At 42.2% G+C, this 248358-nt stretch overlaps 5 protein-coding genes across 13 annotated transcripts; 2 read left to right on the top strand and 3 right to left on the bottom strand.

Moving 5' to 3' along the window:
* Positions 1-6495: 6495 nt before the first annotated feature.
* LOC112265686 (calcium-binding protein 39) lies at positions 6496-18898 on the bottom strand. 3 transcript variants are annotated; one of them, XM_024443233.2, is made up of 9 exons: positions 18695-18898; positions 14084-14244; positions 13395-13559; positions 12669-12787; positions 9184-9352; positions 8972-9031; positions 8010-8075; positions 7483-7626; positions 6496-7375 (listed from the first exon to the last, which is right to left on the bottom strand). In XM_024443233.2, the coding sequence occupies exons 2-9, from the start codon at positions 14195-14197 to the stop codon at positions 7187-7189; spliced, it is 1026 nt and encodes a 341-aa protein (XP_024299001.1). In that variant the 5' UTR covers positions 14198-14244; positions 18695-18898; the 3' UTR covers positions 6496-7186. The 3 variants fall into 3 exon arrangements, with proteins under 3 accessions (XP_024299001.1, XP_024298999.1, XP_024299000.1); XM_024443231.2 differs by having other exon boundaries at positions 18700-18898; XM_024443232.2 differs by lacking the exon at positions 18695-18898 and adding an exon at positions 17005-18679.
* A 15572-nt stretch (positions 18899-34470) lies between these two features.
* On the top strand, positions 34471-36471 carry LOC112265984 (transcription cofactor HES-6-like). The gene is made up of 4 exons (XM_024443492.2): positions 34471-34767; positions 34907-35002; positions 35119-35197; positions 35730-36471. Exons 1-4 carry the CDS (start codon positions 34705-34707, stop codon positions 36110-36112), a joined length of 621 nt encoding a protein of 206 aa, XP_024299260.1. The 5' UTR covers positions 34471-34704; the 3' UTR covers positions 36113-36471.
* A 4327-nt stretch (positions 36472-40798) lies between these two features.
* On the top strand, positions 40799-42594 carry LOC112265985 (transcription cofactor HES-6). Its single transcript, XM_024443493.2, has 4 exons — positions 40799-41123; positions 41241-41327; positions 41473-41548; positions 41701-42594. Exons 1-4 carry the CDS (start codon positions 41040-41042, stop codon positions 42162-42164), a joined length of 711 nt encoding a protein of 236 aa, XP_024299261.1. The 5' UTR covers positions 40799-41039; the 3' UTR covers positions 42165-42594.
* Positions 42595-69991: 27397 nt separating this feature from the next.
* Positions 69992-211560, bottom strand: LOC112266167 (phosphatidylinositol 4,5-bisphosphate 3-kinase catalytic subunit beta isoform-like). 5 transcript variants are annotated; one of them, XM_042296352.1, is made up of 25 exons: positions 155337-155685; positions 155187-155229; positions 127901-127980; positions 100974-101160; positions 98118-98346; positions 96291-96529; positions 90129-90311; positions 84514-84681; positions 83030-83119; positions 82626-82877; positions 82413-82509; positions 81979-82109; positions 81835-81885; positions 77083-77271; positions 76651-76772; positions 76382-76525; positions 76104-76203; positions 75482-75678; positions 75218-75327; positions 74947-75025; positions 74206-74373; positions 72855-72978; positions 72604-72749; positions 72337-72469; positions 69992-72179 (listed from the first exon to the last, which is right to left on the bottom strand). In XM_042296352.1, the coding sequence occupies exons 4-25, from the start codon at positions 101124-101126 to the stop codon at positions 72042-72044; spliced, it is 3243 nt and encodes a 1080-aa protein (XP_042152286.1). In that variant the 5' UTR covers positions 101127-101160; positions 127901-127980; positions 155187-155229; positions 155337-155685; the 3' UTR covers positions 69992-72041. The 5 variants fall into 5 exon arrangements, with proteins under 5 accessions (XP_042152286.1, XP_042152288.1, XP_042152287.1 ...); XM_042296354.1 differs by lacking the exons at positions 155187-155229; positions 155337-155685 and adding an exon at positions 211462-211560; XM_042296353.1 differs by lacking the exons at positions 155187-155229; positions 155337-155685 and adding an exon at positions 154901-155093.
* LOC112265689 (forkhead box protein L2) lies at positions 207034-211567 on the bottom strand. 3 transcript variants are annotated; one of them, XM_024443238.2, is made up of 4 exons: positions 211462-211567; positions 210779-210833; positions 209740-210048; positions 207034-209272 (listed from the first exon to the last, which is right to left on the bottom strand). In XM_024443238.2, the coding sequence occupies exon 4, from the start codon at positions 208818-208820 to the stop codon at positions 207903-207905; it is 918 nt and encodes a 305-aa protein (XP_024299006.1). In that variant the 5' UTR covers positions 208821-209272; positions 209740-210048; positions 210779-210833; positions 211462-211567; the 3' UTR covers positions 207034-207902. The 3 variants fall into 3 exon arrangements, with proteins under 3 accessions (XP_024299006.1, XP_024299005.1, XP_042152291.1); XM_024443237.2 differs by lacking the exon at positions 210779-210833 and having other exon boundaries at positions 207034-210048; positions 211462-211556; XM_042296357.1 differs by lacking the exons at positions 209740-210048; positions 210779-210833 and having other exon boundaries at positions 211462-211479.
* Positions 211568-248358: the final 36791 nt, after the last annotated feature.

The following is a 248358-nucleotide window of genomic DNA, read 5'->3' as shown; positions in this document are numbered from 1 at the left end:
TTAGGCTGGGTTTCTGTACAGCACTTTGAGATATCAGCTGATGTACGACGGGCTATATAAATACATTTGAAACAGGCAAAACGTCAATACAGGACTAAGATTGAATCCTACTACACCGGCCCTGACGCTTGTCGGATGTGGCAGGGCTTGCAAACTATTACGGACTACAAAGGGAAACCCAGCCACGAGCTGCCCAGTGACGCGAGTGTACCAGATGAGCTAAATGCTTTCTATGTTCGCTTCACGGCAACACTGAAGCATGCATGAGAGCACCAGCTCTTCCGGACAACTGTGTGATCATGCTCTCCGTAGCCGTGAGCAAGACCTTTAAACAGGTCAACATTCACAAGGCCACAAGGCCAGATGGATTACCAGGGCGTGTACTCAGAGCATGCACGAACCAACTGGCAGTTTTCCGCTAAGGACCCTGGGACTAAACACCTCCCTCTGCAGCTGGATCCTGGACTTCCTGACAGGCCACCCCAAGGTGGTAAGGGTAGGGAACGACACAGCCGCCATACTGATCCTCAACATTGGGGGCCCCTTGGTTGCGTGCTCAGTCCCCTTCTTTGCTCCCTGTTCACTCATGACTGCATGGCCAGGCACGACACAAATCAAAAGAAATTTGCAGAATCCAACGGGTACAACAGTAGACCTGACAGTGAAATGCTTACTTACAGTACTCCAACACCATCATCAAGTTTGCCGATGACACAACAGTGGTAAGCCTGATCAGCGACAACAATGAGACAGTCTATAGGGAGGAGATCAGAGACCTGGCCGGGTGGTGCCAGGATAACAACCTCTTCCTCAACGTGATAAAGACAAAGGAGAGGATTGTGGACTACAGGAAAAGGACTGAGCATGCCCCCATTTACATCGATGTGGCTGTAGTGGAACAGTTTGAGAGCTTCAAGTTCCTTGGTGTCCACATCAACAAACTATCATTGTCCAAACACACTAAGACAGTCATGAAGAGGGCACAACAAAGCCTATTCCCCCTCTAGAGACTGAAAAGATTTGGCATGGGGTCCTCAGATCCTCTAAAGGTTCCATAGCTGCACCATCGAGAGCATCCTGACTGGTTGCATCACTGCATGGTATGGCAACTACTCGGCCTCTGACCTCAAGGCATACAGAGGGTAGTGCGTACGGCCCAGTACATCACTGGGGCCAAGCTTCCTGCCATCCAGGACCTCTATACCAGGCGGTGTCAGAGAAAGGCCCTAAAAATTGTCAAAGACTCCAGCCACCCTAGTCATAGACTGCCACCCTAGTCATAGACTGCTACCGCACGGCAAGAGGCACCGGAGTGCCAAGTCTAGGTCCAAAAGGCTTCTTAACAGCTTCTACCCCCAAGCCATAAGACTCCTGAACAGCTAATCAAAGGGCTACCCAGACCCCTCTTTTGTGCTGCTGCTACTCTCTGTTTATAATTTATGCATAGTCACTTTAACTCTACCTGCATGTACATATTACCTCGACTAACCGGTACCCCCTGTATATAGCCTCGCTTGTTATTTTACTGCTGCTGTTTAATTATGTTACTTTTATTTTCAATTTTCAATGTTTTATCTATTTTTTACTTAACACTTTTTTTTCTTATTTTCTTAAAGCATTGTTGGTTAAGGGCTTGTAAGTAAGCATTTCACTCTAATGTCTACACCTGTTGTATTTGGCACATGTAAGTGTTGGGCCAGTAACCGAAAGGTTGCTGGATCGAATTGCCGAGCTGACAAGGTAAAAATCTGTCGCTCTGCCCCTGAGCAAGGCAGTTAACCCACTGTTCCCCGGGCACCAAAGACGTGGATGTCGATTATGGCAGCCCCCTGCACGTCTCTGATTCAGAGGGATTGGGTTAAATGCAGAAGACACATTTAGGATTCTGTTGTAGAACTGACTAGGTATTCCCCCTTTCCCCCTATATCCACAGCCTATTAAGGCTGAACGCATCTCATGTATGGTAAAAACAGCATCCAAAGAAGAGTCAACAGTATCCCTTCTCTTATACACATTAGCATGAGCATTTAAAGTCTCACACCTGTGTTGCTTTATATACTTCATGCAAAGTTACCCCACTATGTACCCTAGCAAATGTCTTCCCCAACAAGTCAGTTTTTTCTATATCAGTTACAGCCATTTGTTGACCCACAACCAAAAATTGGAATTCGAGTGGACTTGCTTCTTCCAGTCATCTTTATCAACATAGACCATACATCCCCCAGCTCTGTACCCCTGCCCATTGTAGAGCAGAACTGTCTCCATGTAGTTCTCTTGACAGACTTAATGACCCTACGTACTAAAGCGCTCTTCTCTGGGAAATCAACTAGATTCTCAGGAGTCATATTCCTACGCAAACACTCTGTAAGCCCTATTTCTTTCTCGAATAGCCGCAGTGCACTCCTCAGTCCACCAAGGAACCAACTTCCTTTTTTTCACCCACTTCACTCATTGGTACATATAAATTTGCAGCACTCAAAATCAGAGGTCACAAGATTTCTGAACAGGTCTCGTATCCGTGTCTGGACCAACATAAGCAACATTTCATACAGTAGGTCCACTTATTCCAGGAGTAACCCTGTTATCTCCATCATTCTGCCTAATAGTTCCACCAATCCACCTCTGCATAAGAGACATGATGAGTAATTGTATATCTTTGGGTCTCTCCAGCCTCTTTCTGCACCTGGCATCCACCAAATGCTGCATTGTGTCCCCTCACACAATTACTACATTTAACCTTGACATTGTTCCCACATTCACCATAATCATGTTCCCCTCTACACTTGGCAGATATTTTCTTTCCTTTGCACAGATTCTCATTCTTTGGCATTTAAATCACCTTAATGGGGGTGGGACAAACTAACAGTGAAAGCCAAGAAGCTCATCTGTTCTTTCTTAGGTACAACTTTCTCAAACAATAATACTGACAGGCTTTCACTTCTCTGCCCCTCTTTCTTACTGAACAGCCTTTTGGCTTTAACCACTATAACCCCCTCTACATTTGATATTATATATGGACATAGATAGTGGAACCCCAGAAATGACCCCCCTCAGCCTAGCCGAAGCTCCAGGGACATGACTTGTGATTTTCTTCCCATTGACTTTTCATTTTCAGAATCTTCCCTTGCTGGACATGGTCAGCACAGAATATAAACAGTCTACCATTACCAATGAACCGGGCTAATGTTACTTCCCTGATCTCGTAACGGCATTGGTTAATCAAATAGGGTGTAGATGAGACCTTGTGGTCGCATCAAACAATCACAATTTTCCATTACTTTTGTTTTCCACTACCTTCACTGTCTCAACACTAGAAGTGCCACTGCCGTCAGCAGCACTTATACCAGGGACATTCTTTTTCACCTTAGACCATCCATGACTTTCATCATCCCCACCCGTACCATCAGAACTATTATCCATGTCGACCACAGTCCAGCACAGCTGTTGCTAAAACTGCCTACCACAATATAGAACGATAGATTACATTTCACTTCCTTGTTTGAAGTCAAACCTCGCCTATCCAAATTCAAGCGGATTCTGTTTCCAATCCCCTCAAGCACCGTTGTCTCAACGTATCATTAACACGTTGTGTTTTAGTTTACGCTTCCAGACATTTAGCACAAAGACAGATACAGGAAAGGACAATGAGAGACTAATAACACTGACCACAGGTTCAATTTATTCCAAATGTTTTTCCTTTATTTCTGTTGTTTAGATTGTAGAGCCTTTGACACTTCTGAAAGCACCCATACACAATGTGCTGGGACTGGAGTCAAAGATAGCATGAGATTATTTGGCTATTCTCAAATGTAAATTATTTATTTGGAAGAAAATTCCAGCACAACATTGTATGTAGAGTACCATGCAGCCAGTAGAGGAACATGCTATTTAAATATGCATTGAGGAATACTGGTCTTTAGCGTACTGTTCTCTGTTGGTTTGCACAATGAAATGGCTGATCAGTTGTCTATTGGAATAGATGGATGAGCGTTCAGTCAAAAGCACTCGGCTCAACATCACTCTGACCATATCCTTCACTGCAATTAAACATGTATGTTGAGTGATATATATATGCAAGATTTTCATATCATCCAATCAATTCCATCCCTCAAATAAATACTGTGCTTCAAATGGCAGATATGCTCAGTCAGTGTAAAAGTAAACAATCTCCAAATAACATTACACAATGCTCTGGGATTGTACTGGAATTTTAACCCCCATGAAATGGGGGGAATGAAATCAGTGTTGCAACACCCAGACACCACCAGAAAGCGGTGAAGTTAGAGTATAATAATAAACCAGAGTGGATGAGTGGGGGGGGAGAATGTTGCGATGAAGTCCGCACAAACACCCAGAACAGATTCCAGTTGGGAGATGAAGGGTGTGTTCCTCTGCCCAAGCGTTGCTGAAGCCTGCCAGATCTTTAACGCCTGGATAGATATTTTATATATCAGCTAACCCCATCATGTTATAGCAATCTGTCAGTCAATGACAGTTGATGACATAGCACACAACCATTGGCTGATGCATGCAACGTGACCATTGCCTGGCTGCTCAGCACAAATTTCATGTTTCCATTAGAACTCTTCCCTTCCACCCCAATGTCCTGGCACCCAGCACATTTTAACTGAGTTACTTAAATACAGACGGAAAAAGAGGATTAAGAGGAGATCTAGGCTAATAACATTACATTCCTCAGCTGTACTAATTATTATTAAATGGTTAACAATGTAAGAGCTGGCCCTGGCTGGAAGTTATGTACAAATAAAACCATTTCAATTCAGTAAAATGAAATGCATAATGTCTGATTTTACACGTCACTGTTTTAAAAATGTACTTGATTAGAAGTAACAAAAAAACCTGTTGTTTTAAAGTCAAATATATATATATATATATATACAGTACCAGTCAAAAGTTACCAGCTATTCATTCAAGGGGTTCACTTTAGTTTGACTGTTTTCTACATTGTAGAATAATAGTGAAGACATCAAAACTATGAAATAACACATGGGATCATGTACCGGTAGTAACCAAAAGTGTTACACAAATTAATATATATTTGAGATTCTTCAAAGTAGCCACCATTGGCCTTGACAGCTTTGCACTCTCAACCAGCTTCATGAGGTCATCACCTGGAATGCACTTCAATTAACAGGTGTTCCTTTAAAAATAATATTTTGTTGAATTTCCTTATTGCATTTTAGCCAATCAGTTCTGTTATGACATGGTAGGGGTGGTATACAGAAGATACAGAACCCTAACCCTATTTGGTAAAAGACCATGTCCATATCATGGCAAGAACACCTCAAATAAGCAGAGAAATGACAGTCCATTACTTTAAAAGACATTTAGGTCAGACAATACGGAAAATTAAATTTAAAAAAAACATAGAAAGTTTCTTCAAGTGCAGTAGCAAAACCCATCAAGCGCTAATGATGAAACTGTCTCTCACGAGGACCACCACAGGAAAGGAAGACACAGTTACCTCTGCAGGAGAGGATAAGATCATTAGAGTTCCCAGCCTCAGAAATTGCAGCCCAAATAAATGTGGCAGAGTAAGTAACACTGACACATCAACATCAACTGTTCAGAGGGGATGCGTGAATCTGGCCTTCGTGGTTGAATTGCTGCAAAGAAACCACTAAAGGTCACCAATAAGAAAGAGACTTGCTTGGGCCAAGAAACACAAGCAATGGACATTAAACCGGTGGAAATCTGTCATTTGGTCTGAGTACATATTAAAGATGTTTGGTTCCAATCGCCATGACTTTGTGAGACGCAGAGTAGGTGAACGGATGATCTCCACATGTGTGGTTCCCACCGTGACTCATGAAGGAGGTGGTGTGGGGGTGCTTTGCTGATGACACGGTCAGTTATTTACTTAGAATTCAAGGCACACTTAATCAGCATGGCTACCACAGCATTCTGCAGTGATACGCCTTCCCATCTGGTTCGCGCTTAGGGGGACTATAATTTGTTTTTCAACAGGACAATGACCCAAAACACCTCCAGGCTGTGTAAGGGTATTTGACCAAGGAGAGTGATGGAGTGCTTCTTCAGATGACCTGGCCTCCACAATCACCAGACCTTAACCCAATTGAGATGGGTAGGAAGAGTTGGACCACAGAATGAACAAAATGCAGCCAACAAGTGCTCAGCATGTGGGAACTCCTTCAAGACTGTTGGAACAGCATTCCAGGTGAAGCTGGTTGAGAGAATGCCAAGAGTGTGTAAAGCTGTCAAGGCAAAGGGTGGCTACTTTGAAGAATCTAAAAGTAAAACTTCTTTGGTTACTGTATGATTCCATATGTTATTTCATAATTTGTCTTCACTATTATTCTACAACATAAAAACTAAAAAAACTCAATTTTTGACTAGTACTGTATAGCCATGTGTCAACGTTTCAACAAAATCTACAAAGCAATAAAACACTAATGGCATATGTACACGTTCACCCTTTCCCAGAACAAAAAAAAGAAACCCAATTCAGACATGTACCAAAATAATATCAAGCATTTTATCCATACCATCTGCTTTGTGCTGTTTCACAACACCAATAGCTGCATGGTTCGGTGAGGCCATTTGAGAGCCCATTTTAAAATGAATCACTGTTGCACACGATGAAGGCATAGATAAGAGTTGTAGCTGGTATGTGCTTTTTGCCATCTGTGGCACTAAGTAGACAGGGCAAGACTGGAAATGTAATCTCTCAGCCAGCGTTTAGCCCCAAGCACAGCCATGTATCTGTCACATTTGAACAAGGCATGCAACCAACACCCCAATGTTCACTTTGCTAGTACCTTGCCATCTCAAGGTTTATGCTGATATTATAGCATATGTGTGTGCGTCAGAAGTCTGCATAGCGCTCAAATGTAGTAGATTTCATTGTTACGATTTGCTTAAATGACCTTTGTTGTGTTGTTGATGTTACCCTTCCACATGTCTTAATGTGCAGCATCTATTATGTTCAGCTCTTCTTTTTAAAGGAGAAAAAAATAAAAAAATAAAAAATAATCTAATGTCCGTTGTGTTGAACAGCAGAATGAGCTGGAGAATTCCTGATGACTTGATGTGGGTGCGTTATTTTTTTCCGATTCGTTTCCTCAAATAGTGGAAAAACTAGAACAGCAGCAGCTGCTGACAAGTCTGTTATCCAGATGTTGTCTGGACCCCTTAAGCCCCTCCCTCAGGCCTCCTGGGGGGACGGCCTTTTCAGATCTTTGATCTGTTTGACCAGATACGTCTTTTCATCGTTGAACTGTTCGTCCTCCGTCCTGTCGTTCTGGAACTTGGAGAGGAACTCGATGAGTTTGGTCTGGTTCTTCAGAAGAATGTCCAAGATGGGCTGTGTCTTGTTGGGGTTGGCCACAAACACCTACAGGGGAAGGAAGAGGACAAATTATTCTTACAATCCAACGCAACCCAGTCAAATTGCACCGCCTACTATAGCCTTGTGCTAGTCTCTGTTTTTCTTTATTTTACCTTGAAGACGTGGAAGGCCTCAAACTGGATGTTGCGGCTTTTGTCCCGAAGGAGGTTCATCATTAGCTTGAGGTTCTCTGGCTTGCTGATGTATTTCGTCATGATGGTGAAATTGTGTCGATCAAGAAGAAGCTCTCCCAGCAACTAAATTGTTTCAGAGTGACAAAAAACATTAAGTAATAATTGCAATTACAGTCTGGGGTAGGTGAAAAAGTCATGATTTATTTAATACCATAAGATTCCACTAAAACTATATAAAATAGATTTGAATCATTATAGTTGGGTTTACACAAGGCAAAGTGAAGATACTGCTATGCATTGGCAAAAATAGGAGGAAGTTACCAGGCAGATGAAATCTAAACCCTACTCCATCCACAGGGTGGCGCTACAGCGGTCAGCTTGCTGCTATTTTCAGTAACCAAACACCATGTAAGAGACCACCTCTATATTTAGCCATTAAAAACATACGCATAGAAATACTACATGAGAGCTGTTTACTACAACAGTAACAGAACCCACGTTCTTACCTTGAGGGACTGCCTTTTAGTCACGTAGTTCTCTGAGTGGAGTAACTTCTCATATTCACTGAAGAACTGGAGGGGAGAAAGAATCATCGGCGTGAATGTCAAGCCGCTATTTCAAATCTAATTTTATTTGTCACATACACATGGTTAGCAGATGTTAATGCGAGTGTAGTGAAATGCTTGTGCTTCTAATAACCAACAAGTAATCTAGCTAACAATTCCAAAACTACTACCTTATAGACACAAGTGTAAGGGGATAAAGAATATGTACATAAAGATATGAGTGAGTACAGAGCGGCATAGGCAAGATACAGTAGATGGTATTGAGTGCAGTATATACATATGAGATGAGTATGTAAACCAAGTGGCATAGTTAAAGTGGCTAGTGATACATGTATTACATAAAGATGCAGTAGATGATATACAGTACAGTATATACATGAGATTAATAATGTAGGGTATGTAAACATTATATTAGGTAGCATTGTTTTAAGTGGCTAGTAATATATTTTACATCATTTCCCATCAATTCCCATTATTAAAGTGGCTGGAGTTGAGTCTGTGTTTCTAACAAGCAGAGTGCATCTGCTTGTTAGAAAACACAAGCCAACTAGTGATCTTCCAGCACTGACAGACAGGGAGCTGTATTCAGAACAGCCACATTGTGTCAAATGCCTGGCTTATATGTTCGGAGAAAACCAGTTCCTGAGTACTATGCTGACACTTGCAAGTTAATTTCCATATTCCCTGGTATACATTTCATGGATCTCAGAGACACTCTGAAATACTCAGTCAGACTGGGGTTTAGCACAAATAAACTCAGCTTGTTCTGGCGTGACCTCAGACTGTCTTAAAAAGCTGTTAACCGTGACAGGTTGCTATTCAGCGAAAGGAACATTTGAAGAAACGCATCATGGAGATGTGTTCTTACCGAGTTACATTTCAATACAATGTGGAGGACTTACCCTGTCGTAATGCTGCTCCAGGAACTCTGCACTCAGAATCTTGTGTCTCGTTAGCAAGTCCTGGAAGAACACAGGTATTTTAACCAATGAGCTCAAAAATACAGGCCCTCTATCGAAGTCCCAAGAAACTCAGAGTCCTAGAGGGTCTGAGATACAGTTCTAAGAAGAAATAAAAAAATAAAATTATATATTTTCCTTTAAAAAAAACTCACTTTAAAAGTTGCAAATGCGTCTGAAGCGATGTCGAACGTGGACATCTCCACGTATCTGAAGAAGTCGTAGAACTGCTCGGCCCCCAGGGTGATCTTGGCCAGTGGCTCGTGCCTGATACACTCCCTCAGCATGATGCCACAGTTCAGAGCGATCTCTGGAGACTCGTACCTGCCAGAAGGACATTGGAACCGGAAGGAGGTATCCAGTTAATACAATGCAAATAGGGTTGGGCGACGTCAACCTGTTGTATCGTAATTACGTACCCATAAAACATTGTGATATCGGCCTCCCTTATTGGCCAAATAATTAATATACACACACACACAATAAAGGGAACACTTAAACACCACAATGTAAATCCAAGTCAATCACACTTCTGTGAAATCAAACTGCCCACTAACACTGATTGACAATAAATGTCACATGCTGTTGTGCAAATGGAATAGACAACAGATGGAAATTATAGGCAATTAGCAAGACACCCCCAATAAAGGAGTGGTTCTGCAGGTGGTGACCACAGACCACTTCTCAGTTCCTATGCTTCCTGGCTGATGTTTTGGTCACTTGAATGCTGGCGGTGCTTTCACTCTAGTGGTAGCATGAGACGGAGTCTACAACCCACACAAGTGGCTCAGGTAGTGCAGCTCATCCAGGATGGCATATCAATGCAAGCTGTGGCAAGAAGGTTTGCTGTGTGTCAGCGTAGTGTCCAGAGCATGGAGGCGCTACCAGGAGACAGGCCAGTACATCAGGAGACGTGGAGGAGGCCATAGGAGGGCAACAACCCAGCAGCAGGACCGCTACCTCCGCCTTTGTGCAAGGAGGAGCACTGCCAGAGCCCTGCAAATTGACCTTCAGCAGGCCACAAATGTGCATGTGTCTGCTCAAACGGTCAGAAACAGACTCCATGAGGGTCGTATGAGGGCCCGACGTACACAGGTGGGGGTTGTGCTTATAGCCCAACACCGTGCAGGACGTTTGGCATTTGCCAGAGAACACAAAGATTGGCAAATTCGCCACTGGCGCCCTGTGCTCTTCACAGATGAAAGCAGGTTCACACTGAACACATGTGACAGAGTCTGGAGACGCCGTGGAGAACGTTCTGCTGCCTGCAACATCCTCCAGCATGACCGGTTTGGCGGTGGGTCAGTCATGGTGTGGGGTGGCATTTCTTTGGGGGGCTCCATGTGCCTGACTGCCATTAGGTACCGAGATGAGATCCTCAGACCCCTTGTGAGAACATATGCTGGCGTGGTTGGCCCTGGGTTCCTCCTAATGCAAGACCTCATGTGGCTGGAGTGTGTAGCAGTTTCTGCAAGAGGAAGGCATTGATGCTATGGACTGGCCCGCCCGTTCCCCAGACCTGAATCCAATTGAGCACATCATGTCTCGCTCCATCCACCAACGCCACGTTGCACCACAGACTGTCCAGGAGTTGGCGGATGCTTTAGTCCAGGTCTGGGAGGAGATCCCTCAGGAGACCATCCGCCACCTCATCAGGAGCATGCCCAGGCGTTGTAGGGAGGTCATACAGGCACGTGGAGGCCACACACACTACTGAGCCTCATTTTAAGGACATTACATCAAAGTTGGATCATCCTGTAGTGTGGTTTTCCACTTTAATTTTGAGTGTGTGACTCCAAATCCAGACCTCCATGGGTTGATAAATTTGAAAATTTTCCATTGATAATTTGTGTGATTTTGTTGTCAGCACATTCAACTATGTAAAGAAAAAAGTATTCTTATTAAATATTTCATTCAGATCTAGGATGTGTTATTTTAGTGTTCCCTTTATTTTTTTTGAGCAGTATATATATATATATATATATATATATATATATATAAATAAAACTGCTAAAAACGACAGTTGGGCTACAACATGAAATCGAATGCAACTGGATGATTTATGATGAAAGAATGTTGAAAGCCTGGTTAGAGGCCAAGAGCAGGCACATCTTTTCTAATATTCCTTTCTGGTGGAAGAGCTTTAGCATGGAGCAGGTATATGTGTGTGGCGCACTGTGATGGAGCAGTGACTGATGAAGAACTGTAGTGAGTGGTTTTAGGACTACATCATGGGCTGGATAGCAGTCTACAGTCTTCACAACTGAATAATAACTGCCTCAAAGTAATAGAAAAATGCATAATATTGTTTGTTCTAACATAAAGCTGTGATTGACAATAGCCAATGCCTAGTCTTAGGCTATAGTGACTTTCCTTCATTTTTGAAAGCCCCAACTTTAGGACACACCATCGTAGGCTAGAATATTTGGGAAATAAGCGAACCTTCATAACTAACTTGTCTTAAAGCTTTTATAACATACCCCCTACTGGCCTAACAACAGGTTATTGGCCCTTTGGCTTTCAACCTCGCTTGGAAGGATTTTCATGGTCCGCCTTGATCATTTATTTCTTAATAAGCTTAAACTTGATTAAAACTGGTCATTAGATGTTCTATAGGCTATTGATATGGTTGATTCTCCCTCATTATTAGTCCTCTGGCTAGGTTATGTTTAGGCGATAAAAATAACAGATTGAACTCCTTTACATTGATTGTTTATGAGAAAGCCATGCACAACACAATGAAGTATAGCCTTTAGTCATATTCATATAGCCTATCAAATGGAGAGAGAGAACAGAATACAAGCCAAGTTTTAAAACAGCTAAACACAAAATGGTTAAGGAGTGTCCGGTATTTTAAAAAAGAATGATCTGCTATGTCTGGCCTACATTCCTCTTGCTTTCCGTACCACACAATTATTGAAATAGGTTATACCAAACAGGAATAGGCCAATTACTCAGAATGTCACTTGTGTGCTGCCCTGCGAGAGTTTGTTCTTTACGGCAGGTAGCAGTCAAGTTCAAATAGGCTAAACCACTGTGTCACATCACGATGCAATGGTAATATCGGGCCAACCCTAGACAAGACTGCACACTACAACCCACAACACTGTAAATGACAGGGCATTGAAATAGGATATAGGACATGGATCCCCTACTGGAAGCCCACGGGGGATTTTATTTGGCCGCCCAGGTTTCTTTGGGGGGGGGGCATAAAACACAAAAACACTGGAATTCAGCACCAAGTAATTATTTCCACACATAATACAGAAACACGTATACAAATGTACACAAAGCTTTGAAATGTTTATGTTTCAGTCAAACATATCTATTTGCAGTCTACAAAGTATTTGTAATTATGTTCCGACCATCCGCTCCAGAACAAAATGATCCCTGATATAGGACACAGTCAATGTCTTCTGGAATTACTATCAATATCTGCCGTTTGTCCATTTCTGCAGTATTTATCTTTCCATTTCGATTGATTTAATCCTTCTGTAAAGTGTAGAGACAATGTGGTAATTCCCTTCAAATAAAACTTAACCGACTTAAAAGGTATCCACTTTTTACCAAACATAAAAGCACCACACCCAACATTGTAAATAACAGGTTGTAGTGTAGGTTTAGGCGCCACAGACCTCACCCTTTGAGCAGCATGAAGAGGATGTTCTGCTGAGTGCAGAGGTACTCCACCGTGGGCGTCCGTGTCCCGATCTGACGTCTCAGAATGTTGTTGAAGATCTGAGCCACATCCTTCTTACCCTGATGGTGAACAGATATGACAGAATGTTGGTACGGTGTGAAAATCACAAGGGGTCAGATTTCAAGCAGACATGGTTTCTAGCAGTAGTTAAACAAAGTTCTCTTATTTTGAACTTTAATACTGAAGTTTTTCTGAATGCAATGTTCTTATACATGTTATGGTGATAAACAGATTCACCTATTAGCACCATTAGTGAATCGGCACATTTCAAAATAGTATCATTGAGTGGTTTTGCACCCATTATCAAATACAGCCTCCCCATAGCAGGAATAGCCAAGACAGATGTCTCTTTTGATGGGTGAGAATGACACAGACCAACTGAATGATGTGGAGGTTGAGTGTGTCAAAGAGGAGAGTCACACAACACTGACTCAGGCTGATAAGGTGACTCAGTGAAACACACACGTAAGCAAAGAAAAGTGAAAACCTGTCCATGTGCCAGTAAAAGAGAACAGTCAGTCTTGTCTTTTTCTGTACATTGACATAAAATGTCTCTCCATCCCAAAGACACCCACCTTTCTAGTCAGCATCTCAAAAGAAATCTCATATCCCTGCATCTATCTGAAAGACAGACAAACAGAAAGAAACAGTGTAAAAGTGTCTCACCTCAAAGTCGATGAGCTGCAGGTCAGCTACGAGGGTGCTGAGCAGGCCGCTGTTGTAGAGCTCCTGGGCCAGCTGGGCCACCGCCTCTGTCTGGGGCTCCTTCTCATTAGTGCCATACAGAATCTCCTTCATCGCAACCAGGCTCTTAGACACCTCCTCTGTGGCCTGGACAAGCACACAAAAAAAGACAGGAGAAATTAGCTCTTTACATTAGCTAGCTCTCCATCAGTCACCATAGTGTTTCCTATGATCTAGCAAACACCCACCATCCTACGTTGTCCTGAAATGATCCCATCATACACTATTTTCAGTCTAGAGATGGCTTGTTATGAAAGGAAGGAAAGGAAACTAAACCCTCAACAGGTTTGAAACCGACATCTCTAGTCGTTCTCACACTCCAACCCTAATCTAGGGCACCTAATTCTAATAATTGGCTGGTTGATAAACTGAATCAGGTTAGTTACAGCTGGGGTTGGCACAGAAACATACAGAAGGGTATGTCTCCAGGAACAGGGTTTTAGAGCCCTGCCTTACACTGTAGTCAATTCAAACTCAGAGGGACAGGTTTAAATTCCCCACTCCATGGCTTCCATAGAATCTCTGAAGTCTCTAGTCATGTTAGAGTAGTGGGAGAGAGGTTTACCTAGGAGGCACTAGTCTGTACCAGTGTTTGTGTGTTGGTTGTTTACCTTCTCAGCTTTCTTGTCAGAGATGTCGTGTTTCTCCAACACCGTCATGTTGTCCTTCAGGTTCTTGACGATGTCCGCTGGCGACTTGTGGGACTTGCCAAAGGGGAACGGCATGGTGGTGAGTTACCGTGGTCGACCAAGCAGCGAGTGCACAGTCCTACCTATCCACAGAGGAGAGAGAAACGATATCAACAACTGAAGGGGATAATGAAGGAAAGGGATCCGCAGAGAAGGACTAAACAAAACTTTGTGACAGAAGTTGTTCAAACTGCATTGGTACTGACTCAGAGAGCTCAGTGAGAAGGAGCCAATCAGTACAAACATACTAATCAGACCTCTCCCATGAACCAACCCTGGGCCAGGAGTTTACCTGGGGACTATAATACCGGGCAGAGTACAACACAAGGCAGGCAGCACTTATTACATGACTCACTATTCATCATACCGATACCAAGATAGCCTACTGACTCACAATTCATAAGTCATACTGACACTAAGATTCATATTGCTAAGAAACAGGTTGTAGAGGGGCAGGCTAAACAGATTGATCTGAAGACAGAAACAGCTGAAAGCAAAACGATTCTCACCCTCAAACTGAGATTTGATATCAAGAATTAGAATCATTACTTTAATTGTGCGAGGTTGTTGAAAGGGTAGGCTAACTGCAGGAATTTTGTTTACTTTGTAACTATGGATTTTATTGATTGGTTTACTGACCAGTTGCATCATAAAGGGGAGGTGATGTTGAGACATTACTGATTGTAATCATTGACTAACACTGACCAGAGGTAGAATGTCCTCTGCCCTACCCTACTCCAAAGGGGCCTCTACATGACCCCTCATGTTGTTACCAGTACTTCTCCAGCCTCTCCCCACTAGTGTAGTTAACACAAACACACCACTGTTCAGCCATATATCCTTTCTCTCAACTCACACCCCTCCCCAGACAAACTGTAATGTGCTTATAACCTTATCTAGTCAGGGCGTAGAGCAGTGAGAGCCAGGGGAATGCATGAGCCCCTCAGTGGGACGTGTCAGAACTTCTCTCACTGAGCTTTTATCTAGGAAGGGGATGGGCAACTGGCAGCCCTGGGATGAATTTCAAAATAAAAAAAATATAAGAAATAAATAGGGAACTCAGTGAACTTACTGTTGCGAGTTAGAATAGTAGAATACACAGGGTGCAATTTCTACATTTGGTTGTGCATCAGCAGTTTCTCTTGCTGTGTCAGTCATTGATAGTCAAGTCAATTTTTAGATTGACAAGTTAGTTTAGTGGGTAGCTATCTAAACTTGTTATCATGCTCAAATTACTGGCTTAGGGGCCCAATTTGATTTTGTTAGTTAGTCTCACTCATGCATGCCGTTAATTTCTATCCACCCTATGTCAACATTTTTAGAATTGCCGTAAATTAGCCACTTTTCCTCTCACACATGGCAAAATGTAGTAGAATTGCATGAAATTAGTTCTAAAATCACTAAATCTTCTCTCCACCCAGTGGCAAAATATGTATAATTGCACAGGGGGAGCAGACCCCCGAGCAACTGCGGCCCCTCATGGTTAGTTCAGTTTTTTTTATGGCCTCCACCCCCATCAAAATTGCCACATTCCATGACCTACCCATTCACTTTTTGTAATACAGGCCGTAGCTGGATCTACCTACTGATAATAGGGAACTGGGATATGGGTGGGGTTATATATGCTGTATCACAGCTGTTCAAGGTGTCAATGACATCCCTGGTGTTAAATTTGGCTTCCTTGGTCTGGCAGAAGATCAGATAAGGAAGGGTTGAACTCACACCATGAAGGGATGGGTGTGCGGTTTGTATGGAAAGGGTGCAGAAAGGTGACCAACTTAAAATGTCCCCCATTTACAAACAGCCATGACAATACAGGTAGTCCAAAGACAGCTGAAGAAGTCTCAACTCTGTTCTCATATCGAGGCATGAGCATTGATAACTGGTCGTGTGATTTTCTAGCAACAACATCGAGTCACCATCAGTCGATACTTGTAAAAATTGTAATTCTTAAAACACCTACCTGTATCTAAGTTGGTATCTAACTGCGGTCCTTCCGCGGGGTACTGAAATTCATATTTTTAATAAAAACTTGAATACAACCAAATTTCCTCAATTGTGTTGCTTAACTGGAGAAGTAGTGCCCTTGAAATACTAGCTAAACAGATCCAATTGGCACAAGCAAATTTGCACTGAGCAACACAAATGAGGAAAGTTTGTGGTTGTAGTCGATAAAAGTATTGATTGATGGGCACTTAATATTGTTGCTAGCAAATCATGCGACCCGTTATCAATGCTCAACTCTGCCTTGATATAAGAGAGTGGGGTTGAGTGTTCCTCAGCTATCAAAACACAGCAAGGATTCAAATAGCAATGTTATGTGTACAGTCAAGACCAGTGAAGTTACTCCCAGAATGCAGTGGTAGAAAAGTACCTAATTGTCATACCTGATTATTTGGCTTTAAAGATACTTAAGTAAATGTAATTGCTAAAATATACTTCAGTAATAAAAGTAAAAATTATTTAAAATTCCTTATATTAAGCAAACAAGATGGCACCATTTTCTTGTTAAAAAAATAAAATAATTATGGATAGTCAGGGGCACACGCCAACACTCAGGCATAACTTACAAACAAAGCATGTGTGTTTAGTGAGTCCTCCTGATCAGAGGCAGTAGGGATAATCAGGGAAATTCTCTTGATAGGTGTGTGAATTTGACCATTTTCCTGTCCTGCTAAGCATTCAAAATGTAACAAGTACTTTTGGGCATCAGGGAAAATGTATGGAGTAAAAAGCTGATATTTTCTTCAGAATTGTAGTGAAGTAAAAATGATCAAAAATATAAATAGTAAAGTACAGATACCCCCCAAAACCACTTAAGTACTACTTTAAAGTATTTTTACCCAAGTAGTTTACACCACTGTCAAAATGCAGTGGATACCAACTGAGACCGGGGGTGATGTACCAGCTCGGTCTGTCGGTCGATCTGCTTTGGCAACCTGTTTCCAGGTGGGATCATCACCTGACCTGTGAACCCAAAATCTGGCACAGTCTAGCTCAGACTCTGACCTGTTTTGGCATGGCATCTACATTTAGAATTAGAACCCAGCACTGGAGGCAAGAATATAACCAACAAGCACTAAAGCAAGACCTAGCCTGGTCACATATGTGATGTGTCACATGTTAACAAATTGAAATAGAAAACTCTGACCCCGCCCCCCGGTTTGAACTCTGGCCAATTCGATATTAATCTCAGCACACCTTTTAACTTCACCAGGTGATCAATGCACCTTTCACTCACAGGCTAAAGTTTGTTAATGTAGGCACCACTTCTCTACTCCAGGGTTTCCACAACCCACCCCAATGGGTACACGTTTTGTTTTGTCCTCCACCTAACACTACACAGCTGATTCAAATAGTCAAAGCTTCGTGAGTTGGCTATTTGAATCAACTGGGTAGAGCATGGGCAAAAAACAAAACGTGCACCCAGTGGAGGCCCCAAGATCAAGTTGGGGCAACTCTGCTCTCCTCCAATGTGACCGCCTTTAGCATGACGTAGACCAACAGATAACATGTATACGGCTTTTAAGTATTAACTAACTAGATAGGGAATAACTCATTCACAATTGTAGCTCTGCAGATTGCATGGTGCTTTTCCATTATGACTTTGGTACTAGTACATGCAACTCGTGTGAGACCGGTAGCGTGCTATTGGTCCCTAATTTAACTAGCACGGGCTAGCATTGGAGAGCTAAATTGGAAAATATAGTGTGGCTAACTAGTTAGCTAACTACCTATGCAGTTGCGAACTAACTAACTATGCACTACCACAAAACATTATTGCATCAACCGCTCATTGCCATATTAGTTATCAGCAAGCGCACAGTGAACCGCACAATACAAACGTGTCTGGTGAAGATGTCAGCCAGCGTCTGCGCACAATATTTCGTGATGGCTAGCTAACAAATTACTAGTTCTAAAATGTTTGATAACTCGGTAGTTACCTTACTAGTCAGTCAATTATTTGGCTAACGTACTATTTTAGTTTCATTATCAGATTTCAATCCGTGTCCATCAATTATCGTGCAAGCCCTCCAGCCTGCCTGCCAACCAACGTTAGCTCATATTGTGGTCTATACGGGAGGCCTAAATACACAACAGGCCTTTAAATATGACTAGCTTGCTAAGACAACGGCAACGCTTTCTGGCTAGTTAACTAGTTAGAAACCTAGTTAACGTTAGTTGGCTAGCGACAACGTTGGCTAACTAGACAACCGTGCCAGCTAGCTACTGTACTAACTACTTTTGCGATCCTGCTAGGTTTTTTTTGTGTTCAAGGTCTTGCTAACTTCTCGTGTGTAGCAGCTAGCTACATTAGAATATCTAGCTAGCTAACTTCATACTGATAAGTTACTGTAGCCAGGCTAACGTTAGCTAACAAATAACGTTATATGCTTGAAAGCTTTTGACAGACCTCTACTTGCTCGCTAACGTCGTTAGCTAGACAGCTATTTTAACTGCCTGGGGTTAGCTAACATTGTCCAATGTAGGCAGACCAGCTAATTGTCATCTAAACGACACATAATATCAAACCTTACAAACTCGATCTTTTCACTCTCCACCGATGTGCTTGAACAGCTAACGGAAATGTAGCTATGTCCCGTTGGATTATAAAGTCCTTTGTTTTCCTTATTTGTTTCCTCCCCTTGTTTTCAATGTTTTATAGCAAGCTAGCTAGGTTTCCTAGTCCTTTTATGTGTACGAGTGGACTGGTTAGCAATGTGGTTGGGCATCGAGGTCTACCGCCCCCGCTGTTCGTATAACGCTATAGCATCGGCACATGGGGTTCGCAAGTGTCCACAGGGAGGCACTCGTACACCAGGAAAAGAGTGCATGAATGATTCCACCAATGATGTATATAAACAGGTGTATATCACAGGAGGGAGGACGGCTCATAATAATGTATTGAACGGCGCTAATGGAATGGCATCAAGCACATGGAAACCACGTATTTGATACCATTCCACTCCAGCCATTATCACAAGCATGTCTACAATTAAGGTGCCACCAACCTCCTGTGGTGTATACAGTACATACATCATTGGAATCCACACACACCTAAAGAGGGCTAATGTGAATCCACACACCCTAGACAAAAAGTATGTTTGGTGAGCAATTCTGTGTGCATGCTTTTTCTCTTTATTCTTGACTTCCCTGTGAGGCACAACCTTATTAAGGCCCCCCGGGAGACCAATGTGTACAGGTCTCAAAGAGTAAAGAGGCTAAACCTTATAAAGTTGTAATTAATGAAATAAGACCACTGTATTCTATTAGCTTTGGAGCCTTCTCAAAACCAAGACCTGCTAATCTGAGCAAAACAAACATCAGGATGGGATTTTATGTTTATTGAAAAATAGGTATGTTTTGGGATCTCTGGCTGTGGTGTGATGAAGATTTCAGTTCAGCATTTCTGAAGGCCACCTCCACAGCAGAACATCTTCCTCAGCCATCTGATAAACCTGTGGGGGAGACAGTAACCACTGACACGAATGGAACAATATGGACACTACTGCAACATGTCAAAACTGAGTCACACAGTCCTTTACTATCTCCTTTTATGTGTCCATCTGTCTGTTAGCTTTTCTCTCCCTCCACTATTTCATTTTCTCCTGTCTACTTTAAACTCACCTCTTCTTGATGGTCTTGTGACATTTCTTGCCCTCCTCTGTCTCATTCTCCTGTTCATTCTTCTCCTTCACTTCTTCCTTCTCTTGCTTTACTTGGAACCTTTCCTCATCAGGCAGGATGACAATCTCCTCTACCTCCTCAAAATCAATCTCATCAGGCAGGATGATAATCTCCTCTACCTCCTCATAATCAATCTCATCAGGCAGGATGATAATCTCCTCTACCTCATAATCAATCTCATCAGGCAGGAGGATAATCTCCTCTACCTCCTCATAATCAATCTCATCAGGCAGGATGACAATCTCCTCTACCTCCTCAAAATCAATCTCATCAGGCAGTATGACAATCTCATCTACCTCCTTAAAATCAATCTCATCAAACAGGATGACAATCTCCTCTACCTCCTCAAAATCAATCTCATCAGGCAGGATGATAATCTCCTCTACCTCATCATAATCCATCTCATTGGTTTCTCCTGTATGATCTCCATCAGTGTCCAGAGTGAGAAACATAATACATTTAAACATCTTTCCAGCGCAGCTATATTCTGACAGATCTACACTAGCTTTCCTCTATGTGACACCATGTGAGTGGATCTGCCTGACAGAGAGAGAGGGAGCCTGGTTCTTATCAGGCTTCTTACCAGTACAGGGGTTCCAGCCCTGTCAGAGTTGCCTGTCTGTGCTCCCTCAGTCTGGGTGGAGATGGAGCAAGAGGGGGGTAGTGGTAGTGGTCTGGAGAGTAGCGTTCAGTGGAGAAGTGGTCAGAGAGAGAGAGGTCAAGGAGGTCATAGTCACTGGAGCAGGTGACCTGTAGTTCTGACTCTTGATGGGAAGATTAGCAGTACAAGATTAGTTAACATGATTAATCACAAGATCACAGTGACAAGATACAGCCCACTGGGCACAGACATCAATTCAACATCTATTCCACATTGGTTCAACATTATTTCATTGAAATTAGATGGAAAAAATGTTGATTCAACCCATATTTGCCCAGTGGGAATACGTGTATCAAAACCTTACAAGTCTCACATACTGGGAGAATATTGTAGCTGCAGTAATGAATCAGTAATTCATATACAGTATGTCTGTATAAATACTGTATGAATCTAGTAAACAATCTACCACTGACTCAAGAGTAGCGAAGTCATTCTGCATGAGAGAGGAGACAGAGGTGCAGGGTTATGGCTAAACCTACCAGCTCTCACAGTCCCACGTCAGAATTAGACGTTCATCCATTTTTCACAAACTTCAAATTTCTAAGTTGTTCCAAACGTCAAATTTCTAAGTGTTTAAGGTTAAGTTTAGGCATTAACTCAGAATTTTGAAGGTTAGATATTAACTCAGAATGGTTGAGGATAGGGTTAAGGTTTGGGATAGCCTTAAAACAAAAATACCAAAATCAACTTTTTATTGCTGGATTTGAACTTGCAACCTTTGGAAACAGATGCTTACACCTATCTGCCATGCCGTCCACAATGCTGTAGCAAAACCAAAACCTACTTGACGGTAACCGTGCTCACTGTTGCCCCCTAGTGGCCGGTTTCCACCATCTCCTGATGTCCTTAGACATGGATGACGTCAAATACTGACTTGTTCAATGGGCGACTCGGCTGGGCTAAACATAACATGCACAATGCATTTATATAAAAACCTAACAGGCCTGAAAAGTAAGTTAACCCAATCCAAAATACCGGGTCAATACTAATGGCTATTATAGTGCACCGTGTGAGTTGGAAAGAAACCTGAATGCTATTTCTTCACTCTCTGTTTCCACCATTATACCAGCTGACATAAAGCATGCTGTGGTGTTCTTACCTCAACTTCCACAGCGGCGATTTCCTGCACTCTGTCCAGCATGGGTTCGATGCCCTCCTCCAGCTCTCTCCAGTAGTTTCTGAAAGAGCCCACGACTAACTCCTGCTGGACCTTCCAAGCATCCAACATCATCTGGTCTTGCTTGATCTGCTTTCTGACCATGTGACACATGTCAATGTCTTGGACTTCTCAAAACCCTCAAACACATTATTGGACTTTTTCCATGAACTCTGCAAAGGTTTTCCTTGTCAATTTTCACTGGCTTTGCACTTTGACCTCTTTTACTCTCTGCCTCATCAATCTCTCACCCTTACCAAACCATCCTTTCAAAATCAACCTTCTCATGGTAGTAAGCCAGATCCTCCTTCAAGTATCTCATGGTCCTCTCGCTGGCTTTAACCAACAGGGCCTTCTCTTTCTCGTTCTCCTCCCACAGGGGGTCTGCATCATTCACACACACACACACACACACACACACACACACACACACACACACACACACACACACACACACACACACACACACACACACACACACACACAACCTGTGTTTACCTTTGTCTCTTTCTACGACAGGGGGTCTGCATCATTCACACCTTCACACCTTCACACACACACACACAACCTGTGTTTACCTTTGTCTCCTTCTACGACAGTTGGTCTGCATCATTCACACCTTCACACACACACACACACACACACACACAACCTGTGTTTACCTTTGTCTCCTTCTACGACAGGGGTCAGCATCATTCACACCTTCACACACACACACAACCTGTGTTTACCTTTGTCTCCTTCTAAGACTGGGGGTCTGCATCATTCACACCTTCACACACACACACACAACCTGTGTTTACCTTTGTCTCCTTCTACGACAGGGGTCAGCATCATTCACACCTTCACACACACACACACACAACCTGTGTTTACCTTTGTCTCCTTCTACGACAGGGGTCAGCATCATTCACACCCCTTCACACACACACAACCTGTGTTTACCTTTGTCTCCTTCTACGACAGGGGTCAGCAACAGGTTGTTTCGTTTTTGGTTTAAAAAAAGACTAAAATCATCAGGAATTCAGCTAAAAATGAGTTTAATTCATGGAATTTGTTCTCAGGGAATTTGTTACCAAGTATTCCCACTAATAAAATAAGAGACATATGTGATCGTGTCTCAATGTAATAAATGTATGAAATTACTGTTATTTTCAAATACAATCTCTTTTGGGGTTTAGTTGTAGTCAGCTGTCATCAATGCAAAGGGTTGCTACTTTGAAGAATCGCTTTTTGGTTACTACATGATTCCATATGTGTTATTTCATAGTTTTGATGTCTTCACTATTATTATACAATGTAGAAAATAGTCAAAATAAAGAAAAACTCTGGAATGAGTAGGTGTGTCCAAACTTTTGATTGGTACTGTATAAAAACAACAAAGTACATTTAGAATCAAGGCAGGTAAAATCCCAAAATTGAGCTTGGTGCTAAATACATTTTAGAATGGGACTAGGACTAAATACTGTCTGTAGAAGTGAGTTTTGCAGTCAGTTTTAAAAGTTCCGAGTGATGGAGCGGCTCTCAGATGGTCAGGGAGAGCGTTCCATAGGCGAGGGGCAAGGCAGCAAGCAGAAGGCTCGGTCCCGCTTAGTTCGTAGACATGTCTTGCGGACTTGAAGCAGTAGGGAGTGCCTAGAACAGTGAGTATGAGGTGGCCCGCTGATTGAGATGAGGTCACTGATGTATGTGGGGTTTAATCCATCAAAGTCTTTAAATGCAAGCATGAGGATTCAATATAGGGATGACAGGGCCTGCAGTGCCCTTCCTCACTAGCGTCTGTCTGCGTCACTGGAAGGAGAAAGAAGGCCTATTAAATTCATTAGGCCCCAAATTACATTCACGACAGATAGAAGACATTTGGTAGTGAAAAAAATAAACAGCCTACTTAAATATTGTGAGATATTAAACTCAATATTTCTCTAAAAACCCTTTGTTCAAATGTGGCAACAAATAATACATTCACGTGCCTCGCTTTAAAATGTACCCTCTCTCCTGCCATCACAAATCAAGAAAGTAACCTAGAATTTAGTGTTCTGGAACTCTTGTAATGTTCTACTTGTTATTATGACACTCTTAAATATTTGTTATATTATGCACAGGTGCAGGGTCATCACATGGTTGAGTTTGGACCAATATACACCCCTCAACACAGAGTGAAAACATTGTAGCAACATGCAACAACGTATCACAGCTGACTCTGATTGTCACGCCCTGACCTTAGATATCTGTTTTTCTATATATTTTGGTTAGGTCAGGGTGTGACTAGGGTGGGTCCTCTAGTTTTTGCATGTCTAGGGTTTTTGTATGTGTAGGCGTTTTTGTATGTCGATGTTGGCCTGATATGGTTCCCAATCAGAGACAGCTGTTTATCGTTGTCTCTGATTGGGGATCATATTTAGGTAGCCATTTTCCTCATTTGTGTTGTGGGATCTTGTCTATGTATTTGTGCACAGCAGTAGAGTCACAGTTCGTTTGGTTGTTGGTTTGCTCAGTGAGTTTCGATTTATTAAAATGATGTGGAACTCTACTCACGCTGAGCCTTGGTCCGATCCTTACGATGAACGTGACACTGATAGGCTAATGGACAAATGACGTAAGCCTAAATTCAAGTTTACTGGCTCTGCCCAAGATATTACAACATAAATTAATGTGTAGGCTATTTAGAAGTGTGTATTTATGGAATCAATAAAAAGGAATTAAATATCTTTGGGAGTTCAATGCAGAAAATAGCACAATGAATAACTGATGTTATGCAGTCAGGGCGAGCCTTGGGTTGTGAGCTAAAGTGTCGAGATTTCAAGCACCGATTGAAAATGACTAGGCCCTTAAAACATATGGGACCAACAAAAAAATGACTAGGCCCTTAAAACATATGGGACCAACAAGAACATGACTAGGCCCTTAAAACATATAGGACCAACAAGAAAATGACTAGGCCTTTAAAACATATAGGACCAACAAGAACATGACTAGGCCCTTAAAACATATGGGACCAACAAGAACATGACTAGGCCCTTAAAACATATGGGACCAACAAGAACATGACTAGGCCCTTAAAACATATGGGACCAACAAGAACACGACTAGGCCCTTAAAACATATGGGACCAACAAGAACACGACTAGGCCCTTAAAACATATGGGACCAACAAGAACACGACTAGGCCCTTAAAACATATGGTACCAACAAGAACATGACTAGGCCCTTAAAACATATGGGACCAACAAGAAAATGACTAGGCCCTTAAAACATATAGGACCAACAAGAACATGACTAGGCCCTTAAAACATATGGGACCAACAAGAACATGACTAGGCCCTTAAAACATATGGGACCAACAAGAACATGACTAGGCCCTTAAAACATATGGGACCAACAAGAACATGACTAGGCCCTTAAAACATATGGGACCAACAAGAACATGATTAGGCCTTTAAAACATATGGTACCAACAAGAACATGATTAGGCCTTTAAAACATATGGAACCAACAAGAAAATGTCTGTAAAGTAGCTAGCCTACATTTGTTACAACTTTAGGCATATATGCCAAGGTAAGGCTAGCCTATCAATTAAGACCAATTATATTAGACTAAATTATAACTGGTTTAGCCCATTATTATTCCGTTAAAACAAGGGCAGTCTGTAAAACTAATATTTTGCAAAATAGTCTAAAGTTTCAACATAAAATTTAGGCTACTGAAGCAGGTTTAGGCCTACAAACTGACTGCACCAAATATTCCTGATTGAGCTGGGAATATTGCAACAATTAGGCTAATTCACTTGAAGGTTTCAATGCAAATGCGATACTGCCCACACAACATTATGTTCATTGTTAGGTCTATGGAAAACAAGTGTAATCGCCAATTGTTGCACATTGGTTAAATAAAATGTGCCTGGATCATGTTGGGGAAAACAACATACCAAAACCTCTGCCATCATTCCATCACGCGTCTTAAAAACTTGAAGAACTACATGCAGCAACACTGTAAATGGGTAGCAGTGAATTTGACAGTAACTACAGGCAGCAACACTGTAAAGGGGCCGCAGTGAATTTGACAGTAACTACAGGCAGCAACACTGTAAAGGGGTCGCAGTGAATTTGACAGTAACTACAGGCAGCAACACTGTAAAGGGGCCGCAGTGAATTTGACAGTAACTACAGGCAGCAACACTGTAAAGGGGTTGCGGTGAATTTGACAGTAACTACAGGCAGCAACAATGTAAAGGGGTTGGGGTTATGATGAATTTGACAGTAACTACAGGCAGCAACACTGTAAAGGGGATGTGATGAATTTGACAGTAACTGAAGGCAACAACACTGTAAAGGGGTTGTGGTGAATTTGACAGTAACTACAGGCAGCAACACTGTAAAGGGGTTGTGGTGAATTTGACAGTAACTACAGCCAGCAACACTGTAAAGGGGCCGCAGTGAATTTGACAGTAACTGCAGGCAGCAACACTGTAAAGGGGTTGCGGTGAATTTGACAGTAACTACAGGCAGCAACACTGTAAAGGGGTCGCAGTGAATTTGGTAGTAACTACAGGCAGCAACACTGTAAAGGGGTTGTGATGAATTTGACAGTAACTACAGGCAGCAACACTGTAAAGGGGTTGTGATGAATTTGACAGTAACTACAGGCAGCAACACTGTAAAGGGGTTGTGATGAATTTGGCAGTAACTACAGGCAGCAACACTGTAAAGGGGTTGTGATGAATTTGACAGTAACTACAGGCAGCAACACTGTAAAGGGGTTGTGATGAATTTGGCGGTAACTACAGGCAGCAACACTGTAAAGGGGTTGTGGTGAATTTGACAGTAACTACAGGCAACAACACTGTAAAGGGGTTGTGGTGAATTTGACAGTAACTACAGGCAACAACACTGTAAAGGGGTTGTGGTGAATTTGACAGTAACTGAAGGCAACAACACTGTAAAGGGGTTGTGGTGAATTTGGCAGTAAATACAGGCAGCAACACTGTGAAGGGGTTGGGGTTGTGATGAATTTGACAGTAACTACAGGCAGCAACACTGTAAAGGGGTTGTGGTGAATTTGGCAGTAACTACAGGCAACAACACTGTAAAGGGGTTGTGGTGAATTTGACAGTAACTACAGGCAACAACACTGTAAAGGGGTTGTGGTGAATTTGACAGTAACTACAGGCAACAACACTGTAAAGGGGTTGTGGTGAATTTGACAGTAACTACAGGTAACAACACTGTAAAGGGGTTGTGGTGAATTTGGCAGTAACTACAGGCAGCAACACTGTAAAGGGGTTGTGATGAATTTGACAGTAACTACAGGCAGGAACACTGTAAAGGGGTTGTGCTGAATTTGACAGTAACTACAGGCAGCAACACTGTAAAGGGGTTGTGATGAATTTGGCGGTAACTACAGGCAGCAACACTGTAAAGGGGTTGTGGTGAATTTGACAGTAACTACAGGCAACAACACTGTAAAGCGGTTGTGGTGAATTTGACAGTAACTGAAGGCAACAACACTGTAAAGGGGTTGTGGTGAATTTGCCAGTAACTACAGGCAGCAACACTGTAAAGGGGTTGTGATGAATTTGGCAGTAACTACAGGCAGGAACACTGTAAAGGGGTCGCAGTGAGTTTGGCAGTAACTACAGGCAGCAACACTGTAAAGGGGTTGGGGTTGAGGTGAATTTGGCAGTAACTACAGGCAGCAACACTGTAAAGGGGTTGTGGTGAATTTGACAGTAACTACAGGCAGCAACACTAAAGGGGTTGAGGTGAATTTGACAGTAACTACAGGCAGCAACACTGTAAAGGGGTTGGGGTTGAGGTGAATTTGGCAGTAACTACAGGTAACAACACTGTAAAGGGGTTGTGATGAATTTGGCAGTCACTACAGGCAGCAACACTGTAAAGGGGTTGTGGTGAATTTGACAGTAACTATAGGCCGCAACACTGTAAAGGGGTTGTGATGAATTTGACAGTAACTACAGGCAGCAACACTGTAAAGGGGTGGTGGTGAATTTGACAGTAACTACAGGCAACAACACTGTAAAGGGGTTGTGGTGAATTTGACAGTAACTACAGGCAGCAACACTAAAGGGGTTGTGGTGAATTTGACAGTAACTACAGGCAGGAACACTGTAAAGGGGTTGTATGGAATTTGGCAGTAACTACAGGCAGCAACACTGTAAAGGGGTTGTGATGAATTTGGCAGTAACTACAGGCAGGAACACTGTAAAGGGGTCGCAGTGAGTTTGGCAGTAACTACAGGCAGCAACACTGTAAAGGGGTTGGGGTTGTGATGAATTTGATAGTAACTACAGGCAGCAACACTGTAAAGGGGTGGTGGTGAATTTGACAGTAACTACAGGCAGGAACACTGTAAAGGGGTCGCAGTGAGTTTGGCAGTAACTACAGGCAGCAACACTGTAAAGGGGTTGGGGTTGTGATGAATTTGATAGTAACTACAGGCAGCAACACTGTAAAGGGGTTGTATGGAATTTGGCAGTAACTACAGGCAGCAACACTGTAAAGGGGTTGTGATGAATTTGACAGTAACTACAGGCAGGAACACTGTAAAGGGGTCGCAGTGAGTTTGGCAGTAACTACAGGCAGCAACACTGTAAAGGGGTTGGGGTTGTGATGAATTTGATAGTAACTACAGGCAGCAACACTGTAAAGGGGTTGGGGTTGTGATGAATTTGACAGTAACTACAGGCAGCAACACTGTAAAGGGGTGGTGGTGAATTTGACAGTAACTACAGGCAGCAACACTGTAAAGGGGTTGTGATGAATTTGACAGTAACTACAGGCAGCAACACTGTAAAGGGGTTGTGGTGAATTTGACAGTAACTACAGGCAGCAACACTAAAGGGGTTGAGGTGAATTTGACAGTAACTACAGGCAGCAACACTGTAAAGGGGTTGGGGTAGAGGTGAATTTGGCAGTAACTACAGGTAACAACACTGTAAAGGGGTTGTGATGAATTTGGCAGTAACTACAGGCAGCAACACTGTAAAGGGGTTGTGGTGAATTTGACAGTAACTACAGGCCGCAACACTGTAAAGGGGTTGTGATGAATTTGACAGTAACTACAGGCAGCAACACTGTAAAGGGGTGGTGGTGAATTTGACAGTAACTACAGGCAACAACACTGTAAAGGGGTTGTGGTGAATTTGACAGTAACTACAGGCAGCAACACTGTAAAGGGGTTGTGGTGAATTTGACAGTAACTACAGGCAGCAACACTAAAGGGGTTGTGGTGAATTTGGCAGTAACTACAGGCAGCAACACTGTAAAGGGGTTGTGGTGAATTTGGCAGTAACTACAGGCAACAACACTGTAAAGGGGTTGTGGTGAATTTGGCAGTAACTACAGGCAGCAACACTGTAAAGGGGTTGTGGTGAATTTGGCAGTAACTACAGGCAACAACACTGTAAAGGGGTTGTGGTGAATTTGGCAGTAACTACAGGCAACAACACTGTAAAGGGGTTGTGATGAATTTGGCAGTAACTACAGGCAGCAACACTGTAAAGGGGTTGTGATGAATTTGGCAGTAACTACAGGCAACAACACTGTAAAGGGGTTGTGGTGAATTTGGCAGTAACTACAGGCAGCAACACTGTAAAGGGGTTGTGATGAATTTGACAGTAACTACAGGCAGGAACACTGTAAAGGGGTTGTATGGAATTTGGCAGTAACTACAGGCAGCAACACTGTAAAGGGGTTGTGATGAATTTGACAGTAACTACAGGCAGGAACACTGTAAAGGGGTTGTGATGAATTTGACAGTAACTACAGGCAGCAACACTGTAAAGGGGTTGTGATGAATTTGGCGGTAACTACAGGCAGCAACACTGTAAAGGGGTTGTGGTGAATTTGACAGTAACTACAGGCAACAACACTGTAAAGCGGTTGTGGTGAATTTGACAGTAACTGAAGGCAACAACACTGTAAAGGGGTTGTGGTGAATTTGCCAGTAACTACAGGCAGGAACACTGTAAAGGGGTCGCAGTGAGTTTGGCAGTAACTACAGGCAGCAACACTGTAAAGGGGTTGGGGTTGAGGTGAATTTGGCAGTAACTACAGGCAGCAACACTGTAAAGGGGTTGTGGTGAATTTGGCAGTAACTACAGGCAACAACACTGTAAAGGGGTTGTGATGAATTTGGCAGTAACTACAGGCAGCAACACTGTAAAGGGGTTGTGATGAATTTGGCAGTAACTACAGGCAACAACACTGTAAAGGGGTTGTGGTGAATTTGGCAGTAACTACAGGCAACAACACTGTAAAGGGGTTGTGATGAATTTGACAGTAACTACAGGCAGCAACACTGTAAACGGGTGGTGGTGAATTTGGTGGTAACTACAGGCAGCAACACTGTAAAGGGGTTGTGATGAATTTGACAGTAACTACAGGCAGCAACACTGTAAAGGGGTGGTGGTGAATTTGGCGGTAACTACAGGCAGCAACACTGTAAACGGGTGGTGATGAATTTGGCAGTAACTACAGGCAGCAACACTGTAAAGGGGTTGTGATGAATTTGACAGTAACTACAGGCAGCAACACTGTAAACGGGTGGTGATGAATTTGGCAGTAACTACAGGCAGCAACACTGTAAAGGGGTTGTGATGAATTTGACAGTAACTACAGGCAGCAACACTGTAAAGGGGTGGTGGTGAATTTGGCAGTATCTACATGCAGGAACGTGGCAAGTAGCTTAAGTTGCTGTATTTCATATTGCAGTACGTACACCTGCTGAAATCTAAATGCAGTATCAAAGCAAGTACTGTTTAATGACACACAGTACAATACCGTAGAATTGACCGTATTATACTTGTTTAAAAAAGTACATGCTACCGCTATCTTAATGAATTAATGAATGAATGGATGGCTGGCTGGATGGATGAATCAAATTCATGGAGGGGATTTGGGGTTTCTAAGTCACAGCATTTTACTGTAATTACATGGAATTGGTGCAAGCAGGTCATCTGCTAGATAATGTGTTTACACATTACAGCATATATATTAATATTTGGTGTTTCACTTCCAAGAGGCCTTATCAAAGGCTTCCAAACTGGCAGTGACTACAGGTCAAAACAGACCAAAAAAACATGGAAAAATGCTCAATCATCAAAGGTTTAAGGCTTGCTGCTACTCCAATCTGTCCCCTATACATTTTTAAATGATGGGGCACTACTACCATGTACTGGTGAAATTGGTAGGCCTAAAGCACTCTCACCAACAGGTGCAAAAAAATGATAGCCTTTTACAAGGCACCCTCAAAATATGTTAATGAGCCAACCTACCATGCACCCCACTGGAGGGCCAAGGTTGTTGTGGGATGGAATTACAGTAGCCTTCGAAATACAGCAATTATTTCCCAGCCTACAATTTTTTCACATAATGCACCATCATTTACAGTATGATGCAGTAAAACGTTTCACAGTATTCTACTGTTGATTATAACCAAAAGTACATATAAATAAGTGTAATAACAGCATAATAATGCATCACTAAAGTAAAAAAAAATGTCTCACAGCATGTATATTTACTTTTAGAAGGATATATTGTTTTTGTTTCAATTAATAGATATGCAGGTGTTCGAGAAAATAGTGACAAATAAATATGGAAAATAGATCATTCCATTGGAAGGATGGGTGGAGGGATAGAGACCAATTTGGCCAGTATTAAAGGCGAATACAATACATAAAAAAATAGCAAAATGTCGCTGATGTAGCAGACAGTGTACCTCTACAGTATATGCATTCCCAATGCGCATTTCACTAAATCTGATGTTGCAAATGTGAAGCGCCTCAGATACAGTATATGCGTCTAGATCCGGAATAAGTCACCTAAAAAAAGCGGATGTAGACCACGGGCACACTGGCCCAACAGGAATGATTGTGTTCCTCATAATTTAGCAGCCAAGACGAGTGGGCCACTGGGCCGTTTAGGGCGTCTGAGCCTGGGAGCTATTGTGGCATTGTCATCCCACGCTAATTCTGATCATGGGGACGCGTGGCCAGATGGTAAGGGAGAGAGGGCGTGAAAGGGCGCAAGCACCTCTTCACAAGTTGGCCTTTTAATTCGGTCTCTCTGATAGTTTCTCCCCCTTGCTGCCTCAACGATTTTGCCGGATTCATTGATTTTTGGCCGTTCTGTGCCAGAACCCATAACAAATGGAACTTTCTAGAAGTTCCTATTATAGAGCCTCCACAAAAATGTCACAACTCGAAATTGACACTCCAACATTGAATAGACTAATGTAGGTTAGGATAGGCTATTGGATCAATTAGGTAAGTGTAACGGATGTGAAACAGCTAGCTTAGTTAGTGGTGGTGCGCGCTAAATAGCGTTTCAATCGGTGACGTCACTTGCTCTGAGACCTTGAAGTAGTAGTTCCCCTTGCTCTGCAAGGGCCGCGGCTTTTGTGGGTGACTGTTGTTGATGTGTGCAGAGGGTCCCTGGTTCGCGCCCGGGTATGGGCGAGGGGACGGTCTAAAGTTATACTGTTACATAGGCCTATATAAAAATTTGACCCACTAAAATCTAATTGCCTTGTTAGGCTATAAAGTCCTGCGCATGTAGCAAGTTTTTCTTTTGGTGCTGCTCTCTGGAAGAGAATGCATGCTCTGCGACCGTGGGGTCTTTATGTGTGACCCTCTGAAGGACGTTTCCTAGTGATAAGCGACAGGCGGCTGACTGGGGGTCGCGTGGCTAGATGTGCCATTGCCCTTTGTATGGTTATAGGCCTCCCCAAAAGTCGGCCAAGTTTTCTGGAGTTTCAAAAGAAACCCCACCACTCACTGTTTTCATCAGCCACAGGCCACCCATTGTGACTCTATAGGCCTATAGATTGGATTTGTGGTTTAGAAAATGGACTCAAATCGGTACACTTATTCAAAGCTTCGCTGATGCACACTAGTCCGCCTGTCGCCTGTCATTGCCAACTACCCACTGAAGGTTAGTTAATTATTAAGGCTCTGAGGATCACACTGCTTTTAGCCTACAGTAATCCTTCCAATAAAAAACAACAATATCATCCAATGCAAAAATGAGTTAACCTGTTTGGACATCTCTTGTATTGTTAATAGGCTACCATTCAGGGTTTGGGTCAATTCGAATTGATGACAGTCATTCAGGCAATTGGAAGTAAGCTGAAATTTCAATTCAATTATTGAAAATGTCTTATTTATTTTCAATGGTTTCTCAATAAACTGAAAAGTAGAAGCTATTCATTTTCCAAAGATTTTAAATTGTTGTATTATAAATTCAAATTACTTATTGAATTGACTGCCTTCAATTCGAATTGACCACATTAGGCTACACGGTTTCATGTTGGCAAATTCAACAAGTGTTATACTGATACCTGTTGCATTCACAAATAGGCCCATATGTTAGTCTCATGCATAACAATGTGATATCACAATGTATTGTGTGGTCAAGGACCACACATAGGCTATTGCTCATTACTGACGCTTCATTGTGATGATCACACACCTGCCCGAAAACCAGGGGTCAGGGCGCACCTGCCTTAACTTCCCATTAGTCACCTCCTGCTCCGGGGCTCACTGAGAGAGAGCCTTCTCCCGGGCTGGACCGTCCACCTCTTCCTCCACAGGGTTATTACTCTCTTCATGGTGATTAGGTTCGGCTGAATACCGCCTATTGTTCGGCGGAGTTTCCCACGTTCGAGCATTCGCCTGACAGTCGCGTGGCTCAAGTCAAACACAGAGCCCCCGCCATGAATCTCTTACGCCAAGGGCCAGCGCGCGGGTGTGACATCTGTCTGCGTGGTCACTCTGACATCTGCTCTCCCTGACTTAATGAGTTAGAAAAAGTTGACAATATATGTTTAGAGTACAGTTTTAAAACGCTTCCTGTATCTGGCTTAAGTTAACAAAGTTGTACATTAAAAAATAAAAATAAGTCTATTGATTAATAATAAGCCATGATCAATATCCGAAAGGATATTGAAGTAATTTGTCCTTGTCGATATTAGACAACCTAAAGAGCATCGGAATTCATGTGAAATTAGGTCCATTTACCCCCACCCATATCCCCCAAAACCATTAGGTGAAGGGATTTCATTTTATTTCAACGAAATTCAGAACATAAAACAACACCTGCAATCGATGTATTGAATTTTAATCAATTAATTCGAATGAAACCTGACCACCTGTTGATAATTCGTTGAGTAGCCTAGACCTACTGAATTGCTAAACCAGTGCAGAGTTGAAAATAGTTTGAAATAAGCTTCTTTAACTTTGAGTGTAATTGCCAATAGGTTTTCCAGTCATGAACATACAGTATATATCCCTTGCCATTGCACGAACATAATTTAGGCTATATCTCAGGAGAAACATAGGCTACATTCAATTTAAAATATTAACACTTTTTGTTATACTGTAGGCTTGTGGCTTAAATTCTCAGAGCAATTAGTTTAGTCCTACTCTTCACTCAGGATTTAATCACTAGTTTCTCAGCATCAACACTTCCCTGAGCACTTGTTAGTATCGACACCGATACAGACAGGGCCACTAGGCGTTGTGGGTATTTTTTCTGTGTGAAACTTCAGGGGATAGGTTTCGCCTTTTCTCGGGTAGGCCTAATGCTTTCCCAGCTCATTGGCATGAATGGCCAAGGGGGTCCCTGGTGTAACCACGGTAATTACACACTCTTGTTCGGCCCTGGGAATGACAATCCTGAGGGGACCCGTGCGCTTTGCTTCACTAGAGAGAGAGAGGAGGGAGCAGAGGGGGAGCGGAGGGGGGGGTGCATGGTTTCAGGCTGGACATCTGTCGCTTGTAATTTTTTGCAGGGCTGGTACCTCGGCTATTGAAAAGAGGCAGTGACCTGTCATCCCTGACTGATGGGAGCGACACCGTGTGTGGGAAAATACCTCAGCCAAAGAGCTCGAGCATTCACATGCTAATTCTTCCCTATAAATAAGAGGGGTGCGCCGCGCGGAGGGCCTTACAGACAGATCCTAGACTCAGCCGGGAGAGGAGAGCTATACTCCATATACAACTATACCGAGCGTAAAGGAGAGATGACAACCAGCGCCATGGCGCACAACGTGGGGAGACACTCGAGTGCTAAGGAGGAGAGAAAGGTATTGCCTTCGTCCCCGTCGATAGATAAACTTAAACATCAACATGTGTCTTTCTTCGGAGATGCTCACGCTTAGTGATCATCTGGTCCAGTTTGTGTCTGTATCTGGTCGCCATTAACCTATCGCTTTCCATCTCTAGTTGCGCAAGCCGCTCATTGAGAGGAAAAGACGGGAGAGGATTAATAACTGCTTGGATCAGCTGAAAGAAACGGTCGTCGGGGCGTTCAGTCTTGACGTGAGTAGGCCTATATACACACTGTATTTGAATTGTTATAAATGCTCAATTATATGGAGTGTGAAAGACGCAATGTAAGTTATTTCTTGACACTAACTTTCCATTTTCCCTAACAGCAATCGAAACTTGAAAAGGCGGACATTCTAGAGATGACAGTGAAACACCTGCAGAATGTTCAGACACATAAATTCAGTGGTAAGTGTCCAATGAAGTGACTTGACGGAAGAAACATACAAGTGAGTTTTCAAAGTTGTGCCTGCGTCCAATAATCTATGTAAGCAGTTGGGGGCCTAATCGGCACGTTAGAAAGTAGTTACGGAGACTGGTGGGAGTATTTTCATCAGTTATTGAATAACAGTCCTATGCTGCCTAATAAGAATAGTTAGTTGTATGATTTAGTTGTATGATAGTTGTATGATTTAATTGTGGTTTTCTCCATATTTTCTCTTGGTTTCAACATAAAACAATTGATTAGTCAAGTGTTTCTTAATCCCGGTCATGGGGACCCAAAGGGATTCCACTAATCAACTCATTTAAACATTTGATTAGTGGAATCAGGTGTGTTGTGGTGTTAAGGCAAAAACAAAAATCTACTCCCCTTTCAGGATTAAGAAATAAATTATACACATTTATTTTGGTTAATAGGCCAGTCTGGGTGCAATACATCCTGCCACCAACAGATTGTGCTATGACCCATGTTTGACCCAGTGTCTCCTCCCCTCCACAGCAGACCCCACCTTAGGCCTGGAAGCACAGCAGAAGTACAGCACAGGCTACATCCAGTGCATGCACGAGGTCCACAACATGCTGCTCAGCTGCGAGTGGATGGACAAAACATTGGGCTCCCGCCTGCTCAACCACCTGCTCAAATCCCTGCCCCGCTCAAGCGAAGAGCACCCCTCTCAGGCCAACCCCAACCTCAGGCCCGACGCCCCCCCACCCAGCCAGGGGCCAGGAGCCCCCACTACACCCATCAGAGGGGACCCCAGGTCCGGGAGGCAGGGCCAGATGGAGGGGCCACTGTGCCATGTGGTGGGGCCCCAGGACAAGCCCCTGCTCCTGCCTGGGAGCCCCCACCTGGGCATGCTGGAGATGTGGAGGCCCTGGTAAACTAAACCGGCCCTTTTGGTGTGTGCTGGATCCCTATGTTAGACCCTCCTCTGTTATGTATCTTATAGATATGCTACTCAGAAGACATTGTTTTGGATTGTGGGGCGGTTGCATTTCTGATCTAGGTGTGGTATATAAACAGACCTCTCAGTACTTCCTCTCCGAAGTCTACTTTCCGTAGCCTGCATTGTAGAAGGCTCTTATTAATCTTTTTCTTGTATTTATTGTATTAACATCTTTATTTATTGAATAATTAGATAAAAGATTTAGCTTCTTAGCTCTAGTCATAAATAGCTTTTGTACTGCTCCCTTTGTTGTATATTACTAACCAATATTAATAAAAATGTGTATGGAATTTCTATAGATGTTATCAATTTTATTTGTACACACCTGTGCTCGTGCACACGCACAAAAACACACACACTTTATTATATAGAAATATGTTTTGATCCTATCAACATGATGAGATAAACTCATGTTAAAAGATATGAATGATGCTGAGGCCTACAGCTGCTACAGTATTATTGTGCATTTATAAACAATTAAAAACGGTGTAATATTTCGTATTATACTCTTGCTTGCAATGTGAAGGAATATAAGCAAATGGTTTCAGTAATATTAAATAAATTACCTAGTCCAGTAGGACAGAACTTCCAAAATGAAGGAAAGCCTTGAGTAAAATGAGGGATACAAAGTATATTGAAAGCAGGTGCTTACACACAGGTGTGGTTCCTGAGTTAATTACGCAATTAACATCCCATCATGCTTAGGGTCATGTATAAAAATGTCCAGTTGCCTATTATTTTGGCTACCATGGCTAGAAGAGACCTCAGTGACTTTGAAGAAGGGGTCTCAAAGGAGCATAGCAGGATTAACGTGTGTGTGTCAGTCACCAGAGCTCAACCCAATTTATGGGAGATTCTGGAGCAGCACCCGAGACCACCACCATCAACAAAACACAAACTTACGGAATTTATTGTTGAATAATGGTGTAGCATGCCTCCAATAGAGTTCCAAACACTTGTATAATCTATGTCAAGGCACATTGAATCTGTTCTGGCCGCCCGTGTTGGCCCATCGCCCTAATAAGACACTATGTTGGTGTGGTGAGGAAATTAGGTCGGTGGTTTCTAGTGTTTACACCTGCAGCCCAATTTGGAATTTTTTTCCACTAATTGCTCTTCTGAACAATCACTTCAGATCTTTTTCAGAGGTGATCTGATTGGTCAGAAGACCAATTAGTGAAAAAGATCAGAATTGGGCTGTGGTTAGATGACAGGGGATATGACATTGGTTGATCGCTGGCAACATTTGTGTACTGGACTTGAAGTAGAAGGAAACACGTTTATAATTATTTTCAAGTACAGTATAGGCAAACCATTATTTGTTTACAATTAAAAACATGTTTTTATAAATGTAACCTTTATTTAACTAGGCAAGTCAGTTAAGAACAAATTCTTATTTACAATGACAGAATACCCCGACCAAACCCGGACGACGCTGTGCCAATTGTGCACCGCCCTATGGGACTCCCAGTCACGGCCGGATGTGATGCAGCCTAGATTCGAACCAGGTACTGCAGTGACGCCTCTTGCACTGAGATACAATGCCTTAGACCGCTGCGCCACTCATGTTGCTCTTGCTGCGGGCGATTCCCTGATCCACCTCTACGCAGACGACACCATTCTATATACTTCCGGCCCGTCCTTGGACACTGTGCTATCTAACCTCCAAACGAGCTTCAATGCCATACAGCACTCCTTCTGTGGCCTCCAACTGCTCTTAAACGCTAGTAAAACCAAATGCATGCTTTTCAACCGTTCGCTGCCTGCACCCGGTCCGACCTTGAATATGTGGACATCTATAAGTACCTAGGTGTCTGGCTAGACTGTAAACTCTCCTTCCAGACTCATATCAAACATCTCCAATCGAAAATCAAATCAAGAGTCGGCTTTCTATTCCACAACAAAGCCTCCTTCACTCACACCGCCAAACTTACCCTAGTAAAACTGACTATCCTACCGATCCTCGACTTCGGCGATGTCATCTACAAAATTGCTTCTAACACTCTACTCAGCAAACTGGATGCAGTTTATCACAGTGCCATCCGTTTTGTCACTAAAGCACCTTATACCACCCACCACTGCGACTTGTATGCTCTAGTCGGCTGGCCCTCGCTACATATTCGTCGCCAGACCCACTGGCTCCAGGTCATCTACAAGTCCATGCTAGGTAAAGCTCCGCCTTATCTCAGTTCACTGGTCACGATGGCAACACCCATCCGTAGCACGCGCTCCAGCAGGTGTATCTCACTGATCATCCCTAAAGCCAACACCTCATTTGGCCGCCTTTTGTTCCAGTTCTCTGCTGCCTGTGACTGGAACGAATTGCAAAAATCGCTGAAGTTGGAGACTTTTATCTCCCTCACTAACTTCAAACATCTGCTATCTGAGCAGCTAACCGATCGCTGCAGCTATCGGTACATATCCCACCCATTTTTACCTACCTCATCCCCATACTGTTTTTATTTATTTACTTTTCTGCTCTTTTGCACACCAATATCTCTACCTGTACATGACCATCTGATCATTTATCACTCCAGTGTTAATCTGCAAAATTGTAATTATTCGCCTACCTCCTCATGCCTTTTGCACACAATGTATATAGACTCCCCTTTTTTTCTACTGTGTTATTGACTTGTTAATTGTTTACTCCATGTGTAACTCTGTGTTGTCTGTTCACACTGCTATGCTTTATCTTGGCCAGGTCGCAGTTGCAATTGAGAACTTGTTCTCAACCAGCCTACCTGGTTAAATAAAGGTGAAATAAAAAATAAAAATTCAATTGTGAATTTTAAAAATCCTGACAAATGAACCTTATCCACAGGCATTTTTTTAAATTATTGGATTCGAAAATTGAAAACGTTGCTGTAGTAAATGGCCTATCTCCTCCTGACTATAAACCCATAATAATTGGCCACAGAGCTAATGAAGCCTCCGGGTGGTGGCAGAGAAGGGAGAGAAGAGAGAAGATGGAGAGGGGCGCCCGGTCCCGCTGCGGGTTCTCGAACAAAAGCGGACCGAGACAGCTGCTCTCTCCCCAGTCCAGACCATTAAGAGGAGATCTGGAGCGGAGCGTGGGGTGGCGAGGTGCCAAACCCCTCCACTTCAAAGCCTCTGGACACGGCCTTTATTTAGGTTGTAGATATTTTACTGATGCCTAATTGCTGTAGCGAAAATCTTGTGCATAAAAATCACTCGTAATGGTATCATGTTGTTTACCTGGAGAATTTAGTGACATGACACATTTTGGTGCTGGTTTAGATAGACACAAATGCGCTATTGTGTATTGGTAATTTGCATGACAATGCGCTGTATACATACACAATACATGCAACGAGACCAGAAGGTTGAACACTTCTATCAGACGTAAACAAATAGACAATTGTGCATAAAAGAATAGTGCACACACCCACAACGAAATTTGGCTGATATAAGTCCATTTCTAGACATAACATAGGCTGTTTTTACATTGGCAGCCCAATTCTGATCGTTTTACACTCGTACGTCTTTTGGCCAACCAGATCAGCTCTTTTGCCAATAATGGTGCAAAAGATCAGAATTGGGCTGCCTCTGTAAACTCAACCATAATAACCCAAATGTTCTTGAAAATACGCTTGTAGTTATTTTGTTAACTGTAAGGTATGAGCAAATACAAACATGCATGAACTCTAAAGATGAACATTTAAAACTAGGGTCTATTTAGTATTTTTTTTTCTGGTACTTATTTCTTATGTGCGTTTTAAGGGAATGGGGCATCTGAGAGTGCAGTTGCACCCAAACCAGAAGTCACCAAAGAAGTGAAAGAACAAATGAGGGGCAGGCTAACACCTGTCGCTTTCTTTGGGGAAGGGCCTTTAATTCCCAGTCTGATTCAGTTTAGGCCAAGGGGCCTCCGCCAGCAGCTGCCAACTGAAGGCATCGCGTTACATCGGAGAACCCGCACTGGGAAAATCTTCTGAGCCTTGCACAGGGACATACGGAAAATGGTACTGGGTAGGGCAAGAAAATAAAGATAGAAACATGACCGAGTCTTGAGATAATCAGCAGATTGTCAGGATTTGTAATGAAAAATATATTACAAATACTCGACGCCACAAATATGTAATTATTATAATTTTTTGACACATCTGCATAATATATCTCTGTGTTATGCCATAAACAGTCCTATTGGCCTACCTAGTGAAATACATTGGACACATTGGAGCTTTGATGACCCACTGAATGGGTATATAATTTGTGATAGCAGCCTGCACCCAATCTTATTTCCTTTCACAGAATGTAGCCTATAATGTGCAGTTATGGAGGACACAAACAGATGACAAGATGGAAGATGCCAATAGCTGTCTAATAAACATGTTATAAGTTACATACGTTGTTATTACCATGTAATGCACTTGTAGGCTACTTTTTTCTCTCCAAAATTGTCATTATTTCTTAAACAGTAGCCTAAGTGAATAGCCTACGGTTGATCAACAACAACAAAAAGCACTGTCGCCAGATACGCAAACCCAAAAGATTACTTGTGACCACTACTGATTCTCACCGCGCAGAAAGGGCTGGCGGAAGACAAAGGAGAGGGCTTTGATTGGCTCTCGCGGTGTGTGCTCTGTTGTCCCCTGGCTAGTGCAGACAAACCACACATTCATATGCAAATGAGTCCTTATAAATACCTACAACAGTTCTATAGTGCCAGCAGTACGTCTCGCGAAGATTGTACAATAATCATAGGGCGTCTCGCCTGTCGTGTATAAATTCTCTCTGACCGGTTCCGTTTGCCAGCTGCTCTCTTTCACGGATCGGGAAAATAGCAGTGGAATACAAACTGGGATCTCAGACTGACTGCACGGCTCGGGCTCAAAACCAACATGGCCCCCTCGGCTCTGCACATCAAGAACGGATTTGGCATGGATGAGGATGACTACTACGGGATTAATAAAGGGGATAGAAAGGTAAGGGGCATCTGTGGTTGTTGTGTCGCTGATCCCATTCTATAGAGTAGCCCACCCTAGTAATGCAGTTATTACATTGGTACAACGTACTAACTGGCCTATGTGTCATTGTTACAGGCTAGAAAACCTTTGGTGGAGAAGAAGAGGCGTGCTCGTATCAATGAGAGTTTGCAGGAGCTTCGGACCTTGCTCGCTGACACCGACGTGAGTTTGGCGCACCTACCCGGCTATAGACTCACCTGGCGCGGCTGCGCTTATTGGCTTGAGCGTAGCCTCTGCAATAATACCGGTCATACAATAGAAGCGAATTAAATCTAATATTTTTCACTTCGTCTCCCCTCGGCTTCAGTCAAAGGTGGAGAATGCAGAGGTTCTGGAGATGACGGTGAAAAAAGTGGAGCACATTCTCAAGGATCGTCCCCAAGGTAAGCAGTGAGCAATGAATGGTACAGACCATTGACCCTTTCCTCCACTCATCAAAGTGCATTTAGGCCCATATCAGGTGTGGCTTAACATATAACGCCCACTGTGGGAGTGCAATTGAATTTCAGTAGGTCTAATTTAATTTCTTCCTCAGAGACTGACATCATGAACCGGGAGGCCAGCGAGAGGTTTGCAGCAGGCTACATCCAGTGCATGCATGAGGTCCATATGTTTGTGTCCAACTGTCCCGGGATAGACGCGACGGTGGCGGCCGAGCTACTGAACCACCTGCTGGAGTGTATGCCCTTGAACGAGGACCACTTCCAGGACATGGTTATGGATATAATATCGGACACTTCCAGCAACAACGGCAGCACTTGGCCAGCCGGCGAGGCAGTGAGCGTGGCCCTAGCCTCACCCGGATGCAGAAGTATAGCCAGCGGCTCTTCCTCGGCCCTCTCCCCCGCCGTCTCCAACACCTCCAGTGAGGACCTGTGCTCTGACCTGTACGAGACAGACAGCGAGCACAACCAGCGCGCTACCGACGCACTGGAGAACCAAGAAGCCCAGAACATGCCCACCATCACCTACTCCAAATCAATGTGGAGGCCCTGGTAGTGGCCCGTACTGGTCAACTGTCTGCCTTTGGGATTTAATAGAATAGTTTGGAGTCTACCTGGCCCCAGGCTGTGACATCGTCTGTTACCTGGAAAGCGCATATCGCCGGAAATTCACTTTCTGCTATTACGCAATTGAGAACTGCTCATATTTGTTTTTGTAAATATCTCATTATGTATAGAGGATTTGCATAATAAAAAGCTCTTTTAGAGACCGAAATACTTCGGCAATGACTTAAATAGGCTATAAATCTTTTTTTTTCAGTGAAGAAAAAAGGCTATTGGGCGTGTAGCCTATAGTTTTTTCGCCATTTAACCTTCAAGAGAAACGCTTATATTTCCCCCCAACCACTTGACGCTGTAACAATGTGTAGAATGTTTTGTCCCAAAAAATGTCAATGTGATTAATAAAATAATTTAATGAAAATGACTATCTTCGTGTATAAATTGTGCTCGTTTTTGTTTACACCATTTTACAGAACGACTCAAAGTAAACCAGTTAAAAGGAATTTCAGACTAGAATGACTTGACGTCTGTTTGCACAACATTTGAAACAATTGGTAGAGTACCTAATATCACATGGTAATTGAATCGCCCAATTGACAAATATTAAAGCAATTAAGAGGAACTGCAGCCTGAAACATAAACTAACAACACTTACAGGCCTCTTGCTAGTCAGGTTATTATCCAATTGCTAAAAACGCAGTGAAACAAAATGATAAGCCTATGAAAAGAGGCCAGTGCCACACTCCCATAATCAAAATCCTGTGTTCGAGGCATTTTATTCATTCATTATTTTTTAAAGCACATGGAAACAGTCCATAAATAATGCAGAAGTCAATATTGAAAGATACATTTGTGATAGGTCTGTCATTTAGAACATGTAATAAAACATGAGCGAGCGATTCCATAATCATGTCATTTCAGTCGAATAAATTATAAGGTCTGTGTCGCGTCCAGTTCAGCCACGTTCAATTTCTAAATCTCTCCCCCACAGGCGTCCTCTCCTAGAGTACAAAGGCGCGCTTCGCGTCCTGTGCGCACATGAAAGGTTCCGCTAGTGCAGTGGAAAGCAACGCCAATACCTGGTTAAAGTCGCACCTCTGATGTCCCTGCCACACCAGGTGTCACTGGTAACACGTCAGGTACAATGGTTGCCATATTCTACAGAGCAACGTTAGATCCTGTCCACGGTCGGTTGTATAAACCGGCACCACCACTACAGTTACTTGACATAATTTTAAAAGGCACATTGCTGTACGATTCTAATCACCATATACCCAAATCTTGACTTGAAATAACGTGTGCCCAAAGTAGCCTACAAAGTGCTGCGCGCTTCCATTTCCAATGCTTCCTATTGAATATTAACGCTAAACCATAATAATTGCGAGCAGCTTTCCAAAGCCATTAGCCCACTTGGCCCGTTGACCATGAAACCGCAATCGGGTTACCTGCGTATCAACTACGGATAGGAACATGACAGGCCTGCCTATGGGCTAGATAGACTAGGCTATCATGCATAGCTCACCGTGGAATATGAACACAAGTTCAACATCTTTTGCTAATCGATTTGCTTACACAGACAAGTTTCAATCACAAGTATAATAAACCGACTGGGCACTAATGAGTGCCACCAATAAAGAAGATAACAGCACTGGAAAAACCATTGATGGGTGGCTGGGTGATTTTGCAACAACGGGCACTTTTGGCATTTCTTACATAAAAGAAAAACGTTTACTGAAAAATACATTCATTACGGATGTTAATTTCTTGTCAAATCCACATTAATAGGTTTACAGACTGTTGTCAGCGTTTGATGAAGGAATGGCTGACAAGTCAGATTAGCGTTGAGCAGCCGCAGGGGGCTTGAAGCTGTTCTCACACCTGTGCCACGAATTTGACGAGGTGTGAACAGCGGGCATGGAAGCAGAGGAGGATACACTGATCAAAGCTTTGGATCGGCATGCTACCATTTGAGAGAATGGCGACAAAGTCGGGGAGTTGAAAGATACTGACACAGACACAGTAGCCTATATCTTTGGTTCACCTTTGCACCTGTCAAATGACATTTTTAAATAAGTGTGGGCCGAAAGAATGACAAAACAAAGAACTTAGGCTATAACAAAACTATTATATAGATAGTTTATTATAAGACCAATTCATAGACATTTGTAATGTATCATGAGCCATTTTCCCCATTAGTTTCCCAAAGCCCGTTGTTGCTTGGTAAACCCATAGTCCCAAATGTGCATAAAGCAATCTGTTGCATCAAAACAGGGACCCCGGGCCTGTTTCCCATCATTATCCTAATGGCGCACCATCACCATTCTTCCAAAATGACATATAACATGTCGACGACATTACAAAAATTGTTTTAGCGATCTGTGAATGACAAGGGCAAAATAACAATTGCACAGCATCCAAACGCATCAGCTGAGGGTTCGTGACGGTGAATTTGAATTCCGGGGTTAAAGGTTAGTGGCCGGTGTCAGTTGGCATGAGGATTTCAAACGTGAATGAGAGCATATGGCTTTGATACGGATCCCCTGGGACTCCCATTCCATCCTTGGATGCGTCTCTCCTATCAACTGTCTGACTCTGAAGAACAATCACTGATCTAACAACAGAACGCCTCAGCCTAACTCTTCATCCGCTCTGACAGTTTATTGTGCGCTTTCCCTGATATGTTTGATGTTTTCACACGCACAACACTTATAAACAGATAATCCTCCCATTGACTACACTGATTTGAGTCAGAGGAGCCGATCTGTCGATATTCTAAATTGCCTGCTGCTTTTGAACAATAGTCACACAATCTTACCATCTGAGTTTTGGCCTTCTTCATCAGGTTCCAGCCTTAAAATGTTATTATAGCCCACATTCAAGTAAAATATAGAGTGAAAACCCCATGGATCACCATCACAACAAAACAAACCCTTACCTGTCCAGATTAATTAACACTAGGTGGAAAGCGCCTACAAAATAGCAATGAACTGTGCTAAAATATCAGCTTCTCAAAGTAACAGTGAGACAAATATACACTAAGTGTCCAAAACATAAGAACACCTGCTCCTTCCATGACATAGACTGACCAGGTGAATCAAGGTGAACGCTATGATCCCTTATTGATGTCACCTGTTAAATCCAGTTCAATCAGTGTAGATAAAGGGGAGGAGACAGGTTGAAGAAGGATTTTTAAGCCTCAAGTGTGTGTGCCATTCAGAGGATGAATGGGAAAGACTAAATATTTAAGTACCTTTTAAAGGGGTATGGTAGTTTTAATTTGTTTATTTATTTAACTACGCAAGTCAGTTAAGAACAAATTCTTATTTACAATGACGGCCTACCCTGGCCAAACTCTAACCAGGACAACGCTGGGCCAATTGTGCGCCGCCCTATGGGACTCCCGATCACGGCCGGTTGCCAGGCAGACTGATTTTTCCAGGCACAAAAAAAAACTATTCAATCTATTTTAGAATAAGCCTATAACAAAATATGGAGAAAGTAAAGGGGTCTGAATACTTCCTGAATGCACTGTATGTGTCTGAATTTCCCTGTTTTGTTCAAGTCTGACTGCCAGGGGCGGCCCTGGCCTTTTCTGACACGCAGACCATTTTTTCCTGTGAGTCCCTCTCCTCTTCCTCCATATCAGGAAAGTCCTCCTCAATAGGGGCTGAGGCCAAGTCTTCACAGTACAAACATCCTGATAAAATTCAAGGATGCGTATAGGTTAGTACAGTATTGACCCACATGACGACATAGGCACATCTGTGTGTGTGTGTACGTGTGCATGTGTGTTTGAGTGGGAGGTAAATTTGTTTGTGTGTGAGAGGTGTGTGTGAAGCCAGATGTTTGACATACCTTGACGTTGATGGCCTTGGGCAGAACCCCCATCCTCACCCAGGGCTGTTCCTTCACTAGCTCCCTCTGCTGGACAGAGGAGAAATGTGTCTGGCTCTTCTGCATCAGTCTCAGTCTCTGCTGGTCCTCCCTCAACACCTTCTGGATGTCCCTGTTCACACAGAGAGATAGCTCTGTTAGAAATGATTAACAACTGTGCTTCTCATCTACTTAGCTATTCTTCATAGTGTTAACAACATGGGTTTTTGAATTAGCTAATAGCCAATTACATCATTTTTTGTATTTTTAAAAATAATTTAGCAGACACTCTTATCTAGAGCGACCTACAGGAGCAATTAGGGTTAAGTGCCTTGCTCAAGGGCACATCACCAGAGTATTGTCGGCTCATGGATATTCAGGAAACTCTAAAGATAACGTGCACTAGTCTAGGTCAGTAGAAATAATTGTCTGTATAATTTGGAGTTATCCTGTTAGTATGGCTTGATAAGAACTGAGGTCTGATGACCAACATAGTGAAACATTGTTTTGTCACAAGCTACTAATAAAAAAGGAGGTAATTATAAGCAAAGAGCAAGTAAACATTCATTTAATTTCAGCCTTTGATAACATCTTCCAGCAAGATCAAATAAGAACAGTATTAAAATACCTATCAAAAACCATTTCATAAAGAAAAACATCCTCACAATGACCCCCTTCTGCTATTGGTTGGAGGTCCTGTCAATGACTCACCGTGAGGGCATCTGATAGGTCATCATGATGATCTCATCAGGGTTGGCCATGAGCAGCCAGAGGGGTTCCCGGAGGACGTACTCAATGAATTGTTCTCCCTCCCCCTCCCCCTGTCCTTGACTCTGGACTTGGCTCTGTCCAGCCTCGGACTCAGCCTCCACCCTCTTCATGGCCTTAGCCTTGACCTTCGGGTCATTCTCCAGACAGTCCACACTGCCAATGTACTTGCAAGTGTCACTGCGCCCTAAAGACAAGAGGAATATTTAAACGTGAGAGGTTGAGAGTTTGAGAGAGACACAGTGCTGCAGTTTGGTTGGGCAAGGTGAGGTATGGATGACTGCTGTGTTTGTACTGACCGTTCATGCTGCCAGAGGCACTGCTGGACATTCGTTCCCCTGCCGTTGAACCCGGAACCAGAGCTTGCAATATAAACGGCCAATGTACCATGGCTATTGGCTGTTTCCAGGCACGCCGCATGGCTGCCCTTAGCCGTGGTATATTGGCCATATACCACACCCCCTCGGGCCTTATTGCTTAAATTTATAACACATCCTCTCCTCTTCTACAACAGGTGTCTCGCCTGCTGTAGGGTCCTCCTCAGGCTGAGCTGCCAGACTCTTCTCTGCTGCTATACTGCTCCCTGGAGCCCCACTATGGGGTGCCATGCTGTCCTCTAGCTGCAGCAGGTTGAGCTACAGGGGAGAGCTGCAGCAACACTCAAACAGTGGGGGAGACGCAGCCAGCTCCCGGCCAGTGGAGGAAGGGATGGAGCAGTGGGACACTGCCCCCTCTCTGGTATCCATGGCTGGGGCTTTCGGTGGGGTAGGAATCCTGGGGGACAAACTGAGCCTGCAGTGGGAAGGAGGGCTGGCACGGGAAGGCCTGTTGGGTTGTGTAGGCCATCTGTCCTGGGAAAGGTGGGTGGGTTGGGGCTTGCAGGCTGGCTGGTCAAGAAAGAAGTAAGGTGCTGCGGCTATTTGACCAATCTGTCCTATCTGTTCTATTTGTCCCATTTGTCCCATCTGAGGGAATAGCACAAGGGGGATGACGATAGGGGGGTGACCAGGAGGGTGAAGATAGGGTCAGGGTATGGTGTAGCAGTGGGTGGAGCCTGGCTGCTCTGGCCCTCCCCAAAGCAAATGGAGACAGTGGGGTCAGGGCGAGTGATCTGGGCAGGGGTGGTAGGGGCAGCAGGGTAGCCTGACAGGGGTAGCCTGGCACCATGGCAGGGTAGGGCACAGAGAAGACCTGGAACTGGGAGACTTCAAATGGGGACCAGGGCGTCCGTTTCAGACCCTGCAGGGGATGGCGGTGGTTTACAGTGGAGTCAGGACACTTCACACGGGGCTTCTTGGATTTCTTGATGACTGCCCATCTTGGCTGTAGCGGGGGAGGCCCCGGTGCCTGCCCGTGCTCTGTTTAGCAACGTCCCCACTACCTGTGGCTTCTGAGGAGAGAAGACACACAACACAGTCAGTCAAGAATATCTATGAGATGGATCTTATCGTCTATCTCAGATGTTCCCAAAGCCAAATTTCCAAAATGCTGTCTGTTTGTAACTATGCATTTTGCGTACCCTGGGTGTTGGTCAGACCTCTCGGTCTGTGCCGGTATGTGGAGCAGTCTTTCTGGAAGTTTCTGGAGTTGCGGAGTTCCTTACAGCGGGTAAGAAAGGCTTCCTCCTCCTGGTGTGTGCACTGACAACACCTGCTTGGTCAGCCTCAGCCTTTTAAAGGCCTCCTTCTCCTGGGTGGGCGGGGATACCACACTGACTAGCAGCGGTGGAGGGGCGGGACTCTCAGCAATCTCTGGAGAGGTCAATCACAGGAAACAGCCAATTAGAATGAAACCTAACACAGTGTGTGTGTGTATGCTCACTAGATTCTGTCTGGCGTTTCTTGTCTCCTACATGGACGATGGTGCTGCTATAGCTACAATGGCTGGTGATTGACACCACGCTCTCAGCCTTGCTGGGCAGAGCCAGGGGCCCTCCCTCCCTCCCAACACTGGGGCGGCACCAGAGGAAAGCTTCTTAAGGGCCTTCATAGACAGGCCTGGATCTGAAGGACAAGAGGGTGAAGAAGACACTGCTATTAGTTATGCTCACACATCAAGCTTTAGAGTGATTGTTTCTATGGGACGTTTAGCAGTGTGATGAAGATATTGTATATACCTTGTGAGACCTTCAGACACTGTCCAGACAACTGATATGCTGGTAGGAGTAGACAGTCTGGTCACTATAGGTGACCTACTCCACACTGGCAGCAGCTGTAGCAGTAATGTCCTTGACCAGCAGAGGGGGCACTGCTGAGTCCTTCAGAAGCATCACAGGACTCTTCAGCTGCTAAGCTCCAGCTGGAGACACACATCTGTTAGCAAAGACACACTCTCACACAGACATGTGCATATACACACGCACGCATTTACAAGTTCAAAACCGTCAATATTCTCCAACACACACACCACTTACTGTCTGTGGTTTTCCTGTATTCAGGTTTGGAGGGAGAGTAGACCTGCTGGTTCTGACTCTTCAACATGTGGACCCCTCACAGATCTCCTGGATTGTTTTCTGTAACACACACAGATAGAGATGGTGTGAGTGGGGAAGAGAAACAGAGCAAGCGATCAAGCAGAGAAAATTATGAGACATTGATTTGGAATACTGAAAACAACCAGGGAAGAAATGCAGAGTTTGGCATCAACTCACCAGCTTGGATTTGCCTGGTTCCTCAACCATAATCCTGTTCTCAAGGGCGTTCCCGTTGGTCTCGCTAGGCCACCCCATACTCAGCAGCTGCTCGTGGAAACCATTGCTGCCATGGCTACCATAACCAATGGAGCCCATGTTGTGGATCGGTTATAGGAGGAAAAGTGTTGTTATAGAAACAAACAGAAGATAGTACCATGTGAGAAATAATGCGAATTGTAAAGTGTGTGTGTGTATCTGTGTGCTGACCTGCAGCAGCAGTCTGTGGATCCACTCAGTTATCTCCTGGATGTCAGAGTCCATTAACTTCCTCTCTGTGACGATAGGTACTGCAAACACGTCTTCATTTACTGGACCCCTGAAACATCATAGACACAATGTCAAATTACATTTCAAAACACTGGTGCATAACTGACACTCCAGTGATGTCTCACTGGCCTGATATAGTTTTCATGTGTCACTACCGATCATTTGTGTGTGTGTGTGTGTGTGTGTGTGTGTGTGTGTGTGTGTGTGTGTGTGTGTGTGTGTGAGACTCATTTGCAGACTTTGTGCCTGCCGATGTCAAAGGCTTCAGGGGTTGACGAAGCTGGACCAGATGGTATCTATGATGACATACTCGCTATTCCGTGCACAGAACTGGTTTGAGTGGTCAAAAAGCTGTTCCACGTACTGCAGAACTGTTAGAGAGACAGACAGGGTATAGGAGTGTGTAATTCGATGCTTTCTACCCCTGTATGTTTTTCGCTACATAAAAGGGTTGGGTCGATTTCTTTTCAACTCTTATTTAAATTGCAAGAGAACTGGCCTCCCGAGTGGTGCAGCAGTCTAAGGCACTGAGAGAAACTCCCCAAATACAGATGTGCCAAGCTTGTATTGTTATACCTAAGAAGACTCAAGGCTGCTAAAGGCGTTCAACAAAGTACTGAGTAGGACTCCAGAGTGGCACAGCGGTCTAAAGCACTGCATCGCTAGAGGCGTCACTACAGATGTGGGTTGGATCCAGGGCTGTGTCGCAGCCGGACGCGACCGGGAGACACATGAGGCTGTACGCAATTGGCCCAGCGTTGTTCGGGTTAGGGTAGGGTTTGGCAGGCTGGGATGTCCTTGTCCCATCGCGCTCTAGCGACTTTTGTTGCAGGCTGGGCACATGCACGCTGACACGGTCGCCAGGTGTACTGAGTTTCCTCCGACACATTTGTGCCGCTGGCTTCCGGTGTTAAGCGAGTAGTGTGTCAAGAAGCAGTACAGCTTGGCACGGTCTTGTTTCGGAGGATGCATGGCTCTCAACCTTTGCCTCTCCCGAGTCTGTAAGGGAGTTGCAGCGATGGGACAAGACTGTAACTTCCAATTAGAGATCACAAAATTGGGGATAAAAAAGGGATAAAAATTACCAACAAAAACACCCCCATTCACAGACATTGATTCTAAACTTACTTTAGTTATATAGTCTGTTTTGAAAGTAATACTAAATCAACCAATCAGATCGGTCTGAATCAAAGAGAGTCTCACTCTGCGGTGGATGGCCAGCATGATTGGCCGGTCACTGGGGTGCAGGTGCAGCAGAACATGGGTTCCAAACAGGTCCTGGGGGAGGTACCCCAATAATGGAACAGCCCCGAGGGACACACCAGAGGTTACGATTACACAAACAACATCCCTACACATTATTACAGACAGGGACACTAGAAGTTAAAAATGCACATCAGCCTTGCACTCAAACAGATGAGGGGTTGTGTATGATTGTTTATGACCTCACTTCTCGTCCATGTCCTGGAACACACAGCTGTGTGTGTGTTGTGGTGAAGATGCGCTTGTCAAAAGGGATCCTGGGGGCTGGGGAGGAAAACAGGAATGATGTGAAAATGAAAGGCTGTGTAAAGTGTGTGTCACGAGTATCGTTGGAAGAAGTGGACCAGAGTGCAGCGTGGTGAGTGTACATTTCTCTTTTTATTTAAAATGTCGCCAACAAAACAAGAAATGAAAAACAACCGTGAAGCTTACAGGGCTAAGTGCCACTAACAAAGTTAACTACCCACAACGAAAGGAGGGAAAAAGGGCTACCTAAGTATGGTTCCCAATCAGAGACAACGATAGACAGCTGTCCCTGATTGAGAACCATACCCGGCCAAAACATAGAAACACAAAATCATAGAAAACAAAACATAGAATGCCCACCCCAAATCACACCCTGACCAAACCAAATAGAGACATAAAAAGGCTCTCTAAGGTCAGGGCGTGACAGTGTGTGTGTGTGTGTTAGGGTGTGAATGGGCATTAGGATGGAATGTATGTGTATTCTAGTATGTGTATGAGACTCACTGCAATACGACAGTGCTGAGAGAGACACAGAGATCACAGAGAGGGTCTGTATGTGTCTTACCATCATAGCCGGAGTATACCCTCTCAGCCAGTAGCAGGCAGCAGGACTGTTCCTCAGCCAGAACAATAAATCACACATACATACAGTGCCTTCGGAAAGTATTCAGACCCCTTGACTTTTTTCACATTTTGTTAGGTTACAGCCTTATTCTGAAATTGATTAAATAAATATATATATATATATATATATATATATATATATATATTCTCATCAATCTACACACAATACCGCATAATGACAAGGGAAAAATACGTTTTTAGAAATGTTTGCTAATTTATAAAAAATATCACATTTACACAAGTATTCAGACCCTTTACGCAGTACTTTGTTGAAGCACCTTTGGCAGTGATTACAGCCTCGAGTCTTCTTGGGTATGACGCTACAAGCTTGGCACACCTGTATTTGTGGAGTTTCTCTTATTCTTCTCTGCAGATCCTCTCAATCTCTGTCAGGTTAGATGGGGAGCATTGCTGCACAGCTATTTTCAGGTCTCTCCAGAGATGTTCAATCGGGTTCAAGTCCGGGATCTGGCTGGGCCACTCAAGGACAATCAGAGACTTGTCCCAAAGCTACTGCTGCATAACTTGGCTGTGTTCTTAGGGACATTGTCCTGTTGGAAGGTGAACCATCGCCCCAGTCTGAGATCTTGAGCGCTCGAGGAGGAGGTTTTCATTAAGGACCTCTCTGTACTTTGCTCCGTTCATCTTTGCCTCGATCCTGACTAGTCTCCCAGTCCCTGCCGCTGAAAAACATTCCCACATCACCGCCATGCTTCACCGTAGGGATGGAGCTCGGTTTCCTCCAGATGTGACATTTGGCATTCAGGCTAAAGAGTTCTATCTTGGTTTCATCAGACCAGAGAATCTTGTTTCTCATGGTCTGAGAGTCTTTAGGTGCCTTTTGGCATACTCCAAGCGGGCTGTCATGTCATGTGCCTTTTAGTGGCTTCCATCTGGCCACTACCATAAAGACATGATTGGTGGAGTGCTGCGAAGATGGTTGTCCCTCTGGAAGGTTATCCCGTCTCCACAGAGGAACTCTAGAGCTCTGTCAGAGTGACCGTCGGGTTCTTGGTCACCTCCCTGACCAAGGCCCTTCTCCCCCGATTGCTCAGTTTGGCCAAGCGGCCAGCTCTAGGAAGAGTCTTGGTGGTTCCAAACTTCTTCCATTTAAGAATGATGAAGGCCACTGTGTTCTTCGGAACCTTCAATGCTTCAGAAATGTTTTGGTACCCTTCCCCAGATCTGTGCCTCAACACAATCCTGTCTTGGAGGTCTATGGACAATTCCTTACTCCTTGCTCTGACATGCACTGTCAACTGTTAGACCTTATATAGACAGGTGTGTGCCCGTCCAAGACATGTCCATTAAATTTAATTTACCACATTTGGACTCCAATCAAGTTGTCGAAACATCTCAAGGATGCTCAATGAAAACAGGATGCACTGGAGCTCAATTTCCAGTCTCATAGCAAAGGGTCTGAATACTTATGTAAATAAGGTACTTCGGTTTTTTATTTCTATGAAAAGTGCAGAAACCTGTTTTCTCTTGTCATTATGGGGTCTTGTGTGTATCCGTTTAAGAAGGCTGTAACATAATAAAATGTGGAAAAAGTCAAGGGGTCTGAATACTTTCCAAAGGCACTGTATATATAAACACACCAATGCTACCTCCCCCTGTACAAGACTAAATTGCTTCTTTACAGCATACAGATCGCTTCAGTCCCTGACCAGTAGGTGGGGATAAAATAACAAAACTCCCTCATCCCCCTTAATATCCTTCAACTCTCCCTACCACTCTAATCCCCCCTTCTCACTCCTCTGAGTCCGACTGTTAGAACTATGATTGATAGTTTCCTGCTCTATCTCCCATCTCGACCTCGCAGCAGAAGAAGGATTTCACCTGCATACACTCTGTAGGAGACGATTCCATGAGAGAGCGAGAGAGAGGATGAATATATATCCAAGCAGCCAGATGAATCCAGTTGAGTCTATTTCCAACAGCCTACCTGCTGCTCATCAATATCCACAGGATATGAGTGTAGATGTGCTTCCTCATGCATATGCATGTGTCCATGCCTCAGGACTACCTGGCCTGATGACTCCTTGCTGTCCGCCTGACCTGTTCACCGGACGTGCTACCTGTCCCAGACCTGCTGTTTTCAACTCTCTAGAGACAGCAGGAGCGGTAGAGATACTCTGAATCATCGGCTATGAAAAGCCAACTGACATTTACTCCTGAGGTGCTAACCTGTTGCACCCTCGGCAACCACTGTGATTATTATTATTATTTGACCTTGCTGGTCATCTATGAACATTTGAACATCCTGATCATGTTCTGTTATAATCTCCACCCGGCACAGCCAGAAGAGGACTGACCACCCGTCATAGCCTGGTTCCTCTCTAGGTTTCTTCCTAGGTTTTGGCCTTTCTAGGGAGTTTGTCCTAGCCACTGTGCTTCTACACCTGCATTGCTTGCTGTTTGGGGTTTTAGGCTGGGTTTCTGTACAGCACTTTGTGACATCAGCTGATGTAAGAAGGGCATTATAAATACATTTGAATTGATTTACTGTACAGCTTGTATCGCTGAGTGCGTAGAAGGGAAGAGATACGTCTGCATGAGTAGAAGGGTCATAGGTACCTGTTCCAGTGCACATACTCCAGGAGGGCAGGTGCTAGGGTGTGGTGAAGCTGTAGAACACACTGACATCCTGAGGGGTCAGGAACTCATCTTCACTGTGATGAGAGAGACAGCCACAGCAAAAATATCCTATTGGACAAAACAAAAACCTATTAAAGGAGAATCCGTCAGAAAGGTATTAAAGTGGCCCTGATCAGGAAAACCAGAGCTGTAATCAGGAGAGAGAGTCAGTCAGAAAGGTATTAAAATGTCCCTGATCAGGAAAACCAGAGCTGTCATCAGGAGAGAGTCAGTCAGAAAGGTATTAAAATGGCCCTGATCAGGAAAAGTCTTCTTTTTTTTTTTACCTTTATTTAACTATGCAAGTCAGTTAAGAACAAATTCTTATTTACAGTGATGGCCTACCGGGGAACAGTGGGTTAACTGCCTTGTTCAGAGGCAGAATGACAGATTTTTATCTTGCCAGCTCACGGATTCAAGCCAGCAACCTTTAAGTAACTGGCCCAACACTCTAACCACTAGGCTACCTGCCGCTTCAATACACACACAGTCAAAGCCTCAGTCTACCCTTGAGGGCCAGGCCCTGGTCTTTATAGTATAGGAACAGATGACGTAATGTATACTTATTCAATTTTTATTATTTATTTTTTACCATTCCCTGCCCTTTCCAACCAGACTAAGTCTCATACCAGTTCAATCCCATTCAACCATTTCTAAAGAGAGGTCCTAAAGGTGAGACAACTTCTATCCTGTTACATACATCTCTGTGTCACGTTCCTTTTTTATGTCTCTATTTTGGTTTGGTCAGGGCGTGAGTTGGGGTGGGCATTCTGTGTTTTTTCTATGTTTTCTATTTCTATGTGTTTGGCCTGGTATGGTTCCCAATCAGAGGCAGCTGTCAATCGTTGTCTCTGATTGAGAACCATACTTAGGTAGCCTTTTCCCACCTGTGTTTTGTGGTAATTATTTTTCTGTGTGTTTGTGTGCACCTCGGTTGCGTCCCGTTCTTTGCTGTTTACCTGTTTGTTTTTTGGTCATTTTGGTTTCACTTTCATTAAAAGATGTGGAACTACATGCACTCTGTGCCTTGGTTGATTTATGACAGGGAGTTTGAGGATAGCGAGAGTGACACTGTCTGCGAATTTTCGACACCGACAGAGATGGCTGCCTCGCTTCGTGTTCCTAGGAAACTATGCAGTATTTTGTTTTTTTTATGTGTGATTTCTTACATTGTTACCCCAGGTAATCTTAGGTTTTATTACATACAGTCGGGAGGAACTATTGGATATAAGAGCAACGTCAACTCACCAACATTCCAACCAGGAATATGACTTTCCCGAAGCGGATCCTCTGTTTTTCCCACCACCCAGGACAATGGACCGGATCCCAGCCTACTCACCAATGTCCAGTCTCTTGACAACAAGGTAGACGAAATCAGAGCAAGGGTAACATTCCAGCGAGACATCCGAGACTGTAACATTCTTTGTTTCACGGAAACATGGCTCACTCGAGACACGCTATCTGAGTCGGTACAGCCAGCTGGTTTCTTCACGCACCGCGCCGACTGAAACAAGCATCTCTCTGGTAAGAAGAAGGGCGGGGGTGTATGCCTTATGATTAACGAGACGTGGTGTGATTATAACAACAAACAGGAACTCAAGTCCTTCTGTTCACCTGACTTAGAATTCCTCACAATCAAATGCCAACCGCATTATCTACCAAGAGAATTCTCTTCGATCATAATCACAGTCGTGTATATTCCCCCCCAAGCAGACACATCGACGGCCCTGAAAGAACTTCATTTGACTCTATGTAAACTGGAAACCACATATCCTGAGGCTACATTTATTGTAGCTGGGGGTTTTAACAAGGCTAATCTGAAAACAAGGCTCCATAAATTCTATCAGAATATTGATTGCGCAACCAGGGCTGGAAAAAACGTAGATCATTGTTATTCTAACTTCCGCGACACATATAAGGCCCTCTCCTGCCCTCCTTTCGGGAAAAGCTGACCACGACTCCATTTTGTTGCTCCCTGCCTATAGACAGAAACTAAAACAGGAAGCTCCTAAGCTCAGGTCTGCCCAACGCTGGTTCAACCAATCGGATTCCACGTTTCAAGATTGCTTCGATCACGTGGACTGGCATATATTCTGCACTGCGTCAAACAACAACATTGATGAATACGCTGCGTCTATTAAAACATTCCCGAACCAGAAACCGTGGATTGATGGCAGCATTCGCGCAATACTGAAAGCGCAAACCACTGCTTTTAATCAGGGCAAGTGTAACGGCTCTCTTCCACTGACGAGGAGGAGTAGTAAGGATCAGAGGACCAATGTGCAGCGTGGTACGTGTTCATGCTCTTTATTAAAACAAAACAATAAACGACACGTGAAATAACCAACCGAAACAGTTCCGTGTGGAACACAGACACAGAAAATAAACACCCACGAAACAGAAGTGGGAAAAGGCTACCTAAGTATGATTCTCAATCAGAGACAACTAACGACACCTGCCTCTGATTGAGAACCATACCAGGCCAAACGCAAAACACAACATAGAAAACGGAACACAGACAACCCACCCAACTCACGCCCTGACCATACTAAAACAAAGACATAACAAAGGAACTAAGGTCAGAACGAGACAGCAAGGTGACCGGAAACATGACCGAATACAAACAGTGTAGCTATTCCCTCCGCAAGGCAATCAAACAAGCTAAGCGTCAGTATAGAGACAAAGTAGAGTCGTAATTCAACGGCTCAGACACGAGAGGTATGTGGCAGGGTCTACAGTCATTCACGGACAATAAAAGGAAAACCAGCCCCGTTGCGGATCAGGATGTCTTGCTCCCAGACAGACTAAACAACTTCTTTGCTCGCTTTGAGGACAATACAGTGCCACTGACATGGCCCGCTACCAAAACCTGCGGGCTCTCCTTCACTGCAGCCGACGTGAATAAAACATTTAAACGTGTCTACCCCCGCAAGGCTGCAGGCCCAGATGGCATTCCCAGCCGCGTCCTCAGAGCATGCGCAGACCAGCTGGCTGGTGTGTTGACGGACATATTCAATCAATCCTTATCCCAGTCTGTTGTTCCCACATGCTTCAAGAGGGCCACCATTGTTCCTGTTCCAAAGAAAGCTAAGGTAACTGAGCTAAATGACTACCGCCCCGAAGCACTCACTTCCGTCATCATGAAGTGCTTTGAGAGGCTAGTCAATGACCATATCACCTCCACCCTACCTGACACCCTAGACCCGCTCCAATTTGCTTACCGCCCCAATAGGTCCACAGATGACGCAATCACAATCACACTGCACACTGCCCTAACCCATCTGGACAAGAGGAATACCTATGTGAGAATGCTGTTCATCGATTACAGCTCAGCATTTAACACCATAGTACCCTCCAAACTCGTCACCAAGCTCGAAACCCTGGGTCTCGACCCCGCCCTGTGCAACTGGGTCCTGGACTTCCTGACGGGCCGCCCTCAGGTGGTGAGGGTAAGTAACAACATCTCCACCCCGCTGATCCTCAACACTGGGGCCCCACAAGGGTGCATTCTCAGCCCTCTCCTGTACTCCCTGTTCACCCATGACTGCGTGGCCATGCACGCCTCCAACTCAATCATCAAGTTTGCAGACGACACTACAGTGTTGATGAGACGGCCTACAGGGAAGAGGTGAGGGCCCTCGAAGTGTGGTGTCAGGAAAATAACCTCATCCTCAACGTCAACAAAACAAAGGAGATGATCGTGGACTTCAGGAAACAGCAGAGGGAGCAGCCCCCTATCCACATCGACGGGACAGTAGTGGAGATGGTAGAAATGTAAGAAATGTATTACTGCATTGTCGGAACTAGAAGCACAAGCATTTTGCTACACTCGCATTAACATCTGCTAACCATGTGTATGTGACAAATAAAATTAGATTTGATTTGATTTGATTTGACCTGATGTCACAGGAAGGCCAAAAAGATCATCAAGGACAACAACCACCCGAGCCACTGCCTGTTCACTCCACTATCATCCAGAAGGCGAGGTCAGTACAGGTGCAGAAGGGACCGAGAGACTGAAAAACAGCTTCTATCTCAAGGCCATCAGACTGATAAACAGCCATCACTAACATTGAGTGGCTGCTGCCAACATACTGACTCAACTCCAGCTACTTTAATAATGGGAAAATTGATGTAATAAATGTATCACTAGCCACTTTAAACAATGCCACTTCATATAATGCTTACATACCCTACATTACTCATCTCATATGTATATACTGTACTCAATACCATCTACTGCATCTTACCTATGCCGTTCTATACCATCACTCATTCATATATCTTTATGTACATATTCTTTATCCCTTTACACTGTGTATAAGGTAGTTGTTGTGAAATTGTTACTTTAGATTACTCGTTGGATATTACTGCATTAATATCCATGGTAGCCTACAATCCATGGTAGCCTACAATCCATGGTAGCCTACAATCCATGGTAGCCTACAATCCATGGTAGCCTACAATCCATGGTAGCCTACAATCCATGGTAGCCTACAATGAAAACAATAGAAAAAAGGACTTACTTTGAGGTTTCTAAATGAACCTGAATGAGCCTACATACAGGGCCCGCCCTAGCTTCTTGGGGGCCGAAGTGAGATTTGGTTTGGAGGCCCCCACCTTGAGGGTAAAATATTTTATTTGTCCCCATCTTTACTGTGAAGAGAAAATGTTGTAGTTATAAAGCAAGTTTGATGTAAATCTACACATTTTTCCATGCGGCAGAGAGAAACATTTGCAGTTTTACTGGCAATTTCCTGCAATTCTGCCTTACTTGTCATAGAGTCGAGATAATCCTTTGCAGTTTTTAAGCTAATTTCCTGCAATTCTACACATTTTGCATGACTTTTGCCATGTTAATATGATATCTGAGTGAGAGTGACTAACAAAATCAATGGGTTCCCCCCTAGAGGTCAGGGCCCCTGGGCACTTGCCTTTCGAAGCCGGTCGATAATTCAACCATGATTAGATCCGTTTAGATAGCTGGCTAGACTAACTTACCAATCTAAAAAATGTTAGCTGACATGGGCTAATTGAGTGACTGTCAGTGACTGGATATAACAAGAGAAAAACTGCTGATGCACAATCAAATTGCACCTTGTGTATTCTACTATTCTAACTGTCAACAGTAAGTTGAGACCCAGACTGAGTTCTTAATTTAAAAAAAATCACTGTTTATGTCACACAATACACACTCACACTATGACACATCCTTTTCGAGTGTCCTGTACCCAGAGACCGAGTGGACCTAGAGCCCAGTGGGATAGGGGGGATTCCATAAGCAGGCTGAGAAGTGAGTCACTGCAGCAGAACAACTAGATGGTGGTTGTGTCTCTCTTACCAGCAGTACTTAGTGACAGAACAGATTTATTTAACCAGAAATCCTCTCCATTTAAAGCACACCCCAATATTACTGTACAGTGTATTCTATTTATCGTAGATCTGGGAGCATCTAACCATAGGAACATTTATGGAAACATATGATTAAGCAATGCAGTCCATGCAATATGTTATATAAAATCAGTGGTTAAATTACACAGTGGAAAGAAAAAGTATGTGAACCCTTTGGAATTACCTGGATTTCTGCATAAATTGGTCATCAAATTTGATCTGATCTTCATCTAAGTTACAACAATAGACAAACATAGTGTGCTTAAACTAATAAGACACAAATTATTTTATTTTGGTTGTCTATATTGAATACACAATTTAAACATTCACAGTGTAGGTTGGAAACAGTATGTGAACCCCTAGGCTAATGACTTCTCCAAAAGCTAATTGGAGTCAGGAGTCAGCTAACCTGGAGTCCAATCAATGAGACAAAATTGGAGATGATGGTTAGAGCTGCCTTGATCTATAAAAAACACTCACAAAATTTGAGTTTGCTATTCACAAGAAGCATTGCCTGATGTGAACCATGCCGCAAACAAAATAGATTTCAGAAGACCTAAGATTAAGAATTGATGACTTGTATAAAGCTGGAAAGAGTTACAAAAGTACCTCTAAAAGTCTTGATGTTCATCAGTCCACGGTAAGACAAATTGTCTATAAATGAAGAAAATTCAACACCGTTGCTACTCTCCCTAGGAGTAGGCGTCCTGCAAAGATGACTGTAAGAGCACAGTGCAGAATGCTCAATGAGGTTAAAAACCTCTCTGGAATGGTAGCGTCCCACTTGGCCAAAAGCCAGGGAAAATGCAGAGCTCCAAATTCAAATAAATTACTTTAAAAATCAAACTTTCATGAAATCACACATGTAAGGTACCAAATTAAAGCTACACGTGTTGTGAATCCAGCCAACATGTCAGATTTCAAAAAGGCTTTTCGGCGAAAGCAAACAATGCTATTATCTGAGGACAGCACCATAGTAAACAAAAGAGAGAATACATTTCAACCCTGCAGGCGCGACACAAAACGCAGAAATAAAAATATAAATCATGCCTTACCTTTGACGAGCTTCTTCTGTTTGCACTCCAATATGTCCCATAAACATCACAAATGGTCCTTTTGTTTGATTAATTCCGTCCATATACAGTATATCCAATATGTCCCATAAACATCACAATTGGTCCTTTTGTTTGATTAAATCCGTCCATATACAGTATATCCAAAATGTCCATTTATTAGGACCGCATTTCTTTGCCTCTCCAATGGCTTTCTGAAGTTGCTGGATATTGACAGGAAGTGAAACACGCTGTTGTACATGTCGATCCAGAGCCTTCCAAGCAGCTCATTGGGTGACATGTCTGGTGGTTATGCAGGCTATGGAAGAACTGGGACATTTTCATCTCCCAGGAATGGGGTACAGATCCTTGCTTAAACATGAGGTGATGGCGGCGGATAAAAGGCACGGCAATGGGCCTCAGGATCTCGTCAGGGTATCTCTGTGCATTCAAATTGTCATTGTGCAATTGTTTTCATTGTCCGTAGTTTATGCCTGCTCATACCATAACCCCACCATGACGCACTGTTCACAATGTTGACATCAGCACCGCTTGCCCACGTGACCTACTTGTTGTACGTATCAAATCAAACTATTTGTCAGTGTAGACCTTACGGTGATATGCTTACTTACAAGACCTTTACCAACAGTGCAGTACAAGAAGAGTTAGGAAAATATTTACCAAATAAATTGAAGTAAAACGAATAAAAAAGTAACACAATAAAATAACAACAACGAGGCTATATACAGGGGGTACCGGTACCGAGTCGGTGTTCGGGGGTACAGGTTAGTTGAGGTAATTTGTACATGTAGTGTGGTATTCAGCAGGTCAGCCACCAGGGGGAGACTCGTAAAGGCCTGGTGACAGACGGAGTATACATCATGAGACGATGGCTCCATCTGCGGGACATGCCAGGTCTTGACGGGCTCTCTGGCCTTATTGGGGCTGATTGGGAGTTGGTGAGTAATCAAGGGCTGATTGCTAACCAGCTGTGCAAGGCCCATAAAGCTGCCAAAAGGGCAGCACACAGGGAGAGAGTGGGGCAAGAAAGGACAACTGTATAGTTGGGGACGGTTGCAGAGGTATGAGTTCAGTTTTTGTGCCCGACATGATACAGCAAGACCCGGAGCCCAGAAGACGGTATCCTGGAGAGGGTCTCATGGGGATACCTATCCTTTTCAGATTTATTATTTAAATGAACACCCTTGAAACTGAGCTAATCCTACTCTGTCTGTGTGTAAACGTCTTGACCAAACCCTGTGGTCTGCCAGAGTAGGTAGGGGTGAAGTGACTATGTATAGATTAACAGCGAGCAGTAGCAGTGTACAAAACAAATGGGGGGGTTTGATGTAAATAGTCCGGTGGCCATTTGATACATTGTGGCTTCGTGGTAGGAGCTGTTAATTAAGGAGCCTTTTAGTCCTAGACTTGGAGCTCCAGTACTTGCCATGCGATAGCAGAGAGAACAGTCTCACTTGGGTGACTGGATGTACTGACATCTGACATGTACAGTTGGAAGTTTACATACACCTTAGCCAAATACATTTAAACTGTTTTTCACAATTCCTGACATTTAATCCCAGTAAATATAACCTGTTTTAGGTTAGTTAGGATCAATTTATTTTAAGAATGTGAAATGTCAGAATAGAGATTTATTTCTTTAATCACATTCCCAGTGGGCCAGAAGTTTACATACACTCAATTAGTATTTGGTAGCATTGCCTTTTAAAATTGTTTAACTTGGGTCAAACATTTCAGTAGCCTTCCACATGCTTGCCACAATTAGTTGGGTGAATTTTGGCCTATTCCTACTGACAGAGCTGGTGTAACTGAGTCCGCTTTGTAGGCCTCCTTGCTCGCACACGTTTTTCAGTTCTGCCACAAATGTTCTATAGGCTTGAGGTCAGTGCTTTGTGATGGCCACTCCAATACCTTGACTTTGTTGCCATTTTGTCACCATTTTGGAAGTATGCTAGGGGTCATTGTCCATTTGTGACCAAGCTTTAACTTCCTCACTGATGTCATGTTGCTTCAATATAGCCACATAATTTTCCTCCCTCATGATGCCATCTCTTTTGTGAAGTGCACCAGTCCCTCCTGCAGCAAGGCACCTGCACAACATGCTGCTGCTACCCCCATGCATCACAGTTGGGATGGTGTTCTTCAGCTTGCAAGCGTCCCCCTTTTTTTCTCCAAACATAATAAATGGTCATTATGGCCAAACAGTCCTATTTTGTTTCATCAGACCAGAGGACATTTCTCCAAAAAGTATGATCTAGGTCAACATGTGAAGTTGCAAACCGTAGTCTGGCTTTTTTATGGCGGTTTTGGAGCAGTGGCTTCTTCCTTGCTGAGCGGCCTTTCAGGTTGTCGATATAGGGCTTGTTTTACTGTGGATATAGATACTTTGTACCTGTTTCATCCATCATCTTCACAAGGTCCTTTGCTGCTGTTCTGGGATTGATTTGCACTTTTCGCACCAATGTAAGTTAATCTCTAGGAGACAGAACGCGTGGTATGACGGCTGCGTGGTCCCATGGCACACTCCCTGAAAACTTGAAACATCTGTGGAATTGTGTTGTGTGACAAAAAAAAGGCACATAGTGGCCTTTTATTGCCCCCAGCACAAGTTGCACCTGTCTAATGATCGTGCTTTTTAATATACCACACCTGTCAGGTGGATGGATTACCTTGGCAAAGGAGAAATGCTCATTAACAGGGACGTAAACAAATTTATGTATGTAACATTTCTGGTAACTTTTATTTCAGCTCATGAAACCATCCCTTTACATTTTGTGTTTATATTTTGTTCAGTGTGGTTGCACAATAGCTCCTATTCTGCATAACTGCAGGCTTCCGAGGTATCATTGATTAATGGACTTCTGATTTGATTAGTTCATGACTGGAGCCACAGGTGTCAGCCAGGCCCAGGTATAAAGGTCACAGTGAAGAGAGCATTAATCAGGTGAACATGTTGGCGTGTTTTTAACGTGCATATGGATGTGCAATGTATGATTTATGAACGTGCGTATAGGATTTGCCATGATGTGAATTGCTGTCTGAAAAATGAGCTAGTCTTGTCTATTCCGTTACTGGGAAAGGCCTAAATAATGGCTCCCTCTGCTGGTCATTCCTGGAAGTCATAACATTTTGTAATACATTTTATTTAACTAGGCAAGGCAATTATTTACATTGACTGCATACCCCGGCCGAACCAATTGTGCGCCGCCCTATGGGACTCCCAATCACAACTGACTACTTTCAACCGAAATGTGTCTACTGCATTTAGCAAACCTCCTCTGAATCAAGAAGGTGAGGGAGCTGCCTTAATTGACATCCACGTCATCTGTGCCTGGGGAGCAATTGTTGTTAGCGGTTAACTGCCTTGCGACAGATTTTGACCTTGGCAGCTCAGGGACTCATTTCAGCAACCTTCCGGTTACTGGCCCAAAGCTCCTACTCGCAAGGCTACCTGCCGCCCAATAAATTAGAGGGAGCATACATGCATTCACACAGGACACCAGATATAACAGACTGACCCTAGCCCCCCCCCGGCACATAGACTATTGCAGCAGAGAGACAGACAGGGGTGGGTCGGGGGATGCACTTCTATTCCTGTACCCTTCATTTTATAACACCTCAACTTGCACATGTATCAACAACAAATTGAATGTTGGGCTATTTTTGAACACTAGATCAAAGCTGACAGATATTCCAAATGAATGCAAGTAACACAGGTCAAATCCTATTTGTCACATGCTTTATAAACAACAGTTATTTATTTAACTAGACATGTCAGTTAAGAACAAATTCGTATTTACAATGACGGCCTACAGGGGAACAGTGGCTTATCTGCCTTATTCATGGGCAGAATGACAGGATTTGTACCTTGTGAGCTCTGGGATTTGATCTAGCAACCTTTCAGTTACTGGCCCAAAGCTCTAACCACTAGGCTACCTGCTTCCCCATAAACAGTGAAATGCTTACTTGCATGTCCTTTTCCAACAATGCAGAGTTAAAGATAAAACATGTAATAAATGTAAGTAGTGACGCGAATAATAATAAAGTGTAAAAAAATTAATCCGTCAATGTGCAGCTGTTAGGAATTTTATAAATAATGACTAAACTATCTACATTTTAAATAGAACTATAACTTATGACACTTTATACTCTGTTTTATATCTGATTAATAACATTAATTCGTAAGGAAGGGATTGTGGAGGATAAAACAAATACCATTCCAGCCAGGTTGGAGAAGACTGGAATTGTGGGTTTTTAAATAAGAAAACAGGGTCGTTAATCAACTTAGCTCTGGGATGTTTAGATAAGGCAGAGAGTGGTTTCCTGGGTTTTCCATTATCTGGAACTGTCTTCTAAATAGTGATGGATGAAAGTGAAGATTCCAGAAGTTAATCTAGATAAGTGTGTGTCTGCAGTGAGCGAGCTAGTGGGTTGGAATAAACTATTGAACCCGTTCTGGTCCCGGTCGATAGGAGGAAGGACGTTTAATAACCTATGACGTCACATTTTGTATATAAACTGTTGTTCGTGGTTACATGGCAGCACGCTCCGAGAATAAATACTATTATCTCATTTTGATTGGACTGGTCTCTGTCTATTTTATGCAAATAAGAATCTTACAAATTCTCAGAAAATAGACTAAGTGAATTCAATTAATGAAAACATATTGGAATTATGAAATTACAAAAACAATTGGTCCTTTGAGCCGATATCCAAGACCTGCCTCTGTCGTCAGAAGGTTACGCCGAAAACCGTGCACGGGCGGGTCTAGTCCCGTTATTTAAAGACCTGGCCTCTGAATTGAGGTTAAAGAACAGGCCGGCATATGTTATCTAAGGTCAACATAGACGGTGACGGAATCGAACCGGCATTGCTTTTCCCAGTCTACAAGACGACGTTAAATAGTCTTTATTCTCGAATTTGGGAGGAATGATGTAAGTTATCTTTGATTTGATGTTCTAAAAATGTTTAGAATTGATCAATAATAGGAGCTTCACTATTTCAAACAGATGTGTTGGGTTTCCTGTATAACCAATATACAAGGATTGTGTGTGACAGGTCTGAAATTACCTGTGGTAAGGTGCACTACCGTAAAAAAAAATAGAACTTAATAGATCCTGGCTTTGCTAGCCGAAGGGTTATTAAGGGTGGGATATAGTAAGTTTTGTTAGATAGGACGGTCTTTTTGTACAAATAGGATAGCCATTAATTCAAAAGACATACCTAAATAAAGTTAACCTAAGTAGTCTATCTGTATATGGGAAGTAGTCTGACTATAAAAAGTAGCGGTAGATATATTAAAACAGGTGAGGATAAATGAGGCTTGGTGAGAAGGCAGGTAATCCTAGGCAAACGGAATAACAACCTATTCAATACTGAAAGAAATCATATCCAAAAAAGTGGGAGGGAAACTTAAAATAGCGGAGTGAGATTGGATAAATACTACCCGAGTTTAACCAGGGATGGATGTCCCCTGGGTAATAACTGATAGATGTGGAAGTGAGATCTAATGTCCGATCGATAGGCAAAGCTTTTGATAACGTTTCCAGGGAAGAGAAATCATATAAATCCATACACATAGATTGTAACTAGGTAACGGTAAACACCACATACATAGATCATAGAAATACACACACATAGATTGTAACTAGGTAACGGTAAACAGCACATACATAGATCATAGAAATATATACACCTAGATTGTGAGAGCGGTAGAAAGTGAGAACACACACATGGAAGGAGAAAAATAGACCGAGGCCTAGGAGAGATTTCCAGTATTATAAAGGGGAAAATGACCGTGTAGAAAGAGAGGATCTGTATAAGAGATGAGTTCTTGGTGGTGGTGCTGGAGGACAGAGCAGCAGGAGGAGGACACAGAGAGAATGGGACTGGGACAGAAAAAAGGATTGAGCGGCTGTAAAAGTAAGAGGAAATCTAGACGTAATTTATAATTTTGTACAAAGCCTAAGGTTTTCCATCAAACTAATTATCAGTGCGTGATTAATGTGAGGTCATAAAGGTTTTAGAAATACGTTGCATGAGTAAACAATCTACTTTTATTAAAAGGCACAAGATCTGTTTCCTAGTCTATAAATGTCGATTTTATTGTTTGACTGCTAATCTAATTAATTTGGAATGGGAGAATAATAGCTGGAATAAGGCTTGTACCTTTTAAGTTAGGGCTATTTTTGTAGTCTCGATGTTGGAGTTATGAATACAGACAAATGTAAAGTGGGTTTATTTTTTGGAGAGTCTTGGGTATACAAACTGCATTTGTGGTTCAGTGGTACAATTCTTGCCTGCAACGCGGGAGGTCCTGGTTCAGTTCCCGGTCATTTCTTTGACTAAAATCAGAGTTTTTGATTGTAATTAAACTATTTGTATGTTTTGCCTAGAAAAAGGTGTTTGTATAAGAACTCAGAACGGGACAGGGACCTGGATGAATAAATCCATAAAATAGGTAGAGGTAAAGTTACTAGGGAACAGGACAGAACGGGACTGGGACATGGGTGTATAAATCCATAAAATAGGTAGAGGTAAAGTTACTAGGGAACAGGACAGAACGGGACTGGGACAGAACGGGACTGGGACATGGATGTATAAATCCATAAAATAGGTAGAGGTAAAGTTACTAGGGAACAGGACAGAACGGGACAGAACGGGACTGGGACATGGATGTATAAATCCATAAAATAGGTAGAGGTAAAGTTACTAGGGAACAGGACAGAACGGGACAGAACGGGACTGGGACATGGATGTATAAATCCATAAAATAGGTAGAGGTAAAGTTACTAGGGAACAGGACAGAACGGGACAGAACGGGACTGGGACAGAACGGGTCTGGGACATGGATGTATAAATCCATAAAATAGGTAGAGGTAAAGTTACTAGGGAACAGGACAGATAAGACAGTAGCAGTAGCTTATGGGGTGAGTGTGAAAGTGTGCGTGACATCAGAATGCATGTGCGTGAGTGTTGTGTGAGTGTGTGGGTGGGCGGGCGTATGTAGTGTGTCTGTGTTGGGGTGTCAGTGTAAGTATGCACATCCAGTGTATGTGCATGGTCAGTACAAGAAAAGGGTCAATGCGGGTAGCCATTTAGCTTGGGGTTTGAAGCTGTTCAGGGCCTTGGTCTTCCTTTCTTTTTGATGTTCAGGGTCCTGTTGGTTCTAGACTTGGTGCACTGGCACCACATGCAGTGCGGTAGCAGAGAGTACAGTCTATTGCTTGGGCGGCTGGAGTCTTCGACAATTGTTTGGACCTTCCTCTGACTGCCTGGTATAGAGGTCTTGGATGGCAGGGAGCTCGGCCCCAGTGACATACTGGGCCATACTCACCACCCTCTGTAGTGTCTGGCGGTCAGATGCCTTGCAGTACCAAGCGGTGATGCAGCCTGTGAAGATGCTTTAAATGGTGCAGCTGTAGAACCTTTTGAGGATCTGAGAGCCCATGGCAATTCTTTGCAGCTGCCTGAGGGGGAAGAGGCGCTGTCGTGTCCTCTTCACAACTGTGTGGGTGTGTGTGGACCATGTTAGTTCCTCAGTGATGTGGACACCAAGGAACCTTAAGCTCTCAAACCGCTCCACTAGAGCCCCATGTGGATGGGGGCGTGCTCGCCCCTTGGTTTCCTGTAGTCCACGATCAGCTCCATCGTCTTGATGACAATGAGTGAAGAGGTTGTTGTCCTGGCACCACACTGCCAGGTCTCTGACCTCCTCCCTATAGGTTATCATAGACCATAACAGACACATTGCACACAGATGTACAGAAGGCAGGAAACCTCTCAATATCACACAGGCCTCCTACGTACCCAGGAGACCAAGATCGAGGGCTCTAACCACATTACCATTCAATGGTGGTGGACATCGAAAAGGAAATTGGTGTCAAGCGTGAGTCACTGGCCAAACACCACAAATACACATCTCATGGCTTGTGATTATTAGACACCCAGGATCTGCTACTCTGGCTTGTCCCTAATGCTAGGGTTGAAGGCTGTCATTGACCTGGTTTGGTATTCACAGACATCAACACGGTCTGCTCGGACTAATGAATTAATTCACCTGATTGTCAACTTTGAACAAGGGAAGGATACATATGAGAAAGATAAGACAGGCCCTCTGAAGACATCTGTGTGATGTGGAAAATAGTCTTATACAGGACTTAGGGCCGTCAACAACTTGTTTGGCCTTCACTGACGTCAAGAGTGACCTACAGCTGTGTTTTGACGGTGAATACAGTACTGAGGAAGATTCAAACAGAGCGAATGGGTTCAACTGGGGTCTTCGTCATCATTCCCACTGGAAACACAAAGAGCAAGAGAAAATAATAGTTATTTCAACTGCAGACAGAGAATAGGGGACAAACACAAAATACTTGTGTGGGAAGAAAATTGAATATGGGAGGAAGGGTCAATTCCCCGTTTAAATTCAGAGTTCTTGAAGTAAACAACTATTACCCAAGCTAGCTTGCTGGGGAAATTATAAAATGGTAATCATTGCATAAATGCTCGCAGACAAACAACAACCTATCAATCATGATATTTGCATGTATTAACAGCTACATAGCACCGTGACCTACCTGCCATCTCCAAATTGAATCCTGTTAGCCGTTTACCCACAACCAAGTTCTATTCAGGATTCATATTCTGGCAATAAGGGTCATTGGCTACTCCACCATGTACGGCATCACCACCACCACATGACATCAGCAAAGAGGCATGTTGGTCCCCTCCAGCAGAGCAGAGATGGGCCTCGCAGTGTTCCTCCCTCCCTCCCTCACACAACCACAGTGGAAAGAATGGAGGATATCTTGGCCTGGAATCAATCTGCATTCATCACAGTATCCCAGGCACAGGGACCAAATCTGTGTTCGTCATTGTGCCCTGCAAAGTTGTAGTATATTTCCTGAACATCTTATTCACAGACACACTGGCACTGCAGTGATTGAACGAACACACACAAACATGTATTACAAAAGGAAAATCCAGTTAGATGGAAAATAACTTTAATAAAACTCATATGAAAACAAAAAACAGTGAAAGCATAAAAGCCTGTACATTTGACCATATTCAGTGTCAGAGACTTAAGAAGGCTGGCGGTGAGAAATACAGCAGCAATACACATGAACCCACAGTGACAACCATTATAGCCTCAGGCATTAGGGCCCAAGGGTTCATTTACATCATATACATGTAGACTCCTATACGGATATTGCACAAAATCAAAACAGAGAGCACCTCATGACAAAACCAGGAAGTAGCTTTGAATCACAGTGTTACGCCCTCTGCTGGCAAACCCCTTCCATAGGTCTTAAACTCCGCCCAATTTGGCTGATCTAAAAAACAAATACACTGAAAAAAGAAAGCGACACATTTTGCACACAAACATTCCATTTCTGAACAGATTCTTTAAAACACAGTAAAAACAAACCTAAATCAACTGAAGGTTTTCTTTGTTTTGGTCCTAAAAGGCATTTTGTAACATGCTTCGTTTATTCATTGTGGTTATTGTCATGTGAGCAGCTTGGTGCTTTGAAAGACTAGATCTGACATCCGTAGGCAAGTCTATGTCTAAGACCGAATCTCCATGGGGCCGCGATAATGCCTCCACGGGGCCGCGATAATGCCTCCACGGGGCCGCGATAATGCCTCCACGGGGCCGCGATAATGCCTCCATGGGGTAGTGTGGTGATGACTCACCCATTGTGCCTGTTCTGTTTGTCCAACAACAACCATAACTTGATTAAATGGAACACAGGAATGTTACATCCACATTCCAAAGCTGGAACACAAAATTAAGTTGTAGAAAAATGTTAAGCTCCCTCTTCCTTGTATTTCAAATGGTTCCAGTATTTGATGGTCTAATTCACCCCATTTCTCAATGGCTGAAGTTGCGTAACCGAATTGAACTGCCCCCTCTGGACACCTCTCCTCTAGAGCTAAACCACCAAATCAAAGTTAACTCCAATGTTAACTCCAATGTTAACTCCAATGTTTTTCTACAGTTTTACTCCAAGTAGGATAACAGCCTTCATGAGAAATACTATAATATTGGTAACCATCTGGATATCACTGGGATAGTCTATTCAGTGTGGAGAGCATGCACGGCAAATCTTCCCAACACCGGGACACAGTGTCCTTTGCCCCAGCTTGCTGAGCACTGCTTTTCCAAAGTTGTGCTAACATTAGTGAGGGAAATAGCTAGCTACTACGAGGGGACAGCATAAGCGGAGTGTGGAAAGTTGTTGTTTAGCTATCGGCAAGAAACATCCAGAAAAATTTGGCCATGCAGCGTGTCTCTCTCTGTGTACACACACACACACACACACACACATAAATAAAAAGTAGTCTGGCACATATACATGTCCTATAGCATCTTAATAACATCTTAAAATGAAAATAAAAAAAAACATTTTAAAAAACTAAACAAATACAATCTTCTCGCAGTTTTTAGGCACACTTTCGAGATGAACTGGAGGCCTTGCGAGGAAAAGTCCAATAAGACGCACTTCCTCTGGCTATGTGCACGTTTTGGCGTCGTTTTAAGACACGGTGTGAGGCCTTGAGTGGGTGTGGTCAACCCTGACCTCTCCCTTTAGTTCAACATAAGGCAGATCAGAAGTCTTGCTAATAGGTGGGTGAAACCACCCCCGTCCCCTTCCTTCCTCATTGGTTCAGTCTAGTCCAGTCTCCAAGGGGGCAGTCCATTCACAACTCAGAGGGGGGGCTCTGACTCTCACTGAGCAGTACAATACTCGCAACCACATTACCCACAAATATGTCACATGATCAGGGAGAGGCAATGGGACTGCTGGACTGGCTGGAGGCACACAGCAGCTTCAAAAGTCAGAGGAAATGCAAAGGGAGGGGGATTTAAGCCTGTAAGAGCATGTGTGTTTAAGATAGCCTTCAGACAGGCCCAGTCCTGTCTGGTCTTCACCCCTTAGCAACACCTACCCCCCCACTGTCACTGTTGTCCCAGCACTGGATAGACCTTTAACATTTCACCCTCCAGCTCCAGGATGTGCGACTGTCTGTTCTAGGAGCGGTTGTCTTTGACCACGTTGTGGGCCATCCAGTTGACTTTGGTGGTCCAGCTCTCTCTCAGCGCCTCGTCAAACTTTTGGCGGAACTGTTTCAGTGCCTCGTCGTCGGTCTTCCCCAGGGCCAGAGAGTCCTACAGGTGGAGAAGGGGGGGCTTAACAACTACTCTTATTGCAGCATAACATAAATGATTTTGGACAGTACATTTCTGTAGCACATGTAAACTGTAGCCCATGTGAAGCGGCCAACTATGTACTGCATGTGTCTGTGTGTGTGTGCGTACGTCTTACCTTTAGGTACTGTATATCCTTGACGGAGGTGAGCTCAGGCAGTCCAGCAGTCAGCATGAGGGCAAAGAGGGTGATGAAGAGGTTCCCATTCCGCCTTAGAATCAGGTAGGCTTGTTCACAGTAATTACGGAAACTAGGCACAACACACACATTCTGTTCACTATACACTCACTCAACTAGCACATAGATAAATGATTAAAATAATAAGGCAATAGATAGTATTCCAGGCCTGGATCACCTGAGTAGTGAAAGGGGACAGAAGCTCACCTGCCAAACTTCTCAGTGTTGCCCGTCTTTCCCTGTTGGATGACGTGGATGAAGTCATGGGTCAGGATGAAGGGGACGCGTTCCCTCTTGATGCCAAACTTGGACTTGAAGTTCCCCAGGATATGCCCAAAGTCTATGTGGAAGAGCTGAGAGACACACAGGATGTAAGAACTTCATTCTGAGCTCCATTAAAAGACCATAAATGAACCTCTGTGATTTAGCCTGTTGTAGAGGGGAGCACCTCAACCCACCTGCCCAGTGCTGCGGACCATGATGTTGTCACTGTGGCGGTCACCTATCCCCAGGACGTAGGTGGCCACGCAGTAGCCTGCACATGACAGGGTGAACTCCTCGATCGCCTTCTCCAGAGCATCTCTGCATAGTGCACAAACACAAAACAAAGTGTTGGCCAAGTGGGAGACCTCACTGTAGAAATTTTTTTTTTTTTTTACATCATCAATCTACATGCCCCATAATGACAAAGCAAAAACAGGTTTTTAGAAAGATATGACGCTACAATCTTGGCACACATGTACAGTATTTGTGGAGTTTCTCCCATTCTTCTCTGCAGATCCTCTCAAGCTCTCAGGTTGGATGGGGAAAGTCGCTGCACAGCTATTTTCAGGTCTCTCCAGAGATGTTTGATCAGGTTTAAGTCCTGGCTTTGGCTGAGCCACTCAAGGACATTCAGAGACTTGTCCCGAAGCCACTCTTGTGTTGTCTTGGCTGTGTGCTTAGGGTTGTTGTCCTATTGGAAGGTGAACCATCGCCCCCAGTCTGACGTCCTGAGATCTCTGGAGCCTCAATCCTGACTAGTCTCCCAGTCCCTGCTGCTGAAAAACATCCCCACAGCATGATGCTGCCATCACCATGCTTCACCGTAGGGATGGTGCCAGGTTTCCTCCAGACGAGACGCTTGGCATTAAGGCCAAAGAGTTCAATATTGGTTTCATCAGACCAGATAATCTCATTTCTCATGGTCGGAGAGTCCTTTAGTTGCCTTTTGGCAAACTCAAAGCGGGCTGTCATGTGCCTTTTACTGAGGAGTGGCTTCCGTCTGGCCACACTACCATAAAGGCCTGATTGTTTGAGTGCTGCAGAGATGGTTGTCCTTCTAGAAGGTTCTTCCATCTCCACAGATAAACTCTGGAGCTCTGACCAGTGTGATCATCGGGTTCTTACTCTGACAACTGTGGCACCTTATATAGACAAATGTGTGCCTTTCCAAATCATGTCCAATCAACTGAATTTACCACTGGTGGACTCCAATCAAGTTGTAGAAACATCTCAAGGATGATCAATGAAAACAGGATGCACGTGAGCTCAATTTCAAGTCTCATAGCAAAGGGTCTGAATACTTATGTAAATAAGGTATTTCTGTTTTTAATACATTTGCTAAAATTTCTAAAAACCTGTTTTTGCTTTATCATTATGGGGTATTGTGTGTAGATTGATGAGAATATATATATTTTAAAATCATTTTAGAATAAGGCTGTGACGTAACATGGAAAAAGTTGAGGGGTCTGAATACTTTCTGAAGGCACTGTATCTATGAAATATGTCAGTAATACACATTTTTATATTAAAAAAGTGTTGTCTTACCCAGAGTTCTTCTCTTTGAGCCAGTTAAGTAGCGCATCCTTGTTGAAAGCTGCGGCGGCTGCCACGTTGCTGCTGGTCAGCTGGATGTTGGCGATGGTATCCGCCGACGACACCACCTCGATCAGCCCTGACCGGTCCCCAGTTGCTAGGCAACCGTAAGGTACAATTCTGCACAGACACGAGGAAACATTTTGTTCCAATTAATCATCATAAACACCATTGAGATGCATCCTATAATTTCCCCCCCGCTCTGTCTCGACATACGACCAGAATGTACGCATGATTACACTCCAAACACCACATCACAGCGGTTTCATTATCCTCACCATTATCATCCTCTCTGCAGAGCTCCCTCCCTCTCCTCTCCTCTCTGAACCCTTGTCCCTGTAACCTAAAGGCCTGCCCCCAAGCTCAACTGTCAAAACAATCCCACACACTGCTTGGCTCCAGATGTGTGTGTCTGTGTGTGTTAGAGTATGAGAGCGAGCGCTAGTGTGTGTGGATTTGATTAGGATGAGAAGCAGGGCAGTGTGTGTGTGATGCTGGGGGTATGGATGTGGGGGGTTAGAGGTCAGGCTAGCAGGGGGTGATTTAGGGTCCCCCCCCAACACAGCTTCCTCTTCCCCACAGAGAGCAGGAACAAACAAGCCTGACTGACAGAGTCCGCCTGAGGAAACACACACACACACACACACACACACACACACACACACACATCTCTTATCATATTAATATACACACCTGAGGTCCAGATTGGCCTCCTTCCATAGCAGGTCCATCAACCTCAAGATCTGCAGTGTCAACATGTCTTGTCTCAGGTCTGAAGCGAGGTAGAGAGAAACAATTACAGTCTTTCATTCATCCTTCCATCTTCTTTCACCTTCCATAAAACACATCCCTCCATTTTGACCTCACTATTCTTCCCTCTCACTCTCCCCCACTCCCTCTCTCCCCCTGAACTTTAGTGATCTGACATTTCCTCTGTTAGAGCCACCTCCCTCAGCCCTCGTACCGTCTCCGTTCTTGAAGATGATTCCCAGGGTGTCTCCCCCCAGAAGCTTGTTGTTGTAGACGATCCACAGAGGCTTCATCTTCGAGTCCATGTACCGACACCTCTCCACACTGGCAAGGGGGAGGAGGGGAAAGAGCAGGGAGGGCCGAGACAAATAAAAAGACAAGAACAAGAAAAAAATGAGTCAAATCAAAGTCATCCAACCACATCCACTCCCAGATCACCCTCTCCACTCCCCTCTAACCTCTCCCCCCTGACCCTTACTTGATTCCAGAGAGCAGGACACTGGGGTTGAGAGGGGAGTGCAGGTCAGAGAGGGTCTCTGTGTAGCCACTCTGTCTCAGACAAGTCATCATGGCCTCTTTGGTGAGCATGGCCTCCTTGGTCTTACTGCGTGCGTTCTTGATGGTGCCCAGCTTGATCAGCTCGTTCACAGACTTCAGCTTGCTCAGAGCCTCCACCTAGATGGAGAGAGGGGGCGTAATGTTGTTACAACGTGATGTAATAATGAAATAATGATTCAATTATACCACGGATGTATGCGGTATTTATGCACTATAATGCAATTGCCTTCCAAATATGTCGCATGACAGCATGGTCTTCCTGAAACATCCCACAGTGTGGTAGCTAACTCCAAAACAGGAAGGAGAGGGGGATGGACAGTGATGGACAGGAAGTGGGAGGAAGCTGCCAACAGTGCGGATGTCTGTGCTAATACAGTAGAGGTCAGAGGTCAGGCTGCTGTCATCTGACTTCTTTATAAATAACCTCATTCTGAACTGACAGAGGAAACTATAGAATTATAGGTGGTGACAGAAATAGATGTACTGTAGTGATTAACTCATGACTTAAGGTTGGAGTCAGGATGTGTGTGTTGGGGTCCTACCTGTTTCTTCAGGACCTCAATGTGAGGGATGCTGCCGCGACAGTAGGCCTCGAGGATGAGAGAGAACTGGACAGAGACGGCTGGCATGTGCATCTCTGACCTGCAGGGGGCAGCACAGTCACCCTACAGTTACTCATACCTGGGGTTGGTTAACATACTTCACATCACTGAAATTATACCATGAAAGAAATACAGCCTATCTCTCTGAAAATGCATTTTTGTTCTTTGCACACATGCTCTCTCTTGCTTTTTCATGTACACAATTCTCTCTCACTCACCTGAGATGCCAGAAGAGGAAGTGTCCTATGTTGCGGTTGCACTGAGCTCTGTTCAGCAGGAATCGGGTGAGCGCACAGTCATAGTAGGGTTCATAACGTAACACCTGGACCAGCTGGAGCAGGTACTGAGACAACTCCTCATCACTGGGGGGGAGAGTGGAGAGAGGAATATGAAGTAGGAAGAGGGGGAGAGGAGGGAGAGAGGCAGTGAGTAAGTCATTACAACAGTAAGAGACCTAGGAATAGGTATGTGCGAGTGTGTGGACTACCTCATATCCCTCAGGCAGCCCACAGCATACTCTCTGACATACTGGTCTGGATAGTTAAAGTCGAGCAGCTCCAGAGCGTCCCTGGGACTCAGCTTGGGCCAGATCTGCAGCAAGGCCTGGAGCTGAGAGAGAGAGAGATAGAGATCCTTCACTATGCTTTATAACCAATACAGGAGCACAGCAGATATTTGAAGGGGACTGATGAGGGAAATAGTGGTATGGGCTAGGGGTCCATTTAGGATCAGACCACTCAGACAACATTTTCATCAGACTGGAATGAATAGAATAGTTATTGCAATTGAGAAGGAATTGATTGGGTTAAAAATACACAGGCTAGGTTCATCTGGCACAGTATGAAAAGGTATGCACTCACTACTGTAAGTTGCTCTGGATAAGAGTGTCTGCTAAATGACAAAATGTAAATGTATGTACCTGGGCCATGTCCTCATGTTTGCTCCACTTGACGGAGAGCAGCAGTTTGGGCAGTGACTGGGGGAAGTTCTCCATGCAGTCGTAGCGTAGTGTCCAGATGAGGTCCTTCTCATTCTCACACAGCTGGGACAGAGGGTCCCTCTCCATGATCTCCTTCAGCTCGATGTGGAACTTCTTACCGCCTCGGCCCTGTGGGGAAACAGCAGTGGTGGTCAGTCACCACTAGGTGGCAGCAAAGGGTAAGAAATCACACTATGTAAATCAAATCAAATTTTATTTGTCACATACACATGGTTAGCAGATGTTAATGCGAATGGTAGCGAAATGCTTGTGCTTCTAGTTCCGACAATGCAGTAATAACGAACAAGTAATCTAACTAACAATTCCAAAAAAACTACTGTCTTATAACACAGTGTAAGGGGATAAAGAATATGTACATAAGGATATATGAATGAGTGATGGTACAGAGCAGCATAGGCAAGATACAGTAGATGATATCGAGTACAGTATACACATATGAGATAAGTATGTAAACCAAGTGGCATAGTTAAAGTGGCTAGTGATACATGTATTACATAAGGATGCAGTCGATGATATAGAGTACAGTATCAACGTATGCATATGAGATGAATAATGTAGGGTAAGTAACATTATATAAGGTAGCATTGTTTAAAGTGGCTAGTGATATATTTACATCATTTCCCATCGATTCCCATGATTAAAGTGGCTGGAGTAGAGTCAGTGTCATTGACAGTGTGTTGGCAGTAGCCACTCAATGTTAGTGGTGGCTGTTTAACAGTCTGATGGCCTTGAGATAGAAGCTGTTTTTCAGTCTCTCGGTCCCAGCTTTGATGCACCTGTACTGACCTCGCCTTCTGGATGACAGCGGGGTGAACAGGCAGTGGCTCGGGTGGTTGATGTCCTTGATGATCTTTATGGCCTTCCTGTAGCATCGGGTGGTGTAGGTGTCCTGGAGGGCAGGTAGTTTGCCCCCGGTGATGCGTTGTGCAGACCTCACTACCCTCTGGAGAGCCTTACGGTTGAGGGCGGTGCAGTTGCCATACCAGGCGGTGATACAGCCCGCCAGGATGCTCTCGATTGTGCATCTGTAGAAGTTTGTGAGTGCTTTTGGTGACAAGCCGAATTTCTTCAGCCTCCTGAGGTTGAAGAGGCGCTGCTGCGCCTTCCTCACGATGCTGTCTGTGTGAGTGGACCAATTCAGTTTGTCTGTGATGTGTATGCCGAGGAACTTAAAACTTGCTACCCTCTCCACTACTGTTCCATCGATGTGGATGGGGGGGTGTTCCCTCTGCTGTTTCCTGAAGTCCACAATCATCTCCTTAGTTTTGTTGACGTTGAGTGTGAGGTTATTTTCCTGACACCACACTCCGAGGGCCCTCACCTCCTCCCTGTAGGCCGTCTCGTCGTTGTTGGTAATCAAGCCTACCACTGTTGTGTCGTCCGCAAACTTGATGATTGAGTTGGAGGCGTGCATGGCCATGCAGTCGTGGGTGAACAGGGAGTACAGGAGAGGGCTCAGAACGCACCCTTGTGGGGCCCCAGTGTTGAGGATCAGCGGGGAGGAGATGTTGTTGCCTACCCTCACCACCTGGGGGCGGCCCGTCAGGAAGTCCAGTACCCAGTTGCACAGGGCGGGGTCGAGACCCAGGGTCTCGAGCTTGATGACGAGCTTGGAGGGTACTATGGTGTTGAATGCCGAGCTGTAGTCGATGAACAGCATTCTCACATAGGTATTCCTCTTGTCCAGATGGGTTAGGGCAGTGTGCAGTGTGGTTGAGATTGCATCGTCTGTGGACCTATTTGGGCGGTAAGCAAATTGGAGTGGGTCAAGGGTGTCAGGTAGGGTGGAGGTGATGTGGTCCTTGACTAGTCTCTCAAAGCACTTCATGATGACGGATGTGAGTGCTACGGGGCGGTAGTCGTTTAGCTCAGTTACCTTAGCTTTCTTGGGAACAGGAACAATGGTGGCCCTCTTGAAGCATGTGGGAACAGCAGACTGGTATAGGGATTGATTGAATATGTCCGTAAACACACCGGCCAGCTGGTCTGCGCATGCTCTGAGGGCGCGGCTGGGGATGCCGTCTGGGCCTGCAGCCTTGCGAGGGTTAACACGTTTAAATGTCTTACTCACTTCGGCTGCAGTGAAGGAGAGACCGCATGTTTCCGTTGCAGGCCGTGTCAGTGGCACTGTATTGTCCTCAAAGCGGGCAAAAAAGTTATTTAGTCTGCCTGGGAGCAAGACATCCTGGTCCGTGACTGGGCTGGGTTTCTTCCTGTAGTCCGTGATTGACTGTAGACCCTGCCACATGCCTCGTGTCTGAGCCGTTGAATTGAGATTCTACTTTGTCTCTGTACTGGCGCTTAGCTTGTTTGATAGCCTTGCGGAGGGAATAGCTGCACTGTTTGTATTCAGTCATGTTACCAGACACCTTGCCCTGATTAAAAGCAGTGGTTCGTGCCTTCAGTTTCACACGAATGCTGCCATCAATCCACGGTTTCTGGTTAGGGAATGTTTTAATCGTTGCTATGGGAACGACATCTTCAACGCACGTTCTAATGAACTCGCACACCGTATCAGCGTATTCGTCAATGTTGTTGTCTGAAGAGGAGTAGCAAGGGGTGTGCGCTAAAGGTAGAAGTTAAAATGTAATCAGAGAACACTGCAAGTAATCCTATCCCCCATTAGAGGGATAAAAATAGATCTGTACTGGCACACACGTTAGATTGCTTTATGGATCCACAAGAAACATTGTTAGCCAACACACAGAGCTTGAAAGCTTGAGACAAGAAAACCTCCAACCTCCAATCCCCATCATACACCCCCCACCCCCTTGCAATGGGCATGTTTTGGCAAGCCCCCTGCTTCACATAGTGTTACATAACCATCTGTGTCCTGTCCCACAGGGTCTTTATGAGGGTTGATGTATGTGTGTGTGTGTGTGTGTGTGTGTATACACAGTACCAGTCAAAAGTTGACGCACCTACTCATTGTTTTTTCTTTATTTAGACTATTTTCTACATTGTAGAATAATAGTGAAGACATCAAAACTATGACTCAAAATTTGGAATCATTCAGTAACCAAAAAAGTTGAAAAAAAATCCAAATATATTTGAGATTCTTCAAAGTAGCCACCCTTTGACTTGATGACAGCTTTGCACACTTTTGGCATTCTCTCAACCAGCTTCACCTGGAATACTTTTCCAACAGTCTTGAAGGAGTTCCCACATATGCTGAGCACTTGTTGGCTGCTTTTCCTTCACTCTGCCGTCCAACTCATCCCAAACCATCTCAATTGGGTTGAGGTCGGGTGATTGTGGAGGCCAGGTCATCTGATGCAGCACTCCACCACTCTCCTTGATCAAATAGCCCTTACTCAGCCTGGAGGTGTGTTGGGTCATTGTTCTGTTGAAAAACAAAGGATAGTCCCACTAAGCGCAAATCAGATGGGAAGGCGTATCACTGTAGAATGCTGTGGTAGCCATGCTGATTGAGTGTGCCTTGAATTCTAAATAAATCACAGACAGTGTCACCGGCAAAGCACCCTCACCTCCATGAGTCACGGTGGGAACCACACATGCAGAGATCATCCGTTTATCTACTCTGCCTCACAAAGACACGGCGGTTGGAACCAGAAATGTCAAATTTGGACCAAAGGAGAGATTTCCACCGGTCTAATGTCCATTGCACGTGTTTCTTGGCCCAAGCAAGTCTCTTCTTCTTATTGGTGTCCTTTAGTAGTGGTTTCTTTGCAGCAATTTGACCATGAAGGCCTGATTCACACAGTCTCCTCTGAATAGTTGATGTTGAGACGTGTCTGTTACTTGAACTCTGAAGCATTTATTTGGGGGTAACTCTGGGTCTTCCTTTCCTGTGGCGGTCCTCATGAGAGCTAGTTTCATCATAGCGCTTGATAGTATTTGCGACTGCACTTGAAAAAACATTCAAAGTGCTTGACATTTTCCGTATTGACTGACCTTCATGTCTTAATGTAATGGTGGACTGTTGTTTCTCTTCGCTTATTTGAGCTGTTCTTGCCATAATATGGACATGGTGTTTTACCAAATATACCACCCATATCTTGTCACAACACAACTTATTGGCTGAAACGCATTAAGGAGAGACATTCCCCAAATTAACTTTTAACAAGGCACACTTGTTAATTGAAATGCATTCCATGTGACTACCTCATGAAGCTGGTTGAGAAAATGGCAAGAGTTTACAAAGCTGTCAAAGGCAGGCTACTTTGAAGAATGTCAAATATAAATATGGTGTTTCACACTTTTTTGGTTACTACATGATTCCATATGTGTTATTTCATAGTTTTGATGTCTTCACTATGATTCTACAATGTAGAAAATAGTAAAATCAAAGAAAAACTCTTGAATGAGTAGGTGTGTCCAAACTTCTGACTGGTTCTATATGTATGTATATATGTGTATGTGTGTGTGTGTGTGTAACAGCAGGGCTGATCTTAGCCTCAGAGAGACACATTGTGGCAGTGCACCATCCTGCCAACATCATCCTGGATCAGAATCAGGACTGACTGGGTTGCCCTGGAAACCAGTCACAGCAATATCCTCCCTCCCCTCTGACACATTTGGTGTCTGTATTTCTGTCCTAGAAATGCCTGCTGCTCTGGAGTAGAAGGAGTGCTTGCGTGTGATGGAAGGAGTGCGTAGATTTTTAAGAGTGTTTGTGTGTGTTTGAGTGGTTGGAACTCACGACAGTACCATGGTCGAGCAATCGCTTGACCCAGCGATTTCTGCAGCTTTCTCCAGAATCTGCAGGAGTAGATCACACACATCCATATCAGGGGTAGAAATACTTCATAACTACAACCATGCTTGAATACGTCAGGGTGTGTGTGTCCTCACCTTGTCGAAGGGGGGGAATAGGATGGGGTGAGGGTTGTAGTCAGGGAGGTGGATGTGGAGTGCTGTACAATTCTCAGTGTACGGGTTGGTCTGGATGGTTCCTATGGGGTTCAGCATCTCTTCAAGTTCATCTGAGGGACACAGACAAATTACTCATACGCTAACATTTTGTGTATAAATATGTAGGTGAGTTTCAGAAGTGTGTGTGTAGGTGTGAGAGTGTATAGGTTAATTCAAGTGTTTGTAAAGTACATGAAGGTGTGTGTATAGGTTAATTCAAGTGTTTGTAAAGTGCATGAAGGTGTGTGTATAGGTTAATTCAAGTGTTTGTAAAGTGCATGAAGGTGTGTGTATAGGTTAATTCAAGTGCATGAAGGTGTGTGTGTGTGTGTGTGTGTGTGTGTGTGTGTGTCTGTGTGTGTCTGTGTGCTCACCAGGAAAGGAAGACCAGCTGTGAAGGATGATATCTCCAGTCTTCAGCTGTCCTTTATAGTCAAACACCATGGTGTTCACCCAGGCTACAGGGTAGTGCTGCAGAGAGACAGAGAGAGAGAGACAGCAAGCACGAGAGAGGGGACAGAGATGCATATTAAATGTCTCTGTGTGTGTGTGTGTTTGAGTATGCCTGTGCTTTGTGTGTGACATACCACTTTGCCAGCTTTGCGGATGGTCTGGTACTTGTTGATGTGGGCGTTCTTGGTGGACTTCTGCTTCTTGACCTTGTCCATGACGGCGTAGATGGCGAAGCAGAGGCGGGCCATGCGCGGCAGGTCGCTCACAGTGATGTCGAACTCCAGCGTGAGGTTCCACACGTGTTCCGAGCGTCCACTGCTCTCGCTGCTCACCGCCGGCTTGCATAACAACTCTGTGCCGTGGAACAAGCCTGCACGCACCTGGACCTGGGGGGGGGGCAACAAGGGGTTCACCATAATACGGTGATCGTGAGAGATAACAGTGTTCTACTGACTATGGGTTATAAATACATCCTAGTGCAAACACCAACGATGCAACAAAAATTCCAGGTTTGCAAGTTCACATCATCAGTGGTTACCTTGGCGGTCTCCTCAGCGTTCACCTTGCTGCCTTTGATTAGGACAATCTTAAACGGGGTGGACACCTCCCATACACACGTATTCACTTGCTACAAAGAGAGAACAGAAGAGGAACGAGGAGGAGAGGAACAGAGGAAAGAGAAGAGAAAGAACAGAGGGGAGGAAAGAAGGAGAGGAAAGAGAAGCGAAGGAGAGGAACAGAGGGAAGAGGAGAGGAACAGAGGGAAGAGGAGAGGAACAGAGGGGAAGGAGAGGAACAGAGGGAAGAGGAGAGGAACAGAGGGAAAGAGGGGAGAGGAACAGAGGGAAGAGGAGAGGAACAGAGGGAAGAAGAGGAACAGAGGAAGAGGAGAGGAACAGAGGGAAGAGAGGAAGAGGGAAGAGGAGAGGAACAGAGGGAAGAGGAGAGGAACAGAGGGAAGAGGAGAGGAACAGAGGGAAGAGGAGAGGAACAGAGGGAAGAGGAGAGGAACAGAGGGAAGAGGAGAGGAACAGAGGGAAGAGGAGAGGAACAGAGGGAAGAGGAGAGGAACAGAGGGAAGAGGAGAGGAACAGAGGGAAGAGGAGAGGAACAGAGGGAAGAGGAGAGGAACAGAGGGAAGAGGAGAGGAACAGAGGGGGAGGAGGAAAGAGCGAGGAGAGAAATATTTTCATGAGTACGCAAGGAGAACATCATTTACTGTAGGAATAACACACACACTGAAGGTTGGGCGAGTCAAACTGTTGTCAAGCAGAGTAGATTTACGAGGGTCAGCACAGCAGGAAAAACACTCCACATGACTGGCCCTTAGCTACAGCCCACAAACATGAATAAGCAGCACACTTCCTGCTGTCCACTAGCTCTCTCTCTGTGTGTGTGTGTGTGTGTGTGTATGTGTGTAAAGAACATTTTGTTTTTGTAAGTGTAAACGAGTGCGTTTTTGAATGCAAAAATGTGTACTGTATGTCAGTGTTTGTGCATTTAGGTCAGTGTCTATGTGACAGAGGAGTGCATGTATATGTTTGTAATGTCTGATTACAGTACACCACCACTAGAACAGCCTGTCCTTCTCTCAACCTCTCCTCACTACCTAGAACAAAGCTCTACTGGAGAGCTGCTGGGTAAACAGGCTTGTTGTGCTTGAAGCCCTACTCACTTCCCCTTCTGTCAAGTGACCAACTACCACAAGACATCACTGTTTGACCCCCATCTTTCTTCTTTTCAGATCAGTGCAGATGCAGTCTTGTTGATGTTGACATTTAGTTGTGATGATTGACATTTGAAGTGCTAATGATTGTCATGTGTGTCATTTACTGTTAGATGTCACCTGTCACCGTGGGATGTAGTCGTCATGGTACTGTGCAATTAAGCCCTAATGAGCAATTCAAATGCACCTGACCTTTAGAACCAGGCGAAACATCATAAAAGACTCACTAACACATACCTGCACCTATACGCACGCACGCACACACACACACGTCACAGAGAAAGAGTGTAACTGACCGAGGGTCCCCTCCTCTTGGGGGGCAGGGGTAAGGGGGGGTTGGAGCTCTTTCGGTTGACTACAGCTCCGATGGCCGAGATCTCCTTCTCGAACATGGCCTGGACTGTGCTGACCTGGACCAGGGTCAGGTGGGGACACTCCTTAGCCTGGAGACAAGCTTTGATGTACTGGGACAGAGAAGGAGGAGTTAATACAGAGTACCATTCTTTATGCCGTCTGTATCCAAATGTACATTTTAGGGTTGAGTGCCTTGCTAGATTTTCACCTTGTCGGCTCGGGGAATTGGAACCAGAAACCTTTCGGTTACTGGCCCAACGCTCTTAGCCGCTAGGCTACCTGCCACCTCTTACAAATGTGAATGGCGCACACACAAACACCACACACCCACACACCCACACAGAGAGACATCACACAAGTCCATATGTTCTGAGGAGAGGACAGAAGAGGGAGAGTACACACACTGAGGGATGAGAGGTCAAAGAGAGGAAATCAGACAGATGGAAGGTAACCCACATCTAATGTATAGACATGACCTATGTAGATCAGATGGTTCCTGGTTCTAAACACTTTTCCGTGAACGAGAGTAAATGGGTCCGGACCCATTTCTGCAGGGCGTAATGGTCAGAGTCTGCTTCATCACACGCACACACACACAGAAACACACACACTCATACACATATGGATTCAGTCATACACACCTACCAGGTTTGAGAGTAACAGTAATGTGTTTGAGGAAGAGTGTTATTAATGAGACGTTATTAGGACATCAGTAAAATTACTGTTTCTGGATCACTGAGTCTTGTTTATGGCTAAACACAAGGAGTTCTCTTTCAAGTTTTCGTTTCGGTATTCCACTTATGGAATACGTCCCCAGCGTATTCGCCCCCAGCGTATTCGCCCCCAGCATATTCGTCCCCAGCATATTCGCCCCCAGCGTATTCGTCAGAAGCCTTTATAACACTACCCCAGCCATGATTGAGCAGCGTCTGAGCCATTCAAACACCTCTTCTCGCTTTTCATCAGAAAGCTTACCTCGACACAACTGCATTTTCCAGAACTAGCTAAACTGTCCACCGATGTGAGCTTACAATTCGCTCCCCAGGCTCTATTCTCAGGACTGTGCAGTGGTGACAATTTTCCTTTTCCTTCACCATAGTTAGAGGAAAATGATTATTATATACAATTATTCACTAGCTAGAGTCTGTGGTTTTACTTCGACAACAAAAGTTTTTACTACCGAAACCAAGCTATCTTTTGTAACCTGTTGTTTCAGAAACAGTATCCGGACATCACGAGTGCCAGCGTCAGAGATAACCCACTAAATCACTAGCTATCGGACTAGCCTACCACGCTAGTTTTTTTCTGACAGCTAAAAACATAGGATCTAACCTATGTTGACAAAAACATCTCCATCCCCAAACGAGGAGAAGCTCCCGGCATGAATCTGCTCCTGTGGAAACAAGATATCGGCCAAAGACACCCACTCTGTGTGCTCCGCTTACCTTATCCTCCCCTGTCTCCTGTCCACACTGTGCCCTCTTCACTGTGAAGAGCCTCCGTCGCAGGCTAGCACGCCAAGCTAGCCTGAGTCAACAGGACCCTAACATGGGAGCTGGCGACTCACCAAAGGCGATGGATATCCCCATGTGAAAACGTGGCAGCTAGTGCTAGCTAGGGCGACCAGCTCGACGCCATTGTCCCGCTGTTGGAGGACTCCAACAACCACCTTGACGCCTCCCTGCTGGGCTTCCTGATTAGAGGCGATAACTCCTTTCGGAATCGGATGGAAAGGAAGACTCCTTCATCCCCTCAGGCCAGGCCATGAAGCCTCCTGCCGGGGAATCAGAAACAGGGCACGCAGGCGGGGAGCCATCAACACCGGTTCTCGATGTGGACCTGCAGAACGTGTGCAAACACGCTGCTAATAAACTGGCGATTCCCTGTCCCAATGCAGTAGCAGAGACCACCACATCCAGCTACGAGGGTAAGAGGCTACCCAAACGGGCAGCCAGGCATTTACTACCAGTCTTCCCAGAATGCCTGGAGGAGGTTACCTGTACTGGAGTACACCAAGAACTCTGTCCAAGGTGGGTCGGTGTTGGACTGTGTTGACATGGCAGGGATTGGGCTTGCCCACATGCCCATCATTGAACCCCTGGTGGCTTCCCATCTACACCCCAGTCAGAAGTCCTCCATGACCTCAACTGGCCCCACCTTACCAACCAAGTACGAGCACTTCCAGTCCTCTGCAACAGAGAAGGTCTACAGGTTGGTCGCCACAGCGGTGAGGGCTCTCGGCATACCAAGCTGAGCTACAAGAGGCACTAATGGTCACACCGGAGCCAGGTCTGTGGGATGAGATCTGTTACACCACACTGTCGAGATGATGCAGAAATGGTGAGTGGAGGAAAAAGAGGGAGGGTGAAGCCCTTCAGCTGTCTGCCCAGGAAGACACAGCACAGTGCCTCGCCACACCTTCACCCAGGCTGCAGCAGGTCGACCCCCCTCAACCTTTAAAATCTCCAGACGCCCAGCCCCCCAAGCTGGGAGCTCAGGGCAGCAGAGAACCTTGGATCCCCTGGTCTAAGAAGCCTCCCTTCCCACCCATGGCACCAAGGACCCATACGCCCGATCCTAGATCTACGTGCTCTGAACAGGCACATGGGAATGTATACGTTCTGTGCGCCCAGGCAATTGGTTCGTATCCATTGACCTGAAGGACACTTATTTTCACATCTCAATATACCCTCACAGGAAATTTCTCAGATTCACTTTTCAAGGTGTAATCTATGAATTTCTGGTACTCCTTCGGCCTAACTGTCACCTTGTGTTTTTACAAAGTGTACCAAGGCAGCCATAGCCCCACTCAGAGAGGGGCATTTGGTTGATGATGTACATAGACGATTGGCTGCTGTGCGCGCAATCGAGACAAGAGGTCTTAGAACACAGTCAGCTACTTTTGGAACACCTGACATTTCTAGGTTTCAGAATAAACACAGTAAAGAGCATTCTGATTCCCATGCAGACTCTTTCCTAGGTTTAATCCTAGATTCAGTATCATTCAAAGCTTGCCTTTCAGTGGAACGTATAAGAACATTCCAAGATTGCGAAACAGTGCTAGGCAGAAGGAACCTGGTGCCTTTGAAAACATGCCTGAGGCAGCTAGGTTTTAGTAGTCATCCCATTAGGACGTTTGAATATGAAAGGGTTTCAACGCTGGGTCTCCTCTCTAGTTCTGAGCCCAATACATTACAAACATCACCGTGTACAGATCTCCATAGATTTCATGGTAGCACTGCACTCCTGAAGATACCGGAGTTTTCCTTTTATCCAGAAAAGTAGTCACGACGCATCTCTCTCGGGTTGAGGTGCGTCCCACGATGGCAGAACAGTCAACGGGGTATGGAGACCCCATCTCCGTTCTACTCAGATAAACTGACTGGAAGTCCTTAGCGTCCTTAGCATTAAAGTTGTTCCTCCCATTTCTGGAGGGTCGTCATGTTCTAGTCAGAACAGACAATACCACTGTTGTGGTTTACATAAACAGGCAAGGGGGACTGCGATCCCCTCACTTACACGCAGACTGATTATGTGGAGCAGTGTGCATCTCCAGTCACTGAGAGCTACTCATGTACCGGGAGTATTGAATCTGGGGGAAGATTTACTTGCCAGAGGGAATCCTCTATGGAGAGTGGAAGCTCCACCCAGAGGCAGCCAATCAGGTTTGGATGCACCTCAGCATGCCAGCAGTGGATCTTTATGTCCATTGTTCTTTTCCCTGAGGGATCAGGATACATTCAGGGGAGTGGATGTGTTGGCGCACGAGTGGCCACACATCCTCCTGTATGCATTCCCACCCACTGGCCCTGATTTGCCCCACCCTCTCTCTCATACTAATAGTGCCACATTGGCCAGAGAAACACTGGCTAGTGGAGATCACTCAACTACTATGCGGCCACCCGTGGCCCCTTCCCTTGCATCGGGACCTACAGTGCCAGGCAGGAGGGGAGATTGTCCATCCTCACCCGGAATTGTTGGCACTCTGGGCCCGTTGATGGTGCAACTTGAACACTGCCGGGCTTCCCTAAAATGTCATTTAGACTATTCAGAGTGCTAGAGCCTCATCCACCAGGTCCCTTTATGATTGTAAATCACAGACAGTGCCATTCCAGTGCTCTGTCCTGGTAATTCTGTTGTTTATAAAATGAATTATTAGAAAAAGGAAATTCGTCGCCCGTTTTATGAAGTGTGCACGTCGTGTGTGTCCAGCGTCCAAACAGTTTGCCCCGTCATGGGATTTATCAGTTGTTTTGGATGCTCTATGCCAACAGCCTTTTGAGCCCCTGGATCAGGTGGAACTGAAGATGCTTTCATTTAAGACCAGGCTATTACTAGCATTGGCCTCCGACAAAAGTGTGATTGACATTCACGCACTCTCATTGCACTCGTCATGCGCACAATTTGCACCGGTAACAATAGGGTATGATTGTGGCCTAACCGCGCCTTTATCCTTAAGATTATGAATCCATCTTTGATGCGTCTTCCCGTTGAGCTGGAAGATTTTTACCCCCCCACCGTTTCCCTCTCCGGAACATCAACGGCTGCATATGTTGTGTCCAGTCCGCGCTCTGCACATCTACATAGACAAGACCAAGGGGTTTAGAAAATGTGATCAGCTGTTTGTTTCCTGGGCGAAACCTCACAGATAAAGAGCTCACTAAACAACGCCTCTCCCACTGGATAGGGGAGGCTATCACTTTGGCATACACAAGTAAGGGTCTTCAGTCTCCTGCTGGCCTATGGGCTCATTCCACTGGAGGAATGGCTACATCCTGGGTATATCTAAGATATTTGCTCAGCAGCAAGTTGGGCTTCGCCTCATACATTTGCAACGTTTTAACGGTCACCGCACTGACCCTGGCGCATACCGCTTTACGTGTAGGATCTTCGCACAGTGCAGTAGGTCGTCAGGATAAGCTTGTCTGGCAATACGGGAATCACATTATCCCATAAGTGAAATACCGAAATGAATACTTGAAAGAGAACGTTAGGTTACGACTGTAATCCCAGTTCTCTGATAGTATGAGTGAGGTATTTCACCAGACCACCCTCCTTGCAGGAACGAGGAAGAGGAGTTGCTTATTTTTGAAAGACTCTGCGTTGGACCTTTTATAGGGTAGGAGGGACACCCTTCCCCGAAGCACATGTCTCAACATCCAGCCAATCATGGTTGGCTTAGTGTAATAAAGGCTTCTGACGGACACGCTGGGGGCGTATCCCATAAGTAAAATACTATCAGAGAACCGGGGTTACGGTCGTAACCTAAAGACATTCCTCAACCCTAACCTGACAGCTCACTACACACTCTCTGACGTTGGAACATTAACCGATACGGTCAAAGAGAGTTTACTAATTATGATATTAATCATTAAGGAATGGTTGAGGTCAGCACAGCACAGAAACTTGAGGTTAAGAGATTGAGAAAGGGAGCAATTTGATGGTAAGAAAGCACTCTACAGAGGGTTTAGGGGTTAAAGGTGAAGGGTTCATTGGGCAACATTAGGGTCCCTTTGCACTGTATGCACTGAAGTTTAGCCTACGAGTAAGGGGTCACCTTGTACTGTATGAGGGGGTGGTCTCCACAGAGGAACTCCAGCTTATCGCTGACCCTCAGAACATACTGCTCGGCCTGGCGCCCCTCCTCCTCGGGGCCGTGGGTCGTTAGCCATTTCCTCAACGCCTGTTCCATCAGCTCACTGGGACTGGTGCTGGGCCACACCTTCAGACTGGCTGTGTCCTGGAGGGAGAGAACATTAACATCAACACAACAATCAAAGAGAGACAGAGAAGAGAAAGAGATGGCGTGGTGCACTTAATGTTCGAAACGCAGCAAGAAACGTCCTCTCACGGTCAACTGCGTTTATTTTCAGCAAACTTAACATGTGTAAACATTTGTATGAACATAAGATTCAACAACAGACAAACTGAACAAGTTCCACAGACATGTGACTAACAAAAATGTAATAATGTGTCCCTGAAATAAAGGGGGGGGGGTCAAAATCAAAAGTAACAGTCAGTATCTGGTGTAGCTACCAGCTGCATTAAGTACTGCAGTACAACATCTCCTCACGGACTACACCAGATTTTCCAGTTCTTGCTGTGAGATGTTACCCCACCCTTCCACCAAGGCACCTGCAAGTTCCCAGACATTTCTGGGGGGGAACGGCCCTAGCCCTCACCCTGTGATCCAACAGGTCCCAGACGTGCTCAATGAGATTGAGATCCGGGCTCTTGCCTGGCCATGGAACACTGATATTCTTGTCTTGCAGGAAATCACGCACAGAACGAGCAGTATGGCTGGTGGCATTATCATGCTGGAGGGTCATGTCAGGATGAGCCTGCAGGAAGGGTACCACATGAGGGAGGAGGATCTCTTCCCTGTAACGTACATCATTGAGATTTCCTGCAATGACAACAAGCTCAGTATGACGGACCCTCCACCTCCAAGTCAATCCCGCTCCAGAGTACAGGCCTCGGTGTAATGCTCATTCCTTCTACGATAAACGCATATCTGACCATCACCCCTGGTAAGACTCTCTCAGCCTATTACGGACAGTCTGAGCACTGATGGAGGGATTGTGTGTTCCTGGAGTAACTCAGGCAGTTGTTGTTGCCATCCTGTACTTGTTACACGTGGTCTGCCACTGCGAGGACGATCAGCTGTCCGTCCTGTCTCCCTGTAGCGCTGTTTTAGGCTTCTCACAGTATGGACATTGCAATGTATTGCCCTGGCCACATCTGCAGTCCTCGTGCCTCCTTGCTGCATGCCTAAGGCATGTTCACACAGATGAACAGGGACCCTGGTCATCTTTCTTTTGGTGTTTTTCAGAGTCAGTAGAAAGGCCTCTTTAGTGTCCCAAGTTATCCTAATTGTTAGTGTCTTAACGACCGTTCCAAAGGTGCATGTTCATTAATTGTTTATGGTTCATTGAACAAGCATGGGAAACAGTGTTTAAGCCCTTTACAATGAAGATCTGTGAAGTTATTTGGATTTTTATGAATTATCTTTGAAAGACAGGATCCTGAAAAAGGGAAGTTTCCTTTTTTGCTGAGTTTATATTATAAAGTGACATCTCAAAGTAAGCGAGGAGAGAGGACAAGGGGGATATTAAAATAACAGAAAGACGGGGGTAAGGGATATACACTGCTCAAAAAAATTAAGGGAACACTAAAATAACACATCCTAGATCTGAACGAATGAAATATTCTTATGAAATACTTTTTTCTTTACATGAATGTTGAATGTGCTGCCAACAAAATCACACAAAAATTATCAATGGAAATCAAATTTATCAACCCATGGAGGTCTGGATTTGGAGTCACACTCAAAATTAAAGTGGAAAACTACGCTACAGGCTGATCCAACTTTGATGTATTGTCCTCAAAACAAGTCAAAATTAGGCTCAGTAGTGTGTGTGGCCTCCACGTGCCTGTATGACCTCCCTACAACACCTGGGCATGCTCCTGATGAGGTGGCGGATGGTTTCCTGAGGGATCTCCTCCCTGCCAACTCCTGGACAGTCTGTGGTGCAACGTGGCGTTGGTGGATGGAGCGAGACATGATGTCCCAGATGTGCTCAATTGGATTCAGGTCTGGGGAATGGGCGGGCCAGTCCATAGCATCAATGCATTCCTCTTGCAGGAACTGCTGACACACTCCAGCCACATGAGGTCTAGCATTGTCTTGCATTAGGAGGAACCCAGGGCCAACGCACCAGCATTTGGTCTCACAAGGGGTCTGAGGATCTCATCTCGGTACCTAATGGCAGTCAGGCTACCTCTGGCGAGCACATGGAGGGCTGTGCGGCCTCCCAAAGAAATGCCACCCCACACCATGACTGACCCACCGCCAAACCGGTCATGCTGGAGGATGTTGCAGGCAGCAGAACATTCTCCATGGCGTCTCCAGACTGTCACGTCTGTCACATGTGTTCAGTGTGAACCTGCTTTCATCTGTGAAGCGCACAGGGCGCCAGTGGCGAATTTGCCAATCTTGGTGTTCTCTGGCAAATGCCAAACGTCCTGCACGGTGTTGGGCTGTAAGCACAACCCCCACCTGTGGACGTCGGGCCCTCACACCACCCTCATGGAGTCTGTTTCTGACCATTTGAGCAGACACATGCACATTTGTGGCCTGCTGGAGGTCATTTTGCAGGGCTCTGGCAGTGCTCCTCCTGCTCCTCCTTGCACAAAGGCGGAGGTAGCAGTCCTGCTGCTGGGTTGTTGCCCTCCTACGGCCTCCTCCACGTCTCCTGATGTACTGGCCTGTCTCCTGGTAGCGCCTCTGGACAGTACGCTGACAGACACAGCAAACCTTCTTGCCACAGCTCGCATTGATGTGCCATCCTGGATGAACTGCACTACCTGAGCCACTTGTGTGGGTTGTAGACTCCGTCTCATGCTACCACTAGAGTGAAAGCACCGCCAGCATTCAAAAGTGACCAAAACATCAGCCAGGAAGCATAGGAACTGAGAAGTGGTCTGTGGTCACCACCTGCAGAACCACTCCTTTATTGGGGGTCTTGCTAATTGCCTATAATTTCCACCTGTTGTCTATTCCATTTGCACAACAGCATGTGAAATTTATTGTCAATCAGTGTTGCTTCCTAAGCGGACAGTTTGATTTCACAGAAGTGTGATTGACTTGGAGTTATATTGTGTTGTTTAAGTGTTCCCTTTATTTTTTGAGCAGTGTAGATTGTCCTGCAGTGTGTGTCTTCTGCCTTGCAGACAAGGCTTAACACACAATCCCAGCCAGACACCGAAGGCTTAAAGAGCATTCAGACAGAGAAACGCACACACCCCGCTACCCAACCTGCCTTGAAGCCTGGTGCCCAACCTGGCCGTGAGGGCACAGCTGCCACACACTCACAATGGCATGACAACCACCTGCTGCATATCACCATGGTGACACTGGCCAGAGTGGTCAAGTTCCAAATAGAGCAGTAAAAATTCTTCAAATGATTTCACATTTTCATTACAGCCAAGACTGTGTACTTTTGGGTAATTGCTTCAAATAAAATGGTAACTATAGGACCTTGTACCTTCTAGTGAAAGACTGCAGTTTTACAATGTAATGTCCAAGTAAATATCATGTAAACAGGTAGTAAAATAAGGCTTTGTTATATCAGAGCAACTGAAAACCAGGCCAACCAACCAATTGAGTTAACAAGACTCTAGACAATAAAAGGTCCACTTCCTGTGCTTAATGTGGCTTACAGTGTCTGGACTCCTAAAAAACACACTGACTTCCTGCCACCATCCACCTGGACAGAAGAACACAGACAGTAAGGGTTTGGGCCATGTAGTGTACAGTGAGCTATTGACCCTAGCGCACGATGCATATCTTTTTTCAGATAGAACATACAGTAGTGTGTGTGACAGTGAGAGGGATAGAGAGAGAGAGAGAGAGAGAGGGAAAGAGAGAGAGGGATAGAGAGAGAGGGATAGAGAGAGAGCGAGAGAGAGAGGGGTGAGGGGGAAGAGAGGGAGAGTGCAAGAGAGCAAGCAAGAGATATGGTGTCAGCGTCCTCAGATGTCCTCTTTTTCCAAGTTTTTAATTAGTGGAGAGGCCCTTTGGGCAGGCGCGCGCGCGCGTGTGTGTGAATGTGACTCTGCAAGAGATTGGCTCAGTCCCACGACCAGGCCCCACTAGGGGACCGTCCACTGTCCCACGACCAGGCCCCACCAGGGGACCGTCCACTGTCCCACGACCAGGCCCCACTAGGGGACCGTCCACTGTCCCACGACCAGGCCCTATTAGGGGACCGTCAACTGTCCCATGACCAGGTCGAACACAGGTAGGGAAGAGGAGAGGGACGGAAGCTATACTGTTACACTGGCAATACTAAAATGCCTATAAGAACATCTAATAGTCAAAGGTATATGAAATACAAATGGTATAGAGAGAAATAGTCCTATAATTCCTATAACTACAACCTAAAACTTCTGACCTGGGAATATTGAAGACGCATGGTAAAAGGAACCACCAGCTTTCATATGTTCTGAGCAAGGAATTGAAACGTTAGCTTTCTTACATGGCACATATTGCACTTTTACTTTCTTCTCCAACACTTTGTTTTTGCATTATTTAAACCAAATTGAACATGTTTCATTATTTATTTGAGGCTAAATTGATTTTATTGATGTATTATATCAAGTTAATATAAGTGTTCATTCAGTATTGTTGTAATTGTCATTATTACAAATACATTTATTTATTTTAAATCGTCTGATTAATCGGTATCAGCTTTTTTTGGGGTCCTCCAATAATCGATATCGGTATTGAAAAATCATAATCGGTCGACCTCTACTATTAACAGACCGTTAACTGTCACATGACCAGGTCCTATTAGGGAATAGCCAACAGAGAAGATGAGAGGGGAGTATATTCTTGTGTGAGAGAGTTTGTTTATTCGTCTGTAGCCTACTGAGTATAACAAACATTAGGAACACCTTCCTGATATTCTCCCTCAGAACAGCCTCAATTCGTCGGGGCATGGACTCTACAAGGTGTTAAAAGTGTTCCACAGGGATGCTGGCCCATGTTGACTCCAATGCTTCCCACAGTTGTGTGACATCAATAAGGGATCATAGACTGACCAGATGAAAACTATGTCACGGAAAGAGCAAATGTTCCTAATGTTTTGTAAAATCAGTGTCTGTCTGCATACTGTTGTCTGTATGTGATGGCACCTAATTGATGACAGCTGAGGGTGTATAGTATTGTAGATGTGACTCCTGCTTGATGACAGCTGAGGGTATATAGTATTGTAGATGTGACTCCTGCTTGATGACAGCTGAGGGTATATAGTATTGTAGATGTGACTCCTGCTTGATGACAGCTGAGGGTGTATAGTATTGTAGATGTGACTCCTGCTTGATGACAGCTGAGGGTATATAGTATTGTAGATGTAACTCCTGCTTGATGACAGCTGAGGGTATATAGTATTGTAGATGTAACTCCTGCTTGATGACAGCTGAGGGTATATAGTATTGTAGATGTAACTCCTGCTTGATGACAGCTGAGGGTGTATAGTATTGTAGATGTAACTCCTGCTTGATGACAGCTGAGGGTGTATAGTATTGTAGATGTAACTCCTGCTTGACAGCTGAGGGTATATATTATTGTAGATGTAACTCCTGCTTGATGACAGCTGAGGGTGTATAGTATTGTAGATGTGACTCCTGCTTGATGACAGCTGAGGGTATATATTATTGTAGATGTGACTCCTGCTTGATGACAGCTGAGGGTGTATAGTATTGTAGATGTGACTGCTGCTTGATGACAGCTGAGGGTATATATTATTGTAGATGTGACTCCTGCTTGATGACAGCTGAGGGTATATAGTATTGTAGATGTGACTCCTGCTTGATGACAGCTGAGGGTATATAGTATTGTAGATGTAACTCCTGCTTGATGACAGCTGAGGGTGTATAGTATTGTAGATGTAACTACTGCTTGATGACAGCTGAGGGTGTATAGTATTGTAGATGTAACTACTGCTTGATGACAGCTGAGGGTGTATAGTATTATAGATGTGACTCCTGCTTGATGACAGCTGAGGGTGTATAGTATTGTAAATACTACACACTACTCGAAGAGAGCGACAATGGCCTCGTTCACTCCATTGCTGGGCATATTTTGCTATGTGTGCGTGTAAGTATTTCTGGTAGGAAATATTGTGCTCACAGTGTGTACAGATACTGTAGTTACCTGGGACTGGTCGAAGTGCATGGTGACTTTGAGGCTGGCCTCGGCCTGTTTGTCGTTGACACCGTCTGTGACGGGTGTGGCTCCTCCCCCTGGCTCCAGCTGCGGAGAGAAGCAGGCCTGCAGCCACTCGCTCCAGGTCATCAGCTGTACCCGCTGCATCTTCTCCTCGCTGATACGGAACATCTTACTGCGGAAGTCCTTCACCTCCTGGTCCTGCAGAGCGTCCAGCTCGTGGAGACCTGTGAATGGTTCATGAAGCTTCATAAGCTCTTCATAACCACTCCATGACCACTTTATATACATTGCACAACGACTTCGCAGGTGATAAAGATATCATGATAAGGCCACAAGAGGTTATACAACATTTTGCACTAAAGATGAATTTGCCGATCGTGTTCCGTTTGTGAACACCTGTGAGCAGTCATAAGAAGCCACACACTAAAGCACGTGAAAAACAAGAGTATAACCTCTGCATGAGTGTGTCTAACAGCACTGCATTAAAAGGCATTACCATTCATGTTTAATGCACTACATCTGTGACTGACATTTGATACCTAGCGTGGTAACAAGTAGCAATTCCTGTTTATGAGGGATTACAAATGACAATCCAATCTCAACAGTGTTGAACTCTAACCTACTGTTTTCTTTGAAATACAACTGTCACTGGGTATAAAATCTAGCTCCTAAATTCATTATACTATATCTATCAGTTGAACAGAGCTCAGTATTTTGGGCCAGTAGAACACTTTGGATGATGAAAACAACATGTTGACATTTAAAACCATTAAACATTCATATGACCCTCAGCTCTCAGATTGTGTGAGTGCGTGTGTCTGCTTCTTTGTGTGTGTGCCCATGTATGCTTTTCAGTGTGTGTGTGGCTAGCCAGCGCCTGAGGGATGTTTTGAGTACCGCTTACTGACAAAAGCCTTTTACAGATCACATCTGACAAAATCCTTTTACAGATCACATCTGACAAAAGCCTTTTACAGATCACATCTGACAAAAGCCTTTTACAGATCACATCTGACAAAAGCCTTTTACAGATCACATCTGACAAAAGCCTTTTACAGATCACATCTGACAAAAGCCTTTTACAGATCACATCTGACAAAAGCCTTTTACAGATCACATCTGACAAAAGCCTTTTACAGATCACATCTGACAAAAGTAGAGGCAGGAGGGAGCATATCAATATGGGATGAGTCTCCTTCCATTAGACTGACTGACTCCCTCTCTTAACAGGCCTGGTTGGCCTGCAGCCTGGAGCACCTCCATAGAGCCCCACCATCTCTGTCCTCACACACACTCAGACTAACAAGACCCTGTGTGTGTACACTTATAGCTATGTGTATATGTGGAGGCGATAGAGAATGTAAGGGAGACTTAGTGTATGTAGGCATGTGCGCATATTTGGGTTTGTGTGTCAATAGACGGACCTTTCCACCCTACCATTACAGTGGTGGTCTGGCTTGCCTCCTCCACTCAGCACAGCCTCTTATCACCATCACAGATAATACTGAGTGACGGATGATAATAACAGACATCAGGAGCCTGTCCATTCTAAGCGGATTGTTTTCCATCCTACGGGCCTGACTTCAGCTGATACTGAGATGATGACATGAGACTTCTGAAGACAAGACTCAGATCTGACAGCCAAGGCAAAGAGGATATCAATATATTGGAGAAAGAGATGAAATGGTGCTGGTGTGTCTGAAGAGTATGTGTGTGTTTGAGTGATCACTGTCCAGGAGCATCTCAACTCTGTTCAACCACAGGTCAAACATCAGTGTAAGGGTCTACTGTTACTGTGTGCGCGCACGTCACCTTTTCCGATGAGCACACCGATCTTGGAGTCGAGCAAGCGTTCCGCGCGGCCACAGTTGCGTGTGACCAGTTTGAGCATGGGACAGAAGGGCCTAACATCACAGAGGCGCCTGGTCTCATCCTCCAGCTCCTCGTGCACCGCTGCCTGGTTCACACACTCAAACATGTGGCCCTCCATCTCCCCCAGAGACGGAAACAGGGGGTATGACTGGGCCTGCTTCCATAGGAGCTATGCGGAGAAGAGGGGGACACCACAGTTATTACAGAAACTATGGCAAGACAAGTTAACACAATCTACCTGTATGATCAGAGGCTACACAGACACAGGCTCAGCCTCTAAAATACATGATCTACAACAAGTGGAACCTAAACGATTAGCCATGACTCACATCACAATAATCCAGATTCTAAAGCCAACAGTAGTTCTATGAATCATCGTGACTGAAATGTTAACAACCAATGGATGAACAACAACCATATGTCATATGATGACAGAGGAACAAACATGATGACACAGGTCCTGAATAGACCAATCAGGACATGAATCATGTCCCATGGCACAGTCACAGGGTGTGTGTGTGTGCGTGTGTGTTTGGGGCTGAAGGGCACGAAGTAGACAAACATGGGGACAGAGTAGACAAGGAGTCATGTCACCTCTCTTCCCTTCAGACAAACAGTCTTGTGTCATAACCACCTTACTTACCATAACATCAGACCAAGTCCCCTCAAAGTATCGACCTTTAGAGGCTAAAACAAAACACTCCCGGAATTACAGTTTACAACTTGTCTGTACCATGTTCACATGACAAATAACTGCTTTTACTTAACAAATGTGTTGTTATTATCCGTTGTGTGACATCTAATTATCTGTCACATTTCACCAGCATGCTATTTGTAGCCATCCAGAGACAATATTACTACTACTGTTATGATCTAAAATGAAAAGAAGCCCCTTGAAGTAACCGGATAACAGCCTCACTTAAGAGACATTTTGTTGAACTTGACCATTTCCTTCAAGAGTATCTCTTGAATATGTTCTCATACATTCAGTTAGTTGTTTTATTTCATGCATGTTGGATGGACTTGCAAGGTCACCATTTAAAAAAACATTCTACACCAACATTTATTGAGTACACGTCACAACAGTTCTGGTGCTGTTGGCTAGCCGAGGATGAATATCAGACCACATTTTAATAGAAGTGAAAGACCAGCTATTCTAATGGAGATGGAGGAGTGGTGTGTCATTGCACCCCTGATAGATGTCATGCCCACGTTACATCTGAGCAGGGGAGACATCTTTATTCTCCACACTGCCACTGTGCGGTCTACAAATCAGTATCTGAGGTTTAACGTTGTTCGCTGGCTGGCAAGCCTTCCGTCTGGGGACTACTCTCCTCCGAAACATTTTTAGTTGGGGAAATAAATCAATCTGCTGCTGGTCTACCTGAGCCTCTCCTTCTTCCTCTCTCCCTCTCTGGCTCCCTCACATTCTCCCTCATTCTGCAGTTACACTAAGATATTTTAATTTCTCTGAGCTTTCCTCCTTATCTCCTCTTTACTGGCTCCATGGAATAGATTTCCACTGAACAAGCCCTCACTAGCCCTCCCTGAACCTAATCCACCAACAGGTAGCCAGACTGTAGCTTACCGGCTAGCCTACCTACCAGGACATAACTGATAAAAGACTGCATAACTGTCTGCACAACTGCTTGCACAACTGTAAAACAGATCACAAGTCATTGAGTCTGTTAGTTCTGTTTTGTAGACATATGAAAAGCAGACAGACAAACAAGCACTTCTGTGAATTGGAGTGTTAGGTCACTCCTCATTAGGAACACTGGAACCAGGGGTGATTCAGAGAAACAGACATTACACACGGTTGTTCAAGAACTATTCAACAAAGCCTGTCTGAGGAAAATAACCTGTCTCTCTATGTGTGTGTGTGTGTGTGTGTGTGTGTGTGCGTCAGAAATAGTGTCTCAGAATGGAGGAAAACATTACATGAGGAAAACAGCAGCAGGGAGAGAGGGTCACAAGGAGAGGGATCTCACCACAGGGTCAAATACAAAAACGACCATCCTTCAAGGTATTTACACTTTAAAAGGTCAACTAAAAATCCTTAAAACATTCATAGTGACTGAAGTATGAAACCTTCCATGATGGTAAAGACTATAGTGTATTGTTACATTCCTGACCTTTGGCTTACATCTCACCCCACCTCTACCCACTAGCAGGGTCACGCATGATGTCATAGGATATTTGCATGCTGTTAGAGTGCAGCTCAGAGACAAACAAACAGCCACCAGCTGTGTCATAACACCCATTAGACAGTGTCTGGCTGGACTGGAGAGGAGGCGACAGTCTACAGCAGCCTACAGCTTGTTCTAGTTGTTATGATGGCCTTTTACAATGGCTCAGAACCAGAACTTCAGCCAGGCAGCACCCAGAGTCATTCATCAAAACAATCCTAACCAATCTCCGTAATGTTAAACTAATAAAATGTAAAGTAATGTGTTCCATGTGGGTTGATTCTAACTGAAGAGATAAAACAACCTGAAAGGCTGAAGGTGTTGTACTGCTGGACAGACAATGTGGATAGAAATCCATATCATTATAATCCTATCCTCATGATAACAATAAGAACAATAAATAAAAACATTGAGATGCACAGTAGGCCTATTACAGGCCTCTAGGCTATACTTTCCAATGCTGTTCTAAGATTTCAACTGCACTGTTTCGACTGCTGTCTGAAATTATTAACATTAGGCTATAGGCAAGCCTGTTAACTACAGAATACCCAGCAAAATATCATATAATTAAATTTCAAAACACACACACAGTCCCCCTCTCTCGTACCAGTTTGATGTGTTGTATGGTGGCCTCTCTGGGGACGTCCATCTGGATGTAGATGCCGGTGGGTAACAGGAAGTCCACAGTGACCAGGTCCTCTCCACACAGCTGGGAGTGGGCCGCCCACAAGTCCAGGTCGTCTGTCATGGCGGGAGGCATCGCAGGGACCAACACCCAGCTCAACCATAAGGACCTGGGAGGAGGAAAGAGGAGCGTTAGGGAGAGTAACCATGAACTGCTGAAGAACCACAACCACATGCAGAGAGTACAGAACTGTAACCGTGAATGGCTGAACCACACCTCACAGAGTTCTTCCAATTCCTACTATCCTATTGAAATGCAGACATAGTTTGATAGTCTTTACTGATGACTGAAAGTTGGGTGGTGTCAGGCTGAGGAGACTGTTATACTCCCTCTTTGCCCCCAGGTGGAGCCCTGTATAACACCGGCTGGCCATGGTTGGGTGAGCGCCAGCCCTCAGAGGAATGCCCACTAAGCAAACACAGGAACAAAAAGGTCACCAACCCTTCCCCTCACCCCTGACAACCTGCTCCGGTTCCCCCCCTCACTTGGCCGTGAGGCTGTTGCCAAGGCAATTATCAAGTAAATGGAGTTGAGGTAAATTTAGCTGACATTTTTCAAATCATCCAGTGAGTGTGCAATGACCGTAGTTAGTGTGGGACTGGAGTTGACAGGTTTTCAAAATTCCCTTCAAAAAATGTGTTACGGGTTTAGGAGGTGGTTCAAGTAGACACACACACACACACACACACACACACACACACACACACACACACACACACACACTAGAGTAAGTGCTTGAGCAGCTTTGTTAAAGAACCACATGCTGCCCAGTTTCCATTCTGGCTCAGTGTTTCACCACAACAGACCATCCACAATCACAGTTGCCTTTCTGTAATGACCTATTCCTGAAGAGCATGTCTTTAAGTGCTCCAGCAGGCCACAGTTCAATCTCCATTTTGGCTCAATATCACCAGGCCATTAAATCCAGCAGCAGCCCCATTGTCTCTAATGGTGTTAAGTGCTTGGGTCCATTTTGGCTCTGCAGCAAGTACAGTATCGTGGCCCATTTGGAGCCACTATCTTGGCCACTTAACATGATCAGCTATGCAGATACAACTGCTCTGACTGCCATTCAACACTTTGAACTAGAACATTCTCTCTTAAAGGGACTGTACAATTTCTGAGCCACCATTGGTGAGTGGTGGAACTAAACACTAGTGCTGGGATGATAAAGATAAAATTATTGACAACGACCATATTGATCACTTATCATCTCCGGCATTTTGCGGATGTCGTTCATTACAATAAGTAGCCTATACTAGACAAATGTCAATGAAATAAGTTTGCTAATGCGACAATTGATGGCTACAACCATCAGACCAGTCGTAGTTTACAGTCCATCCGGAATGTATTCTGACGACTTTTTCCACATTTTGTTAGCCTTATGGATTAAATTGAAAAAACCCCCTCTTCAATCGACACACAATAACAAAGCGAAAACAGGTTTTTAGATATTCTCGCAAAACCAAGCCATGAGGTTGAAGAGCACTAAGGACATCAGATTGGGGCGAAGGTTCACCTTCCAACAGGACTATATATCAGTTTTAATTATTTATAAATGTGCATACATTTCTAAAAAAAACGTTTTTGCTTTGTCATTATAGGGTATTGTGTGTAGATTGATGAGGGGGAAAAAAATAATTAATCCATTTTAGAATAAGGCATAACTTAACATTTGGAAAAAGTCCAGGGGTCTGAATACTTCCGGAACGCACTGTAAACTACTACCACTAGTTTGATGGTTGTAGCCATCAATTTTCCAATTAGCAAACGCATTTCATTGATATTTCTCTAGTATAGGCTACTTATCATAATGAACGACATCAGCAAAGTGCATGAGATGATAACTGATCAATATGGTCGGTTATCATCCTTGATAAAAATCTGCTCCAGAGCACTAAGGACCTCAGACTGGGGCAAAGGTTCACCTTCCAACAGTACAACGACCCTAAGCCCACAGCTAAGACACTGAGGAGTGGCTATGGGACAAGTCTCTGAATGTCCTTGAGTGGCCCAGCCAGAGCCCGGACTTGAACCCAATTGAACATCTCTGGAGAGACCTGAAAATAGCTGTGCAGTGACGCTCCCCATCCAACCTGACAGAGCTTGAGAGGATCTGCAGAGAAGAATGGGAGAAGCTCCCCAAATAAAGGTGTGCCAAGCTTGAAGCGTCATACCAAAAGAAGATGAGGCCGTAATTGCTGCCAAAGATGCGTCAAAGTACTGAGTAAAGGGTCTGAATACTTTTGTAAATGTCATATTTCAATCTTAATTATTTATAAATGTGCAAACATTTCTAAAAACCTGTTTTTGCTTTGTCATTATGGGGTATTGTGTATAGATTGATGAAGGGGAAAAACACTTTAAATCCTTTTAGAATAAGGCGTAACGTAACAAAATGTGGATAAAGTCCAGGGGTCTGAATACTTTCTGAATGCACTGTAAAGGATCATAAAAAAACAATAAAAAACTTGTGCACAATGTTAGAAATGTATCATTCTATTCATTCATCGTTATTGCATCAATTCAAGCAATTTATCACAAAATGGATTTTTGTCCAGATCGCCCAGTTCTAAGCACCTTGTCAAATGTGCAGTTGAATGCCTGTCTCAGACAAACAATGCAGGGAACCAGAGGGTGATGTCAGAGGAGCTCAGTTACACTCATGAAAGGAAAGGTGACACCACAACGTGTCTGTCTGACGCAGTCACAACTAACATGAGGAGACAAACTGAACATCCCCCCCAGAGTCGCAATGGGATTTGATAAACTATTAGCACCCGTTGCTGTAGCAACGGTATGATGACCTAATGCGTTGCATTTTGGAGATTACAGCAAAAATAACATTATTTGCATCCCCGCTACGTAAACAAAGCAGATTTAGCTGTTTAAACATGTTTTGTTTAGCTAATAAGATCACACTATTTGTCATGACAGGCCCACCCACCTCAAGGGCAAAACTTTTGTGGCCCCCCCTCTTCACAGTGGAGAGAAAAAAAAAACATTTTAAAGTTAAACTTCGCCATAGGCCACAGAGGAAATAATGCAGTTTTAAAGCAATTTTTTTGCAATTCTAAACATTTTGCCATATATAGGGTGGAGATATTTATTGTTATTGTAAAGAAGAAATGTTGGAAGTTTACATACACCTTAGCCAAATACATGTACACTCAGTTTTTCACAATTTCTGACATTTAATCCTAGTAAAAATTCTGTTTTAGGCCAGTTAGGATAACCACTTTATTTTAAGAATGTGAAATGTCAGAATAATAATAGAGAGAATGATTTATTTCAGCTTTTATGTCTTTCAACACAGTATTTGGTAGCATTGCCTTTAAATTGTTTAACTTGGGTCAAACATTTTGGGTAGCCTTCCACAAGCTTCCTACAATAAGTTGGGTGAATTGTGGTACCTTCCTCCTGACAGAGCTGGTGTAACTGAAGCAGCTTTGTAGGCCTCCTTGCTCGCACACGCTTTTTCAGTTCTGCCCACAAATGTTCTACAGGATTGAGGTCAGGGCTTTGTGATGGCCACTCCAATACCTTGACTTGGTTGTCCTTAAGCCATTTTGCCACAACTTTGGAAGTATGCTTGGGGTCATTGTCCATTTGGAAGACCCATTTGTCTTGAGAAGACAATATACAGTTAATAAAGCTTTAACTGATGTCTTGAGAAGTTGAAAAACTAGTTTTAATGACTCCAAACTTCGGACTTCAACCGTATATGCAAATTTCACATTGACATTCAACGTAGGATTTGCGCATAAGGTCAAGTTACCCGTATATAGCTGATGAGAAGATTTCCCCTGGGCTAGTGCGTTCATGTGTGTGTGTGTAAGTCATACAGGTGTGATTTCATCATGACAGTGTAAAGGGTATAGGAGAATGTATAGGGCGTCTGTGATAGCAGAGGAGTCACTTTAGAACTACGACAGCCTAGTCAATATTAATGACACACATATTCCACTGTCACACGTAATGAAATTATTCCACCATGTCAGTTTGGAAAGAAAGAACCGTTGTCACGGTAACAACCCATTGTTCTATTGAAAAAGGTCTCCCCTAAAGACGGACGAATACATTATGATTAGGATTATTAACAAGTATGTCCTTATGTTCTTTGTAAACTGTTGCAGTCTCTCTCTCGTACTCTAGTCTACAATGGGGCAGTGTGTGCGAGGAGGGGGGAGATATGAGGTCATGGTCAGTGATTAAGGACTCTGTGACACTTCTAAAAATACTACAATGAGTTCACAAAAGAGGAAGACCCCCACCCCCGCTCCACTATGAATACAGTATCGGTGTGAATGAGGTCATTCTCTCGCTCTCTCACACACACAATCTATACTAGGGCATCCCGAGTCAGCTTTTCCACTAGCTCTCTAGCTGAGGAGCTGTTGTTCAGGGGGGAATGGGGGCTTAGGGACTGTACTGACCACATCCAGTCACATTCATCCACATCAGCCCACATGGTGTCATGTCATACCCCTTCCCTCTCTGAACAGGTTAACTCCCCTTGGGAATGGGGGGAAATTGAGTGTGTGTGTGAGTGAGATTAGTCAGCAGGGCGTGAGTTGTGAAAGTGTTGTGGTACACAGTGGTAGCACTTCTAGGTGAACAGAACACATTTTGATGTAGAACTTGTGGTCCACAGTTACCCTGAGGTTCTGTCTCAGTGTGAGGACCAACATAACAGGCGAATTAGGAGTGTGTGTGAGGTGTGTGTATGAGGCTTATGAAGGGTGTGTGTGTGAGAAACAGTCACCCTCACTGCTGCTCAAACATAACAGAAATCACTAGACACTCCTACTTGTGGATTTAGAGAGTGGCTGTGGGCTTGAGACAGGATGTGATAGAAAAAACTGGAGAGGATAAATAACCTTTACTGTAGTGAGGTCTACTGTAGCAACATCATAGTTGTGGTCTGGTCTGTACAGTCCAACAACAATCAATTGGACATAGTAGGCCTACCATAGAGGACAGGGTAATGAGGCTGTATACTCTAGATGGTGGAGATAACATATTGTGTGTGAAAGGCTTTGATTGTATTTATTCAACACACAGCTCTGTGGTTTTCCACGTTACTGTCTGGTAAACATCAATGTCATATCTTGTAGTTGTCCATTTGGTGGGAAAAGTGGCCAAGGATATTGGATTAGCGCTCAAACTACAACCCCCCCTCTACCTTCTCTCTCTCTGGTCTGTCCCTCTCCTCCCCACCCTGTATCAGTGGGTACTGACATGGCCAAGAGATTTTATTTCTGTTTTTTACTTGGACCCCTTTTTCTCCCTAATTTCATGGTATCCAATTGGTAGCTACAATCGTGTCTCATCGCTGCAACTCGGACTCGGGAGAGGCGAAGGTTGAGAGCCGTGTCCCCCCCCCGAAACGCAACCCAGCCAAGCCACACTTCCCGCTCAACCCGAAAGCCAGCCGCACCAATGTGTCGGAAGAAACAGCGTACACCAGGCGACCGCGTCAGCGTGCATTGTGCCAGCCTGCCACAGGAGTCGCTAGTGCGCGATGGGACAAGGACATCCCTGCCGGACAGACCCTCTCCTAACCCGGACGATGCTGGGCCAATTGTGCACCGCCCCATTGATCTCCCGGTAGCGGCAGAGGCTTATTGCGACATCACAGAGCATCCATGTGGCTCCATAATGATGTCATAAAAGCCTGTTCTCATCCCCCCTCCCTCCTCACTCATCGCCCTGTGGGTGGAGAGAGGGAGGGACGAAATGTCAGATTTATTTCATGTTCAGCACAGCCCACTCGGAGTGCACCACTGCTTAATCCTCAAGACTAAATGCATGCTATTCAATTGATCGCTGCCCGCACCTGCTCGCCCGTCCAGCATCACTACTCTGGATGGCTCTGACGTGGACAACTACAAAATCCCTGGGTGTCTAGCTAGACTGTAAACTCTCCTTCCAGACTCACATTAAGCATCTCCAATCCAAAATTAAATCTAGAACCCGCTTCCTATATTGTAACAAAGCATCCTTCACTCATACTGCCAAACATACCCTCGTAAAAACTGACCATCCTACCGATCCTCGACTTCCGTGATGTCATCTATAAAATAGCCTCCAATACCCTACTCAACAAACTGTCTATGACAGTGCCATCCGTTTTGTCACCAAAGCCCCATACACTACCCACCATTGCGACCTGTACACTCTCGTTGGTTGGCCCTCGCTTCATACTCGTTGCCAAATCCACTGGCTACAGGTTATCTACAAGTCTCTGCTAGGTAAAGCCTCGCCTTATCTCAGCTCACTGGTCACCATAGCAGCACCCACTCGTAGCACGCACTCCAGCAGGTATATCTCACTGGTCACCCCCAAAGCCAATTCCTCATTTGGTCGTCTTTCGTTCCAGTTCTCTGGTGCCATTGACTGGAACGAACTGCAAAAATCTCTGAAACTGGAAACTCATATCTCCCTCACTAGCTTTAAGCACCAGCTGTCAGAGCAGCTCACAGATCACTGCACCTGTACATAGCCCATCAGTAAACAGCCCATCTATCTACCTACCTCATCCCCATACTGTATTTATTTATCTTGCTCCTTTGCACCCCAGTATCTCTACTTGCACATTCATCTTCTGCACATCTACCATTCCAGTGTTTATTTGCTATATTGTAATTACTTCGCCACCATGGCCTATTTATTTCCTTAACGTACCTCATTTGCACTCACTGTATATAGACTTTTTGTTTCCTTTTGTTCTACTGTATTATAGCCTACCTGGTGAAATAAAGGTGAAATAACATCAATGAAAAAGATAATATAATGGCAGCGATGGCTGCAGGGTGGCAGCAGGGTGGTAGCAGGGTGGCTGTGTGTGGATAAATAGCACTATTGAGATTGGGGATGGAGATGCAGGTTCTTATTGTATGCATGTACGTTTGGAAGGGGTAAGGGAGTAGAGGGAAGGGGTAAGGAGTAGAGGGAAGGGATAAATGGGGTAAGGGGAGTAGAGGGAAGGGGGAAGGGGGGATAAATGTTTGGAAGGGGTAAGGGAGTAGAGGGAAGGGGTAAGGGATAAATGTTTGGATGGGGTAAGGGAGTAGAGGGAAGGGGAAAGGGAGTAGAGGGAAGGGAGTAGAGGGAAGGGAGTAGAGGGAAGTGGAAGGGGTAAGGGATAGAGAGAGGGGGTAGATGGGAAGGGAAGGGAAAGGGAAAGGGAAGGGGAAGGGAAGGGAAGGGAAGGGAAGGGAGTAAGGGAGTAAGGGGGAAAGTAGAGGGGTAAGGGAAGGGAGTAGAGGGAAGGGAGTAGAGGGAAGGGGAAAGGATAAATGTTTGGAAGGAGCAGCACAGCCCAAAGTCAGATGCCACATGCTCATACCACTGTGTTAATGAGGGTTAGGCTCAACACATTACTGTACACGCCTGGATACTGAGCATGCCTCAACCACTCATCTGTTCTGACACTGACATTTGTGTGATGCAGCGTCACTAGGCAGGGAGTTTAGTGGTGGAGCGTTCCAGTGTGTCATATCCTCTCGGAGACACAAGTCTGTTACATACCACCACCCCCCCTCCTCCTCTTCTGGGCATTTGAACACACACACACACACACACACACACAGATAGTAGTGTTACACTAAATTCAGATACCGTACACCATTTTCTCTCACACACACGGTTCTTAATCATGTTGTTTTCTTTGGAATCCACTCAGTGTACAGCGTGGCGGCACTTGACTTGAACGTGAGGCCTCTGGGAGAACATTTGGGTGGAGGCAGAGAACTCACTCCTGCCAAACATAATGGAGAGGGAGAGAGAGTGAGTAATGATAAAGAGATGGGGAAAGAAAGAGGGAGGGAGAGAATGAGGAGAGAGGAACCAGCGAGTAAGAAGATTGAGAGATGGCAAGATATGTATGATGTTAATATTTATCTCTGTGGCTGTAGTGTTAGATGGGTTCAACTGGATACCCCACTTCTGTACCTGTGCCATAATTCTGACCTTGTGAGCCCAATTCTAATCCCTTGGATTAAAATGGTCTGTTAACATGGCAAGCATAGTGTAGAGTAGAACACAGTGCGTATTGAACCCTGGCAGGATGACACAGGGGCTGTTGGAAGTCACCTTGGATTAAAATGGTCTGTTAACATGGCAAGCATAGTGTAGAGTAGAACACAGTGCGTATTGAACCCTGGCAGGATGACACAGGGGCTGTTGGAAGTCACCTTGGATTATCAACACATGCGTTACAAAAAGGCCCTTGGTGTTAAAAAACAAGCTAAACCTATTTTACAAATCATAGGAGCTATAATGAGAAAAGCGAATGTTATGCTAATTAACAAATTCTTACTCAAATGACACTATAAACAAAGAATTATTCATACGTCTACCACCTTATAAAGAAAGTGCCTAATTGTCCTTTATTCCACTGCACTTTGTGTTTATGCATACATGTGTATTGATGATGTAATGCATTATAGATGATGCCTGTACCATGTTTGACTCTGATTTTGTTTGGCATCTCAAAACCCAGTGGTCCACAATGTGGTTTAAAACAACAACAACAAATCTCAAACTCTACACATGTTATGGGACTGAGAGAAGAAAATGTCCGTTTTAAATAGAATTTAATGTAATTCTACACATTTTGACATGGCTTCTGCCATGTTCTGATGCTGAGTGACTCAAACATGACTAAATGAAATGGGAGCCCCATGCCATGTCACTTTGGGGATTTTACATTCCCCCCTAACTGTACATTTTTATTTTTGTGATTGTTAGATTTCAATGATCTTATTTTAAAATATATAGCTCTATATTTTCTACATGCTTTATATCTGGTTTTATCCATTTAAGTTTACACTGAAAACATTTTACCATGGCTAAAAAGACACCCACCCCCCAAAATCTTAAATAAATGGATATACAGTACCAATTAAAGGTTTGGACACCTACTCCTTTAAGGGTTTCTCTTTATTTGTACATTGTACAATAATAGTGAATACATCAAACCTATGAAATGACACATTGAATCATGACGTAACCAAAAAAAGTGTTAAACAAATCTAAATATATTTTATATCTGAGAATCTTCAAAGTAGCCAGCCTTGCCTCCATGACAGCTTTGCACACACTTGGCATTCATGATGTAGTCACATGGAATGCATTTCAATTCACAGCTGTGCCTTGTTAAAAGTACATTTGTGAAATGTCTTTTCTTCTTAATGCTTGAGCCAATCAGTTGTGTTGTGACAAGGCGAGGGGGTGTATACAGAAGATAGCCCTATTTGGTAAAAGACCGAGTCCATATTATGGCAAGAACAGCTCAAATAAGCAAAGAAAATCAACAGTCCATCATTACATTAAGACATGATGGTCAGTCAATCCGGAAAACTTTGAAAGTTTCTTCAAGTGCAGTCGCAAAAACCATCAAGCGCTATGATGAAACTGTCTCTCATGAAGACAGCCACAGGAAAGTAAGACCCAGAGTTACCTCTGCTGAAAATCAGGCCTTCATGGTCAAATTGCTGCAAAGAAACCATTAGTAAAGGACACCAATAACAAGAGACTTGCTTGGGCCAAGAAATACGAGCAATGGACATTAGACCAGTGGAAATATGTCCTTTGGTCTGATGAGTCCAAATTTGAGATGTTTGGTTCCAACCGCTGTGTCTTTGTGAAACGCAGAGTAGGTGAACGGATGATCTCCGCATGTGGATCCCACTGTGAAGCATGGAGAAGTTGCTTTGCTGGTGACACTGTGATTTATTTAGAATTCAAGGCACACATAAACAGCATGGCTACCACCACATTCTGCAGCAAATCACCTTCCATTCTAGTTTGCTCTTAGTGGGACCATCATTTGTTTTTCAACAGGACAATGACCCAAAACACACATCCAGGCTGTGTAAGGGCTATTTGACCAAGGAAAGTGATGGCGTGCTGCATCAGATGACCTGGCCTCCACAATCACCTGACATTCACCCAATTGAGATGTTTTTTTTAGTTAACTAGGCAAGTCAGTTAAGAACAAATTCTTATTTTCAATGACGGCCTAGGAACAGTGGGTTAACTGCCTTGTTCAGGGGCAGAAAGACAGATTTTTACCATGTTGGCTCAGGGATTCGATCTGGCAACCTTTTGGTTACAAGTCCAATGCCTTAGCCTAGTGTATGGCTAAGGTGTATGTAAACTTCCAACTTCAACTGTATATTTATTTTTCACTCATATTTTTGGGAGTGGCGGCAATAATTGCTGCTGCTATGTAAATAGAGAGAGAACAGAGAGAGAGAGAGAGAACAGAGAGACAGAGCGAGAGAACAGAGCGAGAGAGCGAGAGAACAGAGCGAGAGAGCGAGAGAACAGAGCGAGAGAACAGAGAGAGAGAGAGAACAGAGAGAGAGAGAGAACGAGAGAGAGAGAGAACAGAGCGAACAGAGAGAGAGAGAACAGAGCGAGAGAACAGAGCGAGAGCGAGAGAACAGAGCGAGAGAGAGAGAACAGAGCGAGAGAGAGAGAACAGAGCGAGAGAGAGAGAACAGAGCGAGAGAGAGAGAGAACAGAGCGAGAGAGAACAGAGAGAGAGAGAGAACAGAGAGAGAGAGAGAGAGAGAGAGAAACGAGAGAGAGAGAACAGAGCGAACAGAGAGAGAGAGAACAGAGCGAGAGAACAGAGCGAGAGAGAGAGAACAGAGCGAGAGAGAGAGAACAGAGAGAGAGAGAGAGAACAGAGCGAGAGAGAGAGAACAGAGCGAGAGAGAGAGAACAGAGCGAGAGAGAGAGAGAACAGAGCGAGAGAGAGAGAACAGAGCGAGAGAGAGAGCGAGAACAGAGAACAGAGAGAGAACAGAGAGAGAGAGAGAGAGAGAGAGAGAGAGAAGAGAGAGAGAGAACAGAGAGAGAGAGAGAGAGAGAGAGAGAACAGAGAGAGAGAGAGAGAGAGAGAGAACAGAGAGAGAGAGAGAGAGAGAGAGAGAGAGAACAGAGCGAGAGAGAGAAACGAGAGAGAGAGAGAGAGAGAACAGAGCGAGAGAGAGAGAACAGAGTGAGAGAGAGAGAGAACGAGAGAGAGAGAGAACAGAGAGAGAGAGAGAACGAGAACAGAGAGAGAAGAGAGAGAGAGAGAACAGAGAGAGAGAGAACAGACAGAGAGAGAGAGAACGAGAGAGAGAGAGAACAGAGAGAGAAGAGAGAGAGAGAGAAAACAGAGAGAGAGAACAGAGAGAGAAAGAGAACAGAGAGAGAGAACAGAGAGAGAACAGAGAGAGAGAGAACGAGAGAGAGAGAACAGAGAGAACAGAGAGAGAACAGAGAGAGAGAGAGAACAGAGAGAGAGAGAGAGAACAGAGAGAGAGAGAGAGAACAGAGCGAGAGAGAGAGAACAGAGCGAGAGAGAGAGAGAACAGAGCGAGAGAGAGAGAGAACAGAGCGAGAGAGAGAGAGAACAGAGCGAGAGAGAGAGAGAACAGAGCGAGAGAGAGAGAGAACAGAGCGAGAGAGAGAGAGAGAGAACAGAGAGAGAGAGAGACAGAGAGAGAGAGAGAACAGAGAGAGAGAGAGAACAGAGAGAGAGAGAGAGAAGAGAGAGAGAGAGAACAGAGAGAGAGAGAGAACAGAGAGAGAACAGAGAGAGAGAGAGAGAACAGAGAGAGAGAGAGAACAGAGAGAGAGAGAGAGAGGGAACAGAGAGAGAGAGAACAGAGAGAGAGAGAACAGAGAGAGAGAGAGAACAGAGAGAGAACAGAGAGAGAGAGAGAGAACAGAGAGAGAGAGAGAACACAGAGCGAGAGAGAGAGAGAGAGAACAGAGAGAGAGAGAGAGAGAGAACAGAGAGAGAGAGAGAGAGAGAGAACAGAGAGAGAGAGAGAGAGAGAACAGAGCAAGAGAGAACAGAGCGAGAGAGAACAGAGAGAGAGAGAACAGAGAGAGAACAGAGCGAGAGAGAACAGAGCGAGAGAGAACAGAGAGAGAGAACAGAGAGAGAGAGAACAGAGAGAGAGAACAGAGCGAGAGAGAGAGAGAACAGAGCGAGAGAGAGAGAGAACAGAGCGAGAGAGAGAGAGAACAGAGAGAGAGAGAGAACAGAGAGAGAACAGAGAGAGAGAGAGAGAAGAGAGAGAGAGAGAGAACAGAGAGAGAGAGAGAGAGGGAACAGAGAGAGAGAGAACAGAGAGAGAGAGAACAGAGAGAGAGAGAACAGAGAGAGAACAGAGAGAGAGAGAGAACAGAGAGAGAGAGAGGAACACAGAGCGAGAGAGAGAGAGAGAGAGAACAGAGCGAGAGAGAGAACAGAGCGAGAGAGAGAGAGAACAGAGAGAGAGAGAGAGAGAGAAGAACAGAGCAAGAGAAGAACAGAGCGAGAGAGAACAGAGAGAGAGAGAACAGAGAGAGAACAGAGCGAGAGAGAACAGAGCGAGAGAGAACAGAGAGAGAGAGAACAGAGAGAGAGAGAACAGAGAGAGAGAGAACAGAGCGAGAGAACAGAGCGAGAGAGAGAGAGAGAGAAAGAGAGAACAGAGAGAGAGAACAGAGAGAGAGAACAGAGCGAGAGAACAGAGCGAGAGAGAGAGAGAGAGAACAGAAAGAGAGAACAGAGAGAGAACAGAGCGAGAGAGAGAGAACAGAGAGCGAGAGAGAACAGAGAGCGAGAGAACAGAGAGAGAGAGAGAGAGAGAACAGAGAGAGAGAGAGAGAGAGAGAACAGAGCGAGAGAGAGAGAGAGAACAGAGCGAGAGAGAGAGAGAGAACAGAGCGAGAGAGAGAGAGAACAGAGCGAGAGAGAGAGAGAGAACAGAGCGTAGAGAGAGAGAGAGAGAGAGAACAGAGCGAGAGAGAGAGAGAGAGAACAGAGCGAGAGAGAGAGAGAACAGAGCGAGAACAGAGCGAGAGAGAACAGAGCGAGAGAGAACAGAGAGAGAGAGAACAGAGAGAGAGAACAGAGAGAGAGAGAACAGAGAGAGAGAACAGAGCAGAGAGAGAGAGAGAGAACAGAGCGAGAGAGAGAAAAAGAGAGAGAGAGAGAGAGAGAGAGAACAGAGAGAGAGAGAGAGAACAGAGAGAGAGAGAACAGAGCGAGAGAACAGACGAGAGAGAGAGAGAGAGAGAAAGAGAGAACAGAGAGAGAGAGAACAGAGCGAGAGAACAGAGAGAGAGAGAGAGAGAGAGAAGAGAAAGAGAGAACAGAGAGAGAACAGAGCGAGAGAGAGAACAGAGAGCGAGAGAGAGAAACAGAGAGCGAGAGAACAGAGCGAGAGAGAGAGAGAGAACAGAGCGAGAGAGAGAGAGAGAACAGAGCAGAGAGAGAGAGAGAGAACAGAGCGAGAACAGAGCAGAGCGAGAGAGAGAGAACAGAGCGAGAGAGAGAGAGAGAGAGAGAGAGAGAGAGAGAGAGAGAGAACAGAGCGAGAGAGAGAGAGAGAACAGAGCGAGAGAGAACAGAGCGAGAGAGAGAGAGAGAACAGAGAGAGAGAGAACAGAGCGAGAGAGAGAGAGAACAGAGCGAGAGAGAGAGAGAGAACAGAGCGAGAGAGAGAGAGAACAGAGCGAGAGAGAGAGAGAACAGAGCGAGAGAGAGAGAGAACAGAGCGAGAGAGAGAGAGAACAGAGCGAGAGAGAGAGAGAGAACAGAGCGAGAGAGAGAGAGAACAGAGCGAGAGAGAGAGAGAAGAGAGAGAGAGAGAGAACAGAGCGAGAGAGAGAGAACAGAGCGAGAGAGAGAGAGAGAACAGAGCGAGAGAGAGAGAGAACAGAGCGAGAGAGAGAACAGAGCGAGAGAGAGAGAGAACAGAGCAAGAACAGAGAGAGAGAACAGAGCAAGAACAGAGAGAGAGAACAGAGAGAGAGAGAGAGAGAACAGAGAGAGAGAGAGAGAACAGAGCGAGAGAGAGAACAGAGAGAGAACAGAGAGAACAGAGAGAGAGAGAACAGAGCGAGAGAGAGAGAGAACAGAGCGAGAGAGAGAGAGAGAACAGAGAGAGAGAACAGAGAGAGAGAGAGAGAACAGAGAGAGAGAACAGAGAGAGAGAGAGAGAACAGAGAGAGAGAGAGAAAGAACAAAAGAGAGAGAGAGCAAGAACAGAGCGAGAGAACAGAGCAGAGAGAGAGAGAGAGAACAGAGCGAGAGAGAGAGAGAACAGAGCGAGAGAGAGAGAGAACAGAGCGAGAGAGAGAGAACAGAGAGAGAGAGAGAGAGAGAACAGAGAGAGAGAGAACAGAGAACAGAGAGAGAGAGAGAACAGAGAGAGAGAGAGAGAACAGAGAGAGAGAGAGAGAGAGAGAGAACAGAGAGAGAGAGAGAACAGAGAGAGAGAGAGCAAGAACAGAGCGAGAGAACAGAGCGAGAGAGAGAACAGAGCGAGAGAACAGAGCGAGAGAGAGAACAGAGCGAGAGAACAGAGCGAGAGAGAGAACAGAGCGAGAGAACAGAGCGAGAGAGAGAACCGAGAGCGAGAGAACAGAGAGAGAGAACAGAGAGCGAGAGAACAGAGAACAGAGCGAGAGAGAGAACAGAGAGAGAGAGAGAACAGAGCGAGAGAACAGAGAGAGAGAGAACAGAGCGAGAGAGAGAACAGAGCGAGAGAGAGAACAGAGCGAGAGAGAACAGAGCGAGAGAGAGCGAGAGAGAGAGAGCGAGAGAGAGAGAGAGAACAGAGCGAGAGAGAACAAAGAGAGAGAGAACAGAGAGAGAGAGAACAGAGAGAGAGAGCAGAGAGAGAGAGAGAGAAAGAACAAAGAGAGAGAGAGAGAAAGAACAAAGAGAGAGAGAGAGAAAGAACAAAGAGAGAGAGAACAGAGAGAGAGAGAGCAAGAACAGAGCGAGAGAACAGAGAGAGAGAGCAAGAACAGAGAGAGAGAACAGCGAGAGAGAGAGAGAACAGAGCGAGAGAGAGAGAGAAGAGAGAACAGAGAGAGAGAGAACAGAGAGAGAGAGAGAGAACAGAGAGAGAGAGAGAGAACAGAGAGAGAGAGAACAGAGAGAGAGAACAGAGAGAGAGAGCAAGAACAGAGAGAGAGAGAGAGAACAGAGAGAGAGAGAGAGAACAGAGAGAGAGAGAGAGAACAGAGCAAGAGAGAGAGAGAACAGAGCGAGAGAGAGAGAACAGAGCAAGAGAGAGAGAGAACAGAGCGAGAGAGAGAGAGAGAGAACAGAGCGAGAGAGAACAGAGAGAGAGAGAGAGAGAGAGAGAACAGAGCGAGAGAGAACAGAGAGAGAGAGAACAGAGCGAGAGAGAGAACAGAGCGAGAGAGAGAACAGAGCGAGAGAGAGAGAGAACAGAGCGAGAGAGAACAGAGAGAGAGAGAACAGAGCGAGAGAGAGAACAGAGCGAGAGAGAGAACAGAGCAGAGAGAGAGAGAGAGAACAGAGAGAGAGAGAGAGAGAGAGAGAACAGAGAGAGAGAGAGAGAGAGAACAGAGAGAGAGAGAGAACAGAGCGAGAGAGAGAGAGAACAGAGAGAGAGAGAGAACAGAGAGAGAGAGAGAGAAGAGAGAGAGAGAGAACAGAGAGAGAGAGAGAGAGAGAGAGATAAGGAAAGAGAGAGAGAGAACAGAGACAGAGAGAACAGAGAGAGAGAGAGAGGGAACACAGAGAGAGAGAACAGAGAGAGAGAACAGAGAGAGAGAGAAGAGAGAGAGAACAGAGAGAGAGAGAGAACAGAGAGAGAGAACAGAAAGAGAGAAAGAGAGAGAGAGAGAGAGTACAGAGAGAGAGAGAGAACAGAAGAGAAAGAGAGAGAGAGAGAGAGAGAGAACAGAGAGAGAGAGAGAACAGAGAGAGAGAGAGAACAGAGAGAGAGAGAGAGAGAACAGAGAGAGAGAGAGAGAACAGAGAAAGGAGAACGAGAGAGAGACCAGAGAGAGGGGAAGAGAGAGATGGGAGGCTGAGTTACAATGCTTGCCTGTGGTGGGTGGGCTGGCCTGGGCCGGGTCTCTACAATAGTCCTCTGTACCCGCTCATCTCAACCATCTGTGTGTGTGTGGTGTGTGTGTGTGTGTCTTTCAGAGTGTCAGTGAAGGCAGTCCCGTGCCCGACTCCACACAAACACTGGCCTTGTGTCAGCCTTGCCCCCACCCCTCACCTCCGTCAACTCGTCAGACCCGTTGCATTCCCCATGCAGGAAAAACAGTCGGGCCACAAAAGCCCAACATGCCATTACGAACCAGCAAAACACAAGGGCCACAGAGGTCACATGGAACTGGGGCCCACACTGGACTAGTGTAATGTGTATACAGTACGTGGTCTATTTTGGCATGGATCTGTCAAACTCTTCTCCGGCTGCCACACAAACACTCACACCCAAGTACATGCATTTATATAGCAAACCCAGGATACCCATACTGCATGTAGTCCAGCCCACCAGACATAATCACAGGGGTCCAACTAAAGTCACACACCAACAAACCCTGCTGTAGATAACCAATGAGTAGAATCATGGTATTCTAGTCTCTAGAAAGAATCTCACTGCTATCTGTTCTTCTAATTTAACACATATAGTTCTCCAACTGACCCGCCTACTACCCTCACATGTCAAATGAGAGAGAACGAGGTCTACGTAAACTCTTCATTTTATCATAGTCAAAGATCATTATTCAAAGCATCCTCCCACACACACACTCCAGGGAAAAACCACATATGCAAAGTAGTCACGCCCCATCAGATTCTGTGAAACAGGGCTTGTAAACAAAGTGAGAGAAAATAAGATCTCAGCTCAGACACCACGTTCCCATCCCTTTTCTCCCCATCTCACTGACACCCTCTCTCTCTTCCTCAAACTGGAGCCACAACTCCTGAATATTAAGTGATTGTGATTATAGGACACGCCCCATTCCCTGACTGTCAAATGAGCGTCAAGCAGATGCGCACTGACAGGATGTGGCCGCTATGTCCCTTCCTGTTTTAACTCTCAACGCCGTGACGACGCAACCACAACGAAACCGGTTCAGCTCTGTCCTCTGACACAATCAGCTCATTTAACAAAAACAAACATTGAGGAAGTACCCCTCTATGAGCAAATGTGACAACCAAAGAGGACATCTGATAAGTGTGTGTGAGCTATGAGGAGGCAGGGTGAGAGTTCAAAGTTCTTCAATAGTCTAAAGGCATCCTCTCCTCCTCTTAATAATATTCACTCATCTGACAAACAGGGTAGTTGAGAGAAATATTACCGATGCCTTAAGGTGATTAAGCCCCTATGTACAAACGTTAGCCTATATGTGCGTGCCATTTTACCAGGAGAAACAGACAAACAGACAGATACCTATTTCTATATGAGAATAGTAGGCTGTGGCAGAAACAGGGAAGTTGAGCTATCCTCTTTCAAAGCAACACTGATTGATGAAGAGGTATTGTAATGTTGCTGTCGAAGCACAATGCTAGGAGTGTCTTCAAACCAGTCGCTGGCTCCAGACTAGCTATAAAGAAATCCCAAACTGTCTCTGCTCCCGATAATGATCAGACAGACTGAACTAGCAGACCGAGAACACCAGGAACAAACATATAAAGATAACACCAAATTGTCTTGAATGTAACACAATCTACACACACACACAAAGTCTTCCTGTGTGTCGTTCTCTCAGAAAAAGACATGCAAGCACACACCGACTCCAACACTCTATTGAGCTGACTGTTGCCAGGGACACTGCTCTAGTAAGTGATACAGTGTCCTTCGTCCGTCCGTTCAGGTTGTAACTCCAGCTCTCATTCACCCGGAGTTATTTTACATTTGTATTAAAACCAATTGCTGCAATTTGCACTGTTGCTGTATATGCATTGAATTGAGTACCACAACATGCATCGGCAATAGGTTCCTATATTATCACTATACTGTATGTATAGTAATAGATCTACCATGGTCCTTTATACGGTCTAGTCACACATGCAGTACAATAACCTTATAAAATGGGTAGTGGCACACTGTAGAGGACTGTTAATAATACCACCAAAACACTGCATTAAGAATAGGCACCGTAGAAGGGTTTCCTAGGATTGTGGAAGGGCTCACATATTAACCAAAGTCATAGCAGTGAAAAGAATCCAACTATAAATCAAAACACACAACAACAAAAAGTTTGAGCTCCCTTTCCAGGAATGGAGAGTGCCGTGCCAGTCCACTTTAGAGCTTAGACAGTCAAACTTGGTATTGGAGAATCATAATTAATTACTGTGACTACAGGTCACGTGGAATTTGACTGCCTTCCTGACTCATGACCGCCGGTGTGGCAGTAATACGGTCACCGCAACAGCCCTAGTCACGTCTGGAGGAAACCTGATACCATCCCTACGATGAAGCATGGTGGTGGCGGCATCATACTGTGGGGCTGTTTTTCAGCAGCAGGGACTGGGAGACTAGTCAGGATCGAGGGAAAGATGAACGAAGCAAAGTACAGAGATATCCTTGATGAAAACCTACTCCCGAGCGGACCTCCGACTGGGGCAAATACTTATGTAAATGTCATATTTCAAAGAAATATCTAAAAACTTGATTTTGCTTTGTCATTATGGGTTATTGTGTGTAGATTGATTAAATTGTCCCCCCCCCCCTCCTCATCAATTGTAGAATAAGGCTACAACGTAACAAAATGTGGAACAAGTCAAGGGGTCTGAATTCTTTCCGAATGCACTGTAAATGTGTCCAACAGGACTTTAATGCCCACATTTGGCTTCACATTACATATTTCTCTGTCACACGCAAAGCTCTCAGAGACGGAACATTGCTTATCAAGTTCATTGGATGCAATAGATCTGGCTAGGAGCCAGAAGCAATGACCCTTTACCACAGAACCCTTCTTTGGTATGTATACACACATCTCTATGTACACTGTTCACACATAAGCACGACACCTGCACACACCATGATGAGTGAGCCATAGTGCCATAGTCAGAGACTCAGTCACAGCCCCATGTTACTACAGAAGGTCATATTTGTAGATCATAGAAGTCTGGAGGAGAGCCACTACAGTTTTCCTACATGGTCCTGGGGATTTACAAAACAGACATTTGAACACAGGCCAGAACTAAGGATGGAGAACAGCTGAGCAGTGACTTACTTACTAAAGCAGTGAACTAGGACACAAATCCAGGTTTTGTGATTAGACAGCAAAGTGAAACCCCATGGTGGCTAGGCTACGCAGTGTTCACCCAGCAGCTTTTCCAAAACTGTTCTGGCAGATTTCCAACATTCTCCGCCTGTCAGGACACTACCCTCCCAGTTTCCAGCGCACTCAGCGCAATGCATTCCAGCACGCACGTGTCCTTTACAATGACCTTTTACCATACAGTGCATTCAATACTCCTCTATAAACTGGTAATCTCTGTATACCCATTAGTTGATGCTTATTTATAAAACCCTCTTAGGCCTCACTCCCTCTGAGAAACCTCCACATAAAACCCCCGTTCTGACAGTCACATTCTGTTAAAGGTCCCCAAAGAACACACATCCCCGGGTCGCTCCTTTTTTCAGTTCGCTACAGCTAGCGACTGGAACAAGTTGCAAAAACTGTTTTATCTCAATCTCTTCATTCAAAGACTCAATTGTTTTATTCATTTTAATTTCACCAGGTAGGCCAGTTGAGAACAAGTTCTCATTTACAACTGCAACCTGGCCAAGATAAAGCAAAGCAGTGCGACAAAAACAACAGAGTTACACATGGGATAAACAAACGTACAGTCAATAACACAATAGAAAATCTGTATACAGTGGATGCAAATGAGGTAAGGCAATAAATAGGCCATAGTGGCGTAGTATTTTAATATTTACAGATGGGCAGTGTACAGATGCAGCGATCGGTAAGCTGCTCTGACAGCTGATGCTTGAAGTTAGCGAGGGAGATATAGGTCTCCAACTTCAGTGATTTCTGCAATTCGTTCCAGTCACTGGCAGCAGAGAACTGGAAGGAAAAGGCAGTCAAAGGAGGTGATGGCTTTGGGGATGACCAGTGAAATATACCTGCTGGAGCGCGGGCTACGGGTGGGTGTTGCTATGGTGACCAGTGAGCTGAGATAAGGCGGAGCTTTACCTTGCAAAGACTTATTGATGACCTGCAGCCAGGGAGTTTGGCGACGAATATGTAGCGAGGGCCAGCCAATGAGAGCATACAGGGCGCAATCGTGGGTAGTATATGGGGCTTTGGTGACAAAACAGATGGCACTGAGATAGAAAATTAGATGTAGTCTGAGTAGAGTTTGGGAGGCTATTTTGTAAATGACATCGCCGAAGTCAAGGATCGGCAGTTTTACTAGGGTATGTTTGGCAGCATGAGTGAAGGAGGCTTTGTTGCGAAATAGGAAGCCGATTCCAGATTTAATTTTGGATTGGAGATGCTTACTATGAGTCTGGAAGGAGAGTTTACAGTCTAGATAGACACCTAGGTATTTATAGTTGTCCACGTATTCTAAGTCAGAACCGTCCAGAGTAGTGATGCAAGGCGGGCACGAGCAGGGATCGGTTGGAGAGCATGCATTTAGTTTAACTAGCGTTTAAGAGCAGTTGGAGGCCACGTAAGCAGTGTTGTATGGCAATGAAGCTCAGTTAACACAGTGTCCAAAGAAGGGCCAGATGTGTACAGAATGGTGTCGTCTGCGTAGAGGTGGATCAAAGAATCACCCGCAGCAAGTTACACATCATTGATGTGTAAGAGAAAAGAGTCGGCCCGAGAATTGAACCCCCAGAGGTCCGGAAAACAGGCCCTCCGATTTTACACACTGAACTCTATTGGAGAAGTAGTTAGTGAACCAGGCGAGGCAGTCATTAGAGAAACCAAGGCTGTTGAGTCTACCGATAAGAATAGGGTGATTGACCGAGTCAAAAGCCTTGGCCAGGTCGATGAAGACGGCTGCACAGTACTGTTTTTTTTATCGATAGTGGTTATGATATTGTTTAGGACCTTGTGGCTGAGGTGCACCCGTGACCTGCTCAGAAACCGGATTGCATAGTGGATTGCATAGTGGAGAGGGTACGGTGGGATTCGAGATGGCCGGTGATCTGTTTTTTCACTTGGCTTTCGAAGACTTTAGAAAGGCAGGATGGATATAGGTCTATAACAGTTTGGGTCTAGAGTGTCTCCCCCTTTGAAGAGGGGTAGACCGCGGCCGATTTCCAATCTTTAGGAATCTCAGACGATATGAGAGAGGTTGAACAGACTGATAATAGGGGTTGCAACAATGGCGGCAGATAATTTTAGGAAGATGGGGTCCAGATTGTCTAGCCCAGCTGATTTGTAGGGGTCCAGATTCTGTAGCTCTTTCAGGACATCAGCTGTCTGGATTTGGGTGAAGGAGAAGCGGGGGTGGTGGGTGTTTGGGCCAGTTGCTGCAGGGGGTGCAGAGCTGTTGGCCGCGGTAGCCAGGTGGAAAGCGTGGCCAGTCGTCGAGAAATGCTTATTGAAATTCTTAATTATCGTGGATTTATCAGTAGTGACAGTGTTTCCTACCCTCAGTGCAGTGGGCAGCTGAGAGGAGGTGGTCTTATTCTCCATAGACTTTAGTGTACCAAACTTTTTGGAAGTAGTGCTGCTGGATGCAAATTTCTGTTTCAAAAGCTAGCATTTGCTTTCCTAACTGACTGTGTATACTGGTTCCTGGCTTCCCTGTAAAGTTGCATATTGCAGGGACTATTCGAAGCTACTGCAGAGCGCCACAGGATGTTTTTGTGCTGGTCAAGGGCAGTCAAGTCTGGAGTGAACCAAGGGCTATATCTGTTTTTAGTTCTACATTTTCTGAAAGGGGCATGCTTATTTAAGATTGTGAGGTAGGCACGTTTGAAGAACAACCAGGCATCCTCTACTGATGGGATGAGGTCAACATCCTTCCAGGGCAATTAGAAAGGTCTGCTCACAGAAGTGTTTTAGGGAGCATTTGACAGTGTTGAGGGGTGGTCGTTTGACCGCAGACCCATTACGGATGCAGGCAATGAGGGAGTGATCGCTGAGATCCTGGTTGAAAACAGCAGAGGTGTATTTGGAGGGCAAGTTGGTCAGGATGATATCTATTAGGGTGCCCATGTTTACGGATTTGGGGTTGTACCTGGTAGGTTCCTTGATAATTGGTGTGAGATTGAGGACATCTAGCTTAGAATGTAGGACGGCCGGGGTGTTAAGCATATCCCAGTTTAGGTCACCTAACAGTACTAACTGATGATAGATGGGGGGCAATCAATTCACATATGGTGTCCAGGGAAAAGCTGGGAGCTGAGGGGGGTCTATAACAAGCAGAAACAGTGAGACTTATTTCTGGAGAGATGGATTTTTAAAAGTAGTAGCTCGAACTGTTTGGGCATAGACCTGGATAGTATGACAGAACTCTGCAGACTCTCTACAGTAGATTGCAACTCTGCACCCTTTAGCAGTTCCATCTTGACGGAAAATGTAATTGGGGATGGAAATTTCAGAATTTTTGGAGGCCTTCCTAAGCCAGGATTCAGACACGGCAAGGACATCAGGGTTGGCGGAGTGTGCTAGAGCAGTGAATAAAGCAAACTTAGGGAGGAGGCTTCTGATGTTAACATACATGAAACCATGGCTTTTCCGGTTACAGAAGTCAACAAATGAGAGCGCCTGGGGACACACAGGGCCTGGGTTAACCTCTACATCACCAGAGGAACAGAGGAGAAGTAGGATAAGGGTACGGCTAAAGGCTATAAGAACTGGTCGTCTAGCGCGTTCGGAACAGAGAGTAAAAGGAGCAGAATCCTGGGCGTGGTAGGATAGATTCACAGCATAATGCACAGACAAGGGCATGGTAGGGTGTGAGTACAGTGGAGGTAAACCTAGGCATTGAGTGACGATGAGCGGCTGCATCTCTGGAAGCACCAGTGGGTACGGTCTCCACGTGTGGGGGGGTGGGGCATGTAGAGCGGGACTAGGGGCTCCGCAGTAAAACAAAAAAACAAAATGAGAGCTAACCTAAACAACAGTATACAAGGCATAGTGGCATTAGAGGGATGCATAAAGCAATCACGGGTGTTGATTGGGAGGGCTAAGACACAATGGGTAAACAACTAGGACAACAACCACGGGTAAATGGTGATGAATGGGCAGAGTGTCAGTTCAAATCAAATTTATTTGTCACATACACATGGTTAGCAGATGTTAATGCGAGTGTAGCGAAATGCTTGTGCTTCTAGTTCCGACAATGCAGTAATAACCAATGAGTAATCTAACCTAACAATTCCAAAACTACTACCTTATACACACACAAGTGTAAAGGGATAAAGAATATGTACATAAAGATATATGAGTGTTGGTACAGAACGGCATAGGCAAGTTAGCTACACACTGAGTATGAGGCTGGGGCGACAGATAACAAAATGAAGTTCCGTGTTCATAAACAGTCCAACAGGCATCAGCTGTGTGGCTGAGTGATCATAGGGTCCAATAAGCAGCAACGGACGAAACAGGGAGCCGCTCGGCAGTCGTCACCACGCTAGGCGGGCGGGAGACACGGCACTCAGATTTAGCGGACCGGGGCTAGTAGCTGGGTCCTCACCGACATCAACGACGCAGAGGTTGGTTGAGGGCACATCGGCCGAAATACGTCAGCAGACCAGTCGTGATGGATCGGCAGGACTCCGTGTCGACAAAGGGTCCAGGCAAATTGGCAAGAGAGGTATTGTTGTTGGTGCACTTCATTTGCTAGCCGGAGGATAGGGCCTAGCTCGAGGCTAACTTGTGCTTGCTTCTGGACAAGGGCGTTAGCCACAATAGCCAATCATGGACACTCTTACTGACAGTTGTGGCTGCTTTGCGTGATGTATTGATGTCTCTACCTTCTTGCCCTTTGTGCTGTTGTCTGTAACCAATGTTTGTACCATGTTATGTGCTGCTGCCATGCTATGTTGTCGTCGTAGGTCTCTTTTCATGTAGTGTTGTCTCTCGTCATGTGTGTTTTGTCATATATTCTAATAAAAAAAATTATTTTTAATCCCAGCCCGTCCCCGCAGGAGGCCTTTTGGTAGACCGTCATTGTAAATACGATTTTTTTTCTTAACGGACTTGCCCAGTTAAATAAAGGTTAACTAAAATAAAATTCTGAAAGTATTCAAACCTTGGACTTTACCCACATTTTATTACAGCATTATTCTAAAATGGATTACACTTGTTTCCCCCCATCAGTCTACACACAATACCCCATAAATGTTCACACACCTACTCATTCCCAGATTTTTCTTTGTTTTTACACAGTTCTACATTGTAGAATAATAGGGAAGTCATCAAAACTATGAAAAAAAACACATATGGAATCATGTAAGTAATCAAAAATTGTTCAAATAAAAAAATGTTTTATTTTTGAGATTCTTCAAAGTAGCCACCCTTTGGCTCGACAGCTTTGAACACTCTAAGAATTCTCTCAACCAGCTTCATGAGGCAGTTACCTGGAAAGCATTGTTAATTTGTTAAAAAATTTTCTTAATGCGTTTGAGCAGAAGATAGCCCTATTTGGTAAAAGATCAAGTCCAAATGATGGCAAGAACAGCTCAAATAAGCAAAGAGAAACGACAGTCAATCAATACGTTAAGACATGAAGGTCAGTCAATCCAGAATATTTAAAATAACTTTGAAAGTTTCTACAAGTGCAGTCGCAAAAACCATCAAGCGATATGATGAAACTGGTTCTCATGAGCGCCACAGGAAAGACCCCGAGTTACCTCTGCTGTAGAGGACAAGTTCATTAACTGAACCTCAAATTGCAGCCCAAATAAATGCTTCACAGATGCTGCATGTGTGGTTCCCACCGTGAAGCATGGAGGAGGCGGTGTGATGGTGCATTGCTGGTGACACTGTCAAAGATTTATTTTGAATTCAAGGCACACTTAACCAGCATGGTTACCACAGCATTCTACAGCGATACGCCATCCCATCTGGATTTACGCAAAATGGGACTATCATTTGTTTTCAACAGACCAATGACCCAACACACATTCAGGCTCTGTAAGGGCTACTTGACCAAGGAGATTGATGGAGTGCTGCATCAGATGACCTGGCCTCCACAATCACCCGACCTCAACCCAATTGAGATGGTTTGGGATGAGTCGGACCGCAGAATGAAGGAAAAGCAGCCAACAAGTGCTCAGCATATGTGGGAACTCCATCAAGATTGTTGGAAAAGCACTCCAGGTAAAGCTGGTTGAAAGAATGCCAAGAGTGTGCACACCCTTTGCCATCAAGGCAAAGGGTGGCTACTTTGAAGAATCTCAAATATATTTTGTTTAACACTTTTTTGGTTACGAAATAATTCCATGTGTTATTTCATAGTTTTGATGTCTTCACTATTATTCTACAATGTAGAAAAGAGTAAAAATAAAGAAAAACCCTTGAACAAGTAGGTGTGGTACTGTACGTTTTTTATTTTATTTTTTGAAAACAATTCTAAAAACCTGTTTTTGCTTTGTCATTATGGGGTATTGTGTGTAGATTGATGAGGGATTTAAATTGTTAATCAATTTTAGAATAAGGCTGTAATGTAACAAAGGGTGGAAAAGTCAAGGGATCTGAATACTTTCCGAATACACTAATGTAGGTGGGAAAATGCACTTTCTAACTTGCCAGCATTCTTAGCTAAGATATACAGTACCTTCAGAAAGTATTCACACCCATTGACTTTTTCCACATTTTGTTGGTTTTACAGCCTGAATTTAAAATGGATTCAATTGAGATTGTCACTTAAATACAATACCCCATAATGCCAAGGTGGAATTATGCCTTTTGAATTTCCATAGTTTTTTCAAATTAAAACTGAAAAGCTGAAATGTCTTGAGTCAATAAGTATTCAACCCCATTGTTATGGTAAGCCTAAAGTTTAGAAGTAAACATTTGCTTAACAAGTCACATAAGTTGCATGAACTCACTATGTGCAATAATAATGTTTTACATGTTTTCTGAATGACTCTCATCTCTGTACCCCGCACATATAATTATCTAAGGTCCTTTAGTCGAGATTTAACCACAAAGACCAGGGAGGTTTTCCAATGGCTGCAAAGAAGCGCACCTACTGGCAGATGGCTAAAAACAAAGCTGAATATCCCTTTAAGCATGGAGAAGTTATTAATTACACTTTGGATGGTGTATCAATACATCCAGTCACTACACAAATACAGGCTTCCTTCCTATCACAGTTGCCGGAGAGGAAGGAAACCACTCAGGGATTTCACTAGAGGCCAATGGTGACTTTAAAACAGTTAAGAGTTTAATGGCAGTGACAGGAGAAAATTGAGGATGGATCAACAACATTGTAGTTACTCCACAATACGTGAAAAGAAGCCCGTATAGAATACAAATATTTAAAATATATATAAATAAATAACATGCATCCTGTTTACAACAAAGCACTAAAGTAATACTGCAAAAAAATATGGCAAAGCAATTCACTTTTTGTCCTGAATACAAAGTGTTAGTCGTATTGGATTTGCCCAAAACATATGAGTACCACTCTCCATATTTTCAAGCATAGTGGTGGCTGAATCATGTTAGAGGTATTCTTGTAATCGTTAAGAACTGGGGAGTTTTACAGAATAAAAACATTTATGGAATGGAGCTAAGCACAGACAAAATCCTAGAGGAAACCTGGTTCAGAATTTTGAAAATAATAAAAATGGGAAGATGTTGCACAACTCCGGTATAAAGCTCTTGGAGATTTACCCAAAGATTCAGAGCTGTAATCACTGTCAAAGTGCTTTTACAAAGTTTACTCAAATTTCAAAAAACATGTTTTCACTTCCATTGTGGGGTATTTTGTATAGATTGGTGAGAAAAAAAAATATTTAATCCATTTTGAATTCAGGCTGTAACAGCAAAAATTGTGGAATAAGTCAAGGGGTATGAATACTTTCTGAAGGCTCTGTATTTGCCTGGTGCTTTTCCTAAAGACAAATACATGCAGGTCTTACCTGCGGTCTCCTGGAGGCTCTTATTCCCTGTATCTCTCCTCCATGCTAGTGGCATCTGGGGAGGTGGAGGGACACTGCATCTGGGGGGAGAAGGAACAACATCAGTATGTGTGTGTGTGTGTGTGTGTGTGTGTAGGAGATCAGTTACAGAGAATCAACGGGAGGTACCAAATAACATTGTTGCCACATGCTTCATAAATATTAGGTGTAGACTAACAGTGAAATGTTTACTTATGGATCCTTTTCCCAACACTGCAAAGTGACAGAGTAATAAATACAGTGAATAACAACAATAGCATGGCTATATACAGGGAGTACAAGTACCGAGTCGATGTGCAGGGGAACAAGGTAATTGAGGTAGCTATATACATAAAGGTACAGTTGAAGTCGAAAGTTTACGAGTCATTAAAACTCATTTTTTCAACCACTCCACAAATTTCTTGCTAACAAACTATAGTTTTGGCAAGTCGGTTAGGACATCTACTTTGTGAATAACACAAGTAATTTTTCCAATAATTGTTTACAGATTATTTCACTTATTCACTGTATCGCAATTCCAGTGGGTCAGAAGTTTACGTGCACTGAGTTGACTGTGCCTATAAACAGCTTGGAAAATTCCAGAAAATAATGTCATGGCTTTAGAAGCTTCGGATAGGCTAATTGACATAATTTGAGTCAATTGGAGGTCTACCTGTGGATGCATTTCAAGGCCTACCTTCAAACTCAGTGCCTCTTTGCTTGATATCATGGGAAAATCTAAAGAAATCAGCCACGACCTTAAAAAAAAATGGTAGACCACAAGTCTTAATTAATTTTTTATTTTACCTTTATTTAACTAGGCAAGTCATTTAAGAACAAATTCTTATTTATAATGACAGCCTACCGGGGAACAGTGGGTTAACTGCCTGTTCAGGGGCAGAATGACAGATTTGTACCTTGTCAGCTTGGGGGTTTGAACATGCAACCTTCCGGTTACTAGTCTGGTTCATCCTTGGGAGCAATTTCCAAACGCCTAAAGGTACCACGTTCATCTGTACAAACAATAGTACTCAAGTACAAACACCATGGGACCACACAGCCGTCATAACGCTCAGGAAGGAGATGAACTTACTTTGGTGCGAAAAGTGTAAATCATCCCAGTACAACAGCAAATGACCTTGTGAAGATGCTGGAGGAAACAGGTACAAAAGTATCTATATCCACAGTAAAACAAGTCCTATATCAACATAACCTGAAAGGCCGCTCAGTAAGGAAGAAGCCACTGCTCCAAAACCGCCATAAAAAAGCCAGACTACGGTTTGCAACTGGACATGGGGACAAATATCAAACTTTTTGGAGAAATGTGCTCTGGTCTGATGAAACTGTTTGGCCATAATGACCATCGTTATGTTTGGAGGAAAAAGGGGAGGCTTGCAAAGAACACCATCCCAACCGTGAAGCACAGGGGTGGGAGCATCATGTTGTGGGGGTGCTTTGCTGCAGGAGGGACTGGGACTTAAAGCTTGATCGCAAATGGGTCTTCCAAATGGACAATGACCCCATGCACACTTCCAAAGTTGTGGCAAAATGGTTTAAGGACAACAAAGTCAAGGTATTGGAGTGGCCATCACAAAGCCCTGACCTCAATCCTACAGAAAATGTGTGGGCAGAACTGAAAAAGCGTGTGCGAGCAAGGAGGCCTACAAACCTGACTCAGTTACACCAGCTCTGTCAGGAGGAAGGGGCCAAAATTCACCCAATTTATTGTGGGAAGCTTGTGGAAGCCTACCCGAAACGTTTGACCCAAATTTGACACAATTTAAAAGCAACACTACCAAATACTAATTGAGTGTATGTAAACTTCTGACCCACTGGGAATGTGATGAAAGAAATAAAAGCTGAAATAAATAAATCATTCTCATTACGATTATTCTGACATTTCACATTATTAAAATAAAGTGGTTATCCTAACTGACCTACGACAGGGAACTTTTACTCTGATTAAATGTCAGGAATTGTGAAAACTGAGTTTAAATGTATTTGGCTAAGGTGTATGCAAACTTCCGACTTCAACTGTAGGGGTAAAGTGACTAGGCAACAGAATAGATAATAGACAGCAGCAGCAGTGTATGTGGGGTGTGTGTGTGCAAGTATGTGTGAGCATAGAGTCAGTGCAACAAAAAAAGTCAATTCAAGTAGTCCGGGTACCCATTTGATTAGCTATTTATCAGTCTTGTTTAGCAGTCTTATGGCTCCGGGTAGAAGCTGTTCAGGGTCCTGTTGGTTCTAGGCTTCAAGCACTGGTACCGCTTGCAGTGCGGTAGCAGAGAGAACAGTCTATGGCTTTGGTGGCTGGAGTCTGACAATTGTTTTGGGCCTTCCTCTGACACAGCCTGGTATAAAGGTCCTGGGTGGCAGGGAGCCCGGCCCAAGTGATGCATTGGGCTGTACTCCTCACCCTCTGTAGCGCCTTGCGGTCGGGTGCCTTGCACATGCCTGAATGCCTGCAGGCTACCTGCCCTTCGTCTCTCAAGCATAGGTTACTATAGCCTACTGAAGACATAAGAGTGGTTCAGAAATTAGGGAGAGGTTATACAGAGAAGAATGGATTCACTTATTTTAATGCAAGTTAAGGATACTATAGTTATCACGTTTCACAGTGGATTTATTAACTACAATAAAGGTAAAACCTTTTTTAAATTCTGGTGCTGCTCTGCACACACAAGCTTGTTAGCTGGGTAGCTAATGTTTGCTCTGGTTCAACGTTAGTCATTCAAGGTCAAACACATCCGAAGTTCCTCCATAATTCAGGACCTAATCCACATAATGCATGTCATAACAAGATGCCCAGTGCTTCAAAGCAAGCTTCCTCCATCCTCTCACGCCTCACCCGCAAAATGTCTATTACACCTCACGCCCTACACCGATTGGCAGCACAGTGTGTGTGTGCTTGTCTTTCATTATGATTAAACTATGCTATTACGGCAAAATTCAAATTTCCGATACAAAATATATATCTTACCCGCACCATCGATTTCAAATTTTAAAAAATTACTGAAATAAAGCGTTACTTTTTTGTTCTTCATTAGAACCAGTTCAGAATTGTATTTTGCTGGTCAGAACAGTACGGGGAAAAAATGGTTATGTTCAAAACAAAATGATTGGGAAATCATTTTGGTTCCAACCCCTGGTGTGGACCATGTTAATTCCTTAGTAATGTGTACACAGACCCCATGCACTACAGCCCTATCGATCAGTTTCCTGTAGTCCACGATCAGCTCCTTTGTCTTTTGTCTGATGTTGAGGGAGAGGTTGTTGTCCTGGCACCAAATTGCCAGGTCTCTGACCTCCCTATAGGCTGCTTCATTGTTGTTGATCAGGCCCAACACCTTCGTATTGTCGGCAAACTTAATGGTGTTGGAGTCGTGCGTGGCAATAGTCATGGGTGACCAGCGAGTACAGGAGTGGACTAAGCACACACACCCCTGAGGGGCCCCTGTGTTGAGGGTTAGCGTGGTGGATGTGTTGTTGCCTACACTCGCCACCTGGGGGCAGCCGACCTGCAAGTCCAGGATCCAGTTGCTGAGGAAGGAGTTCAGTCCCAGGGTGCTGAACTTGGTGATGAGCTTGGAGGGGACTATAGTGTTGAATGCTGAGCTGTAGTCAATGAACAGCATTCTTACATAGATAGGTATTCCTTTTGACCAGGTGGGTGAGGGCAGTGTGGGGTACAATAGAGATCGTGTCATCTGTGAATCTGTTGGGGCTGTATGCATATTTGAGTGGGTCCAGGGTGTCTGTGATGATGGCGCTGATGTGAGCCAGTCTTTTAAAGCATTTCATGGCTATAGATGTGAGTGTTACGGGATGATAGCCATTTAGGCAGGTTGCCTTGGCGTTCTTGACCACAGTACTGTGGTGGTCTGCTTGAAACACGTTGGTATTACAGACTGGGTTAGGGACAGGTTGAAAATGTCAGTGAAGACACTTGCCAGTTGGTCAGCGTATGCTCCGAGTACGCATCCTGGTATTCTGTCTGGCCCCGCGGCCTTGCGAATGTTGACCTGTTTAAAGGTCTTACTCACATCAGCTACGGAGAACGAGATCACACAGTCAGTGAGTGTTTGAGCAAGAAGACAGATGATGGGGTCCTTCTCAGAGAGTGAGACCATATATGTATGGCCCTTCAACCCAAGTGGCATTTCACTCCCTCAAAGGGGCTCCTCTTTTCTCTCCATTTAAGACAAAGGATATTGCAAGCACTACCACTCAGATGTTTCTGTGGCTCACCCTCCCGCTCTCCCTTCCCCTCCTAGCTCTCGCCCCTCTCCAGGGAAGGTCCACGTGAATATCATATTTTTCAAACATAGCTGAGGCATCAGATTTCTTATAAAGAGGGTACTTAGAGCTATGGTACACAGAATACAGGGATAGAGGCCTACTGACATAATGTACCACAATATTATCCTGCTGTTTACATATGGCCCTGTATCACACCAGCTCCCGCGCTTCAAAGGGCTATATCCACTCAATGACGGCAGAGGAAATGTAAACTCTGTGGTCTCGTAGATAAACATACTGCAGACACACAGTCCGACTTCAAATATACAAACACTGAAGACAGACACGTAATACACACACGAGGAGGAAGGCTGCTGACTTCCTGTTTTTTCCCAATGGCAGATGGCTCATCTTGTTTAGGAGGGTGTGACCCTATGCAGCCCAGGAAAACAACACCAGAGTTTGTGTGTCTGTCTGTGTTCACTATGACAGTGTCACTCAGAATGGAGCATATCACCCACCTGTAAGGGACTGGATCAATTCAGAAAGACAGCGATGAACTGGGCGTAATGTAATATATTACGGACAGTCAAGCACACAGTCCATTCTGAGTTTCTCCAGAATAGGCTATAGAAATGGACAGCTAAAGATAGATCACAAAAACAAGCAGACACACACACACACACACACACACACACACACACCGCAAAAACCCCTATGAGCGGCCGACTCATGCTCATTCCAAGAACTGTGTGGCTGTAGCTGTACTGATAAGATGTTGTAGTCTGGAGAGTCAATGTTTAACTGACTGGATGGATTCATAGGGAGCTGGGCTTATCAAAGCTCTCAAATGATCACATAACCCAATACATCCAACAGTTGTGTATTTCTGTCCGAGTTTGCTTTTGTGTGCATGTGTCTGTCTAAGCATGCGGTTTACACCTGTCTGTCTGTGCGTCTGTCAGTCTCGGCCTGTCTGGCTGTACCAGGAAACTCGGATGCTAAACGTTAACCAACACACCAAACCTCTAGCAACAAATTCTGTTTGCTTCAACAGGGGTAGACTAACAGTGAAATGCTTACTTAAGGTATCTGTGTCCAACAGATGCATATCTGTATTCCCAGTCATGTGAAATCCACAAATTAGGACCTAAAAAAATGTATTTCAATTGACTGATTTCCTTATATGAACTGTAACTTAGCAATATCTTTGAAATTGTTGCATGTTGCGTTTATATTTGTGTTCAGTGTATTTAGCAGTATTATGGCAGGGACAGTTACTGATTCATCCCTGTCTGGATGCACACCCCTCTACAAGCGATGAGACGAGAGAGATCCATCTCAGTAGAACGTCACTGGCGTCCGTCTAAGCTGCCTGGAACCACAGTAAAAAGGGGCCTTGTTCAAGCATGCTTTGCAGTCTAAGATAACACTGGGCTCTTCACTGAATCAATGGCTAACTAGCAGACAGGCTCATGGCGCTAACCAAAAAATGCTAACGGTACGTAGCACAATGCACAAAGCAATGGTGGATGGCGCAGGTCTGGGTGCTGCATCTGTGCTGAGCGTGGATGCTTACGCAGACGAAGCCTTCACACGCATGCATACACTTCCTCAAAAAAGTCAATTAATTTAAGATAGACTTGAGTTGTCATTCATTTTGATGTTTTTGCAGAGGAGGTCTTCATTGCATCTGACTCGGATGTTTGGTGCAGTATTTCTCAAGTGAATTTTTTTGCATGAAGACAAGACATCTCTCGTTGAATGACAACCGGCACTGCATTGAAGAATCCCTACTGTTGACCAAATCGCTGATGAGGGGGTTACCGACTTCGGCTTGCCTCGAGAAAAAATATATTGTGCACCCGAACTGCCGAGAGAGAGAAAAAAAAACTCTTGTCAATGTCCAAAACAAACATCAACGTTGCAAAATGTCGTCATAATATATGCACGAATTGATTCGGCTGGGAAGCATGTGGATGCCTTTATCCAATTATGATATTTGAGTTTTTCTAAATTAGGAACTTTCACTTTGAAAATGTAAAGTAGGTTGTGTAGATCTGGAGGAAAAAAAACGAATTGAATCCCTATTTAGATGAACCTTTTTCCCATTTTGCTACATTAAAATTCTAAGGGGAGTACACTTTCTATAGGCCCTGTACGTAACAGCTCTCTTCACCTAGTCTAAAGAACACTGACTATATGACATGAAGACAGACACGCATCTCTCTCAACTAGATCTGAAGACCCACCAGCTAGGGACCCCTCTCAGTAGGTGTACCCTTCACATCAACGACTCAGAGGCTCCTTTAGTTACACTAATCAAGAGCGCACACACACACACACACACACACACACACACACACACACTCTCACCAAACACACACTCTCACCAAACACACACACACTCTCACCAAACACACACACTCTCACCACACACACTCACACACACAGACACTCACCAAACACACACACTCACCAAACACACACACTCACTCACAAACAAACACACACACACACAAACAACACACACACTCTCAAACACACACACTCTCACCAAACACACACACTCTCACCAAACACACTCTCACCAAACACACACACACACACTCTCACCAAACACACACACTCTCACCAAACACACACACACACACACTCTCAACACACACACTCTCAAACACACACACTCTCACCAAACACACACACTCTCACCAAACACACACACACACACACACACACACACACAAACACACACACACACACACACACACTCACTCACAAACAAACACACACAACACTCACCAAACACACACACTCACCAAAAACACACACACACACACACACACTCTCACCAAAAACACACTCTCACACACAACACACACACACGCAACACACACACACACTCACCAAACACACTCACCAAACACACACACACACTCTCACCAAAACACACACACACTCTCACCAAAACACACACACACACTCTCACCAAAACACACACACACACTCACCAAACACACACACACACACACCAAACACACACACACACACACACACTCTCACCAAAACACACACACACACACACACTCACCAAAAACACACACACACACACACACACTCTCACCAAACACACACACACACACACTCTCACCAAACACACACACACTCTCACCAAACACACACACACACACACTCTCACCAAACACCAAAACACACACACACACTCACCAAAACACACACACACTCACTCACCAAACACACACACACTCTCACCAAACACACACACACACACTCTCACCAAAAACACACACACACCAACACACACACACACACACACACACTCTCACCAAACACACACACACACACACACTCAAAACACACACACACACACTCTCACCAAACACACACACACACACTCTCACCAAAAACACACACACACACACACACACACTCTCACCAAACACACACACACACACTCTCACCAAAACACACACACACACACACACACTCTCACCAAAAACACACACACACTCACACTCACCAAACACTCTCACCAAACACACTCACCAAACACACACACACTATCTCACCAAACACACACACACTCTCTCACCAAAACACACACACACACACTCACCAAACACACACACACACACTCACCAAACACACACACACACACACACACACACTCACCAAACACTCTCACCAAACACCAAACACACACACCAAACACACACTCTCACCAAACACACACACACACACACACTCACACACACACACACTCTCACCAAACACTCTCTCACCAAACAAAAACACACACACACACACTCTCACCAAACACACACACACACACACACACACTCACCAAACACACACACAAACACACACACTCACCAAAACACACACACACACACACCAAACACACACTCACCAAACACACACACACACACACACACACACTCACCAAACAACACACACACACACTCACCAAAAACACACTCTCACCAAACACACACACACACACTCTCACCAAACACACACACACACACTCACCAACACACACACACACTCACCAAACACACACACACTCACCAAACACACACACACACTCACCAAACACACACACACTCACCAAACACACACACACACTCACCAAACACACACACACACACACTCACCACACACACACACACTCACCATACACACACACACACACACACACACACACACACACACACACACACACACACACACACCACACACACACACACACCAAACACACACACTCACTCACCAAACACACACACACACGCAACACACACACTCTCAAACACACACACTCTCACCAAACACTCTCACCAAACACACACACACACTCACCAAACACACACACACTCACCAAACACACACACACTCACCAAACACACACACTCTCACCAAAACACACACACACTCACCAAAACACACACACACACACTCACTCACCAAACACAAACACACACACTCACCAAAACACACACACACACACGCACACACACACACTCTCAAACACACACACTCTCACCAAACACTCTCACCAAACACACACACACTCTCACCAAACACACACACTCTCACCAAACACACACACACACACACACTCTCACCAAACACACACACTCTCACCAAAACACACACACACTCTCACCAAACACACACACTCTCACCAACACACACACACTCTCACCAAACACACACACACTCTCACCAAACACTCACACACACACACACACCACCAAACACACACACTCTCACCAAACACACACACACACACACAACACACACACACACGCAAACACACACACACTCTCACCAAACACACACACACTCACCAAACACACACACTCTCACACACACACACACACACACACTCACTCACCAAACACACACTCACTCACCAAAAACACACACACTCTCACCAAAAACACACACACTCACTCTCACCAAACACACACACACACACTCTCACCAAACACACACACACACGCAAACACACACACACTCTCACCAAACACTCTCTCACCAAACAAACACACAAACACACACACACTCTCACCAAACACACACACACACACTCACCAAACACACACACACTCACCAAACACACACACACTCACCAAACACACACACACACTCACCAAACACACACACACTCACCAACACACACACACACTCACCACACACACACACACACATACACACACACACACACACACACACACACACACACACACACACACACACACACCACCAAAACACACACACTCACTCACCAAACACACACACACACACACACACAAACAACACACACTCTCAAACACACACACTCTCACCAAACACACTCACAAACAAACACACACACACTCACCACTCAACACACACACACTCACCAAACACAAACACACACACACTCACCTCTCAAACACACACACTCTCACCAAAACACACACACACACACACACACTCACCAAAACACACACACTCACCAAACACACACACTCTCAAACACAAACACACACACACACACGCACACACACACACTCAAACACACACACTCTCACCAAACACTCTCACCAAACACACACACACTCTCACCAAACACACACACTCTCACTCACCAAACACACACACACACACTCTCACCAACACACACACACTCACCAAACACACACACTCTCACCAAACACACACACACACTCACCACCAAAACACACACACTCTCACCAAACACACACACACTCTCACCAAACACACACACTCTCACCAAACACACACACACACAAACACACACACACACACACACGCAACACACACACTCTCACCAAAACACACACACTCTCACCAAACACACACACTCTCACCAAACACACACACACACACACACACACACACACACTCACTCACCAAACACACACACTCTCACCAAACACAACACACACACTCACCAAACACACACACACACACTCTCACCAAAACACACACACACTCTCACCAAAACACACACACTCTCACCAAACACACACACACTCTCACCAAACACAAACACACAAACACACACTCACCAAACACTCTCACCAAACACACACACACACTCTCACCAAACACACTCACACACACACACACAAACTCACCAAACACTCTCACCAAACACACACTCTCACCAAACACTCTCACCAAACACTCTCACCAAACACACACACTCTCACCAAACACTCTCACCAAACACACACACTCTCACCAAACACACACACTCTCACCAAACACACACACACACACACTCACCAAAACACACACACTCTCACCAAACACACACACAAACTCACCAAACACACACACTCACCAAACACACACACTCACCAAAACACACACTCTCTCACCAAACACACACACTCTCTCACCAAACACACACACACTCTCACCAAACACACACACACTCTCACCAAACACACACACACTCTCTCACCAAAACACTCTCACCAAACACACACACTCTCACCAAACACACTCACCAAACACTCTCACCACACACACACTCTCACCAAACACTCTCACCAAACACACACACTCACCAAACACTCTCACCAAACACTCTCACCACACACACACTCACCAAACACTCTCACCAAACACTCTCACCAAACACACACACTCTCACCAAAAACACACACACTCACCAAACAAACACACACACACACACTCTCACCAAACACACACTCTCACCAAACACACACACACACACTCACCAAACACACACACACACACACTCTCACCACAACACACACACACACACACACACACACACACACTCTCACCAAACACACACACACACACACTCTCATCAAACACACACACACACACTCTCATCAAACGCACACACACTCTCATCAAACACACACACACACTCTCATCAACACACACACACACACACACTCTCATCAAACACACACACACACACACACACTCTCATCAACACACACACACACACTCATCAACACACACACACACACACACACACACTCTCAACAACACACACACACACACACACTCTCATCAAACACACACACACACACACACTCATCAAACACACACACACACACACACTCTCATCAAACACACACACACACTCTCATCAAACACACACACACACACACTCATCAAACACACACACAGGTCCTCAAGAAGTCTTTACAGAAGACCCTGCGTCATCACTGCCTGGAAGTAAACAAAATACCTTGGTCTGCCAATCACAAACACAATACACAGCCATACTAGGACACCTATGAACCCTGCCCCTCATGTATTACAGATGTACTCAGAATAACACACAGTACACAATCACCCACTTAAAGTCCATACATTTTAATTATCTAAGAAAACTGTGATGATGATGTTGTGTGAGAGGAGTGTCAGTGTGTGTGTGTGTGTGTGTGTGTCCTGGACTGTGTGAGACAGCTTGTGAACTTTCTCCGTCCTTCTCTCCGTCTAATTTTAGGGACCAATGTAAGACTGCCCCAAGATGGGAGGGGCTGTGTGTGTGTGTGAGTCTGATATAGTTGCCATAGCTCCCCTGGATGCTGTAAATCAGTTACCTTCTGCCTGAACAAAGGCCCCAGCCAAGGGTATGGTGCACACACACACACACACACACAAGGGTGAGATGGAGGAGTAGCAGACAAATAGTGAGAAAACATTTCCATGATGTCTGCTCACCAGGCGCAAATACTCCCACAATATACTGGACGTTTATGTCTACATTACAATCCACACCTGCACATTTTTTGTGTAGGTGTCACACACACACACCCCTAACCTGTAGGAGCGATATACAGTATTTGGCTAAGAGCAGCCAGAGGTCAGATGATAAACAACAGGCAGAAAAGGGAGAGGAAATGCATGAACACCGGTATGTAGGCGGCAGGTAGCCGAGCGGTTAGAGCGTTGGGCCAGTAACCGCAAGGTCGCTGGTTTGAATACTAGAGCCGACAACGTGAAAAATCTGTCTATGTGCCCTTGAGCAAGGTACTTAAACCTAATTTGCTCCAGGGGTGCCATTTTACTACAGCTGACCCTGGAAAACAACACATTTCACTTAGGGATGCAGGATATAGTTGGTGAACATATCGGAATCGGCTAATATTATCTAAAAACGGCAACATCGGTATGGGCCCGATGTCTAGTTTAACGCTGATGTTAAAAACCGATGTCAAAGCTACCGTGCATACCTATTTAACGTAGGTACAGGACATAATGACCCCACGTAACATTTAGCGCTACATGTGCAACACAGCTAACCTAGCCCACAATATCTGTGCTGTGTGGATCGAGCAGTCAAACAAGTCGAGCAGTCATTTGAAAGAGTAAGAATTCAGCGAGACAACTAATAGGTGAAATCCATTAAAGCCAAGATAATGGAATTCATTGCCCTTGACAATCAACCGTTCTCTATCGTGGGTGATGATGGCTTTCGCCGACTGGCCGAGCACCGGTAGACACCACCAAGTGTGCTATTTTTCGATGTAGCCCACCCAGAGTTACACACCGCTATTAGCTTCACGACATACATACTATGGAACGCCATTTGGGTCTTTGCGTGTCAAAAAAATATACAGTATGACTGTCAATGATGTACAGAAAAGTCTGCAAACAAGCATACACCAGCCACAAACAATGTATTTACAATACCGCGTTGGTTATAAAGCATCATTTGTTCAACTGCAACTTCTGGGGTAGCTAGCTTTAGCACCAATACAACCAACCTGAAAACAATGACCAGTAGAAACTAGAGTAATTTTCATTATTCTTAGCAATGATTTAGGAAATCTTGTGAGCAAGTATTAGCTAGGTTGCCACTTGATGTTCGCCTATTGAAATTGAACTAGCCAGCTACTTAACCCTGTTGCCCACAGCTAACGTTATAAGCAGCCAGCTAGCTAGTGAGGCCCAACCGGACTGTGTTGTGAAGCTAGACACAATAATGATTAGGCCCAATAGTGGAATTTGCGGTTTGCCTTCAAAATAAAAGTATATAATTGACAGCGATGCAAATGAATACAAATAGTATAATTATGCCATACTTTTATTTTGAAGGCTAACAGCCCACTATTGTGGCTAATCCTTATCGTGGCTCGCTTCACAGATGGGTCCGACCACCATTAATCAAATAAGAACTGTCTTATAAACTAGGGTTATTTTAGATGACACCAAGTGAGTCAGCTAGCTAACTATGGCTACTGAAACTGATATTTTGCTATGTTTTTGGGGAAGAACTACATTGTTTGCATCCATCAGCTAGCTAGCTTTTTTATGACCAGCACTGTAGGTGCGCGAGACAACTTTACCAGCATCATAGCATACGTATTGATGAAATCATTGTGACATATGAAATACGAGTGATAGTTACTACACATCGATTACACTACGTTTAAAAAAATGGATTAACGTGTTAAATTATTTGACGTGCAGTCATATTCAGGTCCTGATGGGTCAACAAGCTTATTTGACATGTCAAATAGTGTTATTTGACGAGTATCTTTTTGGACACGCAAAGCCCCAAATGGCGTTCTATATAAATCCTGGTTGAGAATGAAACGACAGAACAAATGAACAAAGAAAAAGCACAGCAAGTAAGTGAAAGAAATAGGTTTTGATTAGGTTTTACTGGTAATGGGGACATACGGAAATGCCAATAAAATAACTTTGGCAGTGTGGTGTGTGTGTAACCTTTAACTAGGCAAGCACATCCATAGACGCGCACACGCATGTCAATCACTACGTCAGAGCGCAACACATGTTTGTTGTCCAACGCCGAAACCTGAACTAAAGACATCGGTTTAAAAGCTGACAGTGTTTTTATATTATTTTATTTTATTTAGAATCCTGTGGCTCTGTTGGGCTAAATTGCTGTGAGCGCTGCCATCTGTCCCGGGATCCTGCCAGATTCCGTATAGGGGGAGAGACCTGAAAGCCCAGCTAGCCTAGCTGCCTCCGCAGTCTTAAATGGAGGCCACTATTGAACGTTTCCAGTGTTGCAGGAACTGTGTTTACTTTGCTTTGTTCCGGGACAATGTGGACCGTGCTGACTTTCAATGTAGCAACAGCTTTCTTGCGGAGGACAACAGGAGCGAAGTAGATATACTTAGCAAGCAAGTAACAAACCTAAATAAGCTACTGGGGAACCCACGCCCACCTACTTTTTTTTATCTGCCGCGTCGGCTCTCCACAGCCGACTGGCCGGCGCTAGGCAGGGTTCATCCTCGAAGGGGTCTCCCCCTTCCTTGGAGAACGGAGCTGTTCTTGACCAACCAGCCATGGAGGTAAGTCACTCGCCGTGGAAGTCGAAGGTGTCCTCTAGTAATGGGGGCTTCCATGGAGATGTTGAGCCCGGAACTGACACAGAGCAGAAACAGCTTTGCCGCCCTGGATCCAGAGGTTCCAGTGCCTTCGTCCTTGGTGGCTTCCCAATCAAGATCGGATCCGGAGGTACCTGCGTCTTCGTCCTCGGTTCTGTCTCCTTCTCTGGTGGCTTCTACCTGGGGTTCAGATCTGAGACCTGCCCATGAAACATCACCACCTGTCATCATAGGCAGCTCTACGGTGAGAAACATCTCGGTCCCCAAGGCAAAACCTCTGTGCTACCCAGGAGCACAAGTACAGGACATAACAAGTCTGCTCCGACTGTTCTACCACAGATGCCGGGAGCTGACACTGTCGTAGTCCATGTGGGGTCAAACAACATCTGGAGGGTTAACTCGGAACATTAATTTGAGCATTAAAAGACTCCAAAAAACTGCCAATAATTTCAGGTCCAGTGCCATCGTTGGGCCGCGGGTGTGAAAGATTCAGCAGGCTACTGGCATTACACATCTGACTAAAAGACTACTGTACTCTGCTGGAGTCACTTTTATAGATAACTTTGAAACCTTCTAGAAACAGAAGGTACTCTACAGGAATGACGGAGTTCATCCAAATCATCTTGGCTCATGGACCCCACGCATTCCAAGGCCGCATTGAAACAAATGACTGGTAAATGATCCAAGACCAGCTCAGTTAATCCCTACCATTGTGACAATGAGTCGTCATAATGCTGTATCAAATGTACATGATCTTTGGGGCATGGGCAAATACAAAAGAACCACATTCCTGTAAAGCTTAGAGACGGTCTAATGTTAAATACTGTTGAAGTAATATGGCTACAGGTTAATCTGCCTCACCTATAGCCCATTCTTGTGGGAAGCTGATATAGACCACCAAGTGCTAACAGTCAGTATCTGGATAATGTGTGTGAAATGCTTGATAATGTATGTGAATTCAACAGAGAAGTACATTTTCTGGGTGATTTAAATATGGACTGGCTATCATCAAGCTGCCCACTCAAGAAATAACTTCAAACTGTAACCAGTGCCTGCAACCTGGTTCAGGTTATCAGTCAACCTACCAGGGTATTTACGAACATCACAGTAATTAAATCAACATGTATTGATCACATCTTTACTAACGCTGCAGATATTTGCTTTAAAGCAGTATCCAAATCCATAGGATGTAGTGATCACAATATAATAGCCATATCTAGGAAAACATAAGTTCCAAAGGCTGGGCTAATATATAAGAGGTCATACTAGAAGTTTTGTGGTGATTATTATTTGACCATGCTGGTCATTTATGAACATTTGAACATCTTGGCCATATTCTGTTATAATCTCCACCCGGCACAGCCAGAAGAGGACTGGCCACCCCACATAGCCTGGTTCCTCTCTAGGTTTCTTCCTAGGTTTTGGCCTTTCTAGGGAGATTTTCCTAGCCACCGTGCTTCTACACCTGCATTGCTTGCTGTTTGGGGTTTTAGGCTGGGTTTCTGTACAGCACTTTGAGATATCAGCTGATGTACAAAGGGCTATATAAATACATTTGATTTGATTCATATGTTGATGATGTAAAGAATAATTTGCTGGTCTGTGGTGTGTAATGAGGAGCAACCAGGTGCTGCACTTGACGCATTTATGAAACTACTTTTTCCAGTTACTAATAAGCACGCACCCATTAAGAAAATGACTGTAAAAACTGTTAAATCCCCATGGATTGATGAGGAATTGAAAAATGGTATGGTTGAGAGGGATGAGGCAAAAGTTATGAAAAAGAAGTCTGGTAGCCCAACTGATTGGCAAATGTACTGTAAATTAAGAACTAACGTGACTAAACCAAAATAAACTACACTATGAAACAAAGCTAAATCGTATAAAGAAGGACAGTAAAAAACCTTGGGGCACCTTAAATGAAATTTTGGGAAAAAGAGCCAACTCTGAGAGGGTATGAATGTGTGGGGTGTTCATAGACAAAACAAAGGCCTTAAAATGTCCACAATCTTATCGGCCACATGTCAGTAGTACACACCACCTCAATACAGTTCAAATAACAACATACAACTTGCAAGCAACCTCCCTTTTAACTAAAATGTCAACCCAAATACTTCTGGCAGGGCAATAATAGTCTGGCTCTAATGAAAATCAATGGAAAGTGCATCTGAAAAATAGAAAGTCTGCTGAAGGGTAAAGCACTGGAACGATAGAGGGAAGAGAAAGAGAACCAGAGAGATCTTAGCTGTGGTCTTCAGGCTTGCAGTTGTACTGTGACCGTCTGATCGTTTGTATGTCAAAGCTTCGCAACAATGTTGCTACTAAACCATGCGATCCATAACCGGTGCGGTCCCAAACGATAACAACCACGACCTAGAGCGGTCACACCGATGATTGAGTTAAACAAACTACACACGCTGGAAATAAACAAGACTTCTGCAGCATAGCACATACAATCAAACTGTAGCGCCAACCAAGAGCTCCCTCCCAGAGAGCTAAAAAAGCTCTCTATATCTCCTCCTTCCTTACTGCTGAAGCGCTCTTAAAGTGGTAGCGCACAGTGAAGGCTCCGTGCAGGATTTCACCACAAGATAAGCAAACTTAGGGATGACATGCCTGCAACAAACACTGACACTACAAATCCAAGTATATCGGACCCAATTATGATATTCAATTATGATATTCAAAAGTACAATTCTTGTCTTCAGTAAAGTCAGTGTGGAAGAGGTGAAAAAAATGGTTGTCTATCAACAATGACAAGCCACCGGGGTTTGACAATCTGGATGGCAAGTTACTGAGGATAATAGCAGACGATATTGCCACTCCTATTTGCCACAACTTCAATTTAAGCCTAATAGAAAGTGTGTGCCCTCAAGTCTGGAGGGAACCTAAAGTCATTCCGCTACCCAAGAATAGTAAAGCCCCCTTTACTGGCTCAAATAGCCGACCAATCAGCCTGTTACCATCTTCTGGAAAAAAAAATAGCATTGTATCTGGTCAAACACTATTTCACAGTAAACAAATTGACAACAAAATTTCAGCATGCTTATAGAGAAGGACACTCAACAAGCACAGCACTTACACAAATGACTGATGATTGGCTAAGATAAATTTATGATAAAATGATTGTGGGGGCTGTCATGTTAGACTTCAGTACAGCTTTTGACATGATCGATCATAGTCTGCTGCTGGAAAAACATATGTGTTATGGCTTTACACCCCCTGCTATAATGTGGATAAAGAGTAACTTGTCTAACAGAACACAGAGGGTGTTCTTAAATGGACGCCTCAAATATAATCCAGTTAGAATCAGGAATTCCCCAGGGTAGCTGCTTAGACCCCTTTTACATGTTTTACTAACGGCATGCCACTGACTGAGTAAAGCCAGAGTATCTACATATGTGGACGACTCAACACTACACGTCAGCTACTACAGCGACTGAAATGACTAACACTCAACAAAGAGCTGCAGTTAGTTTCAGCGTGGGTGGCAAGGAATAAGTTAGATAAATATTTCTAAAACTAAAAGCATTGTATTTCAAACAATACACTCATTAAACCCTAAACCTCAACTAAATCTTGTAATAAATCATGTGGAAATTGAGCAAGTTGAGATGATTAACTTCATTAGGGTAGGAGGCACAATTTTCACCTTCGGATGAAAAGCGTGCCCAAAGTAAACTGCCTGTTACTCAGGTCCAGAAGCTAGGATATGCATATAATTGGTAGATTTGGATAGAAAACACTCTAAAGTTTCCAAACTTCCATATGATAAAATAATGTCTGTGAGTATAACAGAACTGATATGGCAGGTGAAAACCGGAGAAAAATCCATCCAGGAAGTTTTTATTTAATTTATGTTTGTAGTTTTCCATTGACTACCTATACAGATTCCATTGACTTAGGACTCAAATTGCACTTCCTATGGCTTCCACTCGATGTCAACCGTCTTTAGAAATTGTTTCAGGCTTGTATTCGGAAAAATGAGAGAGTAAGACCAGTCTGAATGAGTGGACACTGCAGTGTCCCAGAGGTTATTCATGCACACGACCGAGAGCGCGCCTTTCTTGTTTTCCTTTAATATTGATGAAGCTTTTGTCCGGTTGAAATATCATTGATTATTATGACTAAAAACAACCTGAGGATTGATTATAAACATCGTTTGACATGTTTCTACGAACTTTACTGATATTTTTTTTTTTTTGTCTGCTGTTTTGACTGCCTTTGAGCCTGTGGATTACTGAACGAAACTGATGTTTTTGGATATAAAGAGGGACTTTATCAAACAAAACAAACATTTATTGAGTAAATGGGAGTCTTGTGAGTGCAACCATATGAAGATCAAAAGGTAAGTGATACATTTTATCGCTATTTCTGACTTGTGTAACTCCTCTACTTGGCTGGTAACTGTTTGTAATGATTTGTCTGCTGGGCACTGTTTTCAGATAATCACATGGTATGCTTTTGCTGTAAAGCCTTTTTGATATCTGACACCGTGGTTGGATTAACAAGAAGTTCATCTTTAAACCGATGTATAACACGTATGTTTTATGAATTTTTATAATGAATATTTCTGTTTATGAATTTGGCACTCTGCAATTTAACTGGATATTGGCCAGGTGGGACGCTACCGTCCAACACCCCCTAGAGAGGTTAAACTGCTTGGAGTAACCCTAGATTGTAAACTGTCATGGTCAAAACATATCGATGCAGCAGTAGCTAAGATGGGGAGAAGTCTGTCTATAATAAAGTGATGCTCTGTCTTTTTAACAGCACTATCAACAAGGCAGGTCCTACAGGCCCTAGTTTTGTCGCACTTTGTTCAGTCATGTGGTCAAGTGCCACAAAAAAAGTCTTAGGAAAATTGCAATTGGCTCAGAACAGGGCAGCATAGCTGGCCCTTGGATGTACACAGAGCGCTAATATTAATAAATATGCATGTCAATCTCTCCTGGCTGAAAGTGGAGGAGAGATGGACTTATTTATGAAAGGTATTGACATGTTGAATGCACTGAGCTGTCTGTCTAAACTACAGGCACACAGCCCGAACACTCATGCATACCCCACAAGACATGCCACAAGAGGTCTCTTCACAGTCCCCAAGTCCAGAGTAGACTATATGTAGTACTGTGTTTTTCCCAGAGCCATGACTACATGGAACTCTATTCCATATCAAGTATCTGATGCAAGCAGTTAAATTAGATTTAAAAAACAGAAGAAAAAAAACAATTTTGGAACAGAAGGACTGTGAAGCAACAAACATTGGCACAGACATATGCGATAAAACGCACTATACATACACATGGATTTAGTACTGTAGATATGTGGTAGTGGTGGAGTAGGGACCTGAAGGCACACATTGTTGTGAAATCTGAATGTATTGTAATGTTTTAAATTGTATAAACTGCCTTAATTTTGCTGGACCCCAGGAAGAGTAGCTGTTGCTTTAAAAGGCAATGCGACCAAATACTAATTGAGTGTGTGTAAACTTCTGAGCCACTGGGAATGTGATGTAAGAAATAAAAGCTGAAATAAATCACTCTACTATTATTCTGACCTTTCACATTCTTAAAATAAAGTAGTGATCCTAACTGACCTAAGACAGAGAATTTTTACTAGAATTAAATGTCAGGAAATGTGAATCTGAGTTGAAATGCATTTGGCTAAGGTGTATGTAAACTTCAACTGTATCTACTGTAAATCACATCCAGATATGATACGATACGATATATGCATTCAGCACCACAGATAGAACTCTTGATAATGGGTAGGCACAAAAACACAAGAAAGCGGGAGAGCTCAACATTACATTTAAACTACTCAATCAGTGTGAGGAGTGAAGTCTCTGATGGGCTTTGACTAGAGCAGTGAAGTCAGGTATAGTTTCTGACGTCGCTATGAGCAGGATTGCAATCTCAACCACACTGCTGCAATCTCAACCACACTGCACACTGCCCTAACCCATCTGGACAAGAGGAATACCTATGTGAGAATGCTGTTCATCGACTACAGCTCGGCATTCAACACCATAGTACCCTCCAAGCTCGTCATCAAGCTCGAGACCCCACCCTGTGCAACTGGGTACTGGACTTCCTGACGGGCCGCCCCCAGGTGGTGAGGGTAGGCAACAACATCTCCTCCCCGCTGATCCTCAACACTGGGGCCCCACAAGGGTGCGTTCTGAGCCCCCTCCTGTACTCCCTGTTCACCCACGACTGCGTGGCCATGCACGCCTCCAACTCAATCATCAAGTTTGCGGACGACACAACAGTGGTAGGCTTGATTACCAACAACGACGAGACGGCCTACAGGGAGGAGGTGAGGGCCCTCGGAGTGTGGTGTCAGGAAAATAACCTCACACTCAACGTCAACAAAACTAAGGAGATGATTGTGGACTTCAGGAAACAGCAGAGGGAACACCCCCATCCACATCGATGGAACAGTAGTGGAGAGGGTAGCAAGTTTTAAGTTCCTCGGCATACACATCACAGACAAACTGAATTGGTCCACTCACACAGACAGCATCGTGAGGAAGGCGCAGCAGCGCCTCTTCAACCTCAGGAGGCTGAAGAAATTCGGCTTGTCACCAAAAGCACTCACAAACTTCTACAGATGCACAATCGAGAGCATCCTGGCGGGCTGTATCACCGCCTGGTATGGCAACTGCACCGCCCTCAACCGTAAGGCTCTCCAGAGGGTAGTGAGGTCTGCACAACGCATCACCGGGGGCAAACTACCTGCCCTCCAGGACACCTACACCACCCGATGCTACAGGAAGGCCATAAAGATCATCAAGGACATCAACCACCGAGCCACTGCCTGTTCACCCCGCTGTCATCCAGAAGGCGAGGTCAGTACAGGTGCATCAAAGCTGGGACCGAGAGACTGAAAAACAGCTTCTATCTCAAGGCCATCAGACTGTTAAACAGCCACCACTAACATTGAGTGGCTACTGCCAACACACTGTCAATGACACTGACTCTACTCCAGCCACTTTAATCATGGGAATTGATGGGAAATGATGTAAATATATCACTAGCCACTTTAAACAATGCTACCTTATATAATGTTACTTACCCTACATTGTTCATCTCATATGCATACGTTGATACTGTACTCTATATCATCGACTGCATCCTTATGTAATACATGTATCACTAGCCACTTTAACTATGCCACTTGGTTTACATACTTATCTCATATGTATATACTGTACTCGATATCATCTACTGTATCTTGCCTATGCTGCTCTGTACCATCACTCATTCATATATCCTTATGTACATATTCTTTATCCCCTTACACTGTGTATAAGACAGTAGTTTTTTTTGGAATTGTTAGTTAGATTACTTGCTCGTTATTACTGCATTGTCGGAACTAGAAGCACAAGCATTTCGCTACACTCGCATTAACATCTGCTAACCATGTGTATGTGACAAATAAAATTTGATTTGATTTGATTGCTGAGAGGTGAGAGATGTAAGAGATGATCTGTGTCTTGACGTGTTATATTTCATCACTGAAAATGTCTGTTCACATACATTGGGTCAAACTAACAGTACAAATGTCTTCTGAGCATGACTCCTGATCTTTGGAAAGTTTTGCTCATTGAGAGATGCATAGAACCTCATCAGTGACATTGGAGAACGATTCAAAAACAATCACTGCGTCAAACTGAAGATCAATAAGCTCAAGTTGCAGGTCAGTGGGAGAGTTATCCACATTGAAGGTGAAAGGAGAGGAAACCAACAGCAGGTAATTTTCCAACACTTTGAAATCCAGCGGACGACACATTTGTGAGGTAGGGGAGATCTGCATGACCCGACTCTGTCTCTTCCAACAGTGATTTTGCTCTTTTGAAGTTTATCACTTTAGTGACTGTATTCACAACATGGTTCATTTTCAGAACACATTTACAGAGCACCTCCTGATGAATAATGCAATGCAGGAGAAAATAAAATCTGATCTGGGTTCAGCTCAGCTACTTGATCTTGTATCATTTTCAAAAGGCCAATGTTTTTTCCTGTCAAGTTTGGGCATCCATCAGTGGTCACATTGGATAACTTTTAAACTCAGTCCCTGCATTGTCACACACTTATTAACCTCCAATAAATATTTCCCTGTGGTTGTGCTCTTCATTGACTGTACTGAAGCTTCTGTAATTTCAAAGTCTGGGGTTATACCTCGTAAGAATATCAAGAACTGTGCTGTATCACATGCATCACTGCTCTCATCCAGGACCAAGGAGAAATAGGTTCAATCTTTTACCTCGTCTTCCAACTGTTGTTCCATATTCTCTGCGATGTCCTCAACACGCCGTGTTACTGATGGTCTTGACAGGGAAACATTTTCAAACAGCTCTTTCTTGTCAGGGCAAAGTATTGTTGCAGAGTCAATTAAACATTCTTTAATGAATTCGCCCTCAGCGAACAGCTTGCTATGTTTAGCAATTTTGTGGACATGTACATAGCTAGTTCTCGCAATTCCGTCGTTTGCCGAATGCCGTTTTGTAAAAAGTCCTTGCTGCTTTTGCAACTGAGACAGCAACTCTTTCGATGAACTTGCCCTCTGCTCAGAAGACGTATTCCTATCTTTCTCTGCATGCTTCGTCTGGAAGTGTCGGAACAAGTTGTAGTCTTTCAAGACAGCGATGCTCTCTTTGCACACTAAGCACATAGCCTTCCCTGATCCCTCAATAAAGAAATATTTCGATGTCCACTCTTGCTGGAACACCCTACATTGTCTACTTTCCTTTTCTTTGAAAAACGAATTTTGCACAATTTCTAGCTAGCTACAATTTGTAACGGTGACGTGGGTGTCAGACTGTCAAGAGTATGATTCCGCGGGCAGTATTGAATCAGGTAGTGGGTCGCATACGGCCCCCGTGCCGACCTTTGACCAGGCCTGTTCTATACCAAGCAAACCTCCATTCAAAACTAGATCTATTCTTTCTGCATCTACTTTGTCTTTCTTTCATTTCATTCCATCGATCGCTCAACCTTTTCAACTCTTATTTCCTCTCTCCTTCACAGCAAACTAATACTGTAAAATCATCTTCCTTTCTTTTTGTTTCAATATATCCCCTTCTGTACTCCTTTATTATTGCCTGCATGCTGTAGCTGAACTGCTCAGCCCCTTTCTTTCACCCGATGTTTCTCCTCCCATCTTCCTCTCTGAATTCCTTTGCAGGTCTTGGCTTGTGAAGCAAGAAAGTGGAGAATTCCATTAGGCTGCTGTTCTCTCTGGTTCAGTCACTGGTCATGTCACACTTCCTATGTGTCTGCATGTCCTGTATATGCTCAATATTATATGAAGTCTATCTAGAGTAAATCGATTTACTGTATACCTACTATAAATCTGTATATCTACCTAGTGCATCTCTCGGTATGCATGTGACCTCGTCTGAGGGCATGCTAGAGCTTTCTGCCTATTAAGCCACAGAAGGTATTTGGCTCAGGGGATACAACTGTTTGATGGGGCCCCCCAAACACACACACACACACACGAGCACAGCTGCTCCACACAACACACACTCCTGGCTTCCCTTCCGATTTCTGAGAGGATGTTACACAAGCCATCAACGGCTGTGAGGGGTGATTACATTTGACTGTGACAGCAGGAAGTGTGTGTTTGCGTGTGTGTCAGAGAACCAGTTAAAATTAAGGAGCAAGGGGACAGTTGAGGATGGTGGGTGGCAGCAATATTAGAAGATGTGTCTCATTCATTCAACAAGAACACTGACTACTGTACAAACACACATGACCTCAATGGTATTGTAAAAACAGGCAGGTGGGAAGTACATGTCCCTGAAGGAGGGTGTTTCAGTACAGTAAATCTGTTGTAATGAATAGAGAGGAGGAAGAAGAGAGGGGAGAAGGATGAGAGGGGATAGATTGCAGCACACCAGTAGGTGTCATTGAGATGGAGGACGGGATGTCAATCACACCCCCACTGGATTGGAGGATTGAGTCCAGATGAGAGAGACACACCCAGTACGGCTGGCTAATTTTAAAGGGGTAGGAACAGTAGGAACCAGTCCTTTTAGCTCTCCCTTTTCACCAAGAGACCAGGTCATTTTATAATAACTTTTAGGAGAGGCCTGGTTGTGGAATAAATAGCAGGTTGTCTAAAAGGCTGCATTGTTAAGTTGACTGAAGACTGACGGCAGCAGTGTTATCAGCCCCCCCCACTACCTCAGAGGGGGCTTGAGAACAGCCCCACCCAATACTGGGCAGCCTGGCCCACTGCCTGATTAAAAATATCTCCTGTTTCCCACAGGGCTATCACACCAACTCAAAATAACATTATCCTTCAAGAGAGAACTAAATACAAGTTAATTTGATCAGTACCCGTTCATTTCAATGAGCAGCTACAGTAAATGGCGATTACTTATAATTATCTGTATAATCAGAGATCCAAATGTCAATTTAATCATGACACGTTTGCTAATGATCCTCACTTTCTGCACTATTGAATACAGCGCAATCATGAGGCTGCACACAAAAACACTAACACACATTTACAATAGTCTACTACCATCAGTCAGACAGACAGTTCTGACCTTTCTTTGCAGGAAGTGCATTAATGCTCTGAACGATAATTAGTTCCGCAGTCATGGCCACCGTCTGGGCACACTCTTAATATAGTGTGTGTGTTCACGCACACGCCAAATGGCTACTATAGCTGTCTGTGTGAGAGGGCAATAGATAAACCATGCATGATTGCCATTTAGGAATTCATGTGGTGGAAGTGTGCTGAGGTCAATGAGTGTGTGCGCGTGTGTTTGCGTACTGTATCGTAAATAAGTCAAATATGTGTATTAAGTGTTTATGCAAACAAATTGTCCCCTCGGAAGCACAGAGTCCTCTCTCACATGATTGAGAGAATTGCTCCATTCATGGCTCCAGTCCCCACCACCTCTCCCCCAGACCCGTGTGTTAGTGCTCCGGGGGGGCTGTGTGTGGAATTGGCTCTCATAGCCACTGTATTAGACGCACACTCCTGTTTGTGTCTCTGACAGTCCCCTGACACCATGCCTCCCTCGTCTCGTCCCGCTGGGAAGCTACTGACTTGGTGTCGCCAGGCTGCTGTAAACACAGTAATAGAGGAATGGGGATTGTGTGTGTTGGAGTGAGATGGTAAAGAGAGAGAAACATGTCTGACTTCTAACAGGTGTAATTTACATAGTCTTATCTTAGAGAATCATTGTACCATCTAAACCTCTGAAATATATTTTCCAGAACCAAAAATAATGTATTTTCAGCTGTACAAAACCGAAAGAAAGAAAGTGCAGAAATTACCGTTAAGACCGGGAAGCATAGCCCACATAACAAAGTTATCACTTCTTAGACTTACTTTCAATGAGAATAACAGATCTATAACTTACAATTCTGTGAGTTTGGTCTTTGCCCCAAAAGTTATATTGCAGCTTTGAGAGAATCTGAGAGATACATGCTCAAACTTGCATGAGCATTTAATTTATCAAATATAATTTAAAGTACATCTAAAATTGTGTCACTTAATTCACTAATATATCTAAGGACAGGTAAGGTGTGCCATCACATTGGCTTGGCAATAACTATATCAAAGTCTCAAAGACATAGCCCCTTTGGAATCATTGTCCTAGGCATATGTTGTTTGTCACCAAGTGTGCTCGGAGTTAGCCTATCCAAGTGTAGGCAGGCCTATAAGCAGACAAAGTGGAGCAAAAAGCATAGGCCTGGCGAAAATGACAAACAGTGTGCTATTCATTAATTTTCCTGAAACGAGTTAACCGCTCAATTCTACCCGTCCTCTCCAAAAACTTCCCGGTTCTACACATAACGTCACGTCTGAGTTTAAATATAAACTACAGTGGGGCAAACGTCGATGTGACGTGCCCTATTTTACCACTCTGTCAATGTTCCTGCAACATCCCCTTCAGTTTGGCATAGAGAATATACCAAATAAATCCTCACATAACCAACAGCAAAGAATAGCAATGGTACCAAGTGTAGTCTAAACATGTCCCCATCGTGTCATCCGTAGCCTAGAGTTTTGTATAGCCTGAGATAAATAAAATGAGGGGAACTGCAGCAGCGGAATACAAGCAGGAGTAAACTACACCGGGTGCAGAGGGGTAAACGAGTGCGTCAAGCCCGAGTTTTTATTAATGGCAAGTCACCAAATAAAATTCTAAAAACGACACCCAACCGCATCTTAAATACATTGTATCATAGTTGTGAGACCAAAACATATCGCTGCTTTCAAAGGCCCATATTTAAAAACGACTACAATCTGAGGATATTTGGCATAGTCTACATAACTCGGAGGGTTTGTAGTTCACATGGTCCTAGGTGTGGACGATACTTACGGATGATAACCCTCGGGATAAGGCAGAATGTATCCTTGGGTGCTCTGAGAGCAAACCAATCATGAAACTCGTTTCGAAACATTGCCTATTGTTTGACAAAATTAAGAAACTAATATTTTCAAAACACGACCAAAGTGGAAATGTAGCCGATAAATTCAAACAACCATCTGGGTGAGGTGTAGATACAACGTAGCAGTTCAAGTCCACCTCGGTCGACGTACTCACTGACTCCATGTAGGTTAGCCTACTAATTCGAGATAGCGACGGAAGTGTGCCAGGGACTTACCTTGAGTTACACTCCTGTTGGGAATAGGAGAATATCGACCGTCCTAGTGAGGAAATAGGTATAGTTAAAATTATTTTTTTCTCTCGATTGAATCCACAATAACGATATTTAGGCTTTAAAATATGCGTGACAAGATGAGCCGTGAGAAACCTCTGTCTTCTCCTCGCAGGACAATGCGGCCAGGTGGACTGATCGGCGTTGGCTTCCTGTTTTTCAGAAGGTGAACCACGCACAGTTCGGGTGCTGTTCGCTTTTTTCTTCTATCCCTCCCGTTCGGTCTCTCCCCCTCCCTGCGTAGCCTACACTGATCTTGCAGTCGCCTAGTACTCAGCCGGCTTTGCTTCCCCTATCTTCATATCTTCGGCATGAAACTTCGGGGCCGAGATTTCACCAGGAAACACACAGTTCTGAAACCTTTCCAACTAATTGAGATGAAAGAAAAGAAACGCGAGTTGAATTTGCCAGGTGAAACATTCATTCCAACGTTGCCAAAGGCGCGTCGATTGTCCCGGATGCATTCTTTTGGTGAGGGGGTCGCGTGTTGACTTGAGGTGGTCATTATACTGGGTTTTCTCTGACAGTCAGTGCCTGCCTGGTTGTGAGGCGGTGTTAAAAACAAATAGGTACACTATGCCTTATTTTGTATGGCAATAACAGTAAAGGCAGTGCATTCATCTATAGCTATAAGCCTACTGTGAATGCATAACCAACATGTAGCCCCCTAGGGTAATGGTTCACATTAAACTAGGCTACATTGTTCATCATGGTTTTGATCTAAACCGTCTCATAGAGTAAGGATAAACCAGAGGTATTTTAGTTATTAATAATTTTATAATGCCTGCACCATGTAACACAAGTAAGTTGCCTCATCAATTGAAAGGGCAGCAAGTTGACCCGTTGTCAAGTGGTGGTGTTGTCTCTGATTTATCATTTTGAAAAGCACAGTGACAAAATGCAGAAAAAAGAATGTATTTGGTCTGATACAGCAGTCCACTGTTGCTGCAGGGAGAAATGTAACCATTAATGAAAGAGCTGTGTCGCCTCCTGGTGACCTGTTTATATAAATGAGGACATGTTACATCATTGACAGAGAACAGTTGTGAGTTCAGTTTGAATTAACGTTTGCTACGTTATGTGACAGTTTGTACTGAACGACACGTTTCCCAAAGAAGTATGCACCGTTCTTCAACAGCCTTTGAGGTACGTTTGCTTCGAGGTATCGCCTCATTTAATATTGGTGTGACCATCTTAAATAGCAAAACTCACCAAACACCAGACAGTAATCGCCCGCTGGGCCACAAACCTCACAACGATTTTCAACTCGTCGTTCAGTATCCTTTTCATTGATTTCAATGTTGCACACAGTCAAACTGAACACACCCCATGAGTGAGTTTAGGAAACTTCTGGTTAACCAGGGAGGAGGTGATGGACTGGCTGTCTCAGAACTGACCAATAGTGTGCCAGAGATGACCAAAACCAGTGCACTGTATGGGGTATAGGGTGAAATGTGTGGGTGATGACAACATTACTAACCACATCTGACCTATGGCACTGATTGACTATAACATTACTAACCACACCTGACCTATAACACTGATTGACTATAACTTTACTAAACTGATCTGACCTATAACATGACTAAACATATCTGACCTATAAAACTGATTGTAACTATGACATTACTAAACTGATCTGACCTGAAACACTGATTGTGACTATGACATTACTAAACTTATCTCACCTTTAACACTGATTGACTATAACATTACTAAACTGATCTGACCTATAACACTGATTGACCATAACATTACTAAACTGATCTGACCTAAAACACTGATTGTGACTATGACATTACTAAACTGATCTGACCTATAACACTGATTGACTATAACATTTCTAAACTGATCTGACCTATAACACTGATTGACTATAACATTACTAACCATATCTGACCTATAACACTGATTGTGATTATAACATTACTAAACTGATCTGACCTATAACACTGATTGTGACTATGACATTACTAAACTCATCTGACCTATAACACTGATTGACTATAACAGTACTAACCACACCTGACCTATAACACTGATTGACTATAACTTTACTAAACTGATCTGACCTATAACACTGATTCACTATAACATTACTAAAATGATCTGACCTATAACACTGATTGACTATAACATTACTAAAATGATCTGACCTATAACACTGATAGACTTTTACATTACTAACTACATCTGACCTATAACACGGATTATGACTATGACATTACTAAACTGATCTGACCTATAACACTGAATGTGACTATGACATTACTAAACTGATCTGACCTATAACACTGATTGACTATAACATTACTAAACTGATCTGACCTATAACACTGATTGACTATAACATTACTAAACTGATCTGACCTATAACACTGATTGACTATAACATTACTTAACTGATCTGACCTATAACACTGATTGACTATAACATTAGTGAAATGAGCTGACCTATAACACTGATTGACTTTTACATTACTAACTACATCTGACCTATAACACGGATTATGACTATGACATTACTAAACAGATCTGACCTATAACACTGATTGTGACTATGACATTACTAAACTGATCTGACCTATAACACTGATTGACTATAACATTACTAAACTGATCTGACCTATAACACTGATTGACTATAACATTACTAAACTCATCTGACCTATAACACTGATTGACTATAACATTACTAACCACACCTGACCTATAACACTGATTGACCATAACATTACTAAAATGATCTGACCTATAACACTGATTAACGATAACATTACTAAACTGATCTGACCTATAACACTGATTGTGACTATAACATTACTAAACTCATCGGACCTATAACACTGATTGACTATAACATTACTAACCACACCTGACCTATAACACTGATTGCTAATAACTTTACTAAACTGATCTAACCTATAACACTGATTGACTATAACATTACTAAACTGATCTGACCTATAACACTGATTGACTATAACATTACTAAACTGATCTGACCTATAACACTGATTGTGACTATGACATTACTAAACTGATCTGACCTATAACACTGACTGTGACTATGACATTACGAAACTGATCTGATCTACAACACTGATTGACTATAACTTTACTAAACTGATCTGACCTATAACATTACTAAACTGATCTGACCTATAACACTGATTGTGACTATAACATTACTAAACTCATCTGACCTATAACACTGATTGACAATAACTTTACTAACCACACCTGACCTATAACACTGATTGACTATAACTTTACTAAACTGATCTGACCTATAACACCGATTGACTATAATATTACTAAACTGATCTGACCTATAACACTGATTGTGACTATGACATTACTAAACTGATCTGACCTATAACACTGATTGACTATAACATTACTAAACTGATCTGACCTATAACACTGATTGTGACTATGACATTACTAAACTGATCTGACCTATAACACTGAATGTGACTATGACATTACTAAACTGATCTGACCTGTAACACTGATTGACTATAACATTACTAAACTCATCTGACCTATAACACTGATTGACTATAACATTACTAACCACACCTGACCTATAACACTGATTGACTATAACATTACTAAAATGATCTGACCTATAACACTGATTGACTATAACATTACTAAACTGATCTGACCTATAACACTGATTGACTATGACATTACTAAACTCATCTGACCTATAACACTGATTGACTATAACATTACTAACCACACCTGACCTATAACACTGATTGCTAATAACTTTACTAAACTGATCTGACCTATAACATTACTAAACGTATCTGACCTATAACACTGATTGACTATAACTTTACTAAACTGATCTGACCTATAACACTGATTGACTATAACATTACTAAAATGATCTGACCTATAACACTGACTGTGATTATAACATTACTAAACGGATCTGACCTATAACACTGATTGACTATAACATTACTAAACTGATCTGACCTATAACACTGATTGACTATAATATTACTAAACTGATCTGACCTATAACACTGATTGTGATTATAACATTACTAAACTGATCTGACCTATAACACTGATTGACTATAACATTACTAAACTGATCTGACCTATAACACTGATTGTGACTATAACATTACTAAACTGATCTGACCTATAACACTGATTGTGACTATAACATTACTAAACTCATCTGACCTATAACACTGATTGACAATAACTTTACTAACGACACCTGACCTATAACACTGATTGACTATAACTTTACTAAACTGATCTGACCTATAACACTGATTGACTATAACATTACTAACCTGATCTGACCTATAACACTGATTGACTATAACATTACTAAACTGATCTGACCTATAACACTGATTTGACTATGACATTACTAAACTGATCTGACCTTAACACTGATTGACTATAACTTTACTAAACTGATCTGACCTATAACATTACTAAACTGATCTGACCTATAACACTGATTTGACTATAACATTACTAAACTCATCTGACCTATAACACTGATTGTGACTATAACATTACTAAACTGATCTGACCTATAACACTGATTGACTATGACATTACTAAACTCATCTGACCTATAACACTGATTGACTATAACAGTACTAACCACACCTGACCTATAACACTGATTGACTATAACTTTACTAAACTGATCTGACCTATAACACTGATTCACTATAACATTACTAAAATGATCTGACCTATAACACTGATTGACTATAACATTACTAAAATGATCTGACCTATAACACTGATTGACTATAACTTTACTAAAATGATCTGACCAATAACACTGATTGACTATAACAATACTAAACTGATCTGACCTATAACACTGATTGACTTTTACATTACTAACTACATCTGACCTATAACACTGATTATGACTATGCCATTACTAAACTGATCTGACCTATAACACTGAATGTGACTATGACATTACTAAACTGATCTGACCTATAACACTGATTGACTATAACATTACTAAACTGATCTGACCTGTAACACTGATTGACTATAACATTACTAAACTGATCTGACCTATAACACTGATTGACTATAACATTACCTGATCTGACCTATAACACTGATTGACTTTTACATTACTAACTACATCTGACCTATAACACGGATTGACTATAACATTACTAACCACACCTGACCTGTAACACTGATTGCTAATAACTTTTCTAAACTGATCTGACCTATAACACTGATTGTGACTATAACATTAATAAACTCATCGGACCTATAACACTGATTGACTATAACATTACTAACCACACCTGACCTGTAACACTGATTGCTAATAACTTTTCTAAACTGATCTGACCTATAACATTACTAAACGAATCTGACCTATAACACTGATTGACTATAACTTTACTAAACTGATCTGACCTATAACACTGATTGACTATAACATTACTAAACTGATCTGAACTATAACACTGATTGACTATAATATTACTGAACTGATCTGACCTATAACACTGATTGTGATTATAACATTACTAAACTGATCTGACCTATAACACTGATTGACTATAACATTACTAAACTGATCTGACCTATAACACTGATTGACTATAACTTTACTAAACTGATCTGATGTATAAAATTACTTAACGTATCTGACCTATAACACTGATTGACTATAACATTACTAACCACACCTGACCTATAACACTGATTGACTATAACATTACTAAACTGATCTGACCTATAACACTGATTGACTATAACATTACTAAACTCATCTGACCTATAACACTGATTGACTATAACATTACTAACCACACCTGACCTATAACACTGATTGCTAATAACTTTACAAAACTGATCTGACCTATAACATTACTAAACGTATCTGACCTATAACACTGATTGACTATAACTTTACTAAACTGATCTGACCTATAACACTGATTGACTATAACATTACTAAAATGATCTGACCTATAACCACTGACTGTGATTATAACATTACTAAACTGATTGACCTATAACACTGATTGACTATACATTACTAAACTGATCTGACCTATAACACCTATAACTTAACTGATTGACTATAACACTGATTGACTATAACATTAGTGAAATCTGACCTATAACACTGATTGACTTTTACATTACTAACTACATCTGACCTATAACACTGATTATGACTATGACATAATTACTAAACAGATCTGACCTATAACACTGATTTGACTATGACATTACTAAACTGATCTGACCTATAACACTGATTGACTATAACATTACTAAACTGATCTGACCTATAACACTGATTGACTATAACATTACTAAACTACATCTGACCTATAACACTGATTGACTATAACATTACTAACTACATCTGACCTATAACACTGATTGACTATAACATTAACACTGACCTATAACACTGATTATAACATTACTAAACTGATCTGACCTATAACACTGATTGTGACTATAACATTACTAAACTCATCGGACCTATAACACTGATTGACTATAACATTACTAACCACACCTGACCTATAACACTGATTGCTAATAACTTTACTAAACTGATCTAACCTATAACACTGATTGACTATAACATTACTAAACTGATCTGACCTATAACATTACTAAACGTATCTGACCTATAACACTGATTGACTATAACTTTACTAAACTGATCTAACCTATAACACTGATTGACTATAACATTACTAAACTGATCTGACCTATAACACTGATTGACTATAACATTACTAAACTGATCTGACCTATAACATTACTAAACTGATCTGACCTATAACACTGATTGTGACTATAACATTACTAAACTCATCTGACCTATAACACTGATTGACAATAACTTTACTAACCACACCTGACCTATAACACTGATTGACTATAACTTTACTAAACTGATCTGACCTATAACACCGATTGACTATAATATTACTAAACTGATCTGACCTATAACACTGATTGTGACTATGACATTACTAAACTGATCTGACCTATAACACTGATTGACTATAACATTACTAAACTGATCTGACCTATAACACTGATTGTGACTATGACATTACTAAACTGATCTGACCTATAACACTGAATGTGACTATGACATTACTAAACTGATCTGACCTATAACACTGATTGACTATAACATTACTAAACTCATCTGACCTATAACACTGATTGACTATAACATTACTAACCACACCTGACCTATAACACTGATTGACTATAACATTACTAAAATGATCTGACCTATAACACTGATTGACTATAACATTACTAAACTGATCTGACCTATAACACTGATTGACTATAACATTACTAAACTCATCTGACCTATAACACTGATTGACTATAACATTACTAACCACACCTGACCTATAACACTGATTGCTAATAACTTTACTAAACTGATCTGACCTATACTAAACGTATCTGACCTATAACACTGATTGACTATAACTTTACTAAACTGATCTGACCTATAACACTGATTGACTATAACATTACTAAAATGATCTGACCTATAACACTGACTGTGATTATAACATTACTAAACGGATCTGACCTATAACACTGATTGACTATAACATTACTAAACTGATCTGACCTATAACACTGATTGACTATAATATTACTAAACTGATCTGACCTATAACACTGATTGACTATAATATTACTAAACTGATCTGACCTATAACACTGATTGTGATTATAACATTACTAAACGGATCTGACCTATAACACTGATTGACTATAACATTACTAAACGGATCTGACCTATAACACTGATTGACTATAACATTACTAAACTCATCTGACCTATAACACTGATTGACAATAACTTTACTAACGACACCTGACCTATAACACTGATTGTGATTATAACATTACTAAACTGATCTGACCTATAACACTGATTGTGACTATAACATTACTAAAATGATCTGACCTATAACACTGATTGACTATAACATTACTAAACTGATCTGACCTATAACACTGATTGACTATAACATTACTAAACTGATCTGACCTATAACATTACTAAACTGATCTGACCTATAACACTGATTGTGACTATAACATTACTAAACTCATCTGACCTATAACACTGATTGACAATAACTTTACTAACCACACCTGACCTATAACACTGATTGACTATAACTTTACTAAACTGATCTGACCTATAACACTGATTGACTATAATATTACTAAACTGATCTGACCTATAACACTGATTGTGACTATGACATTACTAAACTGATCTGACCTATAACACTGATTGACAATAACTTTACTAACGACACCTGACCTATAACACTGATTGTGATTATAACATTACTAAACTGATCTGACCTATAACACTGATTGTGACTATGACATTACTAAACTCATCTGACCTATAACACTGATTGACTATAACAGTACTAACCACACCTGACCTATAACACTGATTGACTATAACTTTACTAAACTGATCTGACCTATAACACTGATTCACTATAACATTACTAAAATGATCTGACCTATAACACTGATTGACTATAACATTACTAAAATGATCTGACCTATAACACTGATTGACTATAACTTTACTAAAATGATCTGACCAATAACACTGATTGACTATAACAATACTAAACTGATCTGACCTATAACACTGATTGACTTTTACATTACTAACTACATCTGACCTATAACACGGATTATGACTATGCCATTACTAAACTGATCTGACCTATAACACTGAATGTGACTATGACATTACTAAACTGATCTGACCTATAACACTGATTGACTATAACATTACTAAACTGATCTGACCTGTAACACTGAATTACTATAACATTACTAACCACACCTGACCTATAACACTGATTGACTATAACATTACTAAAATGATCTGACCTATAACACTTATTGACTATAACATTACTAAACTCATCTGACCTATAACACTGATTGACTATAACATTACTAACCACACCTGACCTATAACACTGATTGCTAATAACTTTTCTAAACTGATCTGACCTATAACACTGATTGTGACTATAACATTACTAAACTCATCGGACCTATAACACTGATTGACTATAACATTACTAACCACACCTGAACTGTAACACTGATTGCTAATAACTTTTCTAAACTGATCTGACCTATAACATTACTAAACGTATCTGACCTATAACACTGATTGACTATAACTTTACTAAACTGATCTAACCTATAACACTGATTGACTATAACATTACTAAACTGATCTGAACTATAACACTGATTGACTATAATATTACTGAACTGATCTGACCTATAACACTGATTGTGATTATAACATTACTAAACTGATCTGACCTATAACACTGATTGACTATAACATTACGAAACTGATCTGATCTACAACACTGATTGACTATAACTTTACTAAACTGATCTGATGTATAAAATTACTTAACGTATCTGACCTATAACACTGATTGACTATAACATTACTAAACTGATCTGACCTATAACACTGATTGACTATAACATTACTAAACTCATCTGACCTATAACACTGATTGACTATAACATTACTAACCACACCTGACCTATAACACTGATTGCTAATAACTTTACAAAACTGATCTGACCTATAACATTACTAAACGTATCTGACCTATAACACTGATTGACTATAACTTTACTAAACTGATCTGACCTATAACACTGATTGACTATAACATTACTAAAATGATCTGACCTATACCACTGATTGTGATTATAACATTACTAAACTGATCTGACCTATAACACTGATTGACTATAACATTACTAAACTGATCTGACCTATAACACTGATTGTGATTATAACATTACTAAACTGATCTGACCTATAACACTGATTGTGACTATGACATTACTAAACTCATCTGACCTATAACACTGATTGACTATAACAGTACTAACCACACCTGACCTATAACACTGATTGACTATAACTTTACTAAACTGATCTGACCTATAACACTGATTCACTATAACATTACTAAAATGATCTGACCTATAACACTGATTGACTATAACATTACTAAAATGATCTGACCTATAACACTGATAGACTTTTACATTACTAACTACATCTGACCTATAACACGGATTATGACTATGACATTACTAAACTGATCTGACCTATAACACTGAATGTGACTATGACATTACTAAACTGATCTGACCTATAACACTGATTGACTATAACATTACTAAACTGATCTGACACTGATTGACTATAACATTACTGATTGACCTATAACACTGATTGACTTTTACATTACTAAACTACATCTGACCTATAACACTGACTATGACATTACTAAACTGATCTGACCTATAACACTATGTGACTATGACATTACTAAACTGATCTGACCTATAACACTGATTGACTATAACATTACTAAACTCATCTGACCTATAACACTGATTGACTATAACATTACTAACCACACCTGACCTATAACACTGATTGACTATAACATTACTAAAATGATCTGACCTATAACACTGATTAACGATAACATTACTAAACTGATCTGACCTATAACACTGATTGTGACTATAACATTACTAAACTCATCGGACCTATAACACTGATTGACTATAACATTACTAACCACACCTGACCTATAACACTGATTGCTAATAACTTTTCTAAACTGATCTGACCTATAACATTACTAAACGTATCTGACTTATAACACTGATTGACTATAACTGACCTATAACACTGATTGACTATAACATTACTAAACTGATCTGACCTATAACACTGATTGACTATAATATTACTAAACTGATCTGACCTATAACACTGATTGTGATTATAACATTACTAAACTCATCTGACCTATAACACTGATTGACTTTAACTTTACTAAACTGATCTGACCTATAACACCGATTGACTATAATATTACTAAACTGATCTGACCTATAACACTGATTGTGACTATGACATTACTAAACTGATCTGACCTATAAAACTGATTGACTATAACATTACTAAACTCATGACCTGACCTATAACACTGATTGACTATAACATTACTAAACCACACCTGACCTATAACACTGATTGACTATAACATTACTAAACTGATCTGACCTATAACACTGATTGACTATAACATTACTAAACTGATCTGACCTATAACACTGATTGACTATAACATTACTAAACTCATCTGACCTATAACACTGATTGACCTATAACTAACACACCTGACCTATAACACTGATTGACTATAACATTACATGATTGACCTATAAACTGATTGACTATAACATTACTAAACTCATCTGACCTATAACACTGATTGACTATAACATTACTAAACTGACCTGACCTATAACACTGATTGACTATAACATTACTAAAATGATCTGACCTATAACACTTATTGACTATAACATTACTAAACTCATCTGACCTATAACACTGATTGACTATAACATTACTAACCACACCTGACCTATAACACTGATTGCTAATAACTTTACTAAACTGATCTGACCTATAACATTACTAAACGTATCTGACCTATAACACTGATTGACTATAACTTTACTAAACTGATCTGACCTATAACACTGATTGACTATAACATTACTAAAATGATCTGACCTATACCACTGACTGTGATTATAACATTACTAAACGGATCTGACCTATAACACTGATTGACTATAACATTACTAAACTGATCTGACCTATAACACTGATTGACTATAACATTACTAAACTGATCTGACCTATAACACTGATTGTGACTATAACATCACTAAACTCATCTGACCTATAACACTGATTGACAATAACTTTACTAACGACACCTGACCTATAACACTGATTGACTATAACTTTACTAAACTGATCTGACCTATAACATGACTGATCTGACCTATAAAACTCATTTAACTGACATTACTAAACTGATCTGACCTGAAACACTGATTGTGACTATGATATTACTAACTTATCTCACCTATCACACTGATTGACCATAACATTACTAAACTGATCCGACCTAAAACACTGATTGTGACTATGACATTACTAAACTGATCTGACCTATAACACTGATTGACTATAACCTTTCTAAACTGATCTGACCTATAACACTGATTGACTATAACATTAATAACCATATCTGACCTATAACACTGATTGTGATTATAACATTACTAAACTGATCTGACCTATAACACTGATTGTGACTATGACATCACTAAACTCATCTGACCTATAACACTGATTGACTATAACAGTACTAACCACACCTGACCTATAACACTGATTGACTATAACTTTACTAAACTGATCTGACCTATAACACTGATTCACTATAACATTACTAAAATGATCTGACCTATAACACTGATTGACTATAACATTACTAAAATGATCTGACCTATAACACTGATTGACTATAACTTTACTAAAATGATCTGACCAATAACACTGATTGACTATAACAATACTAAACTGATCTGACCTATAACACTGATTGACTTTTACATTACTAACTACATCTGACCTATAACACGGATTATGACTATGCCATTACTAAACTGATCTGACCTATAACACTGATTGACTATGACATTACTAAACTGATCTGACCTATAACACTGATTGACTATAACATTACTAAACTGATCTGACCTATAACACTGATTGACTATAATATTACTAAACTGATCTGACCTATAACACTGATTGTGATTATAACATTACTAAACTGATCTGACCTATAACACTGATTGACTATAACATTGACTAAACTGATCTGACCTATAACATTACTAAACTCATCTGACCTATAACACTGATTGACTATAACATTACTAAACACCTGACCTATAACACTGATTGACTATAACATTACTAAACTGATCTGACCTATAACACTGATTGACTATAATATTACTAAACTGATCTGACCTATAACACTGATTGTGACTATGACATTACTAAACTGATCTGACCTATAACACTGATTGACAATAACTTTACTAACGACACCTGACCTATAACACTGATTGTGATTATAACATTACTAAACTGATCTGACCTATAACACTGATTCACTATAACATTACTAAAATGATCTGACCTATAACACTGATTGACTATAACATTACTAAAATGATCTGACCTATAACACTGATTGACTATAACTTTACTAAAATGATCTGACCAATAACACTGATTGACTATAACAATACTAAACTGATCTGACCTATAACACTGATTGACTTTTACATTACTAACTACATCTGACCTATAACACGGATTATGACTATGCCATTACTAAACTGATCTGACCTATAACACTGAATGTGACTATGACATTACTAAACTGATCTGACCTATAACACTGATTGACTATAACATTACTAAACTGATCTGACCTGTAACACTGAATTACTATAACATTACTAAACTGATCTGACCTATAACACTGATTGACTATAACATTACCTGATCTGACCTATAACACTGATTGACTTTTACATTACTAACTACATCTGACCTATAACACGGATTGACTATAACATTACTAACCACACCTGACCTGTAACACTGATTGCTAATAACTTTTCTAAACTGATCTGACCTATAACACTGATTGTGACTATAACATTACTAAACTCATCGGACCTATAACACTGATTGACTATAACATTACTAACCACACCTGACCTGTAACACTGATTGCTAATAACTTTTCTAAACTGATCTGACCTATAACATTACTAAACGTATCTGACCTATAACACTGATTGACTATAACTTTACTAAACTGATCTAACCTATAACACTGATTGACTATAACATTACTAAACTGATCTGAACTATAACACTGATTGACTATAATATTACTGAACTGATCTGACCTATAACACTGATTGTGATTATAACATTACTAAACTGATCTGACCTATAACACTGATTGACTATAACATTACGAAACTGATCTGATCTACAACACTGATTGACTATAACTTTACTAAACTGATCTAACCTATAACACTGATTGACTATAACATTACTAAACTGATCTGAACTATAACACTGATTGACTATAATATTACTGAACTGATCTGACCTATAACACTGATTGTGATTATAACATTACTAAACGTATCTGACCTATAACACTGATTGACTATAACATTACTAACCACACCTGACCTATAACACTGATTGACTATAACATTACTAAACTGATCTGACCTATAACACTGATTGACTATAACATTACTAAACTCATCTGACCTATAACACTGATTGACTATAACATTACTAACCACACCTGACCTATAACACTGATTGCTAATAACTTTACAAAACTGATCTGACCTATAACATTACTAAACGTATCTGACCTATAACACTGATTGACTATAACTTTACTAAACTGATCTGACCTATAACACTGATTGACTATAACATTACTAAAATGATCTGACCTATACCACTGATTGTGATTATAACATTACTAAACTGATCTGACCTATAACACTGATTGACTATAACATTACTAAACTGATCTGACCTATAACACTGATTGTGATTATAACATTACTAAACTGATCTGACCTATAACACTGATTGTGACTATGACATTACTAAACTCATCTGACCTATAACACTGATTGACTATAACAGTACTAACCACACCTGACCTATAACACTGATTGACTATAACTTTACTAAACTGATCTGACCTATAACACTGATTCACTATAACATTACTAAAATGATCTGACCTATAACACTGATTGACTATAACATTACTAAAATGATCTGACCTATAACACTGATAGACTTTTACATTACTAACTACATCTGACCTATAACACGGATTATGACTATGACATTACTAAACAGATCTGACCTATAACACTGATTGTGACTATGACATTACTAAACTGATCTGACCTATAACACTGATTGACTATAACATTACTAAACTGATCTGACCTATAACACTGATTGACTATAACATTACTAAACTCATCTGACCTATAACACTGATTGACTATAACATTACTAACCACACCTGACCTATAACACTGATTGACTATAACATTACTAAAATGATCTGACCTATAACACTGATTAACGATAACATTACTAAACTGATCTGACCTATAACACTGATTGTGACTATAACATTACTAAACTCATCGGACCTATAACACTGATTGACTATAACATTACTAACCACACCTGACCTATAACACTGATTGCTAATAACTTTACTAAACTGATCTGACCTATAACTAAACTGACCTATAACACTGATTGACTATAACATTACTAAAATCTGACCTATAACACTGATTGACTATAACATTACTAAAATGATCTGACCTATACACTGATTGTGATTATAACATTACTAAACTGATCTGACCTATAACACTGATTGACTATAACATTACTAAACTGATCTGACCTATAACACTGATTGTGATTATAACATTACTAAACTGATCTGACCTATAACACTGATTGTGACTATGACATTACTAAACTCATCTGACCTATAACACTGATTGACTATAACAGTACTAACCACACCTGACCTATAACACTGATTGACTATAACTTTACTAAACTGATCTGACCTATAACACTGATTCACTATAACATTACTAAAATGATCTGACCTATAACACTGATTGACTATAACATTACTAAAATGATCTGACCTATAACACTGATTGACTTTTACATTACTAACTACATCTGACCTATAACACGGATTATGACTATGACATTACTAAACTGATCTGACCTATAACACTGATGTGACTATAACATTACTAAACTGATCTGACCTATAACACTGATTGACTATAACATTACTAAACTGATCTGACCTATAACACTGATTGACTATAACATTACTAAACTGATCTGACCTATAACACTGATTGACTATAACATTACTAAACTGATCTGAACTATAACACTGATTGACTATAATATTACTAAACTGATCTGACCTATAACACTGATTGTGATTATAACATTACTAAACGGATCTGACCTATAACACTGATTGACTATAACATTACTAAACTGATCTGACCTATAACACTGATTGACTATAACATTACTAAACTGATCTGACCTATAACACTGATTGACTATAACATTACTAAACTCATCTGACCTATAACACTGATTGACTATAACATTACTAACCACACCTGACCTATACCACTGATTGCTAATAACTTTACAAAACTGATCTGACCTATAACATTACTAAACTGATCTGACCTATAACACTGATTGACTATAACATTACTAAACTGATCTGACCTATAACACTGATTGACTATAACATTACTAAAATGATCTGACCTATACCACTGATTGTGATTATAACATTACTAAACTGATCTGACCTATAACACTGATTGACTATAACATTACTAAACTGATCTGACCTATAACACTGATTGTGATTATAACATTACTAAACTGATCTGACCTATAACACTGATTGTGACTATGACATTACTAAACTCATCTGACCTATAACACTGATTGACTATAACATTACTAACCACACCTGACCTATAACACTGATTGACTATAACTTTACTAAACTGATCTGACCTATAACACTGATTCACTATAACATTACTAAAATGATCTGACCTATAACACTGATTGACTATAACATTACTAAAATGATCTGACCTATAACACGGATTATGACTATGACATTACTAAACATCTGACCTATAACACTGAATGTGACTATGACATTACTAAACTGATCTGACCTATAACACTGATTGACTATAACATTACTAAACTGATCTGACCTATAACACTGATTGACTATAACATTACTAAAATGATCTGACCTATAACACTGATTGACTTTTACATTACTAACTACATCTGACCTATAACACGGATTATGACTATGACATTACTAAACAGATCTGACCTATAACACTGATTGTGACTATGACATTACTAAACTGATCTGACCTATAACACTGATTGACTATAACATTACTAAACTGATCTGACCTATAACACTGATTGACTATAACATTACTAAACTCATCTGACCTATAACACTGATTGACTATAACATTACTAACCACACCTGACCTATAACACTGATTGACTATAACATTACTAAAATGATCTGACCTATAACACTGATTAACGATAACATTACTAAACTGATCTGACCTATAACACTGATTGTGACTATAACATTACTAAACTCATCGGACCTATAACACTGATTGACTATAACATTACTAACACACCTGACCTATAACACTGATTGCTAATAACTTTGACCTATAAACTGATTCTGACCTATAACATTACTAAACGTATCTGACCTATAACACTGATTGACTATAACTTTACTAAACTGATCTGACCTATAACACTGATTGTGATTATAACATTACTAAACTGATCTGACCTATAACACTGATTGACTATAACATTACTAAACTGATCTGACCTATAACACTGATTGTGATTATAACATTACTAAACTGATCTGACCTATAACACTGATTGTGACTATGACATTACTAAACTCATCTGACCTATAACACTGATTGACTATAACAGTACTAACCACACCTGACCTATAACACTAATTGACTATAACTTTACTAAACTGATCTGACCTATAACACTGATTCACTATAACATTACTAAAATGATCTGACCTATAACACTGATTGACTATAACATTACTAAAATGATCTGACCTATAACACTGATTGACTTTTACATTACTAAACATCTGACCTATAACACACTGATTATGACTATGACATTACAAAACTGATCTGACCTATAACACTGAATGTGACTATGACATTACTAAACTGATCTGACCTATAACACTGATTGACTATAACATTACTAAACTGATCTGACCTATAACACTGATTGACTTTTACATTACATTACTAACTACATCTGACCTATAACACTGATTATGACTATGACATTACTAAACTGATCTGACCTATAACACTGATTGACTATAATATTACTAAACTGATCTGACCTATAACACTGATTGTGATTATAACATTACTAAACTGATCTGACCTATAACACTGATTGACTATAACATTACTAAACTGATCTGACCTATAACACTGATTGACTATAACATTACTAACCACACCTGACCTATAACACTGATTGCTAATAACTTTTCTAAACTGATCTGACCTATAACATTACTAAACGTATCTGACTTATAACACTGATTGACTATAACTGTACTAAACTGATCTAACCTATAACACTGATTGACTATAACATTACTAAACTGATCTGACCTATAACACTGATTGACTATAACATTACTAAACTGATCTGACCTATAACACTGATTGTGATTATAACATTACTAAACTGATCTGACCTATAACACTGATTGTGACTATAACATTACTAAACTCATCTGACCTATAACACTGATTGACAATAACTTTACTAACCACACCTGACCTATAACACTGATTGACTATAACTTTACTAAACTGATCTGACCTATAACACCGATTGACTATAATATTACTAAACTGATCTGACCTATAACACTGATTGTGACTATGACATTACTAAACTGATCTGACCTATAACACTGATTGACTATAACATTACTAAACTGATCTGACCTATAACACTGATGTGACTATGACATTACTAAACTGATCTGACCTATAACACTGATTGACTATAACATTACTAAACTCATCTGACCTATAACACTGATTGACTATAACATTACTAACCACACCTGACCTATAACACTGATTGACTATAACATTACTAAACTGATCTGACCTATAACACTGATTGACTATAACATTACTAAACTGATCTGACCTATAACACTGATTGTGACTATGACATTACTAAACTGATCTGACCTATAACACTGATTGACTATAACATTACTAAACTCATCTGACCTATAACACTGATTGACTATAACATTACTAACCACACCTGACCTATAACACTGATTGACTATAACATTACTAAAATGATCTGACCTATAACACTGATTGACTATAACATTACTAAACTGATCTGACCTATAACACTGATTGACTATAACATTACTAAACTCATCTGACCTATAACACTGATTGACTATAATATTACTAAACTGATCTGACCTATAACACTGATTGTGACTATGACATTACTAAACTGATCTGACCTATAAAACTGATTGACTATAACATTACTAAACTGATCTGACCTATAACACTGATTGTGACTATGACATTACTAAACTGATCTGACCTATAACACTGAATTTGACTATGACATTACTAAACTGATCTGACCTGTAACACTGATTGACTATAACATTACTAAACTCATCTGACCTATAACACTGATTGACTATAACATTACTAACCACACCTGACCTATAACACTGATTGACTATAACATTACTAAAATGATCTGACCTATAACACTTATTGACTATAACATTACTAACCACACCTGACCTATAACACTGATTGACTATAACATTACTAAACACCTGACCTATAACACTGATTGCTAATAACTTTACTAAACTGATCTGACCTATAACATTACTCAACTGATCTGACCTATAACACTGATTGACTATAACATTACTAAACTGATCTGACCTATAACACTGATTGACTATAACATTACTAAACTCATCTGACCTATAACACTGATTGACTATAACATTACTAACCACACCTGACCTATACCACTGATTGACTATAACATTACTAAAATGATCTGACCTATAACACTGATTAACGATAACATTACTAAACTGATCTGACCTATAACACTGATTGTGACTATAACATTACTAAACTCATCTGACCTATAACACTGATTGACTATAACATTACTAACCACACCTGACCTATAACACTGATTGCTAATAACTTTTCTAAACTGATCTGACCTATAACATTACTAAACGTATCTGACTTATAACACTGATTGACTATAACTGTACTAAACTGATCTAACCTATAACACTGATTGACTATAACATTACTAAACTGATCTGACCTATAACACTGATTGACTATAATATTACTAAACTGATCTGACCTATAACACTGATTGTGATTATAACATTACTAAACTGATCTGACCTATAACACTGATTGACTATAACATTACTAAACTGATCTGACCTATAACACTGATTGTGACTATAACATTACTAAACTCATCTGACCTATAACACTGATTGACAATAACTTTACTAACCACACCTGACCTATAACACTGATTGACTATAACTTTACTAAACTGATCTGACCTATAACACCGATTGACTATAATATTACTAAACTGATCTGACCTATAACACTGATTGTGACTATGACATTACTAAACTGATCTGACCTATAACACTGATTGACTATAACATTACTAAACTGATCTGACCTATAACACTGATTGTGACTATGACATTACTAAACTGATCTGACCTATAACACTGAATGTGACTATGACATTACTAAACTGATCTGACCTATAACACTGATTGACTATAACATTACTAAACTGATCTGACCTATAACACTGATTGTGACTATGACATTACTAAACTGATCTGACCTATAACACTGATTGACTATAACATTACTAAACTCATCTGACCTATAACACTGATTGACTATAACATTACTAAACTGATCTGACCTATAACACTGATTGACTATAACATTACTAAAATGATCTGACCTATAACACTGATTGACTATAACATTACTAAACTGATCTGACCTATAACACTGATTGACTATAACATTACTAAACTCATCTGACCTATAACACCGATTGACAATAATATTACTAAACTGATCTGACCTATAACACTGATTGTGACTATGACATTACTAAACTGATCTGACCTATAACACTGATTGACTATAACATTACTAAACTGATCTGACCTATAACACTGATTGTGACTATGACATTACTAAACTGATCTGACCTATAACACTGAATTTGACTATGACATTACTAAACTGATCTGACCTGTAACACTGATTGACTATAACATTACTAAACTCATCTGACCTATAACACTGATTGACTATAACATTACTAACCACACCTGACCTATAACACTGATTGACTATAACATTACTAAAATGATCTGACCTATAACACTTATTGACTATAACATTACTAAACTCATCTGACCTATAACACTGATTGACTATAACATTACTAACCACACCTGACCTATAACACTGATTGCTAATAACTTTACTAAACTGATCTGACCTATAACATTACTAAACGTATCTGACCTATAACACTGATTGACTATAACTTTACTAAACTGATCTGACCTATAACACTGATTGACTATAACATTACTAAAATGATCTGACCTATACCACTGACTGTGATTATAACATTACTAAACGGATCTGACCTATAACACTGATTGACTATAACATTACTCAACTGATCTGACCTATAACACTGATTGACTATAACATTACTAAACTGATCTGACCTATAACACTGATTGTGACTATAACATCACTAAACTCATCTGACCTATAACACTGATTGACAATAACTTTACTAACGACACCTGACCTATAACACTGATTGACTATAACTTTACTAAACTGATCTGACCTATAACATGACTAAACATATCTGACCTATAAAACTCATTGTAACTATGACATTACTAAACTGATCTGACCTGAAACACTGATTGTGACTATGATATTACTTAACTTATCTCACCTATCACACTGATTGACCATAACATTACTAAACTGATCCGACCTAAAACACTGATTGTGACTATGACATTACTAAACTGATCTGACCTATAACACTGATTGACTATAACCTTTCTAAACTGATCTGACCTATAACACTGATTGACTATAACATTAATAACCATATCTGACCTATAACACTGATTGTGATTATAACATTACTAAACTGATCTGACCTATAACACTGATTGTGACTATGACATCACTAAACTCATCTGACCTATAACACTGATTGACTATAACAGTACTAACCACACCTGACCTATAACACTGATTGACTATAACTTTACTAAACTGATCTGACCTATAACACTGATTCACTATAACATTACTAAAATGATCTGACCTATAACACTGATTGACTATAACATTACTAAAATGATCTGACCTATAACACTGATTGACTATAACTTTACTAAAATGATCTGACCAATAACACTGATTGACTATAACAATACTAAACTGATCTGACCTATAACACTGATTGACTTTTACATTACTAACTACATCTGACCTATAACACGGATTATGACTATGCCATTACTAAACTGATCTGACCTATAACACTGAATGTGACTATGACATTACTAAACTGATCTGACCTATAACACTGATTGACTATAACATTACTAAACTGATCTGACCTGTAACACTGATTGACTATAATATTACTAAACTGATCTGACCTATAACACTGATTGTGATTATAACATTACTAAACGGATCTGACCTATAACACTGATTGACTATAACATTACTAAACTGATCTGACCTATAACATTACTAAACTGATCTGACCTATAACACTGATTGTGACTATAACATTACTAAACTCATCTGACCTATAACACTGATTGACAATAACTTTACTAACCACACCTGACCTATAACACTGATTGACTATAACTTTACTAAACTGATCTGACCTATAACACCGATTGACTATAATATTACTAAACTGATCTGACCTATAACACTGATTGTGACTATGACATTACTAAACTGATCTGACCTATAACACTGATTGACTATAACATTACTAAACTGATCTGACCTATAACACTGATTGTGACTATGACATTACTAAACTGATCTGACCTATAACACTGAATGTGACTATGACATTACTAAACTGATCTGACCTATAACACTGATTGACTATAACATTACTAAACTCATCTGACCTATAACACTGATTGACTATAACATTACTAACCACACCTGACCTATAACACTGATTGACTATAACATTACTAAAATGATCTGACCTATAACACTGATTGACTATAACATTACTAAACTGATCTGACCTATAACACTGATTGACTATAACATTACTAAACTCATCTGACCTATAACACTGATTGACTATAACATTACTAACCACACCTGACCTATAACACTGATTGCTAATAACTTTACTAAACTGATCTGACCTATAACATTACTAAACGTATCTGACCTATAACACTGATTGACTATAACATTACTAAAATGATCTGACCTATAACACTGACTGTGATTATAACATTACTAAACGGATCTGACCTATAACACTGATTGACTATAACATTACTAAACTGATCTGACCTATAACACTGATTGACTATAATATTACTAAACTGATCTGACCTATAACACTGATTGTGATTATAACATTACTAAACGGATCTGACCTATAACACTGATTGACTATAACATTACTAAACTGATCTGACCTATAACACTGATTGACTATAACATTACTAAACTGATCTGACCTATAACACTGATTGTGACTATAACATTACTAAACTCATCTGACCTATAACACTGATTGACAATAACTTTACTAACGACACCTGACCTATAACACTGATTGACTATAACTTTACTAAACTGATCTGACCTATATGACTAAACATTGACCTATAAAACTGATTGTAACTATGACATTACTAAACTGATCTGACCTGAAACACTGATTGTGACTATGACATTACTAAACTTATCTCACCTTTAACACTGATTGACTATAACATTACTAAACTGATCTGACCTATAACACTGATTGACTATAACATTACTAAACTGATCTGACCTAAAACACTGATTGTGACTATGACATTACTAAACTGATTGACCTATAACACTGATTGACTATAACATTTCTAAACTGATCTGACCTATAACACTGATTGACTATAACATTATAACCATATCTGACCTATAACACTGATTGTGATTATAACATTACTAAACTGATCTGACCTATAACACTGATTGTGACTATAACATTACTAAACTCATCTGACCTATAACACTGATTGACTATAACTTTACTAACCACACCTGACCTATAACACTGATTGACTATAACTTTACTAAACTGACTGACCTATAACACTGATTCACTATAACATTACTAAAATGATCTGACCTATAACACTGATTGACTATAACATTACTAAAATGATCTGACCAATAACACTGATTGACTATAACAATACTAAACTGATCTGACCTATAACACTGATTGACTTTTACATTACTAACTACATCTGACCTATAACACGGATTATGACTATGCCATTACTAAAATGATCTGACCTATAACACTGAATGTGACTATGACATTACTAAACTGATCTGACCTATAACACTGATTGACTATAACATTACTAAACTGATCTGACCTGTAACACTGATTGACTATAACATTACTAAACTGATCTGACCTATAACACTGATTGACTATAACATTACCTGATCTGACCTATAACACTGATTGACTTTTACATTACTAACTACATCTGACCTATAACACGGATTGACTATAACATTACTAACCACACCTGACCTGTAACACTGATTGCTAATAACTTTTCTAAACTGATCTGACCTATAACACTGATTGTGACTATAACATTAATAAACTCATCGGACCTATAACACTGATTGACTATAACATTACTAACCACACCTGACCTGTAACACTGATTGCTAATAACTTTTCTAAACTGATCTGACCTATAACATTACTAAACGAATCTGACCTATAACACTGATTGACTATAACTTTACTAAACTGATCTAACCTATAACACTGATAGACTATAACATTACTAAACTGATCTGAACTATAACACTGATTGACTATAATATTACTGAACTGATCTGACCTATAACACTGATTGTGATTATAACATTACTAAACTGATCTGACCTATAACACTGATTGACTATAACATTACGAAACTGATCTGATCTACAACACTGATTGACTATAACTTTACTAAACTGATCTGATGTATAAAATTACTTAACGTATCTGACCTATAACACTGATTGACTATAACATTACTAACCACACCTGACCTATAACACTGATTGACTATAACATTACTAAACTGATCTGACCTATAACACTGATTGACTATAACATTACTAAACTCATCTGACCTATAACACTGATTGACTATAACATTACTAACCACACCTGACCTATAACACTGATTGCTAATAACTTTACAAAACTGATCTGACCTATAACATTACTAAACGTATCTGACCTATAACACTGATTGACTATAACTTTACTAAACTGATCTGACCTATAACACTGATTGACTATAACATTACTAAAATGATCTGACCTATACCACTGATTGTGATTATAACATTACTAAACTGATCTGACCTATAACACTGATTGACTATAACATTACTAAACTGATCTGACCTATAACACTGATTGTGATTATAACATTACTAAACTGATCTGACCTATAACACTGATTGTGACTATGACATTACTAAACTCATCTGACCTATAACACTGATTGACTATAACAGTACTAACCACACCTGACCTATAACACTGATTGACTATAACTTTACTAAACTGATCTGACCTATAACACTGATTCACTATAACATTACTAAAATGATCTGACCTATAACACTGATTGACTATAACATTACTAACCACACCTGACCTATAACACTGATTGACTATAACATTACTAAAATGATCTGACCTATAACACTGATTAACGATAACATTACTAAACTGATCTGACCTATAACACTGATTGTGACTATAACATTACTAAACTCATCTGACCTATAACACTGATTGACAATAACTTTACTAACCACACCTGACCTATAACACTGATTGACTATAACTTTACGAAACTGATCTGACCTATAACACTGATTGACTATAATATTACTAAACTGATCTGACCTATAACACTGATTGTGACTATGACATTACTAAACTGATCTGACCTATAACACCGATTGACTATAATATTACTAAACTGATCTGACCTATAACACTGATTGTGACTATAACATTACTAAACTGATCTGACCTATAACACTGATTGTGACTATGACATTACAGAACTGATCTGACCTATAACACTGAATGTGACTATGACATTACTAAACTGATCTGACCTGTAACACTGATTGACTATAACATTACTAAACTCATCTGACCTATAACACTGATTGACTATAACATTACTAACCACACCTGACCTATAACACTGATTGACTATAACATTACTAAAATGATCTGACCTATAACACTGATTGACTATAACATTACTAAACTGATCTGACCTATAACACTGATTGACTATAACATTACTAAACTCATCTGACCTATAACACCGATTGACTATAATATTACTAAACTGATCTGACCTATAACACTGATTGTGACTATGACATTACTAAACTGATCTGACCTATAACACTGATTGACTATAACATTACTAAACTGATCTGACCTATAACACTGATTGTGACTATGACATTACTAAACTGATCTGACCTATAACACTGATTTGACAATAATATTACTAAACTGATCTGACCTGTAACACTGATTGACTATAACATTACTAAACTCATCTGACCTATAACACTGATTGACTATAACATTACTAACCACACCTGACCTATAACACTGATTGACTATAACATTACTAAAATGATCTGACCTATAACACTGATTGACTATAACATTACTAAACTGATCTGACCTATAACACTGATTGACTATAACATTACTAAACTCATCTGACCTATAACACTGATTGACTATAACATTACTAACCACACCTGACCTATAACACTGATTGCTAATAACTTTACTAAACTGATCTGACCTATAACATTACTAAACGTATCTGACCTATAACACTGATTGACTATAACTTTACTAAACTGATCTGACCTATAACACTGATTGACTATAACATTACTAAAATGATCTGACCTATACCACTGACTGTGATTATAACATTACTAAACGGATCTGACCTATAACACTGATTGACTATAACATTACTAAACTGATCTGACCTATAACACTGATTGACTATAACATTACTAAACTGATCTGACCTATAACACTGATTGTGACTATAACATTACTAAACTCATCTGACCTATAACACTGATTGACAATAACTTTACTAACGACACCTGACCTATAACACTGATTGACTATAACTTTACTAAACTGATCTGACCTATAACATGACTAAACGTATCTGACCTATAAAACTGATTGTAACTATGACATTACTAAACTGATCTGACCTGAAACACTGATTGTGACTATGATATTACTAAACTTATCTCACCTTTAACACTGATTGACTATAACATTACTAAACTGATCTGACCTATAACACTGATTGACCATAACATTACTAAACTGATCTGACCTAAAACACTGATTGTGACTATGACATTACTAAACTGATCTGACCTATAACACTGATTGACTATAACATTAATAACCATATCTGACCTATAACACTGATTGTGATTATAACATTACTAAACTGATCTGACCTATAACACTGATTGTGACTATGACATCACTAAACTCATCTGACCTATAACACTGATTGACTATAACAGTACTAACCACACCTGACCTATAACACTGATTGACTATAACTTTACTAAACTGATCTGACCTATAACACTGATTCACTATAACATTACTAAAATGATCTGACCTATAACACTGATTGACTATAACATTACTAAAATGATCTGACCTATAACACTGATTGACTATAACTTTACTAAAATGATCTGACCAATAACACTGATTGACTATAACAATACTAAACTGATCTGACCTATAACACTGATTGACTTTTACATTACTAACTACATCTGACCTATAACACTGATTATGACTATGCCATTACTAAACTGATCTGACCTATAACACTGATGTGACTATGACATTACTAAACTGATCTGACCTATAACACTGATTGACTATAACATTACTAAACTGATCTGACCTATAACACTGATTGACTATAACATTACTAAACTGATCTGACCTATAACACTGATTGACTATAACATTACTAAACTCATCTGACCTATAACACTGATTGACAATAACTTTACTAACCACACCTGACCTATAACACTGATTGACTATAACTTTACTAAACTGATCTGACCTATAACATGACTGACGTATTGACCTATAAAACTGATTGTAACTTTGACATTACTAAACTGATCTGACCTGATAACACTGATTTGACTATGACATTACTAAACTTATCTCACCTTTAAAACTGATTGACTATAACATTACTAAACTGATCTGACCTATAACACGGATTATGACTATGCCATTACTAAACTGATCTGACCTATAACACTGAATGTGACTATGACATTACTAAACTGATCTGACCTATAACACTGATTGACTATAACATTACTAAACGGATCTGACCTATAACACTGATTGACTATAACATTACTAAACTGATCTGACCTATAACACTGATTGACTATAACATTACTAAACTCATCTGACCTATAACACTGATTGACAATAACTTTACTAACCACACCTGACCTATAACACTGATTGACTATAACTTTACTAAACTGATCTGACCTATAACATGACTGAACGTATCTGACCTATAAAACTGATTGTAACTTTGACATTACTAAACTGATCTGACCTGAAACACTGATTGTGACTATGACATTACTAAACTTATCTCACCTTTAAAACTGATTGACTATAACATTACTAAACTGATCTGACCTATAACACTGATTGTGACTATGACATTACTAAACTGATCTGACCTATAACACTGAATGTGACTATGACATTACTAAACTGATCTGACCTATAACACTGATTGACTATAACATTACTAAACTCATCTGACCTATAACACTGATTGACTATAACATTACTAACCACACCTGACCTATAACACTGATTGACTATAACATTACTAAAATGATCTGACCTATAACACTGATTGACTATAACATTACTAAACTGATCTGACCTATAACACTGATTGACCATAACATTACTAAACTGATCTGACCTAAAACACTGATTGTGACTATGACATTACTAAACTGATCTGACCTATAACACTGATTGACTATAACCTTTCTAAACTGATCTGACCTATAACACTGATTGACTATAACATTAATAACCATATCTGACCTATAACACTGATTGTGATTATAACATTACTAAACTGATCTGACCTATAACACTGATTGTGACTATAACATTACTAAACTCATCTGACCTATAACACTGATTGACTATAACAGTACTAACCACACCTGACCTATAACACTGATTGACTATAACTTTACTAAACTGATCTGACCTAAAACACTGATTGTGACTATGACATTACTAAACTGATCTGACCTATAACACTGATTGACTATAACATTAATAACCATATCTGACCTATAACACTGATTGTGATTATAGCATTACTAAACTGATCTGACCTATAACACTGATTGTGACTATGACATCACTAAACTCATCTGACCTATAACACTGATTGACTATAACAGTACTAACCACACCTGACCTATAACACTGATTGACTATAACTTTACTAAACTGATCTGACCTATAACACTGATTCACTATAACATTACTAAAATGATCTGACCTATAACACTGATTGACTATAACATTACTAAAATGATCTGACCTATAACACTGATTGACTCTAACTTTACTAAAATGATCTGACCAATAACACTGATTGACTATAACAATACTAAACTGATCTGACCTATAACACTGATTGACTTTTACATTACTAACTACATCTGACCTATAACACGGATTATGACTATGCCATTACTAAACTGATCTGACCTATAACACTGAATGTGACTATGACATTACTAAACTGATCTGACCTATAACACTGATTGACTATAACATTACTAAACGGATCTGACCTATAACACTGATTGACTATAACATTACTAAACTGATCTGACCTATAACACTGATTGACTATAACATTACTAAACTCATCTGACCTATAACACTGATTGACAATAACTTTACTAACCACACCTGACCTATAACACTGATTGACTATAACATTACTAAATGATCTGACCTATAACATGACTGAACGTATCTGACCTATAAAACTGATTGTAACTTTGACATTACTAAACTGATCTGACCTGAAACACTGATTGTGACTATGACATTACTAAACTTATCTCACCTTTAAAACTGATTGACTATAACATTACTAAACTGATCTGACCTATAACACTGATTGTGACTATGACATTACTAAACTGATCTGACCTATAACACTGAATGTGACTATGACATTACTAAACTGATCTGACCTATAACACTGATTGACTATAACATTACTAAACTCATCTGACCTATAACACTGATTGACTATAACATTACTAACCACACCTGACCTATAACACTGATTGACTATAACATTACTAAAATGATCTGACCTATAACACTGATTGACTATAACATTACTAAACTGATCTGACCTATAACACTGATTGACTATAACATTACTAAACTGATCTGACCTATAACACTGATTGTGATTATAACATTACTAAACTGATCTGACCTATAACACTGATTGTGACTATAACATTACTAAACTCATCTGACCTATAACACTGATTGACTATAACAGTACTAACCACACCTGACCTATAACACTGATTGACTATAACTTTACTAAACTGATCTGACCTATAACATTACTAAACGTATCTGACCTATAAAACTGATTGTAACTATGACATTACTAAACTGATCTGACCTGAAACACTGATTGTGACTATGACATTACTAAACTTATCTCACCTTTAACACTGATTGACTATAACATTACTAAACTGATCTGACCTATAACACTGATTGACCATAACATTACTAAACTGATCTGACCTAAAACACTGATTGTGACTATGACATTACTAAACTGATCTGACCTATAACACTGATTGTGATTATAACATTACTAAACTGATCTGACCTATAACACTGATTGTGACTATGACAATACTAAACTCATCTGACCTATAACAATGATTGACTATAACAGTACTAACCACACCTGACCTATAACACTGATTGACTATAACTTTACTAAACTGATCTGACCTATAACACTGATTCACTATAACATTACTAAAATGATCTGACCTATAACACTGATTGACTATAACATTACTAAACTGATCTGACCTATAACACTCATTGACTTTTACATTACTAACTACATCTGACCTATAACACGGATTATGACTGTGACATTACTAAACTGATCTGACCTATAACACTGATTGACTATAACATTACTAAACTGATCTGACCTATAACACTGATTGTGACTATGACATTACTAAACTGATCTGACCTATAACACTGAATGTGACTATAACTTTACTAAACTGATCTGACCTATAACATTACTAAACGTATCTGACCTATAACACTGATTGACTATGACATTACTAACCACACCTGACCTATAACACTGATTGACTATAACATTACTAAACTCATCTGACCTATAACACTGATTGACAATAACTTTACTAACCACACCTGACCTATAACACTGATTGACTATAACTTTACTAAACTGATCTGACCTATAACATGACTGAACGTATCTGACCTATAAAACTGATTGTAACTTTGACATTACTAAACTGATCTGACCTGAAACACTGATTGTGACTATGACATTACTAAACTGATCTGACCTATAACACTGATTGTGACTATGACATTACTAAACTGATCTGACCTATAACACTGATTGTGACTATGACATTACTAAACTGATCTGACCTATAACACTGAATGTGACTATAACTTTACTAAACTGATCTGACCTATAACATTACTAAACGTATCTGACCTATAACACTGATTGACTATGACATTACTAACCACACCTGACCTATAACACTGATTGACTATAACATTACTAAACTCATCTGACCTATAAAACTGATTGTAACTATAACAGTACTAACCACACCTGACCTATAACACTGATTGACTATAACTTTACTAAACTGATCTGACCTATAACATGACTGAACTTTACTCTGACCTATAAAACTGATTGACTATAACTTTGACATTACTAAACTGATCTGACCTATAAAACTGATTGTAAACACTGATTGACCTGAAACACTGATTGTGACATTACTAAACTTATCTCACCTTTAAAACTGATTGACTATAACATTACTAAACTGATCTGACCTATAACACTGATTGTGACTATGACATTACTAAACTGATCTGACCTATAACACTGAATGTGACTATGACATTACTAAACTGATCTGACCTATAACACTGATTGACTATAACATTACTAAACTCATCTGACCTATAACACTGATTGACTATAACATTACTAACCACACCTGACCTATAACACTGATTGACTATAACATTACTAAAATGATCTGACCTATAACACTGATTGACTATAACATTACTAAACTGATCTGACCTATAACACTGATTGACTATAACATTACTAAACTCATCTGACCTATAACACTGATTGACTATAACATTACTAACCACACCTGACCTATAACACTGATTGCTAATAACTTTACTAAACTGATCTGACCTATAACATTACTAAACGTATCTGACCTATAAAACTGATTGTAACTATGACATTACTAAACTGATCTGACCTGAAACACTGATTGTGACTATGACATTACTAAACTTATCTCACCTTTAACACTGATTGACTATAACATTACTAAACTGATCTGACCTATAACACTGATTGACCATAACATTACTAAACTGATCTGACCTAAAACACTGATTGTGACTATGACATTACTAAACTGATCTGACCTATAACACTGATTGTGATTATAACATTACTAAACTGATCTGACCTATAATACTGATTGTGACTATGACAATACTAAACTCATCTGACCTATAACAATGATTGACTATAACAGTACTAACCACACCTGACCTATAACACTGATTGACTATAACTTTACTAAACTGATCTGACCTATAACACTGATTCACTATAACATTACTAAAATGATCTGACCTATAACACTGATTGACTATAACATTACTAAAATGATCTGACCTATAACACTGATTGACTATAACATTACTAAACTGATCTGACCTATAACACTCATTGACTTTTACATTACTAACTACATCTGACCTATAACACGGATTATGACTGTGACATTACTAAACTGATCTGACCTATAACACTGATTGACTATAACATTACTAAACTCATCTGACCTATAACACTGATTGTGACTATGACATTACTAAACTGATCTGACCTATAACACTGAATGTGACTATAACTTTACTAAACTGATCTGACCTATAACATTACTAAACGTATCTGACCTATAACACTGATTGACTATGACATTACTAACCACACCTGACCTATAACACTGATTGACTATAACATTACTAAATGTATCTGACCTATAAAACTGATTGTAACTATAACAGTACTAACCACACCTGACCTATAACACTGATTGACTATAACTTTACTAAACTGATCTGACCTATAACACTGATTGACTATAACATTACTAAACTCATCTGACCTATAACACTGATTGACTATAACATTACTAACCACACCTGACCTATAACACTGATTGACTATAACATTACTAAACTGATCTGACCTATAACACTGATTGTGACTATAACATTACTAAAGTGATCTGACCTATAACACTGATTGACTATAACATCACTAAACTGATCTGACCTATAACACTGATTGTGACTATAACATTACTAAACTCATCTGACCTATAACACTGATTGACTATAACTTTACTAAACTGATCTGACCTATAACATTACTAAACGTATCTGACCTATAACACTGATTGACTATAACATTACTAACCACACCTGACCTATAACACTGATTGACTATAACATTACTAAACTCATCTGACCTATAACATGACTAAACGTATCTGACCTATAAAACTGATTGTAACTATGACATTACTAAACTGATTGTGACTATGACATTACTAAACTGATCTCACCTTTAACACTGACTGTGACTATGACATTACGAAACTGATCTGATCTACAACACTGATTGACTATAACTTTACTAAACGTATCTGACCTATAACACTGATTGACTATAACATTACTAACCACACCTGACCTATAACACTGATTGACTATAACATTACTAACCATATCTGACCTATAACACTGATTGTGACTATGACATTACTAAACTGATCTGACCTATAACACTGATTGTGACTATGACATTACGAAACTGATCTGATCTATAACACTGATTGTGATTATAACATTACTAAACTGATCTGACCTATAACACTGATTGACTATAACATTACTAAGCTGATCTGACCTATAACACTGATTGATTATAACATTACTAAACTGATCTGACCTATAACACTGATTGTGACTATGACATTACTAAACTGATCTGACCTATAACACTGATTGTGACTATGACATTACGAAACTGATCTGATCTACAACACTGATTGACTATAACTTTACTAAACTGATCTGACCTATAACATTACTAAACGTATCTGACCTATAACACTGATTGACTATAACATTACTAACCACACCTGACCTATAACACTGATTGACTATAACATTACTAAAATGATCTGACCTATAACACTGATTGACTATAACATTACTAAACTGATCTGACCTATAACACTGATTGTGACTACAACATTACTAAACTGATCTGACCTAAAACACTGATTGTGACTATGACATTACTAAACTGATCTGACCTATAACACTGATTGACTGTAACATTACTAAACACATCTGACCTATAACACTGATTGACTATAACTTTACTAAACTGATCTGACCTATAACACTGATTCACTATAACATTACTAAAATGATCTGACCTATAACACTGATTGACTATAACATTACTAAATGATCTGACCTATAACACTGATTGACTATAACATTACTAAACTGATCTGACCTATAACACTATTGACTTTTACATTACACATCTGACCTATAACACGGATTATGACTGTGACATTACTAAACTGATCTGACCTATAACACTGATTGACTATAACATTACTAAACTCATCTGACCTATAACACTGATTGTGACTATGACATTACTAAACTGATCTGACCTATAACACTGATTGACTATAACTTTACTAAACTGATCTGACCTATAACATTACTAAACGTATCTGACCTATAACACTGATTGACTATAACATTACTAACCACACCTGACCTATAACACTGATTGACTATAACATTACTAAATGTATCTGACCTATAAAACTGATTGTAACTATAACAGTATAAACACCTGACCTATAACACTGATTGACTATAACTTTACTAAACTGATCTGACCTATAACACTGATTGACTATAACATTACTAAACTCATCTGACCTATAACACTGATTGACTATAACATTACTAACCACACCTGACCTATAACACTGATTGACTATAACATTACTAAACTGATCTGACCTATAACACTGATTGTGACTATAACATTACTAAAGTGATCTGACCTATAACACTGATTGACTATAACATCACTAAACTGATCTGACCTATAACACTGATTGTGACTATAACATTACTAAACTCATCTGACCTATAACACTGATTGACTATAACTTTACTAAACTGATCTGACCTATAACATTACTAAACGTATCTGACCTATAACACTGATTGACTATAACATTACTAACCACACCTGACCTATAACACTGATTGACTATAACATTACTAAACTCATCTGACCTATAACTGATTGACTATAAACTAAACTGATCTGACCTATAAAACTGATTGTAACTATGACATTACTAAACTGATTGTGACTATGACATTACTAAACTGATCTCACCTTTAACACTGACTGTGACTATGACATTACGAAACTGATCTGATCTACAACACTGATTGACTATAACTTTACTAAACGTATCTGACCTATAACACTGATTGACTATAACATTACTAACCACACCTGACCTATAACACTGATTGACTATAACATTACTAACCATATCTGACCTATAACACTGATTGTGACTATGACATTACTAAACTGATCTAACCTATAACACTGATTGTGACTATGACATTACGAAACTGATCTGATCTATAACACTGATTGTGATTATAACATTACTAAACTGATCTGACCTATAACACTGATTGACTATAACATTACTAAGCTGATCTGACCTATAACACTGATTGATTATAACATTACTAAACTGATCTGACCTATAACACTGATTGTGACTATGACATTACTAAACTGATCTGACTTATAACACTGATTGTGACTATGACATTACGAAACTGATCTGATCTACAACACTGATTGACTATAACTTTACTAAACTGATCTGACCTATAACATTACTAAACGTATCTGACCTATAACACTGATTGACTATAACATTACTAACCACACCTGACCTATAACACTGATTGACTATAACATTACTAAAATGATCTGACCTATAACACTGATTGACTATAACATTACTAAACTGATCTGACCTATAACACTGATTGTGACTACAACATTACTAAACTGATCTGACCTAAAACACTGATTGTGACTATGACATTACTAAACTGATCTGACCTATAACACTGATTGACTGTAACATTACTAACCACATCTGACCTATAACACTGATTGTGACTATGACATTACTAAACTCATCTGACCTATAATATAACACTGATTGTGACTATAACATTACTAAACTGATCTGACCCCAGATTTGATAAACATGTGGAATATGTGAGACATTTCTACTAGAGCTTTTATCTGATGGATGGAAATGTTTCCATGGAAACCATGTGTTTGTTGTATTTGATACCATTCTACTTATTCCACTCCAGCCATTACCACAAGCCAGTCCTCCCCAATTAAGGTGCCACCAACCTCTTGTGGTTTACCATTACCAATGCCACTCCACTCTCTATTGTTCTCTCTCGCTCTCTATCACTCCCTCTCTCACACACGCACATGTACACTCACACATGTACACTCACACGTGTACACTCACACATGCACACTCACACATGCACACTCACACATACACACTCACACATGTACACTCACACATGTACACTCACACATGCACACTCACACATGCACACTCACACGTGTACACTCACACATGCACACTCACACATGCACACTCACACATACACACTCACACATGTACACTCACACATGTACACTCACACATGCACACTCACACATGCACACTCACACATGCACACTCACACATGTAGACTCACACATGCACACTCACACATGCACACTCACACATGCACACTCGCACATGCACACTCACACATGTACACTCACACATGCACACTCACACATGCACACTCACACATGTACACTCACACATGCACACTCACACATGTACACTCACACATGTACACTCACACATGTACACTCACACATGCTCACTCACACATGCACACTCACACATCACTGAACTTCAAGAAGCACTCTCATTTTTAGCTGTAATACAATATTTCATTCCACAAGAGGGCGGTACATAGCAGCCTAGCATGTGCATCAACCTTTATCCCAAAGATCACCAGATATGTTTTAGGGCTAGGTTCATAGCCAGGAGTCATGAATTGAATGTAAGCTTCACTCATTGGCTGAGACCTAAATGGAATTTACCCATTCCCCTCATTATTACATTTGTAAAAGAGTAAGTAATAATATAAATATGTATACATGCATGGATAAAATAAGTATTACCAAGTCACTTGGCGACTTTGGTTCCACCACTTCAGCATGGGAGACAGCAGCCTACAGTGGGAAAGTAATACAAGCCTCTAAAACACTATAATAAAAAGGCAACCAATTTGAGGACAGACCCACTTAATACAATACCCCAATCAAACCCCTGTTGGTTGATTAAGTGGTGGTTATATACAAACAAATCACACAAGGCTTTCCAAACCATGCCGAGGCTCTGAGCCAAGCTGGGAATATGACTAATGAAATAAATCGCCTTTCAAAGGAAACCCTCTGCTCTGTGAAGCAGGCCAGAGCCAGGGACAGGCTGTGCCATATGTCATGTGTCATATGGCCTACATAGGCAGGCAGGGGTGTGGGGCGCTCCCTCCTAGCCCCCTCATAACATTCTCATTGTCTTAAATTTGGTAAACATAAGGCGGCTCAAAGGGAAGGGCCAGGGTGCTGTATGGCTGACTCCAGCATGCTTCTATTACAGAGTTATTCTCCTCTTATTCAATTAAATGTACCCTAACTCAATCCAACCCTGCTCGCTGCATAATCTCATAACGCGAGATAAGCGTGTAATAAAAAGCACATTGGACTTGAAAGGAGACCTCATGCGAATGCGTATAATTACGGGTATCAAAATATAATCATTTGTTTAATTGTGAGCCCTTGCCAAATAGGTATGCAATTGCTTGAAAGGAATATATTGTTTCTGGGGCTGAAATTGGATTGTACTGTGATGTGATCTGGGATGTGACGAGGCTATGCTTGATTGGAGAGGCGGAGACCCAGGGTCAGGCCCAAGGCAAACTTCCTGTTTTGTGCCCATACACAGCCAATGGAGAGAGACTCACTGGAGAGACATTCCTGTCCTTTCTCAGGGTACAGCACATAAATAAATGACCTAACCAATAACAACTGATTATAACATGAAAATCATGTTGTAATCAACATGCAATAATAACCATTATTGTATTTTTACTTGTCTAATTAAGTCACCTGTATAGTGTCATGTCACTACATCCTGGTCCTATACCTCTAGCCTGGATATGTTGGTCATTTTTCAAAATAGTTCCTGTATCAATGATGTTTAATGAAGCATTCAATGAACACAGAATGGAACCATGCAACGTGTAATGGTTTACAGGGGTGTGCCCCTAGAGAATGGATGTGGCCATAAACTGGCATGTGGAAACAGACTCTTTCAGGGGTACTGAGGGAGTGAATTGGAAACATTGACCAGCTCCCCAGCTCTAGGACAATAGTATTTAAAGTCAAGATATTGTAATTGTTGTGGTAATGGCAAAGGGGCATCTAAGGATATGCTTGTTTTAGTCAGTTTTGTCCTTATTCAAAACCCCAAGTGAGCCAATGTAGCCTATTATTTGCCTGGCAACCCATCCGCATTGCTCCAACAAACTGGCATTTCTTCTCAATGATGAGTCGCCCCAACATTTCTAGAATGCGTACACAGTCTGTCCTTTCTGATTGGTCCCAGAAACAAATGGGTCGGGCCAGAGCGGGCCTACATGATCACGTTATTAACGTTGATACTCTGATTGGTTAGATTTGTTTGAGATGATCCAATCAATGATTAATTTGTTTTGTACAATGCCCCTCATTTGGAATTCACACAAGCAACTTCTAGAATGGCAGTTTCAGACAGCATGTACAGTGTATAGGCTAGGATCGGAATTAAATTCAGGGTGAGACGTCAGTCAAGCCTAAAATGTCATAATAATCTAAATGGATATAGACAAATTGTTTTTTAATATTTTGTTATTTAACCTTTATTCAACTAGTCAGTTAAGAACAAATTAGCATTTTCCAATGACAGTCTACCCCAGCCAAACCCTCCCCTAACCCATATGATGCTGGGCCAACTGTGTGCCGCCCTATGGGACGTCTGATCACAGCCGGTTGTGATTATTATTATTATACATTTATTTCAACAAGGAACACAGACTGAGACCAATGTCTCTTTTACAGCTGGGGCCTGTGAATACATGTTTACATGTGATACAGCCCAGGGTTGAACCAGGGTCTGTAGTGACGCCTTGGGCGCTGAGATGCAGTGCCTTAGACCACTCCACCACTTGGGAGCCCTGATACCAGAAACTAAACAACAAAAATATGTAATTAAATTATTTTTAGCTAGTGTTGAGCCTTAATGGGCCCCAAGGTTTCCAGGTTAATCATTGGAAATGTGAAAATGAGAAATGGCCCCGGAGAGCTGGTTAGCCTACCCTGGCCAACTCACCGGAAGTTTTCTCCAAGCACAAGAAGCGGAAGAGGTTAAAAATAGCCTCCATCAACGGGCACTATGGAAAAATGATTCCCATTTAAAACCGACAAAGCAATTTAGAACTCATAATCAAGAGAAGAGAAAGTGCTGTTGTAAAGAGTATCGCATTTCCCTTTGCAGAAACTGCCAACCAGTTCCACCATTCAGAGGTAAACCACTGGGAATTCAGCAGGCAGTTTGAACATGATGATACATGGATTTATCCTAAACTAACCTATATTCCATTGAATTTCAGATGGTCATTTAGCCTAGGCCTAGGTATGCAACTATTTGAAGCACTACAATTTCAACCCATATGCCACTTATTTATATAAGTGACATAGAGGAAACATTAATGAAATGCAAATATATTAATCACCTATAAGTATTCCGTTACATTGTTACCCCACTTTTCTGGAGCGCCAGACATATTTGGAGACGCGCACAGCGTGCCAGAGCCTATAAACGATCCCTTGTCCCTTGGCAGTTGTGCAAGGTGCCATTTTGGTGGCCCCATTGTGGCGGGGGCAGAGAGAGTTCGGTGCGTGATGTTACCCTGGGCACACGGTCAACCATTCTCCCTGAGTGGATGACAACTCATCCTGCGTATTTATTATCACGTTTTTATATACGTTTTATGAACTTCTGTGTTCTTTTGGCCAGGGGTCCTGTCAACAAAGCCGTGTGTGTATTTCCTATTTATAAACTATCGTGCTGTATCAAAACACATTGTCATTATTATGTTGGTTGATTAGGGAATTATTTCATGTAATCTATTGTTTCTCGGGGTTTTCATTAAGATAAAAATCCACTGTAACTGAAAACATCACGTAGATCAGTGTGACAAGTAGATTACATTCGAGATCCACCAAGGGATGCACAGAAAAAAACAATGCAATGTCTTACAAATAGGACAAAGCTTTTGGACCGAATTAACTTTTAGTATTTTTGGTGCAAGGGAGGGAAAAACCTCACGCAGATCCTAACAATTGCCGGATTTTCTGCGAATCAAATCTTTGCATATTTTCCTGTTTCGAGCTAGTGTATACCAAACAATGGTGACCCCACTCTCCTTTTCAATGGGTTTGGGGTGATGTGCGCTGCGTCCAAATGGAAACGGTTGCGCTTAAATCTCAAACATTCCCAAGAATGCCTTGAATTCAATTGTGTGAGAGCATTGGGAAACCGGCAACCTGTGTGTGACTTGGGCGTCCGGGTTGCCCTAGCGTGCGCAGCTGCCGCACTCGCCTGTCACCTCACGAGCCAGGGATCGACGCACGCACACACGAGTTCAGGTACGCCTGGAACTTGAGGGTCAAATGTGTTCTGTGAGAATGATTTGACCTCATTCGTCTTGTTGATTATAATCTGTCATCTCTGCGAGCACAACAAAGGATACAATCACGGTTATTCACTGCGCGCTCAATGGAAAGACACGCAAAAACAAAACCTCACAGTGTGCGAAACCTTTTCACCTCATCATGTAATAATAATACCCCCCTCCCCCACTTAAATACACCTAGAACTTTGGATGCAAGGCATGCGTGTGGCTCCATTTCTCTCACCCCGACACACACCAGTGGTGTAAAGTACTTCAAACTGGCCTACTACTTATTAAGTATTATGGGGGGGGGGGGGGGTTATCTGTACTTTAACATACTATTTATATTTTTGACAACTTAAATTCACTACATTCCTAAAGAAAATAATGTACTTTTTACTCCATTCATTTTCCCTGACACCCAAAAGTACCCGTTACATTTTGAATGCTTAGCAGGACATGCAGGAAAATTGTCCAATTCGCCACTTATCAAAAGAGCATCCCTGGCGAACTCACTAAACACAAACACGTTGATGTAAATTATGTATGGCCTGGCTATCCGTAAATAAAATTAAAACAAGAAAATTGTGCCTTATGGTTTGCTTAATATAAGGAATTATAAATTATTTATATGTTTACTTTCACTTAAGTATATTTGAGCAATTGCATGTTGATACGTAAGTATATTTAAAACTAAATACTTTTAGACTTTTACTCAAGTAGTATTTTACTGGGTGACTTTTACTTGGGTCATTTTCTATTAAGGTATCTTTACTTTTACTCAAGTATGACAAACACACATATACACGCATGCGCATATACCTCAGTAATACACCACATATTATAAAAATATTTCATCTGTAAAGATATATATTGTAGTGAATGTGTGCATTTGAAGAAGAAGAAAAAAGTATAATTCTGTTACTGTTATTGAAAAGGATTCACAAAGGTAGATTGTTGGGACCAATCTCCGATTTGGCTACAACCCAAACTGAACACGCAATATACAGATGCTACATTTATAAATGTGCAGCAAAACTTGTAAAAAAAAAAGGATGGGATTAAACGACTGATCACGATTTATTATTATGAGGGATTGTAAGGAGTGCAGATGTTATGCAATGATTAATAAATACTTTTTAAAACCCATTTGTTATGGCAAGCCTAAATAAGTTCAGGAGTAAAAATTTGATTAACAAATCGCGTAATAAGTGGACTCATTCCATGTTCAATATTAGTGGTTAAAGTTATTTTTTAATAACTGCCCCATCTCTGTACCCCACACATACAATTATCTGTAAGGTCCCTCAATCGAGTCAAGCACACATTCACACATTCAACCACAAAGACCATAGAGATTTTCCAAAGCCTAGAAAAGGGCACCAATTGGTAGATGTGTAAAAATACAACAACAACAAAAGCAGAAGACGCTGAATATCCCTTTGAGCATAGTGAAGTTAATCATTTGGCATTGGATGGTGTATCGATACATCCAGTCACTACAAAGATACAGGTGTCCTTCCTAACTCAGTTGCCTGAGAGGAAGGAAACTGCTCAGGGATTTCACAATGAGGCCAATGGTGATTTTAAGAGTTACAGATTCTAATGTTTGCTATATGAGAACTGAGAATGGATAAACAACATTGTAGTTACTCCACAATACAAACCTAAATTACATAGTAAAAAAAGGGAACCTTTACAGAACATGCATTTGTTGTAAATACGAATTTGTTTGGTTTTAACCTTTATTTAACTAGCCAAGTCAGTTAAGAACATATTCTTATTTTCAAAGATGGCCTAGGAACAGTGGGTTAATTGCCTTCTTCAGAAGGACAGATGTTTACCTTGTCAGCTCAGGGATTCGATCTAGCAACCTTTCGGTTACAAGTCCAACGCTCTATCCACTAGGCTACCCACCCCAAAAAAAACAAGGCACTTAAGACATACTGCAAAAATAAAAAATAAGCACAGGCAAAATCCTAGAGGAAAACCTTGTTCAGTCTGCTTTCCAACAGACACTGGGAGACGTTGATATTGTCCTGCTGAAAGGTGAACTCGTCTCCCCTTTCAGCAGGACAATAACCTAGAACACACGGCCAAATCTACACTTGAGTTGCTTACCAAGACGACATTGAATGTTCCTGAGTGGCCTAGTTACAGTTTTGACTTAAATCGGCTTGAAAAGCTATGGCAAGACTTGAAAATGTCTGTCTACCAATTATCAACAATCAACTTGGCAGAGCTTGAAGAATATTTAAAATAATAATGCGCAAATATTGTACAATCCACGTGTGCAAAGCTCTTAGAGACTTAACCAAAAATAAGTATATACCCACAGCTGTAATTTCCCCCAGAGGTGCTTCTACAAAGTTTTGACTCGAGGGTGTGAATAGTTATGTAATGAGATATTTCTGTATTTCATTTTCAATAAATGTGCAAACACTTCTAAAAACATGTTTTCACATTGTCATTTTGGGGTATTGTGTGTAGATGGGTGAGAGAAAAAAATCATTATTTAATCAATTTTACATTCAGGCTGTAACACAACAAAATGTGGAATAAGTCAAGTGGTATGAATTTTTAGAATGCACTGTTTCAAGCTAAAGTTGGGAAAATCAGATTTGACGTAACGGGCTTGAGAATGAGGCTCTTCATAAAAAATAAAAAATAAAGTTTAACTTCATGATAAAGGCTTTAAGGGTTGTGATTTAACTAGATTCCATACTGAAATGTAGACCACTTCGGGGTCTACTCAGAAGAGCACACTCAATATCCTTGTTTTGCATAAAGTTTAAGATTAGGCTAATTTACCATTTGGACCAATATGATTATTTATTTGTGTTGTGTAATAGTTTTCATCTCTTGTTATTATCATATCATAATTAGCGTAATAGCGTGCGAAAAACCGTAGCCTAATAGGTTTACACATGTTTTGGACGTACGCTAATTCTATTAGATGCAACGCTCCATAATGAAGAGAAAGACTCTCCCGGTAAAATACAGTGAACTCCTGTTTTAAGCTGTTTTGAATGAATGTATATGAGAAACTGACATTAATACTATATACTGCATCGCAATTAAACGTATCGTAGGACATGTCATGGGGACATCATTTGGACTATGTTAGGCCTATTAAAAATCAATCCTCTTAACTGAAGTGATGCGAGCATTATTGTGATAGTTTTACATGTGCCACATAATTGTTTGTGTACTTGGCAAATGTTTTATTGGTAATATGGATCAAATGTTTATAAATAATAATTATTGAAACGACAGGCTACTATGGTGCCTAATGTAGATTTGCTTAATCCGTGACCCCATGTTTCAGGTATGACATTTTCAGGACATATTGTAGGCCTAAATATCTCTACTAAATGATTAAATCAATGCGCTTCCAAGACAGATTGAATAGGGATGTTAGAACGCACAGGGTTTTGAATAGGGCTGCTAATTGCATTCAAGGAGTGCAGTCAGAAAGCCAACTGTATATTCCAGTCATAGCAATGACCATTAAGATCCTATTAAATTACTATATATTAGTATTATAATTCCACATTATATGGCAATGACCGACTCTGCATCTTTCATATGGTGTGTGACACTCTATATATATATATATATAGTATATACTAAAATAGTAAATATATATATATATATATTCTTTTTTTTACTATTTTCGCGGAAGGAGCGAGGAATTCCTGATTCGAGCTTGTCTTATCTCCCGCAGCCCTGGGGACATCCTGCATGCAGGACCATTGTTCCCGCGCGCCCCGCTTAGCTCAGCTCAGTTTAGCTGAACTGGCAACCTTTCTGCTAAAATGCACACCTGCCGCACCTACACTGAACAAACACATGCATGCGACCCATGCACCGAAAATGTTTGATTTGTGGTGGGGGATTGGGTATTGACTCCTCCTGCTCAGCATCATTCCATTTCTGGTTAAGTTAAATCTTAAGGTTTGGTATAGGGTTAATTAAAAAAATAAAAAAATAAAAAAATAAAGTGAGTGTCTACCACTGGGATAGAACACATGACCTTTCGGATCTGGAGGGTTAAAACATTACGTTTAGACATTCATTTCAAATGGTTAAATTAAGGATTCAAATTTGGGATTGGGTTAAAAAATAAATACAAAATGAATGACTGTCTACCACTGGGATTAAACACATAACTTTCAGATCCGGAGTCATGGGACAGTTGTTGACACCCTGGGCTGACTCCTCATTCTCAGCATCATTAATACCGCTGGGATTGAACAGCAACCTTTGGATCCGGAGCGTCAAAACATTAAGTTTAGGCATCCATTCCCAATAGTTAAATTAAGAGTTAAGGTTTGTCAACAACTCCCTAGCGAAACGCAAGCCTACTTGATGATAATAGCGCTCACTAATGCCCCTAGTGGACGGTTTTGAAGCCATTTCCCGACGACTTCAGGACACGGACAGTTGTCCAATTTTAAAATCAATCTTGAGCGATCTGCTTGGTGTGTCATATCTGTGCAGACAATTCTATTCGGTCTGGCTTTATGCACAGGCATACAGTGCCTTCAGAAAGTATTCACACCCCTTGACTTTTTCCAAATGTTGTTGTGCTACCAAGTTGGTTACAAATGGATTTAATATTTTTTTAAATTGTCAACAATTTACACAAAATACTCTGTAATCACAAAGAGGAACAAAAATTCAAACATTTGTAAAATATTAATATATCATGATTTAGATAAGTATTCAACTCCCTGAGTCAATACATTTTAGAATCACCTTTGGCAGCAATCACAGTTGTGAGTCTTTCCGGATAAGTCACTAAAAGCTTTCCACACCTGGATTGCCCATTATTATTTTCACATTTCTTCAAGCTCTGTCAAATTGGTTGTTGATTATTACTAGATAACCATTTTCAGGTCTTGCCATGTATTGTCAAGCAGATATAAGTCAAAACTGTAACTCTGCCACTGTCTTCTTGATACGAAACTCCAGTGTAGATTTGGCCTTGTGTTTTAGTTTATTGTCCTGCTTAAAGGTGAATTCATCTCCATAGTATCTGGTGGAAAGCAGACTGAACCAGGTTTTCCAATAGGATTTTGATTTTGAAAAAATTACCAATTACAAGCATACCCATAACATGATGCAGCCACCACTATGCTTGAAAATATGATTGGTAGTGAGTGGTACTGAGTGGTACTCAGTAATGTGTTGTATTGAATTTTCCCCAAACCCTTTTTGTTCAGGACAGAAAGTAAATTGGTTTGCCACATTTTTTTGCAGTATTAATTTAGTGTCTTGTTGCAAATGTTTAGGAATATTTCTATTCTGTACAGGTTTCCTTATTTTCACTCTGTCAATTAGTTTAGTATTGTGGAGTAACTACAAAGTTGTTGATCCATCCTCAGTTTTATCCTGTCACTGCCATTAAACTCTATAACTGTTTTAAAGTCACCATTGGCTCATGGTGAAATCCCTGAGTGGTTTATTCCTCTCCGGCAACTGAGATAGGAAGGAAGCCTGTATCTTTGTAGTGACTGGGTGCATTGATACATCATCCAAAGTGTAATTAATTACTTCACCATGCTCAAAGGGATATTCAGCTTAATTTTTAGCCATCTGCCAATAAGTGCCCTTATTTGCAGGCATTGGAAAACCTCCATGATCTTTGTGGTTGAATCTGTGTTTGAAATTCACTGCTGGACTGAGGGACCTTAAAGATAATTGTATATGTGGGGTACAGAGATGAGGTAGTCATTCTAAAATCATGTTAAAAACTACTATATGCACACAGAGTGAGTCCATGCAACTTATTATGTGACTTCTTAAGCACATTGTTACTCCTGAATGGGTTTAGGCTTGCCATAACAAAGGGGTTGAATACTTATTGACTCAAGACATTTCAGCTTTTCACGTTTAATTAATTAGTCAAATGTTCTATAAATACAATACCAATTGACATTATGGGGTATTGTGCTAGGCCAGTGACAAAAACATCTACATTTAATCTATTTTAGATTCAGGCTGTAACACAACAAAATGTGGAAAAAGTCAAGGGGTGTGAATACTTTCTCAGGGCACTGTAAACTGAAAGAGAAATACATATTGCAACATCTAAAGTACGCCGAAAATGCATTGGTCATGTCTTTGTCAAATAATATAATCCACGAATTCAAATAAACAAAACGCAACTCTACGGTTACATGTGCAACGCTCCTCTATACCTCATATCATCAGCATGAATGTTGTCTGTACAATTGTAACAAATAGTACAACATCTGGTGCATTGAACATTTAACATAGATATTATAATAATTATTATTATTATTAGTGTCATCATATGCTAATACAGGCTATCATTATCATAATATAGGAATGTTAAAATATCACACGTTCAGTTGGTTAAATAGGCAAAGCAAGATATAAGCTACACATCCATCGTCGGCTAAATGTAGGCTAGTCTCCGAAAATGGTTACTAGCTCGCTGACAACATGTCTTATTTTTCGTGAAATGTTGTAAGCCTATTTATTATTTGAAGAAGCATGTTTAGAATACACTGGCCTTTCAAACACGTCCTTATCTCCTCGTTGTTTACAAAACATTAATACGAGGAAGCATAAAATATACACAGCTAGGCCTACCTTCAAACCTTGCATTGTCGCTACCTCTGCGCGCGCAGTGTCCAAGTGGCCGCGCAGCGCTGAAAGGTGACGCTCGCGCGCTGCTCAATCCAGCTCGTTAAACAGAGAGACACACAATGTATAGCAGAATAGATCTACCGGATGAAGCGCCAGTTGGCTTCGCGGAGTTTGAATCAATGCTCAACCAATGTCTTTGAACTACTGTTTGTTATTTTCTTATTTGCTGAGGTAGTTTTATTCCCCAAGTTAAATAACAATTTGAATTAGAGTGCACAGCATTCTAAAGTTGGATGAATTATGTATAGGTACATTTTTTAGGCCTAATTAATGTGGTGTTCTATTATTAATAAGAGTACAATGAGTTGAGTTGTCTCTCATGTTAGGCTACCTGTTTTATGATTTATATCCGAGAAGGATTTGTTGAATTTAGCTTCTGCTAAAACAACATGCTTCATTCATTCCATATAGTATCTTATGCAAACTGAGTCTCAAGTCATGGAATATGCCCACACAGAAAGCTAAAACCTTTAACCATTATGGTTTCTGTTGGGCTGAATGTATCTACAATTTGCCTCATACACATGTGATTACAAAGGTGGGCTAATGCATTACACCATTCATTTCAACCTTCAGCTGCAAGTAAAACAATGCAACAGTGGCACCAGGCCTATTAATTAAGAAACATGCACCTGATGATAGGATAAAACGGCTTTATATACATGGCATAGACTTCAAGGCATAGACTATAACAGGAAAATATATACTGTAGGTCAATAGGTCATCCGTTGCATTTTCATCGTAATCATATTCTCCAAGTACACAAACGACAGGTGCTCTTTGCGTGGCTCACCGTGCCCGCACAATGGATAGCGAATTAAGGAAAGGGTCGTAATATCCTCTGTGCGCGCCACTTTTGCATCCATGCAAGCATATAAAGCAAACAAGTATTGGCTTATAATATATGAATGGCAACTTGTGTTAACGTGTATGTATAAAAATCCTGTTTTTTAAATGCTAGGAATGAAATACAATTGCATTTTCTTGAACTTAACTGAATAATGCACATTTTACCAAAGTGACTAGCCAATTTAGTTTAGTAAACGAGAATAATTATTTAGGGATTAATCCACAAAAATATTTCCTATTTAAACTCCTGACAACACTGCAGGACTCACCACAACTCCATTTCTCACCTATAGTTAATGTATAATATGCATGTCATGAACGACGCTGCGAAGGTGCCGAGGACGTTGCTTTTGAGCGGAGGGTGGATCAAGGTGAATGATATACTGTTGCATGATTGCTGTCTACAGTCACATAATGATCTTGTCAGTCTAAAATAAGGTTCGAACTCACTGAAAGTGGACATCCCATTCAGAAGAACCTAATGCATGACCCAGCATATGACCCCATATGAGACAACCTAGGATCAATCAAAAGGTTCTGCTAATGTGCTATCAGCAGCCTATCGTAAAATATTGGCAGAACTGTTGAAAAAGAATTGGTTTCAGCGCTGCAATAGTGATATGAATTATATTCATTATAATCAATACAATTCAAATCCAATTATGAAATTATTAATCGTTTTTAATAAAAAAATTAATAAACGTTTTAAACCATACAATAGTCACCCGATAGCTGTGTGTGTGTGAACCTGAGTGTTGTTAAAGTGATAATAGGTGGAAGAGAGTTGAGAATAGACGTGTATTGAAAGCGTTTCACTCGTCACCAGGTCTTTCTTATCAAGAGCGTCACTTCCCCCGAGTTCGGAACGGCTCTCTTGGGCCTCACTGGGAAGTGCACGTACATCGAATTCAGCCGAAAGACGTGTGTGAAGACGTGTGTAAAGCTATAACATCATTCTCTGATAGACTATAGCAATTTAGGCATCAACATGAAACATCGTTTAAACCTATAGGTGGATGCTATTGTTTTGTAGCCTGTAGGTTTTTAACGTTAATGACACTATATTGCCTATAGGCCTACGTTTGATCTTAGTTTTGATGGTTCGTTTAGCAAAATATGCAGGAAAAAAGTATTGTGTCACCTATTACTTTACGCTCAACTCAGCCAACTCGCACGTCACTTCTCTTAGCGCATATGTAAGCAATTGTCTTCCCTAAAATGAATACAAATATTGATTTCATTGCTAGATTTCATACAGGTAGGCCCATAAAGGTCTAGGCTATTCAAGTTTAAATGATTTGGCCAAAAATGCCTTAGGCACATTTTTTCGAATATCTGGACAACCCAACTGATGGCCAAGTAAGGTGTAAGACACGTCAGACACGTCAATCTTTAGATAAGAATCATGCAGTAAAGGTTAAAGGTCAGCTCCATAGTGTAACCGAACGTTTTGGGTGGATGGAAGCCATCCATGGCTGAACTCCTTGGTTCACCAAATTCACCTTATTGTGAATGATAATAACAGGCCATAATAATAATAATAATTTATAATAATAATAATAATACAATAGTAATAATCAAGTGCCACTGCGCAATTATGCATGAGCAGTTGGTAAACACACAGAGAAAAACCCCTCATGCTCCTTAGAAAAGCTCATTGAGCTGAAGCCACAATTAGCTTCAACACATAATGTAGGTTAGTTAGCCTACATCATATCGGGATAATGATTAAATGGAATTACTTTGATGACGACCCTTAACTTCTGCAGCATCTGTTTCTCCTAAGCATTCGGCCTCCGAGCAACGCCTGCCAAAAAAAACCTCTAAGAAGTTCACAACGTATTCCTAAACACTCACGGCTTTTTCCTGGTTTTCTCTCTTCCATTATTGCACTCTGCTGACAAATGAGATGCCATAGACGTATTTGTTAACTCTAATAATGAATGTAGACTGTTCAGATAAGGCAAAAGTTCAATGTTTCATTTTGTAATGCATGCGAGTCCCCAGAGTAGGCCATACTGTGTTTTCATTCCATTAAGGTCTAATAGCTCAACAGCTCTAATAGTTTATAATGAAATGGCATTTCCCAAAACTACTTTCGAAAGGAATAATATATATTTAGTGTATAAAACTGAAATATCCAACCAACTCCCTGAACTGTAGCTATATTGTACAAAATTATTAGGCCTTATTACGCATCTGCTAGATATTTTGAGATGTTTTACGCAAATAATTTACATGTCAATGTTTTTTTAAATAAGTGCAATTTAACATTAAGCATTTTCAAGACTAAAAATACACACTCGGGTTTAGGCCTAAGTGAAGAACATTCACGGACAGAATTCCAGTTAACTTCATCTGTGGACTATATAGCTCTAAGACTACATTGCAAGCCTAATACGTTTATATAATACAGTTTTCGCACAAATAAGGATTAATTAATGACCAATGTTTTACTTTGAAAAAAAGTTTATTAAGACATTCACAAAACTAGAAAAAGAGGGAAAAGTGCTAATTTAACATGGTCCCAGCATGAATGAGACAAAAATAATTACGTTTATAAAAAACAAGAAAGGTTAAAAAAAAATCTGCCACTGGACTGAATGTTATCGGAAACTAAACCATCTCTATCAGAGGTCACGAAGCCTACAAAGTCAATGACCCCAGAAGTAACAAACACATCTTTGGTATTGCTCCTTCTGACGGTACTCTCTCTCTCTATTTCCACCTGCACTCGGATGAAGTACTGTGAAACGGAAAAAAATATATAAAAAAATAAAGACAGGCTAAATAATCCAATTTTCACCTGATCTTGCTGGAGTTGGCTCAGTTCACGATACTGGTTCGAATACGTAGTTCTAATTAAAGTATCACTCATTCAGGTGATGTTTTGAATTCCAAGACAGGGGGAGGGTTTTGTGTATTTTGTTTTCAATTAATTGTATTTTGAATTTGTATCCCCATGAATAGGGAACTGGTCTGATTTTACAAATGTTTCTAACATACTACAGTGTTTATAACACACTGTTGCCTTCAGTCCAAGGCAACAGTGGGAGCACGAAATGGCCCCCAAAAGTTCTGCTTTACCTCGTGCCTAGTCGAGACCTCTTAATATCACCATTTCCAGTTTTTGAAAATCCTCTCAGCATCCCCACTTGTATATCTTTCCATATGAATTTTCAGTACATTATTTGGATCAAAAGAGCCCGTCATAGTATTGTCTCTTCAAAAATACTTTTTTTCTGGTTTGAATATACAGGAATAGACTTATTGTCTTTCTCTCACGAGGGTCCATTTTACAAGTGGCCCTCTCGTAAACTCTAAATGTCAATCCTCGTGTGTAACGCAGAGTGTTTGCTCTCGTGATCCCAATACGAACAGTGCATCATGGAGAGCTCGGTAGGCTGGCGGGAGCAGGCGAACTGCAGGCCCGCTCCGTTGCTGGAGGATACCGGGGGTGGCGCAACGGTGGCGGGGCTCAGCTGCTGGGCATGGTGAGCGTGCGGGTGGTGGTGATGGCTCATGCCATTATAAGAGTTCACCATGCTGGGGAGACCCATGCTTTGCACCCGGGAGTACGGGTTGTATGAGGAGGGAGCGGACAGTCCTTTCACATTGACGGGACTCACGTTGCCACTGGCCATCTGACAGGAGGTGTAGGACATCGGGGTGGGCGGCTGGCCCAGCGACCACGAGTTGTTCATGAAGCTGGATTGCAGGTACTTCGGAGGGGACAGGTAGCCGTACCCATCACCGCCGAAGAGGGATTTCCCGGGCTGGAAATGGGTCGGTGGAGGTCTGAAGGGACGTTTCATTCTACGTCTCCTTCTGTAGTTTCCCTTCTCGAACATGTCCTCGCACGCCGGGTCAAGGGTCCAGTAATTCCCCTTTCTCTCGCCGCCTCCCTCGCGAGGAACCTTGATGAAGCATTCATTCAGACTCAAGTTGTGCCGGATACTGTTTTGCCAGCCTTTCTTGTTTTTCTCGTAGAAAGGGAATTTGGTTATGATATACTGGTAAATACCAGACAAAGTGAGGCGCTTCTCAGTGCTCTCCCGGATGGCCATGGCAATGAGAGCCACATACGAATACGGTGGTTTTTGAGACGGGTCCGTTTTCTCCGAAACTTTTTCCTGGACCGGTTCCTCTTTGGGTCGCTCCTTATCCTTCGCCATGTTGGTGTCGTGGACCATCAGGGCCATTGCGTCATCCTCTGGGTTTTGGTAAGTGGCCATCATTGCGCACACCAAAACAAAACAAATACAGAACAACAAACGCGATTAACTACACTTGCAGAAAATTATATTAGCCGTAGCACCTCAAGATGGACTTCAAAACAAAACTCTGAGGCTGCCTCCTTAACGTTGAGCGCGCAGAGAAATCCGTGTTTTGAGCCACAGTTGGTGACTTGTTAGGCACTAGACTCTCCTCTAGAACAAACGTTCTTCCAAACTGGTTTGTGATGGAGGCGCAGCCCAGGTTGTGGTTTGATTCCTCTCTAAGCCCAGCCCTTTTCGCTTTTTTTCCACAGGCAGACGGTAGGCCTACTAGTGGCGGTGGCACTCCAGTGCGTCGTGCGACGTACTGCTCTGTGATTTGTGCGCGTTGGACGAGTTCCGCCTCTGTTGGTTTACAGCTGCGTGGTGAGGAACCTCTCGTCTACCCACTTCACATGATCAAATACATTTTCCTGTTCACACACGTTTAAAAAATAACATGTGTTAGAGTGGGGTTTAGACAAGGTAGCACTCATTGCAGTTTAGAGAAAAGTTTGTGTCAAAAATAAATTATTAAGAGAAAGAGAATTTCAAGGTACTGTAATTCATTTCGTGAATTTCAATGCCATTCAAGGCACGTGTTAATGTAGCATGGGACACAGTTATGATTGACAAAATAGCAAACTGTTTCGTCCTGTATTTATGTTGACTTATAGTTTGTACAAAATAATATCCTATAGGGTATTCATAACTGAACATCTTTGTGTTGTGGTATTGACTGCAATTTTACACAATGTCCAATGATAAAACAAGGTAGACCTAATATAAATAGTATTTTCAGCTATTGTAAGTAAATAACCTCGGCCTATACACTCAGACTTAACTCAACGTGTTATTGCATTCCGACTGACTTTAGGCTGAAGCCTCATTAGCTACTGACCGCTTGTCCGCAGCAGCCGCAGAAAACCTGGATTGATAGTGCCGCTTAATTAGCAGGCATTGTGATGGAGGTGTACGAAAGGGGTATACACTTCCCTGGCCACCCATGTGGGTCCCGTCGGCTTTCTCCGAGATGGTATTTCCGTGCAATGAGAGCTGACGCAGGTGGAACAGCATTGGCATGTGTGTCATCGCCCGCCACCGGACCACAGTCTTTGGCCCGGCGGGCCGCTGTAGAGAAGCCCCAGCTCGCCTCTCGGAGGAACAGCTGAACAGCGGTGAAAGCCAACCGTCTCTCAGCGCGCAATTACTGCAAGACACAGAATAGGCCGTTTCCAGCGCTAAAATAAATATTTTTTTCAGGTTCATGATTATCTTTTTCACCTAGCCTATGTTTTTGGACTGAAAAGCATATGCTGAAAATATATTACTCTGCTTAATTGTGTCTAGTTCAGATAGCGTCGACAAAATAAATTATGTGGCTACTTTTTAAACGTGTGTCAATATATCCCATAGCAATGATATAAATAACAATAATAATTAATTATCATACATAGCCTATCATCGTCTTGCAATGCATGGATAGGCCTACCTATATTTGTGTATGAGCGTGTCAAAAGGCACCACATGTGTAGGAACGTAGTTTGTAAATAATTATGCTTTCAAAATCATGCTAAATATGATATAAAACATCCACGGAGTGCTGCATATTTTGGAAGTGTTGTACTATATACATGGTCAGGTCAAATGTGTTTGGAGATATAATTGACCAAAATGCCCAAACATTCGTTTTCACCAAGACTAAAAATATATATTTTGGATAGCAAACACACATGAAAAGTCAAAGAAACAGTTTGATGGTTTTATTTTTATTTTCAAAATCAAGGTGAATACAGGCCTATACTTCACTGACATGCTACTTTAACAAAGCGACATAGATGCGGTGATGTGGTCTTTCAGTGAATGAAAACAAAGAAGACACCACAAAACTTGAGCCTTTTGTTGGGCAGTTATGACAGTGCGCGTGTGTTTAGTAATACCTCGTGATTTAGGGAGTTGTTTAGTCTTTATTGTTGCGGAGAAAGTCTGTGGTCTCTTCATGTTCCCATGCGCCCAAATCCATGAGGATTAGAACAAGGAACACGAATAGAGAGAGAGAAGAAGAATTGCTGAACGGTCAACAATCATAGAGGTTATCATTCAATCGTTTTGCTATTATCATATTGTTATTAAACAATCATTAATAACAACAGTAGCAGTAATGCCTATTGTGCAATAACACAAATGACTGTAATAACATCATTAGACTACCAGTAGGCCTACTCATATGGCTCAGAAGGTCGAATAAAACGAAAAGAAAACGTCAAAAAACTTTTGGAACAACGTGGGAAGGAAAACGAAACGATGTTTAAAAGGCTACACTGTCTCAAACTCAAGGCTAAAACTGCAGATCTGTTTCAATATCTTTTTTTGTTTAAACTGGATTATTTACAAATTATTCAGCATTCCTGTGACAATAAATGATTTATTGTTGCCTAGGTCAGGACTTGTCTATGCCCTGCATGGTTTACAAGGAATATCTTGGCAAAATATAGGTTCCATTGTTTTGGAACCACGTGTTGGCCTATAGGTATTTATCAGTCATTAATGCCACTTATATGTTTTCTATTTTCAACTACATTTTTCTGAATAACACAATATTATTTTAATAAATAATACATACCTTTTGTTGACTGAAACTTTGGACGCTTGCTTGAGTCTTACTCTAAACGACTGCAGGAGATCGTCGACTTTTCCCCGGGCACACCTCGCTCACCTGTGCGCGGTATCTGGCCCGGGCTGCTACAGTCACGCGCGTCACGTCACAACAAGCTGTAAATAAACATGTTAAGAATCTGTAAACACCGCTTGCGCGAGGCCAATGTGTAACCTGAACTATAGCTTGGCTTTAGAGCGCGCTGAGGAATGTTAATTCGATTGTCACATGTTATCTTTATATCACGTTTTAAATTGGATAAAAGAGAACGAAGGAAAAAGTCGTTGGTTGACAAAAGAAGGTAAATACTATTAATCCACCTATTGTAACATGTACATTACGCTAAAACATGGTTTAGGCGCACTGGCAAATTAACAGTCTCATTGAACCAAGATTGCACCAAAGGGGTCATGCGTTATTTTTGGATGCATGGAAATGTTCACAATACCACGCTGCAGAAAGAGAACAGTTGTAGAGGGCAATATGGGTATAGTATGGGCATAGCTCCTGGATACACGTCTGAAGCTAGGCTATACTGTCTAAAACACCAGGCCTAACTTTTCTTCAACGTCTGACTTTTCATCAGGAGTTCTCAATACCAAATGGCACTCGTCATTTGGTGAGGGATATGTTCAAATATTAAACTAAATTATGTAACATTAATACGAATTAACTAGGCATAATACCAAAGGTTTAAACAAAATGACAATCCAATTGTTATATTGAACGAATTGATCTGGACAAAAAAGCAGACGTGCAATAAACCAAAGGCAAGGAAGGCCTATCACTGCTGTACAACAAAGAGAATACGAGAGAGCCACGAGATAGACACAGGGCAGCCTATGTTTTGTTCTTAGATAAATACACACCCTCTACAAATCCTTCTCAAATTCTCGCTTGATCCCCAACAATCATCAGCGAATAAACGCTTAGTGTAATAAAAAGATACAATGTAAAACAACTCCACTGCTGACAGGGTTCTGTTGCGGCTTAGCCGACGCTTTAATTGCAGTAATGATATATCACCTCGTAAATGCACCGAGGTTGTTATAGTTTTGTGTAAGTAGAAACAAATAGTAGTCAACATAATAATATGAACAACGATAATAATAAACTATCCGATATTTAGTGGCAACCACCAGAATAATACAGAGAAAAAACGACAACACCAAAATGGAGCGCATTAATGCGTGTGTGTATGTGTGACTGTGTCGCAACGCCCGTTTGCAGGCCTACAATAAGATAACAAACCAAACATGGCAGCACCATCTCTTAACCGGCCCTCAGCTTTAATGCACATTGAAAGACTTAAATTCCTGTCCTTGCGCACTTCCTGCCCTCGGTCTAGTCGAGGATGTTTATGATAGGGTGCGCGTGAGGAATGCGAAGGACGAGATCCGCCAGGTCAGCCCGGGGACCGGGCCGGGGCGAACCCACCGAGTCACAGCCCACGGAGTGAAGCCATGCACTGGCAGCAGTATATCCAGTTGAAAAGAACAGGACATACATTAAGGTTAGGATAGGGTATTCTATAAACATATGTATTTGTAATTGTGGTAAACAATACCCATCATGAATTCATTATGTTAATGTGAATTATGTTTTCATTAATAATACTATTATTATTAATAATAATACGTTTTCACAAATTCTCGATGAATTTTTGTTGTACTAAATTCACTGCTGCAATAACATTTTCCGCCCAGAGTGGGGTTATACTGCATCTGGACATCACATTCAGTCGTGGCTATGCGTAGCCCTTATTGCTAAGCCTATAATAATAGAAATGTCGAGCATTATTAGGCTATGTGCACTGTTTTGTATTTAATATAACCTGCATACATTATTATAACAAATTGTTGAATTGTTGAAGAACAGATCTTTTTTAAATATAATTTATGCATGCCTATACATTTTTTCATTTAGTCATATGTCGAATAAATCCCTCACAACTTTTACTATCTGATCAGTTAAAAACCAAGACACAGATCCCCCTTTCCACTTTTACGGTTCAATCGTTAAAGGTATTGATGCGTGACCAGCCAAAGCCTTGTCTCTGTTGCGGCAGTTATGGCGAGGTGTTATGTTTTCTTTGGATATTGACTTACGTTTGACAAACTTTTTGTCTGTTCATTGAGGCATGTGGGAGAAAAGATGGATCCTTCTGCGAGGAAGGAGGACGCGTCACAATGCTGCTCCATCATGGTTTCTAGGCTATGCCGACCCGAAAAATATCAATTTCAGTTAGTCCAAATTCTGTCAGCTATTCATGTAGCCTATTGAAATATTGATAATATACTACATCTCTCTTTCAAAATAGTTTGGTCTCTGCTGAAGACAAATCTGGTTCTGTGAATGTTCCCAGAACATTCATTAGGTTGCAGAAAATGTTCTCATAACACAAAAACTGTCCAGTTGTGCTGATGATTATACATTGTTTGTAGGACTATAAAACATTAGCCTGATTTTGCAAGAACTTTCCCGGAACACATTTAGTCTGTTCTTACCTGGAAACCTAATGAGAATGTTTGGGGAATGTGCTGTGGTTGTTATAGATTTGAGCTAATGTTAGGAGAACATTCCAAGGATATTTCAGTTAAAGCATTTTCACACAAAACATAACATTTTGTTATCAAAAACATAATTTTTTCCCTCATCCGAATGTTAGATAAAACACCAACTAAAACTTAATGGGAATCTTAGCTGATGTTCTGGGAATGTCCCCGGTTTGCTGGGATAACTGGTGAGTAAATATCATACTGTAGTTGAAAATAAAATGAAACCAACCCTGATCTGAACTAACAAGAAAGGCACTCTTTTTCATGACCATTGCTTACTAAATGTTTTAGTCTTAAATGAGAAAAAAACACATTTAAAACGTTATGTTGTTGTGTTATATTTCTAATAGAGAAATACAGATGTGAAGTAGGTCACCTCAGGTCATTGGTGCTTGAGTGCTTTTTGCTTTGTCCAATCAGGCCTTGTCGCTTGCGTCAAATCACATCATGTAAAACATGAATGAGTTCACTGCTTGATGCAGGTATGTGTGTATTTGAGAGTGCTTGTGTGTGAAAGTGTGTTTTTGCATGCATGTGTATGTGTGTGTGTGTGGATCGTATGTGTGTGCACACAATCATTTTTATCATGACAGAAATAACACACAAATACATGCTCCATCAGCCCCTCCAGGGTAGAGGGGGAGGGTCACCCGGTCCATCACAGTGTCAGTGCATCTGCACAGGGCAGGCCGATATGGGAGGAGAGCCCCCTGGGTTCTCCCAGTTTGATCTCATTGGGTTACTGTGGATCATCTGTAGATGGCTGCCATGCATTGATACATCAGCAAAATACTGCCTCCTCTGAATGGCATCCTTATGAGCTGAGGGGAGGACAGGAGAAGGGGGGGACGGCGGATGGAGGGATGGGATGAAAAAGGAGGATGTACCCACAGCCCTCATGCAGCGCCTCAAATGTGTCTCTTCTTCCTCCTCAGAAAGAAAAGAGAGGATAGAGCAAATAAACAGGGACCTCCCCCCTGTTATCCTCCCTCTACCCCCCCTCTACCTCCCCACCCACATGGATTACGCTTTGGGAGGTTGAGGGGACGGGGGCATGAGAGGAGTAGACACACAGTGCGCACACACCGTCTAGTGGACACACACACACACACACACACACACACACACACACACACACACACACACACACACACACACACACACACACACACACACACACACACACACACACACACCACACACACACTATACTCCATATCCACCTCAACACTCAAAGAACTAGTGTGTGTGTTGGTGTTTGTTCTTGTGTCAGTCTGTTTTAATTTAAGATATAAAATGTGTTAATAAAAAGGGTGAGGGGGCTTCCTTACTTTGTAAATCCCCCTTTCCAACACACAGATCATTGTCAAAAATGATAATGGAGCCCCCCTCCTCCATGCCTCCTCTTTCCCTTCTCTCTTGCCTTGAGCGGAAGGTGGCTGTGGTGTATTCTAGTGGCGTTGTGTTTGTCTTCCTTATATCCCAGAGGAAGCCTATGGGAAGCACTAAGCCCCTCTCCCCTGCTCTGCCTGCTCTCCCCATGCCCTGCTGTCTCATTAATATCATCCATCACTCTCTTATTAACTAACAAGCCTGTAGCCTTTATAGTAACCTGGCATTAACGCCACAAAGGGACTGCTGCTTGGACAGTAAAGTATCAATTATATTCTATTGGTTGACCTCTGCCTAGGTCTATGAGCTGCATTCTTATTCCTGTATGGAGTAAAACAACAGATGATCTAACCATTGTGACGGATGAGAGAAGGAGAGAGGAGAGGAGGGGAGAAGAAGGAAGAGGAGATGAGAAGAGAGGAGAAGAGGGGAGAGGAGAGGAGGGGAGGGGAGAGAGACAATGTGTTCCTGTTAACCTCTGCTGAGAGGTGAAGCGCTGGAGCCTCCTGCCAACAAGATTCTCTTTGAGGCTTTCTTGAACCGGGGCCAGGGCCTAAATGACTCACAGGAGCGAGTGTGTATGTGTGTGCGTGTATGTGTGTGTGTGTGTGTAAATGTGTCTGTTTTTGTGAGAGAGTGTAAGATAAGGTTATGTTTGAGGAAAACAGTGTGAGTGTGTGCATTTGTATGTGTGTGAGTGAATGTGTGTGTGTTAGATGTGTGTGTGAGGTGTGTGTGAGAGTGGGTGTGTATGAGAGCGAGAAGCATCCTCACCTTCCAAAATAAAAGAAAAAAAGCTAATTACATTAAAACCCACCTTTCACATGGCTAACCTTCCAAACACACCTGTCAAATCAGAATCACACTCAAATCTTCACAACCCAACTAGAGTAAAAAAACAACACTTTTCCTCATCATATCCCATGGGATTAGATTCCAGACCAAATCAAAACAAGTCATTAGAGGTAATTGCCCAGGTAGCACGACTTCTCTGACCAAACAAACATGGCTGCCGACAGACAACCTGAAGACAGATCAAAGCTACTGTTTGACAGGAATCAGCCGACAGAACTCAAATAACCGCCATTTTACAACCCACACAACTCACTCCCTCTCTCTCTGGTTTAGTGTCAATGCAAACAACACACTGACCAAACTGTTCTGACGTCTCAATGCAGAAACACACAGCTAAAAAGGTGATTAAACGTTGAATGACACAAGGACAAAGACGTCTGGAATCAAACTTGAATGTGTTGACCTTCACAGTTGAGATGTGTGTGAACAGTTGAGCGTTAATGGTGCAGAACCAGAATGATACAGTCAGATGGGTAAGACTGGGTTCATTCTGCATAGGTGGTCTGTCTGTGCTGGGGTTAGTGAGGATATTGCCTCTAGCTCTTCCATCGGAAACAGAATACACCCACCTATCATTCATACTCACTTTCCTCATATCCTACCCACTGGCTTGCCTCCTCCTTTCTCTCAGTGTTGCCAAGTTACATGAGTTACTCTACAATGTTATACTTTATCTGTGCTCTCTGAGTATATTCTGTGTCTACTATCTCTCTCTCACACACAGACACACACAGACACACACACACACAAAACCCAGGGTTGCCAGAGTAACCAGACTTTTTTTCTCTCCAGCATGCTACCTTGCCACTGTACAATAGCTCAGAGTGCATGTGGGTGGCTGTGAATAAGGTAAGAGATGTTATCTCCCTGCTCCACTGATAGAGACCAATGAGAAAAACAGCCTCTGTAAGTCCTGACTGGGTCCACCAGCTGGCCTCCCTCCTTCCCTCCCTCCTTCCCTCCCTCTCTCAGACTATTTCTCTGTCTCTCTGTTTCTCTCTACCTCTCCCCTCCATCGACAGGTTATTCATCCATCGTTCATTATTCATTAACCCATCCTAGTAGGTAGGGGAGGATGCTGAGCTACTCTGCTAATGATAGTCATCTTGATTTGATGCACCACATACTGCAGCATTAGTTAGCATCTGTTAGTGCTGTGCTGCCAGAAGATAAGCATTTATTTTGCCAGGTAAGTTTACTGAGAACACATTCTCATTTACAGCAACAACCTGGGGAATAGTTACAAGGGAGAGGGATGAATGAGCCAATTGGAAGCTGGGGATGATTAGGTTACTATGATGGTATGAGGGCCAGATTGGGGATTTAGCCAGGACACCGGGGTTAACACCCCTATTCTTACAATAAGTGCCATGGGATCTTTAGTGACCACAGAGAGTCAGCCCATGTAACGTCCCATCCGAAAGACAGCACCCTACACAGGGCAATGTCCCCAATTACTGCCCTAGGGCATTGTGATATTTTTTTAGACCAAAGGAAAGAGTGCCTCCTACTGGCTCTCCAACACCACTTCCAGCAGCATCAGGTCTTCCATCCAGGACTAACCCTGATTAGCTTCAGAGGCAAGCCCAGCAGTGGGATGCAGGGTGGTATAATGCTGTCTCAAAAACAATGATGTGACTGACATATGAAGTCACTGAAAAACACTCAGAGAGGTGCTATAAGTGTGCTCTAAGTAAGCACATTGACAGGGCCTCTCAACATGCTCAAGAGTTAACAACACTGAATTGCTAAAATCAGCCCAACAGAAATATCTGACATAAACTCAGCAAAAAAAGAAACGTCCTCTCACTCTAAACTGCATTTATTTTCAGCAAACATAACAAGATTCAACAACTGAGACATAAACTGAACAAGTTCCGCAGACATGTGACTAACAGAAATGGAATAAGATGTCCCTGAACAAAGGGGAGGATCAAAATCAAAAGTAACAGTCAGTATCTGGTGTGGCCACCAGCTGCATTAAGTACTGCAGTGCATCTCCTCCTCATGGACAGCACCAGATTTGCCAGTTCTTGCTGTGAGATGTTACCCCACTCTTCCACCAAGTCACCTGCAAGTTCCCGGACATTTCTGGGAGGAATGGCCGTAGCCTTCACCCTCCGATCCAACAGGTCCCAGACATGCTCAATGGGATTGAGATCCGGACTCTTCGCTGGCCATGGCAGAACACTGACATTCCTGTCTTGCAGAAAATAACGCACAGAACGAGCAGTGTGGCTGGTGGCATAGTCACGCTGGAGGGTCATGTCAGTACGAGCCTGCAGGAAGGGTACCACATGAGGGAGGAGGATGTCTTCCCTGTAACGCATAGCGTTGAGATTGCCTGCAATGACAACAAGCTCAGTCCAATGACGCTCGGACCCTCCACCTCCAAATCGATCCCGCTCCAGAGTACAGGCCTCGGTGTAATGCTCATTCCTTCGACAATTAACGTGAATCCAACCATCACCCCTGGTGAGACAAAACAGAGACTCGTCAGTGAAGAGCACTTTTTGCCAGTCCTGTCTGGTCCAGCGACGGTAGGTTTGTGCCCATAGACGACGTTGTTGCCGGTGATGTCTGGTGAAGACCTGCCTTACAACAGGTCCACAAACCCCCAGTTGAGCCTCTGTCAGCCTATTGCGGACAGTCTGAGCACAGATGGAGGGGTTGTGCATTCCTGGTGTAACTCGGGCAGTTGTTGCTGCCATCCTGTACCTGTCCCGCAGGTGTGATGTTCGGATGTACTGATCCTGTGCAAGTGTTGTTACACATGGTCTACCACTGCGAGGACGACCAGCTGTCCGTCCTGTCTCCCTGTAGCGCTGTTAGGCTTCTCACAGTACGGATATTGCAATGTATTGCCCTGGCCACATCTGCAGTCCTCATGCCTCCTTGCAGCATGCCTAAGGCACGTTCACGCAGATGAGCAGGGACCCTAGGCATCTTTCTTTTGGTGTTTTACAGAGTCAGTAGAAAGGTGTCTTTAGTGTCCTAAGTCTTCCTAACTGTGACATTAATTGCCTACCGTCTGTAAGCTGTCAGAGTCTTAACGACCGTTCCACAGGTGCATGTTTATTAATTGTTTATGGTTCATTGAACAAGCATGGGAAACAGTGTTAAAACCCTTTACAATGAAGACGTGAAGTTATTTGGATTTTCACCAATTATCTTTGTTTCTTTTTTTGCTGAGTTTATGTACCCCAGCCAGGTCACCTGTGATACAAGTCAGTATTCAACGTCCATCCATGTCTAAGGACATCGGGAGATTACATGGAAACCGGCCACTAGGGGCAGCAGTGAGCGCCCTTACCTAAAATTACGTTTCGGTTTCGCTATGGCGTTGTGGACGGGGATGACAGATGGGTGCATGCATCTGCCTCTGGTGCGAACGTTTGCATGTTCAAATCCACAGACACAAAGTTATTCTTGATATTTTTGTTTTAAGCCTATTGCAAACCTTAACCCTTACCTTAACCATTTAGAGTTAATGCCTAACCTTAAGAATTTCGGAGTTAATGCCAAAACTTAACCCTAACCTTAAAAATGTTGAAATGTTAAGTTTGGAACAACTTTGAAATTTGAGAAACATGGATGACATGAGACTGTGAGAGCATGTAGCGTATAAAGTATGTCACCTCAATGTCACAGTGGCCCAAACCTCTCAAAAACTACAGTCGCTAACATACCAAAAATCTCCAGAACTACAGTCGCTGACATGCCAAACCTCTCCAAAACTACGGTCTGTCTGACCTACCAAATCTCTACAGAACTACAGTCGCTAAACGGCCAAACCTCTCAGGAACTATAGTCGCTGACCTACTAAACCTCTCCAGAACTACAGTGTGTCTGACCTACCAAACATCTCCAGAACTACAGTCGGTCTGACCTACCCAACCTCTCCAGAACTACAGTATGTCTGACCGACCAAACCTCTACAGAACTATAGTCTGTCTGACCTACCAAACCTCTAGAGCTACAGTCTCTGCCCTACCAAACGTCTCCAGAACTAGTCTTTGGCCTACCAAACCTCTCCAGAACTACAGTATGTATGACCTACCAAACCTCTAGAACTACAGTCTCTGCCCTACCATACCTCTCTAGAACTACAGTCTATCTGATCTACCAAACCTCTAGAACTATAGTCTCTGCCCTACCAAATGTCTCCAGAACTACAGTCTCTTGACCTACCAAACCTCTCCAGAACTACAGTCTGTCTGACCTATCAAACCTCTCCAGAACAACAGTCTCTGAGCTACCAAACGTCTCCAGAACTACAGTATGTCTGACCTACCAAACCTCTCCAGAACTACAGTATGTATGACCTACCAAACCTCTAGAACTACAGTCTCTGCCCTACAATACCTCTCTAGAACTACAGTCTATCTGATCTACCAAACCTCTAGAACTACAGTCTCTGCCCTACCAAACGTCTCCAGAACTACAGTCTCTGACCTACCAAACCTCTCCAGAACTACAGTATGTATGACCTACCAAACCTCTAGAACTACAATCTCTGCCCTACCAAACCTATCCAGAACTACAGTCTGTCTGACCTACCAAACCTCTCCAGAACAACAGTCTCTGACCTACCAAACCTCTCCAGAACAACAGTCTGTCTGACCTACCAAACCTTTAGAACTACAGTCTCTGCCCTACCAAACCTCTAGGACTATAGTCTCTGCCCTACCAAACCTCTGTAGAACTATGGTCTCTGCCCTACCAAACCTCTCTAGAACTACAGTCTGTCTGATCTACCAAATGTCTCCAGAATTACAGTCTGTCTGACCTACCAAACCTCTCCAGAACTACTGTTTCTGATCTACCAACCCTCTAGAACTACATTCTCTGCCCTATCAAATGTCTCCAGAACTACAGTCTCTGACCTACCAAACCTCTCCAGAACAACAGTCTCTGAGCTACCAAACGTCTCCAGAACTACAGTATGTCTGACCTACCAAACCTCTCCAGAACTACAGTATGTATGACCTACCAAACCTTTAGAACTACAGTCTCTGCCCTACAATATCTCTCTAGAACTACAGTCTATCTGATCTACCAAACCTCTAGAACTACAGTCTCTGCCCTACCAAACCTCTCCAGAACTACAGTATGTTTGACCTACCAAACCTCTCCAGAACTAGTCTCTGACCTACCAAACCTCTCCAGAACTACAGTATGTATGACTTACCTAACCTATAGAACTACAGTCTCAGCAATACCAAACCTCTATTGAACTACAGTCTCTGCCATACAAAACCCATCCAGAACTACAGTATGTATGACCTACCAAACCTCCAAAACTACAGTCTCTGCCCTACCAAACCTCTCTAGAACTACAGTTTCTCTGATCTACCAAATGTCTCCAGAAGTACAGTCTGTCTGACCTACCAAACCTCTCCAGAACTACTGTTTCTGATCTGCCAAACCTCTAGAACTACAGTCTCTGCCCTACCAAATGTCTCCAGAACTACAGTCTGTCTGACCTACCAAACCTCTCCAGAACTACAGTCTCTTACCTACCAAACCTCTCCAGAACTACAGTGTGTCTGACCTACCAAACTTCTAGAACTACAGTCTCTGCCCTACCAAACCTCTCTAGAACTACAGTTTCTCAGATCTACCAAATGTCTCCAGAACTACAGTCTGTCTGACCTACCAAACCTCTCCAGAACTACTGTTTCTGATCTACCAAACCTCTAGAACTACAGTCTCAGCCTTATCAAATGTCCCCAGAACTACAGTCTCTGAGCTACCAAACGTCTCCAGAACTACAGTATGTCTGACCTACCAAACCTCTCCAGAACTACAGTATGTATGACCTACCAAACCTCTAGAACTACAGTCTCTGCCCTACAATACCTCTCTAGAACTACAGTCTATCTGACCTAAAAAACCTATAGAACTACAATCTCTGCCCTACCAAACCTCTCCAGAACTACAGTCTGTCTGACCTACCAAACCTCTCCAGAACAACAGTCTGTCTGACCTACCAAACCTCTCCAGAACTACAGTCTCTGCCCTACCAAACCTCTAGGACTATAGTCTCTGCCCTACCAAACCTCTATAGAACTATGGTCTCTGCCCTACCAAACCTCTCTAGAACTACAGTCTGTCTGATCTACCAAATGTCTCCAGAACTACAGTCTGTCTGACCTACCAAACCTCTCCAGAACTACTGTTTCTGATCTACCAACCCTCTAGAACTACAGTCTCTGCCCTATCAAATGTCTCCAGAACTACAGTATGTTTGACTTACCAAACCTATAGAACTACAGTCTCAGCCCTACCAAACCTCTATACAACTACAGTCTCTGCCATACAAAACCCATCCAGAACTACAGTATGTATGACCTACCAAACCTCCAAAACTACAGTCTCTGCCCTACCAAACCTATCTAGAACTACAGTTTCTCTGATCTACCAAATGTCTCCAGAACTACAGTCTGTCTGACCTACCAAACCTCTCCAGAACTACTGTTTCTGATCTACCAAACCTCTAGAACTACAGTCTCTGCCCTACCAAATGTCTCCAGAACTACAGTCTGTCTGACCTACCAAACCTCTCCAGAACTACAGTCTCTTACCTACCAAACCTCTCCAGAACTACAGTGTGTCTGACCTACCAAACTTCTAGAACTACAGTCTCTGCCCTACCAAACCTCTATAGAACTACAGTCTCTAACCTACCAAACCCGTCTAGAACTACAGTCTCTGCCCTTCCAAACGTCTCCAGAACGACAGACTGTCTGACCTACCAAACCTCTCCAGAACTACACTCTCCTACCTACCAAACCTCTCCAGAACTACAGTATGTCTGACCTACCAAACCTCTCTAGAACTACAGTCTCTGCCCTACCAAACCTCTCCAGAACAACAGACTGTCTGACCTACCAAACCTCTCCAGAACTACAGTCTCTTACCTACCAAACCTCTCCAGAACTACAGTATGTCTGATCTACCAAACCTCTAGAACTACAGTCTCTGCCTTATCAAATGTCCCCAGAACTACAGTCTCTGACCTACCAAACATCTCCAGAACTACAGTATGTATCACCTACCAAACCTCTATAGAACTACAGTCTCTGCCCTACAAAACCCATCCAGAACTACAGTATGTATGACCTACCAAACCTCTAAAACTACAGTCTCTGCCCTACCAAACCTCTCTAGAACTACAGTTTCTCTGATCTACCAAATGTCTCCAGAACTACAGTCTGTCTGACCTACCAAACCTCTCCAGAACTACTGTTTCTGATCTACCAAACCTCTAGAACTACAGTCTCTGCCCTACCAAACATCTCCAGAACTACAGTCTGTCTGACCTACCAAACCTCTCCAGAACTACACTCTCCTACCTACCAAACCTCTCCAGAACTTCAGTATGTATGACCTACCAAACCTCTAGAACTACAGTCTCTGCCCTACCAAACCTCTCCAGAACTACAGACTGTCTGACCTACCAAACCTCTCCAGAACTACAGTCTCTTACCTACCAAACCTCTCCAGAACTACAGTATGTCTGATCTACCAAACCTCTAGAACTACAGTCTCTGCCCTACCAAACGTCTCCAGAACTACAGTCTCTGCCCTACCAAACCTCTCTAGAACTACAGTCTGTCTGATCTACCAAATGTCTCCAGAACTACAGTCTGTCTGACCTACCAAACCTCTCCAGAACTACAGTCTCTGAGCTACCAAACCTCTCCAGAACTACAGTATGTTTGACCTACCAAACCTCTCCAGAACTAGTCTCTGACCTACCAAACCTCTCCAGAACTACAGTATGTATGACTTACCAAACCTATAGAACTACAGTCTCAGCCCTACCAAACCTCTATAAAACTACAGTCTCTGCCATACAAAACCCATCCAGAACTACAGTATGTATGACCTACCAAACCTCCAAAACTACAGTCTCTGCCCTACCAAACCTCTCTAGAACTACAGTTTCTCTGATCTACCAAATGTCTCCAGAACTACAGTCTGTCTGACCTACCAAACCTCTCCAGAACTACTGTTTCTAATCTACCAAACCTCTAGAACTACAGTCTCTGCCTTATCAAATGTCCCCAGAACTACAGTCTCTGACCTACCAAACATCTCCAGAACTACAGTATGTATCACCTACCAAACCTCTATAGAACTACAGTCTCTGCCCTACAAAACCCATCCAGAACTACAGTATGTATGACCTACCAAACCTCTAAAACTACAGTCTCTGCCCTACCAAACCTCTCTAGAACTACAGGTTCTCTGATCTACCAAATGTCTCCAGAACTACAGTCTGTCTGACCTACCAAACCTCTAGAACTACAGTCTCTGCCCTTCCAAACGTCTCCAGAACGACAGACTGTCTGACCTACCAAACCTCTCCAGAACTACAGTCTCTTACCTACCAAACCTCTCCAGAACTAAAGTATGTCTCACCTACCAAACCTCTAGAACTACAGTCTCAGCCCTACCAAACCTCTATAGAACTACAGTCTCTGCCCTTCCAAACGTCTCCAGAACGACAGACTGTCTGACCTACCAAACCTCTCCAGAACTACAGTCTATGCCCTACCAAACCTCTCCAAAACTACAGACTGTCTGACCTACCAAACCTCTCCAGAACTACAGTATGTCTGACCTACCAAACCTCTAGAACTACAGTCTCTGCCCTACCAAACATCTCCAGAACTACAGTTTGTCTGACCTACCAATCCTCTAGAACTACAGTCTCTGCCCTACCAAACCTCTCTAGAACTACAGTCTTTGCCCTACCAAACCTCTCCAGAACTACAGTCTGTCTGATCTACCAAATGTCTCCAGAACTACAGTCTGTCTGACCTACCAAACCTCTCCAGAACTACAGTATGTCTGACCTACCAAACCTCTAGAACTACAGTCTCTGCCCTACCAAACGTCTCCAGAACTACAGTCTCTGACCTACCAAACCTCTCCAGAACTACATTCTCTTACCTACCAAACCTCTCCAGAACTACACTATGTCTGACATACCAAACCTCTACAGAACTATAGTCTGTCTGACCTACAAAACCTTTAGAACTACAGTCTCTGACCTACCAAACCTCTCTAGAACTACAGTCTGTCTGATCTACCAAATGTCTCCAGAACTACAATCTCTGCCCTACCAAACCTCTCTAGAACTACAGTCTCTGCCCTACCAAACCTCTCTAGACCTACAGTCTGTCTGATCTACCAAATGTCTCCAGAACTACAGTCTGTCTGACCTACCAAACCTCTCCAGAACTACAGTCTCTGACCTACAAAACCTTTCCAGAACTACAGTCTCTTACCTACCAAACCTCTCCAGAACTACAGTATGTCTGACCTACAAAACCTCTAGAACTACAGTCTCTGCCCTACCAAACGTATCCAGAACTACAGTCTCTGACCTACCAAACCTCTCCAGAACTACAGTCTCTTACCTACCAAACCTCTCCAGAACTACACTATGTCTGACATACCAAACCTCTACAGAACTATAGTCTGTCTGACCTACAAAACCTTTAGAACTACAGTCTCTGACATACCAAACCTCTCTAGAACTACAGTCTGTCTGATATACCAAATGTCTCCAGAACTACAGTCTGTCTGACCTAACAAACCTATCCAGAACTAGTTTCTGCCCTACCAAACGTCTCCAGAACTACAGTCTTTGGCCTACCAAACCTCTCCAGAACTACAGTATGTATGACCTACCAAATCTCTAGAACTACAGTCTCTGCCCTACCATACCTCTCGAGAACTACAGTCTATCTGATCTACCAAACCTCTAGAACTATAGTCTCTGCCCTACCAAATGTCTCCAGAACTACAGTCTCTGACATACCAAACCTCTCCAGAACTACAGTATGTATGACCTACCAAACCTCTAGAACTACAGTCTCTACCCTACCAAACCTCTCCAGAACTACAGTATGTATGACCTACCAAACCTCTAGACCTACAGTCTCTGCCCTACCAAACCTGTATAGAACTACAGAATGTATGACCTAACAAACGTCTCCAGAACTACAGTCTCTGACCTACCAAACCTCTCTAAAACTACAGTCTGTCTGATCTACCAAACCTCTAGAACTACAGTCTCTGCCCTATCAAATGTCTACAGAACTACAGTCTCTGACCTACCAAACCTCTCCAGAACTTCGGTCTGTCTGACCTACTAAACCTCTCAAGAACTATGGTCGCTTACCTACAAAACCTCTCCAGAACTACAGTATGTCTGACCTACCAAACCTCTAGAACTACAGTCTCTGACCTACCAAACCTCTCCAGAACTACAGTATCTATGACCTACCAAACCTCTAGGACTACCGTCTCTGCCCTACCAAACCTCTCCAGAACTACAGTCTGTCTGATCTACCAAATGTCTCCAGAACTACAGTCTGTCTGACCTACCAAACCTCTCCAGAACTACAGTATGTCTGACCTACCAAACCTCTAGAACTACAGTCTCTGCCCTACCAAACGTCTCCAGAACTACATTCTCTTACCTACCAAACCTCTCCAGAACTACACTATATCTGACATACCAAACCTCTAGAACTAAACAAATGTCTCCAGAACTACAGTCTCTGACCTACCAAACCTCTCCAGAACTACAGTATGTCTGACCTACCAAACCTCTAGAACTACAGTCTCTGACCTACCAAACCTCTCCAGAACTACAGTATCTATGACCTACCAAACCTCTAGGACTACCGTCTCTGCCCTACCAAACCTCTCCAGAACTACAGTATGTCTGACCTAACAAACCTCTCTAGAACTACAGTCTGTCTGATCTACAAAACATCTCCAGAACTACAGTATGTCTGACCTACCAAACCTCTAAAGAACTATAGTCTGACCTACCAAACCTCTCCAGAACTACAGGCTCTGCCCTACCAAACGTCTCCAGAACTACAGTCTCTGACCTTCCAAACCTCTCCAGAACTACAGTATGTATGACCCACCAAACCTCTAGAACTACAGTCTCTGCCCTACCAAAACTTGATAGAACTAGTCTCTGCCCTACAAAACCTCTCTGGAACTACAGTATGTCTGAACTACCAAACCTCTCTATAACTACAGTCTGTCTGAACAACCAAATGTCTCCAGAACTAGAGTCTGTCTGATCTACCAAATGTCTCCAGAACTACAGTCTCTGACCTACCAAACCTCTCTATAACTACAGTATGTCTGATCTACCAAACCTCTAGAACTACAGTCTCTGCCCTATCAAATGTCTACAGAACTACAGTCTCTGACCTACCAAACCTCTCCAGAACTACAGTATGTATGACCTACCAAACCTCTAAAACTACAGTCTCTGCCCTACCAAACCTCTCCAGAACTTCGGTCTGTCTGACCTACTAAACCTCTCAAGAACTATGGTCCCTTACCTACCAAACCTCTCCAGAACTACAGTATGTCTGACCTACCAAACCTCTAGAACTACAGGCTCTGCCCTACCAAACGTAACCAGAACTACAGTCTCTGACCTACCAAACCTCTCCAGAACTACAGTATGTCTGACCTACCAAACCTCTAGAACTACTGTCTCTGCCCTACCAAACCCGTCTAGAACTACAGAATGTAAGACCTACCAAACGTCTCCAGAACTACAGTCTCTGACCTACCAAACCTCTCTAGAACTACAGTCTGTCTGATCTACCAAATGTCTCCAGAACTACAGTCTCTGACCTACCAAACCTCTCTAGAACTACAGTCTGTCTGATCTACCAAATGTCTCCAGAACTACAGTTTCTGATCTACCAAACCTCTAGAACTACAGTCTCTGCCCTATCAAATGTCTCCAGAACTACAGTCTCTGCCCTACCAAACCTCTCCAGAACTTCGGTCTGTCTGACCTAACAAACCTCTAAAGAACTATAGCCTGTCTGACCTACCAAACATCTAGAACTACAGTCTCTGCCCTATCAAATGTCTCCAGAACTACAGTCTCTGACCTACCAAACCTCTCGAGAACTACAGTATGTCTGACCTAACAAACCTCTAGAACTACATTCTCTTCCCTACCAAACGTCTCCAGAACTACAGTCTCTGACCTACCAAACATCTAGAGAACTATAGTCTGTCTGACCTACCAAACCTCTAGAACTACATTCTCTTCCCTACCAAACGTCTCCAGAACTACAGTCTCTGACCTACAAAACCTCTCCAGAATTACAGTATGTCTGACCTACCAAACCTCTAAAGAACTACAGCCTGTCTGACCTACCAAACCCTCTAGAACTACAGGCTCTGCCCTATCATATGTCTCCAAACTACAGTCTCTGACTTACAAAACCTCTAAAGAACTACAGCCTGTCTGACCTACCAAACCTATAGAACTACAGTCTCTGCCCTATCAAATGTCTCCAGAACTACAGTCTCTGACCTACCAAACCTCTCCAGAACTACAGTCTATCTGATCTACCAAACCTCTAGAACTATAGTCTCTGCCCTACCAAATGTCTCCAGAACTACAGTCTCTGACCTACCAAACCTCTCCAGAACTACAGTATGTCTGACCTACCAAACCTCTAGAACTACAGTCTCTGACCTACCAAACCTCTCTAGAACTACAGTCTGTCTGAACAACCAAATGTCTCCAGAACTAGAGTCTGTCTGATCTACCAAATGTCTCCAGAACTACAGTCTCTGACCTACCAAACCTCTCTAGAACTACAGTATGTCTGATCTACCAAACCTCTAGAACTACAGTCTCTGCCCTATCAAATGTCTACAGAACTACAGTCTCTGACCTACCAAACCTCTCCAGAACTACAGTATGTATGACCTACCAAACCTCTAAAACTACAGTCTCTGCCCTACCAAACCTCTCCAGAACTACGGTCTGTCTGACCTACTAAACCTCTCAAGAACTATGGTCCCTTACCTACCAAACCTCTCCAGAACTACAGTATGTCTGACCTACCAAACCTCTAGAACTACAGGCTCTGCCCTACCAAACGTAACCAGAACTACAGTCTCTGACCTACCAAACCTCTCCAGAACTACAGTATGTCTGACCTACCAAACCTCTAGAACTACTGTCTCTGCCCTACCAAACCCGTCTAGAACTACAGAATGTAAGACCTACCAAACGTCTCCAGAACTACAGTCTCTGACCTACCAAACCTCTCTAGAACTACAGTCTGTCTGATCTACCAAATGTCTCCAGAACTACAGTCTCTGACCTACCAAACCTCTCTAGAACTACAGTCTGTCTGATCTACCAAATGTCTCCAGAACTACAGTTTCTGATCTACCAAACCTCTAGAACTACAGTCTCTGCCCTATCAAATGTCTCCAGAACTACAGTCTCTGCCCTACAAAACCTCTCCAGAACTTCGGTCTGTCTGACCTAACAAACCTCTAAAGAACTATAGCCTGTCTGACCTACCAAACATCTAGAACTACAGTCTCTGCCCTATCAAATGTCTCCAGAACTACAGTCTCTGACCTACCAAACCTCTCGAGAACTACAGTATGTCTGACCTAACAAACCTCTCTAGAACTACAGTCTGTCTGCCCTACCAAATGTCTCCAGAACTACAGTCTCTGACCTACCAAACATCTAGAGAACTATAGTCTGTCTGACCTACCAAACCTCTAGAACTACATTCTCTTCCCTACCAAACGTCTCCAGAACTACAGTCTCTGACCTACAAAACCTCTCCAGAATTACAGTATGTCTGACCTACCAAACCTCTAAAGAACTATAGCCTGTCTGACCTACCAACCCTCTATAACTACAGGCTCTGCCCTATCAAATGTCTCCAGAACTACAGTCTCTGACCTACAAAACCTCTAAAGAACTATAGCCTGTCTGACCTACCAAACCTATAGAACTACAGTCTCTGCCCTATCAAATGTCTCCAGAACTACAGTCTCTGACCTACCAAACCTCTCCAGAACTACAGTCTATCTGATCTACCAAACCTCTAGAACTATAGTCTCTGCCCTACCAAATGTCTCCAGAACTACAGTCTCTGACCTACCAAACCTCTCCAGAACTACAGTATGTCTGACCTACCAAACCTCTAGAACTACAGTCTCTGACCTACCAAACCTCTCTATAACTACAGTCTGTCTGAACAACCAAATGTCTCCAGAACTAGAGTCTGTCTGATCTACCAAATGTCTCCAGAACTACAGTCTCTGACCTACCAAACCTCTCTATAACTACAGTATGTCTGATCTACCAAACCTCTAGAACTACAGTCTCTGCCCTATCAAATGTCTACAGAACTACAGTCTCTGACCTACCAAACCTCTCCAGAACTACAGTATGTATGACCAACCAAACCTCTAAAACTACAGTCTCTGCCCTACCAAACCTCTCCAGAACTTCAGTCTGTCTGACCTACTAAACCTCTCAAGAACTATGGTCCCTTACCTACCAAACCTCTCCAGAACTACAGTATGTCTGACCTACCAAACCTCTAGAACTACAGGCTCTGCCCTACCAAACGTAACCAGAACTACAGTCTCTGACCTACAAAACCTCTCCAGAACTACAGTATGTATGACCTACCAAACCTCTAGAACTACTGTCTCTGCCCTACCAAACCCGTATAGAACTCAGAATGTAAGACCTACCAAACGTCTCCAGAACTACAGTCTCTGACCTACCAAACCTCTCTAGAACTACAGTCTGTCTGATCTACCAAATGTCTCCAGAACTACAGTCTCTGACCTACCAAACCTCTCTAGAACTACAGTCTGTCTGATCTACCAAATGTCTCCAGAACTACAGTTTCTGATCTACCAAACCTCTAGAACTACAGTCTCTGCCCTATCAAATGTCTCCAGAACTACAGTCTCTGCCCTACAAAACCTCTCCAGAACTACAGTCTGTCTGACCTAACAAACCTCTAAAGAACTATAGCCTGTCTGACCTACCAAACATCTAGAACTACAGTCTCTGCCCTATCAAATGTCTCCAGAACTACAGTCTCTGACCTACCAAACCTCTCGAGAACTACAGTATGTCTGACCTAACAAACCTCTCTAGAACTACAGTCTGTCTGATCTACCAAATGTCTCCAGAACTACAGTCTCTGACCTACCAAACATCTAGAGAACTATAGTCTGTCTGACCTACCAAACCTCTAGAACTACATTCTCTTCCCTACCAAACGTCTCCAGAACTACAGTCTCTGACCTACAAAACCTCTCCAGAATTACAGTATGTCTGACCTACCAAACCTCTAAAGAACTATAGCCTGTCTGACCTACCAACCCTCTAGAAACAGGCTCTGCCCTATCATATGTCTCCAAAACTACAGTCTCTGACCTACAAAACCTCTAAAGAACTATAGCCTGTCTGACCTACCAAACCTATAGAACTACAGTCTCTGCCCTATCAAATGTCTCCAGAACTACAGTCTCTGACCTACCAAACCTCTCCAGAACTACAGTCTATCTGATCTACCAAACCTCTAGAACTATAGTCTCTGCCCTACCAAATGTCTCCAGAACTACAGTCTCTGACCTACCAAACCTCTCCAGAACTACAGTATGTCTGACCTACCAAACCTCTAGAACTACAGTCTCTGACCTACCAAACCTCTCCAGAACTACAGTATCTATGACCTACCAAACCTCTAGGACTACCGTCTCTGCCCTACCAAACCTCTCCAGAACTACAGTATGTCTGACCTAACAAACCTCTCTAGAACTACAGTCTGTCTGATCTACAAAACATCTCCAGAACTACAGTATGTCTGACCTACCAAACCTCTAAAGAACTATAGCCCGTCTGACCTACCAAACCTCTCCAGAACTACAGGCTCTGCCCTACCAAACGTCTCCAGAACTACAGTCTCTGACCTTCCAAACCTCTCCAGAACTACAGTATGTATGACCCACCAAACCTCTAGAACTACAGTCTCTGCCCTACCAAAACTTGATAGAACTAGTCTCTGCCCTACAAAACCTCTCTGGAACTACAGTATGTCTGAACTACCAAACCTCTCTATAACTACAGTCTGTCTGAACAACCAAATGTCTCCAGAACTAGAGTCTGTCTGATCTACCAAATGTCTCCTGAACTACAGTCTCTGACCTACCAAACCTCTCTATAACTACAGTATGTCTGATCTACCAAACCTCTAGAACTGCAGTCTCTGCCCTATCAAATGTCTTCAGAACTACAGTCTCTGACCTACCAAACCTCTCCAGAACTACAGTATGTATGACCTACCAAACCTCTAAAACTACAGTCTCTGCCCTACCAAACCTCTCCAGAACTTCGGTCTGTCTGACCTACTAAACCTCTCAAGAACTATGGTCCCTTACCTACCAAACCTCTCCAGAACTACAGTATGTCTGACCTACCAAACCTCTAGAACTACAGGCTCTGCCCTACCAAACGTAACCAGAACTACAACCTCTGACCTACAAAACCTCTCCAGAACTACAGTATGTATGACCTACCAAACCTCTAGAACTACTGTCTCTGCCCTACCAAACCCGTCTAGAACTACAGAATGTAAGACCTACCAAACGTCTCCAGAACTACAGTCTCTGACCTACCAAACCTCTCTAGAACTACAGTCTGTCTGATCTACCAAATGTCTCCAGAACTACAGTCTCTGACCTACCAAACCTCTCTAGAACTACAGTCTGTCTGATCTACCAAATGTCTCCAGAACTACAGTTTCTGATCTACCAAACCTCTAGAACTACAGTCTCTGCCCTATCAAATGTCTCCAGAACTACAGTCTCTGCCCTACCAAACCTCTCCAGAACTTCGGTCTGTCTGACCTAACAAACCTCTAAAGAACTATAGCCTGTCTGACCTACCAAACATCTAGAACTACAGTCTCTGCCCTATCAAATGTCTCCAGAACTACAGTCTCTGACCTACCAAACCTCTCGAGAACTACAGTATGTCTGACCTAACAAACCTCTCTAGAACTACAGTCTGTCTGATCTACCAAACGTCTCCAGAACTACAGTCTCTGACCTACCAAACATCTAGAGAACTATAGTCTGTCTGACCTACCAAACCTCTAGAACTACATTCTCTTCCCTACCAAACGTCTCCAGAACTACAGTCTCTGACCTACAAAACCTCTCCAGAATTACAGTATGTCTGACCTACCAAACCTCTAAAGAACTATAGCCTGTCTGACCTACCAAACCTATAGAACTACAGTCTCTGCCCTATCAAATGTCTCCAGAACTACAGTCTCTGACCTACCAAACCTCTCCAGAACTACAGTATGTATGACCTACCAAACCTCTAGAACTACCGTCTCTGCCCTACCAAACCTCTCAAGAACTACAGTATGTCTGACCTAACCAACCTCTCTAGAACTACAGTCTGTCTAATCTCCAAATGTGTCCAGAACTACAGTCTGTCTGACCTACCAAACCTCTCCAGAACTAAATTCTCTGACCTACCAAACATCTACAGAACTACAGTATGTCTGACCTACCAAACCTCTAAAGAACTATAGCCTGTCTGACCTACCAAACCTCTAGAACTACAGGCTCTGCCCTATCAAACGTCTCCAGAACTACAGTCTCTTACCTACCAAATCTCTCCAACACTACAGTCTGTCTGACCTAACAAACCTCTAGAACTACAGTCTCTGCCCTACCAAACCTCACTAGAACTACAGTCTGTCTGATCTACCAAATGTCTCCAGAACTACAGTATGTATGACCCACCAAACCTCTAGAACTACAGTCTCTGCCCTACCAAAGTTGATAGAACTAGTCTCTGCCCTACCAAACCTCTCTAGAACTACAGTATATCTGACCTACCAAACCTCTCTATAACTACAGTCTGTCTGAACTACCAAATGTCTCCAGAACTACAGTCTGTCTGACCTACCAAACCTCTCCAGAACTACATTCTCTTCCCTACCAAATGTCTCCAGAACTACAGTCGCTGACCTACAAAACCTCTCCAGAACTACAGTCTGTCTGACCTAACAAACCTCTAGAACTACAGTCTCTGCCCTACCAAACCTCTCTAGAACTACAGTCTGTCTGATCTACCAAATGTCTCCAGAACTACAGTCTGTTTGACCTACCAAATTCTCCAGAACTACAGTCTCTGACCTACCAAACCTCTCCAGAACTACAGTCTCTGACCTACCAAACCTTTCCAGAACTACAGTATGTCTGACCTGCCAAACCTCTAGAACTACAGTTTCTGCCTTACCAAACGTCTCCAGAACTATAGTATGTATGACCTACCAAACCTCTAGAACTACAGTCTCAGCCCTACCAAACCTCTATAGAACTACAGTCTCTGCCCTACCAAACCTGTCCAGAACTACAGTATGTATGACCCTACCAAACGTCTCCAGAACTACAGTCTCTGACCTACCAAACCTCTCTAGAACTACAGTCTGTCTGATCTACCAAATGTCTCCAGAACTACTGTTTCTGATCTACCAAACCTCTAGAACTACAGTCTCTGCCCTATCAAATGTCTCCAGAACTACAGTCTCTACCCTACCAAACCTCTCCAGAACTACAGTCTGTCTGACCAAACAAACCTCTCGAACTACAGTCTCTGCCCTACCAAACCTCTCTAGAACTACAGTCTGTCTGATCTACCAAATGTCTCCAGAACTACAGTCTGTTTGACCTACCAAACTTCTCCAGAACTACAGTCTCTGACCTACCAAACCTTTCCAGAACTACAGTCTGTCTGTCTGACCTACCAAACCTCTCCAGAACTACAGTCTGTCTGACCTACCATCCCTCTCCAGAACTACAGTCTGTCTGACCTACCAAACCTCTAGAAATACAGACTGTCTGACCTACCAAACCTCTAGAAATACAGTCTGTCCGACCGACACCACACATGCCTGCCCTACACAAGGCCTTTCCTCTCTCCCATCACCAAAATAACAAACAGGACAACCAGGCGGCCAAACATTCAGTGAGCACCCCAGCACACACACACACACACACACACACACACACACACAAACACCCCGTTACAGCCCTGAAGATGGTTTGAGAGGTGGGTGTCTGTGGTGTCTGTGGGGAGGGTTTTGGGTTACCCAGAACACAGCTACAGCAGCCCAGCAGCCCAGTCTCCCTGGTACAATCATCATCACCTAATTACTGTTGGGCAAGGCTAAAGGAGTAAAAAGCAGGCTCAATGGAGAATCTGAATTCAATGGGAGTATAAGCATTGACCTGTGTCCTAAGTCATAGATCAATAATCTTTCACATCTGAGGATGAATAGAAAGAGAGAGGGGGATTTAGAGAAGGATGGAGAGATAATACTTCCTCCTTAGTGTTCCTTGAGGGCAGAGAGAGGAGGACTGAGGTCTGTCTCCCAGCGGACCTCAAGATGTCCTGTTTTCTTTTTCTCCTGCAGGAAACAACATCACCTTGGGCTCTAAAGCCTTCTCTGTGGAGATGAGCTCTCATTCTTGGACATTCAGGTATTAATATGCACACATATGCATCCAAGCAAATGCATGCTAACATGCACACACACATTCACAGACTCACATCCAGTATGTGATTGCACTATCATCATTATAATTGCACTACATACAGTGCCTTCAGAAAGTATTCATACCCCTTGGCCTATTCTACATTTTGTTGTGTTACAGCCTGAATTCAAAATGTATTAAATAGCTTTTTCTCTCACCCATCTACAGACAATACCCCATAATGACAAAGTGAAAACATGTCAAAAATGTTTCTTTGCAAATTTATTGAAAGTGAAATACAGAAATATCTGATTTACATTCATACCCCTGAGTTAATACGTGTTAGAATCTTGTTTGGCAGCGATTACAGCTGTATGTCTTTCTGTTTTGCACACTTGGATTGTACAATATTGCCAATTATTCTTTTCAAAATTCTTGGTTGTTGATCATTGCTAGACAACCATTTACAGGTCTTGTCATAGATTTTCAAGCAGATTTAAGTCAAAACTGTAATTCAGCCACTCAGGAACATTCACTGTTTTCTTGGTAAGCAACTCCAGTGTAGATTTGGCATTGTGTTTTAGGTCATTGTCCTGCTGAACGGTGAATTCATCTCACAGTGTCTGGTAGAAAGCAGACTGAACCAGGTTTTCCTCTAAGATATAGCCCGTGCTTATCTCCATTCCATTTATTTTGTATCCTGAAAAACTCCCCAGTCCTTAACGATTACAAGCATACCCATAACACGATGCAGCCACCACCATGCTTGAAAATATGGAGAGCTGTACTCAGTAACGTGTTCTATTGGATTTGCCACAAGCATTACACTTTGCATTCAGGACAAAAAAAGTGAATTGCTTTGCCACATTTTTTGCAGTATTACTTTAGTGCCTTATTGCAAACAAGATGCATGATTTTGAATATTTTTTATCATCTATAGGCTTCCTTCTTTTCACGATGTCATTTAGGTTAGTATTGTGGAGTAACAACAATGTTGTTCATCCATCCTCAGTTTTCTCCTATCACTGCCATTAACCTCTAACTTTTTGAAGTCACCATTGGCCTCATGGTGAAATCACTGAGTGGTTTCCTTCCTGTCTGGCAACTGAGATAGGAAGGACGTATTGACTGGGTGTCCATCCAAAGTGCAATTCATAACTTCACCATGCCCAAAGGGATATTCAATGTCTGCTTTTTACATTTTTACTCATCTACTAATAGATGCCCTTCTTTGTTAGCCATTGGAAAACCTCCCTGATCTTTGTGATTGAATCTGTGTTTGAAATTCACGGCTGGACTGAGGGACCTTAAGTGACTAGGGGGCAGTATTTTCATTTTTGGAAAAATAACGTTCCCGTAGTAAACAGGATATTTTGTCAGGACAAGATGCTAGAATATGCATATAATTGACAATTTAGGATAGAAAAAACTCTAAAGTTTCCAAAACTGTAAAAATATTGTCTGTGAGTATAACAGAACTGATATTGCAGGCGAAAGCCTGAGAAAAATCCAATCCGGAAGTGCCTCATGTTTTGAAAGCACTGCGTTCCAATGCGTCCCTATTGAGCAGTGAATGGGCTATCAACCAGATTACATTTTCTCCGTATTCCCCAAGGTGTCTTCAGCATTGTGACGTAGTTTTACGCATTTATGTTGAAGAATACCTGTAAGCGGCTACATTGCGCAACTGGTCACGTGATGGCTCCCAGAGTGATTCTCGCGTAAAATACAGAGGTAGCCATTATTCCAATCGGTCCTACTGAAAAACCAATTGTCCCGGTGGATATATTATCGAATAGATATTTGAAAAACACCTTGAGGATTGATTATAAAGAACGTTTGCCATGTTTCTGTCGTTATTATGGAGCTAATTTGGAATATCTTTCGGCGTTTTAGTGACTGCAATTTCCGGGCGATTTCTCAGCCAAACGTGAAGGACAAATGGAGCTATTTCACCTACAAAAATAATATTTTTGGAAAAAAGGAACATTGGCTATCTAACTGGGAGTCTTGTGAGTGAAAACATCCGAAGCTCATCAAAGGTAAACGATTTAATTTGATTGCTTTTCTGATTTCCGTGACCAAGTTACCTGCTGCTAGCTGGACAAAATGCTATGCTAGGCTATCGATAAACTTACACAAATGCTTGTCTAGTTTTGGCTGTAAAGCATATTTGGAAAATCTGAGATGACAGGGTGATTAACAAAAGGCTAAGCTGTGTCTCAATATATTTCACTTGTGATTTTCATGAATATGAATATTTTCTAGGAATATTTATGTCCGTTGCGTTATGCTAATTAGTGTCAGTCGATGATTACGCTCCTTCATGCAGGATGGGGAGTCATTAGAGGTTAAAGACAATTGTATGTGTGGGGTACAGAGATGAGGTAATCATTCAAAAATAATGTTAAACACTATTATTGCACACAGAGTGAGTCCATGCAACTTATTATGTGACTTGATAAGCACATTTTTACTATTGAACTTATTTAGGCTAGTCATAACAAAGGGATTGAATACTTATTGACTCAATACATTTCAACTTTTCATTTTTTATTAATTTGTTAAAATTACAAACACATTAATTTCACTTTGACATTATGAGTTTTGTGTGTAGGCCATTACCAAAACATATACATTTAATCATTAATTTTAAATTCAGGCTGTAACTTAACAAAATGTGGAACAAGTCAAGGGGTATGAATACCTTCTTGAAGGCATTGTTCATATCCTTATATATCGGGTTATATCCTTCCTGTTTGGCCCCTGTCCGGGGGTGTCCTCTGATGGGGCCACAGTGTCTCCTGACCCCTCCTGTCTCAGCCTCCAGTATTTATGCTGCAGTAGTTTATGTGTCGGGGGGCTAGGGTCAGTTTGTTATATCTGGAGTACTTCTCCTGTCTTATTCGGTGTCCTGTGTGAATTTAAGTGTGCTCTCTCTAATTCTCTCTTTCTCTCTTTCTTTCTCTCTCTCGGAGGCCCTGAGCCCTAGGACCATGCCTCAGGACTACCTGACATGATGACTCCTTGCTCTCCCCAGTCCACCTGGCCGTGCTGCTGCTCCAGTTTCAACTGTTCTGTCTTATTATTATTGGACCATGCTGGTCATTTTATGAACATTTGAACATCTTGGCCATGTTCTGTTATAATCTCCACCCGGCACAGCCAGAAGAGGACTGGCCACCCCACATAGCCTGGTTCCTCTCTAGGTTTCTTCCTAGGTTTTGGCCTTTCTAGGGAGTTTTTCCTAGCCACCGTGCTTCTACACCTGCATTGCTTGCTGTTTGGGGTTTTAGGCTGGGTTTCTGTACAGCACTTTGAGATATCAGCTGATGTACGAAGGGCTATATAAATACATTTGATTTGATTTGATTCAGTCGTGGCCAAAAGTTTTGAGAATGACACAAATATTAATTTTCACAAAGTCTGCTGCCTCAATTTGTAGGATGGCAATTTGCCAATACTCCAGAATGTTATGAAGAGTGATCAGATGAATTGCAAAGTCCCTCTTCGCCATGCAAATGAACTGAATCCCCAAACAACATTTCCACTGCATTTCAGCCCTGCCACAAAAGGACCAGCTGACATCAAGTCAGTGATTCTCTCATTAACACAGGTGTGAGTGTTGACGAGGTCAAGGCTGGAGATCACTCTGTCATGCTGAATGAGTTCGAATAACAGACTGGAAGCTTCAAAAGGAGGGTGGTGCTTGGAATCATTTGAATCATTGTTCTTCCTCTGTCAACCATGATTACCTGCAAGGAAACATGTGCCATCATCATTGCTTTGCACAAAGATGTTCTTCACAGGCAAGGATATTGCTGCCAGTAAGATTGCACCTAAATCAACCATTTATTGGATCATAAAGAACTTCAAGGAGAGCAGTTCAATTGTTGTGAAGAAGGCTTCAGGTTGCCCAAGAAAGTCCAGCAAATGGTAGGACCGTCTCCTAAAGTTGATTCAGCTTTGGGATCGGGGCACCACCAGTACAGAGCTTGCTCAGGAATGGCAGCAGGCAGGTGGGAGTGCATCTGCATGCACAGTGAGGCAAAGACTTTTGGATGATTGCCTGGTTTCAAGAAGGGCAGCAAAGAAGCCACTTCTCTCCAGGACAAACATCAAATCAAATCAAAGTTTATTTGTCACGTGCACCGAATACAACAGGTGTAGACCTTACAGTGAAATGTTTACTTACAGGCTCTAACCAATGTTGCAAAAAAAAGGTATGTGTGTGTGTAGGTAAGTAAAGAAATAAAACAACAGTGAAAAGACATTTGAAAAAAGAGTAGCAAGGCTATATACAGACACCTGTTAGTCAGGCTGATTGAGGTAGTATGTACATGTAGGTATCATTAAAGTGACTATATCTATATGATGAACAGAGAGTAGCAGTAGCGTAAAAGAGGGGTTGGCGGGTGGTGGGTGGCGGGACACAATGCAGATAGTCCGGTTAGCCAATGTGTGGGAGCACTGGTTGGCCGGGCCAATTTAGGTAGTATGTACATGAATGTATAGTTAAAGTGACTATGCATATAAGATAAACAGAGAGATATACAGAGAGTAGCAGCAGCGTAAAAGAGAGGGTGGGTGGGGCACACAATGCAAATAGTCCAGGTAACCATTTGGTTCCCTGTTCCAGAGTCTTATGGCTTGGGGGTAAAAACTGTTGAGAAACCTTTGTGTCCTAGACTTAGCACTCCGGTACCGCTTGCCATGCAGTAGTAGAGAGAACAGTCTATGACTGGGGTGGCTGGGGTCTTTGACAATTTTTAGGGCCTTCCTCTGACACCGCCTGGTGTAGAGGTCTGGATGGCAGGCAGCTATGCCCCAGTGATGTACTGGGCCGTACGCACTACCCTCTGAAGTGCCTTGCAGTCGGAGGCCGAGCAATTGCCGTACCAGGCAGTGATGCCACCGGTCAGGATGCTCTCGATGTTGCAGCTGTAGAACCTTTTGAGGATCTCAGGACCCATGCCAAATCTTTTTAGTTTCCTGAGGGGGAATAGGCTTTGTCGTGCCCTCTTCACAATTGTCTTGGTGTGTTTGGACCAATCTAGTTTGTTGTTGATGGAATTTGAAGCTCTCAACCTGCTCCACTACAGCCCCGTCGATGAGAATGGGGACGTGCTCGGTGCTCCTTTTCCTGTAGTCCACAATCATCTCCTTAGTCTTGGTTACGTTGAGGGATAGGTTGTTATTCTGGCACCACCCAGCCAGGTCTCTGACCTCCTCCCTATATGCTGTCTCGTCATTGTTGGTGATCAGGCCTACCACTGTTGTTTCGTGGAGTGCAATAGAGATAGCATCATCTGTGGATCTGTTTGGGCAGTATGCAAATTGGAGTGGGTCTAGGGTTTCTGGGATAATGGTGTTGATGTGAGCCATTACCAGCATTTCAAAGCACTTCATGGAAATGGACGTGAGTGCTACGGGTCTGTAGTCATTTAGGCAGGTTGCCTTTGTGTTCTTGGGCACAGGGACTATGGTGGTCTGCTTGAAGCATGTTGGTATTACAGAGTCAATCAGGGACATGTTGAAAATGTCAGTGAAGACACCTGCCAGTTGGTCAGCACATGCCCGGAGCACATGTCTTGGTAATCCGTCTGGCCCCGCAGCCTTGTGTATGTTGACCTATTTAAAGGTCTTACTCACGTCGGCTACAGAGAGCGTGATCACACAGTCGTCCGGAACGCTGATGCTCTCATGCATGCCTCAGTGTTGCTTGCCTCGAAGCGAGCAAAGAAGTGATTTAGCTAGTCTGGTAGGCTCGTGTCACTGGGCAGCTCGCGGCTGTGCTTCCCTTTGTAGTCTGTAATAGTTTGCAAGCCCTGCCACATCCGACGAGCGTCGGAGCCGGTGTAGTATGATTCAATCTTAGCCCTGTATTGACGCGTTGCCTGTTTGATGGTTCGTCGCAGGGCATAGCAGGATTTCTTGTAAGCTTCCGGGTTAGAGTCCCGCACCTTGAAAGCGGCAGCTCTACCCTTTAACTCAGTGCGAATGTTGCCTGTAATCCATGGCTTCTGGTTGGGGTATGTACAGTACGTACAGTCACTGTGAGGACGACGTCCTCGATGCACTTATTGATAAAGCCAGTGACTGATGTGGTGTACTCCTCAATGTCACCGGAAGAATCCCGGAACATGTTCCAGTCTGTGATAGCAAAGCAGTCCTGTAGTTTAGTATCTGCTTCATCTAACCATTTTTTTATAGACTGAGTCACTGGTGCTTCCTGCTTTCACTTTCGCTTGTAAGCAGGAATCAGGAGGATAGAGTTGTGGTCGGATTTACCAAATGGAGGGAGAGGGAGAGCTTTGTACGCGTCTCTGTGTATGGAGTATAGGTGATCTAGAATTTCTTTACCTCTGGTTGCACATTTAACATGTTGAGAAAGATTTGGTAGAACTGATTTAAGTTTCCCTGCATTAAAGTCTCCGGCCACTAGGAGCGCTGCCTCTGGGTAAGTGGTTTCCTGTTTGCTTATTTCCTTATACAGCTGACTGAGTGCGGTCTTAGTGCCAGCATCTGTCTGTGTTGATAAATAAACAGCTACGAAAAGTATAGCTGAGAACTCTCTAGGCAAGTAGTGTGGCCTGCAGTTTATCACAATATACTCTACTTCAGGCGAGCAAAATCTAGAGGCTTCCTTAGATTTCGTGCACCACCTGTTGTTTACAAATATGCACAGACCCCCCTCGTCTTACCGGAGTGTGCTGTTCTATCCTGCCGGTGCAGCGTGTATCCCGCTAGCTGAATATCCATGTCGTCATTCAGCCATGATTCCGTGAAGCATAGGATATTACAGTTTTTGATGTCCCGTTTGTAGGATATTCGTGATCTTACCTTGTCTAGTTTATTGTCCAATGACTGCACGTTGGCGAGTAATATTGATGGTAACGGCAGCTTTCCTAGGGACAGACTGATATTCTGCAAAAGCTACAGGGATTAGACTGCTGAGGACTGGGGTAAAGTCATTTTCTCTGATGAATCCCCTTTCCGATTGTTTGGGGCATCTGGAAAAAAGCTTGTCCGGAGAAGACAAGGTGAGCGCTACCATCAGTCCTGTGTCATGCCAACAGTAAAGCATCCTGAGACCATTCATGTGTGGGGTTGCTTCTCAGCCAAGGGAGTGGGCTCACTCACAATTTTGCCTAAGAACACAGCCATGAATAAAGAATGGTACCAACACATCCTCCGAGAGCAACTTCTCCCAACCATCCAGGAACAGTTTGGTGATGAACAATGCCTTTTCCTGCATGATGGAGGACCTTGCCATAAGGCAAAAGTGATAACTAAGTGGCTCGGCGAACAAAACATCAATATTTTGGGTCCATGGCCAGGAAACCCCCCAGTCCTTAATCCCATTGAGAACTGATGGTCAATCGTCAAGAGGCAGGTGGATAAACAAAACCCCACAAATTCTGACAAACTCCAAGCATTGATTATGCAAGAATGGGCTGCCATCAGTCAGGATGTGGCCCAGAAGTTAATTGACAGCATGCCAGGGTGGATTACAGAAGTCTTGAAAAAGAAGGGTCAACACTGCAAATATTGACTCTTTGCATCAATTTAGTGTAATTGTCAATAAAAGCCTTTGACACTTATGAAATGTTTGTAATTATACTTCAGTATTCCATAGTAACATCTGACAAAAATATCTAAAGACACTGAAGCAGGAAACTTTGTGGAAATTAAAATTTGTGTCATTCTCAAAAGTTTTGGCCACGACTGTATACTCAGATTTTCACACAGACATGAAAACACACATTAACACACACAGGCAAGTGGGTAACGGATGTGAATCCACACACGTACACACAGTTTACCTCTGAGGCATAGACCAGGCTCACGGTGAGTATTCTGCTCATGTCTGTTCACACTGCTGTAATTCACAGTGACATCACAAACACTGACCCCTTTTTTCTCCCTCTCCTCTCATTCTCTCTCTCTTTCCTCTCATTCTGTCACTCTAAACATGCCTCTACTCTTTCTCTCTCTATGTCCCTGTCTATCTTTCTCACCTCATCAGCCTCACTTCTCAACACTTCTCTTGCTTCCAGAGCATTTGTAACGGGAGAGCTGAGATCGGAACATCATAGCAAGAGTTCGGAAGATCTGAGCCCCCCTCTCTCTACACATATGTGTAAGATATTGTAGGCCTATATTGGTCTTCAGTGTTTGGGTCTGTCTCTCTTCCTCTCTGAAATCCTATCTGTATCAGATAAGAGCATCAGATAAGAGCAGAACATGACATCATGTTCAACTGGTGTGGCTGGTTATTGACTAGTGAGCTAATATAAGGGTGTGAATGATGTGTACATCTCTCATGCTGTGAGGGTGTGAATGATGTGTACATCTCTCATGCTGTGAGGGTGTGAATGATGTGTACATCTCTCATGCTGTGAGGGTGTGAATGATGTGTACATCTCTCATGCTGTGAGGGTGTGAATGATGTGTACATCTCTCATGCTGTGAGGGTGTGAATGATGTGTACATCTCTCATGCTGTGAGGGTGTGAATGATGTGTACATCTCTCATGCTGTGAGGGTGTGAATGATGTGTACATCTCTCATGCTGTGAGGGTGTGAATGATGTGTACATCTCTCATGCTGTGAGGGTGGGATGTGTACGGTATAATCTCTCTACACCCCTCTCTCTTTATATCTGTCTCCCTCTCTATAAATATTTCTCTCTCCATATATACCTCTCTCTCTCTTGTTCGACCTCATTCTCCCTTTCTCACTGCTTCCTTCCCTCACTCTCTTTCTCTCCATTTTTCTCTGCACCTCTCTCTCCATTCACTCTCTCTGTCCATACTTCTCTCCCTCCCTCTCTCTCTGCACCTCTCTCCCTCCCTCTCTCTCTCCATCTCTCTCTGCACCTCTCTCCATGCTCTATCTCTCTCTCCATACTTCTCTCCCTCCCTCCGTCTCTCTCCATCTCTCTCTGCACCTCTCTCTCAATCTCCATATTTCTCTCCCCTCCTTTCTCCCTCTCCATCTCTCTCATCCTCTCTCTCCATACTTCTCTCCCTCCCTCCATCTCTTGCTGCACCTCTCTCTCCATCCCTCTCTCTCCATCTCTCTCCGCACCTCTCTCTCCATCCCTCTCTCTCTCCATACTTCTCTCCCTCCCTCTCTCTCCATTTCTCTCTGCACCTCTCTCTCTCCATACTTCTCTCTCTCCCTCCCTCTCTCTCTCCCCCCTCTCTCTCTCTCTCTCCATCTCTCTCTGCACCTCTCACTCCATCCTCTCTCTCTCCATACTTCTCTCCCTCCCTCTCTCTCCATTTCTCTCTGCACCCCTCTCTCTCCATACTTCTCTCTCCCTCCCACTCTCCATCTCTCTCTGCACCTCTCTCTCCACCCCCTCTCTCTCCAAACTTCACCTGGTTTAAAGCGGTTTAAAGTGATCATGTTTACACTATCGGGGCCAGTGATCTACCACGCAAGGCATCGCAGGGGCAACAGGGCTGCTGTCACACAAGCAGAACTGAGCACACCCCACCCTTCATTAGACAAACTGACCTATGGGGATAGAGATTGTGTTATGGCTCTGTGTGACCAGTGTGTGTGTGTTACTGACCTGCAGGGAGGGGAGGAGGGACTAAGGGGGGACTACCCAATAGTGGTAGTGCAGGGTCATCCCGCAGCGGGGTCATCCCGACCTCGAAGCCCCGTAAGCGGACGGGACTTCTGAGGGGAGGAGAGGAAGGAGCAGGAGGGAAGACCCCCGGAGTACAGGGCCACAGTCCGACCCTCAAATCCCCCCCTCCACGGCCTGGCTTAGCCAGACCCGACCCAACATGTTCCTAATCAGGGAACACAAACAATACTTTTATTAAAGAGAGAAGGTCGGCGAGGCAGGACAAACACACACACAGGCAGACACACATACAGGCAGACACTCACATGTACAGGCAGACACACACATACAGGCAGACACACACACACACACACACACACACACACGTACAGGCAGACACAAAGACACACACACACATGTACACACACACACACACACACACACACACACACACACACACACACACACGCACACGCGTACACACGTACAAGCAGACATACACACAAATGTACAGGCAGACACACACACACACAAACGTACAGGCAGACACACACATGGACACAGGCAGACACACACACACACACACATGTATACGCAGACACACACACACAGACACAGGCAGACACACACACACACACAAACGCACAGGCAGACACACATGTACAGGCAGACACACACGCACACAGGCAGACACACACACACAGGCACACACACACACACACACACGTACAGGCAGACACACACGCACAGGCAGACACACACGTACAGGCAGACACACGCACACACACGTACAGGCAGATACACACACACACACACACACACACACATACAGGCAGACACACACACACGTACACACACACACACACACACACACACACACAGGAACACACACACACACACACACAGACACACATGTACAGGAACACACACACACGTACAGGCAGACACACACGTACAGACAGACACATGCACAGACACACACACACACACACACACACACACACACACACACACACACACACACACAAGGACACAGGCAGACACACACAAGGACACAGGCAGACACACACACAAATGTACAGGCAGACACACACACGTACAGGCAGACACACACACGGACACAGGCAGGCACACACACGGAGACAGGCAGACACACATACAGCTCCCCCAGTCCGACCCTCAAATACCCCCCCTCCACGGCCTGGCTTAGCCAGACCCGACCCAACATGTTCCTAATCAGGGAACACAAACAATACTTTTATTAAAGAGAGAAGGTCGGCGAGGCAGGACACACACGTACAGGCACACACACACACACACATACGCACACGTGTACACACGTACAGGCAGACATACACACAAATGTACAGGCAGACACAAACACACACAAACGTACAGGCAGCATGGACACACACATGGACACACACACACACACACACACACACACACACACGCATACGCACACGCGTCCACACGTACAGGCAGACATACACACAAATGTACAGGCAGACACAAACACACACAAACGTACAGGCAGACACACACATGGACACAGGCAGACACACACACACACATGTACACGCAGACACACACACAGACACAGGCAGACACACACACACACACACACACACACACACACACAAACGTACAGGCAGACACACACACACACACACGTACAGGCAGACACACATGGACACAGGCAGACACAAACACACACACAAACGTGCACGCAGACACACACACAGACACAGGCAGACACACAAACACACACACAAAAGTACAGGCAGACACACACATGGACACCCAGACAAAAAATGTATCTATCTATCTGTCTATCTACCTTGCTCTCCTTTTATCTCCCTCCATCCCTCTCCCTCTCTCCAGCAAAACAAGCGGAGGGATTAGGGATTGGAGGAGGGGTAATGAGAGCCTGGTGAGGAGTGTTGACCATAGGGGTGCTGCAGATTAGGAGGGCAGGCCTCAATCTCACACTTCTCTCTAAAAGCAGCTAATGTTTCTTTTGAAGAAATAATCCTGTTAGGCTGCTTATTGCTACTCTCCAATTAAACACCTTTACTGGTATTACCACAGCCAGCAACTTCCGAGGGAGAGGGTAAAAAGCTTATTCTGTGTTGAGGTTTGAGTCTAAAGATGTAGTTAATATCCTCCATAGATATTTACCTATGAAAATACACATCTGCAATGGCATCAATTCAGAATGACAAAGTAGCTAATACATGAACTTAGACGTACTGGTAATTAGAGTCAATACCTGACACACCACAAATGCAGTCTGAAGACAAAGCCACCCAGCCACTGAATAAGGCCAGTAATGACGTTTTATTGTCACATACACCAGATAGATGCAGTGAAATGTGTTGTTTACAGGGTCAGCCAGTAGTATGTTACCCCTGGAGCATATTAGGGTTAAGTGCCTTGCTCAATGGCACATCGGCAGATTTGTTCACCTGTTGGCTCGGGTATTCGATCTGCTAGGCCACCTGCCGCCCACCTTGCCTCCAACTTGGCACCCCCCCACCATTGTAATAAATATAAAAATACAAAATGTAAATTAAAACAATTTACTTAAAGTATTATTTTTGGAGATTACTAATGTCACTGTCCCCACTACAACAACAAGAAATACTTAAATACATGTAATTTGGTCCTTGAAACATTTAATTTAGATAAAGTAGAATTTCATGCTCCTACTGGGGAGTGTCAATATGGCCAACTGGTGGCTTCAAAACCTCTCAATTGCAGATACATGGCATCAGCAATCCAGGGTTTATATACACCATTGGTCATTACAAAGATATTACCTACAGATAGAACCCCTAGTCTATTTTGTTCATACACACTGCCCCCTGGTGGTGATGATGATGATAAACAGTCATGCCCAGGCCTGACTGACACAGATCACAGACACAAGTCTGCTTGGTTAAGTTTTAAGTTACACTATACATACAAAAGGATGTGGACACCCATCCAAATTAATGGATTTGGCTATTTCAGCCACACCCGTTGCTGACAGGTGTATAAAATCAAGCACACAGCCATG

Source organism: Oncorhynchus tshawytscha, linkage group LG13 (assembly GCF_018296145.1).
Source record: "Oncorhynchus tshawytscha isolate Ot180627B linkage group LG13, Otsh_v2.0, whole genome shotgun sequence".
In the NCBI taxonomy this organism is placed as follows: Eukaryota; Metazoa; Chordata; class Actinopteri; order Salmoniformes; family Salmonidae; genus Oncorhynchus; species Oncorhynchus tshawytscha.
This window is presented reverse-complemented; position numbering and strand designations above follow the sequence as displayed.

Coding starts and splice junctions, on each gene's coding strand:
- LOC112265686 (XM_024443233.2), bottom strand. CDS start 14,197: ATGCCGTTCCCCTTTGGCAAGTCCCACAAGTCGCCAGCGGACATCGTC. Junction 12,788..13,394: donor TGCAGCTCATCGACTTTGAG/GTGAGACACTTT, acceptor GTTCACCATCAG/GGTAAGAAGGATGTGGCTCA. Junction 7,376..7,482: donor AGGCCTTCCACGTCTTCAAG/GTAAAATAAAGA, acceptor CTTCCCCTGTAG/GTGTTTGTGGCCAACCCCAA.
- LOC112265984 (XM_024443492.2), top strand. CDS start 34,705: ATGACAACCAGCGCCATGGCGCACAACGTGGGGAGACACTCGAGTGCT. Junction 34,768..34,906: donor GTGCTAAGGAGGAGAGAAAG/GTATTGCCTTCG, acceptor TTCCATCTCTAG/TTGCGCAAGCCGCTCATTGA. Junction 35,198..35,729: donor TCAGACACATAAATTCAGTG/GTAAGTGTCCAA, acceptor TCCCCTCCACAG/CAGACCCCACCTTAGGCCTG.
- LOC112265985 (XM_024443493.2), top strand. CDS start 41,040: ATGGCCCCCTCGGCTCTGCACATCAAGAACGGATTTGGCATGGATGAG. Junction 41,328..41,472: donor CCTTGCTCGCTGACACCGAC/GTGAGTTTGGCG, acceptor CCTCGGCTTCAG/TCAAAGGTGGAGAATGCAGA. Junction 41,549..41,700: donor TCTCAAGGATCGTCCCCAAG/GTAAGCAGTGAG, acceptor TTTCTTCCTCAG/AGACTGACATCATGAACCGG.
- LOC112266167 (XM_042296354.1), bottom strand. CDS start 101,126: ATGCCTCCCGCCATGACAGACGACCTGGACTTGTGGGCGGCCCACTCC. Junction 76,204..76,381: donor TTCCTCTTCTGGCATCTCAG/GTGAGTGAGAGA, acceptor TGCCCCCTGCAG/GTCAGAGATGCACATGCCAG. Junction 75,328..75,481: donor GTCCTGCTCTCTGGAATCAA/GTAAGGGTCAGG, acceptor CCCCCTTGCCAG/TGTGGAGAGGTGTCGGTACA.
- LOC112265689 (XM_024443238.2), bottom strand. CDS start 208,820: ATGATGGCCACTTACCAAAACCCAGAGGATGACGCAATGGCCCTGATG.